The sequence below is a fragment of the Sceloporus occidentalis genome, unplaced genomic scaffold (assembly GCF_023333645.1).
Source record: "Sceloporus occidentalis isolate IW3139 unplaced genomic scaffold, rSceOcc1.0.p SCAF_2, whole genome shotgun sequence".
Classification (NCBI taxonomy): domain Eukaryota; kingdom Metazoa; phylum Chordata; class Lepidosauria; order Squamata; family Phrynosomatidae; genus Sceloporus; species Sceloporus occidentalis.
In genome coordinates, this window is record NW_028316982.1 from 118,633,850 (window position 1) to 118,877,642 (window position 243,793).

General features: G+C 40.5%; 3 protein-coding genes across 9 annotated transcripts; 2 read left to right on the forward strand and 1 right to left on the reverse strand.

Annotated features, from left to right (window-relative positions):
* Positions 1 to 9,187: 9,187 nt before the first annotated feature.
* Positions 9,188 to 15,095, reverse strand: LOC149318929 (ATP-dependent chromatin remodeler CHD2-like). Its single transcript, XM_089510701.1, has 5 exons — positions 13,109 to 15,095; positions 12,431 to 12,891; positions 10,889 to 10,988; positions 10,344 to 10,545; positions 9,188 to 9,603 (listed from the first exon to the last, which is right to left on the reverse strand). The coding sequence occupies exons 3-5, from the start codon at positions 10,943 to 10,945 to the stop codon at positions 9,542 to 9,544; spliced, it is 321 nt and encodes a 106-aa protein (XP_089366827.1). The 5' UTR covers positions 10,946 to 10,988; positions 12,431 to 12,891; positions 13,109 to 15,095; the 3' UTR covers positions 9,188 to 9,541.
* A 4,197-nt stretch (positions 15,096 to 19,292) lies between these two features.
* Positions 19,293 to 66,950, forward strand: LOC149318930 (DNA-directed RNA polymerase III subunit RPC1). Of its 2 annotated transcripts, XM_089510702.1 has the most exons (32): positions 19,293 to 19,408; positions 21,093 to 21,228; positions 22,286 to 22,423; positions 23,341 to 23,512; positions 24,576 to 24,730; positions 26,091 to 26,330; positions 28,131 to 28,293; positions 29,521 to 29,657; positions 30,333 to 30,436; positions 30,893 to 31,034; positions 32,698 to 32,838; positions 34,037 to 34,106; positions 34,729 to 34,856; positions 35,817 to 35,955; positions 36,381 to 36,545; positions 37,822 to 37,994; positions 39,129 to 39,240; positions 40,149 to 40,267; positions 41,679 to 41,816; positions 44,041 to 44,211; positions 44,582 to 44,695; positions 45,125 to 45,160; positions 49,097 to 49,183; positions 53,166 to 53,248; positions 58,819 to 58,989; positions 59,921 to 60,014; positions 60,179 to 60,271; positions 62,095 to 62,259; positions 63,111 to 63,275; positions 63,704 to 63,835; positions 65,850 to 65,982; positions 66,207 to 66,950. In XM_089510702.1, the coding sequence occupies exons 1-32, from the start codon at positions 19,365 to 19,367 to the stop codon at positions 66,353 to 66,355; spliced, it is 4,209 nt and encodes a 1,402-aa protein (XP_089366828.1). In that variant the 5' UTR covers positions 19,293 to 19,364; the 3' UTR covers positions 66,356 to 66,950. The 2 variants fall into 2 exon arrangements, with proteins under 2 accessions (XP_089366828.1, XP_089366829.1); XM_089510703.1 differs by lacking the exon at positions 45,125 to 45,160.
* Positions 66,951 to 88,440: 21,490 nt separating this feature from the next.
* LOC149318931 (disks large homolog 5-like) lies at positions 88,441 to 237,918 on the forward strand. 6 transcript variants are annotated; one of them, XM_089510704.1, is made up of 34 exons: positions 88,441 to 89,781; positions 148,512 to 148,580; positions 156,246 to 156,414; positions 161,325 to 161,468; positions 165,897 to 166,080; positions 174,627 to 174,886; positions 176,208 to 176,520; positions 179,075 to 179,305; positions 181,491 to 181,675; positions 183,036 to 183,161; positions 184,069 to 184,201; positions 184,373 to 184,500; positions 185,601 to 185,776; positions 192,326 to 192,429; positions 193,232 to 193,324; positions 195,904 to 196,932; positions 199,223 to 199,361; positions 200,615 to 200,759; positions 201,265 to 201,386; positions 202,708 to 202,800; positions 205,251 to 205,419; positions 209,413 to 209,490; positions 210,234 to 210,396; positions 211,552 to 211,685; positions 219,326 to 219,490; positions 220,290 to 220,473; positions 221,028 to 221,176; positions 222,305 to 222,475; positions 224,332 to 224,528; positions 225,889 to 226,032; positions 227,998 to 228,125; positions 229,540 to 229,649; positions 231,344 to 231,453; positions 236,179 to 237,918. In XM_089510704.1, the coding sequence occupies exons 1-34, from the start codon at positions 89,412 to 89,414 to the stop codon at positions 236,280 to 236,282; spliced, it is 6,219 nt and encodes a 2,072-aa protein (XP_089366830.1). In that variant the 5' UTR covers positions 88,441 to 89,411; the 3' UTR covers positions 236,283 to 237,918. The 6 variants fall into 6 exon arrangements, with proteins under 6 accessions (XP_089366830.1, XP_089366831.1, XP_089366832.1 ...); XM_089510705.1 differs by having other exon boundaries at positions 202,711 to 202,800; XM_089510706.1 differs by lacking the exon at positions 209,413 to 209,490.
* The last annotated feature ends 5,875 nt before the right edge of the window (positions 237,919 to 243,793 follow it).

Here is a 243,793-nt window from a genome sequence, read left to right on the forward strand (position 1 = left end):
TCTAAAACTCTTTGGGAGAACTAAAGACAAATTGGGCAGTTGACCATCTATGCTCTCCTTTTACATTTCATGGCCAAAAGGTCAAAACAATCTTTATGATGTTTCTCACGGCAGTGGTTTTCTACTACTTATTCTTACTTTCAGACTTTACTAAAACCTTTGGTTATTATTCTTAGCTGTCGTGCTCTGAATTTTTCCTGATGTTATTGATAGTTTCATGTCATTTCATCTGGTATGTTTCAATTATAGTGGGTTTTCCTTCCTCCATTTGAAAATTGCCCAGAGTCCTCGTTTATTTTAGTGTGTGTGTGTGTGTGTGTGTGTGTGTGAAGGGAAATAGAAGTAAAGGTTACAATCACAACAGGAGGTTAAATAACAGCAGCAGTTCGTAATGAAACCAGATTCCCAGGATTTCCCCCCAAAAAATCAAAAGCCACTTACTGCTCCAGAGGAATTCCAAATTTCGTATAGGACTCAATAAACCTGTGGGATTAAAACAAAAATAGGGCAAGAGGTATCAGAGATTTCCACCAAATCCGTGCCTATTTGATTTGTTACAGTTATACAGGAAAAATGGGATAGCAACTTCCCATGGAATCATGAGACTGGCAGTTTATCAAAGACCATTAAGACCCTTCAGCCATAAAACGTTAAAGCCTCCCTAAACTGGAAATCCCAGGATTCCATAGGATGTTGCCATCTCAGACCCTGTACTTTCCCATCTTCTATCCATAACTACTACTAAGCTGTAGTAGTTGTTGCTGTTGTTGTGTGCGCCTTGAAGACGCTTCCAATTTATGGCGATGCTATGGAAAACTCATCAGGAGGTTTTCCTGACAAGTTTCTTCAGAAGGGCTTGGCTGTTGCCATCATCTGAGGCTTTCACGACTGAACTGGAAATTCAATCTTGGTCTCCAGAGCCATAGTCCAATATTGAAATATTATATCTCATTGGCTGTAGGGCTAGTCAGGATAGATGGCCCCATCACTTGACTCATGTGCCATCTCCCTCTCTTCTAAGGTGGGGCAAACTATGGCCCTGAAGAGGTTTTTGGACTACCACTCCCAGCTGCTATTACAATGGCTGTGTTCCATCTGCCAGGAATACACTATAGGGGAACCTTATAGTTAGAGTTATATCACATCTCTTCATGCAAAGGTGCCTTGAGACCATTTGTTGGCATTATTACATTTTTAATTAACTGGATGTGTTAAGGATACATTGGATCCTGACAGAGATGCTGGAATAGGGGAGAAATAAAGAAACTGGCACCTCCGCCATGGGCCTTTGGATGAAATACCAACCTTCTGACTTCGCTGTTTGTGAATCCTTCCACTGGGTACGTAAGGTTCTTCTGGGACTTCCACTGGAACCTTGCACTCTTCATATACTTCTTGTAGTCGATCTTGCTCTTCATGTCGAGGTCTGAATCGCTCTCATTGGCCTCACCCTGTAGAAACTAAGAAGGGTCAGCAAGATGGCTTGCAGAGGATGCTACTCAACTGCTTAGCCTCCCAGGTATCAATTTCTCCATGGCAGAAGAAAAATACCTTCATTCATGGAACTGTGATATTCTTCTAATGTCATCGGGATGTGCGTTCAAGTATTTTCTTACTCGTAGAGGCCCAGAGGAGAACCTATCGTAGGGTTTTCTTGGCAAGATTTATTCATGTCATTGGCTTTCTCATTGCCTTCCTCTGAGGCTGAGAGAGCGTGACCTCCCCAAGGTTACCCACAAAGTTTCCATGGCTAAATGCAGATTCAAATAGACCCTCTCTTGGGCTTCAACAGATTACATAAAGTGCTTCCAGCTAGTCAAACTGTAAATAATGTTCAAATTCTTTTTATTTTCAGAATAAACGACCATACAATCAATCAAATTACAATTCAAACATACATCACACTTGTTCTTATGTTTTCTTTCTTATGATTACAATCTATTTCTTCCATCTACATCTTTCTCCTTCCTACCTCCTCTATTCTTTAAAGCGCATATCATATCACCTCTTAACCAGGCTCCAGGCTAAACATCCCCGGTTCCCTTAGTCTTTCCTCATAGGGCATGATTTCTAGACTTTTCACCATTTTAGTCACCATTGGGTCTTTTAAAGGGGAAAAGTGTGAATAAGCATAGCCATTAAAGAGGGGCATAAATTTACGTATGGGGTGCAGAAAGTGGAAGAAGATACAGTATGGCTTTCTTCCTCTTTCCTAATAGCTGATCTCCAGGTCATTCAGAGTAAGTAAGTAAGTAAATAAAATTTTATTTGTATACCGCCTTTCTAAGACCAAGGCGGTTTCCAACATTCCACATAACAATAACAATATGACAATATGTCAATATAAACAGTATAAAATCACAAAAACATAACATTAAAAACTTTATACAATAAAAACAATAAAAACCACCACTCATGCCAGCTGACATGCTGACAAAGGGGGCGAGGAGAGAATACTTCAGGGGTCAGAGAGTCAGGGGTAAGCCTGCTCAAATAGGAATGTTTTTAACCCCTTCCTAAACTGAGTAAGGGAGGTGGCCGAGCGGAGCTCAAAGGGCAGCGCGTTCCAGAGGCTGGGGGCCGAGATGGAAAAGGCCCTCCTAGTAGTAGCAACTAATCTGGCCTCTGGAACCCTTAGCAATTGCTGCCCGGTTGATCTGAGTGTGCGGGGCGGATTGTACGGAGAGAGGCGGTCCTCTAAGTACCCTGGGCCCAAGCTAGCAAGTTCAAGACGGCAGCTTTACTGATAAGATTCCAACATTTCCAAGCTTGCAAGGCCATGTTATAGATGACTAGAACTTTGCGTGTACATTATTGAGATTCCTCTGACTTCATTTAGTATATATTTTAACAAACAAAAATAGAGAATCATAGAATCGTAGAATCGTAGAGTTGGAAGAGACCACAAGGGCCATCCGGTCCAATGCCTGCCATGCAGGAAATCACAATCAAAGCATCCCCGACAGATGGCCCTCAAGCCTCTGTTTAAAGACCTCCAAGGAAGGAGACTCCACCACACTCCGAGGAAGGGGTGTCTTCCACTTTCAAACAGCCTGTACTGTCAGGAAGTTTCTCCTAATGTTGAGGTGGAATCTCTTTTCCTGTAGCTTGCATCCATTGTTCTGTGTTCTAGTCTCTGTAGCAGCAGAAAACAAGCTTGCTCTCTCCTCAATATGGCATCCTTACAAATATTGAAACAGGGCTATCATATCGCCTCTTAACGTTCTCTTCTCCAGGCTAAACATCCCCAGTTCCCTTAGTCGTTCCTCATAGGGATTCACGGTTACTCTTCTTTGGACACCCTCCAGTTTTTGTGATTATGGCATTGCCTTCTAGATGTTCACAGACTCTCTGTTTAATGATCTGCTCTAGAATCTTTCCTGTTATTGATGTCAGACTAACTGGATGATAATTATTGGGATCCTCTTTTTTTCCCTTTTTGAAAACGAGGACAATGTTTGCCCTGCTCCAGTCTGCTGGGACTTCTCCTGTTCTCCGAGAGTTCTCAAAGATTATTGCAAATGGCTCCAATCTTACATTTGCCAGCTCTTTTAATACCCTTGGATGTAGTTCATCTGATCCTGGAGATTTATAATAATTTAGATTAACAAGGTATTCCTGTACTATCTCTTGACTTATCCTGTGCTGAATTTCCCCTATTCTTTCCCCTCCTCCTTTATACTCATGTTTAGCAGCCTTTGCCTTTTATAAGAAGACTGAAGCAAAGAAGGTGTTGAGTAATTCTGCCTTTTTCCTGTCCTCTGTTAGCATTTGCCATCTTCTCCATGTAGTGGCCCTACCGTTTCCTTCTTTTTCCTTTTGCTGTGGACCTACCCAAAAAAGCCCTTTCTATTGTTCTTAACTCTTTTTCAAGGGGGACATTTTAGTGTGAGCCCCTCTGTCTGTCTTGCTACAGAAGAGTGGGATATAAATAAAAGTTCTTTTTATTTATTTACCTACCTCTCTAGCAAGCCTGAATTCATTCTGCGCTTATCTTTTCTGACTTTACCCCTACATGTGCTAGCTATTGGTTTGAATTCCTTTTTGGTGATTTCCCCCTTTTTCCATTTCTTATACATGTTCCATTTAAAACTTAGCTCTGTTGAAAGTTCAATTGTCATCCAACCTGGTTTCTTGAAACACCTCCCATTTTTCTTTCTCATTGGAACTGTTTTAAATTGTGACTTCAGTATATCCCTTTTTAGAAACTTCCATCTATCCTGAAATCCCTTCTCTTTTAATATTCTTGACCAAGAGATCATCCTCAGTACTTCTCTAAGTTTATTGAAATCTGCTCTCCTAAAGTCTAAAATGTGTGTCTGACTATGCCTGGCTTCTCCTTTCCATTGTATAACAAACTCCAGGAGAACATGGTCACTTCCACCTAATGATCCCACCACTTTCAGCCCATTAACCAATTCATCTGTGTTGCCCGTTCCTTGAGATGTCAGGTCTGGCTACAATGACACGTCTTGATTACATCCTGTTTGGACTATTGTAACATGCTATGTGTGGGGCAGCCTTTGGAAACTGTTCAGTAACTTCAGCGGATTCAAAATGCCACAGCCAGAATGCTGACCAGGGCAGATAAAGGGAGCATGTAACTCTCCCATTTGAAACAGCCTCACTGGCTACCGGTTCGTTTCCAGGCACAATTCAAAATCCTGGTTATGACCTATAAAGCCCTACACCGCTTAAGTCCAGACTATTTGAGAGACTATCTCCTCAAATGAACATACCAGAGCCTTAAGATCTTCAGAAGGTTTTCTCTTGATCCCGCTACCATCGCAAGTGGGAACACCAAGAACGCAAAGAAAGAGCCTTCTCGGTAGCTGCTCCCACTCCATTGGCCCTCTCCCTGCTCACCTTTCGTCGGCAAGGGAAAACAATTTTATTTAGTCACACTTTAATACATAATCATTGCATAGCTTTTATATGGGGTGTTTGTTTTATACGGTGTGTATTGTCGTTTTTAATGTATGTAATGTTACATTGTTTGTATCTGATATTTTAAATTGCTTTGATGTATGCTTTGCCCTGGACTCTGTGTGTGTGTGTGTGTGCTTTCTCTGACCATTTTCTGCAGTTGGGGCTGTTTTATAGATGGCCACCCAGCTAGCTGGGAAATGAAGAAAGGCATGGTGGGATGAAGCAGGAAAAGGGCAGATGGCAGCGGGTGCCAAAGGGAGGGAAGAAAACAGGGGCATGATACGAAGGAACTAAAGTAGCAGCACTGCAGTGCTTGGCCAACTCTGGTTAGTACGTGGATGGGAAACCGTCAATGAATACCAGGTGCTGTAAGCTGTATTTCTGAGCAAGGAACTGGCAAAACCACCTCTAAGTATTCCTTGATTAAGAAAACTCTATGGGGGCTACAGTAAGTTAACAGGTGACTTGGAGGAAAATACACACAGCTCTTTCAAGAGCTGTTCACTGCCCCGAAGAGGCCATTTCTCTCTCTCTCTCTCTCTCTCTCTCTCTCTCTCTCTCTCTCTCTCTCTACTAGGCCATGGAAATCCACTGACCTTCGTCAAGTCACACATTGTCAGCCCCAGAAAACCCATGAAATAGATTTGCCTTAGGGTTGTCATATAATAAATTTATTTATATATTGCCTTTCCCAAAATTACATCCCTCATCCCTTAACTAAGATGCAATCATCATTAAGCATTAAACATTAAAAATAAAAATAGAGGTGTTTTCCTGTCGCTTGGTCATATATGTGTGTGTGTGTGTATACATAATATTGTCATATACATATTGTCATATGAATCATTTCCTGTATTGCCATGTCTTCCTCCAGTCCATCTCCCCTGATCCAGGCCTCAGAGGTAGAGAAGAACTGTTGGCCCTCATCCCCTTCCCCTTCTCCTTTTGTGTCGTGTATTTTTTAGATTGTAAGCCTTAGGGCAGGGAACCGTCCAATTAAAAAGATTGTATGTACAGTGCTGTGTAAATTTACAGTGCTTTATAAATAAAGGTTAATAATAATAATAATAATAATAATAATAATAATAATAATAATACATATAATACACACACACCAGGTATGCCTGAGATGCTCCATAAAGTTAGCAAAGCAATTCCATATGCAGGATTAGCCGTTTTGGCCCATACGGCAAAGTACAATAACGTCCCAAATCCACAAAACAGCGACGGCTTTATAGGGCCAAGCAAAATGCACCTTGTACACGTTATGAGGGAAAAGATCTCCTGGACCAGTTTCGATGGACGGAACCGGAGGAAAATCTCCTCTGCGCATCTGGCCTTTCTACGCATGGGCACATGACATGTGAATGTAGGCTTAACTGAATGTGTGGAAAGGTGATAATGAAGGTGGCCTCTTGTGTCGAAAATCAACCGACTGCCTTGCTTTGGGGTATTAGGCGCGTCTTGAGGAGGAAGGGCTAAACATTCTTGCAGAATCTTCCATGGAATAACAATAAAAACAATATGTTGAAGCATAGCCGTGTGGGCCATATAGCGAAGTAGTAATAGACTTGTGCCTCCATGTTCGTTAGGGTTACGGATACAAGACCCCTGTGAATATGGAGAAACCACAAATAACAAAAACACCATGGAGGACACCTCTCTAGGAACCTCTAGGTCCTCCAGTGCAACTCTGTCGTCAACCTCCGACAGATTTGATTCTTCACGGATTTGATTAATATGTTGTCTCTAGGAACCTCTAGGTCCTCCAGTGTTAATTGTTCTTAACTCTTTTTAAAGGGGGACATTTAAGTGTGAGCCCCTCTGACTGTCTTGCTACAGAAGAGTGGGATATAAATAAAAGTTCTATTTATTTATTTACCTACCTACCTCTCTAGCAAGCCTGAATTCTTTCTGCGCTTATCTTTTCTGACTTTACCCCTACAGGTGCTAGCAATTGGTTTGAATTCCTTTTGGTGATTATTGATATCTTTCACTATTGATTATAATAAGGGAGAGAGATCAGGTTTCTACTTTCATTATCAGGTTAGATCCAGTGGTCCATCTTGTATAAAGTGATGCCTTCACAAAGCAGTGGGCAAAAATTCTCAATTTTCTCCATGGAATTCAAACAAACAAACACTTTGCACGCATCCACTTCCCCATCAGATCCAATACGATTTTGTTTGACTGGGATGATTTCAATTGCATATTAAAATTTCATTGTTTTTAGCCAATTCTTTTTGTGAGCCCCCTTGGGTGCCACATGGCCTAGTAATGGAAAAGTAGGCCTTTCATGTCACACACATACAAGATCCCAATGTCTACATTACCCTTTTCGGAACACTTATTGGGAGCCAGTACGGCAGAGTGGTTTGAGTGCCAGACTATGACTCTGGAGACCAGGGTTGGATTCCCTGGTCTGGCGTGAAACCCACTGGGTGACCTTGGGCAAGTCACACTCTCTCCACCTCAGTGGATGGTAAATGGCAAAGCTCCTCTGAACAAATCTTGCCAAGAAAACCCCAAGATAAGGTCGCCTGAGGGTCATCATAAGCGAGAAACGACTTGAAGGCACACAACGAAAATGACAACATTTCCCCACTGCTCTATCGTCACTTTGGAAGTACTCCCTGAGCTGGATGCCCAGGTTTCAGCAGTGACCAGGCGTGTTTTTGCACAGTTACAGCTAGTGTGGCCATTGCACCTATTCTGAAATAGAGCCTACAGCACCTGGTATTCATTGACAGTCTCCACCCAAGTACTAACCAGGACTGACCATAGGTAGCTTCCAAGGTCAGATAGGATCTGGTGCCTTTAGGGTAAAGAGGCATCCCCAATGTGGGATCTAGTCCTTACACTGAGGGGCCCACTCAGTCCACTGTATCGAGTACTGCTCCTTACCCACTGCCCTACTAAAAATATCCGAAACTGGTATTGTCAGAAAATACTATATCCTGACCTTATTCAAGGCTTACTGAGCACTCTCGATAGCACTGGAAGCCTGGAAGCCTCTGAGGTCCTCTTTAAAAACATACTTTAAAACGATCCAGCAGATCCAGCACTATAAAACCCCTTCTCTTGTTAACAATCAGTTCCCAAAGGCTTAGGATAGAAAGGTCTTGAGTATCTAACTGAATACCAGTTGGAGAAAGCAAGCAAGCAAGAGAACAATTCACGGAAGGTCCATTTTGTAAATGTCTTTAAAATAATGATAACGGAAGACTTTCAGACTTATGCTAACCGTAAGAGGGAAAAGCCCATGTAACATCACTCAGCAATGTACGTGGCCAAGCAAATGCTTGAGGTCCAGATGATCAGACAAGCACAGGATTGGATTAAACTGTCAGATTTTAGGATCTTCCACAAACACTTTTTAAAAGAATCTGGTATCAAAGGACTTGCTCTTTCATCATCTTCCACATTTCTCACTCTGAGAAACATGCACAATACATAGCCTGGTTGTGTCCTGTGTTTAAATGTGGAGAGGTAATTTTACAGATTGGACAGTCCCTCAGAGCACTGCCACTCTGTATAGGAAATTCAAAGGGACTGCCCTGTTATTTGGGAAATTCAGTGTGCAAAGGGATCCTGGAGCACCTTTGAGATTAACTAAAAGACAGAAGCCAGTAAGATCAGCTTTCATAGATTTGAGTCAACATCTGCTTCTGAAGAAAGAGACTCAAGTCTACAAAAGCTCATGCTACCAGTGTCTTTCTTTCAGTTAGCCTCAAAGCTGCTACAAGATCCCTTTGCACTCTGTATGGATAATGGAACCCGTGTTTTGTGTGTGTGTGTGTGTGTGTGTGTGTGTGTGTGTGTTTGGCTTATTGATGCATTTTACAGATCACATCTAAGGCAAGAGGGGGTGGCTTGTGATTGAAGTACTTTGCAATCTTTCTGCCATGAAGAGCTTGAAAACAGCCAGCTGTAAATGTTCAGATACCCAAAACCAATTCTGTCCAGCAAAGATCTAAAACAGAACTCATCATAACTACAGTGTGCAACTCCCTTTTACTGATCTCCAAATAAATATGTAAATAAATAAACATCCTAAAAGACAACAAGAAACCAAAGAAAAATAAGGACAAGATAGCGAGCAGATTTGTGAAAATGTCCGCCTTCCATTTTAATACAGATGAATACAAATTACAGTTGTTTTACAGTCTAGGAATTTTAATAATTTCTAAATTTACTAAATTGAATAACTCTCTAAACAACATACTTACTCTCTAAACAACATATTGAGATCAGAAACTGCTAGGACATTGGCAAAATGTTGTCCTAAATATAAATCAATATTAAGTACTGTTTATTTATTTCTATTTCTTTAGGCTACCGAACTAGCTGATGTTTCCCCATTACAGCCAAGATTTTTTTAAATTAATATTTTATTATTTTTCCAGAGGTCTTAAATAAAAACAGAACAGTCGTTACTTGTATTAAAATCTATCTACCTATATACACACATAAAGTTGTTTATATAAAACCTACATATAACATATGGATCAGCACATGCTTCATAGTTTAATTGAGACTTTATCTTCCTTTTCCTCTAAATTTAATTCTTCTTACATCAGGGTTGGCCGTATCGATGGTGCCGTTATGCACCCTAGACGTGGTTCGTGTCGCCACCATAGCTGGACTTATGGTCCCGCTGCCACCTGCCTCGCTCTGCCAAGAAAGGAAGGAGTCAGGGAAAGGGCTCAGTCTCTTCTGCAAGACAGCCAGGAGTTGAGTATTTTGGCTGTTACTTTTTTCCTGAACAAGAATGCATGCAAGTTTTGGGGTTCTGCCTGAGCTGTAAAGGGGATTTCTGCCAGAATACATCAGTAAGGGCAATCTCCTGTAGGGATGCTTAGGTAACATAAAATTGCCATGCTGTTTTATGGGTAGCTTGCATGATGCATCAAACAGGCAATTGCATTTTTATCATGTTGCTGAGATTGTTTTTAATCTTATGAAGCATCAGTTATAAAATTAGACATCAATGGATGGCTACACACAAATTCAGTTATTTCTTCCTGGTAATGACATCCAAAGGGTATATCCCCACTTCAGAATTGAAGCAGTTTCACACCACTTTAACAGCCATGCCACAACAACAATAGCAAGTACATTTCCATACTGTTTCTCAATGCCCTTAAGCACTCTCTGAGCAGTTTACAAAGTGTAAGCTGGCAACACATTTTAGTGACATACACTGGGAGGGCCAGTTGAAATATCTTCTTCTTCAAAAGCATTAAAGGAAGAGGAGCTCTCTCCAGTTTTTATTCCAGAACCAGTACTTTGGAAAGGGACTTCTTTTCTGTGCCTCTCTCAATGTGAAATTCCCTCTCTTTGGATATCTGACTTCATTACTGAGAAATAATGGAAGGTGCTGTGTGTGTGTCAGCTTCTGCCTGGACTCTTACCTGCACGACTAAAGTATCTTTCGTTTGGGTGGTTGGATTTGCGGCGTTGGTATCCATGCATCTGGGGAGAAGAAGGAGGAGGAGGCGGAGGCTGGTGGACCTTCTGAGGAGGACCATGAGGTATCTGAGGAACCACAGAATCCTGGCTGGTCCCAGAAGGCTCTGACTGAAAGGACACAAGCTCCTCCTTCTGTTTCCCTTCCTATTAAGAGCAAAAGAGGGGAGAAAGGGAGAGGTTAGTAGCAAACTTGAGAGCAAACTGGCCAAAAAGGCTACTGGCTACTGACAGAGCTACCTGAGGGAAGCCTAAGAATGGAGGGCTGTGGTTTCCCTATATTCCCCCTCCCCATATCTGCAGGGCAGTAAATTCACTCTAAGTTCTAATCTGAATTCCAGAGCATCTGTCAAAGGCACAACACCCAATGCAAGGAAAGCACTGGGGATGGTCCTTTAAACTTCAGAAACCCCTATTGTTTCCATTCACCGAAAAACATCCCCATGACCGTTAACATATGTCCCTCCCATGTTCTGATTTTCAATCTCACCTCCTCCTCCTTGGTCCGCTTCATGCGTGCCTTTTTGTAAATCCTGTACAAGCTCATCGGATCAAATTTAACCAATTTTGATACAAACACCCATAGGTTCCTGGGAAATCAAATGAATGATATTTTCACTTTGTGCTGACTGCTGAGCAGCCATTCGACAACAAATATTCCAGGTACGTTTCTGTTCAGAAAAATCGCCCTCTCCTGACCCTAAAACAGCTAGGGCCACCTGAAGGTCTGCCAACCCCCCCCCCCGCCCTGTTGGTCGGTGGTATTTCAGGGCAATCTGGGAGGTGTAGCCCTGCAAGGGCCCCTGGGCCAACAATTCAGCCTTCTAACCCCGAAACTTCTATGAAGTTGGTGTAGACCTCTAATTCCCAAATGTTGGTCCTCTGGGTGTTTTGGACTTCAACTCCCAGAATCACTAGTCAGTTTGAGCAACAGTCAGGAGTTTGGGGAGCTAAAGTCCAAAACATTGAAGGGATGAAAATCTGAGAATCACTGGTCAAGAATGGCTAGCAGTATAGAGCTGCCATATCAGAGTGTGGCCAGCTGAAGTCGGGTCATCTCGTCAAATTTAGTCTTTGCCACAATTTCACACAGCAGACCATGGACAAAAAAATCTCGTGCAATCTCAGACCTTAGAGCAGTGGTTCCCATACCTGGAACTTCCAGATATTCTGGACTTCAGCTCCCAGAAGCCTCAGCCATCTTGATCAATGGTCTATATTTCTGGGAGCCACAGTCCAAAATTACCAGGAAGGCCAGGGTTTAGGCGTCAGTCCCCTAGAAGAACAATCCTAAATAGAAAGTAATGGCTGCCAAAGGATTGATGATGGTAGAACGGGGTGTTCTGGAAGAGGGCCTCAGTTATGATAAGGGAAGCCACCAAGAGCCAAATAAGCTCCATTTCTATAGCGCTGACTTGGGTTTTCAGTCAGGGTCATTGGATTCCATGAACTGAACAAAAAGGGAACAACAAGAGATATGTATAATAACTAGACTATGTCTATTCACAAGATATATATATCCAGATACATAATTACAAGACACATCAATAGTAGCCAATATATATCTAAAGAGTGAAGTGGTAACAGTCCAAGTCCACAATGTTGCTGATTTTAGCAGTGAAGGAGGTTCTACTGCTGTAACATAATATTAGAGTCCAAAATCAAAAAAGCAATGACGATGGATGATGCTTGGAACAAATCAACATGAAGTTGGAACTAATAATATTGGCTGGTAGCAGGGTCCTTATAAGTAGAATTCAGATGGGACGGCTACCTCCGGAGTCCTGTGTGGCCGTTTCGACTCACCAAGGTCTTCATCAGCATATTAATTTCATAACCGGAATAATATAGTACATTGTGTGTTCCATACTTCTAAATACACAAAGTTGACAATCAAAGATATATTAATGACTATCTATCAGATATCTATTCTGGTTAGAAAAGAATTATAATTAGGGGTGGGTACAAATGAAAGTCCTTTATTTAACAACAAGTGCTCTTCATGGGACAAATTGTAAGAGGACAAATTTACCACTAGGCCCTTGTCCTTCTTTTTTGATTGTATTTGGGATTGCGAGGACCTGTTCGTGTAGTTCTGCGTAATCGTGGGCCTGTTTGTAAAAAACCTTCATCTAAGAGTTCCTCTCTAGTAGATGTATCTGTGGAATAGCCTCGTTCATCAGAGGATTCCCCATCTGAGGAAAAACTCGGTCTCTCTGCAGTTCAGTTTGTCTAAGTGTAAGCCTGCTGCTCGTTGGTTGGTGTCATTGGATTCCATGACAAAAGGCCTGGCAGGTAAGTAAGTGAGGCTTACCTTCGCCAGAGTATAGTTTTCTGCTTCTTAGGATAAGCTTTCAGGCACTCTCTGATGTGGTCGCCTATCTTCAGTATGCAGCTCTGCATAAGATTCTCCAGTTCTTCTACCGAGCGCCCCTTGCCTGGGTTGCCCAGATCTTGTATGGTCTTCCTGACTGGCCCCATCTTCTCTTCGCACTGAAGAGGGGAACAAACAGAGAGGAGAAGCTATACATTAACTTTGTGAAAGTGAAGGGTGGGAGGGAAGGTGGGAGAATTTTTGAAACTTGCCTATTGCATTGGACAGCTAAGGAAAGAGGAAAATCAGTTCATCTAAAATGTGCTGCTGGAGAAGAGTTCAATGGATACTCTTTTCTGCACGCTTTCAGCATGTTAGGAGTGGCAGTAAACTTACAATGTCAAATGTTTCCTTGTCCAGTAGCTCTTCCTCCTCTTCCTCCTCCTGTTTTGCGATTCCTAATGGCTCGCTCTCAGCTGTAACGAAGACAGGGCCCTGTGGTGGGTTCCCTTGATCTCCAACTTCGGCCTCACCATCTTTGGCCTGTGAAAGGAGAAAATTGGGCAGATTAGTCCTAAAGCAAAATTAGGGATGTGACAAAATCAGGGATCTGACCATTGAGAGAAAGGAGGGGAAGAGGGCATTTGATTGCCTTGTTGTAGTGCTTCTGCTGGTGGTGCTGGCATGTCTCCAGGTCATTTTTGACTAATGGAGAAGCAAAGGCAAACCTGTCTTAGGTTCTTCTGGGCAAATTTCTTCAGATGGGGTTTGCCATTGCAATCCTGTGAGGCTGACAATGTTTGACCTGCCCAAGGTCACCCAGTGGTTTTTTAACGTTTGATCAGGGAATGAAATCCTGATCGCCAGGGTCCTAATTTAATATTTAAACAGGCATGCTGTACTTGCTATACAGTGGTACCCCGGGATACGAAATGCTCGCGTTACGAAATTTCCGGGGTACGAAAAAGTTGAATTTAAAAAAACTGTTCCGGGTAACGAAAGGATTTTCGGGTTACGAAATTCCTTTCGGCGCGTTTCGGCGCGAAATTCAAACCGCGGCTAGCGGCTAGCGGCGGCTAGCGGCTTTCCAGCGCCTTTTTCGGGTTGCGAAATTTATCGGGTTACGAACGGCGCCGCGGAACGAATTAAATTCGTAACCCGAGGTAGCACTGTATTGGCTTGTCCTTGGTGTTTTCTGTCTCCTTCTCATCCTTCTTTTCTGCACTGATTGCAAGAACTTGTTTCTCTTCTTTCTTCTTTTTCTTCTGCTCTGTTTTTGCAAGGCTCTTACCCTGTCCATCCTTCTAGAAAAAAGGAAGAAAGGATGGAGGAAAAGTGACAAAGGGAATCTTTTTTATTCCTTCTTTCTGCTAAAAGATGCCAATGAATATGTCTTCAGTCCAAGAACAAGCAATGAAGTAGCAAGAACAATGCCCCTTGTGAAAGAGCTGGCCGGCCCGTGTAGGAGACTGGCAGGGAGGACGATGCAAGACTCCATTTATCTGGCTCAAATGGACCTGCTCATGAAGTCAGCCTGCCCCTCTCGATTTTCTCAGTATGATGTTGGACCTTGGAATCAATCCAACAACAGAACAGACAGGGACCAAGAGCTATTTCAGGCAGCCAGGAAATGCTGCAAGTATTTCAGACTTGCTAGCTTCTGTTGGGAAGCACAGAGGCTGCAATTGCAAGGGCTCTCATGCTCTTTATCTTCTTCTCCCCCCCTCCGCCCGCATTTGTATGTGTCTCCTATGGCAGAAGAGTCATGGATTATGTAGAGGCAGCCTTTCCCCTGCCCGTTGAGTAAAAGAAGTGAATGAAGTGTGTATGTGTTGAGCATGGAAGCCCTGACTCATCCAGGCTGTTTGTCCATGGCACAGCACCACTGGGAGCAGGTGACTTCTGTTCCCTTGCCGGATCCCTTAGCCTCAGCAACTGTTGCAGCTTTGGGTAGGAACCTGTTTTCTCTTTCCCCCTTTTTTTCCTTTGCTGATAGCTGGCCAGACCATGCCAGGAGTGTCTTAATTCTTCCCTCTCTATGCGGACTGCTTTTGCTGTTACAGCGGCTCCCAGTTTTATAACAGCCTTGTTTTTCCATCCCTGCCTTGAGTGGACTTTACCAACTGCTTCTGTTTTGTAACTTGAATAAAAAATAAGCCAAAAAGAAAGAAAGAAAGAAGGCTATTCACTGCCAAACAGAGGAATTAAACAAAAAAACAAACAAACATGGTTACTAATGAAAAACATGACAGGGAAAGAAGAAGAAACTCTCACCAAAAAATCCGGGTGTAAGATGGCAAATAAAATTAAATATTTGGGAATATGGTTGACAAACAATAACAGAGATGTATTTGATAATAATTATAAGAAGATCTGGAAGGAAATTCAAACCGATTTAATGAACTGGAGCAAATTGAACCTCTCAATCTTAGGAAGAATCGCGGTTATTAAAATGGCAACGCTCCCCAAAATTATGTTTTTATTAATCAATCTACCAATTATAACAGAAGAACCAAGAAATGCAGAATGGACGGAAATAATTAAGAAATTCATTTGGGAAGGTAATAAGCTGAGAATAAAGTGGGAGGTTTTGAAGGACAGTAAAGAAAGAGGGGGATATACAGTACCAGATCTAAAAATCTATTCGTGGGCCTGCAACCCTACTTGGATCCAAGAATGGATCAGAGATGAGGGATACTGTTAGAATCCTGTTAGTATTCTACCAGATAGTGTTTAGTGTTGAGGTATAGTAGTTGGGGATGATGGGGCTTTAGCTGCAGTTAGGAATGTAGATAGTGATGTCTAGTGCATAGCAGGGCCAGGTGTCTTATCGGGTGGCCTTGAGGGCCTGGCTCTCTGAGCGGGGAATGTGGTTTCAGTTCTGTGGGAACCAGGAGGGGCTTTGCTTGGCGGGCTTCTGCTTGGGAGGGGATTTTGGCTTTGGGGAATTCTGTTACTTTGTCTGTGGGGAGGTGTGGTTAGTCTCAGCTAAGAAGCTGAGTGAGGCACATGTCTGATTCTGGATCTATCAATAAAGTGCTGTTGATTATATAATCAAACTGACTGGTTAATTGTCTGGGATTCTGGGTGCTAACTCTGACAGATACCTTAGAATTAAAGGGTTATGAATTAAAAAAGGGATGGCATGCATGCATTGGTTATGATAAACCAATAACCAGGGAATTCAATGATCACCCTCTTGTCAACATGGCAGAAAGTCAAAACAATATTTTACACCCAACTACCGCTTTGGGTTTCAACTCAAGAAGCATTTTTTGGTAACGGCAGAAAAAAAAATGGCTAACCTATAAAGACATAACAAAAATAGATAAAGACGGGGAAATTATAATGAAACAGAGAGAAGAGTTAGAAAAAGAAAGCAAACACCTAAAGTGGTTTTCATACATGCAGATGAAAGAAAAATTTAAGGAAGGTATAAAAAATATAGGCCTAGAAAAAGCCACAAATAAACTAGACAAAATATGGTGGAAACCAGATTTTAAAAAAAGTATCTAAAATATATAAAATCCTCATGGACAGAATGATGGAAAAAGAAACCATAAAAGAAAACATGATAAGTTGGGCTCGGGACATAGGCCATCCAATTCCATATGAAGATTGGCAAAAGGCCTGGAAAAACTCAACTAGGGTTACCGCATCGCAAGACCTCAAAGGCGGGATACAAACCGCCATATAGTACGTATTGTATACATACTAGGGTTAGGAAGGGGCGGTGCTTCCACACACCCCTAACCCTAGTACGTATACAATACGTACAAGATGGCGGCGCCCCTTCCACATGGGCGCCGCCATCTTTACGTACTGACGCATAGCGTCCAGACGTGTCGCGGCGCCTATGACATTGCGAATGCGCCAGCGGCGCCTCGCGACGTCATCAGTGCGCCGCGGAAAGAAGCTCCAAAATGGAGCTTCTTTTTTGCTCCGCGCGGGAGCCGCGCGGTTTGGCTGCTGAGGCTCCCGCGCGGAGCAAATGGCGCCGGCGGGGGACCGCCGTAAAGCGGCGGTTTGTATCCCGCCAAAGAAAACTTTATGAAAACCTCAAACAGGTGGTATTTAACACCACAGAAACTAAAAAAGATATATAAGTCATTAGATCAGAAATGCTGGAGATGCAGAAAAGAGGTGGGCACTCTTTACCGCATGTGGTGGTCCTGCAACAAGATAAGAGATTTCTGGGCAAAAATCCACTTAAAAATTCAAAAAATGTTTGCCATACGATATAAAATGGCACCTGAACCATATTTGCTTAATATAACATCTAATTTAAAGGTAGAAAAAGAAAAAAATATACTGGAGAATACTATTCTATCTAATTACTGCGGCTAGAATACTAATAGCCAGAAATGGGAAAAAAATAAGAATCCCCAACTGTAGAAGAATGGATATACGATACACAAGAACTACGAGAAATGGATAGGCTTTGAGAAATTCAGCACTAAAAAACCTGGCTACACTCTTACCCCGGGATACGAATGCGCCGGGATACGAAATTTCCGGGTTACGAAAAAAATAAAAAATAAAAAATATTTCCGGGTTACGAAGGTTATTCCGGGTTACGAATAACCTTTTGGTGCTTTTCGGCGCTATTTCGCACCAAATCGCGGCTTTTCTCCATTAGCGCCAATGGCTTTCTCGGCTTACGAAGCCTTCTGGGTTACGAAAATGGCGGCGGAACGGATTAATTTCGTAACCCGAGGGCCGAGTGTATCTTATGATAAAAAGAACCCCTATCAAGTGGGACAGCATGTGAAAAAATAGGATGAATTGGCCAAAGCAGAAACAACTATCCGCAACAATGTGTTAATGAAGAACGAGGTCTAATTGTAACAGCTGATAAATGTAGATTTTAATTATAACTTAGGTTATAGCTAGTACGTAAAGTACATCAAATTTAAAAAAAAAGGTGTTTATTTCAACGTAAGAAAGGATTTGCACTAGGGGAATGCGTTGGTGTGTAATTTTTGTTTCTTTCCATAATAACTGCTTGTTGAAATACCCTTTCCGTGTATACAGTAAAATATTTCTACTTGCCATTTTATTTTTTTAGCTATTGATGTTTTATTATTATTATTTTTTAAAATTTGCAAGCATATAGCTTATTACAGTTATATATATTTCAAAATTATAGAGATGAGATATTTGAAGTTATTACTACTGTCCACTATGGCCTTTCGTCAGCACCAACCATTTCTTTTCTTAGCCCAGTCACACAACTCTGATCTGCTACCTTTAGTGATACTGCTGGGTATGTTATCTGACAGTATTATTATTATTATTATTAACCTTTATTTATGAAGCGCTGTAAATTTACACAGTAAAATGTAGAGTAGGGCTGAGCAGAGTGACTAGGTAGAATTGGTAATGCGTAGCAAGAAAAGATGTATAGCATATCTTCAGGGGGCAAGTGTTGTGAAACCAAAACCCAGCAGATACCAAGGGCCCACTGTGTTTAGCCTTTTCTGTCGGAGAGTCTAGTACCCCACCAAACTACAAATCTCAGAACTCCTCAGCCATAGAAGTTAAAACTGATGTCAAACTGCTTTATTTCTCCAGTGTGGCAGCAGCAGCGTATGTGGCCCAAGGTATTATGGAAGCCACTTTCCATATTCATAAGTTAATTAACAACAGGGAAAGCTTTACTATACAAACTCCTTTCTCTGTTAGTCTCAAAGTGCTACAAAATCCCTTTGTATATGGTGCCAGCATGCATAGTGGTCTGAGCATTTGGATATGATTATGGAGGAACCAGGGTTCAAATCCTGGCTGGGCCATGGAAACCCCCTGAGTGACCTTGGGCAAGGCACACTCTCTCAGCCTCAAAGGATGGCAACGACGACAAACCCTCTCTGAAGAAAGTGGCGAAGAAAACCCTGTGATAGGTTCACCTTAGGGTTGCCAGAAGTCGGAAACAATAATAAGAAACATCTTAACAGGGATGTGGCTTTTCAATTTTATTTTAATGTTTTAATTTATATGGTCATTGTATTTTTATTTGCCATTTTTTGATTGGGAGGGGATTTCTTTTTAAAATGAGAATTTTATTATATATTGTATTTTATTGTATTTCGTTCTGTAACTCGCCTTGATTCCCTCAGGAAAAGGTGGGTTATAAATATTATTATTATTATTATTATTATTAAATAATAATAATAATAATAATAAAGGAATGAAGAAAGGAAATTAATTAATTTATTATTATTATTAATTTCATTCCTTCCTTGTTAATAAAAATTATTATTATTTAATAATAATAATAATTAATTAACTTCCTTCTTTCCTTTTTCTTTCTTAGTTGCACCTCCCATCCTAGAGAGGGCGCTGCAGGAGAGCGAAACCCGCTCCAAAAGTTGCCTTTCCCTATAGTCTTTACGTCAGTGGTCCCTAATACTGTGCCCTTTAAGAGAATTTTGGACTCCAACTCCCAGAAGCCTCAGCCATGTGGGCCAATGCGCTGGGATTCTGGGAGCTGAAGTCCAAAAAGTCCCTTAAAGCGCAGTTTGCTGACGAACCACTGCTCTACGTCACTAGCGGCCGCTGATTGGCTGCTGCCGGCTGAGCAACGGTTGAGGGAGGGTAGTTGGTCTCGTGCACGTGGGTCGCTCGTGCCGCCGCCGCCGCAGCAACCGCCACTATGGTGAAGGAACAGTTCCGCGAGACCGATGTGGCCAAGAAGATGTAAGCGGGCGGGGGAGGGAGGGGCTGTTTCATGATGAGGGAAGGGGGCGGGGCTTGCGTGGTGGCTGACAGGAGAGGGAAGCAGTCGAAGTTCTGGGGGTTCGAATGTTGGTGGATGGGCTGAGCGGGAGGGGCTGTCTCAGGATGAGAGGAGGGGGCGGGGCTTGTGTGGTGACTGACAGGAGAGAGGGGTTCGAATGCTGGTGGATGGGCTGAGTGGGGCCCAAAATGGCGGATGGGGGGAACTGTATGGAGCCTCTGAGGGGCCCCAGCAAATTCAAGCATTTACATTATGTGGCATTGTATTTACACACACAAAGCCTCTTCACACTTTCCCAAGATAAAACATCCTTATGGTTGTGCTTTGTTCCCCCCCACTACAACCTAATAAAGCTCCATTAATCATACTGTGTGAGCCACTGTGGCGCATTGGTTTGAGCGTTGGACTCTGTGGAGCCCCACCTTGGGCCCTAGTCACACTCTCTCAGCCTCCTCAGGGGAAGACAATGGCAAACCCCCTCTGAACAAATCTTTAGGGTCGGAAACGACTCGAAGGCACACGGCAACATCACACTTCAAACATGTGATTGTACGTATTCAAACGTGAATCGAGGAACACGAGAGATAGTTATTTTGTGGGTTTTGGGGGCTGTGTGGCCATGTTCTAGAAGAGTTTATTCCTGATGTGCCTGAAAAACCCACAAAACAACTATCTCTCGTGTTCCCCGATTTGTGTTCTCCAGCGTTTTCTGAAGATGCCAATCAGAGATGCTGGCAAAACGTCAGGAATAAACTCTTCTAGAACATGGCCACATGGCCTGAAACATGGCCTGTGGGAAGCGCACAAGCATAATGTGACTACAAGAGCACCTTCCAAATTGTGGTTGGCAGCAAATGATTTGCAGAGACACAACGCCTTTAATATTGAAAGGAATATATAACTAACATCACTTGCTGTCTATGGCCCCATACAGGCAGGCCAAAATAAAGCTGCTTCGAGTCACTTTGGAAGTATGCTGTATGCGCCATGTCAAAACCACAATCCAGTCCTAAGGACTGGAGCGCAGCTTTGGTGCAGCTTCCAGACTCTTAGGATACATGCATCATTGAAACAGCATACCTCCAAAGTGACCTGAAGCAGCTTTATTTAGGTCTGTCTGTATGGGGCCATTGATAATCATATCCTCCACGTATTTGTCCAGCCCACCAATTAAATCTGTCTAAAGTTGTGACTTCACCTTTATTTTATACCCTGTTTTTCTCCTGGAATGTGGTCCAAGGTAGCTTGTAGCATCATTTTGTAGCATCCACAGGTTAATTATGTAAGAAATGAAGAGGCCCTTACTCATATCTGTCCTGAATGTCCCATAGTTCAGCCTCATCCTGGGTTCTGATGATATTCTTGCCTCAATCCACATTCTGAAAGACAGTTTAGAGAAGAGGAGAGGATCATGGTAACAACTGAAGGATGCCCTAAATTGTAAAGTGGCTGGGGGGGGGGGGGGGACATGTTCAGTACTAAATAAAAAAGTGTGACTGCACTTTAAATCTACTTACTTGGCATGTTGGCTTTTTGGCATCCCTTGCCTGCCAGAATTAAGCTACCATGTTTGGCAGTAAGTAGGGCTTCGAAAGCGCCATCAAGGTATTTATGATCCCCCGTGGTGCTGTTTCTCTATTCCAGAAGCCACATCTGCTTTGGGATGAAATCACCAGAAGAGATGCGGCAGCAGGCTCACATCCAAGTCGTTAGCAAAAACCTGTACAGTCAAGATAACAATCACTCTCCTCTGCTACATGGAGTACTTGACCATAGAATGGTAAAACCTTTTGCTTCTTAATGCTGTCTTGCTTTTGAAACAAATGTGGCGTAAAAGTTCAAGGCATAAATATCCAGCCAGTTCTTGGAACCAACTAACTTAGGCTAAACCAAAATGTAATATGTCCGCTTAACATAATGCTAGCTCAAATGCAAAAGTTTGTAACAGCTGTAGTTAGTTAACACAGGATTGAAAGTGTAATGATGGAGCAAATGAATTGAATGCTGAACGTCCCAGGTTCACTGCCCACCATCTCTTACTGAGAAGGATCTTCAATAGCAAGACTTGGGCGGGCGGGGGGGGGGGGGGGAACTCAACTGGAAAACCCCAGGAACCAAAGACAGTGTGGACAGCTCTGAGCTACCATCTATTTGGTGGCCTAAATGGAACACAATCTGTTTACATACCCATTGCGTTTCTGATGGTATCAGCACTTTATTGCATCTAAACTGCATTTTCATGAAAGGTGTTTTTGAGAGCCTAGTTCTTTGTGCTTCAAAAAGAAACAAAACCTTTCATATTTCTCAGTTCGGAATTTGAAATATTTTTGCTGAAACGAATTGAGTTTGGTTGGTATGAATATTCCCGGCTGGATAACTGTTTTATTTGAGTCTTGGTAGAACTTAGAATTTGAGGTAGAAATATTTTGTGTTCTGAGAATATTGACCCGTGTAAAACATTCATGAAACACAAAAGATCCAGAACTGGCAGAAATTATTGGTAGAGGATATTGGCAGAGGTCCATAATCCCTCTCCTGGTGAGTGCTCTCTTTCCCATCCAAAGTGAAATTCAGAAAGGGTGTGAGGATTGTTCTTATAGTCATGTTTCCATCATGTTTTTAATGTGCTAGGTGCTTTCATGAGGTTAATTCTGGTATTATTAATATTCTAATAAAACCCTGCTGGCCTTCCATAGAGTTGTGGGGCCATATTATGTCCGTGCTTGAGATTCTTTCTCTCTCACCATAATGTACAGATGATTAATGGTGGGGTGTCTCATTAATCTGGCAGCACTTTTCCCCACTCATTATTGTTTTATTTGTCTTTTCTCCCCAAGGGTACAAGTGAAAAAGATCGTCCCTGTGAAACCTGTGGAAAGAATCTGGCAGAGTGTTTGGGTCATTATGGCTACATTGACCTAGAGCTGCCTTGTTTCCATGTTGGATACTTCAAAGCTGTGATAGGCATTTTACAGGTAAAATTGTATTTAATTTGAAGAATCAGAAATGATAGGACTGGGATAGGAAAGAACTTTATGTGAAGATCTAGTTGGGACAGTTTCTTTGATAAGGCAATTGGTCTAATATGTAAAAATGAGCTAGCCAGCAGAACTGATTCCTAACACTATGTGTTTGAACTGACAGTCTTGGCCTGTCGCTTTGCTTTTGAGTCATTGCAGTTACACTATACGAAATCCATTGGGTTTGCTTTGACACACTGCAGTACAAAGTTTACTAAAGAAGAGAGCTTGTATACTTTAATAAGAAGGTCCCTAGTTCTTATTTCCCCTCACGTTTGACCTCCCAAAGTCATCACTAGTCTCCCTCTCACACTCATGCTCTCTCTCTCTCCATCTCTCCCCATAGTATGCAGAGCAGAATTTTTAATTTGTTTTGCAAAACTGTTGTAAGGATTATTGTGAAGTCCTTTGAACCTTCTAAGGCAACATTCATTTTTCTGCACGCAAAGGAACTTACTTATGAGTAAACAAACATAAGCTCAGGGTGCATGGCAATAGAAATTAATCATGGCTGTCTTCATGCTGTTTTACAGAACTGGACGACCACCGATATTTAACAACTAGAGTTTCTGACTAATTAAGTTAACTAGTTAGGTTAAGTGCTCTGTAGAGCAGATTACCCCATACATTTATATTAATTTGGAGTGATATTTTGTTTGTTTGGGAGCTTGTACGATTTTCTTAGAGTCATTGTTTTTCATAGAAATGGAGTGTCAACAAACAGGAAAATCAACTCATTTATCCTTCTGGCATTGTGCCTATATATACATTCAAGCAGGGTTTCGGGGTGTGCTGGGCAACAGTGAATCATGCCATTTCATGTAGAAAAACAAAAGCTGAGCTTAATGATTTTTGTGATTTTGTTTTGGAAGATGATTTGCAAGACATGTTGCCGTATCATGCTGACAGTTGAGGAACAGAAACAGTTTTTGGATTACCTGAAGAGACCTGGCTTAACTTACCTCCAGAAACGGGGCTTGAAAAAAAAGGTGTCTGAAAAGTGTAGGAAAAAGAACACTTGCCCACATTGTGGGGCTTTTAATGGTGAGTGCAGAAATATACTCTTTGGTTCTTGATCCCCTTCTGCACCCAAAGTCTGAAACTTTTTAGGTCAGCTAGTTGATGTTTGTGTATCTTGCTAGCTGTTGTCCAGTTGTGAGTAAAACTCATCAAATACACACTGCTTACCTTTTCATTGTAAATGATCTAATGGTGAAGCAAGCAAGGAAGATGTTCATGCATTTGGTACACTACAATGGCTCCTCCAGACCTCTGATTGCTTGGCCAGATTATTTATTTTCCCATTCTTCCCTGAAGCAGTTCAACTGGTCATAATTTGTCTGTTTTGGTTCTTCTGTTAATTTTATGACAACTCTGTGAATAGTTTTAGTTTAAGAGATTGGCCCTGAGTAAGTAGAAGTTTAACTTGGACCTGCTCTGAGTCCAACATGTCTGTCACTACACCATACTTACTCTTACTCTGGATCTTAATCTAATAGCTCAGTATATGGTTTGTTTATTGTAGTGTGAATTTTTAAGAGAGAATAAAAAGAAAAATAACCATAGGTCATGTGTGAGTTTGAGTCTGTACTGAATTGCTATAAAAGATTGTCAGTCATGTATGGCAAGCCAGCCTTCTCAGCAACTAGTCCTGAGGATATTCTCTGAGGTAAGGCAGGCTTTGGGGACATAGAGCCCATACAGACAGGCCAAAATAAAGCTGCTTCAGGTCACTTTGTAGGTATGCTAAGGACGGGAGCGCAGGTTCGGCGCAGCTTCTCACTTCTTAAGATGCATGTCTCATTTAAAGAGCATACCTACAAAGTGACCCAAACCAGCTTTATTTTGGCCTGTCTGTACAGGCCCATAGTTTGGTTGGATCTGGTAGCCTTCCCCTGTGATGACAACTTTGTCCGCCTTCCCTTACCACCACTACATTCACTCTCTCTCCCCACCCCCAGTTACTGTCACTCCATGAACAGTTATGCCAGCCCAGTTACTTAAATAGGATCACATTTTTACTAACCATATTTTTTGGTAAGTCTGTTTGCTAAACATGACTGGAGAGCAGACCAATGTCAATTTGTGTTTATTTTTCCCCTTGTAGGTACTGTCAAGAAGTGTGGTTTACTAAAGATAATCCATGAGAAGTATAAGACTACTAAGAAGATAGTAGATCCCATTGTGTCTAACTTCATGCAGTCTTTTGACACTGCTATAGAGCATAACAAAGAGATTGAATCCTTGCTTGGGAAAGCTCAGGTGAATCTGAAACCTTTCTAATTCTGTATTGGTTGTATACATTCTTCCTTTAGATAGGAAGAGATCTGTTAAGACTGAAACAGCTAAATATCTTTATATGTAATGGTTCTTTTGTTTTATGCCAGAGAATTATAGCCTGTCTCAGGCTGCATCTGTATTGCAGAAATAATACAGTGTGATACCCCTTTAAAAGCCATGCTATGAAATTCTTGCATTTAGAATTTTGTAAGATATTTAGCGTTCTCTGTCAGAGTGGTCTGGTACCAAAACAAACTACAAATCCCAGCTTTCCATAGCATTGAGCCATGCCAGTTAAAGCAGTGTCAAACTGCATTATTTCTGCAGTGCAGATGCAGCCTCAGGGACAACTTTATCTGCAGTGATTATTAGTACTATCTTATGCCTACCCAACCTGAAGATTATCCTCAAGGAATTCTAGGAGCTCAGGGTAATTGTGGCACATCTGCTAAAAGTGGCATGTACGTGCAGGGTCCTGGTTAAAAGGCAATCCAGTTTAAAGATATTGGGTAACAAGGCTTCTAATATATGTGTATGCAGCCACTGAGAGCTTGGTTTGAAAAGGTCAGGGTTGATATTAGTCAAAAATGTCACAGGAGTTCTAATGAGATGCCTTCAAAATCTGTACGCAAAGAATCTAATAATAGGTCTTTGTTGTATGCCTGGGACTGATGAGTGCATCTTGATGAAAAAACATGTTATTGTCTTGGGAGGTGGGAATACTACTTATTGGGGTGGGGACAACAACAAGGGTGGCCAGAATCACTGTGTAAATTTTCCAAGCCATGGGTTTGTGCCTCCACAGATGACCACCTGTATTTCCTGTATGGAGTCTGTCTCATGAGAGCTATTATATCTGACCACTTCAGTAAAGTATATGTGCCTTTATAAAAACACATCCTGCCATATTGGAGGTTCTTCACAGTATGCATTTTGACATAATTGCAATTGCTAAAATGGAAAATTACTGTGATTGTTAGCTCAGGCTGAAATGAAGTATTATGCAGAATTAGCATGTTGAAACACACAGCAAAAATTGGGCGGTTAGTGAAGGAGCATAGAAGTCAGCAATACGAGGACATGGAATGGAGTGAAGAGAAAATCAGTTTAGCAGCTGTAGGGTTTGAGACTGGACAGCTGAAAGTACATATTCAGTGATGTATACATTGTGATCCTACACATTTATGCTCCTGAAGTGGTGCTGTAATAGCTTGTTGTACCTTGCTGCTTTAAAATTATCTGACAAACCAGTAGGTGTGATTATGTGTTGAGATGCAGCCAAGAATGCATTTTCCTGCTTTGCAGTGCTAACATGAAATTGTAAATCTTCTGGATTTTATAGGAGAACTTGAATCCCTTGGTCGTTTTGAATCTCTTAAAGAGAATTCCTGCAGAAGATATCCCTCTTCTTTTGATGAACCCTGAATCAGGCAAGCCTTCTGACTTGATCCTGACACGACTCTTGGTTCCTCCACTGTGCATTAGGCCCTCTGTGGTGAGCGACTTAAAATCTGGCACCAATGAGGATGACTTAACCATGAAGTTGACGGAAATAATCTTCCTCAATGATGTGATCAAAAAGGTGAGGTGCCTTTTCATTGTACATAGAGGAATGGGGATGGCTGTGCTCTGCTTCTTACTGATGCATTTTACTGAGCCCTGGTGGTGCAGTGGTTAAATGCCTGTACTGCAGCCATTCACTCAAAACCACAAGGTTGCGAGTTCAAGACCAGCAAAAGGGCCCAAGCCCGACTCAGGCTTGCATTCTTCCGAGGTCGCTAAAATGAGTACCCAGACTGTTGGGGGCAAATTAGCTTACTTGCTAATTAGCTTACTTGCTGTTCACCGCTATGATCTTTGGAATAGCGGTATATAAATAAAAAACAAAAAAATGGCCGCCTGATTGAGGTGCTTTTAGCATTTCAAATGCATGTGTGGGTAGTTATTTCAAACCCTACAGCTCAAGCAAGTGCTTTTCCTGTGTTACTCTCTCTGTGTGCACACACATGCATACATATACATATTCATTGATTATATGTTAATTGTGGCTTACTGCAGGTACAATGCTCATCTTTTTGTGGGTGGAATTTAGTCAGAATTGGCTTGGATCGCTTTTACTTATAATGCCACTTCTTTTAATTAGTGAAATCCTTATAACGGAATTCATTGATTTTAATATGACTTAAGTTTAGACAGCTTAGTTTGGATCCAACCAAGTTGGTTGTTACAAGAAATTTTTGAATTTCTTTTTTTTTCTAGTAAAGATCACAGAAAAATTGCTGTTTCATAGTCTAATGTCAATAATCAGATACAGTGAGCCTATAGGCAGGCTTCTCTTCTGTGGCTTTCAGCATACACTGAAGCCGTAGTACAATGTTATGAGTGGCGCACATCTGTGATCTCATGAACATGCCCTATTATTTTCAATGGGGCATGAACATATGGAATTTTCCCCTTATGCGGGGGGGGGGGGGGGCAGACCAGATCCCCCGCATAAGGGAAGGGAGGACTGTATAAACATACTCAGGAGTACAGCTTCAGTAGGCCATAGAACAAAATACAATGAAATCCACAAAACAGCAACATCATTTTTGGGCCAACTAAAAAGCACAAAACAAATCATGCAAGCTTTTGAACCTGCATCCCAGAGGGGAAAAGTGATGATTTTAGAGTCATGGGCCTTCAAGGATCCTAGGAGAAGTTACTTTACTGCTGCTAATGAAGTTTAAATTTTACTTCCCTTTGTTTCAGTCTCTATATGGTCAAGAAGGGGAGTTTCCTCTGCTTGCATTGAGATATCTTAACTACAATAGAAACAGCATCTGATACAAAATGTAGGCCTGTGATTCTAACATCATCACTTTTCTTCACCAGTATGATTTTTAGACATATTTTGCCTGATAAAGAAGGCAGTAGAGCTTTGAAAGTTTGCAAGATGTGTTTTGTGCCTTATAGTTGGCCAAAAATGCTATTGCTGTTTTGAGGATTCTGGATTCAGATATAAACCGTGTGCAATATCCTTTGGCAAAGGAGGTGTCTCAGGTCCAAAACACACTGCAGAAATAATCCAGTCTGAGACCATTTTTACTCTTCTGGTTCAGTGCTAGACAATCCTGGAAATTGTAGTTTATTGTGGCACCAGAACTCTCTGATAGAGAAGGCTAAATGTCTCACAAAACTACGGTTCCCAGAATTCCCTAGCATTGAGCCAAGACAGTTAAAGCGGTCTCAAATTGGGTTATTTCTGTGATGTGTTTTGGACCTTGGTTCTTGAAATCACATACACATTTCTTGAATTCATATGAAAATGGCTATAGCTAAATTTTCTATGAAAATTTGAATTTGCATGAATTGAAACCTATTTTCTTTGTTCTCATTTCAGCACAGAATATCAGGAGCCAAAACTCAGATGATAATGGAGGACTGGGATTTTCTGCAGTTGCAATGTGCTCTGTATATTAACAGTGAACTCTCTGGTATTCCTCTCAACATGGCACCCAAGAAGTGGACAAGAGGGTTTGTTCAACGACTGAAAGGGAAGCAGGGTAGGTGTTCCAGCATCCTCTCACTTTGCCATAGCTACCATATTTCAATATACACAATTGCTTTAGTCAAGCTCTTTTATTTGAATTGCCATGTAGACTCTCTGCCACTTGGCCATGTTTATCCAAGTGCTTATCAGTGGGCTGATCCTTACTAATGTATTTGCATTTACTGGAATGTATTTAACACATTCCAGTGAAATGAAAACATTTTATATGGTGATGCAGTTGTCAAATCCAAGAAAGTCAAATTGGATCAATTATACTTTTCATTATGGAGAATACTATGCATTATACTCTGTGTGTTTGCTGCCACCATTATTTTTCTACCTTACTTTCTCAATGTATTCCTGCCCCTAATATTTATTCATCTGGCTCACACATCCAAAGGTCCCCTACTCACTTCAGCAACTTCACACATGCTTCCTTTTGTGCCTGGATTTCTTTCTGAGGAACATCTCATGATGCCACCTCACTCTGTCCCTTCAGATACCTCATCAAAACCCACCACCCCTGGAACCTTTAATTGAACCTTATCTTTGTCATCTGCTTTTGTAACTGGGCATAAATATATACAGAGGAACAGAGTGAATATTTTCCTGTGATTCTTGCCTCTGCCTTCCCCATTGTGTTGTCTTTTGTCTGATGTATTAGAAATATCTGTACCATTTGTTAAGCATCCTTCTGCCATTTAGAACATATTATAATTTTAAATCTAAATAATTTAAATACAATCTAAAAATATATTCAAGAAAAATATTAAAAAATAATAAAAACAGTCAAATAAACTAGAGATCACAGATAAAGCATAGGTTTAATTGAAACCTACTGGATAAGCCTGAGCAAGTCACATGCTCTCAGTCTCAGGGGAAGGCAATGGCAAACCTCCTCTGAACAAATCTTACCAAGAAAACACGATGATAGGTTTTCCTTAGGGTTGCCATAAGCTGGAAATGTCTTGAAGGCACCCAGCAACAAGTAAATAAGACACACTGCCAGTTAGCTGGCAAAAAACCCTATGTAAATTATTTATTTATCAAAAATATTTACAATTGCTTCTTTTCCAAACAGGGCAAACAAAGTGAGATACAATAAAATGGATAACATATTCTTTAAAAATCCAGTTTAAAAAATTAGTTTTTAACAGTTAAAATCATTTCCATCTTACTCCCCCATAGTTAGTTTTTGTTCTACTTCATCCCCCTTCTCTCCTTTCTGTTTTTTTTAAAGGTCGGTTTAGAGGGAACTTGTCTGGAAAGCGAGTAGACTTCTCAGGCAGAACAGTTATCTCACCTGACCCAAACTTGCGAATTGATGAAGTGGCTGTACCAGTTCATGTTGCAAAAATACTGACATTTCCTGAGAAGGTAACTAGAGAACATTAAATCTCCCCTTGAACCCTGGATGTTGTGGTAGCTCTCAGAATTTCTGTGTATGTTTCTATCAAGGCTAATTCTTAAGCTTGGCCTAGATTGCCAATTCAGAGAGATCTCATATGGAACTAAACATTCTCTTGATTACACTTTACATTCTATATTAACAATCTCCATTCTGTTGGAGCTGGTCAGCACATGTGGCCAGTCATGTAAACTGCTGAGGCTAAAAAGCAAGTAGCATATCAAACAGCAGAAGGGCAGAAATAAGGACTGAGCATCTGCCAGTAATAAACTACATAAAGGGGATATGGTGGTTGCTATGCATGTTCAAGTTGACTCAAACTGATGGCAACCCTACCCTAGGGTTTTCTTCATAAGATTTATTCTAAGGAGGTTTACCACTGCCTTTCTCTTAGGTTGAGGGAGGCTGATTTGTACAACATCAAAATATTCAGACCTTGGGTTTCCATGGTGTATCAGGGATTGTACTCTTGCTTTCCCTGACTCTTTCATCCAACACTCAAACCACTGCACAATGCTAATTCCCCAAAGGAAAATTTGGGCATACAAGTTTTATCTGGGGCAAAAAAACTTTGAACCAGGCCTGTGGTTGAATTGTGGTATTGGGAATATTTTGCATTTTTAACAAGAACATTGCTTTTGCAGGTGAACAAAGCTAACATAGACTTTATGAGGAAGCTTGTTCGGAATGGTCCTGAGGCTCATCCTGGTGCAAACTTCATTCAGCAGAGACACACGCAAATGAAAAGGTCTGGCCCTATGTCTGAGGTGGCTGCTTTCTGTTTCATAGGCATTTCATTCTGTGCAGTTTCAGTTCTTGTTTTGAACATATTTAGAGGTTCTCAGAATTGTTTGTTTCTCTTTATTTTCACTCATGTGACTGTAAGATTTGGAAGAGGTTCCATATATAACCCTACCTCATTACTGAACTGGGGTAGGGAATTATACTTAAGGGCACTCATTGATACAAGTAGCTCTGCACCCTAACTTGGAATAAGTTCTATAACGCAAAACATTGGCTATCAAATATGGTATGGATTTCAATGATTCAACTCCATTATCATTGCTAAGAGTCAGTAGTCCTCTAAAAGCATGGCTTTAGTTTCAAATGAATAGGTTCCTTATTAAAGCTGGAAAACAATAATTGCCTTTGAGATTTTTCTTTTGCATTACTGCTTTTCTTTTCTTCCCTTACCCCTCCCTAGATTTTTGAAATACGGAAACCGTGAAAAGATGGCTCAGGAGCTGAAGTATGGCGACATTGTAGAGAGGCACCTTATAGATGGGGATATAGTCCTGTTCAATCGGCAACCCTCCTTGCACAAACTCAGCATTATGGCTCATATAGTAAGCAGAATAATTTCCCTTGAGGCCTATTTATTTGTTTGTTTGTTTATTTATTATTTGTTGACTTTTTTGCAGAAAGTATTGTTCCTGTCTGAGGGAACTGGAAAGTAAAAGCCTGTCTGTGCATCAAATGTGATCTGTACATTTCTCCTTTTAGAACGAGGTGGCAGATTTTCAGCATGTGGAATTTACTTTTAATAGAGCCTTGCGGTAACCATGTGCAAAGCAGTGATATGGAAAGATGTATACTAAGAAGGAAAGGACTGTCTGTGAGCATATGTTGAATGCAGGAATTTATTATCAGTACCACAAACAAAACCATGGGTCCTTTCAAACAAACATTGACTAATTCAAGCATTCCATCCACTCTCCAGCAACCAAACTTGGATGTTAATGTTTTTAAATTATTTATTTTTTAGTAAGTTAGTAGGCAGATGCTCTTGCTGGTTCACCCAAATTTCCCAGAGATCTATCAGTAAATCCTAACCTCATGCTTGTCTGCCCATACTTTACAAGAAACAAATAGTGTATTTTGCGTGCTACCCTGCAGCTTCATCCACATAATATGACTCATTGGCCAAGACTAATCTAAATAGAACACTGTCCAGGTTAGATTTAGCAACAATACTTGCTTGAATCCTAAGTGTTTGATCTCTTCACAGAAGGAGAGTTCTGTTCCTGGGAAGAGTCCTTCCTTGCAACTATTCTTGTGTAAAAGGCTGCAAAACCTTAGGACCCAAACCCGTGTTAGCAAGAGAAAACTAACCTTATGACATATCCCTGAGAAAAACTGGATCTATACATGCAGCAGAATGAACTAGTAGAACTGATTGTAGCAGTTAAGGTTGTGGAAGAGAGAGAAGCAAAATTTTAAAGCTCCTTTTATTTAAGTTAGAAATCCTTTTATCATATGTGAATAATGCTAGCACATGGGGAAAAGATATATTGTCTGTTCTAGTTTGCTGTGCTCATCTACTTGCATAAAATTCTTTTCATAGGAAAGTGTTTGTTGTTGTTGTTGTTGTTGTTGTTGTTGTTGTTGTTGTTGTGTGCCTTCAGGTTGTTTCCAACTTAGGGCGACCCTAAAGCAAACCTATCATACAGTTAACCAATTGCATTCTGAAATGACACAGTACATTGTTTTTTGTGGATTTTTTGGGCTCTGTGGCCATGTTCTGGAAGAGTTTCTTTCTGACGTTTTGCTAGCATCTGTGGCTGGCATCTTCAGAGAACATACAGTACATTGTTCCACCTTCTGCTGCGTGTGTATATCCAGCCAGCATTTTAAATTATTGAGAAAATGCACATTCTCAGAAATCCTTTACATTTTCTCTATAAGAATACATTGTATCCTCTCTTTCCCTCTCTCTTGCTGAAAATCAACTAGGACATGTGCTTTCTCATCTGTTAGTTGGATCTGGTTATATATCACCAAACATTATGTCTTGTGGCAATGAATCTCTATATAATACAGTGTCATCTTAAACCTCTAGTAGTGTTTGGAAACAAAATAATAAAATTGTAATTTGTTGCAAAGGATATCATTTTGTGTATGTGTTAAAAAGAGAAACATTTTAAATGATACATTTTCCAAGAACACTGTTCACTTCTTTGGATATCTTGGCATGTTTTCTTCTATCCCCTTTCTTTATTTTGTTTTCAGGCTAGAGTAAAACCACACCGGACTTTTAGGTTTAATGAATGTGTCTGTACTCCATACAATGCTGATTTTGATGGTGATGAAATGAACCTTCATCTTCCTCAAACTGAAGAAGCCAAAGCAGAAGCCCTTGTCCTGATGGGGGTAAGCATTGTTCCCATTATTTGTTGAGATGAAGCAGGTTGGGTGGGTGCTGGTTAGTTTTCATTTCTGGTTATAGTTTTCAGAAATTATATATGTACAATTTGTGGGTAACTATGTAATATTCTTCTGTCTTCCCTACTGTATTAAAAGAGGAGGCTATAATACATAAAGACAATAGATAGATAGATAGATAGATAGATAGATAGATAGATAGATAGGAACAAATGTGGTAACAGGTTATTATGATCCATATAGTTGAAAGTGGTGTGTTACAGATTGAAAAATTACCACTTCAAATGTTTGTCTTCAGCAAAGATTATATTTTATTTCTAGATTTTCCAACTGCCGGCAGAATTAGTTAGAAGCTATAACCAGTATTATTACTGGGTGTCAAATGTATATTTGGTACATAAATATGGCCCTCTTGCAAGTGAAAAGCAAACATCATGTAAAGTTGGCACAGTCTAGCAGCATGGACCAAAAGCACTCACGTACCATTTCATGCCTATATACATCTGATATACACATACAGCCAATGAGAGAAACGTAACATTAATGTATGGGAGTGGACTGCCTTTTATCATATAGACAATGGCCCGTTACACACGGGCCTTTACGGGGTTGGCCAAGGACCTAGCATCCATACCGGCCTCACCCCTAGCACGTGACGAGGGCGTAAAGATGGTGGCGCCCTATACACACAGGCGCCACCATCTTTACGTGCTGGATGCATAGCATCCACACGTCGCGCCCCAGGTGTGACGCCACGAGTGTACGAGTAGCGCCTCGCGGCGTCACATCTTGGGCGGAAGAAGAAGCGCCGTTTTGGGGCTTCTTTTTGCTCCGCGAGGGAGCCGTGCGGTTTGGCTGCTGCGGCTCCCTTGCGGAGCAACCGGCAGCAGCACAAGACTGCCCCTTCTGGGCAGTCTGTAACACGCCAATGTCTGTTAAAATACTGTGAAACCACTGAGGTCTAAATAAACCTACTCCAGGCTTGATATGGAATTAAGACCACAACTTGGCCTAATTTCTATTACAGAAAAAAAAATAGTCTGGGGATCTTGCAAGTTGTGATCTGTGTTATGAGGTCTCTTAGAAATATGTAATTACAAATTTTAAAAACATCTGTGGGACATCTTATGAAATTGTCTAGTTTAATGAATGAGTTTTTAAAAAAAATATTTTTCATTTCATTTAGACCAAAGCAAACTTGGTAACTCCAAGAAATGGAGAGCCCCTTATTGCTGCAATTCAGGATTTCCTTACAGGTCTGTTTCTGGTTTTTTGTTAGTGTATATGTAACTCAGTATTTTAGAAAGACTCTTGAAATCTCTTGTGTCGAGCTAATGTTAGGTCATATCTGATGTGAGGACTGGGTTGTCCTTGCTCCTGCTTTAGAGCATTATTTCTATAAAAATTAATATGGTGTCATATATGTACGTTTGCACCAAAGTAGTGCATGTTGTATTAAATCATAATTTCTCCAGGATTCAGTACATGCCTGGAAAAGCAGCTAAAGAAGCTTTCCCCAAATTAACATGTGTACTATCTTAAGAGAGCTGTGTTATTTAGGCAAAAAAAATCCCATAAGCACTTATCCCCATTTCTGGCAGTAAACAATGAGAATAAATAACATAACCCCAAAATGTGTTGCCTGAAGTGGTTCCCAGTGAAGAGGAATATGCCAAAAACTTGCTCTATCTTCATGTTTTTGTAATTTTTTTTTCTTACCCTCTTTAGGTTCTAATTTACAATTTTAATGAAATAACTAAAAAATAAACAACATTTTGTTTTCATTGTTCTTCTAATGCTTTTTGCATTGAAACTTTTGGCCCACGTGATACAAATTACTCTTCTGCTTTTTTCTACTGAAGTACTTTTGTTTTTCAGGTGCCTACCTTCTTACGCTGAAAGATACTTTTTTTGATCGAGCAAAAGCTTGTCAGATTATTGCCTCTATCCTGGTTGGCAAGGATGAAAAAATTAAAGTTCGCCTTCCACCTCCAGCAATTCTCAAGGTACTGAGTTTGTAAGGGAGACAGAAAGGGGTTGAGTGTAGTCACTAATAACTTATTTTTCTCCTGGATGGTATTTTTTGTATGGTTGAAGATCAGGGCATTTCTCACAGCCGTGTGCAAAAGACATGCTTTGAGAAGGGGAGAGAAGAGAAGCATATTGGAAAGGTAGCACACTCTACCTTGTAGAATCATTTCAGGACAGCTGAACATGTCTACTTGATGACTTAAGTATCTGTCTCATACTGAATATTTCAAATTGCAGTAAATACCACCATTTTTAGCTTCAGAGATTAATGTTAAAATGTCATCTTATTAATGTAGTTTAAGCTAAAAATTGCTGGTTGTTCCATTTGAGTTCACTCTGCTTCAGTTTTCTGTATAAATCTTATTGCTAAAATAAAAACAAAGATTTTATCATGCAATGCAAAACGCTGTAGAATCATAGAGTTTGAAGGGAGCACAAGGACCATCTGGTTGAACCCCATGCCATGCAGGAAAATACAACTGAGAGATTGCTATCCATCCTCTGTTTTAATATCTCCAAAGGATGATGCAAAGAAATAGTGCTTAATTCCATTCGCTGAACATTTGAGAGAGCCAGCATATCTTCTTGCCCTGTGTCAATGCAGATTTTTCAGTCTACTCCAGAGATTAATTAAGGACAAATTTTTATCTGTGAGTACAGCTGATTTAGTCTCATTCAGTTCTTGAAAAGAAGTAAAGAAGTGGTTGTGAGTCCCTAGAATGGGAATGAGGATATTCTGGTTCTCCAAAGGTTGACAACTATCATCCCATCACCCTTCATTAGTGCCCAGGTTGTCTGAGTATGATGGGAATTGAAGTCCAACATTTGGAAGGGGGTAGGTTTCTTACCCCTACCAAAAGTCCAGTATTGAAAGTTCTAGTTGGTGGAATTCATTCTGTGTGTGTTCATAACATTTTGTCTGTGTCCTCTTTCAGCCTGTAACTCTGTGGACAGGAAAGCAGATTTTTGGTGTCATTCTGAAGCCTAGTGACAGTTGTCCAGTCAAAGCCAATCTCCGAACCAAAGGCAAGCAGTATTGTGGCAAAGGAGAAGATTTGTGCACCAATGATTCCTGTAAGTGGAAGTGGTATTTCATCATTGACTACAAGTTCACAAAAATGTCCTGGCAACAATGGCTTTCAGCTTGCTCATTTACTTTTCATGTTTTTTGGTGAAATATGCTGCTTAGGAGAACCAGTGTGGTTTGATGTTGGACTACACCTCTGGAAACCAGGTCTCAAATCCCCACTTGTCCATAAAAAACCCACTGGGTGACCTTGGGGACATCACACTCTCTCAGCCTCAGAAGAAGGCAATGGCAAATCCCTCTGAACAAATCTTACTAAGGAAACTCTGTGAGAGGTTCCCCTTAAGATTGCCATAAGTTGGAAATGACTTGTATGCTGAGGTACCCTCTCAATGGGAATAGAAGAAACCAGTGATGAAACCAGCATTTTTTAGGATGCTTATATCACTATCTTAATGGGTTTGTGTTTCAGATGTTACTATCCACAATAGTGAGCTAATGTGTGGCAGCATGGATAAAGGAACTTTAGGATCTGGATCCAAGAATAATATCTTCTACATTTTGCTGAGAGACTGGGGACAAGTAGAAGCAGCAGACGCTATGTCACGATTAGCCAGGCTTGCTCCTGTCTATCTCTGTAAGTGCTTAGAAGAAATGCCTTATACTATTTTATTTATTTACTTTTACATTACAGATTATAGTAACGTTTGTCTTTTATGCTCTCAACAACCCAGTAAAATCAGGTAAGGAGAGAGAAAGTGCCAGGCCAAAGTCATCCATTTTGTTTTCTGGTGAATTCTGGATGTGAGTACAGACCAATCTAGTTCTAGTGAGATACATTAGGTAGTACAACACACTAAATCTATTGAGAGCTTTTTCTGCCTCCTTGATTTGAATGAACCTTTGCACAGTAGGAAAGTGCACCACTTGAGAAGACCTTCTAAATAGCTTTGGGTCCTTTCACACTGCAACATTTTAGTGACATTTCTCTCCTTTAACTACCATGATTCCATCCTATAAAATCTTGGGAGTGATAGTCTGGTGAGGCACTGGAGCTTTCTTGTTAAGAATTCTAAATGCTCCTTCCATAAACTGAAAATCCCAGAGTTCCACAGGATGGAATTCAGGCAGTAAAAGTAGAATAATAGTTCTAGAATTCTGTATTGTGAATGGGTTCTCTATGACAAGAGCTCCAAAAATGCAAATACAGTGGGGGCAGAAATAGATGTTTCTGCCCTGGGACAGGGAAAAGATTAAATTCTCAGACAACCTTTCCTAACAAAATCAATGCAGTCATACCATACAGTCATATATGAACTGTGAAACTTTTGATAGTTGTGAAGCTTACTTCTTGATCCAACAGTTATTTCTTTGTAACTGCGCAGAACCTGAAATCCAAGCTGTTTTGTCTTCCTTCCACATGAGCTCTGAGGCTTGTGAATGGAGTTTCAGATGCCCCTACTAGACTGTTCTGAGCTGAACTGCTTGTTGAATCCTTCATGGCTGCCTCAACCTAGCTAAGCTAAGGCCCAGACATACCTCCCCTTTGTCTGAGATCTTGTCCAGATCACAGGATAAGCCTGTGACAAAGTTGTAGACTTACTTGATATTTCCCCTATATGCACACTGAGGAATATATAATTACACAAAACATAAAATACTTGAAAAGAAAATTTAAAACTTAATCTAAGTTTGTAAATTTGCACAATTTGCACAGTTTTTCCTATTGAGATATCCCTGCTGCTATGAAGATGATGCATGCAAAAGTTAGTAAACACATGTAACCTCAATAATCTTTGCTTTTGAAGCTAGGTTGTAAATATTTACAGGTGTAAAATACTTGCAAGATAATAACTGTGTGCTGTATCTAAGAAACTGATGTGTATCTTTGGTCTTTCTTTGTTAACACTCAGCTAATCGAGGGTTTTCAATTGGAATTGGTGATGTCACCCCGGGACAGGGGCTGCTGAAGGCAAAATACGAACTTCTGAATGCTGGTTATAAGAAATGTGATGAGTATATTGAAGCTTTGAAGACTGGCAAACTTCAGCAGCAGCCTGGCTGTACAGCAGAAGAGACACTAGAGGTGAGTTGTATACCTTCTGTGGTGTGAAGAATGGGAAATTCCACACAAAAATGGATTACACTCACCACTGCACAAGCTGAAGTAGAGAAATCCCATGACTTGAAATGTCATGGATAACTGATTGCTCACAGCCCCCTCCGTTAGTTTTTCCTCCTTACCTGTGCTCAGTGCAGAGCCCCTTATTCACACTCCTTCTCTGGTCTTGAATTTCTTAATTCTGTATTGTTCTGCTACCTCTACAATTTCTAATAGTCTGCTCATTCTCATTTTTTGACACACTATGCTCTCTTTCCCCCTCTCAAAAAAGCATATCCATTAAAGTTCTGATTCAGCACATTGATTTATTGGGATTTTGGGGGAGGGGTTGTTTGCTTTCTTTGTTGTGGAGCTGTTGTTTTATATTCTACTTGTTCCCCTTCTCCATACTTATTATCTCTACCTCCCACCTGCTCTACTCCCTCTAGAGTTTGAATGGTTTAACTACTTACCAAGTTGATGCTCAGATGTAAATATTTGGGTTAATGTAAATATTTGGGTTAATCACCTTAACCTAGGAATATTTGTGTCTTTGGACAAGGGAGGGGAGGCAGCTCCTGATTCTGAGGGCTGTTGGTTCCCAGGGACACTGTCATCTAAAGAACAAAAGGGATGGAGGCCAGGATAGCCCCCACCCCACAACAAACACATTGGTTGTTTTTGACTCATGTTGCTTCCACCACTTTGTTGAATTACCTAGGAGCAGTGTCCATTTCAAACCAATGTGTACATATGTGTGGCATACAGTGGTTTGACTGTTCAACTACAACTCTGGAAACCAGGGTTCAGATCCTCACTTGGCCATAGAAACCCACTGGCTGACCTTGAACAAGTCACAGCCATCCTTAGAGGAAGGAGGCAAGAACAAACCCCTTGTGAACAAATCATGCCAAAAAAAAACCCTCTAATAGTTTTGCCTTATGGTCACCAACAGTTGGAAATTATTTGAGGGCACACAGGAACAACAACTACTACATTTCTAGAGGGAAATACTCTAGAGGAAGTAGAATTTGTTAGGATGCAGTGAAAATTTTGATGCAAATTCAAATTAGGTACATTCTTGTTACAGTCACTTAATAACTGTAAGTCTCTTCCTAGGCATTGATTCTGAAAGAGCTGTCTGTGATCAGAGACCATGCTGGCAGCGCCTGTCTTAGAGAACTAGATAAGAGTAATAGCCCCCTCACCATGGCGCTTTGTGGTTCAAAAGGTAAATTGGTTAGTACTATATAAAATTAAAGGTTACCATGAAATCATACTTTTTTGTTGCTAATCAATACAATGTAAGATAGCAAAACTATTTTCATAAGGGCACTCCTGCTGTACCAACTTCCTCCCCCTGCCATAGATAGTTAATGTGGTTTGATAAGTGCAAACAGTTATTTCATTTGAGGCATCAAACATGGTCAGCTGGGTTGAACTGAAATTGTTGTTTTGCCCAACATTAAGTGTTAGTAACCAAACGTCAGTGGCCTGACAGAAACCACACGAGCTTAGAAACACTCAGAGCTAAGGAAAGTTGCTTTTTTGGACTATGAGTCCTAGAACTCCCCCAATCAGCATGACCCCAATAATACTGCACATTGGAGTGTTGGCGTGGCTTAAGTGAGATACTAACAACATAGAATTTTACTCCCCATATGTGATGAATGTCATTGCTGTACTATCCTTAGCACTATTACCCATTGTGCAGAAAATACTATCTTAATTTTCTGTTATACTGAGTACTGGGAAATGTGTTCTCCATACCAGTATTTAGACTGGCCCTGGAGATTTACATATACATGGAGTGGGCATTTTGTCTGCTTTGGACCATGAAAATTGGGAAATTGATACTTGAGTACTAGATAAATTATCAGTTTGATTACCAGGTTTTATCATCTGAGGTGCCTTCAAACTGAATATCCACCATGTACAATCTAATGTCAGATGAAGTCCTTTTTTGGTGGATTTTATAACATTTTCTTTTCTGGTAATCAGTTCCAAAAAGAATTCACATAACTTCATAATACACCTCCAACTTCATTAATAGTGGGTCATTTTTTCAATGTGATGCTTTGAATAATGAGATAAGAATGTTGCTTACATATTGTTCTGCGTGTCTGTGTTTCCTGGTAGGCTCCTTCATTAACATATCCCAGATGATTGCTTGTGTTGGACAGCAGGCTATCAGTGGGTCACGAGTGCCCGATGGCTTTGAGAACCGATCCTTGCCTCATTTTGAGAAACATTCCAAGGTAAAGAGCCTTTCATTTAAAGGGGCCATAAGGAGAAGGAGAGATGGAGGAACAATTCCTAGTCAAGTGTGGTGGCTGGAGATTGGGGAGTACAAATCCTTCCTGTACCATGAAACCATCTTGCCTTTGTAAACACCTCTTTCTGTCTCAACCCACTCCTTACATTCCATCTCCAATGATGATAATACTACCTGCTTACTTTACAGAGTTTCTGCTAGGACCTTCAAAATAATGTATTTTAAATGTTTTGAGCAGTCAGAAAGCCCAGTATAAATGTTAATGATTGCTATTAATTTGAGTGGAATATCTGTGCTAGTTGTTCTAGACTACAGTTACAAAAGTTAGGGGCCTTATTCTGTAAAGAGGTGTAATGGACAGTCTTCCAGCTCTTGGGTTTCCCCTCAGCCTTCCATGCTTAGAAGCTAGTGGGCATAAAATGCAATGCATTCATTCTTTCCCTTGCCTGCTGCAACTAGTTATATTGTATTTTTTCCTATCTCTTCTGAGGTCTGTTTCCATTAGAATCCACCAAAGAGTGGATAATTTAGTTTCTGTGAGATAAAAGCGAAAGGAATAAATTCTAGGAGCACTAGGCCTGTGGTCATGGAAGAAGAATAGTGAGAAGAACCTGTGGCAGCAAACTCAAGTCTTGCTGATAATCTGTGGTGTCTTGCTCTGGGATATTCTATGTACAAAATGGCCATCATATTTCATTCTTACTGGTGGGCATCTATTCTAGGACCACATGGACAGAAATGGCAACAATTTTTTAAAAAATGAAGTGGTTGGAAGACCACATTTGACTTGGAAAAGCTGGGTTTTTTTTAATGTTAAACAGCACAAGGTGGGCTGAAACTTATTTAAAAGATGAGGGCTGATCCTGGAGGCTTCCAGAAGAGGCAGCTCTTGCTTTCTTTTCCAGAGAAAAGGTCATTCAGAGTATTTGGCAGCAGGAATGAGGGCTGCAAAAACAGCCTTGGCGGCTGCGTGTAATAATACATTGCACTTTGCCCATCCCCTGATGAACCTGATTGTTTTGGATGTTTATGTGGCATCTTCTGAAGAATTCCCAAGGCAAAACCACTCTGACAAAGATACCAGCTAATTTAACCATATGTGCAACCAGTATCCTAACTGAATGTGTAGTTATATTTACAGTCTGCCTTTCTTCCAAGGAGCTAAACTAAATGGTTTTCTCTTTCCTATTTTGCCCTTGCAACAATCCTGTGAGGTAGGTTAGGTTGAGAAACAGAGACTGATCCAAGGCCACATGACTTAACTGAGACTTGAACCTGAGTTTTTCCCAATTCTAGTTAGATATTCAGTTGCTATACCATGCTAATTGTGGCATTCACGAATTGTGAATGCATGCCCGAGTGCAGCATACTTCAAAAGTCCTTTTTTCTTGCAGCTTCCAGCAGCTAAAGGTTTTGTTGCCAACAGCTTCTATTCTGGTTTGACACCCACTGAGTTTTTCTTCCATACAATGGCTGGCCGTGAAGGCCTCGTTGATACAGCTGTAAAAACAGCCGAAACTGGATACATGCAGGTAACTGAGGACACTTGCCTATGGTAATAGACATTCCTTGTGTACCAGCTGTCATGATTGATTATGCTCCAGTAAATTAAAACCTTCACTTGACTAGTCTAAGTTAGGAAAATAAATATCTTTCCCTTCTCATCTTCTTCCATCTCCCTTCAGTTCCACTTTCTAAATAAAGAAAGAGTAAGAACCGAAGGAAAGGACATCTTTACGCCAGTGTAATAGCACTGGGATATATATTCTGCCAAATATATATACTTATTCCTCCATATTCGCTAGGTTTGGGGCACAAGACCCCCATGAACATAGAAAAACCGCAAATAACAAAAACACCATGTTTTTACCTGAGGGGACACCTCTCTAGGAATCTCTAGGTCCTCCAGTGCAATTCTGTGGTCAACGTTCAACAGATACTGACCATAGTACTGCCCTGGAGGAGCTACAAAGGCCTAGTGGAGTCTTCTCTCTAGGAATCTCTAGGTCTTTCAGGGCAACTTTTGGTTAAAGTTGACTATAGAGTTTCACTGGAGGACCTAGATATTCCCAGAGACAACATATTAATCAAATCCATGAATAATCAAAACCACAAATATCAAAGCCGCAAATATGGAGGGACGAGTGTACTTAAATATGACCTCCAGATCACTTTGTCTTGGAAAAAGGCCTGCTGTTGGACTAAAATGTTTTTGAAGCGATTCTATAATTTTTAATCTGTATTTTTTTTTTAAATGTTGCTTGGCACCTTGAGTCTCATTATGGGGAAAAGGCAGGATAAAAAATCAGTTAAATAAATAAATGAATAATATTACCCAGGAAGGGCAGACTACTAGGGAGTATGCCTTCTAGGAGATGTTAGGGAGCATTTGGAGGCAGGGTTTTTTGGTGGGTTTTTTTTAAAGCATTAGAGGCAGCAGGGTGGTGTGTCCCTCCAAGGTCTCCTAAGGATCTAATATGATGCTCTTTTCAAATAAGACAACTAAAAATGTATTGAAACCTGGTAAAGACAATGAAGGAATTGAAATAGTCAGAGTTCCCATAGCTAGGACTGGCATGGTGACTGAAGCCAAGAAATAAGAAGACTAAGAATGGGAAGGGAAGCTTTGAAAGAACTAGAAAAGATCCTAAAAAGTAAAGCCATACAACTGAGCACTAAGTAAGAATTGTCCGAGCCATAGCATTCCACATCACCATGTATGGATGTGAGAGCTGGACAGTGAAAAACGTGGATAAGGAAAAAAATCAATTTATTTGAGATGTGGTGCTAGAGAAGAGTGCAGAGGATGCTATTGAGAGAAAAAACTCTGAATAAATGGGTCCTGGAAGCCAAGATGACAAAATTGAGGCTGCCATGCTTTGGTCACATCATGAGAAGGCAAGCTTCATTAGAAAAGATAATGATGCTAGGAATGTCAGAAGGCAGAAGAAAGAGAGGAAGACCACACATCAGATGACTAGACTCAATTAGGGAGATCATGGGAATGAATCTAGAAATTCAAGTAGAGCAGTGGACGATAGTGTGGCTTGGAGATGTTTCATCCACAGAGTTGCCATAAGTAAAGGCCAACTTGAAGGCAGTTAACAACTACAATAATAATATTTATCCATAAATTTATGTGTGTTAGATAGGAGTCCATCAAGATTGGTCCTTGATGTCTTCAGTCGACAATAGTGGTGACATTTTTGGAATGTTTACTTGAGAAATTCAAATGGAGTAGTTTCTAATTATGTTACAGGCTGGTGGAACTGGTTTAGTTTCTATTTATATTGTTGCACTGCAGATCAAATAAATGATATCATTTCCAAAACACACATTGACTCTCATAGTGCGGTTATACAACAGTTCCTTAGATATCCCATTTCTTTAGATATCCCATTACAAGAATTGCTTGTGGAAGTAATTTCACAATTACTTGGCCATTATCATGTGGATTGTTTTCTAAGTTTTTGATAACTATGGTCCAAAACACGCTGCAGAAATAATTCAATTTGAGTCTGTTTTAACTGCCCTGACTCAATACTAGGGAATTCTGGGAACTATACTTTTGTGAGGCATTTAGCTTTCTCTGTCAGAGAGCTCTGGTGCCACAATAAACTACAATTCCCAGGATTCCCTAGCTCTCAGCCAGGGCAGTTAAAGTGGTCTCAAACTGGATTATTTCTGCAATGTGTTTTGTACCTATGTTAATTTACTTATGTCCTTAAGCATTTACCCTCTGCCTCCACTTCTCAGAGACGACTGGTGAAGTCACTTGAAGATCTGTGTTCACAATACGACTTGACTGTCAGGAGTTCTACTGGTGACATTATCCAGTTCATTTATGGTGGGGATGGTTTAGATCCTGCAGCCATGGAAGGGAAAGATGAGCCTCTGGAGTTCAAGCGTGTCCTAGACAATATCAGAGTAAGCATATATGATGTCTTCTTAAATAAACATCAGTGTACTACAAGAAGCTTAAAGACAATCTTGATCTTGGATTTTAATGACAGGCTCTTCCAGTCATTTCCATATTAAATGTGCTGTGGAATTCTTAATCTTGCAAGGTTCAGTCAAGCATTTGCCTTGTGTAAGTGCTTTCAAAATATTATAAAGTTTCTAAAGCTATCATAGAGAACTTTGAAGAAACTGTGTCAGTATTGGCTTTTTGTTTTCAGTTCTAGCATTTGTAGAAGCAACGTAAGCTACTTCCATTTTGAAAGAACATTGAATGGTCTCAAGAAACTAAAAGTAAAATGGCCTTGTAATTTATCTGTGTGCTACTTTGTTGCTTAAGGCAGTGTATCCAAGTCGAAGTGAGCCGGCACTTAGCAAGAATGAGTTGATGCTAACAGCAGAATCCATCATGAAGAAGAACGAATTCCTTTGCTGCCAGGACAGCTTCTTACAGGTGATGTCTTTGCTTAGATTATTTTTCTCCCAAGATCATTATTTCTTGATTAAAAGAAACTCTTTCCAGCAGAGAAAGCAAATCTTCATGTTTTCTACTTGAATTTCACTACAGCAGTTCAACCAATACATTAAGGGTTGAAATATGTAGAGACTGCTTTTTCTTCAGTGCACTGGCTTCTAAAGAATTGCTTATGACTGCCAGTTAGAAACTGATAAGGTTCATAAATCCTCTCTTTAAAAGGCAGCACAGTAATGTGGCTAGCATATTGCTTCTGTGCAATAGTAGAAGCTTGTGTTAGGAAGTAAGTGTACCTCGTAAAATGTAAGGAATATTCTGTATGAATATTCTGTATCAGTAGTTCTTTAATTTATTTCAATAATAACAAAATACCTGTTGCTTTGCTTTTTTTCCTGTTTGCTGTTGAAGGCATTAACTGAAACGGGTTATGCAACATATAATGAGGTAATTGTAGCATGTGTGTGCGTGTTTCGTGCATGTGCACACTATGTATATATTTATAATGGCAATACTACAGGACTGGAGGTGTCTTTATAATCACCATACAGATAACATGTTACATGAATGAGTGAGTTGTTCCAGGCCAAAATCTAATTCTCTCCCAGTGGTCAGTCTTAAAATCTGAAATGGCATCTGCTCCTGGTTACAAACAGAACCAGCTTCTGACTTAACCAGGAAGAAGGGCTTCTCAGCTTCCCAGACTAATCTTGGTTTTCAGACCATTTAGAGATTCTTTGTGCTCTTGTTACTCTGACCTTTTGGAGTTGGTTGTGGTTGTTTTAAAAGTTATTCTTCTTTTGTTTTTTGTGGATACTCTACACCTGTCCCTGCTGGTATACAGGAATTTTTACTATACATCAAAAAGTCATAGACAGAATGGGAAATCTGGTGAGGAAACACATCCTCTAAATGGTCTACAAACTGACCAAGAAAATCCAGCAAATGCTGCACTCAGCAAAGGACAGGAGGAGACCCTCTCACGGCTGCAGGAGTTTACCGCATAGCATGCAGCTGCAGACAGGTCTACATAGGGACCACCAAGCACATGAGTCAAGGAACATGAGAGACACTGCAGACTGGGTCAGCCAAAAAAATGAGCAGTAGCATAACACGTTATAAACCATCCTGGGCATAAAATGCTGTTTGAAAACACTGAAATTCTGGACCATGCCAACAACTATCAGGTCAGAATGCACAGGGAACCCATTGAAATGCACAAATACCTGGACAACTTCAACAATAAAGAAGAAACCCTTAAAGTAAACAAAATTTGGTTACCAGTCCTGAAAAACACCAAAATCAAGACCCAGCCCATGCAGATGAAAACCACCCAGGGTGAGGGGGTGGGTTTCCCAGAAGACAATGGATCATTAATTAAATAGACAGCCTGAGGCCGTTAACATGCAAATCACTTTCCCTCAACCAACAGTATATATACCCCACTCTCTTCCATGCCAGCATTCTCTGAAGATGCCAGCCACGGCTACTGGTGGAATGTCAGGAATAAACTAGAACACGGCCTCAGAGCCCAAAAACCCACAAAAAACTATGGATGCTGGCTGTGAAAGCCTTTGACTTCACATTCTATCTAGCATTTTTCCTTGAAGGAAAAAGAAGTTACTGACTTGATGCTAGTCAAGTTCTATGCCAGTCACAGACTAGGAACATCACTAGTACTGTGTCTAATCTAGCTGTCATCTATAAAAGAAACCTGGTTGTTCTGAAGTCATGGTTGTGAGTATGACCTGGTGCTGATGAACTTGCCTAAGACAAGTTGATTAAATCCTAAAGACCAAGAAATCTGCAAAACTATTGAAGACGTCACATGGCCATCCACCACCTAGTGAGCATGAGAATAATCAAAAATGTCTTCAATTTTTCCCCAGAGATAGTAGAAATCATTATGGTCTTCAGAAACCTGAATAAATATCTGTGACAGTGGCCTTAAGGTGAAAATCCTGAAAATAATCTAACTACCATCTCTTATGGGCATGATGATGTCAGTAGACTCACCAAAACCCATTGTGTGGAACCACAGAGGATTTCTCACATCCCTCTTGTATTCCCACAGGGCTTCTAGATGTACATACACTGAAGCATTCCTGGCTTTATGATCTACTTGAAAAATAAAATAATTCAGTCTATAGCAATAAACCCATCATCATAAGGTTATACATATCTTACAAGGCTATTCCCTTTTGCTTTAATATTTTCCGCCTTCACAAGCTGGAAGGAGAAAGGCTATCATGGGAACTGAGACTGCTTAATGAGCTAAACAACCAGTGTTAAGCTCACAGAGCATCTCACTCTTGCAAGATGTTATCTATGTAGTGCTTAGGGTTTTGGACTGCTTAACTACCCAGCAAAAATGGAGGGCTTCCCTGGCAAACATGTGGCCTGGACTTAAGATAAATAAATATTGCACCTCTAGAAGTCTGTAAATGTTCCGCTTTGACTTTTCTGTGCTGTCCCCCACCACCACGCCAATAGACAGAGCTACATTTTTTCATGCTAGCAGTGTTTTATGTGAAAGTTAACTTTTAGTAAATAACAAAATGTTTTTCTTCAGCCTAAATCTAACACCTAACTGCTTGAGTATTTTCTCCCCCTGAGCACTTGTTTTAAAGCACTATTTCCTTTCATAGTGTTGGAACATGGCAATTTACAAAACTTTGCAGTACAGTTCTGGGCATAGTTACTCCAAACTTTTACTATGTTCAGTTGGACCTTACTCTCCAATAAATGTTGTTTGGAGTGTAAATGTACAGACTGTTTTTCATTGTCAAAGAAAATGAAAATTTCATCTTTAGAAACCCTGAACATGTCGCTTGAGTCTATCTAGTTCCCCCTCAAATGACATCCCACACAAGTTTTTCCACCATGCAATTAAATGGTTCTTAATCCATGCTATAATTTTATTTCTCCACACACACGACCTCTTTTTTTAAAAAAATCTCAGCCATTTTCTAGGCTCCATGCCAGGTACCAGTTTGAAGATTACCTCAGTCTAAAATAATATACATTTTGAAATTTTGAAAAACAAGTCCTGAGGTGATGTGTATCTGATAACAACTCTCTTTATATATATAAAAAAGCAAAAACAGTGGCCTGAAACACATGAGCCAAAAGAAGCAGCTTCTGGCCGCATTGGAGGTGTGTCATTTATATGACACATCTCCAACACGGCCAGAAACCGCATCGAGGCTGCACTTCAGTCCTTTAAACTGGAGCAGAAAGGAGCCAGAATAATCCGGCTCCTGGTGGGGTGGCTTGGGGCCAGTGGCCACAGCCCACTTTCAAAGTGGCTGGAGCAGACCTGGGCTGTGGTTTCCCGGCTGTCTGTTTTGCCCCAGTGTTTTAAAAACCGGTGTTTTTTTTAAATACACACAATTAAAATAGTATCCAATGTCAAAACTGGTTTTAAGGGCCAATTATCATATAAAATAGTGCACCCTTTACTGCCTGCTAGAAGCTCAATGGGAACAGAGTCATCCTGTTTTGCCTTTCAGGGAAGTTCTACAACTGAGATGCAGCTACCGAGAAAGGCTTGGGTCATGTACTGAAAGCTAAGAGACTAAAACTTAAAAGTTCATCTGACCTAGCACCTTGCCCGTTGTTGCTTCTAATAGACAGTAGGCAGTGAAGATCTTGGAAAATGATTTTTCTAGAACTACATCAAATCCCTTAGTTAGCAAGCTTGGATGTATTAACATGAAAGTCTTGAAACCAAATGCTAGAGGCTGGGGTGATCCAACAAATTGATTGGCAACAAGTTCGAGGCAGGCAAAATAATGTACTTTCCAACATTATTAATATATGGATTACTCTGCTTCTGCCTTATGAGCTGAGGGCCACTAAGATAGTTTTGGAAGGGGATTTGAGAAATCTATCATCATTTACTAGTCATGATGACAACATATAGCCTCTAGATGCTAAAACAGTGTGCCACTGCATCTGAGCTTGGAAAATTTACTTTTTGGATTACAACTTCAGACACTCTTTTTTCTGAATTTCATGTGCTGGGTTTTTTCACACTGCGAATGTAGATCCTTAGAATTCTGAATGTTCAGAGAGATTTTGCTATATGAGAAGTACTGCAATACCTCAGCCCTCGTCACCATTGTGAGTTGTATTTACAAGCAGAAGATCACTAAGAAGCTAGTGAATAAACATCTGTATTCATTTTATTTCTCCTTGGCAGGTAGTTATTTCACAGCTGCTTTTCTGTTTTCCCCCAAATATGTGAAATTAGCTACTACAGCATGAAGTGCACTCTTTGAGAGACCCATTCTGCTCTTTATTGCCAGAAGTATTGTTAGATGTGTAAGGCTGCAGAAATAGGAAGTGTGGCCTTAAAATGTGCATTTTTTTTTGTTTCAGGAAATTAAAAAATTCATCAAAAACATGTCTGAAAAAATCAAGAAAACCAGAGACAAGTATGGCATTAATGACAATGGCACAACAGAGGTAATGTATGCTAGAAGATATGCAGTAATTGCATGCCTTGTTCTTGTTAATTGCCATCAAGTCAGCTTTAACTTATGGACATCCCATGAATGATAGATTTCCAAGTCACTCTATTCTCAACAGCCAGGCTCAGGTCTTACAAACTATGGGACATGACTTCCTTGAGTTTATCTTGAATGCAGTCATCTTCTCTTCCTGCTGACCTCTGTCCTTCCAGGCATTAGTGTGTTTTCTAGCGAGTCTAGTTTTCTCATGATATAGCCGAAGACAGCCAAAATAAAGCTGCTTCGAGTCACAGTGGAGGTATGGTGTTTCAATGATGCATGCGTCCTAAGTGTCCAGAAGTCACACCAAAGCCACGCTCCAGCCCTAAGAACTGGGGCTTGGCTTTGGTGTGGCTTCTGGACTCTTAGGACGCATGCATCATTGAAACACCATACCTCCACTGTGACTCGAAGCAGCTTTATTTTGGCTGTCTGTAACAGGCCTATGCTTCTAGGAAAAGTTCAGACTTGATTTGATCTAGGACCTATTTATTTGTCTTTTAACAGTTCACAGTATCTAGCGAATTCTACTCCAGCACATTTCAGATGAGCTGATTTTATTGCTGTCTACTTTCTTCCCCATTCAGCTCTCAGAACCATACAAAGAAATGGGAAATTTGATGGCATAGACATTCCTAACTTTAGTATTCAGTGATATATCTTTACACTTAGGATCTCATCTAGTTCTTTCTAGTAACTTCATAGCTGCCCTTCCAAGTCCTAATCTTCTGACTTCTTGACTGCAGTCTCTGTTCTGATTAATGACTGAGCCAAGGGATGGAGAACTAGTTTAACATTTTCATAATCTATTTTAAAGTTATGTAAATCATCTGTGATCATTATTTTTGTTTTCTTACTGTTCATCTGTAAACCTGTCTTTGTACTTTCTTTCCTGACATACTTTAGTAATCATTCCAAGTCTTTGCAACTTTCTACTAGTAGTATTATGTCATCTGCCTATCTTAAATTGCTGGTGTTCCTTCTTCCATTCACACCTCCTTCTTCAGAGTCTAATCCTTGTTTACATATGTTATATTGAGTATACAGGTTAAAAAGATATGCTGACAAAATGCAGTCGGCTTTTTGCATCCACAGGGGTTCCATTCCAGGCACCCCCATAGATAGCAAAATCTGCAGGACCTCAAATCCCATTGTTTCCAATGGTGGTGTGATGCCTGCATGACCGCGTGCACACTATGCCATTGAGGAGGACGAGATGGGACCACCTGTGGATGCTCAAATCCACAGATGGCAAACGGAAGAAGAGAGCCAACTGTATAGCCTTGCTTGACCCACTTGCCAACTGGAAACCATTCTGTTTCCCCCTATTCTGTCCTGACAGTAGACTCTTGTCCTGAGTATGGGATATGCATCAGGACAATAAAACATTATAGCACACCTATTTCTTTAAGAGTTTTTCATGTGCTTTACAAACAAAGGCTTTGCTATAATCTTTAAAGTACAGACTGATTTTTTCCCCATTATCCAATGCATATTTGCAATATGATCCCTAGTTCCTCTTCTTTTCCTCAGTCCAGCTCAGACACCTGAGCTTTCTCATATATGGTAAAAGTCTTAGTTGTAGAATTTTGAGCATCACTTTGCTTGCATGGGAAATGAATGCAGTGGTCCTGTGGTTACTGCAATTTCTGGTGTGTCCTTTCTTGGGGATTGGAGTGTATGTGTGTGTATGGGGGGGGGGGGGGGGAGAGAGAGCTTCTAATCTTTAGGCCATTGTTTTGTTTTCCACATTTGTCGACAGATTTTAGTTAGAACTAGAGTAGATTCTGTCTCTGCAGATTGAAGTACATCTATTGGTTCCTGGTGATTTATTTCTCTCAAGTGCTTGGAGAGTACCTTCCACTTCACTTTCTAAAATGTGAGGTTCATCTTCACCCTTTCATTTTTATATATATAGTTCTTCTGTGTGTTGCTTACATCAGTCTTTTTATTTCTACTTGGTCATATAATGTGTTCCCCTGCTGGTAACAGAGAATTTCCACTCAATAGTCAAACCACTATATCATCCTGAAAACACAGACTATCCTCTGTTTTTTGTATACCTGTAACACTTTCTCTTACTCGGTGGTTCATTACCAGAGCCTGTTCTGCTTTCATGTTGCTCTGCTATACATGACAATATACTCCACAGCAAACTGTCCTGCAGTTAGTTCTGAAACAGGATAGTTTTGAAATTGAACATAACTTGGAGATTTCCTTTTTGAAAATAAAAAAAGAAATTAAATACAGTGGGCCTTTCCCTTATGTGTGGGATCCGTTCCTGATCCCTCCATGTAAGGGGAATTCCACATATGCTTGCGCCCCACTGTAACCAATAGGGCGCATGCGCCATTTGCTTAATTGCCACACAACTTCAGCATTAGCTTGAAGCCGTGTATGATGGACCAGCATATGGCGCGGGCACACTGTAGAATGATTTGAGATTTCAGTGGATCTGCTTAGACTAACAGTAGAACATTGTACTTAAGAAACAGTTGCAGCTTTAACACATTCAGAAATTTGCTATTTTGATTGTAGGGAAAGTGAGCACTCCTGCCTTTTTTCTTTTTCCTTTCCTTTTCTCTTCTCTTCTCTTTTAACTGCATATATGCACAATAAACATGTGCATTAAAGCTATGTCTTTCATTATTCAGCTTTTTAAGACCTGAAGAAAGGAACTAAAAGCCAAAGCATTCTAGTAGCTATGTATGAATAGTCTCTTTTTAAAAAAGTGCATCCCTATCTTGTCTCAAAAACAGAAAATATGTTCAGTGATTTTCAGGGATAGCATGCTGGAAAAGTGACTGAATGAAGTATCTATAACTGCAGAGAAGGTTGTATCTCTTTGTGTTTGCACTACACCAAGAAAGGTACTCACACTGGCACCAAGGAACTTTTCTGAGATCACAGCAAATTATGACAACTGTAAATTTTCCTGTCTTATCTAAACTTAAGGTTGTATTCAGATTTACATTTTGAAATCTGTATAAGTGTAGAATACTAGAAATTAAAGGAAATGAATAGTATGAAAAACAAAAGAGAATAGCAATTAGGAGGGGTCAAAGAAAGCTGTATTCAAGTACTAGATATCTACTGGATAGTAGATAGTTTTCAATTTTCTGATCCAAACATAATGGGGGGCAAGCTAAGATAACTGACTAATTTCATTTCATTTGTTTTGCATCACACCTTTCTTCACAAGACAGTCTGATACAAACATTTATTCTAAAAATATATTTCTAAGGATAGAGATAAATCATAAGATACAATAAAGCACCCACGGTATTTACATATCCCCCAAAGGCTTGTACAAATACATGTATTTTACTGATGCCTAAACAACAATGAAGAACTGGAGCTGCATCTACATGGCTCAGTGCTATGAAATCCTGGGATTTTAGTTTTGTGAGATGTTTAGCCTTCTCTGTCAGACAACTCTGGTGCCACAACAAGCTAGAAATCCCAGGATTCCATAGCACTGAGTCATGACAGTTAAAGAAGTCAAATTCTGTAGTGTGGCAGTAGGCTTCATCTCCACCAGGAGGAAATTCCTAAACCAGATAACATTATCAAGAAGGCTCTGCCTAACTATATTTTCATATCCTGCCTTGTTCTTTAAGCATAATTTATTAAACAGGACCCCAGGTTCAGACATTAGAAGGAATTACACTTTGCTCCATAGTTGTGAAGGCAGGGAAGTGGGGACTAGGGAGCGTGAGAGGCTAAGGCATCGTTTGCATAGTGGGAAACCATGGTTTCCTATTGCATCAGAGCCAGGCTGTGGTTTGATGCAGTTGTGTTCATGCTGTCTAGAAAAGTAGAGTGGGAATAGATCCAAATATGACACATTATCATTGGACAGTATGTAGTGAATACATGATCAGTTGGCTAATCATTGAAATAACTCCTAATAGTGTTTGTTTTTTTAATTGGTTTAGCCCTATGTTTTATATCAGTTGGACCGGATTACTCCCACTCAGCTAGAGAAGTTTCTGGAGACCTGTAGAGAGAAGTATATGAGGTATGAAGTTTTCTATTAATTCTGATGATCAACTCTTAGTATATATTGGTGAGAAAATGATGGAAAGTGCTTGACTATGAAACAGAAGGAGATCTGAAATTTGGAAATTATGTTTCTCAGTTCCTTCAACTATAGAAAGCTAACTAATAATAAATTTGATTAACGGGCCATGAAGAATGAAACTGTTGTTTCTTGTTTGAATATGCTAATATGAAAGCCAGAATACAGTATGAGTACAGTCCGTCCTCGCCTTACGCGGGGGATCCGTTCCGGATCCCGCTGCGTAAGGTGAATTCCACCTATGCTCGAGCCCCATTGGAAACAATGGGGCTCTTGCGCGGCGGCACGCAGGGCGCAACGGGCGCACACGCCCATTCAGTTGAATGGGACGCGCCGCCCCTTCCACCCTGCGCGTGCCCCGCGGCTTGAGCGCGTATGCTCAAGGCCGCGTATGGCGCGCCCGTGTATGGCGCGGGCGCGCTGTACTAGTTTTTTGGAAAAAAAGTTTCCAGAATTTTATCCACTATTATTTAAAATTCATATACCACTATTTAGCTCATAATAGCATCAAGACAGGAAGGAGGAGTGAAAACCATGAAAACCATAGAAAAATAGAAAGTAGCATAGGCAAGTTAGAAATGGAAATGTTTTGTGCAGCCTTGCTGAAACTAATCTATCTGATTGGTTCATGCCTTGAGGGGAAACCACTGGGGAATACCTCCTTTCATCAGTTAGAGTTCCCTAGGAAAGAAAGGGCAGGACAGCTGCATCATAAACAAAATCTACTCAAGTAACCACAATCAATACTTTGTAACAATGTGGTAGTTTGGTGGATTGTGCCTTAACTACTACTCAGTGAAATCACACTTAACATAAAACCTTGTTTCCACATGAATTGTAATGTCCACTTGTAGAAAAAAGTTGATTTTTAGCATTAGCATCCTCTGCTGAGATTAGCAGTGATGAGACTTCAAAACATTGGATTTAAGTGAATATTAATTGTATGTAAAATCCCCCCTCCAGTACCATTGTGGAAGTCAGTTTCACTCCTCAGTGCCCTTGTGGAATGGTTATTTGGGTTGACCTCCCCCGCCAGTCCAGTCTAAATGTTCTAACTCAACTTGAACTGAAAGGAAGGCACCTTTATTTCTGAAATTATTTTTCTTATTCTACTTTTTTGTTTGAACACAAAGCCTTTAAAAAAATTACTGAAAGATAGGCGCACTAGTCTTGAGGCTGTTGCTGCTTTGTGAGTTGATTTGTTTTTACAGAGAGCTTGTCCATATTGTGCTGTAGGATGGTTTCACTGGGATTTAAGTGAGGTTGACAGCTGACCTCTGATCCTCTACTTTCATCATTGCATAAGGTCTTTTGGTAAACATATTGTTCCTAGGACTCTGTGCATCTTTGAGCCCCAGCTTTGCCCTGCTATGTGTGGCTGGTTAATGGATGTTTATTTAAAAATTGTTTGCTGCTGACCAGTTTAGCTGAGATCATTTAACCTTATACTGTATAAGATAAAAGGGCTGATGAGTGTTATGTTCATTTTGGTATTTGCATTGTGGGCTGGGACAGTGTCTTTGGCAGGAGCATCAGCTAAGACTCACTTACCAAATTGACCTGAGTAAATATAATAAAAGGCATCTCTTTCTGTGTGTGTGTGTGATGTGGCTTATAGCTTTCTCTTTCTCTTTATTGTTGCCATTTGCTGTCAAATGGCTGACTTATTTTTATTATGGGAGGGGAAAAATTTCACTAAGTGTGGGCAGCCTTTGAAAGCATTTCAGAATGGGGTAAATGTTAAAGGAGACTCTGATTCATCATCTTAACAGAAAAGAAGCATGGGTGTGGCTAAGGAGAACCTTCAGTATGCCAACACAATATTTTCACTCATTTCCTTTTAGATCTATAACTTTATCCATAGCCATTGTAGTTCGTTATTATTTGTGCCAGCTGGATATATAATATAAAAGGTGAATCTCTAATAGAGTACGCAGTACTCTTTCTTTTCCTCAGTACAACTACAGTGGTACCCCGGGATACGAATGCGCCGCCTTACGAAATTCCCGGGTTACGAAAAAAAATAATTTAAAAAAACTGTTCCGCGTTACGAAAGTTTTTTCGGGTTACGAAAAAACTTTTGGTGCTTTTCGGCGCGATTTCACACCAAATCGCGGCTTTTCCCCATTAGCGCCTATGGCAATTCGGCTTGCGAAAGTCTTCCGGGTTACGAAAAGGGCAGCGGAACGAATTAATTTCGTAACCCGGGGGACCACTGTACTGTATATACTCATGTATAAGTCTAGAAATGTTACTCAAAAAATTGACCCCCAAAAACTCAATTGACTCATCCATGGACCAATATAAGTACGGTACTTTAACTCTTATTTTTTAAAAAAGGAACCATCTCCAGGTGAAAGGAAAGAGAGCAATTTGTCCTGAAAGCACTGACCCCTTCTACTCTCTCATCCATCCAGCCTTTAGTATAAGCACAAAGTTATGTCTGCTGAAATTTTGTACGTTCTTTGGCATTGTTTCCTTTGCTTCTTCCTCTAGATCCTTTGTAATGTGTTCCGAAGTTTTACACTCGACTTATCCATGAGTCATATCAAAATCAATGATGTTGGCCCCAAAACTTGCCCTCAAGTTATACATAACTTATAGTCGAGTATATATGGTAATAAGTGAACCAGGGTAGTATAGTGGTTTGAGTGTTGGATTATGACTGGAGACCAAAGATGAAATCTCCACTTGGCCATGGAAACACACCGGGTGACCTTGGACAAATCACAGTCTGAATTTCAGGAGATTATCAGATGGGGAAAAAGCTGGGAGTAAAAGGCATACTTCCGGCATAATTGCGCGACCACACTGAAGATTTTCAGACGACATCACATTCATCTGGAACTTATCCCATGAAGATCCAGGAATGCTCCAGCAATAAACCTCCCCGTGAATGGTTTGTTGCTGAAGCATTCCTGGATCTTCACAGGATAAGTCCTGGATGAGCACCATTTGTCTGAAAACAGTTATGCCGCGAGTATGCATTTTACTCCTGACTCCCCCTGGTCTGATAATCTCCCCCCCCCCCCCCCAGTCTGATAATCTCCTCAGAGAGGAGCAAAGGCAAACCTTCTCCAAACAAATCATGCCAAGAAAACCACACTATAGGTTCACCTTAAGTTTCTGTAAGTCAGGAGCAATTTGAGGGCACCTAGCAAACAACCAATATGTAAAATGTAGATAAAGATCCAGGTGACTGGGTATAGCGCCCACGTGCAAAAGATACCCATAGAATCAACAGAGGCCTGTTTCCCACACCCTCAAATACACAAATATGCATAGGCTGAGCAAGAGGCCTTAGAAGAATTTGGAGCCATATAGTTCACAGCTTAAGCATTTTTCCCTTCTGCAGCTTTGCATAAGAGGAAAGGGAGCAAGGCTCCTTCAATTAGGCTCTCCGGTCCTAAGTAACCCTAATTCCATCCCTCTTGAAACAGAATAGCAGCCACTGATCCTGAAAGTTAACAGAAGGAGCAAATGGACTTGCAGGAGAGGAAGATACCAGTTTAATTTCATCTGACCCATTTGTATTGTGTATTTCCTTGGTTAATCACCTTGGATACTTTGGTTGCATAAGAAAGGTGGAATATAAGAACACTGAATGGCTCCTCACTCTTCCTGTATGGGGAGGGCAAGACTCCACTGAATCTACTATAGACCTCTGTGCACAGGTGCTGTGTGTGTGTGTGTGTGTTGTACATACTATAACAAATAAGGAAGACAAAAGTAAAATTATTATCTGTATAAATACCTCATAGCCCTAATTATTATTCCTCTAAGCCTTTAGCTATTTATCCTTAGTTCAGCACAGTCGAGGAAAGTAAATGATTCAGCAGAATTGTTCATCCAGAATAGTAATACGCAGCCAAGAGTATTCTAGGTTGCTGTTTTAATCATCTTCTAGCCAGTAACTGTTTGTGACAAGCTGGAACACCTCAGGTGGAAGGAGGAAGGTTGTTCCGAGAAGGGAGAGGCACCGACAGACGTCCCAAGAGGCCAAGGACTACAAAGACCAGAAACCTTGGGGGGAAAGGCACACTGGGGAAAGGATAGCGAGGCGGGGCCTAGGAGGGAGGAGGCCCAGGATAAAAGGGGCAAGGGCGAAACAGTCGAGGAGGAGGGTGTTGGCAGAAGAAGTGACGGAGAGGCGGACAGTGCAAGGGAGAGAGGAGGGCACTGGCAAAACTGAAGTGGACAACTGGCTCCTCATATGGAGATATCAAGAAAGAAAAAGCTTCTTGAGCTATGATTTGTGCTTTCAAAAAGAGGGTTGCACTTCAGAACATTTGGAAATAATGTATCTGCTAGGAGTCTCACAAATCTGAGCAGGAGGGTTTTAAACTGAGTAACTTGGGGGAGGGGGAAGGAGACAGTATTTCTGGGCAGGGGGATAAGGTACTGGAGACAATAGCCTTACAATACAGGGGGAATTGGTCCAGTACTACAAGAACCCAACAGTAAGCAGGAAACACCAGCAAGGAATCAGCTGGAGAGGATGACCCATGGTCTGAGTTGTCTACATTAATGAACAGAGCATGGGAAATAAACAAGAGGAACTTAAAGTCTTAACACAGGAAGGCAAATATGATTTAATAGGCATCACTGACACTTGGTGGGATATGTCTCATGAATGGAACATAGTAATGGAAGGGTATAGCCCATAGAGAGGAGAGGAGGAGGAGGAGGAGCATTATATGTCAAGGATGAGTATACCTAACAAGAGATCAATTACTTAAAGCATGAAAAACAGGTTGAGAGTTGTTGGATAAAAATTAAAGGGGAGGGAAACATCAGTGACAGGATAGCTATCTTTAAATATCTTGAAGGAATGTCATGTAGAAGTTGGAGCAAGCTTGTTTTCTGCTGAGTAAGACATGAGCTAATAGATTCAAATTATAAGAAAAAATATTCTACTTAGACATTAGGAAAGACTTCCTGAAAGTAAGAGCTGTTGAATAGTGAAATAGACTATGTCAAAGGGTAGTAGACCCTTATTGGAAAGATTAGATGGCTATTTTTCTGGAGTCCTTCAATCTTGTTCTTGCATGGCAAGGAGTAGGACCAGATAACCCTTTGAGTTTCTTCCAGTTCTGTAAAAGATTCCTGGACCCACGCAGCTTCTTGTCTCTCATCAGGATTCAAAGCAAAATAAGGAGTTATTCAAAGTAGTTTAATATATATATATTATGGGAGAGAAAATAAAAACTATTTTTATTAGTATGCAAGTAAACAAAATTAATTATTCTCAGGTCATGGTGCACAGTTTTCTGTTGTAGTGTATACATAGCCCTGGCTACACTTTCTGATCAGCAGGTTTTTGTGATAGCCTCAAACTAATAACGACAGAGCCAAAGCTGAGCCATTTTGTTTTATTTTTTTATCTAGTAGAAAGAGTGTGTGTCTTGGTCATTAGAGATCTGTTTTCATTCAGCCATGTACTCTCCAAGTGAATTAACAGTAGATGTGAAATAAATAAATACCAATGTTTCCTTGATTTTACAACCTAGGGCACAGATGGAGCCTGGCTCAGCAGTGGGAGCTCTGTGTGCTCAAAGTATTGGTGAGCCTGGCACACAAATGACGCTGAAAACATTCCATTTTGCTGGTGTTGCTTCAATGAACATTACTCTAGGAGTACCAAGGATCAAAGAGATCATCAATGCCTCCAAAGCAATCAGGTACTCTAGCCAGATTTTCTTACCAGTTTTGTTGTTCAATAGAAAATTGGACTAGAATAGGTGGGCAGGCTGTATCTTTCTGTCAACATGCTAGTTATAGAATTGAGGTTTATCTAGTAGTTAAAGTTGAGTCACTTTCTTCTTGTAGTTACTCTGATTTGAACATTATTTAATCTTTTGATCTAGTCAAAAGGATTTCCTAGTGACTCATACTTTCAGATTATAAATGTAAAATTTCTGTTGACTGCTGTTACCCATTTTATTGACTGACTGATCTGTTGATTGACCTAGGACTCAAACTGGCTTACAACATTAATTAAAACAATACAACTAAAATCCAGTAAGATATAACATTAAATAGAAATTAAAAGCAATAACATAACATTAAAACACATTTGCTTGATGTATTTATTTGCTTACTAAACTGGTCTTGGTGTGGCTTAGTTCTGAATAGATGTGTATTGAATTGCACTGTAGATATATTTGGTAGGTGCCTCATCACTCTTTCCTCTAATCTTCCTGCTTGAGATCACATATACCCTGCTTCTGGGTCCGTGTTGTAAACCAAATTAAAATGGAACCATTCATACAAGCTGTTATACATGGATCTTAAAGCATTTGTACAATGTCCTTCCAGCTTCAGATAAGACCAGAAGAAACTAATTCTGTAAACTGTTTGATTTCCTTTGGATGCTTCTTACTGAAAAGTGGCACATTTCAGTAACCTACTGGTTGATTACAGACCCACAATTTTTATACGTTTTTTTTTTAGACTTTGAACATATGATCAGCATATGTTGGTTTGCATCACACCTAGTTCTTAGATACTAAAATTACTATAAATATTATTAATAATGTGAGTTTGTATGGGTATATAGTGATAATAAGCTGGAAAGCTTGTTTCATCCATGCTTCTGCTGTTTATTTGCAGTACACCAATTATCACGGCACACCTTGACACAGATGATGATCCAGACTTTGCTCGTTTGGTTAAAGGAAGAATAGAGAAGACGCTATTGGGAGAGGTAAGCTGTGCCTTCCTGTTGCTTAATGTGCATGTTTTAAATTATCTTCTGTTTGTTCTTTTGTTCTGCTGTAATGCTTATCTCAAAGTGACCATTGCCAGATTTCCTTTTCTGTCTCTTTCTCTCCTCACACATATACACTATATTTTATTATTTATTTGCAGATTTCGGAGTATATTGAAGAAGTTTTTCTTCCTGATGACTGCTTTATTTTGGTCAAACTTTCTTTAGAACGGATTAGATTACTGAGGCTGGAAGTGAGTATGTTCACCTTCTAAAACATTGAAAAATAGACTTTTCCCTATGGTATGTTTTCAGACATGATAAATGCTGAACAGTGCAATCCTATGTATGTCTACTATGTATGTGCAGAAAGTGCAGCTCATGGGCTATTCATGGCTACAGTATTGTTTTGTGTCCCTTCTCAAGGTTTCCAAAAAGTCTGGAGGAAAGATTTCTCTCCTAATGCCCCTCAAGTTCCTGGATCCCTTCATTTGGGGAAAAAAAACTCTCTGGAGGCTAAAGCCTGACAAAATTGTCTTCCAGTGTCTCCTGTATATGTTGGGGCAAAATATTTTGCTGGGGAGGGGGCAGAGGAAAGGTGTGCCTACAACTGGACATGACTTAACAATCTTGTTAAAGGGGAAACCTTTACTTTACCTTTACAATAATTGTAGTGGTGTTCACTTTCCTCCCACTGTATTTCCATCTGGAAAGATCTTTTTATATCTTGTGAATTTTAGTACCATATGAGTTCTGTGTGATAGAATATCTTGAATTCTGTATTTAATTTTTCTGAGAGTTTTTCTTGATCTATTTACCTTTACCTTATGTTTTGTTGTGATTTACCTTTCCTCTCTGTATTTGTAATCTAAATAATTGAGAGAATGAGAGAGGGAGAGAATGGAGCTAGGTATTACTGTGAAGTGAGGATATGCCATATTTTCAGCCAGATTTAACCCTAATTCAAGTACCATTCCACATGTTATGCAGTATAAGGCAATCAGATTTCTGTTTTGTACTACTTCAGACTGAAGATGAGTGTATATGTATGTGGCATATATTATATGGGTTATAATTATTCGCCCATTTTGCATAATGTTTGAGTCAGCATACCAGCTTCCTCCCTTTAGTCCTCCTAATAACCCTTTAGTAGTCTTTGCCTAAGTGAAAATAAAAGAAGGCTTTGAACCAGTGTTTCTGACCCCTTCATCACTGTACCACACTAGCTCTCACAATTCTTGTCAGATCAAATTAGAATTGCTGTCTTCTGATACCTTTCCTTATTTGGCTAAATCAATACATGGAGAAGAATAAAATGGTGTAATCCTGCAGCAATAATATGGTCTGTAGCTCCTCAACTATAGATCGAGATATAGTTGTTTTTATGGAAGGGAGAATTCAAAAATCTCACTGTATATAATGAAATTAGCATTTAAGGAAGAAAGGTTGACAGATCTCCATTCCTCACGTGTGATGAAGGAGGCCAAGTCCATGAAAACGTATTTCAAATAAAACTTGTTTGTCTTTAAGTTGCCATAAGACTCTTTGCTTTTAAAGCAAAAGGTAGACATGGCTACACCATTATTACCCTTTGAAAATCTTCTCCTGTGTATGATGTGCTGAAATGCTTGCTTGTTTGTTTGTTTTTTAACCAATGAGACAACTCAGTTAACATGATACCCCCAAATCCACTTCACATAAGAATTCCAGTTAACTTAATTCTAGTAATACGCAGATTTACTTGTACACCTGACAATAGTGATGTAGAATAAGTGAGAAATGCAGAGACACTTATTCTGTCCAAAGCCTTGTAAAACCCAAAGCCTTCTTCAATGTTTATTGACACCAAAATATGTCTCAATCTTGAATATATCTGGGGCTCCTGGACAGTAGCAATTTGAGCATTTGAACAGAGTGTAATCTGAATGTCAGAATATCATCTTGTGAAGGTGGCCATTGAAACAGTTTGCCAAATTAGCATTTTGGATACCTTGTAGAATCAAAATCATATGCTTACAGAACTGGACACAGTGTCAAAAGAATTATGCAAAATCCAAAATGACATGTTCTGCCACAGGTTAATGCCGAGACTGTGCGGTATTCTATTTGCGTCTCAAAGCTGAGGGTGAAGCCTGGGGACGTGGCTGTCCATGGTGAGGCTGTTGTGTGTATTACTCCTCGAGAAAACAGCAAGAGCTCCATGTACTATGTCTTGCAGTCCCTGAAGGAAGATCTACCAAAGGTAATAAGGATACTTTGCCTTCTGTGTGTGTTGCCTGACAATAAATGCTGCACAGCAAAGTGCAGCTTTCAGTATATTACTTTGGTTAGTATGAGAAGCTGAATGTCTAAAAAATCTCTGTAGGAAAGAGAGTAGAACAGATTAAGAAATGGGATCTTGAGGGGATTCAGGGCAGAGGGAAATATAGGAGTGAAGACATTTGAGTGTGGTGCACAGAGGAATGGGAAGCATGGAAAGAGAGCATAGGAACTTAGAAGAGGAAGAAACCCAGAAGTAGAGATTTGAAGTGGCTTGATGTAGCCAGTTCTCTGTGAAAGTAAGTCCAATTGATTTACCTTCCTTTCTAGCCAAGAAAGGAAATAACAGAGATTAAATCTGGCAAGTGCTGTATTGAAATATAAATTGATAGCCTTTTGCAGAGAGTAGGACATCTGTGGAAGCTTCCTTTGAGGCCTGCCCTACCCATGATCTTGCTGTTGCTGCTGCTATCATCTCCACACAGGGCACACAAGGTGGATCAGTTCTGCACATCCTAATAAAGCAGTTTCTTTGCAGCTGTAGCCAAGATGGAATGTCATAAAATGCTTCCTGTTTCAGAATGAAGTTTAAATCTTAAATTGTGTAGTCCCCAACTATATGGACTTCTTATCATTGTATATTCTTTCTACTTTCCTTCACATAGATCTTTTGAATTAACAGTAATTTGCATCCATAAGATTTACAGGTTTTCTGTCAGAAGGGGTTTTGTTTGTGTGAATTTACTGCAAGTAATCATTCCACTGTACCTCAATCAACATTTGCCATATCTTCTATGATTTTAAGCATCCTTTTATTTCTTTTCAAACATAAAGGTGGTTGTGCAAGGTATCCCAGAAGTAGCTCGTGCTGTCATTCATATTGATGAGCAGAGTGGGAAGGAGAAATATAAATTGCTGGTAGAAGGTGACAACTTGCGAGCTGTCATGGCCACACATGGCGTCAAAGGAACAAGGACTACTTCCAACAACACTTATGAGGTAATTATGTCCTGGTATTGTAAAGTGTTTAAGAGATGGACCTAGATATGTTGAGCTCCTTGATTTAAACCTTACCATGAACTCACTAGGTCGTCTAAAACATATCACTCATCTTACCTTCAGCTCCATCACCAGTTGCAATATGAAATTAATACTTACTTTATTGGAGTGTTTTAAGCATTACAAGAAGGTAGTACAGTGAAGTCCTCTGAACTTGAAATCCAAGTATAAAATTTTAAGTGTGACAGTGATTAAAAAGATAATGATATTAAAAAGAAAAATGATATTCCTGAAATGCATTGGTTATAAATTCAAGTTTTGATGACTGGAGAAGGAGAGAAAAGACTGTTTAGAGAAATCATACCTCCACGTGGAAGCAAAATAAATACTTTGCCATTTCATTCATTCAGAATAACCTTCTCTTCTAGGTTGAGAAAACTTTGGGCATTGAGGCTGCTCGAACCACCATTATCAATGAGATCCAATACACTATGGTAAATCATGGTATGAGTATTGACCGGAGGCATGTGATGTTGCTGTCTGACTTAATGACATATAAGGTTTGTTTTATTTTAATTTTTTCATGATTGCATGATTTGCTACAACTATATATGACCCCCTTCCCTTGCAAATAGATGCAAACAAAGACTGTACCACCCAGTGTTTTAGCAGCAATACGAGGATTGCTGTGGTATCGGGTTTTTCTCTTTTACCTTCTTTGTAGACAGCTGTGTAGCAGATCCAGTAACTGTATCAATATATTTCTTTCAAGCATGAATTAAAATGTTAGCCTAGCAAGCAAAGATCGGCAAAAAAACATGCTTATGCACAGGGGAAGTAACACTTGCTCAGGCCTGCCCTGTGACTCATCCAGATTCTCTCTGTGAAGCTTCTTTAAATCTGACAAGGTCACGTTAGGTTCAGGTAGGTCACATGATCACATATTCCTTTATATTACAGCATCACAGTTATTTGGATTGCATGCCAAACCACCAGGTACTGGTAGGGTTTTTTCCAGCTGAGCAGAAGCACAGGCAGTGAGGTTAGTATCTCTTCCATTTCAAGGGAGGACCTGAAAAGAAACTTTTTTCCCTTTCTGAGAGTGAGAGGTCCCCTGCTTCCTTCCTGAGCAAAGTAGTCCATAGGCCTGTGATTCTGGAGTTTGTTTCTCCTGTTCATCTTCCCCTCCCAAAAACATCCAGTCATGGTGGCCATGGGGGTAGGAATCTTAATGATGACCCCTTCTAGGGATGCTCACAGTATGTCCTTTCACAATGGCTGTAACCTGCTTTTTTCCTCCCTGTGCACTCCCCCGGGCAATGAAGCAGAGGCAGACAGACAGACAGCTATTGCTTTATCAGACTTACTTTGTCCTCATGTTGTGGATTGGCAGGAGTCAACTGCGGCCTGTTGAAGCATATTACAGCCACACCTCCTTATACCTGTTTGGCTCTTAGCCATGGGTAAGAAAACTGGCATAAAGCGACTTATGTCACTTGTTTCCCATGGTCGTGCTTGAGGCTGATAAATGAAATGCTGACTCCATGCCCAAATATCACTCAGTGAAGATGTGAAAGAAGGGTATAGGTACCATAGTATTCTCATATATAGTAGCAGGAACCTGGGCTATTTCCCCAGCTAGGACTCTGCTCCTGTGTGCACCTTGAGCAGCAAATCTATGATAATTCCACTAAACCTTCCTCATTGTCCAGCTCTTCTTCTTCCTCAGATTCCCAGTCCTACACTAGTAGCCACAAATACTGGCACAAATGTACAAGGCTCTGTGAATAGCAGTTTACTCATTCCACTATGCCTTTGAGCATAAGAGCTATCATCCAAGAGGACTCCAGCATAGCTATTCAGCTGAGTTATTTTCTATTCACCTGCATAGGAAGGGGGTTTGCTTTGGCTATGGGGGCACATAACAACCCCTGTTCCCTTTTTAGTCCACTGTCCTCAATCTTCTTCTATCCCAGACTAAGGATGCTTAGTCTACACTGTGAAAATAATGCAGATTGTGTGCTTTGTGCCTTCAGTTTTTTTCAGACTTGTGGTGACCCTAAGGCAAGCCTATGACAGGGTGTTCTTGGCCAAGTTTGTTCAGAGTGGGTTGCCATTGCCATCCTCTGAGTCTGAAAAGGGGTGACTTGCCCAAGGTTGCCCAGTGGGTTTCTATGGCTGAGAGAGGATTCAAACCCTGGTCTTCATAGTCCTAGTCCAATGCCCAAATCACTACACCGTGCTGGCTCTCCAGTTTGGCATCACTTTAATTGCCATGATTCCATTCTAGAGAATTATGGGGTTTGTAGTTTTATGAGGCACTAGCACTCTTTGGCAGAGACAGCTAAAGACCTTGTAAACGACAAGTCTCCTATAGTAAGGAGCTACAGCACTTAGAGTGGGGTCGAACTTCATTATTTGTACAAATTTAGATGTACCCTGACACACTGTTTGTAATAGGTCATCTACTTGGCCAGGTTCCTTGAGCTTAGATGACACCTGACCACTGCCAGCAATTGCTTTATGGGTCATTAATAATATTTCTTTTCCCTTGATGTTCTCTTTTTGGACTAGGGTGAAGTTTTGGGTATTACTCGGTTTGGCCTTGCAAAAATGAAGGAAAGTGTATTAATGCTTGCTTCTTTTGAAAAGACAGCAGACCACCTTTTTGATGCAGCATACTTTGGGCAGAAAGATTCAGTGTGTGGTAAGTATTCCACTTATAGCTGAATCAAGAGGGATATTTGCCACAATGTACAGTTCAATGCAGACAATGATATTAGTTTCTAAAACTGCAGTACCGTACAGTGTAACTGTGGGTGGTTTGAGCTCTAAAATTTACAGGCCTCTGCATATTTAGGGGAATTATATACAAGGATATAGGGTGGGAAATATGAGGCTTTAATATTATATTTTCTTAATCTTCTGTAGGTGTTTCTGAGTGCATCATTATGGGTATTCCAATGAACATTGGGACTGGACTTTTCAAGCTGCTGCATAAAGCGGATAAGGACCCAAGTCCCCCAAGAAGACCCTTGATTTTTGATAACCCTGATTTCCATATTCCTCTTACTACGTAGCAGCTGGACAGTGCTGAACAATAAGCAGAAGATGTATTTTAAACTGCAGCATATATGCTCTGTGAACAAGGCTAGGAAGCTGGAAAAATGAGAGGTCGTTATGTGCTCAACAGATCCACCAGTGGTTTAAATACACAAACAATGTAGATCAAAATAGGAATCATCAAAAATTTCCTAAGAGAGGACATTTTGCAAAGTGTTAACAGCTACCATAAAAGATGTGGTGGCCTACTCTGTTTTCCAGTTGAACTTCTATCTTGTGGGAGCAGTCAAATGAAGGTAGTACACTAATCCTTTGGGTATTATAATACTAAGAGTTGGGTTGTTTTATTTAACTTGTTACAAGTTCATTTACACCTGGAAAGCCATTCAGAGAGGAAGACACTGCAATCTTTGCTTTCATGCTGGCTGTTTGGAGACTCATGTTTAAGCTAGTAGTTCATCTGATTGGTACTGTTCTCACTCTGTTTTGTAGACATATTTTACAATATAAGACAGGATGTGAATACAGAAGCAAGGATATTTTTTTCCAAAGTTTAAATTAAAAATTGTACAGCATGGGAAAATTGTCTTTCTTTCACTTGAGAAGGGAATAAAGATGCATTTTCAAAATGCAAGTTTGATTCTTTTACTCTGCTTGAAATTCTTGTAAATATCTTAAAGAAAATTATAACAACTTTAAACGTGTATGCATGCCTGGCATTCACTGAAGAACAAGTGGAAACTAGGTCATTCAGTTGCATTCCATACCTAGATTCATGTTTTACTACTAGTACCTGAATGTACTTCTCAGTAGTATACCAGATCAACTTGGTGGTGAAACAGACCACCCCAAAGGGCAGCTTCACGCTGCCCTGGCTGAGGCTGGATCAGAGCCATGGGAAGCACACATTGCAAAAAAAAAAAAAAAAGGAGTGGCATAGATCCTCTCCTTTTTCGGCCAACAAAAAGCCAGCTTTTCAATCCCCGCAGCAGCTTGAAGCCGTCTTCAAGGCACTCCGGCAGCATGCGGCATATAAACGCCGTGTCGCCAGAGGGTCTTCAGGCCTCCCATGTCTAAACAGCTGGGCAGCATCAAGATGTCTTGGGGGTGTGCTGTGTCTAAATGTCATGCCCCCACATCGCCCGGAAGTTGACTTTACCGGGCCATCTATTTTGGCCCCATGTTAGATCAAAAATACCTAATCTATAAAATGTGCCTTTTTGAAGTCTAGTTGGTACACCACATGCACGATAACCTGAAAGATAGGGCTTGCCAGTAGTGTCACTATGGGGATACGGACCACACTGGGTGACACCACAGAAGGAAGTGGCACCTGATGAGCACCTACCTGCCCTGTGAGGCTTTATTTGCATGTAAAGCCTCGCATGGCAGAAATGGGGGGAGTCGGGCCTTCTCCCTCTCTCACGAGGCTTTAATCATGAGTCAAGCGACATGGGACATGGAGTTGGGAGCGTACCCTTTTGGCTCCACCCCCAAGCCCCACCCATGTCACCAGGTGACAGCCTGGGTTGGAATGCCACTTGTACTTCTCCTCCACTGCAAAAGAAGAAAGAAAAGAAAAGAAAATTTGTACCTAATATTGGAAACCAAGAATCACCTGGACTTAAAAAAACCCACTTAATTCTTCCCTCCTTGTTCTAATAGTGAACCAAAAACACCCACCTTTTTTTCCCTTCAGAGATAGTCTCAGTCTTCTCATGCATTTTTCAAATAGCTTGCAGTGCTCAGCATCAAAGACTCAAATCACAAACACACAGAAGACAGTACCATTGAATTCAGTAGACGTCACCACTCAGTAAATTGGTAGGGTAACTACATCAAAGCACCATGGCTAGATTTCCCCCCTTACCTAGCCCGCAGCACTCCATATCTTCTACCCAATATGTATAGCCAGCAGTTACTTGAGAAACATTGGGAATTGCTTTTGGTGTTTTACAAGAAGTGGTTCCTGTCCCTCAGGCTTACAATCTAAAGATATGGCACACAAGAGAAGGTGACAGTAGTGGGAGGGGAATTAAGTCTATTAGAAACTACCTCATCATTCCCTCCATGGCCAGAGCAGAATGGAGGGAAGGCCTTCCATCTTCCTCTGGGCCTAGACATGATGGTTATCAGCGAATTTGATCTTGTGATTGGGATCAAATTGTGCAGTACAATTTATATATCAGTTCAAAAAAAGTGCTACATGCATGTGTGATAAGCTTGACATTATGTTAACTTTCTAACTATTTCCAACCATTGTGTGAGTCAAACCAATCTATGGGATGCTGGGGGGGGGGGGGAGTAGTTGTGTAAGGCCACCCAGTGAATTAATGGCTAAGAACTGCCTTTCTGCCTCATCACTGGCTTGCTGTGCCACTAGTGGTCTTATTCTTTTATCTGAGGGATGGGAATCATTCAGCCCTCCAGCTGTGGTTGAGCTGCACTTCTTTGCTTTCTCCTCCACTTAGCTAGCTCTCAAGGAAGTTGCAATCCAGCAGCACATGGCCTACACAGTTCCTATCCCTGCATCACACAGTGCTGTCTGAACATGAGTGGGGAAGTAGGAAAGGTAATCTGGCAAACATTTGCATCCTATCCCAAATCTGCACAGAAATAGTATGTTTAACATCTATTTTTAGATGGGGGAGCAGGGAACATATTCAAATGCCAGCTCACTCCATTAGCTGACAATAATGGCCTCTAAATCAGTGCCCTACCTAAGGGAACCACCCTTTTGTTGTGTGAATTAGTACTAGCTCCAGTTAGCAACAGATAACACAAATATTGAGAACAGGTAGTCCTGTGTCACACCTTGAAAGAGTCTTCTTGGTGCATATATGAGTTTGTATTGAGTCTTTCTTTTCTAAGAACTCAATAAAGACTGTCCTAATGGAAGCTGAAAGTAGGACATCTCCATTAGAGGGCTTTACCCAACATATTAACATATCTAAGAGTGGTCCTTCATTATATTGTCTCATTACATTGTACTCACTTGAGACTAGCACTCCCTTCTGTGGTTTTTTTCATGCCCAAGTAATGGAAAATCAGTTCAGCTAGCTTACACTGCATCTTTTGTGGTGCAATTTGCATCATTAGCCAACCAGTGCTGTTTCCTAAGGGTCTTTATCCACTGGATGGATGGATGGATAAATGACTGATGTTCAATAAATAGACAGCATCACATCAATCCTCCATGTCAGTCCAGTGGTTCTTAGAAACACTTTCACACTTAACACTGTGCCACAACAAGGCACGTCCCATCCATTAAGTAGAATTTGTTTCCACACACAGGAATCAAAGGAAGAACAGAATTCTACTAGATTATGACAAAAACCTCAAGGGACAATACTCATGTGAACATTTATCATTTCTGGCCACAACATAATTTGTACATCTGGCTGAGCCAACATAGATCTAGTACCCAGGCCAACATCCACTTTGCTTTATAGGCAATGATTTACCATACGTAGGCTCACACTTTCAGCTGCCTCATCATCATGGGAAGAGCTTGTTTGTGTCATGGATGAACCAAGGTTCTTTTCTTTTGGGAATGCTTCAAGTAGCCACCCATGGTCAGTGAATCCCCTCAAGCACACCACACATATTGTAATGTGGGTAATGATAATATGTTTTCAGTGATTATGAATTCTAATTATTAATGATCCGCCCTACAAAAAAATGGACATAAACCTTCATCTGCCATTTCTGCATTTTGATTGCTGTTGGCTGCCTGGCTTAGGGTTTAAAAGAGATTATAGAGCCTATGCTGCCACTTGCTAAAGGAGGGAACAGCAATCCTGACAGGTCTGGTATGAAGCAAACACACTGTGCTGACGCACACAGATCATGTGCAGTCTTTGAAAATCCTTCCTGCAGGGAAGATCTGCTTCTTATGGAAATCAAGGCTTCTCGGACAAAATAACGAAATTACAACACAACTGAAATTTCAATGAACGCTACTAAATTCTCTATAAACTCCAAGGTAGGGTACCAGAAATACCACAGAAATTGGCCAGACGAGATGCTATTTACTGAAGGCCCAAAGATGTGACAAGACCTTTCATTTGGGATTGATCTGCTTTCAAATACAAGTGCAGGTTTTATTCTATGATTCAGCAAAAGGTTACTACTTTTGTAACTGCATTGAGGTTTACAACAGTGCTGTTCTAAACCAGCTGCTTGTTGGATTTTAAATTGGTTGTGGTCTGCCTTGTGAGTTATATCTTCTATACTATTTCAGTCTGTTCCCTCATCTTTCTAGTGCAGCAGTGAATAATCTTTAGTCTTCTGCAGAATTTTCTAGTGCTTTATTTTTATTTTGGCCTTGTTCCTTATTCTTTTGCTTGCATAACCTATTATCCCATACCCCCCAGTTTCCAGTTATATTTAACATCCACACTCCCCACCCTTATTTCTCACAGAGAACTTTTTCACCCCCTGGGTGGCTGTCACTGATAGAGACAAGACTACCCTAGAGCAGAGCTACATCAACCATATTGTGCCACTGGCTGATTTTAATTCGGTCATGCAGGTTTGTGTTGAACTATATCCCTTCTGGGCAATTTAACCACTCGAGGGAGAGAAAAAGATTCTCCGTGTATCTTGAGCTGGAATTTGATTGTCACCACAGTGATGACTTTTGACTTGAGTGACTTCTAGCTGGAAATGACCTACTGTGCAGGGGAAGTGAGTTTACACTTTGTGTGACAAGACAGAAGAGCTACTCTTCTTGCTGTGTCTTTCTCACCCAAATAAAGACACTCTACTGACACAACACAATGCAGAGAACATGGACAAACATGTTGTGATGTCATTCACATCATAGATGTTTGAGGCGGGAGACAGATGGGGTCACGTGGTTGTGTGGGTGTGGAGCTCTTTGGAAATGTTGGTGAGATTTACTGCCAGCACACCACATTATATTAGGGCAGTAATACTGCGTAGCATGCTGAGACTTTGCAAGTGGGGTTATTTCATTTATTATATTTTGCTTTATATTATTTTATTTTCAACGTGTTTTATATCACAGTGGGATATAAGGACTGAAACAATAAATAAATGCAGATAGGTTGGAATGAATTAATGATTGAACAGCAATTATTTATATTGCAGGCACAACTGCTTGCTGATTATTTTGAATATTTACACACGGATTTTAAAGAGTGGGCTTTCCGTCAAATTACAGTTAGCCCTCCTTATCCACGGATTTTTTAATCCATGGACTCAAGCATCCACTGATTGAAAATATTCAGAAAAACTATAAATTCCAAATAGCAAACCTTGATTTTCCATTTTATAGAAGGGACACCATTTTTCTAGGCCACTCTGTTTAACAGGACTTGAACATCCATGGATTTTTGTTATCCATGGGGGGTCCTGGAACCAAATCCCAGCAGATAACAAGGACCCACTGTAATATATTGACTCAAGGGAATTGCATATATTGCCTGCAAAAATCCAACAACCATAAAATACAGTGTGCATGTTTGAATTATTGTCTTGCTTTTATAGATCTGTCTCATACATGGGGCTACCCTTGTGCCAAGTCCAGAAACTTCAATTGGTGCAAAATATGGCAGCCAGATTGGTCACCAGTAAACTGAGAGCTGGCCATATAACACCAATTTTGAAATATCTCCACTGGCTGCCAATTAGTTTTCGGGCACAGTACAAGGTGTTGGTTATCACCTTTAAAGCTCTACATGGCTTGGGTCCAGCTTACTTGCAGGAGTGCCTTCCTCCTTATAGTCCACCTCACACACTCAGGTCTTCTGGGAAGAGTCTACTGCAGCCAATGAAGACCAGGCTGACTGCGGCTTCCCAGGGGGCCTTTTCATCTGCTGCTCCTAAAGCATGGAATGACCTGCCAGAGCAGATCCATCACATTACTACTTTAGATGCCTTGAAAAAGGCTGTCAAGATGGATCTCTTGCAACAGGCCTTGTCAGGCTGACCTCCCTTACTTTGACACCAATTGTCCTCCCTACCCTAAATTGTCTCTCTTCAACTCGCCTTTTTAACTATTTTAAATTGTATTTTTATTAGTTACTTTTTTTTCCTTTGGTGGGAGGGATGGGGGCTTATTTTTTGTTTGTAGATTATTATTTTTTTGTAATTGATTGTATTAATTGTATTTCTGTAACCTACCTTGATCCGTAGGGACAGGCGGGATATAAATTATTATTATTATTATTATTATTATTATTATTATTATTATCATCATATTGTGAGGAGGTAGCTGGGTGGAGGCGAAGTCAGGAGTGCCGTGCTTTCCCCCTCCTTTGCCTCTACACAGCTTCCTCATGAGCAGTGGTGTGCCTGCCTGTGGTGTCACCCAGTATTGGGAATGGGGCTTCCAAAGTGGAGGGAGGACTTTCACAAAGGAGGTGCAGGGAGGCCAGTCTCAGCCATGCTGAGCACACACCCTCCTCTCCGCCCCTCCTTACTGTGGCTTGGTTTTCCTCAGAGGGAAACCAAGCCACAACAAGGAGGGGCAGAGCATGGGTTAACTGGGAGTCATCCCCCTCTGGGAGGGTCACTCAATGCAGTCCACTCCCCCCCAAATCCCCCAGTGATGCTACTAGTTATGAGGAGGGAGCTGGATGGAGGCGAAGCCAGGTGGGCAGGGCTCGCCCCTCCTTCACCTCTGCTTCATTGGCTTCCACCTCAGGGAAAGAGCCACAGCAGTGGAGAAGAAGAGGCAGACACTGGCAGCAGCACCACACCAACTGAAGCAGGAGAGGGCTCCACCAGGTGTCACCCTTCTTCTGGAGTGTCATGTAGTGTGGTCCATACTCCCGCAACCCTCTAGTGACACCACTGATCATGAAACCATCCAAAAGGAAGTAAGAGATAGTGCCAGAAAGTAACATACCCCTAGGTCAGAAGCCATTCAACAGCTACTGGAAAAGAGCATAAAAGTAGTGCTGTGTCCAGTAATGCAATGGGCTGAAAGCATGTTCAGATGCTGCCATACTCAGATGTGAAAGTCCAGAACTGTACAGTGCATATAATAGGAACATGGAATGTGAGAATGAAGAAGATGGGGAAGCTAGACACTGTAAATAAAGAAATGGAATGTATACATATATCACTTAGGGATAGTGGGCTAAAGTATTCAGGAATGTGACATATTCAACCAGATAATTACTGTGCTTCATACCAGAAATGACAATCTCATGACAAACATAATGGGATTAGTAATGAGGCAAAACATAACAAAAACAGTCAAGGGATATAACACAAAATCTGATTGAATAATATCAATAAACATCATGCCAAAAACTGTCAATATTACAATAATCTAAGTTCTCCATCTTTAAGAAAAGAGAATGTCACAACAAAGACCCCTCCCAGAGGACAGTGGCAGAAAGGAGCCAAACAGATCGGGAGGGGAAAGCTGTGGGAAGGGGGAGCAAAGAGAAAAGCCTGCAACTTCACCCCTATCCCCACCCCACCCCACAGGAGTGGCACCCCACAGGAGTGGCACCTTCTTGTGGGAGGGCTCTAGGATACCTTGCTGCTGCCCAGTGTCACGCCAGTCTAATGGTCTAACCGGGAACGGTCTGAACTCCTAATGCCCCCTAGTGATAAAACTGCCTCCACATAGAAAATTTGATTTTCACTTCCAGCCTATCATTCTTTGTGACATCTAGGAATAGGCAACTCTACCCAGCTCACTCACCTGTCAATGATTCCCATTATCACTTTCTGGGAATCATGAAACTAGATTTCTCCTCCTCTGTTGTAAATTGTACATTTCCATGTCTCATATTATGGGAAGTATGCTAGAAAGTACTTAACCAGGAATACGTACCCCATTTTGCAGTTGCAACCATCGTTCCATATATGAACCTGCACTGAAATAAAAAGGGGCATAGAAAGGTGCGACTGTCTTTAATAATTGTTTGTCTCCTCTCATTAGGAGTATAAATGGGTGATGATTTAAAGTAGGCTAAATAATTGCCTAATGCATATTCAGTGTTTTTGAATATTCATCCCAAGTGCTCTTAATTTAGTAACTTACCTCTGCAATCAGAAAAAGGACAAAAGTGCTGTTGCTGATTAAAAGATTTGATTCAGTAGATCCTGGTTCAGATGCTCTCCTGGTTCCGATAAACTCTTAGGAGGTCATGTGCATGCCAGTGCATTCATGCCTTCTCTGACTTAGCTGACCATCTATAATGGAGGGATAATAATATTGACCTCCATAACTTGGTGGTGTTATTGTTGTGGTAGTGCTTGTGAAATGGTTTGAACACCAAAAGCATTCTATATGTTAGGTAATATTTGGTTTCCTCCTAAATATCACTTTCAAAGAGAAAAAACAGAAACAAATATTGAAGATTCCCAGAAGAGACACCTATGCCATTTTCAGGGAAGAAAAAAAGTTTCATCAGGCTATTTCCATCGGATCTTAAATTGGCCATTGTAAAACCGATCCTAAAAAAGCCCTCCTTCGACCCCCTGATACATAATAATTATCGGCCTGTTTCGCTGCTACCATTTTTGGGAAAGGTGATCGAGAGGGCGGTTGCGATCCAGCTTCAGGCGGTCTTGGATGAAACGGATTATCTGGACCCATTTCAAACTGGCTTCCGGGCGGGTTACGGGGTTGAGACGGTCATGGTCGCCTTGGTCGATGATCTCCGTCTGAGCATCGACAGGGGAAGCGTGTCCCTGCTGGTGCTCTTGGACATCTCAGCGGCTTTCGATACCATAGACCATGGTATCCTTCTGGGACGCCTGGTAGAGGTGGGAATCGGGGGCACTGCGCTCCAGTGGTTCCGCTCCTACCTCTCCGGGAGGTCCCAGATGGTGCAGCTGGGAGACGTGTGCTCTGATGAGAGGCCCCTAAAAACTGGGGTCCCTCAAGGAGCCATTCTGTCTCCCATGCTATTTAACATTTACATGAAACCGCTGGGAGAGATCATCCGGAGACATGGGGCGCGGGGTTATCAGTACGCTGATGACACCCAAATCATTTTCTCTATGTCTCCGACTGATGCAGTGACTGGGGATGGCGTCTCTCCTCTCGTGGCCTGTCTAGAGTCAGTAATGGGCTGGATGAGGGAAAACCGACTCAAATTGAATCCAGAGAAAACGGAGGTACTAGTGATAGGTTCTCCTGGTCCAGGAATGGCGGTGGTTCCACCTGTCCTGAACGGGGTCACGCTCCCTGTGAAGGACTCCGTGCGCAGTCTGGGGGTGCTTCTTGACTCGTCGCTTCGCCTGACTGCTCAGGTGAATGCGGCGGTCAAGAGCACCTGTTATCAGCTTCGGCTGATCCGCCAGCTGCGCCCATACCTGGCCCAGAGGGACCTAGAAACTGTTGTACATGCTCTGGTAACTTCGAGACTGGATTTCTGCAATGTGCTCTACATGGGGCAACCCTTATACCAAACTCGGAAGCTGCAAATGGTGCAGAACATGGCAGCCCGGCTGGTTACTGGCGCTCCCAGAACCAGCCATATAACACCGGTTTTAAAAGATCTCCATTGGCTGCCCATTCGCTTCCGAGCTCAATATAAGGTGTTGGTAATTACCTATAAAGCCCTAAATGGCTTGGGCCCAGGATACCTAAAGGACCGCCTCTCCCCGTACATTCCGCCTCGCACCCTCAGAACGTCTGGGCAGCAGCTACTGAAGGTGCCTGGGGCTAGATTAGTCTCCACTACTCGGAAGACGTTCTCCATAGCTGCCCCAGCCCTTTGGAATGCGCTGCCCACAGAGCTCTGCTCGTCTACGACCCTGGCCCAATTTAGGAAGGATCTCAAAACCTTCCTATTCCAACAGGCATTCCCTGAATAAATATCCTGTGGGCCTCCCTCCTCTTCCATGGCCAAGAGGTTGGGCTATGGGGGCTTTTTGCTGTTGAGTTGATTTATTGTGTATTTTAATTTGTGTATTGCGTATTTTAATCTGATTGTATTTTAACCTGCTGTGAGCCGCCCTGATCGTAGGAAGGGCGGCATACAAATAAAAATTTTATTTATTATTATTTATTATTATTTAAAATTTATCAAGGCATGGGAAGTTCACAACACCGACAACAGGGAAGGTTTCTGGGCCTATGCTGGGGAATAGCTTGAATTGAAAGTTGTTTGTCTTTTACATTCTCTATTGTGTGGTAGAAGGATGCGGACAGATTTCATTTTTGCAGAATTCTTGTGGCAATAGCAGTTAGTGTTCCACATTAACCTAAGACTGTAAATAGAAGGCGAAGGACACAATGTTGTGTGTATTTGATAGATCTGCACACGTACCAGACAATGACATCATCTCTCCACCTGTCCATCTGAATCTCAAAAGTGCAAGCTTGAAACATCTTCCTTTTTTCAACATCCTTTTCTACAGGGAGAGCTAAAAAGGGAACTGCTCCCAGTTATGCTTCAGTCAATCTGTCAACTCGCACAAGTGGAACAGGATGTGGTTGTGTAATGAGTAGTAGAACTCATTAAATTGTCATTTGTAGGATTGAGAAGTAATTCTGTGGCCAGACACATGTTTGTATATTTGATATCTCTGGTTATGTGTCCAGCTTTCCATCCCCGGAAGCTAGTCAGGGTTTTTGCAATCCTGCTGTCCTGAGCTCCCAGGGCTTTCCATGGAACACGTTTGTATCTAGGTTATCTCCACTATCTTCATTTCTGTTATATGAAGTTGTGGTCTACTGGGGAAGCCACCATACGGCTAATTTTGACAAAAGGTAGACTGCAACATAGTGGTTCTGAATCTATACCTTTTAAATATGCTGCAAGAGAGGAAGTAGATGAAAGGGTGGAAAGATATGATATAAGAAATGGATGACATGTAGGTGTTATGGAGGGAAGAAAGATTAGAAGAGTTAGATTATGAAAGAGATTAGAAGGGAAAGTAAGTAGAAGTTGGTAGGAGCAAGTGGAAGAAAATAGAAATAGGAGGAGAGGGAAGGAAGGGTAAGGAGGAGAGGAAGAAAAGAAAGAGGTATATTAGAGATTTCGGTGCTCCTTTGGAAAGAGATAAATGGTATGTTAAGGAAGTTAGGGACAAGTACAATAGTAGGGGAAAGAAGGAACATGAAGAGGAGATTTCAGTGACAATATGAGGAAGGGATGAAAACCACTTAAAAGGAATGGATATGTTGATTAGAGAATGCTGAAAGAGATAAACACTAATGCTGAGTTGTTGCAATATGGAAGAATAGGGGGTTACATGGAGTATATGTTAAATGTTTAGATGGTAAATGAATGTATATTGTAGTATGTGTTTTTATTTGTAGTATTTGTGTGTGTTTTATATATGTTTAATAAATTTTCAAATAAATAAATAAATATGCTGCTGAATTAACAAATGTGACTGTAGCTTTTTTGTAGCAACTTCCACCTTCCACCTCAAGTCCCAGTATCTTATCATCTCTTTCCTATTTGTGTGTGGTTCACCAGGAATCCTTCAATTTCTTGCAGGAAAGGGGCATAGATGACAGTCCAAAGGAGCACCAAATGGTTGGTGCCATGGTTTACTATCTTACAAATTCAGCAGATTAACAATGCAGTGTTACACATGCTTGCTTAGAAGTTAAGTTCTACTTGGCTTGGATCTAAAAAAAATGTGACCATATTTGGGGCCCTTCCACACTGCACAACTGTAGTATTATGACTCCACTGTAATTGCTACAACATCCCATGGAATAATGGGATTTGCAGTTTTGGGAGGGGTATTTAGAATCTTCAGCCAGAGAGCTCTAGGCCTTCACCAAAATTATCTATCCATCTATCCATCCATCCATCTATCTATCTATCTATCTATCTATCTATCTATCTATCTATCTATCTATCTATCTAGATAACTGTCATCTTTTGGCCTATGAGAGAGTTGACCAGGCAAGCCCAGCTCCATCAGGAGCTGAGGGCAGGGAACCATCTATTATCCCCTCTGTTGTAAGCCGCCCGGATTCCCAGGGATTGGGCGGCATATAAATAAATCCTATTATTGTTGTTGTTGTTGTTGTTGTTATTCCATCAGGTGCAATCAAGCAGGGAAAGTGGAATCAAAGTGCTATAATTGTTTAGTGCATAAGAGCCCTAGAAGCCAGGGTAAACAAAAGCATTCTCCCAGCTATTAGCCCTAAATTGGCCTTCTTTTATTCTGGCTGAGTTCAATGGCCAAAATCCTGTTGGGGCTTTATGCTTGTATAATCAACTACAAACCTCAGGATTTTATAGGATGCAGCCATGACAGTTAATGTGGAATCATAGTGTCACAATTGTGTAGTATGAAAGAGGATAACATCACAATTTGTTAGCCATACCTTAAATTGGTCTATGGAAGTATGACTGAGTCTGTATCCAATCAACTGAGTTGAGTGAGGTTTACATCCAGGTAAATGGGTATAGGATTGCAACCTAAAAGGCAAAGACTGAATGGAAGTTTAATTGCAATCTGGAAGTCGCTGGGAGAAGGAAGTGTACAGGAAGACTCACGTTTCCACCTATTATTTCTAAATAGTAGGACCAGTCATGAAGGTTGCCTGACAGTCACAGAATTTCACAGGACCAAGTATGTTAAGCAAGGAACTGTGCTGTGATGGAATAATTGTCCTGTTCTGAGAATTCTAGAGGATTCCAGAACAGGGAAGAGAGTGTACCAACATGCATGTCATATTGAGAAGCTCCAATACCTTTTGTGCAGCAGCAAGATTCCCAAATTAACCAAAACTGACTCATGGCAGAAAACTGTTATAAGACTTGACATAGAGGTAAAAACAATAGAATTCAAGTGATAAATGGACAATAGAGCACAGGAAGTTGTTTTAGTCTAAATTTGTTTTGAATGTGATATATGTTGAAGTTGAAGTATAAATGTATGTAGTTCATTGCTGTTTGTCAATACTTATGCTAGTGTATAGTAGTGTATAGTGTATAGTGTATACAGTGTAGGTGTATGTGTATAAATGTAATGGCGGTGGGGTGATTTTATTTTAATTTGAGTATTAATAAAAATATATTTTTTTAAAAACTAACTCAAACTCAAACTCTGGCTACATTAAACATCTAGCTTGCAGATTCTAACCTTTGTTATCATAGTGACAACATTTACTATCCCACCCATACATAGCTCCGAGTTCATAAAAGTAATGTTACCATTATACTGTAGTTTCACTCCTTTTAAAAGGGCAACTATTTACTTCATTGTTTTTCAACAGTAACACGTCATTACTTGAAAAACACCATCTCTTAAAGGAGTAAAAAAAAAACCTCATTAAATTACATAGTATAATACAGTTGCATATAGTTACTGGGGAAATAAATTGCATGTACAGCGCTGTGTAAATTTACAGCGCTTCATAAATAAAGGTTAATAATAATAATAATAATAATAATAATAATAATAATAACTTTCAAGAAATTTGTTCTTTTAACTAGCTTCTTTCAAGTTCTCATAATGATTATGTTTCTTTGAAAATAATTATTGATATTGAGATCATTAATGTGTAAAATAAACAAAACCAAAGAAGGGAATTAGGTTGGTTATGGAATTACTCTCCTTTTGAAAGCAGGTATGGCATAGACTAGAGTGTCCAGCAGATAGCAATTATTTGTTTTGTTTTGTTTTAAAAAGTAAGATGAATTAGGCTGTCAGTTTCAAAACATATGGTGGCCCAGGAGGCTAGGCTGTGACAGCACAACTACAGCTCCCAGATCTTGGGGCTTATACCATCTTCTCCATTCCTCAGAGAGGGAGAGATACTTCAGGACAAGAGTATTGCCTTGAAAAGTGTGTGCTTGTTCATTAAATATGATGGTTGTTATTGAATGGCAACTCTGTGCAACTGTGATTGATACTTAATGTATCTTATTTAATGACACCACAAGAGACTGCCCCTTGTAATAATACCAAGGTGAGTTCCCTGTGACATCACAAAGGGTTGTTCAGAGGTATCAGATGCTGGATTCAGGGCCTGGGATAGTCCCAGCCTGGCAACCCTCTTCACAGTTGTCTTTCTTTCTTGAAAGCCTGGTTGGTGAGTATAGAAAATTAAGGAGCTGGACAAATTGGCAGAGAGGGGTGGCAAGACACCACCCATTTCTGCCCTGGATGGAGACTGTGGCAACCAAATGCTGTGGCCTCCGGGAGGCCTAAGAAGAACCCAATCCCCGGAAGGTTCTTTTTAGGCTGTGTGCAGGGTGCCATGATGATATCCGCACAGCACAGCACTGTTTGGGTGCTGTGCCACATGGATGTCATCATGGTGCACCCCGTATGGACAGATGCACACCATGATGGTGGCCAGAGTGTGCGGTAGGGTTGCTGAGTATGTAAATGCTCAGCCCCCTTGCAACCCTAATTCGGACCCAGGCCGGCACAAAGCGCCCATCTGTACAGGCCTTAGTTTCCTGTACTAATATGACCAAAAGCAAAATCCTGAAGGCATAAATGGCGTGTAGTGCATTGTACAAGAGCACAATACAAAACACACCAGACAAAGTACTTGTGTGTGTTCCTTGAGCAAACAGTGGTGAAAAGCATGAGTTCATTCTATGAGGAAAGTGGTTCAGTAACAAATCAGAGTTATTTCTGCGACTAGATTGTTCAAAATATTAGTACAAATAATACATTAAAATTTTGCCAGTATTGCTGCTTGGCTACATTTTAAAAATATAATTTGTCCTCCTGCAACTCAGAAGACCCTTATATGATACAAGCTGGTGGGTAGTAAAAGACTAACAGCAGCACTAAAGCCTAGCAGAGTAACAGGAGCAAAATGAAGGAGACTCCTCCCAGAAGCAATCATATAACTATAGCTGAGATAGAAACTTCTATTTGAGGGATAGCTCACATCTGCCTGAAACACATTAGTTACACCATTGAGGTGCAATGGTTGACAATTGTTTTCAAGACATTTCTTGTTCTAGTGTGGAGGTGGCAAAATTCACCAGCCTTGGCACAGATCTTGCTTTCCCATTATTTCCAGGACTAAAGACAAAAAGAGTGCAGGGCTCTGACCACCCACAGCTTGTTCTTTTGTCCCTTCTTCACTCCTCACCCCTTTAAAAATTTTCATGGAGGGTGAAATTTTTTAGAAAATAGCAATCATGTAAGTGGCCAATGGCAGACGGGAAGGTGAATAAAACCAGCTCTTACTATTAAACTTGAAATCTTACCTCCCCTCAACTTCACTCTTCATTGCCAGTGAAGAAAGATGCTATCATGGAAGAACCGACAGATGTACCTTTAGCGAATCCTTTTTTAGTCATTTGTGTTAATCAGTGCAGAACGAACAACTCTGTCACAGAAAATCCTACCTACACACTATCGGAGTGAGCAGTCAGACTAAACACTACTGATACGTCAATCAACTTGATCTGGGGCAGTGGCTTCACTAGCTAGGGGGTCACCCAGTGCAGAGGGCTGCCATTGTGGGGAGATCTGGCTTCCCTCCCTCCCTAACTTGGAGGCCTTTACCCTGTTCCTTAGCAGCCCACTGCCTGGCCAGCCCCTGCAAGGGTTGCTGTGGCAGACTCCATTGCCTTCCCTCCTTCTGCAAATGCTGTGTCGCTATGGCCAGGCAAGTTAGGCCATGGGAGGGGACAGAAGGGGCACAATGGCCCCTCCTGTTGCTTCATCAACAGGCTTCCTCCGCAGGGTAGGTAACAGAGCAGCTGGGAAGGGCATGAATTCACCTCTCCTGCATTGAAGGCGGAAGCCCAAATGGGTGTAATCCATCCTCTGGGGTGTCACCAAGGGTAGTCTATACCCCCCTCACCCCCAGTGACGCCATTGATCTGACATTGAGCATTACAGATGTTACAGTCACCTCAATCTGAGGCTGAGTGGTACTGATATCATAATACAGTCGTCCCTTCTTATACACGGATTTCCTATACATGGATTCAAGCATCCACGGTTTGAAAATGTTCAAAAAAAGTATAAATTTGAAATATCATACCTTGATTTTCCATGTTTTATAAGGGACACCATTTTGGTATGTCATTATATTTAATGGGACTTGAGTATCCACGGATTTTGTTATCCACAGGGGATCTTAGAAGAAAACCCCAGCATATAACAAGGGTCCACTGTACTCTTAGGGATCATTCACATTACCTTTTACACCAGTTTTGAAATTGATTCTTCCACGTGACGTTCATATTGGGCCCGATTCTGTCACAATCCATGTCGAGGCATGCACAAGGAAACCCTTACCCCGGGGTATCCAGAATCAGACTAAAATCCGTCTTTTCTCAAAAGACCCGGGTTCCGCGAAATATGAACTTGCCCTCGATCATGTTCGGGGCAAATTCAGGGAGGGATTAAGGTCAGAGGGTGGGCAGAGGTCAGAGCATTCCTTCCCCTCATCGGAGGGGAGGGGGAGGAGGAAAGAGCTGAAGGAAAAAGGGGAATCTGGAGGAAAGGGTGACAGGAGGCAAAAAGGGGAAATCAGGGTGACTTTTGGGCTGCAAAGGGCTGTCAGAGGGAGGGCGGGGGGGGGGGGAATGGAGAAAGTGATGATGGAGGAGGAGGAGGAGGAGGAGGAGGAGGGAGCCCTGGGAAGAAGGGAGCCATGGAGGGCATCCTATAATGGAGCAGGAGGAGAAGGATGAAGGAGCCAGGGCAGCTCAGAGGGAGGTGAGGGTCGGAAGGAAGGAGGAGGAGGAGGAGGATTGCCCAGGGAAATAGGGCTGTGGGGCTATGCTGGGGGATGTAGGGAAATGGATGCAGCAGAAGCAGCCTCTTTTTACAATTTATGTGCATGATTTTTTGGCTGTTTGCTTGTTCTACTTTCATTTCCTCTTGCTCCTGGATTATTATTATTATTATTATTATTATTATTATTATTAGTGTTATATGAGGATGCTACATTCAGAATGCCTGCGCTGCATTTCCCTTTTATTCCCAATTGATTCCATGGGTCAGTTGGAACTGACAGGTCACTCTCTCTCAGCCTCAGTGGAAGGCAATGAATGGCAAAGCTCCTCTAGCAGGAGGAAAAGGGTCAGTTCAGGTAAGGTCAAAGGAAGGCCTCAACCAGAGCTCCCATAAGGCACCTTCCTCCCCTTTTTATTTTTTAAAATTATTTTTGACAAAATATGTGCATTTTTTTCCCTTGAGGCTGATATATATGGATAGAACATGGCTAGATGCTTATTCACTTTCCCTTCTATTTGCTAGCTTCCAGCAAAGGGGAAATGTTGCAAATGGGCTTGACTTTTTTTCCTTTGCGAATCAATCTTACAATTCGAATGTTACATTTGTTGTTCTTGTAAATTAGGCAATTGGCAAAATGATACATGCTTTTGCTACTCTTCAGGGGTAGCCCTGAATTGCTTTTAAAAGCAAAAAAGAATGCATGACAATTGCATCCTTTTCTGGCATTTCTGAGGTGAGGAAATTATTATTATTATTATTATTAGTATTACATGTGTAAGAGGCATTCTGGGGTGGCAAGGAGTGGGGGATACAGGATGCATTAACTTGCATTTTGGGGTTGAAAATGGGGCCAAGGGCAGATCATAACCTGCACTGACCCAAATGCCCCCACACACACACACACACACGAGATTTTAAATGTTGACAAAATGTGCGCATTTTGGGGCATTTTGTGCATGGCTCTTGGAAAAAAAGGAGGGAGGGAATCACACTTCCGATGCCCCTGTAAACGTCACCTATGACAGTCGCTTGATTGACAGCAGGCGCCTTCAAGTTAAACCCGATAAGGCATTCGAGTTAAAATGCCCCTCAAATCTAGTGGGCATTCGCTAACGGAGAGATTCGGGGGATGAGCATCCAGATCTACCCAGTTCCACCCATGTTAATTGGGCCAGTGGGAATGGCTAACAGGAGTACATTCTTGCTCTGCCAGTGGATTTTAAATCTTTAAACAAGTTTTTAGATTAAAATATTTCATGTAAAACCAAAACAGCAGCATCTAACTAAGAATGAGGTCATTAATTTACACTCCTATAACTGCAACATGAAATCTAGGTGAAATCTCTAGAAATTGGAATCACTCTAGAAACTGGCAGATTCAGGACAAGAAAAATAACAACAGGTTGCTCACCTGTAACTGTGGTTCTTCAAGTAGTCATCTGAGATCTCACACAGTGGGGTGTTCTGTGCCTGCGCAGCACCTCTTTGGATACTTCTAGACTAGATATTAGAAACGATTTTAGTGGTGGCTCTGCCTACCCTCCCTTTTGTCCACATGACTGTACCAGCTCCCCTCAATTCCTCTGATGAATGAGAGACCTCCATTCCTCCTATCATCAATAGCCCTGCTCAGGTTTTGCAGACTCAGGGCCATGGCATCCTTGATTGAGCCTCTCTATCTGGAATGTGGTGTTCCTCTTTTCTCACTGCCTCCTACATTACCAAACATTATTGTCTGTTTTAGTGAGTTATGTCTTATGCTATATCCAAAATACAACAGTCTCAGTTGAGTCATCTTGGCTTCTAGCAAAAGCTGAGGCTTGGTTTGCTCTACAGTCATTTAGCAGTCCACAGTATTTGTAGAACTCTTCTCCAGCACCACATTTCAAAGGAGTTGATTTTCTTCCTATTAAGCTTTGTTCCCTTCCAGCTTTCACAACCATACATAGAAACGTGAAATATAATGGCATGGACAATCCTAACTTTAGTATTCAATTATCTGTCTTTACATTTCACAATCTTGCTAATTAATTTATAGTGGCTCTTCTAAGTTCTAGTCTTCTTTTGATTTCTTGACTGCAGTCTCCATTCTGATTAATGATAGAGCCAAAGGATGGGAAATCTTTAACTATTTCAATGTCTTCATAATCTCCTTCAAAGTTATGTACATAATCTGTGAGCATTATTTTTGTTTTCTTAATGTGTAACTGTAAACCTGCCTTTGCACTTTCTTCCTTGACTTTCTTTGTAATCATTCCAAGTGTTTGCTGTTTTCTACTATTAGTATGTGCTAGTGATATGGTGTCACCTGCATATCTTAAATTGTTGTTGTTCCTTCCTCCAGTTTTCACATCTCCTTCCTCCAAGTCTAATCTTGCTTTATTTATGATATCCTCAGTGTATAAGTATAAACAGGTAGGGTGATAAAATGCAGCCTTGCCTGATCCCCTTGCCAACATGAAGCCATTCCATTTCTCAATATTCTGTCTTAACAGTAGTCTCTTGTCCTGAGTACAGGTTAGTAGTATTTTATTACATATCTGTAATATTTGTTACATATTAGGACAATCAAATGTTGTTGCATGCCCATTTCTTTCAGGGTGATCCATAATTTTTCATGATCTATACAATCAAAGGCTTTGCTATAATTGCTAAAACACCAGCTGATTTTCTTTTGAAATTATTTGGTGTGCTCCATTTTCCAACACATGTTTGCAATATGATCCCTAGTGCCTCTTTCTTTCTTGAACATCTGCTCCTGGTGATTTATTTTTCCCCAATGGAGAGCAATTTCCACTTCACTTTCTGAAACTGGAAGCTTGTCTTCATATTGGTCCTTTTGAAACTGTCGTCCATTCATCTATTTTGTAGAGTACTTCTACATATTGTTTCCATTGTATTTTTATTTGTATTTGGTCATGTAATGTGCTCCCCTGTTTGTCATAGAGCATTTCCACACTTGATTTAAATTTCTCCTTGATTTCTGGGGTATTGTGGAAGAGTGATTTGTATTGCCTCCCTCCCCATGCTCCATCCCTCAGCCCTGACTGTAAAGGACCATGTGGCCAGCTTCTATGTCATAGCCCATGGGTTCAAGAAACCATTCTCTTTCAGCTTCAGCTCTTCATCAACAAAATGAGGATAACACAACATATTTGAAAGCACTATAAAACATTCTCTTTCAGCCTCAACCCTTCGCCTCCAAAATGGGGAGAATACCAAGAGGATAAAACAAATATAATGCATTGTGAGATGCTTTGCACTTTAGAAAGCTCTGTTTAGCTTTCTCTCTGTGTGTCTCAACTCAGATTTTGCCCCTCATGGATTGCATCCCAGCTCCACTTATAAGGAACATATTCCAACATATTCAGGGTATACTTGTTGGCCATATGTTTGTTGTTGTTGTTGTTGTGTGCCTTCAAGTTATTTCTAACTTATGGCAATCCCCAGGTGAACCTATCATGCTGTTTTCTTGGCAAGTTTCTTCAGAGGGGGCTTGACACTGCCATTCTCTGAGACTGAGAGAATGTGACTTGTCCAAGGTCACCCAGTGGTTTTACATGGCCCAGCCGGGATTCCAACCCTGGTTTCCAGAGTCTTAGTCTAATGTTCAAATCACTACACCACATACAATAACTTCGAAAATCCACCAAACATTGCTATGTTTATTTGCACAAAATACATTTATTTGTTGGTGTGTTGTTCTCTGGAGCAATAGCTATGCAAGCAGGAAGCAAAAGCAATCAAGTACACAACAAGTACCGGGTGCGAGTCTGTTAGACCAGAGGAAGGCCTGCAGGCAGCAGGTTGTGTTGAATGCTACTTTTCTTCCCCACAATGCCAGTTTGATTATGTTAGTGACAGGCCTGCATTTTCTCAAGGTGCTGTTGTTGGTGTGTTGTTCGATGGAGGGGTATCTATGCAAGGAGGACACAATGAAGACCAAAAGCAGAAGAAGTACTGGGTGCCAGTCTGCTGGGCCTGAGGAAGGCCAGCAAGTTGTGTCGAACGATACCTTTCCACCCTACGACACCAGTTAGATGGTGTTAGTCACAGACCTGCATTTTCTCAAGGTGTTGTTGGTATGTTATTTGATGGAGGAATATCTATGCAAGGAGGACACAGTGAAGACCAAAAGTGGAAGAAGTACTGGGTGAGTCTGCTGGACCAGAGAAAGGCCAGCAGGTTGTGTCGAACGATACCTTCCCACCCTACGTTAGTCACAGGCCTGCATTTTCTCAAGGTGTTGTCGTTGGTGTGTTGTCCTGTGTGGAGGGCTAGCAGGAAGCAACAAAGACCAAGGGCCTGAACAGACAGGCCAAAATAACGCTGCTTCGGGTCACTTTGGAGGTATGCTGTTTAAATGACGCCTGCGTCCTAAGAGGCCGGAAGCTGTGCCAAAGCCACGCTCTGGTCCCAAGGAGTGGAGTGCAGCTTCTTTGCGTCATTTAAACAGCATACCTCCAAAGTGGCCTGAAACAGCTTTATTTGTTAAGGAAAAAGCAACATGGGATATACAGTGAAAGAAATAAAACATGTATGTGAGAGTCAGGGTGACTCAGCAGAAGCAATTAAGAGCCACACAGGTGTAAAAGGTAATGCAATTAACAAGTCCTAAATGCCAAGGACAGAAATGCAAAGTGGATAATTGAACACACCTGAGAATTGTTAAGTGGTCAAGGCTGAGATGATGAAATCATTAATTCTGGGTAGTAGTAGTGAGGAGTATTGTTGTATTGGAGTTGTGTTGGAGCTGTATATAGTAGAATAAAGTAGATCTTTTATATAAGACTACTGAGTTGTCTGGTGTCTTGGGTGAAGATACAAGAGCCAGCCGGATCCTGAAGAAGTGTGAAGACTTCTGTGGAAGCAAGAGTGAGAAGGCTTGGAGAGTTTGTCAGGGTCTTCAGCCTATTCTCTGTAACTCTGCTGCTTTAGAGCAAAGCTTTAACCACTGGCCAAATCTGGTCAGCGTCGGTGCGTAACAAGGTGGTGAGTTCGAGCCAGAGGTGAAGAGCTACAACTCCCATCATCCCTGACATTATTTTGGCCTGTTGGTTCGGGCCCCAAGTGCAGAAAAGTGTGCTGGAAAGGGAGGAGGAAGCCCAGAAGGGTGTGTGTTGGGGGGGGATGCCTTCCCTCCCAGCCCTCTTTGGGCAGTTGTGTGTGGGTCCCTCTCCAAGAGGTGCCCTGGGAGGGGAAGCCAGGGCCAGAGGAGAAACCCTTCCCTCTTTTTCTGAGGGAGCTCCTCCTCCGCCTCTCCTGGCCTCACACACTTTGGCCAGCAGGAGCCATGGCGGAGGAAGCAGCAGCAGCAGAGGAAACTTAGCATGGAGAGGAGCAAGGCAGCCTCTTCTTCCTCCTCCTGCTGAGGGGCTCCTGCTTTGGGGGTCCCTTCCCTCTTCTTTCCCTCCCTCCCTCCCTCCCTCCCTTCCTTCCTTCCCTCAGGGCTGCCAGGGTCCCTTTCCAGGGGGAGAAGGAGAAGAAGGATGCCTCTCCTGCACCCAGGAAAAACTGCGGCAGGAGGAGGAGGAGGAGGAAGAGAAGAAGGAGGCACCCAGAAGAGGAGGAGGAGGAGCAGCAAACATGGCTGCGTGAGGAGGCTGGGGCTCCTGAAGAGAAGGAGGCCCTGAAGCCTCCTCTTCTCCTCCACTCCCTTCTTTTATGAACCCCCTCCTTTCCTAGAGAAATGAGGGACTGAGGCGGGAAGGCCAAGTTGCCTCCTTTCCCAGCTGGAGATGGAGAGGGGACTTTGGGGGGCTTGGGACTGAGAGCCCTCCTCAGGACACCCCCTCTAGCTCTGGGAAGGCTATTTGGCTGTGGAGGAGACTTCAGGGGGGGAAGCTAAACCTAGAGGAAGGGCTTTACCCCCCCCCCCCCTTTTCAGGGAGCTGCTACCTGTTGCTTTGGGGGGCAGCAGTTGTGTGGGGTTGTTGTTGTTGTTTTTAGTGGGGGTGTCTGTTGGCGCAAGAGCAACAGTTGGGGGCTTTTGAGGAGGAAGCCCTCCCTGTTTGTTTGTTTGTTTGTTTGTTTTCCTTCTCAGCCTTTTTGGGGGAAGAAGAAGAAATGTAGCCTCGGGGCTTTTGGGGGGTGGGAGAAGAGGAAGGCATTGGGAACCCCTTTCTTTCTTTCTTTCTTTCTTTCTTTCTTTCCTTCCTTCCTTCCTTCCTTCTTTCTTTATCTTTCTTTCTTTCTTTCTCCTTCCCTTCCATTGTCTGGAAGAAAGTTGTGGTTGTGGGGCTGGCTTTGGGTTGGGAGGAATAGGCGGGGCCTCGGGGGAGGGAAGGAAGGAAGGAGGGAAAGAAGGAAGAGAGGAAAGGAAGGAAGGAAGGAAAGCAAGGAGGAGGAGGGAGGGTCTCCAACACAAAGCATCCTCTCGCTCTCTCTGTGTGTCTCCTCTGTCCCTGCCTTTCTGCCTGTGTCTTCCTCTCTGCCTCTGCCATGGAGCCCAAGCACAAAGAGCTGCTGGCCCAGTGTCACCAGAGCCTGGCCCAGGCCATGACCGAGGTGGACAAGGTGGTCGAGCTCTTGGAGGCGGCGGGAGCCCTCGATGCCCAGGACTTGCACAATCTGCAAGGAGCCAGAGGGAGAGAGGGAGAAGGGGAAGGAGAGGGAGAAAGGGAAGGCAGGGAGGCAGCCCCTCCACCCTCCTCCTCCTCTGCCTCTGCCTGCAAGGCCAACCTGCTCATCCAGCTCCTCCTGGCCAAGGAGAGGGACCACTTCCAGGACCTGAGGGTGGCCCTGGAGAAGACCCAGCCTCACCTCCTGGCCATCTTGTACCTCAACCACGGAGGGGCCACAGAGACAGCTGGTGAGTCGGGCCCCAGGAGGGGTCCCAAGCCTTCCTTAGCTTGGGTTCCTTCCCTGCAGAGGATTTTTTTTTTTTTGGGGGGGGGGTGTCTGGAGATGAAGGGGCAAAGAAGCTGTAGAATCACTTACAGAGAGATCTTGGAGCACCTTTGAGACTGAATGAAGGAAAGGATGCAAAGATATAGCTGTGTCAGTCTGTAGAATTACTTATACAGAGATTTTGGGACACATTTGAGACTAAGTGAAGGAAAGAATTCAAAGATATAGCCTTGTCAGTCTGTAGAGTCAGTTACAGAGAGGTTTTGGAGCGCCTTTGAGACTAAATGAAGGAAAGAATTCTAAGATATAGTTGTGTCAGTCTGCAGAATCACTTATAGAGAGATCTTGGAGCACCTTTGAGACTAAATGAAGGAAAGGATTCAAAGATATAGCTGTGTCAGTCTGCAGAATCACTTATAGAGAGATCCTGGAGCGACTTTGAGACTCAGTGAAGGAAAGGATTCAAAGATATAGCTGTGTCAGTCTGCAGAATCACTTATAGAGAGATCCTGGAGTGACTTTGAGACTCAGTGAAGGAAAGGATTCAAAGATATAGCTGTGTCAGTCTGCAGAATCACTTATAGAGAGATCCTGGAGCGACTTTGAGACTCACTGAAAAGAAGAAATGGGCAGCATGAGCTTTGGTAGCTTTCTGTCTGCTTACTTAGATGCATTAGAAAGTGGAGTACTGTAACATCCAGAATCCATAAAACTGTGCTGCCCTAGTGAGGCCAACCAAAATTGCACAAAAGATGGTGTTGCAAGCTGAGCGAGAGGGGAGGGTTGGCTTAATACCTGTGCACTAGTGGGAGAAGATGCCTTGAGAGGTGGAGAGGTGGAGGAGATGATTCCTCAATTGTTGCTCCTCCAGAGTCAAGGTGAAACCATAAATGCACACAGAGCAGAAAATAACAACAACAACAACAGTAGTAGTAGAAATGTATCCTATGTGCAAATTTAGGCAAATCAAAACAGAAAGCACATCCAGCTGCCGTGGAGAAATGATTGCAAAAGATCCAGTTAAGTTTAATAATACAGTAGTAGTAGTAGTAGTGCTTGTTACTAAGTATCTATGTGATGGGGAAAATATTGCATACAAACGTGGCATTCTTACATCCATACAGGTGGCTTTAAGACTGTGTAATACATTTTTGCATGAGGCTTTCATCAAACAGAGTAAGATTAACCAAGAAAAGGAATCAGGTTGTGTGCGCTTCCCATTCTAGAGCACTGACATGTTTCCAGCAAAAGAGACTCCACGTAAATGGTTTCCTCCTCAGCAGTGTGGTTTTACAGGTCCACATCTCTTGGCAGTGTTTCTCAATCTAGAACGATATTTAGGTGGAGGTGGCACATGTGCAGTCTAGGTGCCACCAGTGGCCAGACACTGGGACTTTATGGTGCTTATGGAGAAGAGTGAGCAGGGTTCCTGGTTAGAGAAGACAGGCTGACTTGACACATCCCACTTAAATATTTTTTTAGCTTCTCCTGCTGTTGACATATGTGTGAGGTGCAGAAAATTACTTTTGGGTGGATATGCTTGTGTTAAGCTCTCAGATATGTTCACAGCCATACAGGAAGACTGATTTGGAAGAGGAAGGTGCTGCTTCTGTTTCCTACAGAGACCCAGTTCATAAGAAGAATTGGGGGAGGAAAGCAGAGATGGTTTCTCTCTCCTACCATTCAGCTTCTTCCAAAGGTGCCAATACCAGCAAGGCATTGAGCGCACTTTCTACACAAGCTAAGCACAAGAGCTACCCCCTTGTGGCTCCCTTTCTTGAATTATCTACATATGTCACAGAACTTGGCGACAGGAAAGATTTGTGGAGCATAATTTCTTGTTATTTGCTGACTTTGGGTTATGGCTGCCCTATGAATGAAAGACTTTTAAGGGCCCTGGTCATGGTTTTGAAAACCCAGGGCTGTGGCTTCCTTAATTGTAATGCAGTCTTTTTCTTTTCTTACTGCCTTCCAGTTTGCCAAGCATTATTGTCTGTTCCAGTGATACATATCTTTACATCGTATGTCCAAAATAGGACAGCCTCAGTTTAGTCATCTTGGCTTCTACTTCAGAATTCAGGCTTCGGTTGCTGTCAGACCCATTTATTGGTTGGTTTTTTTAAAAGTACAAGGTATCCATAGAACTCTTTCAGATGTGTTTATTTTCTTCCTGGCCACCTTTCTTCACTTTCCAGCTTTTACACTGGTACATAAAAATAAGAAATGCTATGGTGGGCCACAAAAAGACAACCCAAAACATGTAGACTCCTGCTGTGAAAATATGATATTGTTGTGCCTAGGTCCAAGGATTACTGCAGCATGTGTGTTCTCACTTTTAACTTGTGTTTATTTATAATCATCCTTTTGTTCTATATGGCTATGATACTTAGTATTTAAATAGTGCGTGTATCTAAAATATTCTACATGCTTTATGTCAACAATCCTTGTAAAAACATCTTAAGGTAAAAACATTTTAAGGCAGGTTAGTGTAACAGTTTAAGAGTCAGACTAGGACTCTGGAAGACTCTGGTTCAAATCCGTATTCAGCCATGGAGGCACACTTGATAATGTGCAAGTCACACATTCTCAGTCTCAAGAGAAGGCTATGGCAAACCCCCTTTGACCAAAACCTGCCAAGAAAACCCCATGGCAATTTGTCTTAGGGTTGCTATAAACTAGAAATGACTTGAAGGCACACAATGACAATAACAACAGCAGCAGTATTATTATTGCCGATACTACCAATGTAGTTGAGAGATGGTTACTTCCCCAAAGTCACCTAATGACTTCATGTTGGAAGCAAGGTTTCAGTGAGTAACCTTGCTTGTTCTCAGTTCACTCTTGTACCCACCATGCTACATTACTCAAGAAGACTTTATAGATCAGTACTTTTCCAGAGGCATCTTTTTTCCTCGTGGAATCCTGCAGACCTATATTATGTTGGATATTTTACACAATATATGTACATGAAAACTTGATTGAGCCATAAAAACCTGTTTTTGGAGATTGTTTAGCAACTTCAGCTCACTTGAAAATACTACTGTGAATGTGTTTGTTGGTGCCAGGTTTTTGGCAGGACATCGTTCCATTGCCTGCCCTGGCTGTGGGTTTATCTCCTGGGCACAGTTTAAAAGTATAGGTTTATTGCTGTTAAAGCCCTAAATGGCTTAGCTTCATGATATCCAGTGGATCATCTCTTTTCTCCCACTCCTGCTGCTAGCCAGCCGAGGTCATGTAGTAAGGCCTTGCCTGTGCATCCTTCTACTTGTTGCAGTGGGGTTGAAAGCAATGTAGGTGAAGGCCTTTTCTGTTGTGGCACCCAGGATATGGAACTCCTTGCTGTAGTGGCTTTATTTAGTTCCTTGCTTTCAGTTTGTTATCAGATGCTTAGTATTTCTTCTAAAAATTTTTTTTAGTTCATTGCTCCTTCTTGTTTTCACCTAGGCTCTGTTTTAGAGAATTGTGGTTGCGGAGTGGAAAAACTAGCATTTCATTCAATATTGCTTCACTTTGTTTTGCCTGTTAGTTGATTTAATTGCTAAGTAGGTACCTTTGGGTATTTCTTTTTTGGATTGGGAGGCAGGATATAATAAATAATAAATAATAATAAAATATTTATTTGTATCCCACCTCTCCCATTTGAGGATCGAAGAAGGAAAATTTCAAATACAAGTCACAGGAAAAAAAAGTTCCCGAAAACCCCCACCCTTCTACCCTCCCTCCCATCAATACAAAATAATAACAATAAAAACATTTAACTGGAATAACATCAGTTAAAACAGATCAGCAAGAAGTGACAGCAATATGACAATAATGGGCAAGAATAAGGTGCCTCCTCTATATACTCTTCTAATAAATAACTAGAACTAGTGTTTAAAATGGTGGAGGAAAGGGAGAGAAATTGATCTCATAATACTTGAACTCTGGGTCTTCCAGTGAAAATGATTGACGGGAAATCTGGGTAGTGCGTTTTCTATGATTTACTGCTACTCGATGGAATATTAACTGTTACCTTAAATGGCTTTGAAACGGGTTAGACAAATTCTTAGTCAAAGGCTGTTTGCCATGAGGTTCAGAGGCAGTATGCCCATGCAACATCAGGGGCTGGTGGCCAGCAGTGAGAGGCCTGTTGCTTTGATGCCATGTTGGTGTGCTTTGCCAAGGCATCTCTTTTTGGCCCTTGTGGCTTCCAGCTGGGCTGTCTTTTTATGTGCCAGAAGTCTGCTGGGACTGAGCTAGGGTTCCACAGATTGTTTGACTGCCTAAGCATTCTTTTTCTGAATTCTAATTAAGCTCATGCTTCAGTGTGGTTAGAATATGGGACTAGGACTGGGAGGATCCAGGTTCAGACCCCACTCTGTCATGATATTCACTAGATGACCATGCATAAGCTACCCTCCAGGGTTGGGTTGTTGTGAGGATAAAAAAACTGGGGAGGGGAAAGAGGTATGCCACCTTGAAGTTCCTAAAGGAAATGCAAGATATAATGTAGCTTCTTACACTCCAACACACACACACACACACACACACACAGGGCCCTTCTTATGCACAGATTTTTTATACACGGATTCAAGCATACATGGTTTGAAAAGGTTAAAAAAAGTATAAATTTCAAATATCAAACCTTGCTTTTCCAATTTTTATAAGGGACACCATTTTGCTATGTCATTCTATTTAATGGGACTTGGGCTTCCACAGAGTTTGTCATCCATGAGGGATCTTGGAACCAAACCCCAACATATAACAAGGGTCCACTGTATATATGTTAGGTATGTATCATGTGGGGTCTCCTTCTTTGGAGGTCTTTAAGCAGAGGCTGGATAGCCATCTGTTGGGGATGCTTTGATTGTGATTTCCTGAATGGCAGGGGGTTGGACTGGATGGCCCTTGCAGTCTCTTCCAACTCTAGGATTCTATGATTCTATGAAATGCACTTGGGCAAGTCACATGTTCTCAGCCTCAGGGGAAGGCAGTGGCAAACTTCCTCTGACAAAATGTTGCCAAGAAACTCCTATGATAGGTTTGCCTTAGGGTTGCCATAATTTGGAAATGACTCGAAGGTGCACCACCACAACAAATGTGAATAACAAATTATGACAGTGGGAGTTTGCTCTGTAAGTAGATAGTTCTGCAGCATCTCTTTATTGAGGCGACTGGAAAATTGAGCTGCAACCAATGCAGAGAAGGGTAAAACTGCCCTCCTGCAAAGCAGGTTAATTGAAAGGGGGCAAGGTCACAGCAGGAAATCATGTAGCCATGCCATAGACAAACACTCCTCTGGGTGAGCACTTTTCGCATCATATTAGTTGCTCCCTTATAGTGCACAGTCTGGGAATTATTCAAGCAAGCCACAGCTATGTCTACGTCTGTATTTATCTCTAGCTGTTTTAATGTTTTGTTTTTATTCTGCATTTTTTACTCTTGCACTTTATGGTGGAGGAACATACTCCCCTCTCCCTTCCAGCAAGAGACAGCAGTTCTACTGCTGAATAATTTTGAAGGGTAGACCTGACGCTGCAGCTTACACTGCATTTCTAAAGAAACTGTATTTTTATTTAATTAAAGCCATTACCCTAAAGGCACTGAATCCTGTCTGATCTTAGAAGCTAAGCAGGGTCAGCAGTGGTTAGTACTTGCATGGGAGACTTCCAATGAGCACCTGGTGCTGTAAAGTGCATTTCAGAGGAAGGAACTGGCAAAAGTACCTCAAAGTATTCCTTGCCTTAGAAAACTCTGTGAAATACATGGGATTACCATAAATCTACAGGATACTTGAAGACAGATGCACACAGAGACACACACAATGCCACTAAGGATGTTTGTATGAAATGTTGTTGCAAAGTGGATAAAATATTAGAGGCTAATGGTAGCATTGACATTGTTTCTGTTACAGGTTGACTGAACTGGGATGGCCAGACAGAATATGACAGGAGTTTACTTAGCGTAGGCTTAGACTGGAAACCCAGCCTTCTTGTATGCTCTGATTATTCTTGCTTGGGACATGAAAGGGATTATGAGATGCTTGGTTTTAATCAAGAGTTGGTTAGAGTGAAGAAATGGTATATGAATGTGCATTTATTAGTTTTCTCATGGGAAGAAACATTGTGAGAGAACTTTGTCAAAATGTCTCCTCTGCAGTTTGTCTTAGGCCCCATACAGACTGGCCAAAATAAAGCTGCTTTGGGTCACTTTGGAGATATACTATTTAAATGATGCATGCATCCTAAGAGTCCAGAAGCTGCACCAAAACTGTGCTCCAGTCCTTAGGACTGGATCATGGCTTTGGCGCAGCTTCTGGACTCTTTGGAGGCATGCATCATTTAAACAGCATACCTCCAAAGTGACCCAAAGCAGCATTATTTTGGCAGTCTGTATGGGGCCAAAGTAATGCTGCTGAGTTACATTTCTGGAATCATTTACAGTTATTAGGAATTGAGGAACAGTATGTTAAAGCTCCCAAAATAATTTGTACTGGGTTGATCATATATCAGTATTTTCATTTCAGTTAATCCAATATACTGTATATACTCATGTATAAGTTTAGAAATGTTAGTCACCCCCCAAAAAAGCTGGGTCAACTTATCCGTGAGTCAGTGTACCTTTGATACCTTAATGGTTATCAAAAAAGGAACCATCCTTTTCTCTGAGGAGAGCAGTGAATGGTGAGAGCTTAATGCATCCCAAGCGCACCTAAAAGAAGCCCTCTGCTGTCTGCCATGGCAATGCTTCTGACTGCTTTGAATGTCTGACTTGGAAATGATGGCAGTCTCCTTTGAGGCTTCCCCTCAAATGAGCCTTAAGAGGAATTGGGCATTGAAAGATTTGAATAATACATTTGTGTATGTTTGTCAGCTTTTCTGGGTTAAAATCAGGCAAAGATATCACATTAAAGTTAAAGCCTATTTTTGTAGGTTTTTTGGTATTGTTTTGCTTTGCTTTGTCCTTTACGTTTTTTATTACATGTCCCCAGGTTTTACCTTTGACTTATCCATGAGTCATATCAAAATCCATAATTTTGGCCCAAAAATCTGCCCTTGGCTTATACATGAGGTTGATTTATAGTTGAGTATATATGGTAGATAAATATTTTGAAGGCATTTTCTTTCACTCTTACCCCACTTTTCAGTTCTTCCAGAGAACTGATGTTTCCCAGTAATGTATAAAATGGGAGCTATGAAATCTATGTTTCCCATTATGGAGAGCAAAATGAGTGTGTGGCTGACTCCCCAACCCTCCATATATATATATATATATATATATATATATATATATATGAGAGAGAGACTTGCTGCCATCCTGTCTGGTTCAGGATTTAGAGCTGCTTGAATTCAGTTCCTTAGGACCAATCTATTTACAGTGGATGTTGAACTGAAGAATGCAGTCAAATAACCAGGTTTCAGGATTTTGCAATGTTCAAGTTTCCCTGTAAAGCAGTCAGTTTAGATACTGTTTTTTCACAATGGAATAACCTGTGAACTTAGCTGGGCTGACCCTTTCTCTAGACTATCCAGTTCATCTTGCTGTGGACGTGGATGAGATGTGAACCAATGTTCCATGTACTTGTCGTTAATCCTCAGTACTAACCCTCCATGGGAAAGTCAGTTTGGTTTTTCAGATTTTGCTCTGCTCTTCCAAGGCTTTTAACCAAGACATTTGTAGAGCTGTATTTTGAGCCACCCATTGTACGTGATTGTGAATGTCCACCATCTAAGTTAAGAGACTAACGGTTCTTTGGTGCTATAATGACTGTGAACCAGTAGACCTTTTCCAGTAAATGCATGGAATGTTACCCTCAGCTAGCAGATTATAAAAACAGGCATTCACATTTTCTGACGAAATGGGCTCACTGCCACAAAAGCTTATTAACAGATCAGATGCTCCAATGTTGATTTTGTTGCAACAAACTAACATGGCTTCATGTCATTCTGGAAATTACAGTCCAAAGTGTTATGTAAATTAGTATTGGTGATGATGCCTCTGGTTAGATTTGGGGAGACTCTCCTTCCTTCCTTCCTTCCTTCCTTCCTTCCTTCCTTCCTTCCTTCCCTCCTTCCTGCACTTCCCACAGCAGCTTCTTCCCAAATGTTTGTGGGCGGTGTGGTCCTTTAATGATGCTATGAGTTGACTTGCATTTAAGAAGAAACAAACTAGTGTCCTTGCAGGCCTTCATTGCCCTGGATTCATTGGAAGTTTAATTTAGGGCTGTTTAAACCTTGGGCCTTGTGGGCAGTTTAGTTTCACTTTGTGCTGTTGTGGATGCACCAGCTTTGTATTCTTTCATTGCAACTCCTAAAAGAGGAAATTTGCCTTCTAAATGTGTTAAATCCTAAATCCAAGGAAAGCACTTCTTTTTTTGTGTGTAGGATAAAGAAAATAAGTGTATTTGGACTCTGTCACATTTGTTTCCATTTGGCTTAACCTAAGGCACTTTTCCTCTGCAAGCTTTTCCTTATTTAGAGTATAGTTAATGAAGGAATTTAGGGCAAACACAATTAAATTACAGGCTTGTTTGGCGACAACCAATCATCTGTTTGAATGTGGTTGCTGGAGTTTAAAGTGATAAAACATTTTACTGTGCCTTGTGCATGTTGAAGGAACCAAAATGATCGGGTTTCTGATCTTTGTGAGTATTCTGTGTTAACATTTCTTAGAATATTGCTGCTTTGTGTGACAAATTATGTGAAGTCCTGCTGTTTGAGGGAGTCACTGCTCCAAAATGATGTTAAATTCTTGGAGCTGATCTTTGCAATGTTTAAAGTTCTTGAAACTTAAAACTGCACTTGCATATTTATGTAGGACTCATTGAAATTAGTAGGGGTTCCTTCAGAGTAAAGATGCCTAGCTTTGGATTGCATGAATATATCTGCTCCTCAAGTTGTCTGTCTCTGGTATTGTTATGTTTGTAAAAAGTGGAAATGAACAGGTGACAGAAACTCATCTATCGGTATGCAGAAAATTATCATGATTATTTGAGTTGGAAAAAAGATCGCACAAAAGGACACAAAAAAGGGGATTCCCTGGATTGTTTGCACCAGCTCCCAGAATATTTGAGCCCTCAGGAAAGGTACCCTCAGGAGCCAATTAATTTGGAAGAGGCATGATGAGCAAACAGAATTCCTTCTCTTGATTCTGAATTTTTGGGGCTGCTTTTGTTCAAAATGTGCATGGCCACAGTGATGGAATATTTTTTGACCCCCTTGCCGCTTATGGTGTCACTTGCTGTGCTTTTGAGCTGTGTGGGTGGGGGGCTTTACAGAGCTGGTGAATGGTGTGTGTGTTTGTTTCTAAAAGAAGTAATGTGCTTACTTAGTAAGTGCTTGCTGTTTATGCAGCAGTGCTCCTTGTAGGACATAGTCCAGTGGTGACAAAGACATATGGCTTCATGTGGCCCAAGGCCATCCCTCCAAAAAAGCTACTAGTTAGCTCACTGATGAGGACAAGAGCTCCTAGCTACCAAAATGCCAAGCAGGGCATGGGACCCCTCCTTTGAGTTTTCATCAAATGGGATGTTGTTTCTTCTGTTGTTTGCTTTTTCCAAACTCCCTTCCAGTTGTGCAAAGTTCCTGTTGATCTTCCTTGCCTTTGCACCAGACAGACAACTAGGACTGGATGGACTGAAATTCTTGGTGACCAGATATAAAAGCTGAACAGTAAACTAAGATCCAAAACAAGCTGCAGAAATAATCCGTTTCGAGACCGCTTTAACTGCCCTGGCTCAGCACTAGGGAATCCTGGGAACTGTAGTTTTTGTGGCACCAGAGCTCTCTGACAGAGAAGGTTAAATGTCCTACAAAACTACAGTTCCCAGAATTCCCTAGCATTGAGCCAGGGCAGTTGAAGTGGTCTCAAACTGAATTATTTCTGCAGTGAGTTTTGAATCATTGCCAATGTATCTGAACATACACATCTTTTTCTGTCCAAGATATAAATCTGGGTGCCTACCTTTTTCATTTTACATCCTTGAATCAAATGCAGAATTGTAACTGAGGGGACTGGTAGGCAGCTTCATCCTAAAAAAACAAAACAAACCCAAGATCCTTTCTCCAGCAGTGAAATAAAGGATGAATATGAGCAAATGCAGGTGTAGTTTTGTTGCCCAGCAACTATTATGACTTAAATATATGCTAGCTTTTCATATTAAGACATTCAGTTGTGGATGGCACAGTTCTACTTTAATTTCTTGTAAAAACTATCCTTGCTAGGAATACACACAGCCCTAATGAATCTGGTTGAGAAATAAGATCTTTTTTGCTCCATGGGGCTTACTCTCTCGCAGTGAGCATAGGATTGAAACCTTAATTAATAACTTTCATTTAATTAAAAACAGTTGTTGAATTTAGGGCATTGTGTCTTGGCAGTCTAGCAGGTCAGCTGGAAAACCCAACAGAAAATGTATATCAAATGACAAAGCAAAAAAATTGCTCAAAATACAGATGCTCTTGACCATTTGTTTCCCTGAGTCAGAGCACTGATGCATTGCAGCTACTACATCGCTGCCAAACTAAAAATGAACATCTCTGAAGGACAAAAGCCTAATTCTATCTGTTCTGAATTGTAGTATATTCTTCCAGGACTGGTGTAAATCTGTAAATGGAAATTTGTATAAAAGCATTTTTTAGAGCTGGATCACACCAAAGAATGGTCCAAGAGTCTATTCCCAGAGTTCCTCTTCAGAGGCCCACATAGACAGAGAGCAACTGGTAAGACCTGTATTTTTCAACTGTGCCTTCTCCAGCAGGCTTCTCATGAACAAAGAACATGGGGAAGGTGGGGGGGGGGGGCATTCTTCTGCTGTGTATTCTGCAGAGGGCACAACATGAAGAGTGACAACACATTCACGCAGTAACCAGCTGCACTAATAAAAGGGGCAACAATCCTTGTACAAAATGTCCCACTGATTTTGTTCCTTCCTCTCAAAGTTACTGTTTCTACTCTGCCCACTGTTCATGTCCACATGCCCTTTAGCTACCTTGCTCTTCCTTATGATTTCCAATCATTCCAGGCTCCCCCACTTTACAGATATCCTTCATAACTTTCCTCAGTCTCGTCCATGAGTCTTGCTCCCACCACTGTCTCCCTTCTTTTCCCACTCCCATTGTTTTCTTTCCATGTCAGCACCTCATTCCCCTCCTACTCTCCCTCCATTCATCTTCTTTCAATCCCAGCATCTCATGACATCACCCTCCCAACATCCCTCTTTCCATTCCTTGCCACTACTCCACTCTTACCTCCTCTTGCCTCTTGCACCTATATCTGTCACATGTCTGCCACCTCTTTTCCTCTCAGCTCTTGCACCTGCATCCTCCCCATCATTCCTTCTGCTTCAATCCCCCCTTTCTGAAACTTTCCCTGCAGGTCTTGACCTCCTACTTCTTCTCTTAATGTCCTCCTTACCATTCCTTGTCAGTGGGCCCACCTTCCCCTATCCTTCCCCCTTCCTTCCACTTTTATCTTCCTCACTCTTGCTACGATTATAAATATGAAATGAAATACATGTGGATGACATGAATTATGGCTCACTTATCCATGCTTCATTTTGTTGTCCTTGTTGGGCAATACTTCTCTGAAGGAAACCTTTTATCTTATACTGGTTTCCAGACACTGCTTCTTAATCAAGTTGGCTGAATTCTTGGACCAGGGATACATTTGTTGACCTGCAGTATATATTCTGACTGAGCTTCTATTCCTGGGGTTTTGAGTAATCCACAAGTTTAGAGTTCTAGAGACTTGATCCTTTTTGACATTTCACATTCCTTTTTACCAGTCTCCACATCTTTAGACATTTCCTCTTCTAAAGTCAAATGTGAGGTGACTGTGCTAGTATTTCCACATAATTTTCCAGTAAAATATAAATTAAATTTGGTCACACCAAAGTAACTGTTGATTGAGTAATGCACACTACTTAGACTAGACCCAAAACGTAATCATGAATTCTAGCTAGCACTGATCATTGAATCAGTTGGAATTGGTAAGTCAGCAATTACGTAAGTTCCATTTATTTACTTGGTTTACTCTAGCTCAGGTTAGCAATTGGAAAAAGACCTAAACTGTAGGCATCATTTAGGATCACATCCAGGGTTGCCTCACCTTGCCTTATGAAGTAATTTTCTAGTGCACAGTTGTGTAAGTTATCCAGAAAACTTACCTTTTGTCATGACTAAATCATCCATTTATCCAGTTTATGTGAGGATAATTAGAAGTCAATTGGTACTATAAACCTTTCCCATTCTGATATTTTTTTCCTGAGCTATATTTCTCCTTTGCAAACTTAATGAGACCTGTTGTAAAGCAGAGATAGTCTCAGGGTGTGTTTAAAATGCCCATATTTCAAAAAACCTTTTTAAAATATGTCCTGAGACTGTCTCTCCATTACCTCAAGTTCCATAGGATGGTTCTAAACTGAAGTTTTCTTTTTTATACTTATTAGTAGCCAGGGGTAAATTTTGAAGTGAAAGCCTTCATTATGACAGTCTCTGAAAGGAGGTACCAAAAGTACAGGTGGCTGTGTGATCTATATGTAACAAACAAATTGTAGTATACATCTGCAGCAGGAGTGGAAACCTTTTGTAATGTTAATGAGTCTTTATCATTCAAGTCCAAGCTACCCCAATATACTTTAGGTTACAATAGGGATAGCTCAACAATGCATTATTAGTAGGAATATATTTCATTTCTAGCTGCTGTGGGGAGGTAAACTCAGAGGAAACAGGGTGGAGCACATGGAGGTAATGGTAGATGATTTAATAACCCCTTCTAATCGAAACATCCTGATGATCTGACCCCTTTGAGAACTGGCTTTACTATGGTATCCTTGTATTGGAATACCAAACATGCTTTGGGTTTGTTTGTTTTTTTGTCTGAAAAAAATGCATCATTGTGGTTCTTCTGAGTTGAATAATACCAACTCTCATCATGAGGAAGAGTGCCAGTTCCTGCTGCCTTTTTAATGTGAATCAGCCCCTTCTTACATTCACCAGTTGAATGCATAGGAGGAGAAATGGAGTCGGAGTATGGGAGGCATATCAGTAAGTGAACATGCTGTGTGGTAATGGACTACTGTTACTCCCTTACTATCATCTGTGATGGGGAAGGAGAAGACGTTTATGCATCTGTTCATGACCTGGTGCTTCACTACTCTTCCCATCAAAGAGCTGAAAAATGAAGTATTGCTCTATGCTCCCCACCTCGGGTGTGTCAGTGCTGGACCATGACCAGCTATAGGAGTAGGAGCCAGGAGCAGGCTGTTGTTTCCTGGACAAAGTTTTGGCCTGACCAAGGAATCTTTGCTGTTTTAGGTGTGTGTGCTCACTGTGGAGCCTGAGAGCATACCAAAGCCTAGGAAACCCTCTCTCCTTGTGTAGGGTTGCAATGCAAAGATCAACAGTTTTCTGGTTCTAGCCCCAGCTGCACCTGGTAACATGTACGTGTAGCAAAAGAATTCCCTTCACAAAAGGTTGCTTCTCTGCTTGGGTAAAGCTTTCTAAGGTTGAATCTCATGGATAGGAGCCGAACACCCTTTTCATTTTTCTGGGATTTCCAGAGCTCTCTGATGTAGTGCGTCATCTCTGGTAAATCACATAACCGTTCCAAGTAAGCACATTATGGTGCTTCATCTAGGATTTCTGCAGAATGCTCTATAGAGGATCCATTTTTAAGACCACACACTATTGGCTTGTACTAATCCTGCGAGAATCAGTTCAATACATCAGCAGAAGTCAAATTCTGTATTTGGAATGCTCTGAAAGTGTTTAGGTTTCAACTGACCATTTACACAACTTCACAGCAGCTGGTACACTGTTATCCAGTATACTAACAGAAAACTCTTTCTTAGAATATACCATATATACGCGCCCCAAAATGGGTTCCAAAATCCCAGGTAGACGTATATATGGGTCAATACACTAATACCTTATCCTGAGCCTTGGGAAAACTGTGGAGAAGGGAGGGAAGAGAAAGAGAGGAGAGAAATTGGAGGTCTGTGTCCCCCCTTTTTGCAAGCCATCAGCTTTGAGGAAAGTTGTGGGGAAGTGAGGGAAATTGGAGGTTTGTGTCCACATTTTGCATGCCCAGACTGTGACCCTTGGAAGAGGTCCAGAGAGGGAGAAGGAGGGAGCAAAATTGTGTCTCCCTCTTCATTTAGATCTTTTGTTCCATGCCTCTGAGTTTGACCCTCGACTTATCCATGGATCATATCAAAATTCATGATTCCCCCCCCCCCCCAAACTTGCCTCGATTTTTCCATGAGGTCAACTTATACACGAGTATATACAGTAGATGCTTTCAAAGCCAAAAGACCATCATCCACACATAAGAGAAAGGTATTGGCAGGCTCAGTGAACCTGAAGGTTTATAGAAGTGGAATGGGGCGGGGGGGGGGGCGGCTTTAAAGGGAAAAAAGGGGGAATGTTAAAGATCTCAGTGAAGACTAACCATGCTCAGTAGCTACAGAATTCTGACTGATGCAAGACATGTTGCAAAGAGGAAGGAAAATGGAATAAAGTATCAAAAATATTATGGGTGACCTTCTGAGATGTTAAAGAGAAATGGTCTACATTGCAATATTTTCAAAACGTCTATACTCTCAAAATCTGTTTGTATTTTTGTTGCTGCTATATTCAGCTGATGATAAAATTTACTATGTAATGTCCTTATAGGGCTCTTTCTGTTCTTAGTCTATGAAATTGTATTGTACCGATCAGCTCACTCAGTGATTTCATGAACTCTTAATTACTCATGGGGCATGAGTCATGGCAGTTAAAGTGGTGTCAAACTGCTTTATTTCTGAAATGTGGCTACACCCATAGTTAAAATTCATCAAATACAAAAGTTAAAAGAACTATCATTTTTTTAAAAAAGCAGAAACATAAACCTTAGAGGAACCCCCCAAGCACAACAAAATAACAGAAGCACATTGTTGAAATAGATTATCCTTGTTATAGTCACTGTACCTATTGCGGTTCTGTATATTTTGGGCTTGTGGCTCTAGCAAGGTACATAATGTATTATTCCTTTTAAAAATGCAAAGTATTATATGGGGATGAGGGAGCTGAATTTGAGTTGCTGTCATAATCGCCATAGCCAATAGGAGAGTGTCCTTGTTCTCCCAGGGGATATAACAGATTTTTTTAAAAGAACAAAATATTTAATGCAGTATCAAAAAAATCCCCAGCACTAATTAATAATAGTGAGCTGCTCAATACAGCAATACTTCTAAAAGTGTAGTATGACATTTAGGTTTTAGGCTAAATCCCTATTGCTTCTCTAATTTTGGAAGCCTAATTTAATTCTTTGTATGGTAGACTTTTCTTGCATATAGATGTTGAGCAGGAGTCAAAATGGAACCAGCAAATTGAATCCTGCTCCCTCTCTGTATATAGGATATATATACTTGGCTTCCTGTCAGATACCATGGAAAATCATGGTTTGTGTAAATCATGGTTTAGAACCAACTCTTTGCTGGGGCTTTGAAAAATGCTGCCAGATTTTACTTTGGTTTGTTGCTGCTTGCTTGCTCTGATTTTTCTGTTTATTTAGTTCTCCCAAATGCAGTGTTTTCTCAAGATGAAGCACTGGCTCTAACTGTAGTTTGTAAGTTTCAGACATCCTGCACAGGTTGGTTTAAATGTCTGAATTAAGCACTGGAGCTGTATCCAAACCTTTTGTTTTTTGCCTTCTTTGCATGCAGCTCCAAAACGAAAAGCTGTGTGTTTTTGATTGAAATCTAATACACTGTGGATAGCTGGGCAGTCTTGTTCCTATATCTACTGCTAAATCCTGTAGGGTATTCACTGGGGTTTGGTTCCAGGACTGCCTCCCCGTCATAGATACAAACTCCATGGATGCTCAAGTCCCATTAATTTTACAATGGCATAGTACTATGGCATAGTAAAATAGTGCCCCTTACATAAAATGGCAAAATCCAAGTTTGCTTTTTGGTATTTATATATCTGGATGGTTGAATCCATGGATGCAGAATCCGTGGATACAGAGGGCTGACTGTATTTACTAAAGTAGTCACCAACAGAGATAATATTAACTGTAATGGTGGTCAGCTGCAGCTCCAGCAAAACAGTCTTCTCATTCAGGCAACCAACCCCAAACAGAGCTTAATTACAAAGGATATTATGCCACTGACTGTATATCTGCTCTGCAGTTTCATGAGTGAATTAGTATGCATGGAAGCAGAAAACCATTACTCTACAATTGTTTATGTAACCAACAAGGAGGGGTGGGAGGCAGAAAATACTGTTGGCTTAGTGTTTTCTCTCAACTGATGGGCCTCACACATGAGGCAAAATAGTGATTTCATCTACACGACTGAAAAAGTACTCCTTTCTCAAGAAGAGTAAAGATCCTTGACATTGCAAAAGGGAAACAAGACTTGATGTGTGAGATCCTTGTATGTCTGTTGAATTTGTACTCGTTCATATAAATCAGATACTGATGTTATTTTAGAGATATGCAGAATTAAAAAATGTTTGCTAAAGTTAGGCAAGCAGGTTATCCTCAAAATTCCTGGCTCTTGATTATTTAATTCAGTTACAGAGCAGTTCTGTACATTTCTTCCATGTAAGTCTCATTGAGTTCAGTGGGACTCACTCCTAACTAAGTGGGTGTAAGAATGCAGATTCAGCCATCATCATAATATGAATTAATATAGTTTAGAGTATGCAAAGGGATCTTTTAGCTTCTTTGAGACAAACGGAGAGGAAGAAATTGGTAGCATGTGCTTTTGTAGACTAAGGGGCTGTACGGACCAACCATTAAGGCTGTCCTGGGTGCAGAGTTGGGACATGGTGTCCCAGGCCGGCGTGACGCCATGCACCACACCACATGGCACGGGCATCACAGCACTACTCTGGTGCTGTGTTTACATGATGTAGTGCCAAAGGAGCATGGAAAAGCTGTGCGCCGGCAACTATGGCACCCTTTCCGGGTTGCAAAAAGTAGCCACTTTTTGCAGCTCCTTTTTGTGCTTCGGAAAGGCGAGATTGGGGCCATGGCATGTAGTTGCCACAGCCTTGATCCAGTGCTAAAAGGGGCAACCTGTTGAGCCCCAGAGTCTGCTTCATCAGATGCAACATACATCATCTTATCACACAACATTGTTATAGTGCTATATTTCACTTTACTGCCATGGCAACATCATATGGAATTCTGGGGTTTGTAGTTTACTGAGGCCCAATAGCTGAGAAGTCTAAATATTCCTTCCTAAACTGCAAAACTCAGGATTCAATAGGATGTTGCCATGGCATTTGAAATAGAATAATAGCACTATAACACTGTAGTGTGATAAGAACATTGGGCTATGAAAGCTTATTCTACCAACTTGTTTCTCTCATTTAGTTCAAAGGTGGTCCAAGATTCCTTTGCAAACTAATCTAGAAGAGCATGACTATGTCTTTGAATTGTTTAGAGTAGTGCTTCTCAGGTGACCAGTAATTGTTTTTTGTGGGGGTTTTGGGCTATGTGACCATGTTTTGGAAGAATTTATTCCTTACATTTTACCTGCATCTACCCCGCTCACTTCCATGCCAGCCGCCTCTGAAGTTGTCAGCCACAGATGCATGGAAAATGTCAGGAATAAATTCTTCCAGAACACGGCCACATAGCCCAAAAAAGGCTTCGACTTGACAATGACCAGTAATTATTTGTTTCTCAATGTCTCTAGGATTGGTACTATATTGTGTCCAGTAACTACAATTTCTTCTTTCTTTCTTGGAAATTATCTCAAAGACGAGGAGCCAAAGGCTTGAGGACAGGCAGTGGTCTGAGGGCAACCATTTTGAGTTGAATTGGTTTACAGGCTTTAGAATTCTCTCTTTGTTCACACACACACACAGAATCCTGTTAGTTCCAATGAGTCGACCCATTGATTGTATGACGGTGAGTCAGTGATTATGTAAATTTCCCTAATTCAAGTGGGTTTACTCTAGTTGGGACTAACTGTAGGAATCAGACCATTATCTTTGATGATCTCACTTGCTAATTCCCATTTGTCTGTATTTTTAAATTAATCTCATTGTGAATGCTCTAGCCTAGATTAAACTGAGTCCAGGAATGTTGCAGAAATTGCATTAATAAATGTCCTTGAGTTTATCAAGAATTTAATCAAAAGGGTTAAAGAACATGGAAAAGGATGAGGAAAATTGTTCTAGTTTTATTTATTATTTAATAACTTGACTTTCTTCCAAGCAGGCCTGATATACAACAGTTCTTTGAGGTGGGTTAGGAACTTGGTGGTAGCCACTTGGCAAGCTCTTTGGCTGAAGAGGCATGTGAACCCAGGGTCTAAGACTGTAGTCACTGCACCACACAACTCATAGAGGATGGAGGGCTGGGTGTCATGTTGGTAGGAAAATGTCTTGAGGTGCAAGAATCTGGATTCTGTTGCTTTTATTCTCAAGTGGTGATGTACTTATCAATTTTTTTCTTTTTTAAGTTCAGTTCTTGAAACAAGCCTATACTACTGGGAAACTGTGCCACAGAATCTTCCCCTGCTTTGTCTGATGAATTATTGGTTGACATTATAGCTCAACAACAAATGGTTGGTGTCCAAATGTGTGTTCTGGCACTTCCATCACTGCAGAGAAGTCAATCTGAAGGCTGTTTGAGGTTTTCAAAAGGTATCTCTTGTATCAAAGAGACAAGGAATGCCTAAAGAAATGGGGCATGTGTGATGACGCAGTAATGCCAAGGTTGTTTGTGGGTCATGGGATTTGGCTGTTAAGCTGTAGGTTTTGAGCTTGTGGTATATGCAATTTCGTTAATTTATTGTTGCACATTTTCATGAAATTGTAGGAAGATGATATATTGTGGCTGCCCTCCACTAACTGCTAGGTTGCAGGTATAGTTTAATATTACTTGATTTCAGTATTTTATTATAAAATAATTTTGAACACAAATTGTTGCTGTAGCTATACTGTAGAACACTGGAACTGCAATATATTTTGCAAAGACAGAAGTTTATTTTCTCTTTGTCAGGAAATAGCTCTAGAGCTACTGTTTGTTTGTGTGTGTGTGTGTGTGTGTGTGGGCATTTGGGTCAGTGCAGGTTATGATCTGCCCTTGGCCCCATTTTCAACCCCAAAATGCAAGTTAATGCATCCTGTATCCCCCACTCCTTGCCACCCCAGAATGCCTCTTACACATGTAATACTAATAATACTAATAATACTAATAATAATAATAATTTCCTCACCTCAGAAATGCCAGAAAGGGATGCAATTGTCATGCATTCTTTTTTGCTTTTAAAAGCAATTCAGGGCTACCCCTGAAGAGTAGCAAAAGCATGTATCGTTTTTGCCAATTGCCTAATTTACAAGAACAACAAATGTAACATTCGAATTGTAAGATTGATTCCCAAAGGAAAAAAGTCCAGTCCATTTGCAACATTTCCCCTTTGCTGGAAGCCAGCAAATAGAAGGGAAAGTGAACAAGCATCTAGCCATGTTCTATGCATCTATATATCTGTCTCAAGAAAAAACATGCGCATATTTTGTCAAAAATAATTTTAAAAAATAAAAAAGGGGGGAAGGTGCCTGATGTGAGCTCCGTTCGTGCCCTGCCTATGACCTGACCTGAACTGACCCTTTTCCTCTTGCTAGAGGAGCTTTGCCATTGCCTTCCACTGAGGCTGAGAGAGAGTGACCTGTCAGTTCCAACTGACCCATGGAATCAATTGGGAATAAAAGGGAAATGCAGCGCAGGCATTCTGAATATAGCATCCTCATATAACACAAATAATAATAATAATAATAATAATAATAATAATAATAATAATCCAGGAGCAAGAGGAAATGAAAGTAGAACAAGCAAGCAGCCAAAAAATCATGCACATAAATTGTCAAAAGAGGCTGCTTCTGCTGCATCCATTTCCCTACATCCCCCAGCATAGCCCCACAGCCCTATTTCCCTGGGCAATCCTCCTCCTCCTCCTCCTTCCTTCCGACCCTCACCTCCCTCTGAGCTGCCCTGGCTCCTTCATCCTCCTCTTCCTGCTCCATTATAGGATGCCCTCCATGGCTCCCTTCTTCCCAGGGCTCCTTCCTCCTCCTCCATCACTTTCTCCACTCCCCCTCGCCCTCCCTCTTACAGCCCTTTGCAGCCCCAAAGTCACCCTGATTTCCCCTTTTGCCTCCTCTCAGCCTCCAGTCCTTCGGCTCTTTCCTCCTCCTCCTCTTCCTCCCCCTCCCCTCGGATGAGGGGAAGGAATGCTCTGACCTCTGCCCACCCTCTGACCTTAAACCCTCCCTGAATTTGCCCCGAATATGATCGAGAGCAAGTTCATATTTGCGGAACCCGGGTCTTTTGAGAAAAGACGGATTTTAGCCCGATTCTGGATACCCCGGGGTAAGGGGCATTTCCTTGTGCAAGTCTCGACATGGATTGTGACAGAATTGGGCCCAATATGAACTTCACATGGAAGAATCGATTTCAAAACCGGTGTAAAAGGTAATGTGAATGGCCCCACAGTGAGTTAATGTTGTATTCTAGGCTTCTTGTGTGTGCATATTGTTAAAATATAAAACAATGTCATACATAAATCCAAGCATGACAATGGAACTAACTTCCTAAAGTACAGAAGCAGAAAAAAAGCCAGCATCATAAAAAAAACCTCAAAGCCAGCCGAATATAATACACTGTAGACAAAAACAAAACAAAACAAAAAAAACAGGTAAAAGCAGCTAAAAAAAACAGAACACCAGTTAAAACTGCAAACATTTAAAAGGAACATCAAACTAGGAAAAATTTAATCAGCCTGAGAAAACCAAGAATTCTGTATTTCTGCATCTGGGTATACCACTACCATTAAAGCACTCATTCTCGTAGTAGTCATGTCCATAATATAGGAGTGGTAAACATGTTGCTCTCTAGAAGTTGGACTGCAACTTCCTTGTTGGCTTTGCTGACTAGGGGACATGTGATCTGCAGTGCAAAGCCATTGAAGAACATAGGTTTCCTACCTCTGACATAATGTTTTTCTGGAATGTTTCCCATTAAATCCAGTAAATGCAAGTTTGAACAGTCTTAGAAGCCAACTGAATGATCTGGGCTCAGGGATGTAGTTTTGGTAGGTGCATATACCCTAATGAAATATTATAGACATAAGTTGACATTGACTAGCTTTGCAAGGCAGAAAAAGTTAAGGGCATGGGTAGGGAAATCACATTTTCACTTCCCCAAGAAGTGTATCATCTACTTTAAGTCACTGAATAGTATGAGCAATCTCCCGTCCCCTACCCAGTCCTCCTGACACTCAGGTACTTGCTCTGAGGAGATCACAGGCTAAATGTGAACAGAGCAGGATGGAAGGAAAATGCAATTAGATGATAATTTGTTTTCCTTTTATCCAGACCCTTTGTAAATCTTGTTTTTAAAGGTGCTTTACCTTGCAAATGTGTTCCAAATGAGTCTTCAACAATTTCTGTTACAAAGGCCTTTGCCTCTCCCCTGTCACGCTAGAGAGGAATTTAATAATACATGGACCATGCAAGCTTGGGTTTCTGATGAATGAAATATTGTCGGATAAGGTTATGTATTCTTCGCCCACAAATGCTGTGAGAATAAGTAAGTTAATCATCAAAGATGCAGACACTTTCACTCAAGAAATAATTATTTTTATTAAATTATAACAATGTGACAAGTGTTTCATTTTACACCATATTACATTTTTATTTCACCCTTCTCCCAAGATGCTTGATCCAATATCATTACAGTGCTTCTCTGGCTCTGTGATATGGGGCACTAGCAATTATCAGTGTGATAGGGAATATGGAGTACTGGGAATGATTGGTGATTGGTTGAGTGTTTGAAGGGGTTGTTTAAAAGGGCTGGGGCATGTGACGGTTAGAGAGAGAGAGATGGGTCTGTCATAGTGGGAATTAGTGAGTGGGAAAGAGGGAGGATTAGATAGACACATGACAGTTAGTTGGGTCCAGCTAGGGTTGTGAAGAGAGAAGAAAACAGTAGAGTCAATTAGTATTTAGATATGTTACATGAGTAATCTTTAACTGTATGTTGCACTTCTGTTTAATCAATTATTTTCCTGTTATATACTTGTGCCTCTGGGAATACTGCTACAGTTCAGAAACACACATTGTGGTGGCAGCCGTGATTCAAGGGCACTAGTATCCAAGTGATGGGATTATAAGAGAAAGTCTTGCATAGAAACCACAAAGGAGATCTAGATGGTCCCCGGAAAAGGTCTTGGCAGCAATGCGGCAAGTAGACACATTTGGTACCATAATGGTATAATAATAATAATAATAATAATAATAATAATAATAATAATAATGAGTAGAAGCCTGCACAGCTGGTGCTAGAAGTGGGCTAGATGGCCGGCCCTTACAGTTCCCTATCCCTTGTTCTTTCTCATCCTTTCTTTTCCCCCACAGTTGATGTTCTTGAAGGTTAACCTTTCATTGTAGTAGCTCCTTGAGTCCATAGTAACTATTGCTACTGAGGAAAAAAATAAGACAGGCAACAAATATTTCTACTAGCTAGTAGGAGTATAGTAAAAGTATCCTGGAACACATGTAGAATGCCTTTTCCTTTCCTTTGATGAAGTGCAACCTGCCTTTCCCACACTGGGAAAGTTGGGAAGTGGAAGCCTTGTAGTAGCTACACTTCCTTGGCCAGCTTTTCCTTCTTCGCTCACTTGCTGATTTTCTCTCCCCCTTGATGCTGCCCATTACACCAAGAGAGATACGTGTATGTAAGAGAAGCAAGGCTGTGACCAGCACATACTCCCGCTTCTGCCTGCCTCAGTGAGACAGAAACAGGCAGTCCATTGTGACCTAATGCTGATGTTGTTTGCCTGAAGCAGAGGCACTGCATCAGCATGAAGTCACAATGGACAATTCTCTCTGGAAGGGGAGAGAAACTGGTCAGCAGCTCTACCTACAGAGCTACTCAGTCTTCTTTGGTGGCTGTGAGGACATAGTCACTTTTGTGAGAAAGGTGCCATTTTCACCTTGGATCAGACAGGGTTTTCTGTCTTACTCTTTACCCTCTCAAAGCAAAGATCCATTTCCCCTCAATATGGCAGAGATCTCTGTCTGCAAGGTCTGTACAAGATACAGTGGGGGTGATCGTTCTCTGACTCCTGCTGGTGAGAGCCTCTCTTTGTTCTGTGCCTCTCAGTTTTTCCACATCCTTTCTCTATGTAATGTGAGTTACTGAAGTGTTAGAAATAACCATGCAGCTGCTGGAGAGTTACCATTTGAATCAGGTATGGGAAGCTCTCTAGGTGTTGCCCTGCAACAGCGCTGGCCAGTATAAACAATGGTGAAGACAGCTGGGACTTGTCTTCCAAGATTTTATGTATTTATTTCCCATCTTTCTCCCACTATGGGATTCAAGTATGTGTATGTGCCTTCATGTTGCCTATAAACCTTTGACAACCCCTTGAATTTGATAGGGTTTCTTAGACAAGGAATACTTAATGGTGTTTTTGCCAGTTCCTTCCTCTGAAATACAACCCACAGCACCTGGTATTTCTTGGTGACCTCTCATCCAAGAACTAACCAGGGCTGTATTTCAGAGGAAAGAACTAGCTTCCCAGATCAGTCAGAATCTGTTGTCTTTATAGTATTTAGTCCTCTTATGTGCTATCCAAGGCAGCCTTGATCAGACCTGTCCTTCATTTACACACCTCACCACATTTGACTTGCCTTACTTATCCGGTTTTTTCTCACTTGCCTTTTAAAAAAGTTCTGCCATGAACAAAGAGAGTTCATTTTCTCATTATGTTATTGTTGTTGTTGTGCTTTCGCATTTCCAGAATCGTAGTCCAACATTCAAACCACCATGGCATGCTGGCTGTCCTACTCAAGGGCAGTTAACAACAAGACTAAGGCCTGTTACAGACTGCCAAAATAAAGCTGCTTCGGGTCTCTTTGGAGGTATGCTATTTAAATGATGCATGGATCCTAAGAGTCCGGAGGTTGCGCCAAAGCCACACTCCATTCCTAAGCACTGGAGTGCAGCTTTGGTGCAGCTTCCGGATTCTTAGGATGCATGCATTGTTTAAATAGCATACCTCCAAAGAGACCCGAAGCAGCTTCATTTTGGCAGTCTGTAACAGGCCTAAGATATGATATTTGAGGTTGGTGAAATACGAAGTCTGGGAGGAGAAAGATGGCCAGACAAGCAGAAGCAAGAGGGCGCTCTTCCATAGCCAGTTGGTCTGTTCAGGTTGGGAGGTGGAGTTCCACCTGGGCACCGTTATTGTGTAACTTAGGATATTTCCTTAAACAACACTGAAAACAAAATGGTTAAGCAATGTAATTTCCTATTCTGCTGGCATAAAACCCCAACAGGATTCTAGCCTAAAGCTCCAGTCCTGTACTTACGTACATAGGGTTAAGACCCATTTACCCTAAAGGCACCAGATCACATCTGATCTTGGAAGTTAAGTAAGTTCAGCCCTATGTAGTACTTGGATGGGGGACCACCAATGAATACCAGGTGATGTATATTATATTTCAGAAGAAGGAAGTGGCAAAACCACTTCTGAATATTCCTTGCCTAAGAAAACTCTATGAAAGTCGCCGTAAGTCTAACAGGTAACTTGAAAGAACATACACACGTATAAGACCTATTTAGTGAAAACATTTCTGAATATATATGTGGTGCTGAGCTCCAAAAAATGTATACAGAATTAATGGAGTTTATTCTAGAGCATTTTCCCATTGATTGATTTTTCAGCTCCCATGTTAGATAAATTGGTATTACAAAGAAATGGTGGAAGAGTTACCATAAACATTGTAGTCTGTTTTCATTTACAGTATATGATATCAAATAAATTTACTCATTAAATGTTGCAAATATTTATAACATTGCCTTCAGTAAAGAGGTAATAAATAAAATACTTGGCGGACCACTCTTCTTTTGTAATATTTTCAGCAGTTTTCCCCACATATTATCCAATTTTTTCTCAACTGGGGAAATATGTATTGATTTATATTTCAGAGATTTATTCATGAGTCTTCTTCTACAATCCAGATAGCATATACAGTCTCAAGGGGTTTTGCTGTTTGTTTTAAGCCTAGAGGTGTGTGGATTTTAGTCTTCTGGATTCTGCTTTGTTTTTTTAAAACAAATACCCACCAAAGACATTCACCCACCAAAGACATTTGCAAAATAGACACATGTAGAATTATAAAAGTCATTGAATCATAGAATCGTAGAGTTGAATGAGACCACAAGGACCATCCACTCCAACCCCATTCTGCCATGCAGGAACTCTCAATCAAAGCATACCCGACAGATGGCCATCCAGCCTCTGCTTAAAGACCTGCAAGGAAGGAGACTCCACTACACTCCGAGGGAATGTGTTCCACTGTCGAACAGCCCTCACTGTCATGAAGTTCCTCCTAATGTTGAGGTGGAATCTCTTTTCCTGGAGCTTGCATCCATTGTTCCGGATGGAGCAGCAGAAAACAAGCTTGTTTCCTCTTCAATATGACATCCCTTCAAATATTTAAACAGGGCTATCATATCACCTCTTAGCCGTCTCTTCTCCAGGCTAAACATACCCAGCTCCCTAAGGTGTTCCTCATATGGCACAATTTCCAGACCCTTCACTATCTTAGTTTGCCCTCTTTTGGACATGCTGCAGTTTCTCAACATCCTTTTTGAATTGTGGTGCCCAGAACTAGACACAATATTCCAGGTGGGGCCTGACCAAAGCAGAATACAGTGGCACTATTACTTACCTTGATCCAGACACTGTACAGTCATCCCTCCATATTTGCAGCTTTGATATTTGCGGATTTGATTAATATGTTCTCTCTAGGAATATCTAGGTCCTCCAGCGCAACTCTATGGTCAACTTTAACTAGAAGTTAAAGAGAGAATGCTCTACTAGGCCTTTGTAGCTCCTCCAGGACAGTTCTATTGTCAGTGTCTCTCGGACATCAATGACAGAGTTGCACTGGAGGACCCAGAGATACCTAGAGAGGTGTCCTCTCAGTAAAAACGTGGTGTTTTCATTATTTGCATTTTTTTCATATTCACGGGGGTCTTGTTCCCCTAACCCTAGCGAATTTGGAGGGACAACTGTACTTTTATTAGTCAAAGCCCAATAATTTATCTTGGGTACTGGGGCATTCTCTAGGTTTCTCCAAACGTTTTCATTTCAACAAAATGATTTAGAGCAGGGGTAGGCAACCTCTTTGAGCTGGGGGCCGGGTTGCTGTCCCTCAGACAACTGGGGGGCCGAAGCCTGAGGGTGGAGTTTCCACTCTCCGGGGGCGGGGCCGCGTGCCGGGGTGGAGCTTCCACCCTCCGGGGGCCAGCCCTCCTCTTTGCCAGCCCCTGATGGGGCCCTACGCCCTGTCAGAGGCCGGGAAAGAGCCGGTAGGGGCCACCAGCGCTGGAGGACTCCCCTTCTTTGCCGGCCCCTGACGGGGCCTCAGGCCCCGTTAGAGGCCGGCAAAAAAGCCGGCGGGGGCCGCCAACACTGAAGGCCTCCTCCTCTTTGCCGGCCCTTTTGCCGCTGCCGGGGCCCTCTTGGAATGCCCTGGCGAGGGCAACGGGCCTGTTGGAGGGCCTCAGCGATGGCATCGAGCCTCCCAGAGGCCCACTGCCACCGCCGGAGCCCTCCTGGGGGCTCCCAGCAACAGCAACGGGCCTCCCGGAGGCCCGCTGCCACCGCCGGAGCCCTCCTGGGGGGCCCCAGCAACAGCAACGGGCCTCCCAGAGGCCCGCTGCCACCGCCGGAGCCCTCCTGGGGGGCCCCAGCGACAGCATCGGGCCTCCTAGAGGCCACCGCCAATGGAGGCGAAGTCTCGTGCGACCTTTTCTGTGGTCGCGCGAGACTTCGCCTCTAGGCCGCTGTCATTTCCCCCCCCAAAATGGCGGCAAAGTCTTGCGCGACCTCGCCACCATTTTTGGGGGGAAAATGGAGCTGCCCAGAGCGGCAAAAAGCCGCAATTGGTGGCGGCGGCGGCAGCCAGGGGCTGGCCCTAAGGCCTCCGCGGGCCGCATCCGGCCCGTGGGCCGGAGGTTGCCAACCCCTGATTTAGAGAGTGGGGTAAAAGCAATTTTGTTGATGCTGTTGTTAAACCTTCAAGAATCAGACATCCTTGTTGACCCACCCAGAGATCAGTCAATGGAAATCCAGGTTTACTTGCTGCCCACACCTGCCCTATATAGTGGCTTCCAAACTGGGTCTCTTTAAATCATGGCTTTTATCAATTTGGAACTTCATAACAACTGGCTTTCAAAAAGGCAGCTGGCCCATCATAGTGACTTATCTTCTTTTGCAGATATGCATCAAACCACAGGTATTTGGACATTCTCTCAGTTCAGGCAGTACAACAACAAAGCTTAGCAGGCCCTTGTGAAATAAATATGGCAAATGTTTTAGAATTCATTGTAACATGCTACTCCCATTCTACAGCAGATAGCAAATACAGGTACATTTCAGTTTTCAGAGCCTCTGACAGTGAAGTTCCTCTTTTCAAAGTATTTATAAACCCCCAACTCATTTTTTTGTCCGCTATCTAGCTGGAGGCTTCTTAGCACTACAGGTTGAGTATTCTTTATCTGAAATGCTTGGGACCAGGAGTGTTTTGGATTTTGATTTTTTGGGGGGGAGGGGTGTTGAGTTTTGTATTAATATGTATTATGTTTAATTATTTTTGTAGAATGTATGCCATAGGCAGGTTTGTTTTATTTTATTCTCTTTTTTAACTGATTGTATGTACAGTGCTGTGTAAATTTACAGTGCTTTATAAATAAAGCTTAATAATAATAATAATATGTTTATTGTATACCTTATACACATAGCTTGAAGGTAATTTTATACACAATATTTTTAATACATTTGTGCATGGAACAAAGTTAGTGTACACTGAACCATCAGAAAACAAAGGGGTCACTATCTCAGCTACACTAGTGGATTTTGGATTCGGAAGCTTTTTGAATTACCGAATAAGGGATGCTCAGCCTGTATTGGCAATGGAAAGATGGCGAAGGAGGGCTGAAGAAACACACTTTCAATGTCTGGTTGCAGCAATGTGTCTGCAGCAAGCAGCATAACAAAGATGGATCTGGGAAAGCATTTAGTTGTATTGTAGCTCTATGTGGCTTTCTACAGCAGTCAAGGTAAAGAGTTGGAGAGAGAGTTAGAGAGTGCTTACCACTATAAACTAGTATAGAACTGTAAGTGCTATATTGATAAGTGTTGTTGCTAAGGTAGCTGCCTCCAGAATCCCTTTATCAAACATGCATAAACAGCAAAAAACACATTAAAGAAGCATAAATATGTAAGTTTGGCCACAAAAATGAAAATTATATGAAAAGTGGAGGCTGGAGAAAGAAAGAAAAAAAAATCATCCCTGGATACATTTTGTAAGAAACTTTCAAGTAGTCTCTCAAAGGTTCAGAATGTTTTTGTTGACTTATACAAGGCTTGCCTGACCTGGCTATTCAATTTCACATGCTTGTATTGTTAGTTTTGGATAACAAGGTTGGAACTAGAGTCCCAGCTAGAGTAGACCTTTTAAATCAATTGTTAAATGGTGAGTCAACAGAAAGGTAATTTTCATTGATTCAGTAGATCTACTCTAATTGGGACTAACAGCAGTATTTAGACCAAAGTTTGCTGAGACATGTTGAGCTGTTGTTGTTTTTTTGTGGTGCAGAAACCTCTCCCTGTTCTTTCCATATCTTCTCTGCCTCGGGAATAAATTTTCTGTGAAAGAAGTAATGCACAGGCACACATCTGCTTCATTAACTAAAATTCCTGGTAAGTTAATCAGTGTAAAAATGTTTCTTTTAAAGTAACTTGTTGAAATGCACACTGCTTTGCATGATCTCCCCCCATCCCCTCTCCCAAAGAATACTTGCTCTGCTTTACTACAGTTTGAGTGACCTATTATAACTGGGTAACTCTACACCAACTTTACTAATTTTTTGCTAAGGTCACAGCAAGCCCTTTTTGTCGCAATACAGACCAGCGACAGCAGTCGGCCAACTGGTTCAACCACTGTGTCCCTGCTAATGTGGAACAAAAGGCCTTTGTTGGATGCTTGGCTGTCCAAAGTGCATTGTCAGCAGGTCTCTCTGTTTAAATGATTTTTTTGTTTTGTTTTTGAACCTTTCAGCCGGTATCTCATGGAGTTAGGCTTCAGCAAGTAGTTCTGTTTATGATGGGCTAATAATTAGAAACTGGACAGTCTGATAGTTTTTTTCTTAAAAACTTTCATTATTTGAGGAACAGTTTGCCAAATAATTCTTGCTTTCCATGAAATCATGCTTACATGTACTTTCTCTTGTTTCTGTAATCATTGTTGGTGTGAATAGTTCAAGTTACTTGAATAGATTTCATGGATGTTGATGTTATTTGGGCTAATGGAATAAATGTTTTGTCTTTAAAAGGTCAGACTTTTTGTTTTAAACACAGCCTGTATTCCAATTTCAGTTTTTGTAGAAAAAAAGCTGACTGTATGAATATTTTAAAAGGAAGGTGAGGAACATACAACCTTCTTGATGTTAAGAGACTCCAGCTCTGATAAGCCCCAGCCATTGTGGGGAAAGGTCCTGGGTGGCAAGAACTGTAGTTCAGTATCTAGAGCTCTTAAAATGATAAGGCAATCTCTTGATTTTACATTTCTAAGATTGTATTTATCTAGCATCTGAAACACACTGCAGAAATAATCCAGTTTGAGACTGCTTTAATTGCCCTGGCTCAATCATAGGAAATTGTGGCAACTGTCGTTTTGTGAGACTTTTAGCCTTCTCTGTCAGAGAACTCTGGTACCACAATAAACTACAATTCACAGGATTCCCCAGCACTGAGCCAGAGCAGCTAAAGCTGTCTGAAACTGGATTATTTCTGTAGTGTGTTTTGGACCAAGGATTACTTAGGCCTGTTACAGACTGACAAAATAAAGCTGCTTCGGGTCTCTTTGGAGATATGCTATTTAAATGATGCATGGGTCCTAAGAGTCCGGAGGTCGCGCCAAAGCCATACTTCATTCCTAAGCACTGGAGTGCAGCTTCCGGATTCTTCGGATGCATGCATCATTTAAACAGCATACCTCCAAAGAGACCCCAAGCAGCTTTATTTTGGCAGTCTGTAACAGGCCTTAGAGATTTATCTAAGATCTTAGGATAATTACTAATATTATAGTGGTTCATGCATTTCTTACAATGAATAAATTACCTTATCCATTGAGCCTTAGGAGAGAGTTTTGAAACTTTATTTATTTAAATATTAATATCTATGCACACAATGTGTCTTTAGCTTGTCACATACTGAATTCAAATATCAACTCAGACTTGAAACTCACTGGGCTTCCTGGGATAAGTTGTGCTCTCTTGGCCTTATATACAGGGTTGCTCTGAAGATTAAACTCAATATAGGTAAAGTATCCCTTATCTGGAATCCTGAAATCCCAGATATTCCAAAGCGTCCACATGGGTGGCTAAGATAGTGACATCTTTGCTTTCTGATGGTTCAGTGTACACAAACGTTGTTTCATGCACAAAATTATTAAAAATATTGTGTATAAAATTACCTGTGGGCTATGTATAAAAGGTGTATACAAAACATAAATGAAGTTTATGTTTAGACTAGGATCTCATTTTCAAGATATTTCATTATGTATATGTAAATATTCCAAAATCCCCCCCCCCCCGCCCAAAAAAAAAAATTAAAAATTCAAAACACATCTGCCCCACGCATTTCAGATAAGGAGGACTCAACTTTTATATCCATATATCCTTTGAGCAAAGAGAGCCTTCAGCCTCTGCGTGAGTCAGGGAGAGTTAAAAGTATGTGAATGGATAACCTTTTTGTATTTTGATTTTTCATTCTTCTTCCTCTTCACACTCAGATTGCAAAGCCTAGTTCTCCTTGAAATGCTGTTTGTGTATTAAATGCTGTGGAGTGGCTGTTCCTCTTCTTCCCCTCCTACTTCCTCCCCCTTGGTTTCCCTAACTCACTCAATGAACTGACAAGGCAAACAGTGATTTCCCAATCTAATGCAAAGCTGGGTTATGCACCCTTTATAACAGAGGATCATTAGTTTGGTTGTATCCTTCAAATGCATGACCCACAGCAACTTTAATCTATCTATCCCTTACTTGTGTGAACTGTATCTCTTCAGTTTTTGAGACATCTGATTGGGGAGGATGTTTGATAGCAACAGATACTACAGAAGACCATTTCCCCTTCATTACTGAGGGATTTTTTAAATTAAAAAATAGCTTTATCAGCTAGTTTGCAACCCTTTTTATTGCTTGGAAGGTTAGAAAGCTTTAAAAGGAAGAATCTGTTTGACCCTAATGCTTATGATCCTGCTTTATAAGGTTCCTGATAGCACTTTCATAAGTTCATTCAGCCACATGAATTTAGAAACCTCTTCAAATACTATCATTTCTTCATGATGACTGTGCATACATGTGAACAGTACAAGTGGTTTTGCTTGTGCATTACTCCCACCCCATGCACATTTTAAAATTAGACATTATTGTGGTTTAGTAGAAGAATCATTACTCGTTTGTGGCATCTGTGGGATTTGGACTGTGGTTTTCTGTGTTTTTTTTTAAATGCTAACTAAAGCAACATTCTGTTTGTAATTCTCTTAAACCCTAAAACTTATTCTTAAGAAGCAATGTTTGACATATTCCAGAATTACTGCACCTGCAACCAAGGGTATTGGTTGAAGAATAAGTTGCTTTACTTTTGAAAAGTAAGAAATTGAGGGTTTTTAATCTGACAGTACAAATAGATAGTTCAGTAGTAAGGATTTTGGAATATGGCTCCCAAAAAGGAAAGTTTTAAATCTTAAATTTCTTCCTTCAGAATAATCCTCACTTTGCTGTAGGATTATTCCAAAAGTTATCTGTAAATGTAGTTTACGTGTCTCTTAAGTATTGCATTGTGAATGTACTGTCATGCCCACTCAAGTCTTTAAGCCTAGTTCAAAGTACTGAAATTAAGCTTTAGAGCTGTTGGTGACCAAGTTACCTGAAGAACGGTTTCCTTCCTAATATAGCTACCTGATTGTTTTAATCATCTTTAAAGACCCTTCTCTGGATGCTCTGCAAAATGGCTGCATGGGTGGCTATTGGAGGAAGGGCCTTTTGGATTGGTGGCACTCTGGTGTTGGAATGCCTTTTCTAGAGAGCTTTGCCTGGAGTCTGTATTGTGGCTTTTGGGGCATCAAGTCAAAAGACTTCTTTGGCGGGATACAAACTGCCATATAGTACGTCTTCTATACGTACTAGGGTTAGGAAGGGGCGGTGCTTCCGCACCCCCCAACCCTAGTACGTATAGAATACATACAACATGGTGGCGCCCCTTCCACATGGGGGCCACCATGTTTACGTACTGGACGCATAGCGTCCAGACGTGTCGCGGTGCCTATGACGTCGCGAATGCGCCAGCGGCGCCTCGCGACATCATAAAGGCGCCGCAAAAAGAAGCTCTGAAATGGAGCTTCTTTTTTGCTCCGCGCGGGAGCCGCGCGGTTTGGCTGCTGCCTTTATTTCCCAAATTTTTCAGTTTTAATCCCCCCCCCCTTTCAGCTTTATGCATCCTTTAGACATTTTTGAAGTTAGGATCTGTGAAATGTTGATGCTGCTGCATTTTAAAGCCTGTCAACTTGTAGCTCAAGTCACATGTGTATACGAAGCCATCGTGGTGGAGTTTCTCTGGAGTCAGTGAAAAATCTAAATGCTATTGGTGAAGTTTAGTGGACACTGAGCAGTTCAAAAGTTTTCTCATGTCAGAGCATACATACTCATGGTTTTGTACTAAGTTCTGTCTTCATAACCAATGTGGCTAACCATTGTATGTATGTGTGGTTTTGTCAGTTCCATCCTCTGAAATATTGCCTACAGCACCTGGTATTCATTGGTGGTCTCCCATTCAAGTACTATCCAGATCTGATCCTGCTTAGTTTCCAAGATAAGTTTTTTTAAAAATAGCTTTATTCTTTCAGTCTCACCTGTCTGCCTTTCTGTTCTTCTTTCTCTATTTTTGCTCTCTGTAAACCTATACACGTTTTATTCTGTGACAGTAACCTTTCTCTTTTGCTATTGCTCATCTTGGCAACTCACCCTCCTGGCTGTTCTGTGGCTCTCCCATTGGTGGATTAAACTTGTGTCTCTGAGATTTTCAGTGCCTCTCTACTGTTCTTTCCTGATATCTTTTTCTTCACGTATCCAGTGTCAAAATATACATTATGATAGTAGACCTGTGTGTCAGAGCTGGATTGCGGCTAGTTATAAACTTCAAACTTTTCTCTTGGTGAGGCTTTATCTACAGAAGTAATGTGTCACCATAAGGAATACTGCTTGGGAGAAAACACAAGTGATAGCAGAAGTGTTGAGTTTTCCTTTTCCTTCCACCTGAGACCCTGAAGGTAGGATCTCTGCCTGTCATTTAGTGGGTATAACTTTGGACCAGAACAAGGCAGTCTGCAGTGATCACATGTTAAAATCTTTCATGGACACAGTTGGGGAGAGTTAGGGTGATGACTAAGGAGACATCAGTTGTGAATCAGCTGCTATGAGTGTCCATGTTCTACAAGCCTTTCCAGAAAATTGTATGCATTACTGAGGAACAGAGGTAGAATTCTGAATTTTACACTTTTAAAAAATGGTCTAGTAGATCATATTTCAGTTCACCTTCTTTTGCTGCCACTGTGACTTTGCAGACCAGAAACAATATGATTGAGAGGTCACCCAGTAGCTCTTGATGTGTCCCAGTTTCATAAACATACATTCACTGGGGAATTGGAAGAGTAATCAAAAATCATACAAGTAAACACAAAATGCATTATTGTTGGTGCATAGTTTAGTAGGGAAGTGTTATTATAAAGGACACATTTGTGTTTGTTAAAACTGAAGGAGTATCTAGTGTTAGCTAATTTAAACTGTAGTCTTTTGTACTTCCTTTCATTCCTAGATTGTGAGCCTGTAGGGAGAGAACATTATGAATTTTTATGTATTGCAGGGGGTGCGTGTGTGCCTTATTACTACTGTCATCCATTTGAGCTGCCCATAGTTGGATGCACAGGCCGCATGGTGTAGGACTGTGGTCCTAGGCTAGAATCCTGTTGGTTAGTCCCAACTAAAGTAGACGTATTGACTCAGTCATTGAATAGTGAGCCAACACATAGGAAAATCTCATTGATTCAAAGCCTCCATTCTAATTAGAACAAAGAAAAGGACTTATGCCATAGTTTCTAACTTAGAAAGACTCAGTAAAAGGCATATATACATATACATGCATATACACATACGTACATATATCTGGGAGACCACATGATTCCCACCCATACAATATCTCACTTTTAAGTGGCATGTTAAGTTCAAAGGATATTTTTTTTTTAAAAAAATATAAATATATGCCTTTGAGGGGCTATTTAGTGATTCATAAGATCTTGGTAGGGCAACAACTATGTGTGTATGTCTGCATGCATGTATGAATGCTTTGGCACAAATATTTGAGTGGAACTTTGTTGGCCAAAACTGTGAAATTCCGAGTTAACATTTTCTTTTGCTTGGTGGTTTTCAGTCTTGGTCCAAAATACCCTAGAGTTCTTCAGAATTTTATCATGTTCTTTCAGTGATACAATTAGCAATGAGAAGTATCCTATCTATATCTACTACAACTCCTATGTCAGAAGATGTCACTGGTTTCCCTTTTATGGATTTGATCAATAAGTTCTCTCTGGGAATCTAGGTTCTCCAGAGCTATTCTGTGGTCAACTTTGGTCAGAGTTGTACTTCTCTTGGGTTAAAAAAAATAGCATTCACGATTTTTAGTTCTATTTATTTCCATTTCCATTTTCCCACTTTCATTTTTTTTTCTTTTTTGCCCCTAACCCTCACAAATGAGTTGGGGGGGGGGGGGAACTATACATCTTCAGTGAAGAATCTTAACTTTAACATCCTGGAATTGGCATTTCTTCCCCAGACAGCCTTTTCTGTTGCCTGCTTTTGTCATTTCAGAACTATGGAAATATATCTTCAGCCCTTCTGCAAATTTTCATCTGTTTTATTAGCTTTAACCTAGTGTGAGAGCCAGCATGATGTAATAGTTTGAGCATTGCACTACGTATGACTCTGGAGATCAGGGTTTGGTTCTCCATTGGACCATAGAATCCCACTGTGTGACTTTGGGCAAGTAAGTCATAAAGTCTCAGCCCAGAAAACCCCATGATAGGTTGTCCATAAATTGGAAATGACTTGAAGACACACAAAAGCAGCAGCAGCAACAGCAGCAACAGCAGCAACAGCAAACTATGTTTTATGGCTGCATTGTATTTTTGTTATTATTGGATGTTAGCTTATTTCATCCTCAGGGCAGGCCTCTAACTATTAACAAAAATAATAAATTTCAAGGCTTAATTCTCTGATTACAGATGGTGTGTTCCAATGAAAACCAGTGACATACACTTCACATGCAGTGGTGCGCTAGAACATGTCCTCAGAACAGCCACAGCAGAATAAGCAGAGTGCAGTCCTGGAGCCCTGTGTTACTGCCAACATTGTTTTTCTGGTCCTGAATCCTTTCAGCTCACTGGACCATGCTTTTTCTGGCCTTCAAAAGGGAAAATTGCTGCTGATAGAAGTGTATGTGGGTAGCAATTCACATTTGAAACTGCAGCTTTTTCAGTTGAATCCCTGTTTTTAAAAACCAGAGGTAGGATTCTGCTTAATGGTAGTTCTCTCTCCTTCTCTTTCTCAAATATGCTGCAATTGCCCCCCCCCCCCCCAATCTACAGCTTTTAGAACTTTCTTGGAAGACAATTAATATCCTGCAGGTAAAAAAACAAAAATAAAATGAATGTAGTACTGGAAGTCATTTCTGGAAGTTCCATCTTTATCATGTTTATTTTTCATTTCCCCCTCAACTGAAATGCAAGAATTTATTGCAAGTGGAATTTTGCATATAGCACCATTAGTAAATACACTCTTCTTGTTGCACCATTAGCACTTTACTGGTGGTTTGTCAGTAAGAAAAGTTTATTGAAAGGTGTATGTATGTTGCTTGAATCTGGTTTTAAAGGGGACAGTGGAATTGTTTCCAGGATTTAAAATAGATTCTCAAATGGAAATAATTGGGCAAAGGATCTTCTTCAGATCAGCCATATATGAATTTTGAAAAATTACATTTTCTTCTTCTTTACACTTGTCTTGGACAATCTTTAGCTCAAAGCCTAAAGAAGAGCCTGTTGTCTCATTCTCATTTTGGAGAGTATGGACTTCCCATGACAGTCTAAGAAACATTGTGTTCATCAAGGGCTCCATCACAAAATTACCTCTTGTCAACCATTGATGAACTTCCCCTGCAGTGTTCATAGAATCATAGAGTTGGAGGAAGCCACAAGGGCCATCCAGTCCAACCCCCTGCCATACAGGAACTCTCAATCAAAGCATACCCCACAGATGCCATCCAGCCTCTGTTTAAAGACCTCCAAGTAAGGAAACTCCACCTCATTCCAAGGGAGTGTGTTCTACTGTCGAATATTTCTTATGTACTGTCAGGAAGTTCCTCCTAATGTTCAGCCCCAAGAAAATGCTCCTGGGTTCTTTAAGTAAGTCATCTCACAGGACAGGAAAGCGTCTTTGCCAGCTCTCTGCATGAGCATGCTTAGAATTCCAGAATATGTCCTAAATGGGTAGGGGTTCTGAGATACCCCTAAACAAATAGGTCTGTGGGAGAAGATTTCCCTTCATTTAGGAAGTCTGAAATCCCCTAGGTTAAGAAATATTTTTGAGGTAAAGTTTAATGAATTGGGTCTACACTTTACAAATCCTTTTGTAGTACATATCTTAAAGAGTTAGTTGGTATAGCAGCTGGAGTGTTGAACTCTCCAATCAACCATGGAAACTCACTGTTTGACCCTGGGCAAGCCAAAGTCTCTCAGCCTTAGAGGAAGTCAATGGCAAACCTCCTCAGAATAAATCTTGTCAATAAAACCCTGTGATGCGGTCACCATAACTGGATCAACTTGAAGGCTTACAGCAACAACAATCCCTAGTTACACCTTTGCTTGTATATTTTCAGCTGATGGAAAAGAGGAAAGATCTGTTAATTTATGGTACAAAGCACTTGGGTGCCATGGTGATAAGAAGTGGTTTGGGTAGAGAAGCATTACATTGGGGAATATGTTCTTCATTCCATTTTGATGTATGCAGCTCAAGGACACTTGTCTGTCTGTCATGAATATTTCCAAGGAGAATTTGGTAATTTTCTTTGCAGATTTGCGCTGAGATGATGTATCGATAGCTTAAATTGTTTGGGACATTAGGGCATTTTTTAGAAAATGCTAAATTAGATGCTGGACCACTTGATATATGATTGCATGTTTTAAATATATTCTATATAACCTTGTTTCCCCTTTTGTCCACTTACTTTATCTTTTGTAAACAATTAGTGAAAATGTATTATCCAAAAATGCATTTTAAAAGTTTGATTTTTGGATTTGAATTATGACTTTTCTCCTGAAAGCACAGCTTGATATATACAGAAATAAATTTCAGTTTTAGGCTTAGAATAGTCACTTGAGGTCGGTTGGCCTGTGTGTGGTTGTGTGGTTCTGTAGATGTGTTTTAGGGATGAGCATGGTTTTTTTTATTACAGAGATAGGAACATATCATGTCGAATCTAATTTAAATGCAAGCCTATGTAATATGTCTCTAAATCGCTCAGCTGCTGTCTAAGGAACATTGTGATGGGTATGTACTGTATTTTATTTGTTTGTTTGTTTCATTTGTATGCTGCCTTTCTCCCCAGAGGGACCCAACTCTTTCCCTCTTCATTAACTCCAGAGAGTAACTGCATATGTCCTTGATAAGCCAGACTTGCACCACTAAAAGACCTATAACACAGAAAGATTCCATATGTCAGGAATGTTCCTTGCATCAGTTTCATAAATAGGTTACTTGGTGCCAAAGTCTTGCCTTAATGAGTCTTCAATCTGGACTTAAACATCATAAAGGCACCAGAACCTGTCTGATCTTGGAAGCTAAGCAGAGTCAGCCCTGGTTAATACTTGGGTGGGAGATTGCCAATGAATATCAGGTGCTGTAGGTTATCTTTCAGAGGAAGGAAATGGCAAAACTACATCTGAGTATTCCTTCCATAAGAAAACACTATGACAGTTGACAGGTCACTTCAAGGCACATAACACACAAAAGATACAGCAATCTGTCTATTGGTTTGGAAAACCAATACTGGTTTTCAAAAATGTGTGAAGCCCAGAACCAGCTTGCCTTTTCTTAAATTTTCTTGATATATGTTTGGGTTTATTAGCTTATTGAAGGAAGCCTTTGTGTTCTGATCTGAAGGGAGTGTAGCTAATTGCATAGTGGGCCCTTGGTATCCACTGGGCTTTGGTTGCAGGACCCCTGTAGGTAACCAAATCCATGGATGCTCAAGTCCCATTAAATACAATGGAAGTAAAATGGTGTTTCTTACATAAAATGGTGAAAGCAGAGTTTGCGTTTTGGAATTTATATATAGCTTTTTAATATTTTCAAGCTATGGATATTGAATCTGTGGATACAAAGGGCCAACTGTATAATCTTAGAAATATAAAGAGAAAGATCACCTTAGATATCATTTTATGTACTCCAAATTTTGTCCTACAGTTCCTGTCATCTCTGACCAGGACTAGGGGAAGTGTGCTCTTGTTCTTTTGGTATGTTGAATAGTTAGGTTAGGAAGCTAACAGAATTGCTTATAGCCAATGCCCAGCTACCCTTCTTCATTATAAAAGGAAACCTTACTTCTGCAGTTCTTTAGCAGCAAGTGGTAAGAAATACTGAATTATATGAATTAGAGAATGTGAACCAATAAATAAACACTTTTATAACCTCATTTATCAAGTGATCCTTAAGGTAGTGCTGTGCGGACTCAACATACAGAGATTCCAGGGACACTGCATCAGGTTCTCACAATGTCAGTGCAATGTCTGTTTTGCAGATGAGGTGAGTGCTGCTACTAGACACCTCATGCCTCAGGGTGGAATATGGTCCAACCATTTTGGTGTCTACATGTGTCTCCTCCTGTTTCTACCCCAAAACCTAAATTTATTAGGACTGTAATCCTAAATACATTTAATGGAAAGTAAACCCAGATGAATTCAGTGAGAGTTACATCAAATAAACTTATTTATGAAAGTATTCTGGGACTTTAGCTACTGGAAGAAAAGATGTGAGGGACAGTTAATAGGTTCTACCAGAGGTTCAACACATGTCTGCTACAACACAGAGAGAGAAACAGAGGAGGAGGCTGCAGAGAGAGTAAAGGCATATCCCACCAGACTTTTTTGTTGTTGTGTGCCTTCAAGTCATTTCTGACTTATGGTGACCCTAAGGTGAACCTTTTATAGGGTTTACTTGGCAAGATTTGTTCAGAGGAGGTTTACCATTGCCTTTCCCTGAAGCTGGGAGAGTGTGACTTGTCCAAGGACATCCAGTGGGTTTCTTGGCCAAGCTGAGAATCAAACCCTGGTCTCCAGGTCATAGTCCAACACTCAAACCACCATGCTACACTGGCTCTCATCCCACCAGACTACTCCAAGGAAATTTGACCCTCAACATAACATTTCCCCCTACTCTGTTTAAGGCACCACTTTAGCTCTTCCAGGTTTTTTAAAAATAATTATTAAGTCAGTTAGACCTGCTAAATCTGATCTTAAAGGGATTAATTGTCTGTGTCTCTCCTGGAATGATATAGCAAGGCTTCTATTTAGGGTAATCAGTTTGTTTTCACCTAATTAAATCACTGATGAACCTAAGTTGTTGCAATGTTTTCTATTTGTGGCTTTACATTCTGCTCCCTGGGTATTATTAATACCCTAAACTTTCTACAGTATAAGAGGGTGAAGAATGGAAGCTATTTGTGTGTTTCTTGTAAACACCTTATAGAAACAGCCACCCATTAGTATCAAGATTACAACAAAATGCCTGCTTGCTATTCATAGTTTAAATGAAGTAAACCCTCTGGTGTGAAGTATAAGTGTCCAATTGAAAATTGGTCTAACGTAGGCCCGAAACAGATAGGCCAAAAAAATTTGGCTTCTGTCCACTTCGGGGATGTGGCAGTCAGATGACACATGCTCCCAGAGTAGCTGGAAGTTGCGCTGAGGTTGCCAAAGACGGCCCAAAGCTCCTGGAGAAAGGAGCAGCAGAAAAACACTCCTGCTGGTGACCTGTTTGGGACTGTGGTAGCGGCCCACTTTGAGAGCAGGCCACGCGATCGCCACGGTCCTGGGCCAATTGCAGCCTGATCATGACTGGAGCAGCCAGAGGCTGCTCTTTGTCACCCGTCTGCTTTGGGCCTTAGCTGTAAAGCTGTAGTGCTGCTCACATGCAGCATAATATTGATGTGATGCCTTGTAGGCAGGGGATGCTGATTGGAATGGATGGGCTATATCAAGTATGCACCATTTGCTTATTTGTTAAAATATCCATATCTTGTCCTATAACAAAACTTAGGACAGTGTACAATATCGTTAGTTTAAACAATTTAATTTTTCTGAGCAGTAAGAGATAATTGAAACATTCTATAGTATATTAAATAATATGACAATTTAAGGCCTGTTACAGACTGTCAAAATAAAGCTGCTTCGGGTCTCTTTGGAGGTATGCTGTTTAAATGATGCATGCATCCTAAGAATCCGGAAGCTGCACCAAAGCTGCACTCCAGTGCTTAGGAATGGAGTGTGGCTTTGGCGCGACCTCCGGACTCTTAGGACCCAGGCATCATTTAAATAGCATACCTCCAAAGAGACCCCAAGCAGCTTTATTTTGGAAGTCTGTAACAGGCCTAAGACAGATACTTTGTGTTCTTTAAAACTGCCTTTGTTCAGTTTTGTCTTGTTTAATTGGATTGTTTAAACGGTTTGTTGAATTGCGTTTTACTGTTATAACTGTGTTTTATATGTAACTGTGTTTTCATCTGTATCCTTTAAAAGTTAATATTATCAGGGGTCACTTTGAGTCCCACTTTTTCCAGAAGACAGGCTGAAATCAAATAAGTAATTCTAATTGCTTTCAGTTGAAAATAAAGACCCTCTTGCATGATTTAAGCCTTTCAGTTTGACAACATCTCTGCCAAGGGCAAAGTTTGCAAGACTTAATAACCTAATTCATCACTCTGTGCATTTCTCTTCAGTGTTGGCTTCCAGAGTAACCAAGATGTAGGATGAAGGTAGTTGGAGAGATGTGTATTTGGTTCTTAGGTTGCTTTCCCCCCCACCCTTTATTTGTGTTCGTGTAAGTAAACAACAACTATTTGATACTGTAAGAGTTAGAAAGGTGCTTTATGTTTCTGAGTACTCTGCACATTGACAAACTGCAATGCACATATAAGTAAACATAGTGATGGATATTTCTGCTAATATTTTATTGGCCTGGAAAGGCTGAGTGTTTAGAGTCTTTCTTTCTTTCTTTCTTTCTTTCTTTCTTTCTTTCTTTCTTTCCAACACATATTCAAGAAGTTGTAGCATTATTTTTGCTTCATTGCCATTCCAGTTTGATTTACACTTGAGCCACACGTGATAACGCTCCAGCTGCCAGCACTTAGAAACTTGCCCTCTGGCTTGTTTTGCAATGGGAAATACCCAGTTCCCAGCATTTTAATGAAAGAACTAGATGTAGTAACTAAAAGCCTAATCTTAGAGAATTAATGTTTGCTTTTTAACCTAACAGGGTCCTGGGCCTTCTGAATAACAGTGTCGTCATTATAAAACTAAGGGATCTGATCTCTTTGTTCTTTTGTTTGCAAGCTCTACAGTATCAAATGTTTTTCCATAAATCAAAGGCTGAATTCCTATTATGACTAAATGGATACGCTCAGCATGGATAGACAAATCCTGTTTTTTAAAAAGTTTATTTTTAAAGTGTTTTAAAACAAAATGTACATTTCTTTATCTTTGATGCTTGGGAATAAGTTGTGATTGAAATCAGATCTGCTTCATTAGAATGGGATTTTTTTGTAACCTCTTGAATATATGCACACTCTTCTCTTTGTCTCAATTCGTGACTTATAATATAAGTCTTGTATTGTGATACAGTCGTACATTTGCAGACATGTATGATGATCAGAAACACTAGAAGCTACAGTTACAGCTCCACCTTTCTTCTGGAGATACACTCTGTATATCCAGTTTTATATATGTTTGAAATTCCCCTCTCATCATGACTTGGCTCTCCATATCCACGGATTCTTTATCCACAGATTCAAGCAGCTACATCTTGAAAATATTCAAAAAATATATAAATTCCCAAAAGCAAACCTTGATTTTGGCATTTCATATAACGGTTGCCATTTTCCTATTCATTGTATATAATGGGACTTTAATATCTTGATTGTTTCTTACAAATAAGTGGGATATAAATAAAGGTTTTATTTATTATATTTATTTCATTATATCTATGGATTTTGCTTTCCATGGGGGGGGGGGGGGCTGAAACCAAAACCTAGTGAATACCAAGGGCCCACTGTACTGTATATAAAGGCATATATATATATATAAAAATTAGTCAAAACGTTGACCCCAAAAACCTGGGTCATCTTATCTATGGGGCAGTGTAGGTACTGTACTTTAACTCATAAAAAAGGAACCATCCCCATGAGTGGTGAAAAGCAACTAGTTCATCCCAGGAGCACCAAAAAGAAACACCAACACTATCTCTCCACCGCCACAGTGCTTCTGACCATTTTTAATGCCTAGGCAGGAAAACTGCAGTGGTGTCAGCTCTTTTGCACTCCCCTCAAAAGATGCCAAGAAGAATCAGGCTCTGAAAGATTTGAATAAGACACCTGTGTATGTTTGTCAGATTTTTTGGGTTAAAATCAAGCAACGTTATCATGTTAAAGTTAATGGCTATGATCACTACTAACACAGTCACCATTTGCTTTGCCATTGCCTGTGTGATTTCTTAGCGTTGCCTATGATTGGTATCCTCCTCCACACATTAGACAGTCACCATTTACGATAGTTCTGTCCTCATCCATCCAGCTTTTTGGGTGAGCGCAAACACTTGTGCCTATCAGAATTTAGTTCTTTGGCATCATTTTCCTTTGCTTTGTCCTCGACATCCTTTGTTAGATGCCCTTGTTTTACCCGTGACTTATACATAGGTCATATAAAAATCCATAATTTTGGCCCCAAAACCTGCCCTCGACTATACATGAGGCTCACTTACAGTTGAGTATATACTGTAATCTCTTGGTGCAGTATTGTGGGTTAAAATTACCAAGTGGTTATTCATTGTGGAGGGTAAGGATAAACCCAGAGAAGAGGACAGGTTCTTGTGATCATCATACCTTTACGCATAGTGAGATTCTAAAAATGAGGGGAAATAAATCATCTCAGGCAGGTAAGTATCAGGTGTCCCCTCCCATTAACTTAAATCCCATGTTAAAGAGTTTTCTGCTAACAATGGCCTGATACAGACAGGCCAAAATAAAGCTGCTTCGAGTCACTTTGGAGGTATGCTGTTTAAATGATATATGCGCCCTAAGAGTCCAGAAGCTGCACCAAAGCCTCACTCCAGTCCTAAGGACTGGAGCGCAGCTTTGGTGCAGCTTCCAGACTCTTAGGACGCATGCATCATTGAAACACCATACCTCCAAAGTGACCTGAAGCAGCTTTATTTTGGCCTGTCTGTATAGTGCCGTTAGGTCTGTTTTCACCTAACATTAAGGTGTGGTGAGAAATTAATTCCAAATATGTTTTTCTCTTCTGGTTCCAGGACCCCCATGGATACCAAAAGTTGTTGATACACAAGACCCATTATATATGATGGGGTAGTAAAATAGTATCCCTTATTTAAAATGGCAAAATCAAGATTTGCTTTTTGGATTTTTTTTTTTTTTTTTGGGGGGGAAGGATAATTTGAAGCCATGGTTGGTTGAATCCATGGATGTGGAATTTGTGGATACAGAGAGCTGACTGTGTGTGTGTATCAAAAAAGGAAACATGTAATCCATCAAAGGGAAATTGCCAGCCCCTACGCTGAACCTGGGGCTCTTTCATACTAATGAAATATAGCTTTATGATTCCATTTTAATTACCATGGCTACATTCTGTGGGATCCTGGCATTGGGAGCTTAATAAAGCTCTAGAGCTCAGAGTCAGATCATTCCAAATACTCCTCCCTGAATTGCAAATTCCTATAGGGTGGGGCCATGGCAGTTAAAGTGGAACCATAGTGCTATAATCATATAATATGAAAGGACCCCTGCACTCAAAGTCGTTGTGCCATCTAGAAATTTGACTAAGGTCTTTTGTATGAGGGGTAAGGATTACACCACTGAGTTGCTAATGCAGAGTGATCTGCACTTGATTAAACCACATTTGAAGGCTCACAGCTGAAGCTTGACTTCAGCTGTGGAAATGGGAGATGTTTTGGTTGGGGAGGTAGGGGATAGTCCATCTAATGCGAGCGGAGCTCCCATTGAGGTAGTGTGGGGCAGGGGGAGGTATGGCGGTAAGAGCAGGGACTCGCGTTACAGGGGAAGGAGAGATCGATGCTTAATACCTATCTCTCCTTCCTGTCCCTCTCCTAACCAAAGGGACCTGAGGGTCACTCCAACCATACCACAAACCCTGACTCTGCGCCTGTGCAATGCCAGGTCCATCAAGAACAAGTCCCACATTATTCATGACTTAATCGAGGATAACAACTGTGACCTGGCTTGCATTACTGAGACCTGGCTTGGGCCTGGAGGGGAAGCTGTGTGGGCCCAGGCCCTACCTGCCAGGTACTCAGTGAAGGACCAGACCAGGTTAGGTGGGCGGGGGGGGGTGTGTCGCCTTGATCCATAAGAACACCTTGTCTCTTTCCAGGAACCATGTTCGTCAAACTTCCTACATCGAGTGTATTTACCTGACCCTGAAGGCCAGAGACAGTCTAGGGATTCTGTTGGTGTACCGGCCACCTCGTGCGCTAACAGACTGCCTTAACGAGCTGACACAGCTGGTCTCGGAGGTACTGTTGGAATCACCCAGGCTACTTGTCCTGGGTGACTTCAACATTCCCTTCGCGGCCAGCTATGTTCCATCCGGTGCGGCTCGTGAATTCATGGATACCATGACTTCCATGGGCCTGTCTCAACTGGTCTCGGGTCCAACGCATTCTGCGGGTAATACGCTCGTTATGGTCTTTTGTACGAGCATGGAAAATCTGTGGGCGGAAATAACTAATATTTCCCACCTGTCATGGACGGATCACTTCCTGGTAGAGGCAGTGATCAAGGCTTCCACCCAGATCCCTCCTGGAGGCGGCAGACCTATTAGAATGGTCCACCCTCGAAGGCTGATGGAACCCAACAGGTTCCAAGAAGCCCTAGAGGGACTTATGGTTGGAAATGACGGTGACTCTGTTGATGCCCTGACTGGTATCTGGGATACCGGTCTTTCTAAGGCTATACACAGTATCGCTCCCAAGCGCCCTCTCAGGCCTGCTTCCAAACGAAAGCCCTGGTACACGGAAGATCTCCGGGTGAGGAAGCGGGTTCTGCGACGGCTAGAGCACCGCTGGCGGAAACACCAGCGCTTATCCGACAAGACTCTCCTAGACCACCTTTTGGAGGACTATGGAGAGGCGATACGTGCAGCTAAGAATTCGTTCTATGGTGCACGTGTCGCATCTGCGGAGTCGCGTCCGGCAGAGTTGTTCAGGGTAGTGAGGGAGCTAACTCAGCTCCCTCCTGCCCCGAACCAGATCCTTGAACCTTCTAAGGCCTGCTGTGACCAGTTTAACAACTTCTTCGCGGATAAAACCTCTCGGATAAGCGAAGGTCTTGAGGCCAGCCTTAGAGCAGAACCTGGAGTAGAGGCATTCAGGGCTTCTGTGAACTTGGTTATTCTGGATCAGTTTGAGTCTGTCAGTACCGAGGATGTGGACAAGATCCTTGGAAGTGTTAGGAAGACAACTTGCTCTCTCGATCCCTGTCCCTCATGGCTAGCAGCACAGGGGGGCCCGGTTGTGACCTCATTGTTACATCGGATTATTAATACATCTCTGAGGGATGGGCAATTTCCATCTAATCTGAAATTGGCCATAGTAAAACCTTTACTAAAAAAGCCCTCCCTCGACCCCCTGTTGCATAATAATTATCGGCCAATCTCGCTGTTGCCATTTTTGGGGAAGGTGATCGAGCGGGCGGTTGCAGTCCAGCTTCAATCGGTCTTGGATGAAACGGATTATCTAGACCCATTTCAAACCGGCTTTCGGGCGGGTTACGGGGTTGAGACTGCTATGGTCGCCTTGGTCGATGATCTCTGTCTGGGCATGGACAGGGGTAGCGTGTCCCTGTTAGTGCTCTTGGACATCTCAGCGGCTTTCGATACCATAGACCATGGTATCCTTCTGGAGCGCCTGGCGGAGGTGGGAATTGGGGGCACTGCGCTCCAGTGGTTCCGTTCCTACCTCTCCGGGAGGTTCCAGATGGTGCAGCTGGGAGACGTGTGCTCCGATAAGAGGGCCCTTACATCTGGGGTCCCTCAAGGAGCCATTCTGTCTCCCATGCTCTTTAACATTTACATGAAACCGCTGGGAGAGATCATCCGGAGACATGGGGCACAGGGTTATCAGTACGCTGATGACACCCAAATAGTTTTCTCTATGTCTCCGACTGATGCAGTGACCGGGGTTGGCGTCTCTCCTCTCGTTGCCTGTCTGGAGTCGGTAATGGGCTGGATGAGGGACAACAGACTCAGCCTGAATCCAGAGAAGACGGAAGTACTCGTGATAGGTTCTCCCAGTTCAGGATTGGCGGTGGTTCCACCTGTCCTGAACGGAATCACGCTCTCTGTGAAGGACTCGGTACGCAGTCTGGGGGTGCTCCTTTATTCGTCGCTCCACCTTACATCTCAGGTGGATGCGACGGTCAGGAGCACCTGTTATCAGCTTCGGCTGATACGCCAGCTGCGACCCTACCTTGACCGGAGGGACCTTGAAACTGTTGTACATGCCCTGGTAACCTCTCGCTTGGATTTCTGTAATGCGCTCTACATGGGGCAACCCTTGTACCATACCCAGAAGCTGCAACTTGTGCAGAATATGGCAGCCCGACTGGTCACTGGCACTGCCAGGGCCAGTCATATAACTCCAGTCCTTAAAGACTTACATTGGCTGCCTATCCGCTTCCGGGCGCAATACAAGGTGTTGGTTATCACCTATAAAGCCCTAAATGGCTTGGGCCCAGGGTACCTGGAGGACCGCCTCTCCCCGTACAATCCGCCCCGCACACTCAGATCATCAGAGCAGCAATTGCTAAGAGTTCCAGAGGGGAAATATATGTCCACTTCTAGGAGGGCCTTCTCCATCTCGGCCCCCAACCTCTGGAACTTGCTGCCCTTCGAGCTCCGCTCAACCACTTCCCTAGCCCAATTTAAGAAGGGGTTAAAAACCTACTTATTTGAGCATGCTTACCCCTGATCCCTGCCCCAGAATACTTCCTCCCCCCCCCCCTTTTTCGTGGTCAGCACTGTTTTGCCGGTATGAATTTTATGAATTGTATTCTTATTACTGTATTGTTTTAACCAATTTTGTATAGTTGTATTGTTGTATGTTGCACATTGCTGTACACCGCCCTGATTTTAAGAAGGGCGGTATATAAATAAAATTTTTATTATTATTTATTATTTATTCTGTTGAGAAAGGCTGTGTTCGAGATGATGTGTGGTGATATGAAGGATCTGTTATGTGGTGTCTTGCACATAGGAATCTTCAGTGAAAGTGGCATATATTCAACTCACTCTCGAGTCAGAAGAAATCAAGAGCCTGAAAAGAGCACAGTTTTTACTCCCACAAAATAGGTTGTGACCTACTTGTTTTGTGTAACAGGTTTTATAATTTATGTTAATAACAGTGTGGTCTTGCTAGAGGATCATAGAAACCCTAAAGCTTATTTTTTTTTTAAAAAAAAATAGTGATTTGCTCCCCTCCCCTCTTTTCTTCTTGCCTTTGGCTTATCTAGCATTATCCACCAAATGAACATAATAGTTTTTGAAAGCTTGTATAATACATGGCCTCCCCTTTTAAGCTTTGAAGAAAATGACTTCTGCAAGTGCATGGCTGGCAAGCAACGTTTACAATGCAGATAAATTGAGCGCAAAATTCTTTGTGTTAGAAAGGTTAGAAACAGCTTTGACATCAAGCAGGAAAGGAAGGTTAATCTTGCAGTCCCTAAATAATTAAATATTTAAAAATACATGGAAGTAGCTTCCTTTTAACTCATTATATCCTTGTTTCCCATTTTCTGATTCATACATCATGCCAATCCATTGTTATGAAAGCTTACCCATGGTTTAGTGTTCTGTCTGAACTGACAAGTTATAATTATGGCTATTCCAGTTTAGAGGCTGTGTGCCAGGGGAATAGGCCACATTTTCCCCACTCCTGTCTATAGGCAAATAGCATATTCATTCTTTTGTAAAGAACCTATCAGTGCCTAAAGATTTGGAGCAGGACCAAGGTGGTTTCACCCTCCCCCTCTTTTCCCCAGCAAAAGTAATCTGTATGGCAGATATATTTGTGACTGTAGTCATTTTTCCTTCCTGGTGCAAAAGCTACTAAAGCAGTATGGTTTTTCCTGGTAAGTGTAATGGGAAACTTTCAAGCGTACCTTCAAAATACACATAGTTCAGAGAAGTCGTGTTGTCTCTTCCATTTCTCACTTTTTGAAATATTGGCTTAATGGAATGTGCTGCTTGTTATGCGTCGTAACATAAACATGTAATCCCATTTTAAGAGAAAACCAGGATATAAATTAGATAGATAGATAGATAGATAGATAGATAGATAGATAGATAGATAGAGGATGGGAACCTTCATTTTGGCATAGCATGCAAGTGGGCCACTATTGACATAGAAATTCTTACTAGATCTTAGACACATGCGGAAGAACTGCACAGATATCAAAGAGTCTTGGGGCACTTTAAACATGATTACTTTCTATTTGCATAAACATTTATGGACTCCAGTTTATTCCATCAGATACCTGGAGTTTAACTCCAGTTCATTGTTATGCATGCACAGTTGGGACATGAGATGCAGTATGTAGGAATGAAAATGCAAAAAGAATTGGCAAGTTTTGATCTTAACCATGATCTTTTAGTCATTATTCAGAGCTGATAAACCCTCCAAGAAACCTATAAACAGATTAATCCATATCTAGTGCAGAAAAGGCTTTTTAGTCCTAGTGTGCTATGGATCAGTAGAACATTTGTGTCCATTGGCTACAGTTATTTCTTTCTTCCCTGGAAGCTCTCCAGAGAGTGACAGCTGATGGCTTGTGGACTAGCACCAGTCAGTGGGTCACCACTTTGAATAGTGATACTCCAGCAGGTGGTTTTTGAAAGAGCAACCATGTTTAGTTAGCTTCATTTAGAAAACTGGAAGGTGGGGGGAGTCTTGCGTCTGTTTTATAACTAGCAGATTGATTTCCCCATGAACTTACCTTCCCCTTCCTTAAATACATTGATAGAACACAATAGTTAGCCATCAGATATCTATGCACAGGTACTCTATGTGTGTACTGCCACTTCTTATACTGGAAAGCAAGGAAAAGAAGAAACAAGTCTTCACGTGCTTATTGATAGAATATAGGCGAAACTCCATTTTCACAAGGGGGTATGGAATGGATCCCCTGTGAAAAAGGAGGGGCGACTGTAGTTGTATTTTAGCATTTTTCTGTTGGAGGTTGGTGTTGTGGTAAATTGTTTCTATGTACCAGTTTTGCCTTGTCAGTTTTCATCGCCTACTCCCTTCCCTCTTTTGTAGTTCTTTTGTAAATTCATGAGTCTGAGACCCTGTCTCATGGGTGTAGTTGTTGTACCAATGAGCTTAATCAGATAATAGATTTTGAAATATGTTTTGAGTGTAAGCTGGAAGTATGTAAGTATTTCTGGTGATCAGTGGGTTTTTGCTATGACAGACATGCGAACCGTGTGGTCTCAACATTTTGTGCTCCCGTCACTAATATCACCAATGTTGATATTGCAAATTGCACTTCAAGAACTTTTAGCGGGCCACACAATCCCTTCATACAGTGTGGTGCTTATGTATCCATTATGTAGTTGTTCATCTGCAATCAGAAAGTGAATCTGTTGTGTGGACCGTTCTCTGATGAGGGTGATGGTAAGGTAAAACTTGTTGAAATTCTGGTGGAAATTCACAAGTGTTTCCTTTGTGTGAGTCTAAATAATAAAGATATGACGGTGTATCTGAGGAAGAGGAGAGGTTTTTCAGTACAGGAACTGAGGAATCATTGTTCCACATCAACCATGAATTTGTTTGCAAATTGTGGCACCATCTGATACTTAGAATAGTGCCATTGATCTCTTGTTCCCAAATGTGAGAGAACTAGAAGGTGCAAAAATTTCACAAGGAGAAAATTGGTAATAAAATAAAGGTTGGATGGTAATATGGGCAGGCGCAAAGGTGAGCTGATTAACGTACAGTCATCCCTCCATTTTCAAGAGTGATCCATTCTGGACCCCCTTGCGAAAATGGAAATTTGCACATATTCAAGCCTGATTGGCTTGAATGGCTGTGTATTCCCATGCGCGTAGGGGTGCACACATCATTTTAACCTTCCCCGCTTGCTGGTCCGTGAAGGACCGAGAACGCAGGCTTGAAGTCCATGAAAATGGAGGGAGGACTATATATTGTATGATAAGTATCTTTTTTATGGATAGCCACCATGAAGTCAGAGTGCACTGGGAGATGGGAATGCTCTCCCTCTAGGTTTTGAATATTGCCTGTTTGATGCTAGATTTGTGTACTTTTAATCTTTTGCATAGAAAATGGCCCATTTCTCTTGAACTGCACTGTCACAGAAGCAGCAGAAAAACCTCTGATGACCTTTCATAACATCTTTTCAGTTTGTTTGTCCCACAGGCATTGTAAAGGAAATGCTGGAATAAACAGCCTTGCCATGAGTTAACGCACCAGAGAATGCATCATTGAGGATTTTTAATGTTTTGCAAGCCCTAGCAGTGCTACTGCTGCTTAAGTTGATCTGTTGTAGATCATGTCCATATAAATAGAACTGTTGGTATACATTCCTTTGGTTGGCAATGCCCCCTGCAAGTATAATTATTCTTAAATCTCCTAAAACATGGTTGATGAATCGTTTTCAACCTCAGGGGTGCTTTCCCTTAATGGCTGATCTTCTGGAGAATGCATGGTGATGATGGGTGGAACCAGAGGGAAAGTGGTCTCATAAACATGTGTGCCTCCTTCTCATAGGCATCCACGACATATTCACAAAATTTCCCCATACTATGATTAGGGGCGAAAAAAAGCCTCTTCCTGGAGCCAAAGTGCCATCAGATCAAGCCTCCCCTTCCCAGTTGCATCCACTTGAAAAGCAGCCCTGTGGAAATCCTTTCCACACCTTCTCTGCTGTATGCAGAAACAAATGCAGGTGGTGCAAGAAGGAGAACCTGTGAGCCAATTGGGGTGGCATGAGGGATGAAACTGGGGCTGCATCCATACTGCAGAAATAATCCTGTTTGACACCACTTCTACTGCCATGGCTCAGTGCTATGGAATTTTGGAGATTATAGTTTTGTGAAAGCCTTCCCTATCAGACAATCTGAGAATTCCCAGAATTCCATAGCATTGAGCCAAGGCAGTTAAAGAGATGTCAAACTGAATTATTTCTGCAGTGCAGTTGCAGTGAAAGTTGTCATTTTCCCCATTCCAGTTCCAAACCTTATTGTAAGGGTCAATAGTGAGTCCTTTCTTTTTAAATGGAACTGCTTGTAGTGTACGTTTTACTTCCCGGGTGGTCTCTCATCCAGACCAGTCAAAGGCTTGTGTAGGTTTAGCAAAATGGCTTTGTCTTGTGATTTCAAATGATAAACTGGGCCTAGAGATAGTGCTGACATTTTTATTTGCAGTTCTCCCATCACTGACTTCTTGGATACACTCAGTAGCCTTATGAAGCAACCAAGGTTATTTGTAGACACAATGAGTTTCATGGGAAGCAAAATTAGGGAAGTCAGGAAGCGGGTAAGATTGAGAGTGACTGCAGCAGCAACAGGTGTTATTGTGTGCCTTCAAGTCCTTTCCGACTTATTGTGCCTGTAAGGCGAACCTATCATGGGGTTTTCTTGGCAAGATTTCTTCAGAGGAGGTTTGCCTTGGCCTTCCTCTGAAGCTGAGTGTGATTTGCCAAAAGTCATCTAGTTGGTTTCCACGGCTGAGTGGGGATTTGAACCCTGGTCTTCCAGAGTCCTACTCCAGCACCCAAACTACTACATCACACTGTCTCAAAAATGACATATTAGGACAAAAATACCACTTCAGGCATTAGCAAGAGAAAAATTACATGATAGGATGGCAGAACAACCCATATGTTCTCTTTCTTCTACTGTTTTTCAGAAATGAGGTTTACCATACCCCTTTGTCAATTATTGAAAAGATTTCGTGGCTGCATCTTTCAATCAAAACATGAAATTGAGAATTACTTACAAATGTAAAATGTGGAAATTTTACAGCCCTACAGAAAAATGTGGTTTTTTCCTGACTTTGATTTTTAAAAACAGAATGTTCAGATTTTTAAAAGTGATATGCTATTAGCACCTTTTACAGACCGAAACTCACCTTATGTATAATATCATTTGGTGTAAAAACCATTATGTTTGGTGTATGTAGAGTACAATTCCTTCAGATAATATTTAAAATTTGAATTTCCTTTTTATTTATTTTTTTACTTTTGGTTTCAAATGGAGCTGTCCTAGTCCATTGGTAAAAGGCCTAGAGGAAAAATGAAAAAGCTTGGGGTTTAGATGTTTTCCCCCAGGGCTTTCACATCTCTAGGTTTACTGTTGTTAAACTGGATGAGCATGAGCTTTTTTCTTTTAACAACAGCTAGTGGGCTGTTAAGGAATATGTATCCAGAGCAGTCTTTGGTATCCAGAGAAGTCATATACCTAGTGTAAATGGCTATATTGTTTTACTAAAGTTAGATGCGTGTCAGTTTTCCTAAGCTCAAAGCCCTTTGCTTTAGGGAAGAAATATCTTCCCCCTCTCTTGCTGTAGAAATCAATGTAAAATTGTACATAATGGCCACGTATACATTTTCTCCATAGGGCACTACTAGCCCTTACTGATGTACCAGATTACATAACATCTGCTGGCTGTATGTAAATACTGATGAGGCAGCCATCCTTTTGTAGCCTTGGGGAATGCTCTCTTTCCCAGAACCATGGTCAGTTTTTAAACTGACAGTGGTTGCTATGTGACCACTGTCACCTAACAAAGCAGTGATGCGGGATGTTGTACAGTTACAGCTGGGTTGCCTCTGATAAATCCTGTTTATTCAGAAGATATCGAGTACATTCATCTTATGAACTGGGAAGACAACATTCCTTATTTGTGAAAGGAGATGTGATGGGCAAGCCTTGTGTTTTTCTCAACTTTACCAGAAAAGAATCATTCCTCCTTTAACCTCTAATTCCACCTCTCTTATCCTTACTCCAATGTATTGTGAGACTCCTTTCTTCTTCTCCATTTATTTCTTTGGCTTTCAGTATGTAACCTTTGAACCAAGCTGCCAAAATGAATTATGCCCCCCCCCCCACCACCACAATATGTGGTGAATAATGCTATTTAGTGTGGTTTCTGGAAGGTTCTGTTTCCCCAGATCTTAAAGAGAGATGATAGAGCTTCATCAGTCACTTGTCTTTGTAAGTAAACTCAATTTTGAATTATTTATTTTTTTGGCTGTGTTTTGTCAGGTGTCTCTATGTGAAATGCTTTAGAAACCTTTAGAGGGGATATTTTTTCATAAGATAACAAAATGTGCATACTTACCTTGCAAAAATAGAAAAAAACTGTACACATGAAATTTATCAGGAACTGGATAAGAGTTGCCTTCAGTGGTATTTCTTTTAATCTTGATATTTTCAAAAAAGGGGATATATTGCTCTTAAACATTGCCCTGCAGGGCATACTTTAATTAGGAGTCTGCTGAAAATTTTTACATATGCTTTGATATACTTTTGGTAAACATCCAGTTCCACACATCCCATGCAAATGCATATAAATAACATATATGGTAATTTCACAAGAAACTTCTGTTCTTAAAAGTTATGTTTGGTGAATTTTGCTCTACCTGTGCCATGTCTTATATGTTTTCAATGTAGTCTTACATGTTTTAGATGTATGTATAGGTGTAACCATTACAGTAATTTTCCATGTTAGATGTGTAACTGGCATTGGACAGGCAGGACAGGAGTGTTGTTCTGGGCTTGAAGCCACCTTGACCCACAAAGTGGTGGCAGGCCACACTTAGGGAAGCCATTTATACTTCTTGCCCCAAAAGATGTAATTTTCTGGAAATTTTGCATCCTTGTAAGGGGAAGGGGTACATGTTTTCTTGATTTTTTTTTCCAGCAGGGAAAAGAATATATTTGGTAAAACTGAAAAAATGCAGTATTAACACCCCTTAAGATTGAAAGTCACTTTGCCATGTTATGTCTATAAAATGCATTATGTGTAACTTGGCACAGTACAACTAGTATTGTATTTGACATATTAAAAGTATAAGTCCTTTTCCAAAAAGTAATTAAAAATTGAATTTACTTTCTTTCTTTTTTTCTTTTTAGTCACAAATGAAGTGCATGGTTCTGTACTGAAGGGAACCCCTAAATTAGTTAGAAACTTCTTTGGTTTTTCCAGATTATAAGGAGGTGACAAAAAGCCAAACCAAAATAATAAAACAGAAGAAACCATCAACATTAGTAAAACTAAGAAAATAGTTTTGTCTCCACTAGTCTTCCATAGTGTCAAGCAGACAGAAAGCACTAATTCCCATAATAAACTGAGAAAAGAATTGCAGTGATGTGAGATACTATACATTGTCTTACATTAAAAAAAACCTTCAAGTTGCATAGGTTTTAGAAATAATTGGGGATGGTTTAAATATATGAATAGCTAGTCTTAAATATTTTATTCATTCTAAAAGAGAATATTCCATAAACAATTTTCAAAAGGCTTTAAAAAAATAGAAAGAAAGAACCCACCCACCTCCAGTTTTATTTTCTGGGCCTTCATATCTCTGCTTCTCCTGGTCAGGAAGCTATGGTCCTGCTCCAGTTCTTCCTTACCTATATATTCCCCATTCGCTGAATTCCTGGTTCCCACAGATTTGGCGTTTGTACATTCTACATGCATATGTGTGATCATTTTTCAAGTGCAACTTGCACTTTTTGGTACCATTGAAGACTTGCCATCCAAACAGAGTCTGAATATCCTCAGACCGTCGACCCAGTGTCTGTTTATAGGTGTATAATGTGGTCTGGCCCAAATCCAGTTGTGTCTTCATTTATTAATACATGGAGTATTATTAACTGGTAGTGATGTGCCTGACAGTGGCTGGAGCCCAAATGAAGCAGCTGGCTGGATGCATTGCTTCTCTCAGCTACACTGTTGAGTGGTGGACTATGTCCCCCTTTGGTGATGTGCAGTTATGTCACAACCTTTAGCAGATTGCTTCTTTCTCCTCATTGTGTATATTTGATATGCAGAAATACCCAACATCTCCAGTACTTTCTGTCATTAAAAGGCAACTGAAGCTCCCATTTTTTCAGAGCAGTAGGAACACAAAACAGCAATTGTTTGTTAGAATTATTCCTGAAGGTACGGAGCAGTAAAACATTAATGTGAAACTAGCACATATGTCAGACTGCATTTGCACTTGTGAATGAACATCTGTATTGCACAAAATTTGCCTTGATAGTCACAGCTCTTTCAGAGAGAGGGGAAAAAAGTGAGGGAATTTAGCACTTGGGACTGCAATGAATTTTACTGGTTCTGACAAATCTGGCAACACATGTAAAGAAAGAGGACACAGTGTGGCATATCCATGTGCAGGTTCAGCTGCCTGGGCAGTTTTTCTGGTGATGAGAAAAGGGAATGAGATGTTAAATGACATATTAAATGAAATTTTCTTTGCTTCCCAAAAGCAGATGGAAGCCCAGCCACTTTCACTTCAGTTTGATATACTGGCAAATGGATAAGTAAGCATTTATTATACTGCCCTCTTATCCTTTGTCAAGAGGGGTGAGGGGAGCATTTCCTATTGAGAAATTTGAGGGTTTATGGGGGTAGGGTGCAGGAAAACCCCACCAGAGCTGAATTTGAGAATGGACATTCCCAGTAGCCAGTTAGGAAACCTTGTTTACTGGTGCTATTCTTCACAAGCCACAATGAAAAATACATAGAAACATAGTGATATCTTTTCGAACACTCTCAGAAATAATAGATAGTAAAGCAAACTATGACATGTTGCATATAACTCAGTTACTTATTGTTGAAGTCACCATAACTAACGCAACTGAATAAGAATCTACCTATACATTAGAGGAACAAATATGTCTCAAGTATAAAAATCCAGTATGAATGAAATTTGTTCTTTTTCTGTCTGTTTTTTGTACAAAACCTACAAAATTGGAATTTAATTATCATTGATTCACAAGTTCTCCTTAATGAATTGTGAAATTGTTGGTCAGGACTTTGAGCACGTATGTTACCACTAGCGTAAGACATGCATCATAAAAGAGTTGGAGAAACTGAGAGATTTATAGTAGTGGTTCTTGATACAATCTTCAAAATTAGCTCTGTTAAGATCTTTATTATATGGAGGGGGCAAGAGTTAATGCTTTCCAAACTTTTTGATCTGCAGATGCAAGAAAGCTTATTACATCAGAATATGTATGAAAATAAGCAACATTTTACGTTTAGGTTTCTTTCAGCAACTTCATGAAAGTTGGTTGTTGGGGGTGTGCTATAGTTGTCATTGTGTTACATTAGGGATTGTCGTTTTAGAATCAGTTGTCATTTGCTGAAGAGAAATGGTTAAAGATAGACCTGTTGGCTATTTGACTAGGGGATTATTTCAATTATACTGGAGTTTACAAGGAGGGAGGAAGCTAAGGTTCAGTAAAACCTATCAGTTTGTTGATAAGATTGGCTGGGTAGGGAAAAAAAGCATCGGCTAACAAGCCAGTGTGGTACAGTGGTTTAAGTGTTGGATTAGGACACTGGGAGACCAAGGTTCGAATCCCTGTTCACCAATGGAATCCCACAGGGTGAACTTGGACAAATCACGCACTCTCGGCTACAGAGGAATACAAAAGCAAAATCCTCTCTGAACAAATCTTACCAAGAAAACCCTGTCATAGGAGGTTTGCCTTAGTGTCTCTGTAAGTCAGAAACGTGAAGGCACACAACAACGACAACAGCGAAGAAATAAAATTGAAATAACTTCTGCTTCCTGTTGCTTAGGTCCTTTCTTTTTACCTTCTTAGGATCAACCTGACTAAGCCTCATTCAGTGTTTTTTTGTTGCATGCCTTCAAGTTGTTTCCAACTTAGGGTGTTCCTAAATGAAAGTTTTCATGGGGTTTTCGTGGCAAAATTTGTTCAGAGTGAATTTGTCTTTGCCTTTTTCTCAGACTGAGAGAGAGTGATGTGCCCAACTGGGTTTCCATGGCCAAGTGAGAATTCAAATCCTGGTCTCCAGAGTCATAGTCCAATGCTAAAATCACTACACTTTGCATAATTCTTGCTTGTTGGCATGTGGGAAGGTTACAGTCATTGCCTCGTTTGGTGTTTCTGTTAAAGAATTGGTCAGACGTTGGAGTGATGGATAAATATTTGGCCCTGTCTTTGTGCTAGATATTTAATGTGATCAGTGCTGTTGAGACCTTTTGCTGTACGTCAGATTGAGTTTAATGTGACAGAAGGAGAGAAGACCTTTCATTTGATTGCTTTCAGATTTGTGTGTTAATCTCTTCCCTTATGTTTCCAAACCTTCATCCCCCTGCTGCCAATTGATCTCCCATAAGCATTCCCCCCCTTTTCATTTTGTGGCACCAGCTGCTTGTGCTGAAATCTGCCAACATTGAACTGCCTGCTGCCTGTGGCTGTGATTTGGCAGCTTTAATGAGAAAAGAAAAACATTTTTAACGGTTGGTATTACGCTTCCAGTCTGTGGGTCATTTCAGGCAGCAGTCTGAACTGTGATTAAGGGGGCTACTCCCTCTCTGCCCTTGGACAGTGCAAAGGCATTTGTCTTGAGATGATGGAAAGGAGACCATGGAGCTAGGCCCCTAACCAGTTTACAGTCTGCATGTCAGCATGAATAGAAAGCAATAGGAACAGTCACAGTAACCTAATGAGAAAAAATGGGAGCTACAGACAGGGAAATGACACTCCAGAGCAGTGCTTTGTCTTGGAGGAAGGAATGGGGGAAAATTGCCTCCTGGGGAAATTGTCCTCTTTTTGAAATTCCTTTGAAGTCCATATGATTTCATTTTGCCTTATGGACAAGTGCAGCATAATCTGGATTGAAAAGTAAAAATGCATTCATGGGTTCCCTTTTCCAGTGTGCTGTGAGAAGAGTTAGGATAGATTACTTGGGCATGAAAAAGGACAAAAGGATGGATGTGTACTGGGTTCCGCTAAATTTAAATGTGCTGAAGAGGCATGTAAAAGCCTAAGTCTTGTTTCTGTTAAGTTTCCCTGCCTGGACAATATTGCTATTTGCCATAGGCAACTAAGTAACTGGCTGTTTACAAGCAGAGAATTTGGGGCGATGAGGGAAGAGTTTCTGTTGCATCTTGCATATTAATGATGATTAGAGATTAAACAAGTCATTTTTATCTCCTTTTTGCAGGGTCTACCTACAGTGTACTGTCCATAATGCCATCAGATTCTGAAAGCAGCAGTTCTCTTAGCAGTACTGGTAAGAAATGCCTTGGGTTTGTGGGTATTGGTTGTCTGAGTTACAATAATTCAACATTAACATAATATTTTTATTCATACTATATGCAAATACAAATGTCCAGAATTCTCTGTTGATGTACAGTGGGCCATTGTTATCCTCTGGGGTTTGGTTTCAGGACCCCCTGTGGATAACAAAATCCATGGATGCTCAAGTCCCATTAAATACAATGGAAAAGTAAAATGAAATGGAAAATCAAGGAATAATTTTTTGAACATTTTCAAGCTGTGGATGCTTGAATCCATGGATAAAAAAAAATCTGTGGATAAGGAGAGCTGGCTGTACTTATTTTTGTGTAGCTAGGGATGGCCCATGTGTTTTGTAACTGTGCTAGTCATCTGATAATTCCAGACAGGTCATATATTGTGAAGAATGTCTTTGGCCACCTGTTTTTAGTCAAAGTTGACTGTCCAAGCCATTGGAACAAGATAGGGCTAACAAATGGGAGCATGGGGGAGGAGTGATTGAGAAAGCATGAAGCTATCATGAGACCATTGGAGCAGGTGGAGCGGTTCAAATAAAGCTTTCTCTGAGCCTCGTTCATCTCCATGCTTTCCTGTCTGTTTGAGTCATGGCAGAGGTCAGCTTCTCTGAGCCTCTTATTTTTCTCTACAGTAACTATTTGAGAATGAAAGTAGGCTATAAAGCAACAGCAGTCCAATTTCCCCTCTCCTGGTCTTAATTTTGGAAGCAGGTGGGGGGGAACAGTCCTCCACTGTCTGTGATGTGACTTTTAGTAGGTGGAAGGGAGGGGACTATTAATCAGGACTTTTTAGCTACTCAGGGAGGGGAGGTGGCATCAGTTGGACTATGAGGGAGCTGGGGATGTTTAGCCTGGAGAAGAGAAGGCGAAGATTATTATTATTATTATTATTATTATTATTATTATTAACCTTTATGAAGCGCTGTAAATTTACACAGCGCTGTACATGCAATCTCTTTAGTTAGACGGTTCCCTGCCCTCGGGCTTACAATCTAAAAAGACATGACACAGAAGGAGAAGGGAGTGGTGGAGGGAATGAGTAAGAGGTCCAACAGTTCCTCTCTACCTCCGAGGCCTGGACCAAGGTAGATGGACTGGAGGTAGATGGACTGAAGGGGTGTCATATTGAGGAGGGAGCAAGCTTGTTTTCTGCTCCTCCAGAGAATAGGACCCAGAACAATGGGTGCAAGCTACAGGAAAAGAGATTCCAACTCAACATTAGGAAGAACTTTCTGACAGTAAGAGCTGTTCGACAGTGGAACACACTCCCTTGGAGAGTGGTGGAGTCTCCCTCCTTGGAGGTCTTTAAACAGAGGCTGGATAGCTATCTGTCAGGTAGACTTTGATTGAGAGTTCCTGCATGGCAGGGGGTTGGACTGGATGGCCATGTGGTTTCTTCCAACTCTATGATTCTATGATTTGTTGGACATGAAGACTTTGAGGGAAGTGGGCGTTGTGGCCTGAGAACTCTCAGATAGCAGTGGCTTCCCCTAGTTTGTTGCATTTTTATACCTCCTTATATTCAGGCTTTTGGTTGGGAGACTGAGGTGAAGACTATTTTTCTGCAGTGACAAGTGCTCTTTACCCTGCAAAATATGTGAACAAGTATTCATAGAACCTTAGACCATGTACTGTACTCCTCTCCTGACATATGACAGACAGTTCCTTCCCTCCATTTCTGAATTTAGATGAACCATAATTTGCTTGCTTGGACAAGAAACTGATTTTTTTCAATCTGGGATAAGAAGGAAAAAATCAGCTGTGAATGATGAAAGAGAGGCGGAGTAAGAGAGAGCATGAGGTCAAGATTCCCTGAATGTTTATTCATATACCTTCTTTAGTGTTATGTTTGACCCGTCTCAGTCATGTGTCTATTCTTCAGTCTGGGACACAGGCAGAACTTTGGCATTTCGCACACTAGTTTGAAATTGTGTTTTGAGGAACCATGGGATTCCTCAAACAGAAGATAAGAGCAGCCTAGTGTCCTTGAAAGCTTTCAGTCTTTCCCAGAAATATGATCATGCCTCAGAATCCTGTTTTTTGAGCTTATATGTTCTCATGCTTATTAATAACAGACTTTAGTGTTGCTGGAAGTGGAGTTCCCAGTTTAATTTCAGTATCTTGATAGCAAAAGGTAGGGGAAGCTCCCTGGAATTTGGAGACACAACAGGTCTTGTGACCCTGGTTTGGAAGTGTCTGTCAGACTTCTGAATGTTGTTCCTTCCACAAGATGGGGCTGTTTTACCCAAAACTGCAGCTGCTATTTCTCATAACTTCAGTTCAAGCTGGCAGATTCAGGAGCATTTTTTATTAAAAAAACTGGCTTCTCCAGACATTCCAGCTGCCATTCTCTTCTAGAAATATTTGCCTTTGTCGCACAAGGCACTAAAGAACTGTTGACAGGCAGAGGTCATTAGCTTTCCCCCAGAACTGGGGCCCACCCACAGTGTGACACATAGGCTTGTTACAGACTGCCAAAATAAAGCTGCTTTGGGTCTCTTTGGAGGTATGCTATTTAAATGATGCATGGGTCCTAAGAGTCCGGAAGTCGCACCAAAGCCACACTCCATTCCTAAGCACTGGAGTGCAGCTTTGGTGCAGCTTCCGGATTCTTAGGATGCATGCATCATTTAAACAGCATACCTCCAAAGAGACCCGAAGCAGCTTTATTTTGGCAGTCTGTAACAGGCCATAGTCAGTAACCAGCCCCAGCATCCACATGTACAGTGGAGACATAGCGCTGATATCCCAGCTATACATGTGAATGCTGAGGATTTGTAGAAGAGAAGCTAAAAGGGAAATCTGAGGTAGGACTATAGAGCCCTGGTCCCTGGTTGCATTTTAATTTACTAGTAAGTAGTTCCAGTAATAAAAAGGGAGTCAGTGCGGTGTAGTGGTTTCAGTGATGGGCTTAAACTCCGTGAGACACAGTTTTGAACTTTCACTCACCCATGGAAACTAACTCGATGACTTTGGATAAATCACACTCTCTTACCTTAGAGGAAGGAAATGATAAATCACTGAATAAAATTTGCTGGGAAAATCCTAGAATTGGATTGACCTTAGTCAACTTGGAAGAAGATAACAAAATTTCAGTAATGCCCAAACGGGGCTATTATTGATTACCAAAATCAACAGTGGCCACATTGCCCTTACCTCTCCATCATTTCTTTCATTTTCCATTATTGTCCACATATGGCAATGATAGGAAGGACATCTTTGTCTGGTGATACCCTCCCCTGACTGAGAAGGAATCAGTCCCCAAGAATAATATGCAAGTTACTTCTGTGTAAAAGATATGCAGCTATTTTTTTACCACACTTGGGCTATGAAATATATCTATTATATTATATCTAGTCTGCTTGTTAGACTAGAGGACTGGTAGCCTAAAAATCTCTTTCTAAACTTCAAGTTCATCACCTTCTGTATTACATATACACGAGCCACATTGGTTCTTTAACTTGGGCGCGTTACAGACTGCCCAAAACGGGTGGTCTGCCACTGTCACCATTTGCAGCGTGGAGGAGCCCCAGTGTACAAACCGTGCGGCTTCTTCGCGCTGCAAAAAGAAGCCCCAAAATGGCACTTCTCTTTGCGGCACGGTTATGATGCCGCGAGGAAGTGACGCCCTTTCTCAACCCTAATACGCCCTTTCCTAACCCTAGCACGCCCCTTCAGCATGTCTGTAACGCGCCTTAGTCAAGCCAAGTTAACATTTATTGTACTAGCCAAAGGCCATGACAAAACGAGCTTATCAAAAGCATAAAACAATTAAAACAAAAGGCACAGAATACAAAGGACAAAAACGTCCCAACGTTTAGTGTGCAGTTAAAATAGTTAGCTGATAAAAAGGACAAAAGGAAAAAGGGACATCTTTCCTGGATATTAATAAACTTATACAATATCATCATAACATCTGATTAATACTTTGCATCTACATGGCAATTTATGGCAATTTTATTTAACTCTCTCTTTGTAATCTTTTTTGCAGCTTTGGCTTCTGCATTACATATACAAGAGCCACATTGGTATTTAAGTTACAGGATGCAAGGACTTTCACAATCATCATTACAGTAGCGTGTCAGACTAAACTCATCTACAGCTCAACTTGTTATTTGCCTTGAAGTTGTTTCTGACTAATGGCAATCTTAAGGTGAATTTATTATGGGGTTTTCTTGGCAAGATCCATTCAGAGGAGGTTTGCCATTGTCTTCCCCGAGGCTGAGAGCATGTGACATGCCCAAGGTCACCCAGTGGATTTCCATAGCCAAGCTGAGATATGAACCCTGGTCTCTAGAGTCATAGCCCAGCACTCAAACCACTATGCCATTCTGGCTTTCTCAAGAATCATACTGTTTTCTTTCCATTCCTCACAGCATAGTTTATTTTCTTTAAAATGTCCAGCCTTTCTCCATAACACTCTGCAGTGCATTGTTTCATATAACCTATGATTACTTTTACTTCCTGCCAGTGAGAAATAGGTTCACCATTCTGATAATCTCTAATTTACCAGGCACAGTACCAATTTTCTCTATTCAATACCTGTCTCAGCTATAATAGCTCTCCGATGTTTTATTTTTGGGAAGAGATTTTCTAGATCCTTCCTTTTAATGCCAGTAGAATCTGTAATTTTTAAAAAGCAGTAGTTTTTAATGTTTCTGCCCTGCCACACACATACCTGGATATCTCTGCACATGGGGGAAGAAAGTGAGAAATATATTTTGTTTGCAAACTTACACACATAAACACTTAAAAACTAATACAATACTGACAGTTCACAAATGGCAATTATCTAGGTCCATCTTGAATTGTTGACCACAGTTGGATGTTGCACCAAAACTTAGGCCTGTTACAGACTTCCAAAATAAAGCTGCTTGGGGTCTCTTTGGAGGTATGCTATTTAAATGATGCATGGGTCCTAAGAGTCCGGAGGTCGTGCCAAAGCCACACTCCATTCCTAAGCACTGGAGTGCAGCTTTGGTTCAGCTTCCGGATTCTTTGGATGCATGCATCATTTAAACAGCATACCTCCAAAGAGACCCGAAGCAGCTTTATTTTGGCAGTCTGTAACAGGCCATAGTTTAGTATAACCATAACAAGCCTTGTTAAGCTTTAGCTGCCTGTACACCTCTTTTCTTCTGCCCTTGAAGCACAGTTGTGAGGCTTTCAGAAGCTTTGACCACAACCAGATGTGCTGTCTGTATCGACACACTGTGGTAAAGGCCAATTGTGGGTTGTTTCAAACAAACCAGCTTGAAAACATGAGTTATTAACTAAGGACTGCTGTTTCTAGAAAACACAACAAGCCATGCTTTAGGAAAGACGTAAACAAACAAAACAAAGCAAAAAACAAACAAACAAAAAAACAAAAACAAAACAAACAGAAGCCAAAAATCCCACATGCCTCCCCAGGTTTGCAGTGCTTATTTGTTGAAAACTTTTATTCTCTAACAACACTTTAAAGTTCAAGATGGCATATAGCTGTAATGGATAAAAAGCCCCTCTGGCCATGCTGCCATCTGATTCCCAAAAATAATGCAAGCTAGGCTGAGCCATTTAATCCCTTAAACTGCACATCTGTCCCTACAGCTCAAGAGGTGCCCTCTTGGCAGAGCCTGGACAAGTTACATTTTTGGAGTAGATCCTCTCCTTAGCCAGCTTGCCCAAGGGCCACGCTGACTAGAGGATTCTGGATATTTTAGTCCAAAATGCCTGGTTATAGATATCTCACCATTTCATAATGCATTGGGCCTCCCCAGCAGCATCAAATCTATCTTTCCTAGTTACAACTTCATCCTGTTATTTATCACTCGCTCAATTACTGCAATGACTCTTGCTTTCCTATTCCCAAAGTTCATGTTTTAGAACTGAGTTTTGAGTGTGTGGTACATTGTGTCCAAAATTACGTTCACAATATATGTCTTTTTTAGTACACTCCAGTGGCTAAAACAGAAACTAGATACCTGGAGGCAAGCCAGAAAGGTGGCCCACATAATGATTGGTTCTCAGGGCTAAGTGTGGAAACAAAAAGTGAGCTGTGAAGCACTTATTTAAGCTGACAAATAAGCTGCACTTGGCGGCAGTTGTAATAAATATGTTATGACAAATCCAGTTTGTCTGAAAGGAAGCGTGTTACAAAAGTGGGGGATAATTTAGAAAACAGAGCTCTGGTCTCCAGGCCTGAGCGTGTTGGAAGGAACTTTATTGGCTAGAATGAAGAATGGAAATGTTGTGGCATGAAGCAGTCAGTCAGGTGGAAAAAAGAAGATGGAGCTTGAAGCCCAGGTCACTTCCTTAACATTGAAGTGAACTGTCAGATTAAATAAAAAGCCCTTTAGCATTCTGCTAGAAATGTCCTCAGTAAGGAAGGGATGAGCTTTGCAAATCCCCCCTCTTCCCCCAAAAGGCTCGAGGGCTATTTGAAGCATATGCCAAGTTATACTTGATAATGTTAGGAAACCTTTTGTGGTGTTGGGAAAATATAGGTGTCTTATTAAATTGAGCAAAGAGAAGCTGGAGGGTTGGCTTTGGGGTGGGGTTCATGAATAGGAGAGTTGTAGAACTCATTTCAGAATTTCCTGCCACATAAAAGACAGAAATTGAATCCCATTGGCTCCAGAGGTCCACACACACACCCCACTTAAACTGTTACTATTTTGATTTCAGACTGCTTCACAATGTTTAAGCTATCTGTGTTTACTCGTATAAATAAAATCTGTGAGAGTTCATGTTGCAGGGGAGAGAATCCAACAGTTAAGCACCTAAATATCTGTTTCATGTTTAAAAAAAAAAAACATGCATGCATAAAAACCGAAAAAGTGAATGTAAGAAAGGAATAGCACATAAAAATAAAAATGTGACTGTAGAAAACAAGTGTTCACAAATATCGTGTGTCATATGGCAACAGTTGTCAGAAGGCCACAGTTGGCTGTGACTCCCTCTTGAATGTACCACTCTGGTAAATTAGCTTTGCTGCTACATAATGTGCTAGCCTAATCTTAAACATAAAATTTGTAGTAAGGGAAAAATAACCGGAGCTTCTAAAAATTAACGTTGTTGGACTACAACTACAAGAATCTCCTAGGTGGCATGACCACTGATCATGCAGGCTTAAGGCTCTGGAAGTAGTTGTTTGAAAATTTACATTTTCTAGGCCTTCATGTTCCTGTCCCATGTTGAGTCAAAACAAACTCTTTTGTTTTGTGCTTTTCTGGATTGCACTGCCAATCTATGATCCAAGGGGCTCCAGTAGTGGTCCACTTATCCTATCCTTGCAGACATTGTCCCTGCTGGTGGTATTTAATAGATCAATAGAAAACACTGAGTGTCCAGACTATTTTGTACATCCATATAAGCTAAAGGCTTGCCTTGTTGTTCAAAAATTGTAATTCCCAAGATATTGTGAGTTTTGACATCAAATTCTGGTTTTGTCAAGGGAGTGTGGGTGAGCATGTTGGTAAGCATCTCAAACATGTTTACTAAGGAAAGTCTACATATATCGGTCTACTTACGAGATGTAGAATGTATAATTCCTTTTCTCAGAAACATGCTCAAATGGTATGATCTTCACATTGCCACCTTTGTTGATGAAGGTATTGTGTTTTCCAAGCCTTTGAACTTCATTTTTGTTTAACTGTCAACAGGTACAACAGGTAAACCATCATCACCACCACCCACAGTTGTGGATGTAAGGCAGATGAATGAGAAACTGGAGACCATTTTGTTTCAGCTCCGTCAAGTTACCCGTGAGCGGGATGAATTGCGGAAGCGTCTTGCACTCTCTTCTCCTGGGTCCACCTTTGATGACTGCAGGTGAAAGAGCACAAATCTATGTCATAGTCTGTTTCCTTATGTAATACAAGTTTGCTTGAGCCCAGGTTTTCATGTAACTTTATCCCTTTTCAAGACTACAGTTACTTAATTTCTCAAACATATCAGTTTGCTTTTTATATGATAGACACATAGATATCTCTTTTGTGTGTTTGTGTATTTTTGCACATAGTATGAATATCAGCATATTGGAAAGGTAAAGGAAGAATTATTTCTGGAGACCCCCCCCCCCAGGCAAAGAACAACAACAACGTACTATCAGTGGTGGTGCTGTAAAACCAATTAATTAAGTTGGTGTTGTGGATAAAGTGTTGGATTTGATCCAAGGAATCCTAAGTTCAAATTCCCATTCAACCATGAAACTCACAGGGGTGATTTAGGGCAATCACTCTGTCCCTCACTTAACACACACAGTTCTTTTTCCAGATAAAATGAGGAGTTCTAATATATAAAAGTCAGGTCCAATTAAAAGAGAGGCAAGATGCAAATAAAATAAACATAAATAACTACATATCACAGAAGCTTCAGCTTGCTCCTTTGACTGGTGAATTGGTGTAGGTAGGCTGCTGCAACATTAGAAGCTGAAAAAATTGAGTGCTGATTCCTTGGTTATGGCCACTTAGGACAAACCTGAGTTGCCAGTGAAACTGGAAAGGGGCAGAGCTAAAATAAATAAATAAATAAATAAATAAATAAATAAATAAATAAATAAATAATATGCTTTATTTTTATACCGCTTTTCCGACGTGATCAAAGCGGTCCACAGAATCTACTTTATAAATAAATATAAAAATTATAAAATTATAAAATAAATACTTACCTTAGATAATTTTTAGTGTGTTTCACATGTTGTCACCAGACAATAATGTTTGGAGACAGTTGCTTCTTTACATGTCTTATAATTTGGTTTCTGTGTACCTTTCTTGATAATGATAGCCTAGATGTTCCCAAATAATCAATTAAATAATTATTGCAATATAGTGGCTTTGTCTTCTGCATCTTTCTGGTTATTGGCATGAACTGTTTTTGTTTGCTGCTATAAGAAAAAAAGGTCCCATGCCCAGTTCTTCAGTTTTGCCTAGTAATTAGTGAAACGTGCCTTGTGTTATGGAGTGGGACATATGGTATTTTGTAAGCATACAGTTGGCATATATTGAGGTTCCTTCAAAGAGACCTATATATCTCTGTACCCTGGAACCTTTGAAAGTCACCCAGGAGTTCTAATCTTAACTGAACATCTTAAGTCACCAGTGTTAGTTAGTGAAAGTTAAAATATCCCAGTTGATAGTTTATCTGCCTTCGGCTTTTGAATGTGGAAAAGTAGAGCTTTCCAGTAGTTTGGTTAAGAAGTCTCAAGACAGAGCTATGGTACTCAGAACTCCTTAGGCTGAACCTTGTCAGCTATGCTTTAAACAAACAATTTGATGTATTAATATACAAAACTTAATATTGCAACAAGAAATTTTGTTCTCATTTAGAAAGTTGCTCTGACCTCTAAAATAAGATGAAAGGCTCATGTAGTCCAGCATTCTGTCTACAGAGCATCCAACCAGTTGTGTGTGGGAAGCCCACAACAGGACATGAATGCGGCAACACTCTCTCACTCATACTCCCCAGCAGCTGATTCACAGAGGCTCATTGCTCTGAAACTGAAAGAATACATAGAAGACATGACTAATAGCCACTGATAACCACATTTTCCAGAACTTGGTCCAGTTTCCTTTTAATGCTGTCCAAGATTGCAACCCCTGCTGCTTGTATAACATCATTATGAGATGTGTGAAGAAGCATTTCCTTTTATCTGTCATGAAACTCCCACTATTTGCCATCAGTGGATGATCCCAGGTTCTAATGTTATGACTGATGGTGGTGGGATTTTCTTCATGTTGAATTTCTCTACATCAGGCATGATTCTATACACATCCGTCTCCCCTTATACACATTTTTTCCGAAGCTAAAACATCCCTAGCCTTTTTTTAGCCTTTCCTGATGAAGCACTTGCTGCACTCCACTGATCAGTTGGGCTACCCTGCCTAGCACTTGTAGCCAGATGGAGGGAGCAACTTCAGGTTAGACAAGAGAGGAAGAGAGTTAGAAGATCAGCTGGATAGCAGAAGGTTAGAATAAGGAGAGGATGGGGAGAGCAAGGTATAGGACAGGGAGTGGAGGACCCAAGGGAGGGGAAGGAAAAGGAGGTTGGGCCAAAGAAGGAAATAAAAGAGAGATACAGGCATGGTCGAGGAGGGTAGCTGGAGATCGAAGGCAAGGTTGGAGTGAAGTTGCCAGAGGAAAAGTGAGAGCAGGAGAGTTAGTCCCATGGAGAGAGGGCCAGACAGCTGCCTTACAATGTGATCATGGACACCCTCGGACAGGAGAACACGAACACATTCAGGGAAGGGATTCCAGAGTGGAAGGTGAGTTGTATGAAATACCTCAGGAGGGACTCCTTCCTGGCTGAGAAGTGGGGAGTCGTGACTCCACTTGGGAAACCTGGAAGGGGCTTGGTGGGATGTGGAAGGATAGTGAGGAGAGCATGACCCTGGTCCTTCAATCATGAAGAATGTGGAACCAGCAGGAAAATGCTTACCCTTCTCTCTGGACATAAATGTGGAAGCACAGGATTAGGGCAGTGGCCTTACGGTGGGACTACCCATGGTAAAGTAAACAAAGTATTAAGTTGAACTGATTGACATATATGTTGAGTTATTAAAGAGTTGTGTTGACAAAGCATACAAGTGTTGTTTGACTCTGTTTGTCGACACAGCATGGAGCCAGTAAGGGGGGGCCAAGGCCCAGCAGTTGACATGGGCATGGCCATAGCACCTTTTCCCATTCTGCTGTCTGTTTTCTGAGGTTCAATGAATAAAACCTTACACAGTATCAAAATATGGCTGTACAGTGCACCCTCAGCTTGCGTGGGGATCTGTCCCCCCCACGTAAGCCGAATTCTGCGCATGCTCAAGCCCCATCGGAACGAATGGGGCTTGTGCATGCAGTGGCGTGGTGGCGCGCAAGTGCCACGGGCGCATGCCCCATTCATTTGCTGCCATATGCATCCCTTACATTGAATTTCACTTGCCATTTTAATGCTTAGTCCCCCATTATGGAGATATCTTTTTGGGTCCCTTCATAATTATTTCATTCTCACAAACCTAAAAAAAAATCCTGTCATCAACACTGACCTCTTTATTACTTCCCTAATCCTAGTAGGCTGCAAGAACAGTGCAACTTGAAATCAGCAATCTTTCCACTTTTCTGGTAGTTAAATACAATTGACTTTGCAAGGCCTTTCCAGTGAACTCCAATTTAAGACTATTTACTCAGGACTAGGTCAAGCATTTTATGAAACTGATATAATGGCCTAAGAGTGTCACTTTATTTAGTGTCACTTCATTGTCAGGAAAGGTTGACAACAATTCAGTCCTGTTGGCTGCTCAGCAAGGAAGAAGGGACAGATGGCAGGATGAGAACTGTCCTTGTTGATCAGGTTGAAAAAAAAAAGTCAGCCGTTCTCATTTGCAGACCTTGCCATTTCCCAACTCAAAGTGAGAATGTGTTTAATATTTTGGTTGGGTATAACATGCTTAAATGAGTGGCTCTTAATGATTGTATAGCTGTTGTGTGATTTGAACCAGTGGTTTAGTGGCTGTGATGGTATTGTTTCAGATCTGTTGGGCTAGAATATCTGTTTCATCAATCTATCCTATGTCTTTCCAGAATTCTCTCTATGAGGTGGATAGTACCCACCCATTGGATTTAGCTTATATCACCAACCTTAATATATTACTCTGCCTGATAGTAGTGCAAAATGTGGTGTTTTGACTTCTTGCATGACTCATGCTGTCTGCAATAAAAAGAGTTTTGTAGCTTATGCCTGTTAGCTTGAATGGAAATGAAAGTTTTTAATTTTGAAAGACTGGCCTTCAGGATCTTGATCTGGAAATAATATTTTTATAGAGCAGGGGTGGGCAATACATGATCCATGAGCTGTTCGTGGGCTCCTCTACCTATATGTTTGGCCCCACAGCCATTATCACCACCAGCAACAAGATTTGTTAGTGGAAGTATTTGAAATCACTGTTTTTGCATAAAATAAGGTGGGTATAGAGTATATGCAGAGACTGCACTTCGTTTTAAAGCAGTATTGTAGAACCCTCCAAGAACTGTTAGTGTCTTAAATTCTGTGTGCACTTTTTGAAACCAAGAAACAGAATTTTTTGCAATCTGAAAGTAGGGTTTGTGGGTTTTTTTGGTCAGTGCCAGCTACAAATTAATATTTAATTGTAAAATGCTAGTAGATGTAGGTTGGCTAAGGTTTGAAGTCAATCTTTTAAACTGTTTACAAATCCTGATGCAGAAGGAACTTGGCTAGGTGAATTGTTGTTAGCATTGGCTCAAACAAATCTTAAATCATTGTTAAGACTGACAATAGAATGTGTGTACATGCATGCTGGAAGGGTTTGTGCTGGGAACTTGTGGCTCTATCCTGATAGCTTTACCATTGTTAAGACATTGGCAGTGTTATGTCAACTCATGGCTATATTTTTGAAAACTGTGTTTAAAAGTATTTCTATTAATTTGGTTTTATGAGTGGTATTGCCGAGTCTTACTTGCATACCTTCCATTGGCTTTGATTTAGATTTCTTGCATGTCAAGGGTTGGACTGGATGGCCCTTGCGGTCTCTTCCAACTCTATGATTCTATGATGCCTTAATAATATTTAGAAATATACAAAACCCCTCCTTGATGTTTCACTGTCCTTGAAAGAGTGCTTAAGTTCTATATTTAGTCAAGGTGTCCCCCCGCCCCACAACTGATACTTAAAATGCATAATAATTCATGCCATTTTAAGGTCAAAAACTCATCTATTAATTGGTACCTCTTTGTGGTAGGCCCAGTCCCAAGCCAAACCATGATTATGAACGATTGAAGATACAGTGTATGAAGGCAATGTCAGACCTACAGTCTCTACAGAACCAACACACGAAGACACTAAAAAGATGTGAAGAAGCTGCCAAGGAGGCTGATTTCTATCAGTAAGTAAAAACTCACAGCATTAAAGTGTCCATGTGTTTTGGTCCTTTCTGCATCCTTGCTATGTGCCAGGTAGATTACTTCAGTTCTTCTCAATGGTCTCTGTGACTCACACATAATGGGATCGCTGCACCTACACAATATAAATTTCAGAGTTTCAAAGCTGTAAAGTTGGTGTTTTGGTGCTAGCCTGCCCCCCTTGCCTAGTATATAACACACCCTAGCATCCCATCCTCTCTTCTTTTTCATCCACTGCAGCAGTAGCATCATCTCAGAGCTGTGATGGTGAACCTATGGCACATGTGCCAGAGATGGCGTGCGATACCATTACACTACACTTGATTAGATGTATGAGGTTTTGTTTCAGTTGGTAGGTTATTATACACATGTTTGAATGTGTAGAAGAATGATATCAGTGTGTGACAATGAACTGAAATACAAAAATTGCATGCAGTGATCATTACCTTAATAGTTGTGTTTAATACTGTGCAGTCATCAAAATGTTTACAGTGAATCATCGTCGTCTTGTGGCTTGAGTGAGAATAAAGTTTTCTTATAAGACTTCATATCCTACAGGAGAGGTATCCGAAGCGTCCGTGGTCCCTGTTATACTGGATCACTTTGAGTTTGTTAGTACCGATGAAGTGGACAAGATCCTCTGAAGTGTTAGGAGGACGACTTGCTCTCTTGATCCCTGTCCCTCATGGTTGACAGCTCAGGGGGGAGATGTGGTGCGACTAATGTTGCATCACATAATCAATACATCTCTAAGTGAGGGTCAGTTTCCATCTAAATTAAAATTAGCAGTGGTTAAACCCCTGCTAAAGAAGCCCTCCTTAGACCCCCTGCTTCATAACAATTATAGACCCATCTCGCTGCTACCTTTCTTGGGGAAGGTGATCGAGAGAGCAGTCGCCTTCCAGCTTCAGTCGATCTTGGACGACACTGATTTTCTGGACCCATTTCAAACCGGCTTCCGGGCAGGCTATGGAGTTGAGACTGCCATGGTCGCCTTAGTTGATGATCTCCGTCTGGGCATGGACAGGGGGAGCGTGTCCCTGTTGGTGCTCTTGGACATATCAGCGGCCTTCGATACCATCGACCATGGTATCCTTCTGGGACGCCTGTGGGAGTTGGGAATTGGGGGCACTGCTTTGCAGTGGTTCCGTTCCTACCTCTCGGGCAGGTCCCAGATGGTGGAGCTGGGGGACTGTCGCTCCGATAGGAGGGCCCTGACATCTGGTGTCCCTCAGGGAGCGATTTTGTCCCCTATGCTATTCAACATTTACATGAAGCCGCTGGGAGAGATCATCCGGAGACATGGAGCGCGGTGTTATCAGTACGCTGATGACACCCAGATAATTTTCTCTATGTCTCCGACTGATGCAGTAACTAAGGATGGCATCTCTCCTCTAGATGCCTGCTTGGCGTCGGTAATGGGCTGGATGAGGGAGAACAAACTCAGCGTGAATCCAGGGAAAACGGAAGTACTGGTGATAGGTTCCCCGGTTTCTGGTGGTGAGATCTGTCACCCGGTCCTGAACGGGGTCACGCTCCCCCTGAAGGACTCGGTGCGCAGCTTGGGAGTACTCCTTGATTCGTCGCTCCAGCTGACTTCTCAGGTGGATGCGACGGTCAGGAGTGCCTGTTATCAGCTTCGGCTGATACGCCAGCTGCGTCCCTACCTGGACCGAAAGGACCTAGAATCTGTTGTACATGCTCTGGTAACCTCTCGATTGGATTTCTGCAACGTGCTCTACATGGGGCAACCCTTGTACCAAACTCGGAAGCTGCAATTGGTGCAGAACATGGCAGCTAGATTGGTCGCTGGTAGCTCCAGGTCGGACCATATAACACCTATTTTAAAAGACCTTCACTGGCTGCCTATTCGCTTCCGAGCTCAATACAAGGTGTTGGTTTTGACCTATAAAGCCCTAAATGGCTTGGGCCCAGGGTACTTGGAGGACCGCCTCTCCCCATATAATCCGCCTCGCACACTCAGAACTTCTGGGACTAAATTGTTGGAGGTCCCTTACACGGACCTCACAGAGGGCTTTTACTACTGCTGCCCCTTCTCTTTGGAATAAGCTCCCTGCAGAGCTTCGTTCCGCCGCCTCATTAGCTGTCTTTAAGAAACAGTTGAAAACATATCTATTCCGGCTGGCCTTCCCATCTTAATTTGTCTGTTTATTTTTCCTGCCCCCGTTTTTTCTCTTTTGACCCTGGATCGATGTAACTTCTTTTGTTTTTCTTCTGCCCCTGACATGTGTATTTTCCTATTTTACTGTTTTCCTGTTTTTTGTAGTAATGTTTTTAACTGCTATATTGAATTTTAACTTTGTATTGAAATGTTTTTATAAATTTTGTAAGCCGCCCTGATCATATCCATGGAAGGGCGGAGTAGAAATAAAATTTATTATTATTATTATTATTTATTATATGTTGCATAGCTCATTAAAGCATGAATCCATCCAGCTACCTGTTGATTAATGACATTCACTCAGATAATGTTTATTCTGCTTTTCACTTTTCAATCTCTTACTTAAACAAGCATAAGGATAATAATGTAAATATTATTGGACATATATACAGTGGGTCCACAGTATTTGCTGGGGTTTGGCTTCAGGAACCTCCATGGATAACAAAATCAGTGGTGATCAAATATATACAGTAATGGCACAGTAAATTGGTGTCCCTTATATAAAACAACAAAATGAAGGTGTTCTTTTTGGAATTGTTTAAATGTGAATATTTTCTAACTGTGATTGGTTGTATCTGTGGATGCAGATCTGTATATGTGGAGGGCCAACTGTATTATTTGTCTGTGTGTGTACTCCTTGCATCTATTGTCGATTCCCACATTTGCTGGTTTCCCTTTTGCAGATTTGATGATTTGCAAATTTGATTCATATATTCTGCCTAAGAATCTCTAGGTCCTCCAAGGCAATTATCTGGTCAGCCTTCAGTTGAAGTTGATCATAAACTCATGCTGGAGGACCTAGAACACTAAAGAAGTGTTCTCTCGGGGAAAAAATAGCATTCAGAATTTATATTGATATTTATTTATATTTGTGTTTTTGCCACTTTCACAGGGTACCCCAACAAATGGCGGGGGCAACTGTAGTTTAGTAGGCTGCAGTTAGTCTTTTGAGCCACAAGATTTGTTAATTAGAATTCCTAAAAGGACATTAGCATCGAGAAAACTATCACAGATGTTCCTCTGTTGTTCTCAGGATTTTATTTTTGATTAAATCATTGGATTCCAAAAACAGCTCATTAAGATAAGTTACATGAATCCCTTGACAGCTGAACTTAATTTACATTTTTTTCTTTCGGTTCACTACAAAGTGTGAAATCAAGCAGATACCCTGTGGAATGGATTTTAAAACTTTTTTTTTTGGCAATAAGTCACATCATCAGACTTTGGCCACAAAGTTCAATGTGACAAAATTCAAGCTTATAATTTGCTGCTTCCCTGGAGCAGATAGCAGTGGCTTGCAGCAAGCACTAGCATAGCCACCTAAGCAACACAGTGATATTGCTCTGTGTGACTACTTCACTTCTAAAGGTTTAGTTTTATTTAGATAATAAAATGCCTTCAATCTGATTTCAATTTCTGCACAAAGTGACATGCAGTTTAACACTGCAAATTACTCATGCTCATCAAGGAATTTTTTTAAAAAAATAAGCAACACTACCTGTTAAGGTTGCCAATGTTTAAAACTGTTCTTGTGCTTTTGAACAGAGACTTGAGATAAAACATGGAATCTTTCTGCTAGAATGTGGGTAAAGGGTAAAATATGTTTGTGCTGAATTTCTACTTGGAAAGTCTTTCGTGTTAGAGGAGCAGGGGCAGCTGCTGTAGATGGCAATCTTAAGATTTTGTTTCGAATCTTCCAAGATAAGAGTATGGAGAACAAAAAGAGAATTTCTGATAATATGGCAGAAACACAGTGCTTCTGCACATTTAAACCATCCTAAAGCTCATGTTTGCTAGGCTGAGGATTTTGCCACAGCCCCTGCGGAGACATTCAAGTGTTCCTCCTAACACAACATTGGGACTGACTGCCCCTGGGCCTCTGTGAACCATAGGTACCGTTTACAAAAGTGAGGTAATTCAGCACAAAGGGCTTCCACAACAGACAACTTCCAGTTAACTACTTCCTCCTTCTTTTCTGTCTCTTCTCCACTTTCTCAATCTCCATGAGCAGTCATTTTGGAATGATGGCCAGTTTTCAGCATTTAGTAAAGTTACTTCTTGGGGCAGCAAGTTCCCAAATTTCCCAGTGGTTCCTACACTTTCATACTGTCTTCAGTTAACAGAATCTTCTAAGTGTGGATGGTTTCCTGTAGTTCTGCTTCTTCTTTTATGGATATTTAATGAAACAATTAATTGTGCCTTTCTTTTGAACCTTTGTTATCTTCACCAGTACATTACACAGTCGTCTGCTGAGTGACCAGTCCCAGCTGAAGGAGGACATGGACACCTTGAAGCGGAAGAACAGTCAGTTGGTACGAGAGCACAATCACCTCCAGCAGTCCTGTGAGGAAATGAAGAGGCTCCACGATGAGGACCAAAAAGAGATAACAGACTTGCGCAGTCAACAACAGCAGGTAGCATGACTCTTTCTTTGCCTGCTGGGTTTATCTGCTAATTTCTTCTCTTTTCACTCCCTGCTCTGCTTTTGTAGGCACTGCAGAGATGTTTCTTTTCCTGCCATTTCTTTAATACACAGAAGTTCTTTTCTTTTCCTTAATTTATGTAGATGATAGAAAATGGATGTGGAGCTCTAGCTGTGTAAATTAGAAAGTCACTTTATAAAAAAAATGTTGCTCCTGATATAGGGGGTTGGTAAATTATTATTTCGGCTTCTTTCATTTCTGTGGTTTCAGTTCAGGGTATTTGGGTTTTTCTCCTTCTTTTAAAGCCTTTGATCACTTTCAGCCCTATGAATATACTGATTTGAAAGGTCTTCAAGAAGGGAGTACAAGATACTAGGATGAGAACCATTTGCTGATGGGAGCTGCACTGAGAAGAAGGAAAGGGTGTGTGTGTGTGTGCGCGCATGGGGGGGGTAATGCTGGATATAGACATTGTATTTGGGTAGTTTGAAGCCTCATGTCAACATATGGAGCTGTGCTTTGTCAGTCTGTATAGCCTTAAAAGCTTTTCAGATATTATTCAACATCTGGCATTTGACATGGGTGTGGATTTGGGCTTTGCACTCTCTTCATCCTTGATTCCTGTTACATTAGGGCAGTGGTTCTCAGACTGTGGGGTGGGATCTCCAGAGGTGGCATGAGGGTTGCTCAAGGTGAGGTGCAAAATGTGGGAGTCCCTGATCCCCCCTCCTCCTCTTCCAAAACTTTTCTAATGTGTAAAATTTACACATGTTGAGTTAAATATTGAATTTACTTAACTAAAACTGTTCTAATTTGAATGATGTTATTTCCCTATAAAATATTAAAATGTGAATATACATAAATGTGCGAATTAAAGTATGCAAACTAAACAAAAATGTTTTAATTCATATACTACATTGAATGGGGGTAGAGCATGACATCCATATTTAGATGTAAAGGGATCACAAGGGTAAAATATTTGAGAACCACTGGCTTAGGGAGAAAACAACTAACTGGTAAATTTCCAACCCATTTTCCACGTTTTTATACCTTGTCACCTAGAACCAGAGAACTACTGTATTGTTAAATCAGAATGATTTGAACATAGTTTGGTTTATTTATGTAGAACCTCAGACCAACATGATAAAGATTTTTTTCTTGCAGACAAAACTGTTGTAAAAGATAAACATATTTTTGAATGTGTCTAATTGTTAGGCTTATCTTGTTCTAAATTTCACTGTAAATCTCATGTACCATTTTGTGATTGAGAAGCAATCTGAAAACAGTATGACATCCACTCTTCACTTTCATTGGGGGGGGGGGTCAAGGAATAATTACAGGAGGATGTGTCTTGATTAAATAGAACATCTTAACAACAAAACAACTAATTCATATAACAAAAGTGAATTCTGTGTAAATAAAATATTTTGGTTGTACTAGTGGGGGAAGTGTCAAACTAATGCTATTTGGTATAACTATTGTGTTCTTTTTTAATCTGCACCACCTGCAAAGCTATGAATGGATGGTGATTTTTTTTAGCTAGGTTAAAAATTTATAAATATTTCATATTCTTGGGGAAATGGTAGAGAAGGAAGAAGACTTGATATTTATGACTATTGTCTTGAACAGGGAGGCTTTCACCTTTTATTATGGCCCGGTTCCCATTTACCTCTTGATTCGATTCCTGCACCGATTCCTGAAACCAGTTCAGCAAACAGAATGGTTCCCACTTTGTTTGCATCAGTTTCAAGAACTGGTGCAGGAAGGGACAGCTGTGGCTTCCCTGCCATGCCTTCCTCCATCCTCCTGGCCATACCAGTAGGTCGGGGTCAGAGGAGAGGCTGGGATGGAAGGAGAGAGGCAGGCTGGGAGGATGGAGGACTGAGGACAGAACAGGCATGGATGTGTGGCCGGGAGGACAGGGAAGCCGCTACCAGTGGGAACCAGGGCAGATTCGAATCTGCCTGATCCCCATTTGGACTGAATCAATTTATTTCTGAATCAATAAATTGATTCATCCCCAAAAAAACCACCCCATTTTACCAGCGTCTTTTTGACGCGGATTAAATGGATAAAAAACATGGTCCCCCTTTCTGAATCACTTTAGCGATTCAAATTAAGTGGGAACCATGGTGGTTTAAACTGCATCATTTGCAATCACAATCCAGTTTAAATCATAGTGGCAACAAGGCCATTGTTACTCCCAATTTCATACTCTTACAACTTTGTGAGTTTGGATGAAATTAGATGCAGAATAACTGGATTACATGGAGTTTACGTGCAAGCCCTATATTTCAACACAATCAGATTATTGCTCAAAAGCTTGGGTTTTCAGCCTTTTGACATCTTATCTTTCTCAAACTAGATGAATAACCTCAGACAGCAAACAGCTTAATTTTCATTAGTGAAGACGGACATGAATTCATCTGCCATGTTCTTACTCCTTAAAGTTGCTTTAATACTTGGACACAGATTGAAACTGAGCCTTATAATCTAATTTGCCCTCGAACTGTGTATACAGTTATAGTTCCAAGTGAAGTCAAACAAGTGATTATGCTTATATAGCAGGTTGTGAATTCATTGTGGAAAGATGTTGATGAATCAGTTTGGTGAAGAAATCTCAAGTTGACTTGGCCAGCCATGCTGAGTGAGAAGATTATCTGTACAGATGGCAGGTGCACTTCAAACTGAGAAAGATTTTTCAAGCTGCTATGGCATCATCTTTCCCTTTTAAGGCAAGCATAAATTGTTCTAGTGTGGAACCTGTTAAGAGCCACCAGGATCCTTTCACACTATACAATTATAGTGCTATGATTTTGCTCTGCAATTGCAACATATATGGAATCCAGGGATTTGCAATTTTGTTGTTTTTGTTGTTTTGTGCCTTCAAGCTATTTCCTACTTACAGCTACCCTAAAGAGATCCTATCACAGGATTTTCTCTGCAAAATTTGTTCAGAGTGGATTTGTCTTTGCCTTCCTCTGAGGCTTAGAGAGTGTGACTTGCCCAACGTCACCCGGTGGATTTCTATGGCTGAGCTAAACCCTGGCCTTCAGAGTCATAGGCTCTGTTTGCAACTTAAGGAGGTGTACTGAGAATTCTTAACAAGAGAGCTCTAGTGCCTTACTAGATGACAAACTCGATCAGCTTCCAGATAATATAGCCATGGCAGATGAAGTGGAATCATAGTTCTATGATTGTGCAGTTGAAAGGGCACTAATCCAGCCTTCAAGTCACCTATCCTTTCTACTTGATTCACCATTGACACCAAAAGCCCAGTTGTGCCATGGGAGGCCTGTATTCAAAAGTGAGGGGAGTAATTATAACCAAATAGATGGGTGGAAACCAACTTGTTATTTTACAGATTAATCAGACCATCAACAAACTAACCAGTAAATATAGTATATTTGAGTTATGTAATACACTACTTATATTGAATGGATTTTTCCCATTTGTGAAGAGAAATGAAGTGGTGGAGAACTGCTTTGCATGCAAAAGATTGTAGACTCCGTCATTGGTATCTTGATGTAGAACGATCTCAAGTAGCAGAACATCTATGCCACAGAGGAAGGTGGCATGGGCCGAGATCATAGATCAAGCAGGGAGAGCAAAAGACCAAACCAGCTACATCTTCATTATCTGAATTGTTTCCCTAGTCTGTCCCACCTCCACAAGCAAGCGGCAGTAGCCCTTCTCTGGGGTTGACAGCTGTCTGGGCAGGGGCGACTTTTGACAATTTACAAAGGGCTAGACTAGAGAATAGCTCCCTGCACCCCACCCAAAAAGAGACTTATATGTGCCTAAACTTTATTACATGTATATCATTAACAAGATGATGCCCAAAGTAAACAATAATGGGCAAAATGTAGGGATTATATTATTCAGTGAAAGGCAGCTCATGTTCCTATATGGCATAGATCTTTGGTTGTCATGGAAATTTTAAAAAAGCCAATCATGGCATTAGAGGTTGGTCTGGGAGTTGTGTATGAAAATCATCCCTTTCATATTCTATCTGAGAGACTGGCTTGTAGATTCAGCAAGAACTGTCTAATTATAAGATGTTGTATTATTTAAGTTCAATGGTGAATACTGTTTGTAAACTGATGTGATCTGCATGTGAGAAAATTCACTAAAACCAAATCAGTCACGACAGAAGAAATCCATGAGATGTGGATATGGTGAACATTTTTCTTGTTATTGTTATGTGTCTTCAGATCATTTCTGATTTAGAACCTTAAGTTTGACCCTAAGGCATAACTATGGTGGAGTATTCTTGGCAAATTTCTTCAGAGGGGTCTTGCTATTACCATCCCTTTTGGGTTTCCCTGATCAGGCCTGAGGTCGTTCTTGTACTAGATAGCATTATGTTCAGGTTTGTAGTTTCAGTTTATTCTTAGATTGAGCACTTCCTACTGGAGGCTCTGGTAGTAGTTGACTAGCAAGATGTTTTTATACATCTGTGTCTCTTTATAACAGCTGTTTTCCTCTTTCCTGGATGCACATCTTGCTCTTGCCATATGTGCTTTGCTATGGAATATTGCAGTGCACTTTATATAGAGTTGTTTTTGAAGATAGTTTAAAAATTGTAGCAGAATTTGGTGCTCCATGTTTCACTGGGATGGGCTGCAGGGAATATATTCCCCCTGTTTGCTTCTGCCTGAGAGAGGGCTTTCATTGGTGAATGCTGAAGGGGAAGGGTTAATAATCTTTCATTTTAGTTGGAAGGTGCCTTTATTTCTCCTCTTCACACTCACTATACTCAGTATTAGAAAAGAGAATCTTCAGTGTATCTCATCAGTAACATGAACCATATTCAAAAAAACAAAGCATATCCAGGTGTAGCCATGTTGGTTGTATGCAAAACACAGTAACATCCAAAATCCACAAAACAGTGATACCTTTATTGGGTCGATCGAATACGCACAAAATATGACATGCAAGCTTTTCGAGCTCCACTGTTTCTTCATCTGGCAAAAGTGTTAAAAATCATATCGGGGGCGGGGGGGGGGGGGGGAGATAGTGACGATGTTGGACCTAAGTGTTTTTATCTAGGCATTGGTCACTTCTCATCTAAATTAATCTCTTCAAAAAGATTCAGGAATGGAAGACAACAACAGTCTGCATTACTGTTGATGACATATTTTAAAGCTTGTTCAAAAAAAGCACAGCAGCTTCCAGTTGCTTAGAAGGACAGAAAGTTTCGATCAGATTCCTTCCACTGAGAGAGATGGCCATTAATTTTCTGTGCAGCAGCTGAGTGACTTATAAGTCTTTTCTGCTCATTTATAAGGCTTGCTGTTACCATGACAGTATTCTTTGGCCTAGCTCAGATTATTTACTCTTCTTCCTGACAGGGAATTGAATGGGAAAACTCCCTCGTCATGTTTTCTCTTCCATTTCTCTACTATTCACCTCATGCCTTGACTTTGTTTCCTTTTTTCATGTGTTTTCCTATCTTTTCCCTTTTCTTTTTGTCCCCTTTCATCCCCCTCTCCTTTCTAAACAAGCAATTTAAAACCTAACTGCTTTGGGAGATTGCTTGGTCTTCATTTTCAATTTACTGATTACAGCCTTGCAAAAAATATTTTGACCACACATTATGTGAAATTGTGTACCAGGAGGTTGTGACCACTGCTTCACATCGTGGAGAAGGGGTATGTTTTCTCTAAAGAATGATTTAAAGGTCTGATGTTGAAGTATATTCAAGATTAAACTTCATCAGACATGACATCATATGAGCAGTTGCCGTTCATTATTGTAAAATTATTTTTAAGTAACTGGTGATAGCATAATTGCAGTTCCTATTCCTGAATAGTTTTGTAGAACCATGGGATAGCCAGAAATCAAGGTGCTCCTGAGAAATAATCATGTGGTCTTAATCTCTGAAAAGGGACATCTTCCTAAATTGTACCCCTATAGATATAAAAACATTAGCTTCATTAGAATATGTACAAAATAGTACAATTATTTAGCTGGTTTTGGGTTCAGATTAAATGCATTTCAGGCAGATTCTTCTGTTTCAACCCAGGTCCACTTTGAAACATGTGAAGAGTTAATTGTAAAAGCTGGGCAGGACATTGAGGGGCTGGTGTATCCCATTCCTTACTCAGTAGTCACACAGCATTTTTCTGTCTGTTGTGTTTATTTCCAGGGCCAGAATCAGTTGGAGCAGGAGATCTAATAATAGAGTATAGTAAGATAAAACAAAGGAGGGGTAGAGATTCAGTTTCCCTCATCACCTTCCCCTTTTAATCTTAAAATGAAACCCATTCCCTGCTCTGCATGTCTTGGTTTTTTTTTAATTGGATTTGTTACTTTTGATGCTTAATTTACTTGTAGGTGCTTTGCAGTCCACAGGTATCTGTTTCTGTAAACGAACAGTCAGTGCATATGGTCCCAGTTAGTCTCAGGTGCATGGAAGACACTGAGCATGTGCTTAGGTTCCCCACTTTCCTAGTATACTTGCTGATCCCCCTACATCACCATCTGTCCATCAGTTGACCAAATCATATGGCAGACTTATACGTATCTAAACTGTTTAAACATTTTGCCTCAGTGTGGACAGCTTGTGATGGCATCAGATGCAAGGCAGACATCCCAGGTGGGTGTGGGCGACGCCTCATCAAGCACAGGCAGTAATTGAGACCATGTTGTTTAATCTAGGGCTCCCCTATAAAACTGGGCAAGTACGGAGTACAAAGTTCCGATTGTACTTATGGCCTGTTACAGCCAGCCAAAATAAAGCTGCTTCGAGTCACAGTGGAGGTATGGTGTTTCAATGATGCTTGCGCCCTAAGAGTCCAGAAGCCACACCAAAGCCACGCTCCAGTCCTTAGGGCTGGAGCATGGCTTTGGTGCAACTTCTGGACTCTTAGGATGCATGCATCATTGAAACGCCATACCTCCACTGTGACTCGAAGCAGCTTTATTTTGGCTGTCTGTAACAGGCCTATGTGTACATTTAAAAGTGTGTGCTGTGTGGATTTGAGAGATGGGTGTCCCTCTGTTCAGTTTCCCCACAGTGTGTTTTAAAGTTGATCTTTTTCCAATTTTCTTACTCTCTGGAAGTATTTTCTGGCTGTTCTCTGGAAATAGTTACTCACTACATGTTCATCTCATGAACCTGACTCTTAAAACAAGTAGTTTACAAATCATTAATGCCTCATTTATTGTCAATTTGTGTTATAGGTTGAGTATTTCTTATCCCGAATTCCAAAATTTCCCAAAATCCAGAATTGTCCACATGGTGGCTGAGATAGTGACACTATTCTTATGGTTTAGTGTACACAAACTTTGTTTCATGCACAAAATTATTAAAACTATTGCATATAAAATTACCTTCTGGTTTTATGTCTAAGGTGTTTACAAAACATGCATACATTTCATGTTTAGACTTGGGTCTCAGCTCCAAAATATTGCATTATGTATATGAAAATATTCCCAAATCTGAAAAATCCAAAACAGTTCTGGTTCCCAAGCATTTTGGAGAAGGGAACGCAACCTGTATCACTTTAACTTAATTTTGAGCTTTATGGGTATTTTGGGGAGATGCAATGGACAATGCAACTGGTATGCCACCTTGTGGTAAACCCAGTTACAATTGCATGGTGTTTAATAAATACATGTGAGGATTTCTGCTTTGTTCTGTTGTGTGCTAAATATAACTTGCTCTATTCCCTAATATTCCCTGGTATTCATGTCAAACCAGGTGATAATAGTTTGGGTCTCTTCCCCTTCCTCCTTTTTGAAGATTTGCCTTTCTCCAGTCTGCTGAGAGTTCTCCAGGGATTCACAAAGATAGCTCTGAGATTACTTCTGCCAGTACTTTTAATACTCTTGGATGTAGTTCAACTGGCCCTGGAGACATCAATTAGTTTAGAGTAGCCAGGTATTCCATAGAAAACTGGTATGCTGGGATTCTAGTTTTCAAAAAATTTAAATTTTACAAAAACATAAAATTATTTCTATAGAGAAATATCAATATGGGTGTGCTTCCCCCCTCCCCTTTTCATGAAGTTCAATTTGAAGGAAAGTGACCACTGTACAAAATTACTTTACTGTTAGGGCATTTTCCTTCATAGGAATATAAAGCATTTTCCTGTTTTTATGATAACACAGGAGACATCATCTGTCCAAAGAAAAACTCTTTTTACATCTTTGACTAGTGAGTTGCAAGAGAAATGTGAATCGAAATCGGGAAGAGGGGGATGTTCTTTCCTGTGTGAAGGAAATAGTTTATACTCTTACATGAACAGAACCATGGGACCTACTAAAAACCTTTCTTTGAGAGCATGATTGAGTTTTTTGCAGGCTTCTTAGTGGCATGAAACAAACTGCTATTTCCTTCAGTTCACAGTTCTATCTGTTATTGGTGGTTTTGTGATTTTATATTATGAGCTCTCATGAAGGCCTTAGTAGTCAGATAGGCAAGCTAAAATGTAAGAGTAAATAACATCTCATTGGTTTTTCCTGTGTTTAAATAAGATTGAGGGCTGTCTGCCTGGAATTTTTATTCCAAACATGCTTTGTTATTACAGGTTATGAAGCAGAATGGGTCGTCAGAGATACTAAATAAACTGTATGATACAGCAATGGACAAGCTAGAGGGTATGAAGAAGGATTATGAAACACTAAGGAAACGGTACAATGAGAAGATAGCAAGCCACAATACTGATCTAAGCCGGTTAGAACAGACGGAAGAGGAGAACAGACGTCTCCAGAAACAGATTGACATGTTGATGAAACAGCGGGACACGGCAATACATTTCCAGCAGCAATACTCCTCCTCTCTCAGAAGGTAAAAAATACTTTTAAGGCTGCTTGCCCTGCCACAGAGCCCACAGACTTTTTTTGTATTTCTTTCTCTCTTTTTTGATGGAACAAACTATCACAATTACCTGTCTCAACCTATTTTGAGTTATTTTTGGGTGTTCTTTAAATAATTCTTCCTTCACTTAAGGCCTTTCATGATGCATGATTATAGCACTATATTCTGCCTTAACTGCTATGGCAAAATGCTATTAAATCCTGGGATTTGATAGTTTAGGGAGGGTGGAAATTAGTATTTTCAGAAAGAGATCTTTGTCAGAATACAAACCCCAGGATTCCATGAGATGGAACCATGCCAGTTTAAGTGGAATCATAGCACTATATTTGTGTAGTTGTGTACTTCAAGGGTATTTGAAGCCAAATGTGACATGATATGACCAGCCACATCGTGTTCATATATTTGCCACATTCATTGTATAAAGGAGTGTGTGTGTGTGTAAGAGGGCGAGAGAGAATTTCATGAAATACGGTCTGAAACTATATATGGTTTGTTTTTCTCTGTACTCTTCCCTTCAGCTTAGTGCTGGTATTGAAAATGAAGTTGATTGGAAGACAGGTATTAGAAGCAACAGAGCTTAAAAATTTAAGCCAGGGAGAGTTCAATTCTTTTCCCTTACCCTTCTCTTTTAACATTGGAATTGGACTTCCATCAGGCTTCCTGCTGCTTCTTGCCTAGGCACCTCTTTTACTTACTTACTTACTTACTTACTTACTTACTTACACAAACACACACACACACACACAGAGAGAGAGAGTGTGTGTTACTCACACAAGGAGAGTCTATATGAATAGGACAGACATAGCACTAGAGAAACATAGGCGGGGTACAAACTGCCAGAAAGAAGTGCGTCCCCGGTGCCTCTCTTTACTCTGCAGGAGCACCACAGCAACCAAATTGCATGGTGCTCCTGCTGAGCAAAAAAGGAGCACCAGGAAGCAGCTCCTTTTTTGCGGCGCACTTCACGCCCTAAAGTGCCAGCGGTGCCGTGATGATGTCCCAACTGCATCGCCCCGTTTGGAGGCGGCGCAGTACACGCCGCATCTGGTGGGCGCGCTGCAGCTGCGGCACCCTTATCACGTGCGAGGGCTCCTGGGCATGTGGGCGTTCCACCCACCAGGCAGCCCTCACACATGACGAGGGCGTCTCAAAGGCCTGTCTGTTCTGGGCCATAATTGGCTATATTTCTTCTAAGCTGGTGATTTCAGAGAGTATTGTGTGCCTTGGGTAAAAAGTGAGGAAGAATTTCCCCCAATTTTCAAAGAAATTCTAATCACCTGATTTTCTTTAGATTCGAATCAGTTCAACAAGAACTAAGCAAAGCCACTGCCCAAAACAAAGAGCTGCAGAGAGAGATGGAGCGATTACAGACAGAAGTGACACGGTTTAAAACTATGCAATTGAAGGCTGTAAAAGATGCAGAGAAGTACAAGGAAGAGAGAGATTCTGTGTTCAGTGAGTACCGTCTCATCATGAGTGAGAGAGATCAAGTTATCAAAGAAGTAGATAAGCTCCAAACAGAGCTGGACCTTGCAGAATCCAAATTAAAAAACACATCCTCAGAGAAAAGAGTGGCTAGTGAAGAAATGGAAGCTTTAAGACAGGTATGGTATTGTAAAGTATTTTTTTGTACACAGTAGGGTTAGGTGATTTTGTTTCCTTAGCACTGTGCAAGCTAGTGCTTAGTTCTGTGCAAAATCTTTTCTGCCTATTATGTATAGAAATAGTCATACTTTTCAAATATAGTGGGCCCTTATTATCTCCTGGGGCTTGGTTCCAGAAACCCCCGTGGATACCAAAATCCATGGATGCACTGATAAGTACTATGTTTTGGAAAATGGTGTCTGTTGTGTAAAACAGAAAAATCAAGGTTTGCTATTTGGAATTTATATTTTTGGGGAATATTTTCAAGCCGTGGATGCTTGAATCCATGGATGAAAAATCCATGGATAAGGAGGGCTCACGACAACTTTAAATATAATCTCATCTGCAATCACTAGCAAGATACGCAGAAGAAAAAGCCTGTTGTGATTAAGTACATGAACTGGAGGATCTCTGGCCTTATTCTTGATAGTACACATGAATTTAAACAGTGGTGTATATGGTTACTTGCTCCAGTTCAAACAATGTTACTCTTCCCAAGTGAATAATAATAATAATAATGATAATAATAATAATAATAATAATAATAAATATATCCTGAACAGAGCACAGCCATTTAAATGAAAGCCTAATTTTTTGTGAGATTGCAAACATCTGCTGCTCTTCCTCTCACTGGCCTTTTCCTGCTATAGGCAGATGGTGCCCTTGTTAATTTTAGTTGCATGTTCTACAGCTTCATGGTACCAGGTGTTTTTATGCTTAATACTTTGTTTCTTTTATTTTCAACTCCCTGTTGTCATAAAACTTCTTCATCTGCTAAAAGTTAAGAGGCTGAATTATCACAGGTTTGAATCTTGCCTTTGCCATTAACTCATTAAACTGATCATTGACAAAGCACTCTAAAACACATGCAACACACACTTGCATGCACATACACAAACACAGAGGCTAAACTATAGTAGGCCAATATGATGATAGCCCACTACTTAGAAGGCTATTTTTTAGATTATTTATATCAGACCTTTTGCAGCATAGACCCTTCAGTCACAACAAAATAGGTGGAAGAAAGCACGTGCAGTATGTAGAAATGGTACATATATTTGCTAAGCATTATCATTGTCCCGTGGGACTGCTAGTTATCTAATTGGCAGGTTAAAGATGTCTGTGTTGAACCTGGTTAGTTCTCCATACATACTTAAGGACTTCAGTGAGTTCCATCTTCCAATGATTCTTAAAGATCCAAGCAAGGAAGCTATGTTTAGTGTTAAAATTAACACTCAGGAGCAGATCTAGGATTGCTGCCAAACAGCTGCAAAGCAGTGGGAAATGGTAGTGCTTAGTTAGGCCTTTCCTTGCAGGACTCCCTTTACATTTTTTTTCCTGTGAGGCATCAGATATGCACCTGGCCATAGGAAGAATTGTGCTGCATCCAACTAAAGACTTGCCTGGTCTAACATTCTGCTGCCACAGTTGCAAATTAAACGTCCATGCAAAGCTTAGAAGCAGGATGTCACTCTTTGCTGCTTTTGTTCTCCATTAGCTAGAATTAAGAGACTTCCTAACAATAGAACTGAGAGGCATACTGACCATTGGTAGTCCATGAATCTGGCTACTCACCTTTTCAAGCTTTCCAGTTTGGTGTCTATTATTACACCTTTTGGTAGAAAATTTCACAGTTTGACTGTTTGTTTATTAATACAAAGCATTTGTGTATCAATTCTCAAGACAGTGAAAACACTGAAGAAATACACTTAAAACATAAGCTACATGTATGAAACCTTAACATTAATTTAAAGCCAGAGACAGTTAGAACAGCCAGAGCTGCTACTCCTAATTTTAAAGACTGAAGGCTAAGCAAAATAACAGTCTTAGCTGCCTCCCAGAAATTCAGAAGGATGAATATCATACCAGTCTGTTTTCCCTTGGGAGTGATTTCCATTGTCAGGATGCTGCCTCAGAGAGAAGGCCATGTCAATTGTGTCCACCAATCTAGCCTTGCAGGATAGTAGGACATGCAACATTAACGCTGTTGAGGATATCAAATTTTGGACACACACATGTGAGAGGAGGCAGTCTTTCAGAGTGTGCACTTTGATTTTGTCTGTTTTCAGTCTATTTGGCTTCAGCTGAGGCCCCTAGGGTCTAGTGTTACAAAAGAAGGAGAAAAGCTCACCCATGTTCTCTAGAACATGCATAATTTTATATATATCTGGCCACTGTAAACCCAAGTTCTGGAACCCTGGAAGGGGGGGAAGCAGGTAGGGTAAGGGGATGATAATAAGGGAAACTGGTAAGCACTGCTGCCTGCTGGTTCTCCATTTCAGATCAGACCCATCACTGATTTATGATCATTTGGCAGCCCTATCTAGTTCATTCCCTAGGCACAAAAGAGTTCTTAATATTAAGATACTTTATAATTATTCATTATACTTAATCATTTTCAGAGCTGTGTTATTTCTTCTTTCTGTAAATGGATAAGACTTTCACATTTCAGCTTGTCAAGAGAAATGTTTGCTTCAGCACTTAATGGTTCTACCCATGATGGCTCCATTTTAGGAACTAAATTCTGCTTTAGTGGAAAGAGATCGAGCAATCTGTGAAAGGAATGAACTCTTGGAAAAGTACTGCCATGAAGTGAAAGACAAGGCTGAGGCCCAGAAAGAACTGGATCAAGCATGCAAGGATATTGAGACAGTGAAGGAAGAAAGAGATGTGGCCAGGAAGGAAAGAACAGAAGCTATCATCCAGAGAGACCATTTGCTAAGAGAATACTACCAAGCTCGCCAGGTACTGGCATCCTTTGTATGTTTGTTCTGTTTTCCACTCTATTAGAACATTGTTCTACAGAAATAGTTATCCCAAGAAAACCCACAAATAAAATCTCTTATTTGTCTACAGAGGGGGAATGCAACTGAAAAAAGGACAGAAACCTTGGTTGAACTGTAGACATTCTGTTTTAAATTGAGGGTTTGGGGTACTGTTTACTTCTTTTTCCTGCCTCCTGCCTTTCAGCATTTCTACTCTGACTAAGCCTGGATCTTATCTAGTATATTATCAGTTACCTTCTAAAAATTTTCCTTCATTTGGAAATTCTGAATTATCCAGCTTTACCTCTGGAACATAGTAGTAATCTGCTGTTCTTCTGTTTGCTGTTTTCTGAACTTCATCTGGGCTTTTGCTATGTGGTGTTTGCTATAGTTTTCATGTGTATGGACCTTATAAAACAGAGGGACTTACATGGGCGTTGCTGAACTGTTGCAGAAGCGTGAAGGTGGGATCATCTGTCACACTTCTAAAACTTCATTGAGGCTTCCTGCTTTTCTTCCACCGATGAAGCGTTTATGGAGAAGCCATTTTCTGAATAACAGGATATCCCGTTATTCAAAAAATGGCTTCTCCACGAATGTTTTGTCAAAGGAAGGAAAACAAGAAGCCTCAATGACATTTTAGAAGCGCGATGGACAATCCCCTTTCATGCTTCTGCAGCAGGTCAGCAATCTTTTACCCACATAAGTGCCTCCATGTGATAAGGGCCTTTGTTTCTTTTCCTGCAAAGTACCAAAGAGTGTATATGCAGAAGAATAAAATCTTGTGTTCATAGGATTATATATATAAAAAATTCACACTGATTTAATGTACCAAAAAGTTATGGCAATTTACACATAAGTCAGTTCTAAAAGTAATCTTAGAAACTATCTGAGTTAACAGGCAAGCAAAGTGAAAACAGTACAACAGTTTGGGTAATCTGCACATACCCACGCATACTGGAGCATGTTGTGGCATCTCAGCTCCAGGGATTCTTGGATGGAATGCATTATTTATACTCATATCCATCTGGCTTTGGGCTATAGTTTGGGACTGAGAGGGCTCTTGTCACTGTGGTAGATTAGCTGCACTGGTAAGGAGACAAGAAAGTACGTCCTGTAAGATCTGTGATGTTCAGTTCCTTTGATCATGGTCTCCTTCTGGGCTGTGTGGCAGGGGTGGAATGAAGAGGTACCATTTTGCAATGGTTCTGGACCTTTTTCAAGAGATGATTTCAGAAGGTGGTGTTGAGGGACTGTCGTTCTAGTCTTCATCTTCAACATATTATTTGACATCTAGATGGAGCCACTGGGAAAGATCATCTGGGGATTGGGGTACATTGTCATATGCAGACCTATTTATTTTCTTCATTCATTACCAAGGAAACTGTGGTTATTTTAAATTGGTGTTGGAAGCAATAATGACCCAGATAAGGTCTAATAAAGACAGCTGTGCTCCCATTTAGGAGCCAGACAAATTCTAGAATAGGAATTAAACCTGTTTTAAAAGTGGGTGTATTCCCATTGAAGAATCACATTCACAGTTTGAAGATGTTTATGGACTTGGTTGCTCAGCTAGAAGCTGTAGTCAGGAGTGGTTTTGCCCATCTTAGGTTGGTGCACCAACTATATCTACATATTTCCATTCCAGTCAGTCTGTGGCCTAAGATGTGACAAAAAGGTCCTTCTCAGTAGTTGTAGTTTGATGATAGGAACAAGAGAGAGGATCTTTCCAGTGCCTGCATATAAATTGTGGGAATTTCCTGTCCTGGCAAGGCTAAGTTAGTACCCTCTTTGATAATATTTAACTTTGTAGTGAAGACCTTTTTGTTTAAAGTTCATTTATTTGCATTATCAAATTAGTAAATTTTATTTGATTTTTTTATCTCTAGTATCTGACTGTTTTTTGTATGTTATTACATCATTTTGTAATTTTATTGCATCTTATGACTCATTTTTATTGCAGTTTGCTGCCCCATCCAGAAGGTTGGGTCATAATCTTTTGTACTATAGACACCATCAGTGTTTCTGCTAAATGAATCTCAAAATATCACTTAATTTGAAAACCTGTGTTAAAAGTCTTTGTCTTTATTTTTTTAAAAAAAGCAAAATGCAATCACTTCCTACATATTTGATTATATGTACTGGACATAATTCCACTTTCTCAGATACAAGATTCTGCTACACTGGATATAGAAAGAGCTAACAAAGAAATTGAAATGCTTCGGAAGCAATATGAAGCAATGACACAAGAGTTAAAAGAAGCTGTGCAGGAAGCAGAAGTAGCAAAATGCAGAAGAGATTGGGCCTTCCAGGAACGTGACAAGATTGTTGCAGAACGTGAGAGCATACGGTAAAAATAAGTTTGGTGACAGAGAATCCTAGTTGGGCATTTATCTATTATTTATAAAAAATATAATAGCAAAATAGTATAATAGCAAAGTAGTGTAATAGATGCAAATAAATATAAGTTTTAAACTTTTTATAACAATGAAATAAATGATTAACTGTTTACATTTTATTAATAGCAGAGACTGGGTGGTGGTGGTAGAAGAGACATAAGCAGAAATATATATGGGAATATGTATGATGATGTTTATATATGGTTATTGTTAGGATATGCTGGCAAGATGTCTAAAACAATAAAATATTTTTAAAAAGAAATTGAAATACTATGCAGCATTACAACACTGAAATAATTAATAAATAACATGCAGATGAAAAGAGGATGTGATTAATTTTGGGTTTTAGACTGAAAATAGTGTAAGTCAAATGAAATGTGATGAGAATACCTTGTTGATGGTTCATGATTGCCCCAGCCATATATAAGTTGAAGAGTGGATAACATTGGTATCAGAAAGTGCATACAGGGCGCTCTTCCCTTACGTGGGAGGTCCGCCGAGGGTGCATGCACCATTGCCTTTCATGGTAAGCGGCTTTCAACGTAAGCTGAAAGCCATGTAAAGCGTGCCTGCATATGATGCGGGTGCACTGTATAATAGAAGCTGGATGTCTCTTCCTTTTTATCTCTCTGGAATTCATTGTCCTAGATATCATTCTCCCATCTCAGTTCAAAAATGGGATAGACAAGGAGAAGCACAGTGGAGGGTTCATGTTGTTGAAATCTAGCCTCTGATTCTTTTTTCAGAAAGTTACTGACTCTAAGCGTTGCCAAAGATTTTTATAAAATGTAGTAAGTATATAAATAGACCTTAGTAAATCTCAGTTTTGGGTATCATCCTACAGACATCTTGTATCACCTGAGCTATGCTATGCATATAATGCATCCTTTTTAATTTTTGCAACTTTTAAGATTAGAAAAATAACTTTTCTACAGAGGTAGAATTCAAAGGCATACTGTAGTCATGTTAGTCTGGAAAATCAAAGGAATCTGAAAAAAGAAATTGGTAGCATGAGCGTTTGTAGACTTGAACCTACTTTCTCAGATGCATTTGTTTCTGTTAGTCTCAAAGGTGCTGCAAGATCCCTTTGCATATTTCACAAAGTGGATTGTTTTAAAATATTATCTGGTTGTTTGTATACACACACACACACACACACACACACACACACACACACTATATATATATATATATATATATATATATATATATATATGAGAGGATCCGTAGCTGGCAGCCTTAGAATAAATCTGGGTTACTGAAAGGTTGCTATCTCTTTAATATTTAATTTTAACTCCTTTGATTTTGAAGGACTCTCTGTGATAACCTAAGGCGGGAGAGAGACCGAGCAGTGAGTGACCTGGCTGAGGCTCTTCGCAATCTGGATGATATGAGGAAACAAAAGAATGATGCTGTGCGTGAACTGAAAGAACTGAAGTGCGTTATAGGAAGACTTTCCATATGTAACTTTGTCCTTTAATCTTATATGTTTACTGTTTCTTACCTGAGCCTTGCAGACATATGTGATCCTTTTGTTGTTTTGATCTCAAAATTGCAGTTATACAGCAAATCTGGGAATGAGTACAAAATTATGTTATCAGCCCATAGCTCACTCTGCTGTGGGATGTGAGGAATCTACTCAACTTGGGCTGCCCAAGTAATTTTGTTATATTAAAGCAAATAGCAAGATGGTTCCTCCCCACACTCCATGTACAAAAAAACTGGGCTAGCAGTTGAATCTTTCTTCAGCACTAATGATGAGACAGTGGCCTCCATTGCATCTGAAGATGTCAGGCTAGGTTAGAAAACACAGTGAAGGCAATCTGGCAAGTATATCTTTCTTCTAATAACTTGCTGCTTTTTCCAGGCATATGTTGCCTGAGGCAACTGCCTCAGTCTGTTTAATTATTGGCCTGGGTACCATCAGATAAATAATAAAGAGAACAGTTGTACTAGGTACAAGGTATGCAGAGCTATTCCTTTGAAGACTAGTATAGCACGTCACTCTGTGATTAACAAAGTAAAAGAGATCAACCACTTCACATCAGTATAGAAAGCAGAATAAGTGATGACTGACTGTCCCCTTTAGTAATTCGAAAGAATGTATCCAGGAACTTAAATGTTGTGAAAAAGAGACTGTAGTTCTCTGTGCATGCAAAGTGCTTGACTCCCAATTGTATGGCATTTCAAGATTGTACCACAGATCCCCAGTATGGAGATAAATGAATGTTAAAAGGCTACTTTATATCACTGAATCAAAAAACTGCAACAATTTAAAAAATGTACAAATTAAAAATATTTTTAAGAGCCACTTGTTATCTTGCTCTCCGGATTCCCCACACAGAGAGAAGATGGAGAATCAGTTGGAAAAGGAGGCAAGGTTTCGGCAGTTGATGGCTCACAGTTCTCATGATTCGGCCATTGATACGGATTCTTTAGAGTGGGAAACAGAAGTAGTTGAATTTGAGAAAGACAGGGTAAGTCTTAACATCCTGGTCATGCCCACCTTGTGAGCTCTGCTACTTGAAGTCTCCTGTACCAACAGGAATGGAAGGGCAGGAGGGGAAAAAGGACACTATTTCACTTGCTTACATTGCATGTGTGTACAGGATTGCGGAATGTAACATGTAGCATTTCATATCCATTAGGAAGATATGGATTTGAAAGCCCTAGGTTTTGACGTGGCTGAAGGGGTGAATGAGCCGTATCTTCCTGGGGACTGTGGAATATTTGTGACCAAAGTTGACAAAGGAAGTATTGCAGATGGTCGATTAAGGTAAAACCAGTCAGTTTTCAGTCTGTAAATTGTTATATCTGTGAAGGTGGGAAGATGGTATAAAAATGGAGGGTTGGGAGAATAATGAGTATATACTCAAGTGCACACACAAGATGTATAAATGTTGGTCCCTGGAAAAAGTTAAAAACAACACATGGAAGTTGGGGCTAAAAATGTGTTGTCCTGATTCCCCTTCCACATATAGATTATGTGCACGGAGCTATGATTAATTTGTCTTTGGCCAGCATTGGAATTAAATGGAATGAGTAGAAGTGGTTGTCAGCTCCCCGAAGATCATTTTGTTTGTTTGTTTATTTTATTTTTGTAGAAAAGTGCAGATGCCCTTCAGACTATAGTTTGAAAATACTAATTAGCAAAGTTCTTTTCCAGAGAAGAAAATTCTGAGGAACAGGGGAATTTAACAAAATTTGCTTGTGTATTTTAAACTCATTTGATTTGGCACACATTGATACCAAAGGTGACATGGAAAGAGCCTGAGAGGCATGCATGTACATCCTATTTTTAATTTTAGTTTGGAGGTAATTGTGGTGAAAGGGTTAAAACAAAACAAAAACCAGCCCTGCCCTTTAATCTTAAGCAGTTCCCTAATGTTTTTTCTTAAAGTTACTTTGTGGCTTTTTTTTTTTTTTTTTTTGCTAATCTATTAATAATAAATGTCTAGCTTTGACTTGATGCCATTTGAGGAAATTTCTCTCCTGCACTAACATTTTCTGTGGATGTACTTAAAAATTAATTGGGATCCAGACTGCACATGAATATGCAGTCACTCTATCAAGTCCCAGTCATTTACTAAACATATTAATAGCTTTTGACAGAATATTAGCAGTTCTCAAATGCTGACTCAGAAGAATTATCCCAGTGTGATAAATGTGAAAGATGTCGCAGTCCTGAAGCAAAATCATTAAAATGTCCCTCTGAAAGTGAGACAAGACTAAGTTATTTTCTGAGCCAATAAGGAATTAAGATTTGTGATATCATAATAGTATTAGAAGTGATTGTATTTCAGTTATGATCATTGTTTCTATGCACATATAGAACAAAATAAAATTGACTTCCTTGCCTTTACTCTAATTAATCAGAGTGAATGATTGGCTGCTGAAGATAAATGATGTGGACCTCACCAACAAGGACAAGAAGCAAGTAATAAAGGCGGTACTTAATGGTGGAGGAGTTATTAATATGGTCGTTCGTAGAAGGAAATCCTTAGGAGGGAAGGTGGTAACACCTCTACATATCAATCTTTCTGGCCACAAAGGTAATTCCATGTTGATCTTCATATTCATTGGCAACACATTACATTAGTGTTTTTTTCCATTTATTTTTATTATGCAAAAAGCATATAGAAACAAAGTGTAGAAATAATCCATTTCTGTTAATCAAAAGTTAATTTTCAAAGTGTGGAAAATAGTTCAAGAACACATATAAGGTCACAAAATTCAAAGATTGCTACAAAACAAAATTAATTTGATTTCGACCAGCATTTTAATTGAGCTGTCTAACACAACATCAAGATCTCTCTCTTGGTCACTCACCATATATGTAAGGCTCCTCCCCCCTTACATATACGGGATCACATTTACTATTTTAATTCCTATTCACTTAATTTGGAGATATCATTTTGGAGCTCTTTCCAATACATTTTTGTTTTAATCATTTGGGATCATTAGTAAATATGACCACTTCACTACTCACCCCAACTCATTTGGAAAGCACTTCTCCCAGTATGTATCCCTGAGGCATCTCACTGATAATATTCCTCCATTGTGAGAACTGGTCGTGAATTCCTACTTTCTGCTTTTTGTTCTTTGGCCAATTTCAGCAGATAAATGGACTTATCCTGCTGGGTTTGCTCTGATATCTTTGGTGAAGGATTTTGCCCAAAGTCTTTTGGAAGTCCAAGTGAACAGTAATTACAGAATGTAAAGTTCCAAAGAATTCTAAAACAGGAATGACATCACAGAAGCCATATTGATGCTTTCCCAGCAGGACCTGTTTTAGTGTTCAACCAAAATCTTGTTTGGTACTGTCAGAGGCAGTGGAGACATTCTAGACCAGTAGTTACCAGCCTTTGGTTCTCTATTTGTTTTGGACTTCAGCTCCAGAAGCCTCAGCCAACTTGGCCAACAGTCAGGAATTATGGGAGCTGAAGTTCAAAACATCTGGAGGACCAAAGGTTGGAAACCATAGTTCTAGACTGTACCAGGGCTGTTTCAGGTTGCTGGGGGTAGGTGGGAATCTATGCCTTCTCATTGGGCCAGCCTTTAAGGAGGCCTACTGTGGTGTGAGCAAAGGAGAACACTTTGTGTAAGAGGTGCTGGATAATGTATGCAGATACAACATTGCAAAATATATAACTGCTGCTATAAACGAGTAGTTTAATTTGGCATAATGCCCCAATGGGATTCTGAACTTTATCTTCACTAACACTTTCTACCAATTCACACAGAATATATGTTAACAGTATAGTTGTACTTTTTCAGCTCCTTCACTCCATCTCTTCTTGAAAAATTGTGCTACATCCACTTCCCAGTCTTCTGGTACTGAGGATGTCTTAGCAATGGTTCTCAACCTACAGTTTGACTTAGAGACTTGTTAGAATTTTTATTTTATTTTATTTTTTATTTTTTTATCAGAACAAAAAGAAACATGTTATTCTTTTGGAACTCTCAAATACATACCATCTGGACCCCAGCTGTTTGTTTGTAATTTGTCATTAAGGTATAGGATTACCTTTGCCACACTCTTTCCTCCTGGAAATATCCATTCAGGGAGAGCTGTTTCCCTAGATCTTCAGCAGTGAAGATGAAACGGATTCATTCAGCTGCTCTACAATCTGCTTAATCCTTCTTCAGATCACCTTTTATTTCATTGTCATTCAGTGGACCAGCTGTCTTCTGGGCAGGCATCTTGGTTCTGATGTATTTAAAGATTTATTGTTGGTCTTGATGTGCTTCTTAAAATCCTGTTTATATGCATAATTGTCTGTTTGCTATGTTGTATGCATTTGTATTCTTTCTTGTGTAATACTTTGAGTTTCTAAAGAAAAGCTTTCCCCCATTGAATACCTTCCTTTCTACTTATTGTTAGCCATGATGGTGGCCTCTTGGCCTTCATAGTTCCTTTCCTGTCTTGTGGTATATGTTCTCATAGAGCCTCTAATTAGGTGATTTTGAGTAGCCCCCAAGCAACATGAAACTTGTTTTATCCCCGTTGATTTTTCTTTTAAACTTCCTTTTTACCAGCTTTCTCATTTTAGAAAGGTTTCCTTTTGAGTAGGACTGAGTTAATTCCTTGGTGCTTATATTTAAAGTTGTTAGTATTGTATGTCTTTCAGTCAGTTTAAAAAGATATCTTGCACTACGTTCTGGGTAGTACCACTTAACGTTAAATTAAGGGCCATCCCCACCCCCTCTGGTCAGTTCTATGGCCAGCTCTTGTATGACACAGGCATTTAGGATATCTAGGGCTCATTCTCACTTACATTTAAACCGGTTTGGGATTTGCCTTTGCTCCGTGTTGGTAAACTGATTCCAAAAGGTCCGTCATTCTAACTATGAAAGTGGATCTTTTCATTATCCCCTTGTAATCACTTCTTTTTTGGCACGACTGTCATCTCCATTAGTTTGTGCCGCTTCAAAATGCATGTCAGTTATCTATGTGTCATCAGTGACGTAAGTGGCAGCCTGGGCAGCCCGGCTTGGGAACTATATACAATGCGCCCGCACCATATGCGGGTGGACTATATGCAGCTTCCAGGTTACGCAGAAGCTGCACAACAATTAAAGAAATGGTGCATGCCCCTGTGGTGCGCGTGTTGCCCCACCCTATGAGTACACTCCCCATTGTTTGCAATGAGGAGCAAGCATACACGGATTTCACCTTACATGGGGGGATCTGGAACGGATCCCTTGGGTAAGGGAAAGGCCCTGTGTGTGTGTGTGTGTGTGTGTGTGTGTGTAATAAATTGATAGAAGATTCTATTCATTGGTTTTGCAACTGCTTGCCTCATTAATTGCAAGTAGTTACAAAATCAGTGAATCTTATTTATTTATTTATTTAGGTATTTATATCCCGCCCTTCAGCCCATAGGCTCTCAGGGCAGCTTACAATTAATATTTTTAATGAGACAGTTCCCTGCCCTCAGGCTTACAATCTAAAAGACACGAAACAAAAGGAGAAGGGAATGATGGAGGGAAAGGGGATGAGGTCCAGTGGTTCTTCTCTCCCTCTGAGGCCTGGACCAAGGCAGATGGATTGGAGGGAGGGCTCTTCCTTCTTCTATCTGAATCTTCTATCAACTTAATTTTTTTAAAGATAAAAATAAAAATCATGTGCCCATTGGTCACACCACAAGCACAAAGGCAGCACTGAGAGGGGAGGAATGGCGAATCTACAAAAATTGAGGAGGTATAGTAAACAACCTTCTGCCATTAGTCCCTCCCCTCCAGAATGATGCAATTCAAATCCATCGTTCTTACTTGTTGAACCTTGCTCCAGAACCAATTTTTGCCAAAAGAATCGCTAGAAAACTAGTGTCTGGAAAAAAGGAGGTTTTTTGCATTTTCCTCGCTTTATTGCAACAGAAATCAATCAAAGTATGATCGGAACTGGTTTCAAATGGGAATGACAATCATATAAACCGGTCAGCAATTCACTTTAAATCATAGTGGGAACGCACCCCTATAAAGTTTGTCTCTTCTGTTAGGATCAGAAGCAACATTTTAGTTATAATTCAGTTGTTAATCATATGAGTTTTACTTTTAAAATAGTTTTAATTTTGTTTCTGTGGAAATAACTCCAAGCCATCTTGAGCTGGCTTTTAGATTTGTTGTAATGGCCAAGAGGTGGGTTGTTGTAATGACCATGTGGTGGGAAGCAACCCTTTAGTGGCTGCTCATTAAAGAGAAAAATGAATGGCAGGTAAGCAGGTGGATACAGCATAGAGAGATTCTAAGAAGAGAGGCCACCAAGTACTACAGAGTTACAGAAAGACATGGAAGACAAACTCAAGGGGGATACCTTTCTCATGGAATTGTAGACACAAGGAACAGAGTGTCTCCTTTGCAAGTGATCAGCAGTTATGTGAGGAAATATTGCTCTCCTTCACATGGGTAGCCTTATCATGAAGTAACAATGGTATATTTCTCCTTCAAGCAGGCAGCATAAGCATAAAGTCACAATGGCTAATCTCTGTCCTTCCGGACAGATAGCATAAGCAAGGGGCCACAGTGCCCCTCCTCTTTCTCTCATCATCTCTCTCACTAAGGCAGTAAAGAATATGTATACAGATTTAAATTAAATTAAAAGAATACATGTAGTTTCTCTGTACTCTCCATATCTAGTATTTCTATAATTCCATTACCATCCATTGCTCCAACTGCCTCCAACTGGCTAGCTTTTTGCTCCATATATATTTTGGTTTCTTGTTGTTAGCTGCCCTCAAGTCAGCTCTGACTCAGGTGATCCTGTGGATGAGACACCTCCTATACTCCTTACCCTCTACTACTATTCTCAGCCCTGGCAAACCCATGCCTGCAACTCTCCTGATTGAATCCATCCAACTGGCATGCTGTCTGGCCCTCATTCTTCCAACCCTCTACCTTTCCCAGCAGTATTGTTTTTCCCTCCCAGTGATCAGTGCCTTCTCATTATATGACCAAAGTACAACGAAGAGTTGTTTATTTTTGGGTTTTGATACTATTAATGATACGTTCTTCAGAATCATGTTTTGCACCCCAGTTGTCTGACAGTTTCCTTTGGGCAAGGTTGTTGCCTTTTGGTTCACCTCATTTGGTTAAGTGCTCCAATTTTTGAAGGAAACCTTCAAAAACACGATTACTCATGTTGGTGACCTCTTGGGCCTTGTACTAGTACTAGCTTATACAGGCTTGTGTGGTACATTCTAGTTGAGATATTGTGGTTAGGTGTATTTTCAAGCAGTTTGACCCTCTTATTTTCTTTTTCAACCCGTTACTCAGTTTGTAGAAAGTTTTTTCTTTTGAAGTCAAATATGATTACAGTATATGCTTTCTTCATTGCCTATAAATTAAACACTAGTCACTGTTACACCACTTCTACCCCTAGGGACTATTTTCATTTTCTGCACCTCAAATTAAGAAGAGAACAAATTCATTTTAGTTCTGGACTTTTTGTATAGTGATGTTTAAGTGATAAAGATGAACCAGACTTTTCATTCTGCTGGTATCTGTTAGGCCAGTTACAAAACATCAGCAGTCCCCTCCAGGAAGTGAATTGCTCAAAATATGTAAAAGAAGCAGCAAAAATAGCTCTTTTCTCATCTTTAGCATCTTTGGAACTGGAGAGAGTTGATTATGCAATGACATTACTTACGATTTGAGGAGCCCTGCAGAACAGATAAAGATCTGCTTATTCCAGCATCCTGTATCCAGTTGTGGCCATATGCTGGGTCAAACCACAATGAGCAGCATCTGTCTTCCATTATTAGTCTTCCAGTACCTACTGTTCGTTTGCACACTGCCTTTGAAGCAAGAAGTTTTCACTTAGCCATTGTGATCCTTGAGAGAGCCATCCACTATAAAATTTAACCCTTTTGGAAGAAACGATCCTAAGCCACTTCCTTCAGGAAAGTTTCCTGCTAAATCATTTTGGCAAAAGGAGGTACTGTGTCCTTCCAGGAAGCAGAATGTGTTTTTGAGTTTTATACATACCTTTGCAAGTTGTGGGCCCTCTAAAGAAGCTGGAGCAACAACAATATCATCATCATCATCATCATCATCATCATCATCATCATCATCATCATCATCATCATCTTCTTCTTCTTCTTCTTCTTCTTCTTCTTCCTCCTCTTCCTCCTCCTCCTCCTCCTCCTCCTTCAGATTGAAAAGTCATGGGATAATGAATCTCTCTAATATTGTATCTTGGAGGTAGTGAACTCAGCACTCTAATTCAGTAATAAATGTGGTATGTGTCAGGTACAGCTTGTCCACAGGTCTTCCTTTAGACCAAAAAGACAAATTCTAGCCTCTAAGTCAAAGAATAGCTTTATTGTTGAAAAGAAACATTAGCAGACAGGTCAAGTCTGAAAGGCCAAAGATTAAGACACCTTTATAGCCAATTATGAATTTCTTCCCCTTGGGTTGATACAATCATATGATTGGCCATTGTACCCTCTATTTTCCCGTGCTTTGTCCACCTGGATGATGTAATGTCCATCCCTCTATGAATTAAGCACCTGACAAGAGTTTTGTGAATCTGTAGCTTTCCCACCAAAACCAGACACAACATTCTTGTTCCAATGTGATATAGATCCTTTGGCGCCTCCAGTTCTTTAAACAATCACTTTAGCATGACCTCTAATCCATCAATATTAATATACACGTCTATATAAAAAGGAACTCAATAACTCAGCATATATAAAATTATAAGCATCACTTATACAACCTATTATCACTAAACAACTTAACTCTATATAATATTATAAAACCATTCAACTCATCCCCAGCTACCCCTCTTTTCTCAAGCTGTTGGCTGTAGCCAAGATGAGATCGGCTCACACGTTCCAAGTTTAATTGGGAAGGTTTTATTCTTCACACTTCTTTCTCCACAGACTATTCAGCTTTATAAAACACATTAACCCTAACTGAAAATTTATACAATCTTAACTATCTATACAATGTCAATCCCATTTTTAATTTAAAACAATTTCTGGCAGGAAAGCATTAATTAATCATTAATTAGATGCAAATATTGACAGTATGAGAGAACTATAATGCATGCATAAAGTTAATGTGGTGGGTCTTTCTCTCTGGCTTCTCTATTTCAGATAGTGGAATTGGCCTCGAAAATGGAGTATTGGTTGCTACTATAGTACCTGGTAGCCCAGCAGCCAAAGAAGGGTCCCTCACAGTGGGAGATAGGATAATTGCTGTAAGTCATCGTTTCAGTATTTCTTAACTCATAATGAAAAAGGATCATTTAGATATCATAAGAAACTATTGCTAAGCATCCTTAATCCTGTTTTAGTGTGCCTCTGCCAGGCATAGTATATATATTTGCGAAGGTTGGGAAAACTACTCTTTTGGAGTATATTTCCCAAAATCCGTTAGCTAGCATACTCACTAGCTGGGGAATTCTGAGAATCCAAAAGGGAGCTTTTCAAAGATGTAACATTTGTTGATATAGCTTAGGTTGTGTAGGTACATAATCATCATCTTCATCAGTGGTAGTATTTAAATCAGTGAGTAAGTCTCAAGGCAAGACTTCTTGCATCTATAGAATCCATTAATCAAGATTTTAAAAGTTTCTTCCCCCCATTTACCTTTCAAAAAATTGCACTAGTGCAGAAATGATTTTGGCTTCGTAAACACCACGTTTTTCAGTTAGGGAGTCAGTCTCAAACCCAGTGCTGATCAGGTTCCATTAATAACCATAAATGGTAAATGCAGTTTGGACCACTATGTTATATAGCTGTTCATGGTTTTCAGTGAACCATGGCTAGTAAAGAGGCACATATAACTCTATATACCAGTAGGGAAAGGAATGGGGAAAAAAATCCTCCTGGTGGGTAGGGCGAGACAACATAAATCTGCTAAGGCAAGCTCCCAAATTTCAGACTGTGCACATGGGTGCCACTTGATGGTAATTTCATAAAACAGCTTAGAATTTTTCTTTGTTGAACCTTTTATCACTATTGCTTTTGTATTGTTCCTATGTCCTCCTATTGTTGCAGATAAATGGAATTGCACTTGATAATAAATCACTGACTGAATGTGAAGCTTTGCTGCGAAACTGCAGGGAGTCTCTTACGCTTTCCTTGATGAAGGTGGGTATTGAAAAAGAAAGGACATAGAAGTGAATGCAAGATGCATTAGCCACTTAAAACAGTTATTACCGCCATCTGCTATATACCTAATATATAACATGTTTGCTACACAAAAGGCAGCAAATTTGGCCTACTGGCTCAGTATGAGAGCACTTCAGTCCTTTTCTCCACCTGTCTCTGTGTTGTCTCTGGTCTTATATACTCCCAAATCTTCCACTCCGGTCTTTGTTCCTTCTCTCCTGCACTCTATTGTTCTTAGTTCTTAGTTGTAATTGGTTGACTGTCCGAAGCCAAAGAGTGCTCAACAATGGCTCCTTTTCATCCTGGAAAGAAGTGACCAGTGGGGTCCCACAGGGCTCTGTCCTGGGCCCAGTGCTATTCAACGTCTTTATCAATGACTTGGAGGACAAAATTGGGGGCATACTTATCAAATTTGCAGATGACACCAAATTAGGGGGAATAGCTAATACCCTAGAGGACAAGATCAAGATTCAAAATGACCTGAACAGACTAGAAAACTGGGCCAAAGCTAACAAAATGAAATTCAACACAGAGAAATGTAAGGTACTGCACTTAGGGCGGAAAAATGAAAAGCACAGATATAGGATGGAGGACACCTGGCTGAATGAAACTACGTGTGAAAGGGATCTAGGAGTCCAAGTAGACCACAAGTTGAACATGAGTCAACAGTGCGATGCGGCAGCTAACAAGGCCAATGCGATTTTAGGCTGCATCAATAGAAGTATAGTGTCTAGATCAAGGGAAGTCATAGTGCCACTATATTCTGCTCTGGTCAGGCCCCACCTGGAATATTGTGTCCAGTTCTGGGCACCACAATTCAAAAAGGACATTGAGAAACTGGAGCGTGTCCAAAGGAGGGCGACTAAAATGGTGAAAGGTCTGGAAACCATGCCCTACGAGGAACGACTTAGGGAGCTGGGGATGTTTAGCCTGGAGAAGAGAAGATTAAGAGGTGATATGATAGCCCTGTTCAAATATTTGAAGGTATGTCATATTGAGGAGGGAGCAAGCTTATTTTCTGCTGCTCCAGAGACTAGGACCCGAAGCAATGGATGCAAACTGCAGGAAAAGAGATTCCACCTCAACATTAGGAGGAACTTCTTGACAGTAAGGGCTGTTCGACAGTGGAACAAACTCCCTCGGTGTGTAGTGGAGTCTCCTTCCTTGGAGGTCTTCAAGCAGAGGCTGGATGGCCATCTGTTGGGGATGCTTTGATTGTGATTTCCTGAATGGCAGGGGGTTGGACTGGATGGCCCCTGTGGTCTCTTCCAACTCTATGATTCTATGATTCTAGTTTCCACTGAAAGCAGCTGCTCAAGTCTTCACTGAGGAAATCCTACAGTTCATGTTGTAGAGCAGGAGTGGGCAAAATGTATGCCTCAAAATATGGTGAAAATGCTCCCATATCTCCTTATATTGCCTTTGGCGGCATTTTATTTTATTTTAATTTATTGTGGGAGCAGGTACAGTGGAGAGATAGAGGCCTCCAAGGTCTTCTAGGAGCTTGTGCAGCTTTCCACAGTTGCCCCTTTGGTGTTAGAATCTGTCATAAACCTAAAGAGTATGTGATACAAAGTACCGTACATAGTCGACTATAAGTCAACCTCATGCATAAGTCAAGGGCAGGTTTTGGTGCCAAAATTATGAAGTTTGGTATGACCCATGTATAAGTTGAGGGTAAAATTTAGGGACATGTAACAAAGTATGTAAAGGACAAAACAAAGGAAAACGATTCCAAAGAACACCGCCATTTTTCTGCACAAGCATGCAAAATGACAGAAGCTGAGCTGCAGTGGAGAGAGTAGAGGGGGTCAGTACTTCTTTTAGGTTCTTCCATGATGGACTAAGTTCATGCCTTTTACCACTCTACTTAGAGAAGGGGATGGTTTCTATTTTGAAAAGAGTTAAGGCACAGTAGTTACATTGACTCATGAGTAAGTCAACCCAGGTTTTTTGGGTTGATACTTTGATTAAAATATCTAGACTTATGCATCAGTGTTTACAGTACTTCCCTAATCTCAGAAATGACAGGCTTACTGGATAGGATTTCCAGTAGCTTGGGGTGGGGTGTGGTGCTGGTGCTCTGACTTTATCAATGTGTTGTAGCTAACTTCCCATATCTATGGCTAAACAGAAAAAATAATCCCAAGTATGCAAACTGTGAATAAATTATGAAAAAAGTATTTTAGTTGACACAATATTTACCATCGGCAGGCTTCAGGTTTGCTAGAAACAGCATGTTTGTAGTGCAGAATATGGTCATTTTAATGAAATAGATAGCTCAGTCACTTGTTTAGGATCTCATGACAACATTCCACAATCTTCTTCCAAGGCTTCAGTTTTACTTTACCTACACTCACTTGAGTGTAAATCCTGTTCACCACCTTTTTGCTGAGTAAGCTTGCATAGCTTGTGCTGTGCATGTAGTTTAATAAAGGGATTCTAAAGTGGTGTTAACAAGCAGTAGGATATAGCTAGGCTGATATAAGATATAAATATAGATGATTGCTGTAATCATAATTCTGCTGATGGCATGTTGCTGTTGTTTCTCCACCTAGGTTTTTCCTCAGAGCTCAAGCTCATCATGGAGTGGTCAAAACATATTTGAAAACCTTAAGGATTCAGAGAAAATATCAAACTGTAGGGTTCATGGGGCTGAGGTACAGGCACAGAATAAAAGAAATTTAAAACATAACAGCTCAACCCAAACTGACATTTTCAACCCAGACATAATGGATATCAAGAAAGACCACGGTGATCCAGAGGACAGTAGTTTGTATTGTGATCTCAAACCATTCTCCAGCAGTGTTCTACACACAGATTCTCATCGGAACACAGTCCATGGGTGCCACAGTAACTCAGAGCACAGCCTTGGTTCATTTAGTCCAGATGTGTATGGTGAGCCAAGCTACGGTATTGTTAACCTGGACAGCAGGAGGCTGCCATTTGAATCCACAGTTACAGACTGTATGATGGTTGAGAGCACATTAGACAAAGGGCATGGTGGGAAACACAGTGGTGGCACCTGGCCTAAAGTGGTGGTCAACATTGCTACAGTGGAAACAGAGAAGTTCTCTGTCTACAAAAAGCCCAAACAGAGGAAGTCTATCTTTGATCCTGACACTTTCAAAAGACCTCTGACTCCACCCAAAATGGACTATCTATCTCCCAGCCAAGTGCTGGGACATTCACCCCAGTCCTCCAAAACTGAAGCCATATCCACCCCTCCTACCCCACCTAAGAGAAGTGATTCTATTAAGTTTAAACATAAACAGCAGGCAAGTTCTGCCTCAGAGTCTACGGTCACAACAGGTTCACCACCTGCAAGCCCTGCTACAGTTCAGCCTCCTCTGTCAATTGAACTCAAGCCAGATGGTGGCACTCACAAGGGGCGAGGAAGACCCTCTGGACATTATTATAGGGAGGAGGGGATTGATCTTGCACATTTGCCTTCAAGAAAGTCTTGTGAAGATGATATTGGCTTTCAAAGATTAGAAGAGCCAGAAATTAAGAGACCAAGGCCCAAATCTGCTCCTGCTTTGAGACATAAATTAACCCCTGTGGTCATTCCTAATCCATCTCATCAGGTAGATATAACACCCGAAGCCAACATATTTTTTAAAAATGGTTTTAACATTTACAGTAGCTTTTCTTAACCTAAGGAAATATGCACTGTAGAAAATTTAACTGGTGATTAAAATATGTGTCCATAGTGATTGTGCTAATATCCAGAAGTAGATTGCTAAAATGAAGTGGAACATTTGTGGGGCTCTTCTGTAGAAAGTTGTTGCCATTACTACCTTACTGTGCTGTTTATCCATGCTTAGAAGGAACAACCTGCATCTCTCAAGGCTCTGATTAGTTTGACTTCTTGCTGAATGGTACTTGGGGCTTCTCTGTAAAATGGCATTACCAGTCAAACAAAAGGATTGTATTGCCAGCCAAATAAAAGGAATTCTCTTCTGAAAAAGGAGACCAGAGACTAAATTCAAACAATTGTGTAACTAGTTCCTGAGTACAGGATAATTTTAGGTTAGCCATGTGCAATATGGCAAATTACTCTTGAAAGGAATAGGGAAATGAGATTTCAAAAGTATCTTATCATAAGGTGAATTTATTTAAATCAAGATTAAGACTGCAGCCCAGTACCAACTTACCTAGCAGTAAGATGAACTGTGAGAGTTATCTTTGAATAGCATCTGTAAGATTGTGTTATAAATAATTATTCTTAATTATTTAAAACTGTTTATCTGCACTATGTAGTTATACAGTCATCCCTCCATATTTGCGGATTTGATATTTGCGGGTTTGATTATTCACGGATTTGATTAATATGTTCTCTCTAGGACTGTCTAGGTCCTCCAGTGCAACTCTGTGGTCAGCTTTAACTAAAAGTTGCACTGAAAGACGATTTGTAGCTACTCCAGTGCCATTCTATGTTCAGTGTATGTTGAACATTGACCACAGAGTTGCACTGGAGGACCTAGAGATTCCTAGAGAGGTGTCCTCTCAGGTAAAAACAGTGTTTTTGTTATTTGCGGTTTTTCCATATTCACGGGGGTCTTGTTCCCCTAACCCTAGTGAATATGGAGGGACAACTATAGTAGTTTGATATTACTCTTAATTGTCATGACTCTATTCTGTGGAATAATGGTGTTTATAGTTTGGTTAAGCCCTTATAGTTTTTTGAATTCTTTGTTAGATTTCTCTACTCTATTCTTCTGAAATACAGCACTGCTGAAGATCTTTGGGAATGATTCTTGTGGCCTTCACCAAAGTGCAAAATCCAAGATTCCATAGAATAGAACCATTGCAATTAAAGTGGTATTAAATTAATATAACTATGTAATTCAGATACAAAGATAATTTAAATAACCAAGAAATAAACTTATTTTAAATAGTTTGTTTAAATCACATAAATTTTCTAGACTAATTTATACACCATTGTGTTGTTATAATAATTACATCAGGTTGCATATATTGGTTTTTATCTCAGTATAGCATTTGTGCTACTTAGGAGCCCCTGTGTCATCTGTACTATAGAATGATTTCTACTTGGGGAGAAGCCAGGAAAGGGAGGGGGGAAACAATTAAGAGTCTCTCCATACCCATTGAAGGGCACTTGTTTTCCCACTACAGTTATGGTTTAGAATCAATTTCCACTGACCTGAGTGTGATGTGCTCCTAAATTTTCACATGATCAAGCTGTGAATGCTAGGACATTTAAGAAGCAAGGCAAGTAATCAAAGAAGTACTGTCGCCCCTCCTAACTTGCGGATCTGGCATACGCACCTCGAATATCCGTGGAAAAGGTTTTCTAAAAATGAGTTCAAATGTTCAGCCTGGAAAAGTTGTGCCATTCCCTGTCATGTCCCTAGTGGGCAGCAACACTGCATTCACTATGGCTGAAAGTGATGTCATGTCACATCACATTTTTGGTTGGTTGGTTGGTTGGTTGACTGTTTTATGAGGTCTTAGGGTGGTAGTTGAGGCAAGTGGACCCCAACAACCACACTTATTTTGGCAGTTTGGATGTTCTTGTGTTGATTTTGGACACACACAAAAATAGTCCACTTTTTAAAAAATAATCTTGGGAGATTTGTGAGATTACAGAATGGAGTGGGGGCAACTGCCATGGCCTGCAGGATTTACTTTTCCTACCCATGTGCTAGGGAGTAATGGCAGCTCTTTTATGAAATCTGATGAAACATGAGATGACAGTTTGTGTCTCTGAATGTACTGTTCTCTGAGAGCACTGTATTCCCCCTTCCCATTGAACACCCTGTAATTAATAACTTATCATGCTTTTTAAATTAAATTGAAACTGTACCCCCAAAAAAAAAGGAGAAAGGAAGGTGACTTGGATTTCCCCCACAGGTACAAAAATGCACTCCAGCAAGTGAAGAACTTCTTTCTCCTGAGCTACAGGAGTGGCCAACATATTCACCAAAACGGTCCAGTAGGCATAGTGATGGGTTTGTGCCTACCTCTTTATACCCTGGAAGCTTGTCTGCAGGTTAGTATGGCAAACTTCTTCTGTTCAGCAATTCTCCTAAATGTTGATTCCCTACTGGGCAGCCATTAACTTGACAGTGTAAAATGTTATCTTAGAATGTAAGAGTAAAATGTCCTTTCCTGAAATAATAAACACACAGCAATTATTTGGGGTGGGTGGGATGACCAAAGATTGTTTTATTTAACTGTTTACTGCTCTAATCATATCAGAGAGTAAGAACAAATAACCAAGTACAAGGCTGGCAAATGTGTTATTACAAAAACAGTAGGGTATACATTCATAATCCAGTCTCACAAAGAACAAAGTGATAATAATGAAGGCATTTTAAAGCTCTAAATAAGCTATAGGAATGCAAGAAACAGGCTATAGTAAACATTTTTGGACACCACGACATGTTATAGACATGCAAAAATAATTCAGTTTCTTGAAACAGTTCATGTTTTGAGGTTTCTAAACAAGATACTTTTTTCATTTGTGCTCTTAAGAATTCTTCCCAGGCATATTAACATGAAGCATTCCTACCTGGCCTAGTTTTACCATTCTTGTTGGCAGTTGCAAATTAGTAGTAATGTGCTCAGTTGGTTCATGCCTGTACTGCAGCCATTCACTCAAAGCCACAAGGTTGTGAGTTCAAGACCAGCGAAAGGGCTCAAGCTTGACTCAGGCTAGCATCCTTCCGAGGAGGTCGCTAAAATGAGTACCCAGATTGTTGGGGGACAAATTAGCTTACAGTTGTAAACCACTTAGACACTGCTTAGGCGTATGAAGCTGTATATAAATGAAGCTTGTTTTGTTTATTTGTTTGTTTTTCACAGCATCTTTCTATGCACCCTGGCTTGTCAGTTCTTGTATTCAAGAGTGCCTGGTACTGGTTATTTATTACTTATGTCCTGACATCAGCATCTTGATATGAGATGGATCAAGAAAAAGTCATGTGGCCTCATATTCACAGAATACATTAGATATCTTTGTAACATTAGAGTTTAGCATAATATTAAAATTTGATGTAGACTTTTGAGACAGTAATAATTTTCTAAATGCTTCCTTATGCCTGTGATGGTTGTGTTTGAAATCAGCGTTGAAAGGGTAGACAATGAATGCATATATGGAGGAATTGTGCATTGGTTTGAAATCCAGAATTGTCATAGGTGCAAATATGTAAGTAATTGAGGTGTGTATTATTGTTACTGAATAAACATTCAAAAACTGAAGTTATTCTTTGTAAGTACAGCATTGTTCTTCCATCCCCGTAGGAACAGTACCAAGGAACATTGCACCATGTCCTGCAGTAACTGCTGTTCTGAGGAATCCTATTTATACTGCTTGGAGCCATAGAGTTAGCACCACTAATTGCCCATCTCTTGCCAGCCAGTATTGCCACCAGCATATGCATCCCAGGTAAGTACAGAAAAGAAGCCTTGATGCATCACCTCATCAAATGTGGCCAGCCAGTTGGTTCTGGAAACCCACAGGCAGGACACGAGAAGTCAGGTCTCAATGGTTTCCCTCCAGCAGTTCAGAAACACACTGGTTCCCTCCCCACCCCATTCTTCATTTTCATTCTTCATTTTTATCTGATATTCATTGATTAACAGCTGTCTCACTTGCAGCAATTTGTTGTTTCTTGTTTGTGCCTTCAAATCAACTTTGACTTATGGTGACCCCTATAATAGGGTATTCTTTGCAACATTTATTCAGAGGAAGCTTGCCATTGCCTTCCTATGAGGCTGAGAAAATGTGAATTGCTCAAGGTCTCCCAGTGGGTTTTCATGGCTGAGCAAGGATTCAAACTATGGTCTCTTAGAATCCTGGTCAAACCACTAAACCACACTTTCTCAATGCATCACTTACTAGCATTATATATAATGTATATAATGGCAGCTGATTTTTCTGTGTCTTGCAGTGCTCAGCACCAAGGCCGCCTGAGTTTGGATTTGAGCCACAAACACTCCAGTGAGTGTTCTGAAAACACACGCACAAGATCATCACATGGTTCAAATTCACTACCATCTAGTGCAAGACTTGGTAAGTAGCATTTCAAATGGGACAATCCAGCAACTTATTTGCAGTCATGGTTTATGCCATCAGAGGAAATCTTTCTGCTTCCTCCACATTCCACTTTTTATTTAAACAGAGGCTGGATGGCCATCTGTGAGGGATACTTTGATTTAGATTTCCTGCATGGCAGGGAGTTGGACTGGATGGCCCTTGTGGTCTCTTTCTAAGATTCTATGATTCTATTTGTGTTTTCCTTTTTGGAGTCAGAATCCAAAGACTATGACTGGCCCAGTTCAAAACGATTATGTGAGCTGAAAGCTATCACCCCAATTTCTGGTAGCTTAAGATTTTGTTTGCACCTCATGGATGACTCTCATGAGATGCAGGACTAAAGCTTGTGTACACTTCTCATGCATAATGCATCTCATGTGATCAGATTCCATCCCCTGTTTGTACCATTAATCTACCTCTCTTTTTTGTAATAGATACAGGGCTTGGGAAGGTGTGTATGCCCAATATCAGAAAAGCATCTGCATGGTGTGTATGTGTGTGTCCGTGGTTTATATGTGAAGTTAACCGTATATAGCAGTATGCATGGTGGCCCAGTGCTAAACACAACTTGCATTGTTTCTGTTGGGAGAGAGGAGGAAGAGCAGGAGAGGGTTATATGGATCACCTGCTGTGTGTAATCCGTTGTCTGAGTGAGTTTACCTCTATGGAGATAAAATTGAGCAGACTCCAGACACACAGGCTTTCCCTGTTTTGCTCCAATTGCAGTCTTTATTCTAAGAAAAATATTTCTGTAACTATTTCTGTAGTCTTTTTCAGAATGAGTGGTATGATGTAGCTAAACACAGAACTGGCCAGTAATATATGAACTGAGGTGTCCTGTTTCAAAAGCAAAAGGCATAACCTAAGTTCCTGCTTACCTCTCTACAGTCTCTCTCTCTCTCTCTAAGTATTTATATCCTGGGGATCACACTTTCTGTATCAGAATTCAGATGAAGAGAAGAGCCTCTTGGGAGAGAGGCTGCAGGGATGTTTGCTAGAAGGAGAAGAGTTGCACGTCTCCATGTCCTTTATTTTTAAAAGTAGGAATTCCTTGCTCTTTCTACCTGATTGAAGCAATTATGTGTTTAACATTACAGGACTATCATTGAAAACATTCCCGTGAAATGGGAATTCTTGCCAGAGAATGAAGTTAGATTTTTTAAAAAGCAATGGTGAAACCTGTTTCAGTTATATTTCTTACAGTAGCCACTGAAATATTTAGCAAGATTTAAGATCTAAATGAATTGATTTCTCTTTTTATTAAGTTTGACTTTTCCCACCTTTTTGTACTTTAAAGTAGGTTCTTCCAGCAACTTGCAATATAGAACAGAACGAATAAAAATACCTTTGACGCCGAGATATCCAAGATCCATCATTGGCTCTGATAGGGGTAAAAAAAAATTCTTGTTGTTTTATTGGAGATTATTGCATAAATTAAGAGTTCTGTACTCTAGGATACTTCTGTCTACATTTAGATTAAGGGAATGTGCCCCATCATGTTTTCTGCTTGTCCCTCCACCCCGGATAACACTAGCAGATGGGCAAATATTCTATGTACCAAAATGTATTTTTAATGTATTTTTATAGTTGGGTATGTGTTGCTAACCCTGTTTTCCAGCCTTCTAATTGAGCTACACAGTATTAAAAGATGTACAGCAGCTAAGAACATACATGTTGTAGTATAATCCCAACAATTCTTCAGTGTCTTAGGCGCGTTACAGACCTCCCCTTTGGGGTGGCCTGTAGGCGCACCTTTCCCCTCCGGATCGGGGCCTCAGCTGAGGCCCCGATCCAGCGCTTTCCAGGCTGCAGGGAAGCGGCAAAAGGTCCCTTCCCCGCAGCCTGGAAAGGGGTGTCCTTGGGGCTTCAAGCCCCAAGGACACCCCACGGCGGTGGGGAGAAGGAGAAAGGGGCCGTTTGGCCCCTTTCTCCTTTGGTCCGCTGGGCGCAGCCGTCTGAAAGCTGCACCCAGCGGACCAAACCAGGAAGGAGCTCCGAAACGGAGCTCCTTCTGGGGTCGCGGAAAGGGCACCCTAGGCGCCCTGCCGCACCCCCAATATGTCACAACCGCGCCGCCTCGTTTGGAGGCGGCGCGGCCGTGACGTATCGATGATGGCAGCCGTGTGGAACGGCTGCCGCCATTTTGTGCACGCGCAGCACGCACTAGGGTTAGGGCGGTGCAGAAGCACCGCCCCGTCTTAACCCTAGTATGCGCTCTGCGCATACTTTTAAGCTCGTGTGTAACGGGCCACAGTCACCAGAGGTGTTTTTATGAAACTTTTGGGAACATTGTTTTGTTCAGATGCCAACTTAACAATGCATTTCATCTTGGGTGACTCTTTGGTGGAAAGATGTGCACATATTGAAACAATCCACATCTAAAATTCATCATTTACAGCTAACAATTTAAAAACCATCTGATTCTATGATTCTGGCAGGCCATTCTATAATCAAGGGGAGGCTGAAGAAAAAGTCCTCTGGCTGACAGTTACCAACCTAGTTCTGGCTGACTGGAGTAAATATCCGCCAGAGGACCTGAGTGTCTGGGGCAGATTAAATGGGAGGAGGTGATCCTGAAGGTAACCCGGACCCCAACCGTGTAGTGCTTTGAATGTAATAACCAACACTTTGTATCTTGCCTGGAAACTAACCGGCAGTCAATGGAGTGATTTTAATATTGGGATAGTGTGATAACTCATGGATATCCCAGTAATCAATTTGGCTGCCGTGTTTTGAACTAACTGTAGTTTCTGAACTTTATACAGAGTTTTCCCAATTTACAGTGAATGATCTCTCCCAGTGGTTTCATGTAGATGTTGAATAGCATTGGGGATAGAATGGCACCTTGTGGTATGCCATACAACAGCAATTTTTTTTGAAGAGCAACTTCCCAAGCACCACTATGTGGAACTTGCCTGATAGCCACTGTGAAGCACATTGCCTCCGATTCCCATATCCCCAGGCATCCCAGAAGGATAACGTGGTTGATAGTACTGAATGCTGCTGAGAAGTCCAAAAGCACAGCAGGGACACACTTCCCCCGTCAATGCTGAGGTGAAGATCATCCACTAAGGTGGTGATAGCAGTCTCAACTTCATATCCTGCTCTGAAGCCAGTTTGAAATGGGTCTAGATCTGCTGCTCTTATAGGCTGCAGGCCATGCCCTTGCAGGCAGCTGATGCTTCCTCTGAGTAAGGTGGTTTGTCTCAGAGGCATACCACTAGTAATCTTAATTCTCTTACTCAATGCAAGACTTTTATAGCCAAAATTGTCTATTCACATAAGTATTGACAGAACCCAAAATTAAATAGATTTTTAGGGAGAAACATCAGAGGAAGGGAGAACTATGGAATACTGACTGATGGGGCAGGTACTAAAAGATCATAGGACAGTGGATAGTGAAATAAAGAATCTTGGAAGGCTCTATGGTATTATAGGAGCACTCTACACTTCCAACATTTTCTTGTAGATCCAGATAGCAATATAATGAAATCTCTTTCTACTACTTCTTAAAACAACAACATGAACATCTTAGACCACTGATGGCGAACCTCCAGAAGTGGCACTCAGAGCCCTCTCTGTGGGCACACACGCTATCACCTCAGCACAGAGTTTGCCAGAGTTTGTTACTAGAAAGTCAGAGGGACATGGCACTTTGCGATAAATAAGTGGGTTTTGGGTTGCAGTTCAGGCACCCAGTCTCTAATATATTTGCCATCACTGCCTTAGACATTGTTGTTGTAGGAAATCCTCTATAAAAATACTTGAAAATTGATATATAGGAATACAGTATGTTGACTGCTGCAAATGCCATAGATGCTCCTGTGTTTCTCTGTGTAGGTTCATTGTCACACTCTGAATGTAGCAGCCCAAGCCTCGTAACTCCTCCGCAGTCACCACTGAACCTAGAGACCTCATCCTTCGCCAGTAGCCAGTCACAAAATTCTCTTTCCACCATGCCCAGAATCTCAGTGAGTCCAGTATCAATGGGACAACGTCGAAAAGACAAGTAAGTAGTGGTCATTCTGTAAATATGTTATGTAGGGTTAGTTATTTAAAAACCTGGTTTGTTGGAAAGGTCAGAGAAAACTGCTAGTAATTATTATTTTTTCCTTCTAGAACAGTGCCTTTGACTTTTTTTGACTGGGGCTCACCATTAAGTTCAGTTGGGTACATAGAAACTATCTGATCATTTTTTGCTACACACATAAACACACACACACATATCAACCTATCGTTCTGCTGCTCATTCCCCATCCTTCCACATGTTCATCTTTGTAGATTCATGGAATCAGAAGAGATCACCAGGTCCATCCAGTCCAATCCACTGCCATTCTGGAATACACAATCAAAGCACACCCAACAGATGGTCATCCAGCCTCTGTTTCAAAAACAGCCTCTGTCCTTGTCTCTCAACTTTACTTACTGTAAATGAAGAGTAGACCTAGTGATCAAAAATGTTATTTTCCAGTGCAATCCACATCAAGGTGGCTCATGTCTCAGAATGATTTAAATTCAAATTTGAATTTGTCATTCAAATTCACCAGTTGAAGAGCAGTGTTTTAAAATAGCCCAGAGGTCACTCTCTGTTAGAAAATGTATAGAAAACTTTTAAAGTGCCAGGTCACATGAGACTCATGATAGATGTCACTGACACTGGTAACGGTGGATGCCTGCAGAACAAGTTAGCATCTTGTTTATGTTTGTTTCATCCTACCTCATGAAGGATTGTTCCATACCAGAGATGCCTATAGGTGCAACATATGGCTACTAGGGCAAGAAAAAGCAGGAAGATCAATAGGGGAAAAACAAAACAGAAGGTCAGGGGGTGATTATGTACAGTATGTGTATGTGTGATCCTTACCCTTGCAAGCTGAGCAACAAAATAGCTGGGAGCATCACTGATGAAATTTAAAAAGGGGATGTACAACAAGGTAATTCCTCTCTGTGGTAGTGGTCAAAGGATGGATAGGCAGTGTGTTGACTAGTTTCCCAAGTGTAATCTTTTGCTGATGAAATATATTTTCTAGCTAGTGGGGTGAAGGAAAGAGTGTGACATGACAGGTACTATTTTCTGGCATTATGTGTCTATGTGAAGGAGGCAAATGTGGCAACTCTGACCTGCCTTATCCTGTAGACTTGAAGATAAATTTTAGGACATTTTGTTTTGTGCTAAATATTAACCTGCCCAGAACACCATCAAGTATCCCATGCTTTTCCTCAGTTGTTGATATGATGCTAGTTAAACTTTTAGTAACTCCACTGGTCCCTAGAGGATCCCCAGAGGTCACATCTGTGCAAAGAACTTTTCAGGAAACAGAAAAGATTGCTACATACAAAAAAAAGTAGAAACCACAGGAGCTCATCACCTAATTGACAGAACTTTCTCATTCCCTGATCAGAGCTTGAAAGGAGCATGGAAGAATGGAGGTTTTTCACCTTCCCCTCTCCCCAGCAAAGCTGTCACAATTGTTGAGGGCTAATCATCCATTGTCTAGCTTTACAGATAGACAGAGCCCAAAAAGAAATGATAAATTCACTTTCTAGTAGAGTTAATTAATAATATAGTACAGTGTAGTGTCATGTCAGGTAGCACAAGTTGAGTATCCCTTATCTGCAGTGCTTGGGATGAGAAGTGTTTTGTAGTTTGGATATTTTCAGATTTTGTAATATTTGCTTACTCAAATTTAGGAGTTTTATTTTGGAGATAAAACCCAAGTCTAAACACTAAATTTATTTATATTTCATATACACCTTATACATGTAGCCTGAAGGTAATTTTAGGCATAATATTTTAAAAATAATTTTGTGCATGAGCCAGGAAGGGTGAGCGGGGGAAGAGGTGCCAGAGTGTGCACTCCTTTTCCCCCAACCTTCTCATCCCTTTAAATGGCTCCCTGTCCCTTCTCCTCTTTATCCTCTCCTGGGGAAGCCCAGGGAGAGGATGGGGAACAAAAGGCAAGAGGTGTCTTGGTCCCTCTGAGGCCTTTTGCCTCCCAGATTTTCTCCCTGGGCATTCCAAGGAGAGGATGGGGAGGAGAAGGCAAGAGGTGCCTTGGCCCATCCGAGACCCTTTTCCTCCCTAATCTTATCCATAGGCATCCCAAGGAGAGGATCGGGGAGGAGAAGGGTTGGGAGGGGGGATTAAGGCACCTCCTGCCTTACCCTCCTGATCTCTCTCTGGGCTTCCCAAGGAGAGATTGGGTAGGAAAAGGGAGGAGGAATGCCTGCATTCGCGCCTTGACCTTGTGAATAATCGAAACCGTGAGTCTCAAGACCGTGAATATGGAGGGCCAACTGTACAGTGAACCATCAGAAAGCAAAGATGTCACTCTCTAAGCCACCGATGTGGACAATTTTGGAATTTTTTGGATTTCAGAATTCTGGATAGGGGATACTCAACCTGTATTGTATTTTGCAACTGAGTATACTTATAATATTTGGACCTTAATCTCACAACCTACCTAGTGCTTAGGCAACAGAAGACATACAAAATCAGGCTAAAGCTGAGTAGTTCTCATGCCTTAGAGCACATATGCCTGGGGAAGTTGCTAGTTTGTAACTTTCCTTACATGGAAATGTAATGATTTATTTAAATTCCAGTAGACGATAGGTCAAAGACAAAAAAGAAAAGCAAATTTAGGTATTCCTGTAATATAGCATTCATGGACTACAAGACTGTCACTATGAAAAATAATTATTTTTCTGGAAGTCTCAGATACCTAGAACTTTCAGTAGACTCCTAGAATGACAGAGTTGGAAGTGATTCCAAGGGCTATCCAATCTAAATTCCTGCCATGCAAACACAATAAAAGCATTCCCAATAGGTGGCCATCTAGCCTCTGATTAAAAATCTACAAAGAAGGAAACTCTATCATACTCTGAGGCAGTAAATTCTTCTGTTGAACAGTTCTTACCATCAAGAAGTTCTTCCTAATGTTTAAGTAAAATCTCTTTTCCTGTAGTTTGAATCCATCACTCTGTGTTCTAGTCTCTGGAAAAACAGAAAACAGGCTTGCTCTGGCCTCAATATGCCATCCCTCCAAATATTCAAGCCTGGCTATCATGTTATCTTCAAAAGACTTAATATCTGTTCCTCACAACTCACTTTCTTTAAGTCGTGATGAAGGTGGGAGTGGGATAGGATATAAGGTGAAAAGAGTTGTTGGAGTGTGTGGGAACATACTTAGGGTAGAATTTTGAGCACCTCTACTTTTGTGGGTGGCACACTATTACTACTGATTGGTAGCTCCAATAAGAGGTGTTTACTTGGACATCCTGATTCCTTTAAATATTATAGTTCAAAAAATGTGTCATTGTGTAGTACAGGAACCAGAGCAGCTATTTTTAGTCAGCCATGCAGGTGCTGGCTAAACACACAGTGTCTCATGTTATTATCCCAGATCATGAGATGAGCATCTTGTGTGAAATAATGTTCTACACCTCCTTCTGTCCTTAATTTTCCCATACTTATTCTCGAGACAAGTCTTACTGCAGTGCTTGCCTTATTGATTAATCAGTCGATTAACTGATTTGATTTCTATCTTGCCTTTCTCACAGAACTGAGGGTCAGAGCAACTCAAGCAGATCAGTTCTGATCTGTAGTGTATACTGCACCTGGAACAAAGTAAAAGACTTAACAGATTAATCTAATGTTGCCTTTTTCTGGTCCCACAAATACTTAACCTGTGACTGCTACCTCCTTTTACTGCCTACGGTGGAGTTTGGTAGTCTAGTTAAGCTTTTTTTCTTACACTTGATGCCAAAAAGTCATGCCCCCCTGTATCATATGAAGGTGAATAAAGCATGCATTATATCAACTATGAGTCAAGCAGTGTAGACAAACCAGGATTGGGTTGGATTTAGTTAGAAGCCTACCCCAAGATTTGACTCATGGTCACGGTTTTCATTCTCAATGTAGCTGTTTAGACTCTGTTGTTACTTTCTCTCTTTCTAAGTGTGTGTTTGTTTTTCCTTTTCTGCATCCCTCTGCATCTTTCAGATATTTGTTCCGTAATAGATCTTTTCTGAGAATCCCTGTGGCTCCTAGGCCAAGGTTCTGTTCACTAAGGAGTTTGAGGTTGGCTTGATATAAAGGTTGTCCTTCTCGAGCAGTATTTGCACACCTTCCTTGTGCTATTTACATGTTTGGATAATCCCCTCCCCCAAGGAAAAATTGCATGGTAATTGCAATGCTACCATGCAACCCACCATCCTTAATGGCTTGAGTTGCCTTTTATTTAAACTGCTGCTTAGTTTTCATTGACTAATGGCGTGTTTCCCTGCATATAGATATTAATTACCAGTATTGTGCTTTTCCTTCTCCATCTCTTGACTCTCAGGCTTCTCATAGTTTTGTATTTATGGCCATTGGCTATTAAGGTTCCTGGGATTTTATAAATTGCTATAACACTTTTTGGGGAATGTTTTTCTTAAATGCATATTATATATGTTCATTTACCATTATATAATATGGATGAAGATGTGTTATGTTCAAAACAATTTTTTAACCTTTGTTTAATTTATAGTTCATAGTATTAAGTTATTCTGCTCCTTTTTTTTTTTGTCATCCCCTCCAAATATATTTAAAATATTGTTCATCTGGCCTCTACGTGTTCGCATGATGATTGGAATGATGCTGCTCACAGCAATTTAGTAATTGTTTAAGATGGGAATTATTTAACTTTTAAGGGTGCAAGGGTAGGCAAATGTTATGCATGCCCCTGCCCTCTGCATAATTTATTTTGTGCATACTTTTATTTATAATTGTAACGCTGTGTATATGTTTTCAACATGTGGCCCTATGCTCTTTTCTTCCCAAAGGCCATATATGGAAGAACCTCGTCATGTGAAAGTGCAGAAGGGCTCTGAACCACTTGGTATCTCAATTGTGTGTGGTGAAAATGGTGGGATATTTGTATCCAAAGTGACTGGTGGCAGCATCGCCCATCAGGCTGGTCTAGAATATGGTGACCAGTTATTAGAGGTAAATATCTGATGAATTAGTTGATAATTGTAGCTATTGCTAATCCACAAGCAGGCAATCTATTCATTTAGAAAGAAGCCAGTCAGTTTAGATTCTGATACCGAGAAATTACCAACATTATTGGCTCATTTCACTTGTTTTCCATGGACATGCCACAATATTGTTAATGTGTCACTGCTTCTAAAATGTTCCAAACTTTCCACCTGCAAATTTCTCTATCAGCCAGCCTTGGAAAAACACATTTGGGGCTGAATCACAAAGAAATACCTGAGTTTTACTATTGAATGTATGTTGAAAAGGGAGCTGCAAGCAATTATGGTTCTCTGATTAGTCTGCTTGTATGTTTAGAAACATATATGTGTCACCTTCCCACATTCTGATGTGGGAATCCTGAAAGCTGAAAATCAAGTGAATCTGGGCTTCTTCTGTCTTTTTCCTCCCATTCTTGTAAATTCCAATACCATTCTTTTAGTTAAATTTGCAAATGTCACTGTAACCGTGATGGCGAAGACATATATCCTGACAGTCCCATTAATTGCATGTTGTCTTAATACAATAGGAAAAAACAAATGCCAGTCAGACTGCCATAATTAACGTTTATCTGTGATAGAAAATGTAGATGTTGATTACTACTGGTGATGTGCATCTCCCTGGTTGTGCATCAGGGTTTTCAGCCTGAGAAAGCATTTTTGGACTAAAATTATTGTCTGCAGGTCACATGTTCCCCACTCCACCCCTCCCCAGGGTAAATCTACAGATCTGAAATCTGTTGCTTTTCTTAGCTGAGGTTTGTGTTAAAATAATTTTATGAGAAAAGTTGAATCCAAGAAGAGTGCCCTTAAAACCTCTTTAGAAAACTTTATTGTATTTCAGTCAGACTGTAAGTTATCCTCTTACACTGTAACTATCAAAATGATTACATTGATCCCCCCCCCCGAGGTAATTAAATAATTCAGAAGCAGCAGCATGTCTCTTATCCACACTACCTTGAATTCAACAAATAATCTGCAGTATAGATCCAATAAATTATGGGAAATCAAGTTTCAAAAAGCAATATGAAGTTAAATGGGAAATCTATACTTATTTCATCATTGTAAATGCACTGCTGAGCACATCTGCCTTCCCTCCTTCCCTCCATTCCACCCCAATCCCTAGTTTAATGGAATAAACCTGCGGAATGCCACAGAGCAACAAGCGCGACTGATCATTGGGCAGCAATGTGACACCGTAACTATCCTAGCACAGTACAACCCACACATGTTCCAGCTAGGAAATCACTCACGATCAAGGTAAGATTGATTAGACTTATCTAGGCTGGGTCTGTATCATGTGAGGCAATGCTTTTCAGTACCTCAGATCAGAGGTACTGAGCCCTGGTGGCACAGTGGTTAAATGCCTGTACTGCAGCCATTCACTCAAAACCACAAGGTTGCGAGTTCAAGACCAGCAAAAGGGCCCAAGCTCGACTCAGGCTTGCATCCTTCCGAGGTCGCTAAAATGAGTACCCAGACTGTTGGGGGCAAATTAGCTTACTTGCTAATTAGCTTACTTGCTGTTCACCACTATGATCTTTGGAATAGCGGTATATAAATAAAACAAATTATTATTATTTTTTTTTTTTTAATTATTATCTTTATTGGTTAAAAGAAATTACATACATACATATATACACATGTTACATCATTACACATTGTAACAAACTTCTACACATCATTACGTATACAAAGAGAGAGAGAGAGAGAAGAAAAAGAAAAGTCTCCTGATGGAAAGGCTCATCGGGCTGTGATATTTTGTCTCTTTTTATTCATTAATACCTTTGTGAAGTCATCTAATTTTCTATATACCGCTTATATTCTCTTTATGCTAGTCTTATATATTCTCTTTTTCAATATGAAAGATTTCTACTCTGCAATATTAACCCATTGCAGTCCTTATTAATTTTCCATTCTTCTACAAATTTATGAAATAAATTTAACCATTTTTCTTTCCTTCTTGATGAATTCCATTAGTGGCATCCAGCTTTTTTTCCGTTTGTTCCAATCTCTGTCCCTAATCAAGCAGGTAAGTTTGTCCAATTCAAAATATGTCATCAATTTTTGAAACCAGTCGTCCCATGTCGGGTAGTTTTTCCTTTTCCAGTACATAGCATAGACTGCACGTGCGGCCGATATCATGTAAAATAAAAGTACACCAAAATTATTTTCTAATTGTATATTCTCAATCATATTCAATAAATAAAATTTTGGATCTAACTTAAATTGACAGTTTAATATAACTTGAATTTTCCCATGAATTTGATTCCAATATTTTTTTGCTAATTCACAGCTCCACCACAGATGTAAAAAAGAGCCCGGTGCACTCCCACATTTCCAGCAAATTGGGTTACTATTTTTATAAATTTTAGATAATCTAGTGGGTGTAAGGTACCACCGGTTTTGCATTTTGAAGTAACTTTCCTTAATATCTGTGCATACAGTGTGTTTTAATCTGCATTTCCAATTTTTTTCCCATTGCTCCAAGGGTATTACTTCGTTCAAATCCTGAGCCCATTTGACCATCATAGGTTTCACTGTTTCCTCAAGCATTTCCATTCTTAAGAGGAACTTATAGAATGAGGATACTTTTTTAATACTATTTTCAAAGATGATTTTATCAAACTCTAATGTTGTCAATTCTATTCCCATTAGCTTATTATCCAACATAAATCTCTCTTTGATTTGCCTATAAAGAAACCAGTGTAGAGAAAAACCATTATCACAGAGCTCCTCTTGGGATCTTAATTCTAACATATTAGTTTTATGGTCAACTTTAACCAAGTCTTTATAATTCAACCATCTCATGGGTAATATATTATCCTTTCTATGAAAAGCCTCATTCACTGATACCCAATAAGGTAATTTTCTATAAATTAAAGATTTAAATTTAACCCATACTCTAATTAAAGATTTTCGCACGCAGTGATTGAGAAATACCTTATTAATTTTCACTTTGTCATAAAAAAGATATGCATGCAACCCATAAATCAAATCTACAGTTTCTAAGTTCAGCAATTCTCTATTCTCCAGTTTAAACCATTCAGTCAGCCAGTCAAAACAACAAGAGTAAAAGTAAATTTTAAAACTTGGCAGCCCCATTCCACCTCTTCTCCAGTCGTCCTGCATCGTCTTAAATCTCACTCGGGGTCTTTTCCCCTCCCATATAAATTTACTAATATCACTTTCCCATTGCACAATAGGTTTTTCATTTGAAATAATCGGAATAGATTGGAACAAAAAAATAATTTTTGGCAATATATTCATTTTTACCGTGGCTATCTTTCCCAACCAGGATAGCCCGAGCTTCTTCCAGTTTACCATATCACGTTTGATATTTTGCCACATTTTAACATAATTATTTTTATAGAGATCTAGATTTTTAGTACTCAACCAAATTCCCAGGTATTTTACTTTATTTTTTATTGAATAACTAGATCTTTCTTCTAACAGATTTTTATCTGCTTTACTTAAATTCATTGTAAGCATAGATGTTTTTTCTTTATTAACTACCAGTCCTGAGACTTCCCCGAATTGCACTAATACTCTATTCACATTTGAAATTTGTTCTATAGGATTTGATAGCGTTAAAATCAAATCATCAGCATAGGCTTTAAGTTTAGTTTCTTTACCTTTAATTTTAATTCCTTCTATATTCTTATCATTTCTAATGGATATTGTTAATATTTCCAAAACTAGGATAAATAAAAGTGGAGATAGCGGACAGCCTTGCCTAGTACCCTTAAAGATTTTTATATTTTTAGATCTATCTCCATTTATTATCAAAGATGTTTGTTGATTTTTATATATTTGTCCAATCCAATTACAAAATTCATAACCAAAGTTCATCCTTTCAATAGTTTCCTTTAAAAATAACCAATTAACTCGATCAAAAGCCTTTTCAAAGTCTAAAAAGACTACCGCCAACTTCTTGTCACTTCTTTTTTCATGATATTCTATGGTATCTATTACATATCTAATATTATCTCTCATTTTCCTACCAGGCAAAAATCCTCTTTGGTCCTTATTGACCCAATCTTTTAGAATCTTCTTCAATCTAGTAGCCAGGATAGACGCGAAAATTTTATAATCGGTATTCAATAAAGCAATAGGGCGATAGTTTGTTGGGTCAGAATTATCTTTCCCATCTTTGGGTATTAAAGTAGTATTAGATTCAGACCAAGATTTAGGAAACTCGCCCCTACAAATATTATTCAATGTGATTTGTAATGGATTTATCAATTCTTCTGTGAAAATTTTGTAAAACTCTGCTGGGAGCCCATCCGGGCCTGTAGCCTTGCCTCTTTTGGATTGGTGTATTGCATCTCTAATTTCTTGGAGAGTTATTTCTCTATTTAATGCCTGTTTTTGTTCTTCTGAAATTTTAGGAATACTTTTTTTTCCCAAATAATTTTGGACTTTTATTTCATCAATATGGGATTGTCTAAACAGATGACTATAATAATTAACAAAAATTTGATTAATTTCCGTTTGCTTACTATATGTATTTCCATTATAATTTATCTTCAATATTTGTCTTTTTTGAGTTTGTTTTCTTAGTCTATAGGCTAAAAATTTGCCTGGTTTATTGGCCGATTCAAAATATCTTTGCTTTGCATATTTCATTTTTTTATTTAATTGCTCTACCAACAGTAAGGCAATCTGACTCCTTATTAATTTAATATCTTTCACAAGATCTTTATTTTCCCCTGTAGTTTGTAACTGTTTCTCTTTATTTTTTAGTTGTTCTTGTAATTCTGCCAGTTCTTTGTTCTTTTCCTTTTTCCTTTCTGCTCCTTTTTTGATGTAAAAACCTCTTATGACTGGTTTCATTGCATCCCAAACTACATGGGTTTTAACTTCATTATTCAGATTATCCTTGAAATAATTCTTCAATTCAGTTTTTGCTTCTAAAATGACCTTTTCGTCATTTAACAATATGTCATTCAATCTCCAATTGTATTTTTTACTGCCCAGGCATATTTCCATAATAATTGGCTTATGATCTGACATAATGTTAGGCAATATATCAACTTGTTTGACTCTAGAACTAAATATAGGTGAGATTAGAAAAAAATCTATCCTGGCCCACGAGTTGTGTGGGCTGGAGAAAAAGGTATAATCTCTGGCTGACGGATTTTTAATTCTCCATATATCACATACGTTACAAAAATCAATTAGATCAAAATATGATTTTGGCAGTTTTCCTTGTTTAAGTTTGATTGTTTTTTTAGAGAGTCTATCCAATTGAGGTTCAGTGACCCCGTTCCAATCGCCCATTAAAATGGCATTATCAAAAGCAATTTCCTTAATTTTGTTCAATAACTTTTGGTAAAATTTATCTTTTTTCTCGTTGGGTGCGTATATACCCAAAACTAAAGTTTTTTGTTCTTGCATATTTATTATAACCCCTATATAATGACCGTTTTTATCATTTAATACCTCTATTGCTTCTAAATTAGCTTTTAAATATAATACCACCCCTTTTTTTCTTTTTTCAAAGGCTGATACAAAATGTTGTCCTAATTTAGGGTTATTCAAAAAATGCGTTTCACCTTTTTTAATATGTGTCTCCTGGAGACATGATATATCTGTTTTTAAAGTTTCTAAATAATGGAATACTTTTTTCCTTTTTTCCAATCTATTTATACCTTTGATATTCCATGAGATGATTTTCAGGTTGTTATTCATTTTCTAATTGTACGTTTTCTTCTGAGTCTGACTTTTTAGTATCGTTTTTATCTAGAATAGTCTCCTCTTCGCTACTGTCGTCATTTTCTTTATCACTTTCTTTGTTCTCCTCATTATCATTTAACTCTTGATTCTCTTTCTGACTGAGATTAGTTGTTAATTCTTGATTTATGTCTTTACTTTGTTGACTCTGGAGTATCTCTATTTCTCCTTGGTTTATTTTGTCCTGGCAGCCTTCCTCTGTTGGTATCTTTTTCTGTTTTGGGTTACGTAAGTAGTATTCTCTAACCTTTTGTTCTTCTTCTTTATTTTGTTTATTTTGTCGAGCTTGTTCTTTCTTGTACTCTTTTGTCATAAAATTTAATATTTTCTTTGCTTCAGCTACAGTTTTTATTTCATATCTCTTTTTTCTATACCAAAATAAAAGTCCTTCCGGTATAAGCCATCGATATGGAATGTTTATTTTCCTTAAATGTGAGGTCAGAAAGAAATATTCTTTACGTTTCCTCAAAATTTTTGCTGGGACATCTTTAAAAATTTGCAAGTTTGTTTTATTTATTTCCAGAGGAATTTCACTATGTTTTTTAATCAACTGGTCTCTCAACTGTTTGCTCACAAAATTTATTACCACGTCCCGTGGGATCTTCTTCTGTCTAGCAATTTGAGAGTTTAATCTGAAAATCCTTTCGATTCCAAATCTAAAAATTTGTAAATCGTAATTTAAGTATTCAGCTAATTTTGGTAACAAAGAGTCATACAAATTTTCATTTTCCACTTCCGGTAGCCCTCTAATTTTAAGGGACTTCTCCCTTAATTTATATTCCCATTTCAAATTTTCATCCAATTGAATATCTTGTCTATTATTTATTTCTTCCAATTTTTTCTCCTGATTAATGTGTTTTTCCTCTATTAAATTGATCTTGTCCTTAATTTTGCCTATCTCAGTGGTAGCTTTCTCTACCGATATTCTTATATCTTTTAAGTCAGATCTAATTTCATTACGTATGTCTGATTTAAAGTCCGACATTTCTTTCTGTAAAGAATTCATTTTTTCACCTAGCTCTATTGTAATTTTTCTAATTTCTTCTAACAAATTAGAGTTACTTTCATATGATTGTTGCTGCTGCTCTAATGACGGTCTACGATATTGTTGTTGTTGTTGAGTTGGAGTTTTCCCTGCTTGAATTTTCTTTTTTGGATCCATTTTGCAAATTAACTTTGCAATTCCACTTTGGCTTTAATTTTTCTTCTTTTTATGTTTCTATCAGTCTCCACTCCTCTTCCTCTTCCCCTCTCTCTATTCCTTTAGTCTCCTCTTTTTTTCTCCCTTACTCCTTCTTTCTATTTCTCTCTTTTTCCCCTTCACGCTCTTAATTTAATCTGAAAAAAAAAAGGAAGTAGTAAAAATAAGGGGAGGGATATAGTCGCCTCTTACTCCTTTAAATAGTGAAAATTAAAATATATTTTCCCGAGTAAATCAATTACACTTATCATTCAAGCATCAAAAACAAGTTTTCTCTTACTTTGTAGTATAGATGATAATTATTGGATTAATTAAATAACAGACCAAATTGAGCCTTATGCTTGCTGTGGTGGTTTCAAACCTCCTTTCCCCAAAAAAGAGAGGAAAAGACACACCACACAACAGAAAAAAATCCTATCCTTTAGTATAAACACTATTTGAGTTGTTAAACAGTCCTTGTGCGTTTACCGCGACCTATACTGCGGTTAAGGTTAGTTCATTGACTTTCTAAACCTTGGGAATGAGAGCCTGTTGAAAAAAAAAAAACTTCTATTCCTATGGGTGTAGATCAAAAAGTCTGCATTGAACCCCTCTGACTCTTCTGTACTCAGGAGAGTTTAGTTATGTATTAACACAACTTAGCACCGCAGTCTGTGGATAGACCTATCGCTGATAAGTCTTCCTTCGGACCATTACAACAACCGGAGACTTGACGCACAAATGGGAGAGAAATAAATCAAGGGGCAGACGATTTGACCCTCTCGCTCTCCCTCCGCGCCGCTGGTGGGGCCAGTTGGTCCGGGGCTTGGCTTTGTAGCCTCGCCCGACGCGCTCTCACCGCTCCGCAGGGAGGGGGAAGGTGTTCCGTGGGCAAAAGGTAAATAAAACAAATTATTATTATTAGACATTGGATCAAATAATAGTTTGTTGTAGCCATTGTTTAGAATCAACCCAAACAATGATTTTAGCCTTTGTATCTGCAATATGTATACAGTAGTTTAAAGTTGTTGTTGCTGCTTGTCTTGTTTTTCATTTTTTATCCTCTCAGCACTCAGCTTCATAGGTTCTCTCCCATATGCATGGTGCCTTAGCCTCTGTAGACCAGGTGATAGTTGTGATAATTATTGGACCATTCAACTTGGCAGCAAACTGTAGTTAAGTTTCCTTGATCATGGCTTGACATGATACATTGATTGAACCACTGTGAATTATTTGTTTTTTGTTTCTGAGGACATAAAAGCAGCTGGAAAGGGAGAAATGTGCTCCAATCTGCTTATAACTCTAGACACTGCACATGTTTGTGGGAAATGCATCTACTTGAGTCTCATACCATTTCTTTTGGAGTTCTGTGGGCAAAAGCAAGCCCTCTTTCACCATAATTTAAAACAATCTGGGGAAGATCAAGGGAAAGGTTACTTTTTTGGACTACAGCTCCCAGAAGCATGCACACACACACACCTTGTTAGAAGCGAGGATGGTATTGTTGTGGTGTCTGAGGAAGTTGTGCTTAATCACTCTGGGATCAGCTGATTTTGTCTACACAAAACATGCAAGGCAAAGTTGCTGACAGAAAGCCAGTTGCCATGGCTTCTGACCAAGGCAAGGGTGGATTATAAGGCACCAGAGCTAGCCTTTCTTCAGGTTTTGAGGCAGCAAATTTGGGAAGTTTTATTCTTGCTTATTTTGTTATTTGTGAGATAAAATCTCACGTTGAATGAAAGGAAGTAGAATGGCCTCCTTGAGCTCTGCTTGGAGTGGAAGGAGCCATTTTTCCAGCCCCTGGAGAGTCTTGGAGCCACCAAACAGCAGGAGAAAATAACAGTTTGATTTAAAATTTTGATCTTGTTCCTCCCTGTAATGTCAGTAGCCATTTAGATATTTAAAGATGCATTTTAATTCCCCTTTAATTATTATTATTATTTCACTACTATAATTCCTACTGTTGTTGACTTTTTAATTCAAGCTCCCGGCTAGAACCTGTGAGTAGTCATTCCACTCCACAAGGCAGTGGAGCTGCAACTCCTGACAGTCATTCCATAATAGACACTGTGAGCGAACAGGATGAAGGGACCATGACACCTCCTTCCAAGCAGACCACTCCAACTACTAGTCCCCGCAATTCAATGCGGTAAGCTGCTTCCTCATTTCTCACTTACTGTGTTTCAGAGCAGCTTTCTCCAGCATAGTGAAATGCAGATTTTGGAATAAGTCCTCTCATATTTCATGACCATTGGCCATGCCTGCTGATGAGAGTTGTCATATAAAACAGAGTATCCCATTGGGGAAGCCTTATCTAGAGTGGCCAGGACAGGGGAATGGCTCTAAATACAGCGCGCCCGCGCCATTCACGGGCGCGCCATACGCGGCCTTGAGCATATGCGCTCAAGCCACAGGCGCGCGTGGGGCGGAAGGGGTGGCGTGTCCCATTCAATTGAATGGGCGTGAGCGCCCGTTGCGCCCTGCGCGCTCCCGCACCGTGGCGCCGCCGCGCACGAGCCCCATTGTTTCCAATGGGGCTCAAGCATAGGCGGAATTCACCTTACGCGGTGGGATCCGGAACGGATCCCCCACGTAAGGCAAGGACGGACTGTATAAGTATGAAAATCAGAAAAATTGCTCGATACAGTGTATCATGACTGATTTAATGTAATGACAAACAGTTAGGGGTGGGAAGTGGGAATGAAAACATCTGCATTGAACTCAGAATCCAGGTTATGGAGGGGAATGGTTGCTTTTCTTTCTGCCAAATCATGTCATAAGGAGTTCAGACTGTTGAAATAGTCTTTGTGTCTCAATACTCTGCTAAAAAACCAAAGGCTGCCAAGGACTGGGTACTGATTTGAATTTAGGAATTTGGAAGAGTAACAGCTAGTGAGAAATGTTTTGTCAAACAGACCTTGAGTGTCCTTGTTTCTTGCTATTGAAAGCAATTCTATGGACACAACCAAGAGAACCCCTGAACCTAGAACTGTTACCCTTAAGAAGTCTCAAGTGGAACTTGGAATCCAAATCTGTGGCGGAAATCTATATGGCATATTTGTGTCCGACGTAGAAGACGATAGCCCTGCCAAAGGACCCGATGGATTGGTGCTAGGAGACATGATACTTGAGGTAACTGTAAATGCAAAATGAAGATGGTTGATAGTTTCAGCCAGCAGTGAGAATTGTGGTACCCAAAGGTCACATGTGGCCCTTGGTTATGTCTTGTGTGGCCTTTGAGCTTACCAAACACCCATCATCTCCCTCAAGAAATTTTCAAGTGAAAAAATCTGAGATTGAGTTTAATCTCCCACACATATGCACTCCTCTCCACTCTCCTTCCCTGCTGAAGAAGAAATTAGTTGTTGTTTTTTTTTTTTCTGTTTTGGATTAAACACAATCTAGCATGAAGGAGGAACTTTTGAGCCTCTAGATATTTTGATTGAGGAAATGGCTAACTGCACCACCAGAAGCAAGGCCAGGGGCACCATTTGCCATTCAAGTGTTATTCATCTCCCCCCCCCCCACAGCCTGTTTTAGGCCATGTGAAAGTCACATGGGTCCCACCTCTGCTCTATGGTGTGGGAAGATGCTTAGCATACTTCTTATTACTTAATTTGGAAAGATACACATCAGACTTGTGGTTTTATGCATTCATGGTTTCTTTCCCTTTCTTTATTTTCCAGTATGGCTCTGTTGACATGCGCAATAAAACAACAGAGGAAGCTTATCTTGAAATGCTTAAGCCATGTGAAAATGTTAGAATAAAAGCTCAGTACAGAGTTGAAGAATTCAGCAAGATCAAAGATTTACCTGGAGATGGATTCTATGTCAGGTATTTAAAACTCCCTTCAGTACATCAGGAAATGGTGTGAGCCAGTAAGGACTGGCTCCACAAACATAAATATCTATTTCTCTTTCAGCAGTTAATGACTTGCAGTTAAATGTCTGAATGAGATCAACCAATAAATGTTGTATGTGTTGTGTTTAAATTGACCATTGGTAGTCGTAAAGTTCTATCTATAGTAACCTAAATCTGCTTTGGCTTATTTGCATATATAAATTCAGTTCATTGAATTTTCCCATAGGGTTAAATGTGTATCCCCTTGAGCAAACATCTAAATGATTGACCTACTTAAACAACATCGAGCTTGCAAGCTTAGTAAACCAAACTCCTTCCTTCCTTCCTGCCCAACCGATTAATTCCATTTTTGAATATAGATTTTATAATATAGGTCTTATGAGCAGGGTGAAAAGGAAGCATTTGACTTGAAGCACCTGGCTTTTAATTCCCAGTCCAGCCACAGCTCTTGTTCTTTGGAAGTTCTACAGCCTGTAAAATAATAGTGATCTGTGTATGAATATTATGAAAAAATGGGGGGAAAGAAGGAAAGGCTAAAAAGAAACTTTTTTTTAAAAAAAGTTTTGCTTTTTTAAAAGGATGATGATTAAAGTGATAAATAAGATGTTTTACTTGAATCATGAGCATGAGCCATTACAGTGTCTATTGAATATGTAAAAGTTGCTGGCTGCTCCTTTAGATAAGCAAGAGCTGCCTCTGCTCAGAATTACAATTGGAAGAATTTTATTTGCAAAAAGATGGAAATGTAATCAGAAACCTAGCAGAACAGAATAAACTAAGGAAACATGGACCAATTTGAGAAGGTTAAATTGCCTGTTCCATGGAATAGAGATTGAAATTGAGGGGGGGGGGGAGTAATAGAGAGATGGATACTGGTGATTAAATATATTAAAAAATAATAAGGTTAAATGATGGTGATTTATGATTGTATAATATTTTAAAGGATGTGTCTTTTAAAGTGTATTCAGTGGATTACATTGGAATAGTGGTAGGAATTAAGAAATTATTTGCATGTTGTAATACATATTTATACTTATAGCTTCTATATTTAATATGTGATGTGTTAATTAAAAAATTACTTTCATCTCTCATTCTTTGCAGGGCCCTTTACGACCGGCTGGCAGAAGTAGAGCAGGACTTGAGCTTTAAAAAAGACGACATTTTGTATGTCGATGACACTCTGCCACAGGGGAACTTTGGTTGCTGGATGGCATGGCAGCTGGATGAGAATGCCCAAAAGCTGGAAAGAGGACAGATTCCCAGCAAATACATGTAAATCCATCTCTAAGATATAAATATCATTGCTAAAAGTGAACAGTTAAAATGAAGTATGACTATAAGCCATACACTTCATTCTTCCAAGCTTTGTAGTTAATGCTGGAGAGATATTAAGTTTCCCAGTAAAGTTGAAAGAGGTGGCATGTTTTCAATAACACCCAATTAAAGAAGGTATTCCATGATGGCATTTTTAGTACTGTTGATAGTTGCTGTCTCCTAAAAATGGAAAGGACTTTGGGATTATTATTTTTTTAAAAGTGAACATTGATATAAATGGTTTCCCGTGGTCATGCTGTAGCATTTTTAGACATGCATGGCATCCATATTTAATTTTGGTCCTTGAGTTTGAACACAAGACTGCACCACATTCCCTCCTTTTAATCTGCTAAATTAATGCTTGATTTTTCATAAAGATCAAGGAGATTAAGATCAAGGGAGAGAAGTAGGCACCACCGCTTAGCTAGGATCCTTATATAATAATGAACTAGCAACTATATTACTAGCAACGGGTAGGAAAATCTTCCCCATATCTGATTATTGTTTTATGTATTTTGGTTCTGCTTGCTCTCTATCTCATAGGCCTTTTCACTTGACTGTTTTACAGTCATTGCTCCTTCACATTTTGCAGTAACCTTTGCAGTAACTCAGCCTTCTGAGTTGTGTTCCCCCTTATATTGAATACGTGGAGTTACAGGATTGTAGGACTGCTATACTGTTTCAGAGCCACTTGTTACTTGACCTTCTGTTGTCCATTCACTTTTTTAAAAACATATTTCACTTCTTCTCTATCTCTGCAAAAACCATTTAGACATAGAGTCAAGAGAAACAAAATACAGGGCCAGTTACATACAATCAGTCTGCATGAATTTAGAGGCCTGCACATCTCGGTGCAAATTGCAACAGGATCTTTTTGTAAGAACAGACCACCTCAGGTAGTTGATGATGTTAGAAATACCAAGCAACCCCAACCTGTTGCTCTGACAGTTCAAGCAACCATTTTGTTTTTTAAGCTGCATCTACATTGCAGAAATAATGCAGGGTGACCTCACTTTGTCATGGCTCATTCCTACAAAATTTTGAGAAATTGTAGTTTTCTGAGACTTTAGCCTTTTATGTCAAAAAGCTCTGGTGCCACAGCAAACTACAAGTCCCAGAATTCCATAGCATTGAGCCATGGCAATTAAAGTGGTGTTAACCTGGATTATTTCTGCAGTGTGGATGCAGCCACAGTGTGGTTGAAAGACTGTTATAGGAGTAGGTGATGGGTCCAGTGGATGGGAAGATGCACACTCCTGTCCTGGAGAAAATATAAAGTAAGTGAAAACGGGTCATCTGTTTCAATGATTTTTAAATCATTGGAGTGGTTTAAAACAAGGGGACCTTTTGCACAACACCTTGTTTGTCAATGAACTCATGTACCCGTTACAGAACTCCATGATATTGCAAAAGAATCTGGGGTACAGGTACATACTGAAGGTATTAGTTGGTTTTCATTATCACTCTGTATGAGTGGACTAACAACGTGATCTGGAAGCTCCCTAAATGTGGCGAGCTCCCGTGTGAGAAAGATATCTTCTAGAGAAGCATGTCCACTGTTACTGATTTTCATCCTGAGGAATTGTTGAGTTTATAGTGTGATGTCAACATGTGGAAGTCATGTTGGACTATGTCTCTTCTTTTTTACCTTTCAGTATACAGTGTACCTGTGTCAAGATATGCCTCATAGTGCAATTATATATGTATCCATAATGAAGCCTATCTTAAAATTTTAGTATCAGTGGTTTGAATATTTACATACAATTCACAAGCATTTCAACTATTGCCCAATTATCAAAACAATTTTTTTGTAGGATGGAGCAAGAATTCTACAGAAGACACAGCATGTCTGAAACAAAAGATGAAAACAGCTCCACAAAGACATCATCGGCAGCAGCTCGAAGATCATTCTTTAGAAGAAAACATAAACACAAACGCAGTGGGTCCAAAGATGGAAAAGATTTGCTGGCCCTTGATACCATCAGCACTGACTCCATTCCCTTCTTAGATGGCAAGTGACTGTTGAATGTAGTTAGCACACCACAAAAGAATCAGTATTTATTTGTACTTTGGCAAATGAGGACCCACAGTTTGCTGTTTAAAGAATATGAGTGTGGATAGCTAATGCTCAGTTTGCCAAGACCAGTGTAGGTTCAGCAACTACACAGTGTAATCCTGAAATATACTAGATGTTGTATCCCCTCTGAGTGAGAAGCAATAATTGTTCTAAGTTTGCATTTGAAAATATTTGTTCATTTAAAAAAATGTTCTACAACAAAGTAAGTAAAATAAGTAGTAAAATGTTTTACAACAAAGCTGAGAAGGAGATTGGAATCTAAATTTCAACAATACCATGGCATTTAGTCTAACATACAAGTAGAACTCAGAATTCAACAGCAAAATTGTTTATTTGTGGTTATGTGACAAATTCTTACAAAATCTTTTGATTTTGTCATCGGTAAAATTGCTGAAATCTTCATATCATTGCAAACTGGCTAAAAGGATGTTAAGGAGTTTTGATGAAAATAGTATAACTTAGGCGGGTTATAGACCGTCATTAAAGTACGCGCGGAGCGCGTACTGTGGTTAGGGAGGTGCGGTGCTTCCGCACCTCCCTAACCCTAATACGCGCTCTGCGTGTAAAAAATGACGGCGGCCGTTCCAGACGGCCGCCGTCATCAGGACGTCACGGCCGCGCCACCTCTACACGGGGCGGCACGGACGTGACGTCCTCGCTCCGCGCCAGGGCGCCTAGGGCGCCCTTTGTGCAAACCAGGAAGGAGCTCCATTTCAGAGCTCCTTCCTGGTTTGAGGCGCCGCTTTGCTTCGCTGGGCGCAGCCTTCAGACGGCTGCGCCCAGCGAAGCAAGGGAGAAAGGGGCCAAGCGGCCCCTTTCTCCCCCTCCCCACTGCCGCGGGGTGTCCTTGGGGCTTGAAGCCCAAAGGACACCCCTTTTCAGGCTGCGGGGAAGCGGCGTTTTGCCGCTTCCCCGCAGCCTGAAAAGTGGCGGATCGGGGCCTCAGCGGCTGCCGTTCTAGCCACTGAGGCCCCGATACACCGGGGAAAGGGGCGGGTACAGCCCGCCCGAAATAGGCGGTCTGTAACCGGCCTTAGTTCTGCTTTTCTGAGTAGTTAAGAAGCACTGGTTTGGGATTACTGAAGGTAGACTATACTTTCCTGAATTTTTCCTAATAAACAATTCCATATCATTTATTTATTTTAATTCATATTTTGTACTGTTAGAGAATTAAGATTCACAGGTTTTCAGATAGCATCAATCCAGTCCTTACTTTTATTTATTAGCATGCAATTGAGTACTAGATTTCTAGGAAGAAATTTAAAATAAAAAGAAAAAAAACCTTTCTTTTCAGATTCTGTAAACCTTGCTTATCAACGAGTCCAGAAAGTGGATTGCACATCTCCTAGGCCTGTGCTCATTCTTGGACCGTTACTTGATGCTGTGAAAGACATGTTGGTCAAGGAATCACCAGGAAAATTCTGCAGGTGTCCCCTTGGTAAGTATGTTGGCACTAGAGACTTCTCTGGCAGCAAAGGTTATATTCTTTGGGCTTACCGCAAAGCAATAAAAAGGCAGTGGTTGCTTGCATTTTGTAGCTGCTTCAGTTTTCTTTGTCCAAGGTAGTACTTTAATTCCTTGCATACTATAATGTCCATGTCTTTGAAGTGCAATTTGTATCTCAGACCAAAAAGTGAGACTCTGTATCACCACCACTACATGTCTCCCTTCCTGAGCTGTCCATTCATGAACATCAAAATTTAGTGTGCTCCTCTCATAGCATTTCATTTGCTCCCTTGATCCTTTCTTCTGCATCTGTCGTCTCTTGTTGCACTGTGCAACTAGAATTTCTTCACATTCTGTAAGAATATGTTAAGATCCTTCATTTTCTCTCTCTCTCTCTCTCTCTTTCTCTTTCTCTTTTTAATGAGAGCTGGTCTGCACATGCAACCAATCATGTGGCAGAGTGGACTATTCCTCTTCTGACTTTAGGTGGCAGACACTTCTTTTTTGACTGCTTCCTCACAAAATAAAATAAATACAAAATTAAATGTGTAAATTAAAATTAGACTTTAAAAAATGTATATTGAAGGGGTTGTCTATCACAGCCTCTTATCATCGTGTAGTTTACAACCTGCAGAGAGTAAGTATTTCAAAGGGTGATTTCCTCGACACACCTGCAGAATAAAGTAGTTAATATCCCTGCCCATCTCATTCTCACCTGCTGCTGCATGTATAGATAAGATGCAAAAGATAAAGACCTCTCTCTGATCTTGGGCTTGGGCTAATTTAGTATTTTCAAATTAAAAGTCCATAACTTTGGTCATAACTGGGCAAAGTGCAGCCCATGGGACCCCTGTTTAAGCCCCTGAAGCCCCCACCAGGCCACCAAGCCCCATTTTTTGTTTAAATTGATTTTTAGGACCCTTGCTCCACAAGCACCCCAGGACCCCATACTACCCTCAAATAACTCTATTTTCCTCTTCAATTCCTCTTAGAATCACAACAGGAGGTGACACAATGCCACTTCTTGTCACCATTTTGAGAGGCACTGCAGAGGAAAATGGAAGTATTTGCATTTGCAGTAGAGCACTGTGGCCTGTGGAGGGTGTTTTCAGGGAAATTGACCCAGTAATCCACACATTTTCCCATGTGTGATTTAGGTGCTTAGGAACTTGGCAACTGATAAAGATGATGACAATGACTGTGGTGGTGTCTTTGGCACCTTGTGGATAATACTTGTGATTTTGTTGTTATTTTTATTTTGTACATTTATGTTCATAATAAAAAAGGAAACAAAAGCACCACAGTGACAGTCTTCAGTTAGGGTGCAAGTAAATATAACCTTTTTCAGCAGATCCACTAGAAGATGATGATTAGCACCCTTCCCTCCTGTGCAACTTTTAATATTTTCTCTGTTAATTCTTTGTTCTTTGGAGGAGTATGCTGTCCAAGAGTCATAGCAATGGCATAGATATGTTTATCTAGCATATGGGTTTTTATACAGTTTCATGGGGCTCTGTCATATTTTAGAGCCAGCTGAATCCTAACTGCCCCATGGTTTCTGTGTGCATGATCCTAACTTTAATAAAATGAGAATGAAACCTGAAACACTGTTCCTCTGCCTAGACATGTACAGACACCTACATACCCTGAGACATATTCCCTCCAATAGTGATATAGCCCTCCTCCTATTTTAGGTAATTACATTAGCTTATATGAATCTTGTGTTGTGGGGAATGTGCAAATGCAGGTGTGTATTTCTTCATTACATAGAGAAGATCTTTACTATTCACTTATTGTATGTAACTGCTTTGAACATCAGTGTGGTGTGTGTGTCCAGTCACAGGCCAAGTGGAAATGTGTTCAGAATTTCTTAATAACATCTTTGTACTAAATTAATGTTCCTTGGCTTAAAAAAACAACCCAAATAAACTGTTTTGTTTTTGTCCTTCTTAAACAGAGGTGATGAAAGCTTCTCAACAAGCCATTGAGCGGGGTGTGAAAGACTGTCTATTCATAGATTATAAACGTAGGAGTGGACATTTTGACGTGACAACTGTTGCCTCTATAAAGGAGATAACAGAGAAGGTGCTTCATTGTCTTCTTCCGTTTTGTGTAGTCTTATCCTCATTGATTTGTTTCCTACAGAAAAAAAGCACACAGCATCAACTCTTCAGTTGTAATAATTAATAATTTGTTTTATTTATATACCGCTATTCCAAAGATCATAGCGGTGAACAGCAAGTAAGCTAATTAGCAAGTAAGCTAATTTGCCCCCAACAGTCTGGGTACTCATTTTAGCGACCTCGGAAGGATGCAAGCCTGAGTCGAGCTTGGGCCCTTTTGCTGGTCTTGAACTCGCAACCTTGTGGTTTTGAGTGAATGGCTGCAGTACAGGCATTTAACCACTGCGCCACCAGGGCTCCTTTAGCCAAAGCAGTTTAGTCCTGCAGCCTTTGTGGTTGGGAGACCATCTGAAGACCATATAAAATGGCTCTGATTTTTTTGCAGATAGTACAGGGGTAGAATCTTTCTTATAAAATACTTATACTGAAAAACTAAAGAGGTATAGTACCTGATACAATCATCTCTAGCATGAGGGCAATGCAGTAGCTATGAAAATGACCCCAACGTGTGTTCATGTCTATTAGACATTTCTAGTGAACAATCAGAAACCAGGTACTACCCATAGAACAAAATAACAGATGCCTAAAATTTCTAAGTCTTTGGGGCAAACTAGATGTGATGGGGCAGCCATAGTCGATCACATTTGGTCTTCCAGTTTCATATCTAAAATGAGTGGCAGCTGTGGTTCAGTTTTTACATCCAAAGATCAGGGGACAGTTAAGCCCCCCTTGATCTCCTCTATAGGCACTAATCTCTCAGGCCACCCCCAGTCTCAAAGTTGAGCTCAGCTGCAAAGGAGTATGTTTAGGGTGGAGATGGGAATAAGACAGGAGAAGATTTTCCTTTTCTCACCTGAGTACATCTAGAAAATGTAGACAATGCTTAATCCCTATTTTATATATAGACACAATATGAGAGTGAAGTTGCTGCTATTATTTTTAATGGGGTGGTTAAAAATACTAACAAAAGGAGCCAAGTAGATTCCAGGAAGTATGAGTTCCATTGATACAGCAAGGAGAAGATAATAAAGAATACTGTGGTGATTAAGGTGTGGAAGATGTCATTCTTCTGAGTTTTCTTAGGGCTGCAAGCAAGGCAGTAACAAGGGACAGGGTCAGCAAGGGGAGTGGGGAGAAAAAGGGGTTTTCATGAGGGTGTTGGAGCAAGAGAAGAACAAGAAGAGGAAGCCAACAGAAAGAGGAATTAACATGACCTTAATAATGAAATAGGCAAACCAAAGGACCACATTTATAACTTTGTTTACGGCCTTATGCCAGCTGCTATTCTGGGAGCTTCTCCTCTGCAGTATGGTGTTAATAATACTGGTTCAAACATTTCACAAATCATTTGTAATGAGTTAATTCTTGATTTTTAGGACTGTCACTGTCTCTTGGATATTGCTCCTCATGCCATAGAGCGGCTCCACAGCATTCATATTTACCCCATTGTCATCTTCGTTCGTTACAAAAATGCCAAGCAGATCAAGTAAGTATGAAAGGCGGGTTGTGGTTGTATGAGGAATCTCACCCATCCAAATCCTCCTCTTTAATGGAGATCACGGTCCTTGTTGGCCTCCATGTTTGTCTGCATTCATTCATCTCCATACAAAGATGCCATTTACGTGTATCTTTTGAACTAAACAACAAAATGTTGTTTGATTTTGTTTTAATGAAATCTTATATTATAGTTACATGTCTAGTCATGTATACTAATGGAAAATTGATAAAATCAGCATGTGTCTTAGGAGAGCTGTGGGTCTGTTCCCACTGGCTCTCCCCTATCAAAGCATAACTCGGTTCTTTGAGAGACAGAGGCCATTAGGAAAGCTAAAGGGTGTAAAAGGATGGGGAAGGAAAAGATGGAGAGTATCCAAGGCTTTATAGATGAGAAAGGTCTTCCAATACTATTTTCATTGCTTGTAAATAGTGGACCAAGGGGATGAACAATGGAAGAATGACAGGAATGGAAAGGATGTGAAAAATCAAAGTCACCCAAGGTATAGATGAGCAGTGAGCAATTGCAAACAGCTGCAGGGCCTGTTAAAACTTTTCTGGGGCTGGCTGGGAGCTTCCTAGGTGGACCAAAATGGCAAAACACTAAAAAAAAAAAAAACCAAAACAAAACCCAAAACTAAACTAAAGGTCAGAAATGCACTTCTGATTTTGGAAAATAGATATTTTTTTCAAATTAAAACAGGGCAGAAGCAACCATCATCTTATTTAAAAGGTGAAATCACCACTCCTGAAGGTTTCCAGGACAGGCAGTTGACACACACTCTTATTTTGGTCCAGAAAAAGGGATGATTGAGGAATCTGGAAGGGTTGAGGTCCGCAAAATTACCTATGGGGACCTCATGTAACTCCTGAGTCACAGTTTTTCCATGACTGCTTTAGGCAGGAAACAGCAAGTAAATAAAGGTAAATAAAAAGTGTGTGAGAGAAGTAAAGCAAACATGGAAGAGATCAAAGAAGTAACTTTAAACCAGCTTTCATAAGGAAACAGGACAGAAGTGCTTAAGTATTGAAGCTAGAGTTTGGAAAGCTTATTTTTATGGGCAATCCCCACTGGCCATGCTAGCTGCAGGAGTCTGAGAGTTATAACTCAACAGAGTAAAGTTGCTTTTGTTGTGATTTATGACCAGAAGCAAACCAGATCTAGGTGGGGCATGCAAAAGCATGCCAGATGTGGGAGCAGAATAACTGCACCATGTACATTGGAATTTTTCTAAATATTTGTTATGCTCTTTTTGCCCAACTTGAGGGGGGAAAACTTTTAGATGCTGACTTTTCTTGGAACACAATTTATTCACAGAGGATATTAGCAATCAGGGGCTGTATGAGAAGTGTATAGATTGTGGTTGTCCACAGATAAGGAATTTGGACAGCCTCCAGATATCATAAGATAATTACTTTCTTCCACTGCTTTACAACATTATCTCTGTACAGATACCTGCTGGAGATGGCAACTCTTGTTGCCTTTTGCAGCAGTTCGAAGGTTGAGTCATTCCTGCTGTTGCATTGCTATGTCAGATTGCCTTTCCATTCTGGACACCAGAGGGCATACCCAACACACTATTGTATTTGTTCACAAATCATATTTGGCTGCAGATCTATTTAGCTCCCTGTGACCTGCCTTGTGTCTCATAAAAATTAAGGATCTTTTCTGTTGGTTTGTTACAGAGAGCAAAAGGATCCTGTCTTCTTGAGGGACAAAGTTACGCAGAAACATTCCAAAGAACAATTTGAGACAGCTCAAAAAATAGAACAGGAATATAGCAAGTATTTCACAGGTTTGTATTTGATTGCAGTTAAAAAAACAACAGAAGACTAAATAATTAACAGCTCCCTTGACACAGTGCGCGTGTGTGTGTGTGTGTGTGTTGTGCACATCTGGTTTAAGAAACAGATTTTTCTTTTCCTAGTTTAGAGTGCATCATTTATAGCAATAGCAAGTACATTTCTGTACCGCTTATCATTGCACTTAAGCACTCCCTAAGCGGTTTACAAAGTGTAAGCTAATTGCCCCCAACATGCTGGGCACTCACTTTAGTGACTTTGGAAGGATCCAAGCCTGAGTCAAGCTTGAGCTCCCTTGGCTGGCATTCAGTACAGGCATTTAACCACTGTGCTACCAGGGCTCCTACATCAGTACAACATCCATTTACTTCAGTACAACATCCAAAAAACTAAAAACAATCTAAATCTATACCATTTGACATTTTACTGTATGGTAACCTCAGCAACTGCAGTATTTGAAATCATTTTCCCCCCTGGTCATATGCATTAGGGGTTTCTCTGACCACCTAAGAACGTGTGGTTGGTTACCGAACACACTTTTGCTGTTATGTCTGTCAAGGGAAACTCAATCAACAGCTTGATGAGTGAAATCTAAATGGGCATGTATCACTTACCAGAATGATTTATGGCATTGCTCACTAATAGTCTTAACGAAATGTCCATGCCCAAACATTCCAAAGATATGTTTGTTACTCAGTGTAATTGGAGCTGTCAGTACTTCCATGAGAGTTTTGTGTAAAGCTGCATACCGAAATAATTGAATCTCCTTGATAGTTTTAGAAGATGAGGGCTGCTTGCTTCCTCCTTCTCACTTAGGTGCTGTAGCAATTCCCACATGATATGAACAGTGTTTGCTATCCTTGATTGTGCTTAACATGATTCTGCATTTCTCCTGTCGCTTGGGAAGGAGAACAGATGACAGGAAAATTCATGGCCACGAAGACAGTCTTCTTATCTGAAGCCCAGGGAAGGAGGAAATTCTTCTTCAAGCGCCAAGTGAAAAGAAAACCTAGGGGGTATAATATAGTTTTGACCACCCACTAAACTTCATCAGGGATTGAACCCAATCTGACTTCAATTCCACAATCAAGGTCTTGCTATTAAAAAAAGTCCTCTCTTATATATGCACTAGATGATGTAGGTGATGGGATTCACAGCAGGACTTGCCTAGACCATCTCCAATTCGGAAGCAGAATCATACAGAAGAAGGCAGTATTTCAGATATCAGGCCTAAAATTTAAACATTAGATAAGAGTTTTTTCTCCATCTTCTACTGTTCAGTAGAAGGGGATCTCCAAATTCTGTAAGTTGCTGTCAGCCACTAATATTGGCACCCCAAGATTCAGTGACAGTGGGAAATCACTGAGGGGTTTACTTTGCCCTTCTTCCACCTCTGACTTTGTGGAGGCTTTCTCTTATCTACCTTTGGGAGATGGCATTTTCTACACACATATATGCATGGAGCACAGGCATGTGAAAGGGGGAAAGTGGAAAGGATATCTTTTAAGGAAAGATTTTATTATGAGCAACCAAATCTTACATTAGCAAAGAAAACATATGTCTGAAGGCACCTTCAATTAGCTGTTACTTAATAGTAGCTACACATTTGGAAAATAGCTATATATATTCACTTGGATGAAAAAGTCTAGAAAATACCACCTCGAATAAGGAAATAAGGAGCTGGACGCCATTTCTTATTTAGCAATCTTCTTAGCAGATGCTGCACCTAACATACTCCCAACTTGAAGAGATTACCTCCAACAAATTAGCCAACTAAAGTTGGAGTGGAAAGTAGGCAAATCTGTTCAATTTCTCATTTGCCAGAAGAAGACTCTGCAGAACTGATGGAAGTGGTTGTTGTACAAGCAGGAATAAAAGGAAAGCCTAGCCAAGAAGAAAAAATTCCAGCAGATGGTGTGACTTTTCAGATTTCCAGAGTTCAGTGACTTTTCTTAAGAAAAATAGGAATTCATAGAAGTCAACAGTTTCTATTTCCACATGGAGCTCAGGAAGAACTGAGAATTAAATATCTGGAATGTTTTGCTCAACTGTTAAATAAGTGGTTTCCAAGAAATTAGCCATGGGAGTAGAAACAATATGTCTCATTTCAGCCCTGGGAATTGGTGTACCTATGTACCAAAAGCATGTTGAACAATGATTTAAAAATCAGCACTGCAAAATCTTGTTTAAAAATGAAGCCTTGTGACAGTTTGGTTCTTCCAAGCACATGCCTGCTGCTTTTCTCCTCTGCCATTTTTGGTGATGAAACAAATGATTGTGATTCATTTATTTGCAATAAGTGTGTGTGTGTGTGTGTGTGTGTGTGTTTTCTTTTCAGAGCAGTATTTCATTAAATATTTATTTTAGGTATATACTTTCCAAATATAAATGGCCAAAGATGCTAGGCTCTTCTGGGTTTAGTTCTAGTGATGCAGTTCCTGCAACAGCTTTACTAACTGTCTGAGACTCCCAGGAAAAGTGTAGGGAGAATTTCCCAGCTTTTTCTCGTGTTCTTTGTGATCCTCTGTCTTGCTCCAAAACCTAACTTGGAACAAGTTTCAAAATGTTGAATTTGATTTAGATTTTCATTGACAAATGTATTTGCTGTTTCCTTGCTCCCTTTAGAATATATCTGCCCATATCTTTTTAACCAGCCATGCTTGTTTTATTAACAAACTTTCTAAATGCTCACATTTTACAGCATGTACTAATATTTACAAATAGTGGCTTGTTGGTACAGGCATTGTGTCTATGTAGAATGCTCTCCTGACTGCTAAACTTAGCCTATTGCTCATCTGCAAGGGCTTATTATGCTATATCAGGGTCCATCTAACCATATTTAATGTGTAAACTTTGTCACCTGATGCCTCTAAAATAGATTTCAGAGGGCTGAATAACAAAACAGTTGTCTTAGAGGATCATGGTTGTGGGGATTGGTGCTTTCTTCTCTTGCCTTCCCCCCTCCCTTTAGGTTAGCTGAAACTGCTATATATTTCATATGTTCCTTCACATCTCCTTTCTGTCTGTTGTTTTGTAATAAAGCATTCCTATAATTTTCCATAATCCCAACTTTGCCTGTATCATCTCTGTGGCCATAGATATTCAGTAGTTCCCCTGAAGATTCCACTTCATGCTTTAGTGATAAAAGTATACATTCAGGGGGAAATGCTTTTTAAAAAGTTAGGCTGCAACATGGGATAGCAACTTAGGTAATACAGAAGTGTGCAAGCACTTTCATTTTGGCACTTATGCTTTTTCATTGTTTGAACAGGGTCTACCTAGTCTTGCTACAAGGTACCAGATGCCTGTGAGAGTCACTTGTGTTGACTGAGAACATCTGAATTCCATTAAACCTATTTTCTACTTTTCCCTAAGATAGAATCCTGCCAATAGCATACAAAGTCCATGCAATGAGATCCATATATAAAGAAGCACACAGTGTTACTGTCTTCAGTGCCTTAGTGATTGCTAGCCCAAACCTAGAAGGAAGCCTCTGTCATTCATTTACTTAGCACAGTTCCCTATAGAAATGCTTATGGGGGGAAACCTATGCATCTGTGTTCTACTTCAGCTATTCTCACTGCCTAAGAGCTAACTAACCATTTACATGAAAGAAAGCAAATGAAGACATACAATGTACCTGTTCCATTTCCTCTCTTGCACACACAAGAATTTGTGTGCGTGCACAAGGACACATAGGAGTTTATCACATGGGGCACTTACTGCTGCCCAAACGTTGCCCAAGTGTTACCCAAATGTTTCAGAAGCACCGGAGGTGTGATCATCTGTTGCGCTTCTGAAACGTCAGAGACTACCCACTTTCCTTCAATCATGGAAGCATTTGTGGGGTAGCCTCAGAAAAGCCATTTTTATTAATGAAAGATCCCGTTAATAAAAATGGCTTTTCAGAGGCTTCCCCGCGAACACTTCCATGACAGAAGGAAAGCGGGAAGCCTCCATGACAGTGATGGCGAACCTATGGCATGCATGCCAGTGGCGGCACTCAGAGCCCTCTCTATAGGCGCATGTGCCGTTGCCCCAGCATAGAGTTCACCAGAGTTCATTATTAGAAAGCCAGAGGGACATGGCGCTTTGTGATAAATAAGTAAGGCCTGTTACAGACTGCCAAAATAAAGCTGCTTCGGGTCTCTTTGGAGGTATGCAGTTTAAATGATGCATGCATCCTAAGAATCCAGAAGCTGCACCAAAGCTGTGCTCCAGTGCTTAGGAATGGAGTGTGGCTTTGGCGCGACCTCCAGACTCTTAGGACCCATGCATCATTTAAACAGCATACCTCGAAAGAGACCCAAAGCAGCTTTATTTTGGCAGTCTGTAACAGGCCCAAGTTTTGGGTTGCAGTTTAGGCACTTGGTCTCTAAAAGGTTTGCCATCACTGCTGTATGATGTTCCAGAAGCACGATGGATGATCTCACCTCTGGCGCTTCTGAAACATTTGGGTAACACTTGGGCAGCCTTAAGTGCCCTGTGTGATAAACTTAATAGAGAGATCATTATAAGACAAAAAAGGAGTGTTTATCCCCATGTATCAGCACCTTGAATCCTTTGGAGAATTGGCTGCAATATAAGTAAAGCTAATACAATCCCTCCTTCCCTTAATTTGGTGTAGTTCTATTTCTTGTGCCATTGTACAACTACATATCTCATTTTATTCTGAAAATGAACACACTGATGACAATAGATTTGTCTTCTTTTTAAAGGAGTTGTCCAAGGTGGCCCGCTTTCAACCATTTGCACTCAGATCATGACGACTGTTGATCAGGAACAAAACAAAGTCCTGTGGATTCCAGCCGGGCCGCTATAGACACATGCTGTGAAATGACTGAAGCTCTATGACAGATTCTACATAAACAGCTGATAGGGTGTTCTGGTCCATTTATAGCTGCCTGTACATTGGGTGCAAACTGAGTTCCTCATGAGCAACATTATCTGTGAGGTGTGCCTGGAAACCAGCAGTCCTTTCACTAACAGAAATTGATTGCAATATATAAATGGACAAATACGTAATTTCATTTTTCATGAAAAGACTTTGTGATGCTGCAAAAGAGAGAGAGAGAGAGAGAGGAAGGAAGGAAGGAAGGAAAGAATGAAAAGGAAAAAACCTTTTATGATACGTTTACAAAACTCCCCCACCCCCACAAGTATTTGGTGGTTCTTGTTTACTTGAATATATTTTTTTAACTATCTGTTTGGGTTATCTCCGCCACCCAATTCTTTCTTTACATCCAGAACAAAAACAAGAGTGGAATTTCTACATGATGGGTGAGACTGACTTTTACATGAAGTGTGGTTCTGTCCTTCAGTAACAGCCATTTTGCTTTAGAATAAACTCATGAATTGTGACTGGTTTTCTCATAGGTACTTGTTTCTTGGAGTGAATTTGCAGGGTGAGGGAGAAGCACTTCTCCAGCACATGGGTCAGGCCACTGTTTGTACTACATAAACCCTTTCGTCAGTTAAAAGTTGTCGCTTTTTTTTTATGCATGAATTTAATACTTAAATGTCATGATGTTATCCAATCAAACTGTGCTACTTTGTGTATTAAAAAATTGAGTTGCTGGGCCTGCATTTCGCAGGAAATCAGAAGGGGTTTATAGCTGGGCCTAGAATGCTTTATTTTATCATATGTAGATAATCTATGTAATTGAACAATTTATGTCGCTCAAGCTTTATTCTTTGGAGTGTAATAGCCATAGGGATTTTTAAAACAAAATAATTAGAAGCACAGCCTAGGTTCTAGGAACCTGGCAACATTTAGAGTGATCCCGTAACTTAGTTTTGCTATTGCTCAATGAATATAGTGTACATTTGTTTTGGTTTTTAATTTTTTTGTTTGTTACACTTTGTATTTCCTGTACCAAATTCCATTGTATGTTTTCTTTTTTGCACTTCTGGGGTCATTTTCCAACAGTATGTTTTTATTTTCCCTTTAAAAATTGCATGTCATGTTTTGTAGGTACTGTAACTTTGTTAAAAGTAACATTTGATTAGGGTTGCATTTGTGATAACTGTTCCTAACATTTCATTGTGTAGATAGATTTTTCTTTTTTTCTTTTGCCCTTCAGTTTGTCTTTCTTTCTTTCTTTCTTTCTTTCTTTCTTTGCATTAATTAAAAAAAGGGATTCTTCTTGCACAGTTGTTCTATGACAAAATTGGGTTGGAAATTTTAACCTGTTTTGCAGATACTATTTTATAGTTCAAAATATGGGAGAGAGAAGACAAATGTAGAAAGGATATTGATAAATTCTTAGTTCAAATACTGTTTATAAGTTGTGGAACAGCAGTTATATATTTTTTTTAAAAAGAGGGAGGCCAGAGTGGGACTTAAAAGTGGTACAATTGAAATGAACTGGTACTGTTGTAACATTAAATTTTCTGTACTAAAACAAGTCACTTTGTATCAAAACAAAAAGGTTAAAGAAACTGAGTATTGTGTTAAATAAAGGTCAATTTCTATAATTTGACTTTGTGTAGAAGTGTTAAAACAAATTCCAAGGCACAAGCAAATGCAATTAAAACATTTAAAGATATATTACAATACACCAATAAAAAGAAAGAAAGCAATCCTTCAAAGTGTCCTTCAGCAACAGTCTCGGTTTGATGCCAGAGGCCTGTCAGAAGAAAGAGGTCTTTACCAGCCAAAAGGACAACAGAAAGAGGACCAGTTAGCCAAGAACCTGGGAGAGGCCAGTAAAAGATCCCAAGCAAGAAACATTAATATTTTGAGTACCTTTTTAGATTGAGGGACACAGTTGGGATGGGAGGTTCCAAGCCTTTACTGCTACTCCATTATTGGAGAGAGAGGGGTTGAGACTAAATTGCAGATCATGCTTGAGAATATTTATGGAAGCTTGTTTCCCTTTTATCTGTTTACCTGTTGTCAAGCTTTTGTGCTAGCACTGAGAAGTGGAGTTACACTCCTGAACAGTGACCTGTTGGCCCTAATCTTCCCTCGAACAGGAAGCTTGTGCTTGCTTCTGGTAAGGTTTTTAAAGAAAGGGAGATTTAGGCTTTCTATAAAACTCGTTTTCTCTGGAATTGTTTCGTGTCCAAGAGTTACTATGCTTAAAGTGGTGGATAGAGCAAAACCCCTTAATCAGGGAGAATGAATCAGAGATGGTAGAGCTGGTTGCAAGATTTATATATCCCAAATATATGTGAATACATACAATATGTAGTTTCTGGTTCAGAAGTACGCAACATCATATAAATGATGCCATGGGGGTTGGAAATCAATAAGGGATAGGGGCAAGTTAGGAAAGATATATTTTTGGTTTTTTTTGGATGACTCATGAAGTGATACATATGTGCTTGTTATAAGTTTGCATTATCCCTGTCCGAAAATGATTAAAGGTCTAAAATCTAAACCTTATACGTCATCTCTGCAAAGGCAGAGTCCTGAAACACAGGCCTACCTAAGACCCCAAGTTTTGGTTCTGGTTCTGGTTCTCTAGCCTTTCAATATTTATGGTTTCAGGATCTGAGCTTCCAGGCTTTTATTTCATATGTAAAAAAGCATGAGAGACAAGGTAGAACCCTGAGGGACCCCACAGACCAATGGCCAGTAGGTCAAACAGGAGTCCTCCAGTACCAGCTTCTGGGTATGCCCCTCCAGGAGGGAACACTGTAAAACAATGATTCTTAATTCCCATCCTGGTGAGATGGGCCTGAAGGATACCATACTTGATTTAGTCTGGAGAAGAGAAGGTTAAGGGGCGATATGATAGCCCTGTTTAAATATTTGAAGGGATGTCATATTGAGGAGGGAGCAAGCTTGTTTTCTGCTGCTCCAGAGACTAGGACCCGGAACAATGGATGCAAGTTCCAGGAAAAGAGATTCCACCTCAACATTAGGAAGAATTTCCTGACAGTAAGGCTGCTCGACAGTGGAACAAACTTCCTCGGAGTGTAGTGGAGTCTCCTTCCTTGGAGGTCTTTAAGCAGAGGCTGGATGGCCATCTCTCAGGGATGCTTTGATTATGATTTCTTGCACGGCAGGGGGTTGGACTGGATGGCCCTTGTGGTCTCTTCCAACTCTATGATTCCAAGGCACTGAGAGATCCAGTAGGATCAATGGGGAAACACACCTACTGTTCAGTCCCTTGTGTTGGTAATCCATCAAGACAACCAAACAGCCTCATAATCGGGCCTGAAACCAGACAAACAGATCTGAATAATCCATTTCATTCAGAAATCTCTAGAGCTGAAAGGCCACTACACACCCCAATACCTTGTTCAAAAATAGGTTGAACAGTGACTGATAATTATCCATTACAGAGGGATTCAGGAATGGCTTCTTCATCAAAGGCCTGACAACTGCCTCCCTTCAGACAAGTTGGAACCCTGCCTTGTTGTAAGGTGGCAATGACTGCCCACTTCACCCATTCAGCCAGTCCTCCTCTAGCCTGTTTAATAAGCCAGGAAGAGCAAGGATCTATAATTACTATTATTATTAATGTTTATTTATATAACACCATAAATCTACATTATGCTTTGCAGATACCATAACCTGCCCATGGCATGCAATCCAAAAAGTCATGAGAGGAAATATACTGTAATTAGACTATTCCATTAAAATACAAACATTACCCTCTGAAATTATAAAACAGGTAATACATCAACAATCTAGATTATCAAACAATATCAAACTACAATATCTAGTACACATGTGATGACTCTCACCTCTCCAAGAATCCTGTCAACAGGCTGCACGAATTTTAAAAGTATCCAGTCACACTGGACAAGCTGGGGCCAGGGTTACATCCACTGGATCTGTATCGACTATAGCATCTAAATTGGAGAAGAATGGAAAGATTGATTATCAATCATTGTTCTTCATATGGGTGTTCTGTACAATTAGAATTCCTGAGTTCTGCTTGTGGTAAGGACTGATGGTATTGGAATAGGAGGCATTAACTCTGTCCACATATCTAGTGGAACAAATATAATTCTACATAGATGAGGCAATAAAGAATCAGCACTCTCAAAACTCCAAAGCATTCTAGAAGGCCCAGCCTACAGCTCCCACTGTGCAGGCATATTTCCAGGTAAGATTGCATAGAACAGTGGCAGCGAACCTTTTAGGGACTGAATGGCCAAACTCAAAGGCATTCCAGCACTGGGTCTTACCCAGTACCAGGGGTTAAACCTCTGGTGGGGGGGGGGCAGGACTTCCAGGGGGTGGGACTTCTGCCCTATGGGGCAGGACTTCTACGGTGGGACTTTCCCAGGGACAGCTAAAGGCCTGGGAGGGCAAAGGAAACAGGAACAGCTGTGCATCTGTTCCTCCTCTTCCCCCCCACCCTCCCCAGGGTTTCAGCTGCCTTTCCAGAGACAGCTAAAGGCCCGGGAGGGTGGAGGAAGAGGAGGAACAGGCACATGCCTGTCTCTCCACATGCCCTCCGAAATGGCTTCACTTGCCAGAGAGGGCACGCGTGCCATAGGTTTGCCACCATGGGCATAGATCCTATGACAAAAAAGTCATGTCTTGCACAGTGGAACCTTGTTGACTTGTACTTGCTTACTTTTGGTGACCAGCCATCACCAACATTGTAAGCATTCCCACTTGGGACCATGAGGTGGCAAACTTCTCCAAATCTTGCACAAGCGTATTAGTACTGTGCAGTGCATCACTTTAGAAGCAGAACAAATGATATATGATAAATAAGTTCCGGGTGTGGTGATTCCTGCTGTTGGGGGGTTGAAAATAAAAGTTGAAATCAAAATGGGAACATTTTATAGTGTCCCTCCCTTTGCAACACCATGATGGCATACAAAATGTAATTTAAAATTCCTATGCAATGAGCAATAAAGACAACAAAACAACTACAACAAAAAAATAGGCGACTGCTATAGTGCCATTCTCCCCTCCAGGCAGAAACTGTGAGGTTCTTAAAGCAAGACTCCTGCTATGCCATGATTCTATAAGCCCAGAAAAAGTGCAAATTATAACTTCTCAAGAATCTAGTTCTGATGTTTCTGCTTAAGAAATGCTTGATGAAATAAATGTAAGAAAGTGAAAAGAGATGCTATTTGAGATTTCTAGTGATCAGGAAGTGGAGTTAAAATGCCCTGTGAAACTCCTTCTTCCTTCTCATGAGTAGTGGAAACAGAATAAATTATTCAAACGGATAATGAAATTGTTCCCATTCATTTCATTTGATACATTCACCACAGTTATAGAATTCATATCATTCTCCTCTCAAAAATCACTTGATTGGCTTCTTGGATCTCTATGTGATTGCTATATGGAAAAGTGGATGTGTTGCTCAGTGGATTCACTATAGTGAGCCTGACCAGACTTTCCATCAGAACTTAACAGGAACTTCAGACAGAGTCATAAAAAAGAATGAACAAGCAGCAGTTTATTAATACACAATTAGATCATACATTAACCCCTGAACTATTTAATTGTTCACTACTCCCTGAAACCGTATTCCATTCTTCTCCCTGGCTGACTGTCCTTCCTCTATTACAGCTTTTCCCTGTCTGCATAATGCAAGACAGGTCAACTCTTTAGTTGCAGAAAAATCTCTATTTCCCCTTAAATCTAGTTTCATTCTTCTAAAAAGCATTCCATCTGACATAAGAATTGCCCCTTTTCTAGGCAAATTTGCTGTATATGTGCTGGTTTTGTCTCCTTTTTAAATACATAGCCCATGGTTCAAGCACATACTGAATCTGCATTAATAAATTGAGATGCAGCCAATAGTTACGCCTTCAAGGTAAACAGAAGTTCTGATGTCAACATGCATTCATGCATGGTAAGATAATAGGTGAAGAGTTTCTGAGAGTGTAAAGATGAGAGCTAAAACAAAATAGCAATCTATAAAACCTAGTTCTCACTTGAGTGATAAACCCGTATCTCTGCCACTTCAGATGGCACATGTGGACGTCCATGGTGAAATGCTCCTCTGCCTATCTCCATTTGTCTCGACACATACTGAACTGTCATGTCTCAGGGAACCCTCCTCTGTGACACACTGTTTTCTATACAGCTCATGATGATATAGGTCTTCAATTTAACACCCCCATCCCCCAATTGTTAATTTAAAGTGATAAAGCCTCAACACAACTTCATTACGTCAATCAAAAAAATAATCCAAACAGGCCATCATACTGAACTGGACAGACAGATACAGTTATCACTGAAAACAGCCATTTAAAAATGAAGTATTTTTTATTAACATACCATGTAACAGACCAACAAAAAGAAAATTAAAAAAAAACACACACAAATCATACATCTCCACCTCCCTTTTACACAAAATGCATAATACAAATCTAATCCACCTCACCCCTACAAAACTACCACCCAACTACAAAACATAAATTGACAGACTTAAGAAACAACAGCTTCGACTTTTATAGGGTATGAGGCAAAAAATGCCAGATCTCCAAGCTAGGTTTAGGAAAGGAAGAGGCACTAGGGATCAACTTATGAATATACATTTAATAATGGAGTGCACCAAAGAATGTAAGAAAATCAGCCTGTGTTTTATTTATTATAGCAAAGCCTTTGATTGTATAGATGGATCACTCTTAAAGAAATGGGTGTGCCACAATATTTGATAGCCCTGGTGCAAAAACCTGTATTCCGGACAAGAGGCTACTGTCATGACCATTTTGTAAAGCAGGATTAGACTCAGAGGATGGAGGCTTGAAAATTGGAGGAAGGAACATCAGCAATTTAAGATATGCAGTTAATAGCATATTACTAGCAGAAAATAGCAAAGATTTGGAAATTATTACTGAAGAAGTGCCTTTTCAAGGAAGTAAGTGCAAAGGCAGGTTTACAGTGGAACAGTAAAAAAACAAAACTATTAACTACAGATGATTTATATAACTTTAAAGCCGGTGGTGCAGACATAGAAATAGTTCAAGATTGTCCATCCATGGGTTCAGTTATTAATCAGAATGGAGACTGAAGCCAAGAAATCAGAAGGAAAGCAGGACTTGTAAAGGCAGCTATAAAGGAACTAGACAAGATCCTGAAGTGTAAAAATATAGTGTTGAATACCAAAGTTAGGATTCTTCGTGCCATTGAATTCCCATTTCTATCAATAATATGGACAGTGAGGAAAGCTGGCAGAAAGAAAGAATCATAGAGTTAGAAGAGACCAGAAGGGCCATCCAAAGAAAATAAACTGATTTGAGATGTGGTACTGGAGAAGAGTTCTATGGATGCCACAGACTGCTAAAAAGACCAATAAATGGCTCCTAGAGCAAAAGAAGCCTGAACTCTACCTAGAAGCCAAGATGATTAAACTGAGACTGTAGCACTTTGGACATAACAGTATCATGTGAATACAAAGC

Coding starts and splice junctions, on each gene's coding strand:
- LOC149318929 (XM_089510701.1), bottom strand. CDS start 10,945: ATGAGCTTGTACAGGATTTACAAAAAGGCACGCATGAAGCGGACCAAG. Junction 10,546..10,888: donor AGCGGACCAAGGAGGAGGAG/GTGAGATTGAAA, acceptor TGCTCTTAATAG/GAAGGGAAACAGAAGGAGGA. Junction 9,604..10,343: donor AAGATACTTTAGTCGTGCAG/GTAAGAGTCCAG, acceptor CTTTCTTGGCAG/AGCGAGGCAGGTGGCAGCGG.
- LOC149318930 (XM_089510702.1), top strand. CDS start 19,365: ATGGTGAAGGAACAGTTCCGCGAGACCGATGTGGCCAAGAAGAT. Junction 34,857..35,816: donor CACCTCCAGCAATTCTCAAG/GTACTGAGTTTG, acceptor GTCCTCTTTCAG/CCTGTAACTCTGTGGACAGG. Junction 44,212..44,581: donor GTGTCCTAGACAATATCAGA/GTAAGCATATAT, acceptor TTGTTGCTTAAG/GCAGTGTATCCAAGTCGAAG.
- LOC149318931 (XM_089510704.1), top strand. CDS start 89,412: ATGGAGCCCAAGCACAAAGAGCTGCTGGCCCAGTGTCACCAGAGCCTG. Junction 174,887..176,207: donor TACTCCTCCTCTCTCAGAAG/GTAAAAAATACT, acceptor GATTTTCTTTAG/ATTCGAATCAGTTCAACAAG. Junction 221,177..222,304: donor GGAGATGGATTCTATGTCAG/GTATTTAAAACT, acceptor CATTCTTTGCAG/GGCCCTTTACGACCGGCTGG.